The 274540-nt window shown below is 36.1% G+C and overlaps 8 protein-coding genes across 17 annotated transcripts in view; 5 read left to right on the top strand and 3 right to left on the bottom strand.

Annotated features, from left to right (window-relative positions):
- The window catches only part of khdrbs2 (KH domain containing, RNA binding, signal transduction associated 2), a 73521-nt gene extending 52986 nt beyond the window's left edge, over positions 1–20535 (top strand). The window contains exons 7-14 of one of the 8 annotated variants that reach the window (XM_051915819.1): positions 6250–6332; positions 6444–6502; positions 8649–8735; positions 10626–10673; positions 15021–15142; positions 19728–19820; positions 20040–20178; positions 20367–20535. In XM_051915819.1, coding sequence (XP_051771779.1) covers positions 6250–6332; positions 6444–6502; positions 8649–8735; positions 10626–10648 — 252 coding nt within the window. In that variant the 3' untranslated portion in view covers positions 10649–10673; positions 15021–15142; positions 19728–19820; positions 20040–20178; positions 20367–20535. Of the gene's footprint in view, positions 1–6249; positions 6333–6443; positions 6503–8648; positions 10113–10625; positions 10674–15020; positions 15143–19727; positions 19821–20039 lie in introns of all 8 variants that reach the window. The other 7 variants (XM_051915823.1, XM_051915817.1, XM_051915820.1 and 4 more) reach the window with 7 other exon arrangements.
- A 38744-nt stretch (positions 20536–59279) lies between these two features.
- Positions 59280–125932, bottom strand: prim2 (DNA primase subunit 2). Its single transcript, XM_051915816.1, has 14 exons — positions 125781–125932; positions 125205–125356; positions 124999–125111; positions 124493–124587; positions 123743–123863; positions 122062–122157; positions 121592–121729; positions 93790–93857; positions 89977–90049; positions 89079–89264; positions 70877–71003; positions 69673–69755; positions 63392–63460; positions 59280–59690 (listed from the first exon to the last, which is right to left on the bottom strand). The coding sequence occupies exons 2-14, from the start codon at positions 125347–125349 to the stop codon at positions 59478–59480; spliced, it is 1527 nt and encodes a 508-aa protein (XP_051771776.1). The 5' UTR covers positions 125350–125356; positions 125781–125932; the 3' UTR covers positions 59280–59477.
- An 11259-nt stretch (positions 125933–137191) lies between these two features.
- On the top strand, positions 137192–143682 carry il22ra2 (interleukin 22 receptor, alpha 2). The gene is made up of 6 exons (XM_051915966.1): positions 137192–137306; positions 137510–137642; positions 137795–137973; positions 140167–140336; positions 141577–141746; positions 142127–143682. Exons 1-5 carry the CDS (start codon positions 137237–137239, stop codon positions 141724–141726), a joined length of 702 nt encoding a protein of 233 aa, XP_051771926.1. The 5' UTR covers positions 137192–137236; the 3' UTR covers positions 141727–141746; positions 142127–143682.
- Positions 143683–143690: 8 nt separating this feature from the next.
- On the bottom strand, positions 143691–164593 carry map3k21 (mitogen-activated protein kinase kinase kinase 21). Of its 2 annotated transcripts, XM_051915964.1 has the most exons (11): positions 164041–164593; positions 162880–163934; positions 156427–156607; positions 154676–154824; positions 153457–153632; positions 151991–152231; positions 151645–151767; positions 150358–150508; positions 150080–150174; positions 147938–148630; positions 143691–146383 (listed from the first exon to the last, which is right to left on the bottom strand). In XM_051915964.1, exons 2-11 carry the CDS (start codon positions 163640–163642, stop codon positions 146010–146012), a joined length of 2946 nt encoding a protein of 981 aa, XP_051771924.1. In that variant the 5' UTR covers positions 163643–163934; positions 164041–164593; the 3' UTR covers positions 143691–146009. The 2 variants fall into 2 exon arrangements, with proteins under 2 accessions (XP_051771924.1, XP_051771923.1); XM_051915963.1 differs by having other exon boundaries at positions 162880–164593.
- Positions 164594–166846: 2253 nt separating this feature from the next.
- pcnx2 (pecanex 2) lies at positions 166847–187200 on the top strand. Of its 2 annotated transcripts, none has more exons than XM_051915961.1 (34): positions 166847–167288; positions 167766–167965; positions 168158–168272; positions 168406–168442; positions 170072–171136; positions 171207–171351; positions 172124–172266; positions 172410–172488; positions 172582–172717; positions 172895–173037; positions 173125–173278; positions 173365–173397; positions 173483–173654; positions 173755–173865; positions 173971–174062; positions 174214–174323; positions 174426–174531; positions 175090–175182; positions 175320–175470; positions 175552–175693; positions 176215–176392; positions 176635–176743; positions 177117–177246; positions 177673–177731; positions 178686–178901; positions 178978–179231; positions 180242–180475; positions 180690–180793; positions 181288–181432; positions 181552–181782; positions 182134–182408; positions 182492–182652; positions 184315–184736; positions 186033–187200. In XM_051915961.1, the coding sequence occupies exons 1-34, from the start codon at positions 167136–167138 to the stop codon at positions 186168–186170; spliced, it is 6036 nt and encodes a 2011-aa protein (XP_051771921.1). In that variant the 5' UTR covers positions 166847–167135; the 3' UTR covers positions 186171–187200. The 2 variants fall into 2 exon arrangements, with proteins under 2 accessions (XP_051771921.1, XP_051771922.1); XM_051915962.1 differs by having other exon boundaries at positions 186036–187200.
- A 5365-nt stretch (positions 187201–192565) lies between these two features.
- On the bottom strand, positions 192566–212082 carry rgs17 (regulator of G protein signaling 17). Its single transcript, XM_051915967.1, has 6 exons — positions 211905–212082; positions 209504–209732; positions 203775–203905; positions 197904–197978; positions 197337–197568; positions 192566–194528 (listed from the first exon to the last, which is right to left on the bottom strand). Exons 2-6 carry the CDS (start codon positions 209504–209506, stop codon positions 194343–194345), a joined length of 627 nt encoding a protein of 208 aa, XP_051771927.1. The 5' UTR covers positions 209507–209732; positions 211905–212082; the 3' UTR covers positions 192566–194342.
- Positions 212083–248785: 36703 nt separating this feature from the next.
- On the top strand, positions 248786–266843 carry oprm1 (opioid receptor, mu 1). Its single transcript, XM_051915965.1, has 3 exons — positions 248786–249405; positions 263528–263889; positions 265322–266843. Exons 1-3 carry the CDS (start codon positions 249149–249151, stop codon positions 265852–265854), a joined length of 1152 nt encoding a protein of 383 aa, XP_051771925.1. The 5' UTR covers positions 248786–249148; the 3' UTR covers positions 265855–266843.
- A 5153-nt stretch (positions 266844–271996) lies between these two features.
- On the top strand, positions 271997–273316 carry sf3b5 (splicing factor 3b, subunit 5). Its single transcript, XM_051918023.1, has 2 exons — positions 271997–272191; positions 272758–273316. Exon 2 carries the CDS (start codon positions 272782–272784, stop codon positions 273040–273042), a length of 261 nt encoding a protein of 86 aa, XP_051773983.1. The 5' UTR covers positions 271997–272191; positions 272758–272781; the 3' UTR covers positions 273043–273316.
- Positions 273317–274540: the final 1224 nt, after the last annotated feature.

A 274540-nucleotide genomic window follows, 5' to 3' on the forward strand; every position in this document is an offset into this window, starting at 1 on the left:
CACAACCAGCTCAGTGTGGATAAATAAATGAAAAGGGTCAATGACTGTGAAAGAAGTCTTTGAGTGTCTCGGATATCACAGTAAACCTCTTAGACACGCAATCACACACCACTTCACATGGCAAGAGCCGATTCAACATGCAGAATAGAATGTTGTGAAAAGGCTTCACTCGCACGGTTCTCACAAGGTTCTCACCACGGCTGTAATTGTTTTTTAACAATGGGCTCGCTTACACCGCTGACTTGACATTTTTGAGGTGAACTAATTATTGAAATGGAATTCTTCATGCAGAACTCCCTCGTTTAATAAAACAGATGTACGACATACACCTCGAGAAGAAGTTTAATAATTTCCTGCTGAAGAGAAGCATTTGAAATGCCTAGAGGCTCTGCATATTATTTCAGGTCTGAGAGCTGCATAAAAAATAGGAAAATGTAGCACTTGTGCTTTTGCTGTGAAAATATCATGAGCTATATGGTTTGCAGTGGCGGTTAAATTGTTTTGTACAGTGCATGCAAATATCCTTATGCTTTCTATGAGCAACAGTATATTTACTGGTCAGTGATTACTGAATTGGAGCTCCTTGTCATGCATAAATAACTCCTATTAAAAATTATTGTAACATGATTCGCAAATGCACAGCAGATTACTCTGTTACACAAATTGCGGCTTCTGAAGGGTAGAAGTAATAGCCTACTTGTCTGTCATCAGCTCACTGAATTAGTTCTTTTATTTGGGTGATTGTAAAAATTTATATAACAAGTAATAAGTGCTCCTATATTTCTACTGTGAGATCTTTGGCAATAAACAGCCCTAGTTTATTACAGAGCTGCCTCCATACATTTCTGCTGCCACCTTCTTAGTACTGGCAAACGATTGTGCTTTCAGGCAAATCCTGTGCTTTCAGGATTCTCTAAATTGTTATTTTAGCACTATAAATATTCATGTAGTTGTTCTTGAGTTGGTGGAAAGTGTCTTAATTCAGTGAGCTGTTATCATAAAATGAATAGACATATCAATTATTTGCATTTCCAGGTGGTAAGTAGTAAGATATTTGAATTATTTTAAATAAATTACAACCTGACTCCTGGCCACAGACAATAATTTCATTATTTGGTATGTTGTTTGCCTAAAGCAAAGAAATCTGTTTCTGTGAAATCTGTTCTCTTGAAATCTTGTGCTCCTGAATATGTGATGATTTCTCCACATATGGAACGACACATGGTAATTGACATATTTGCATGGAAATGTATGGGAAAACTCAGAGAGCAGCTGTTTAAAAAAAAAAAAAACCTATATAATCAGATCGTCAGTCAGATCGTCTATTAAATTTAAAATTGCACATGTTAATATAGTTATTTTACAAAGAATTTACTTGTATTAAAGAATGATTAAATTCCAATGATACTCATGATCCAAATTTATTTAATACACTACCTAATTGTGGTTATTTATCTCCTAAAGGTTGGCCGAGCGGTTGACTAGTGAATGTTTACCTTAATGCTATGAATCCAAACACAAGCCACCCTAGGTGTATATGACTTTCTTCTTTCAGACGAATACAATCTGAGTTATATTAATACATTTTACTGCCTTCCGTATTCAACTTACGAAAAAGTGTAACTGACGTGTAGGCGTAGGACGTAGCATAGCATTTTGAACTGCGAGAGGCATTACAATTTCTTTGTAAGTTAAATACGGAAGGCGGTCTGGCGGAAGCTAGTTATTTTACTTTATAACGTGTTAAATATAAATATTTTTCTTACACAAATGCTTCGCCTGTATTAACCCCCCGGGGCTGTGTAGAGTACGTTTATGATTGATGGATGCACTTTTTTTGAGTTTCAAACAGGTGGTTTCTGTGCACTGCCATTATAAAGTTTAGGAGCATCAGGGTGATTATTAATATAACTCCGATTGTGTTCTTCTGAAAGAAGAAAGTAATATATACCTAGGATGGCTTGAGGGTGAATAAATCATGGGGTTTTCATGGAATTTTGTCTCTATCATGTTGTATGCAAGAGTTATTCAAATGCACCTGAAGGGAAGAATATTACTTTATGTAATTTCTGCCTACCCAAATCCAAAGTCTTTCCATACCCATATACAGTGGTATAAATACAATATCACAGTGTCATTTTACAGAAAACCCTTTGAAATTATTCATGACAATGATAAATATTATAGTATATATTGCTATTTGTAGCTGTTTGTGACTGGTTGAAGCAGTCATCGGAGTTGAAATGTGACGCTTGTCTTTTTGATCATATTTCACTGCGCGATTCTTTGGATGATCATTCGATCTATGATTGTTACACAATGAAACAAACTACATGAGCTTTCTTGTGATATGACTTGACTGTTTTGTGAAAAATATGAAAAAAAAAAATTCATAGAAAATTTTCTTGCAATCATCACACGAAAATTTGTGTCTGGGACCAATGTAACCTCAATTTTACTGCTTTATGTATCATAAAAACATTCTTAGTTATGGTATTCTCTGTAAAGTTTAGATACTAAGCTTTCAAATGATACCAAATATGGGGTGATACCATATAGGGAAGCCTTTAAAATATATGTGTAAACATTGTAATGTGAATTGACGTATTTTCGGACCCGTATAAGGGTCCGTGGAGTTTTAAATAGTAAAACATGCTGCTTAAGATATGCATAGCACTCTATCAAGAGGTAATGTTAACAAACTGGTCAATTAGTAGAAGAGGACAGAACCCTGAACCCAACTTGTCTTTCTGTTTTCATTCTCCTTATTCCTATAAACTGTAGTCAACTGAACATACCTAATTCATCGTTAAACCTATTAGTCACTAAACATCATGATATGAAACGCAGTTTCCCTTTTATATAAAATGGATGTGCAATGAAATCCCATTTTGATTAGGTTATGAAAGAATTATGTGTCCTTTCACCATTTGCAACAATCAGAACGGACCATTAAATAGATATATGGCCTGTTGGATGCCAGTATATTTCAGACTGCAGATTGGCCTAAAGCCCATGTTTGCTCATACTTCAAACTGAAAATATTAGGCCAGAAAAATTGGTTGAGAAATAAAGGGTAGACAAAGAGGCTTCATTCAATAAGCAGACGGAGCCACAGCCAAAAATCATTTTCAACCATTCATTTCCTTTTGCTGCTCTCCAGTGAGGAATCATATTCAGTTGCCGTCCCACACAGAGATCAGTCACTGTCAAGAGGTGTTGGTGGTTGTCAATTGATAATGAAGCTGAGTATTGAAGACCTTTGGCTGTCTGCTCTATTAATTACTCTTGCAGTGCTCTCTACCACTTGATTTATTTCCTGTTAGCTTGCTCAATAGGACCAGAGTTAATTGCTCTTTCAAATGAGTGTTGAAATGTAACGATCAAGCACCATTAACTAGAGCTTGCTCGGATTATGCGCAGTGGCTTGTAAGTGCGTGGTAAAGTTGGAAAGGTCAGGCACAAGGACCTTTTAAACAGCACTTTGTTATTATACTAAATAATATCCTGGTCACACAATGTTTGCATAGTGCATGGCCTCTGCATACTGTAAGATCCAGAATAGTTTTAATATCTGGCAGTCATGTAGAGGTGTTTTTTCATGTGTTCATATTGTAGTATGTCAACTTCTTTTTGGCGTATTATGTAGTTTTAAAGGAATAGTTCATTCACCCTCATATCTTTTTTTTCTGATTTTCTTTCTGGATCAAACTGTTCATTGAACAGATCATAACATGACATGAGGGTGAGTAAATTATGACAGAATTTTCATTTTTGGGTGAACTATTCTGTTCGTTCATTAAATGTCATAGCAGACAAAAAGGACACATCTTCATTTTCATGAGTGTTGAAATGAAAGCTACTCTTTCTGCTCTTGATGAAATGACCTTATTAAACGGGTAGGTCAGCCACTTCCTCTCACTGTACTACTAAAATGTATTTCCTTAGAGAGCTGTTGGTATTAGTGTGATTGACATGTTCTGAAATATGCCATTAAATAGTAAAACATGCTGCCTCTTCTATACTCTGCTGCTTAAGATATGCATAGCACTCTATCAAGAGGCAATGTTAACAAACCGGTCAATTAGTGGGAGAGGAGAGAACCCTGACCCTGTTAGCATGAGGAATAACTAATAGAAGGAAACTTGTGTGTTAGATCTCCTGAACAACATAATCCCTAGCATAGTCCATGACTTTAATTTAGTCTAATCCTTCTTCATACTCATAAAACCAGACTGTTGTGCTGAATTTTAATGTAAAGGGAATAGGCAGGGTCAAAATAGCTTGCCCAGGTTTTTCTGACAGATTAGGCCTAATAAAAAAGGATCTGAACAACAAAATGGTAACACTTATGAGTTTGCATTTATGAATTCTTTGGAGTTTACCTAATAGATAGTTACTTTAATCAATGCAATATAGTGTCATTGCTGTAATATTGTGTATTATTTAGAACGAATGAAACACTGTGTTAACAAATCAGAAACAAGGATCAGAATTATCAGTTGTATCATTTATATTACTAAACAACTCTCTGGAATACTTCATTCTGATGGCATTTTGCTGGTCAAATAGGGACCTCATTGTCCTTATGAAGGGATTTTGTTTGAGGAAAAATGAATTTTCATTTTATGATGCTGTATATCTACTACAGACCAAAAAGTCTTCAGATTTTTGAAGTGTTCAGGTGAATCACACACACACACTAGGGATGTGCGCAACGACTAATTTCATAACCGTTTAAACGAAAATTTTGCAACCGACTAGTCTAACCCCGCCCCCTAATAGCTTATTATAAACAGATTTCCTCAAATGAAAGGTTAAGGTATTGTTGTACGTTACCTCGGCAACCACTTGCGTGTCCGAGTTTGAACGCTCTTCTTGTGTATGAACATTATCTGTACATATGACAGGCGGCAAAAATCGCAAGAAAACCTCGATTTGTGCTGACAACTACATTATTTAACCGTATTTACTTCGTTAGGATGTTGAATAGCAACTGCTCAAATGTCAAGTAAGTTTCATTCATGTTTCTCCTTTAATCCAATAAAACCTTTCATATCGTATTGCCCCTCATAACCGGTAGTATAACAAGCCTAAGCAAGCTTAATTGTCATACTAGTTTGAAATGACATTGAAGAAGACGGAAAAGTTTTGTGTAGGCAAGGCTTTCAAAATAGCCTACTCCCTCACCTTGTTCATCTTCCGATCGGACATTTCTCTGAACCCGCCGCGAGCGCCACAGAGAAAACCAACGCATGCAAAATCTGAGGTAAAATTAAATGATTTTGTTTTCCGCTGCACATATACACTTTTCAAAATAATATATTAATATCAATATGTAACATTAACATGACGGTCATTTAAACGTAGCCTTTGTAAAAATATAAAACAAAACATTAAATGTGCAAAAAAAAAAAAAAAAAAAAAAAGTTAAGTAGTGTTTTCCAAGTCGACTAGCAGCAGCAGTATCGTTTAATGGACTAGTCGGCTAGTCTCGCATATCCCTAACACACACACACACACACACACGCGCGCACGCTTTTTAATGGTCATACAAATGGGCTTCCTTTTTTATGCAAAATATAATGTCTTATTCTTGAAGTATAGTTTCTCTTTGAGGTTCACCTTTGTGTCCTATATATATATATATATATATATATATATATATAGTGTGTCTGAAGCATCTGAAAGGACACAAAGGTTAATGCTAAAAAAAAAAAATTATATATGTATATATATATATATATATATATATATATATATATATAAATTTTTTTCATCAGACCAAAATATAAAGCCAGACATTACAGTCAGACCGTAAAATACGTGCACATTCAGTATGTGCATTGTAAAGATAATAATTCCTCTCAATATCAGTGTTAGCTCTAAAAGTAAGAATACGTGTATGGATGACACCAGTCATGTAGGATCTCTTGAACATCTCAGTATGAATTTTTAATCTGTTTATTGTTTCTTTTGTCTGTAATACTGAATCGACCTAGGCATTATCCACTTGTCTTCAGACATGGCAAATGAGACAATTGTCGCTTACTGATCAATATTTTCTGTTGGACATGATTCAACTGTGCCAGTCCACCACTCTGGGAGTATATTTATTAGAGAAATCCTATTGCAGTGTAATTAAACATTGATTTTTCAACCCTAAACAATTAGAGTACTGCTTTGAGACGGATTCAGTCCTCTTACGTCTCCGTCTGTGATTATTCTTTTGTGTTTCTGTGATTTCAGGGATATGATGATGGTTATGACGGGGAATATGATGACCAGAGTTATGAGGGCTATGATGACAACTACAGCAACCAGTCGAAAAGGTGCACATTTAATTTTGAAAGACATTTTGTCACAACATGAGCTAATTAATGTGTATTATCATTCTAAGAATCTGTCAAAATGTCTCATAACAAATATATTTCCTCTTACAGCGTCTCAGAATATTATGAATATGGACATGGCAATAATGATGAAACCTATAACAATTATGGTAAGGAATTTATCTGATCTACAGTTCTGCTAAAGCAACATGATTTTCATTTCAGACTTTTTTTTTTTTTTCTTTTAGCTCACTAGGAAACTATTAGGATTTTAGGTGAACCATTTTGAACAGTGCACCACAAAGAGAAACATCCTCTTTGCATAACAGTAGTTCGCGTAGCAGGCGGGCTGAAACTCAGTCATGGCACATTGCCCACACCAGTGAGAAACCTCTTTGCCTCATTCATTTTCCATATTGCTGTTAAATGTTTCAGAGCTAAAGGTAAGGAAAAACACCTAGCGGCATTCGCCAGTTGTTAAATCACAGAGGCCCAGGGCACAGCAGCTGCCATTTTACCTTACTAGTCTGCTTTAGGGCTGGGTTTTAAGATGCACTTGAAATCATGGACCAGAGCCAGTAGAGAGCTGGAGGCATTGCTGAGGCCCACCAAGAGAGACAGAATGGCCTTTTAGCCCATACTTTGCCTTTTGAATATGTGCCCTCTCTGGATTATATTTGATGCAGGATTCCCTCTGTTCTTGGCATGGACTGTTGTGCTCCACTGATGCCAGTTTCCCGTTGTATACGTGACTGCTCATCCATTTTGCATTGTGTCAATTTGTGCAGTGGAGTGTCTGTGTTAAAAGGAATGATTTGATATTTTGCCACCTTTTGACTTGAAACCAAGAATTTTTTGTGTCTTACAAAAGGTTTTGCTTGTTAGGCAGTTAGGATCATATGGATTTCCGCCTCAGAGTAAAAAAAAAAAGGTAACTTGTGACTTTATTTCACAATAGCGACTTTGTCTTGCATTTGTGACTTCATATTGCACAATGTGTGAAGTCTCACAGTTGCATCTTCATTTCTCCCAGTTGCGACTTTGTTTCTCAGTTGCAACCTTTCATTATATCTCACAGTATATTTTATAATTTGCAATATGATGTCTCATGATGTCTTTATCACAATTGTAAATATTTCTAGCAATGTGACATTAAAGTGCGATTTTGACTTTATATCTCAAAATGTGACTTTATTTGTCACATTGTGACTTTATATCTCAGAATGTGACTTCATTTAAGACTATTTCTTGCAATGTGATTTCATTTTCTCGCAATGTGACTATATCTCACAAGTTAACTGTGACTTTATATCTAAAAATGTGACTATATTTTGCAATGTGATTTTATGTATTGCAATTATGACTGTTTTTTACAATTTGACTTTCTTGTAATTGTGACTTTATATCTCACAATGTGATTTTATTTAAAAATTAACTTTATCTCACAATTACATGTTGTATTTATTTATTTATTTATTTATTTATTTTACTCAGAGGCAGAAACAGACTTCCATAGGATCATTGTAAGCTGCCAAGATCAGAGATAGTTTTTCACAGTGAGGAGGATGTAAGGGGAAAACATATTAAGTGTAATGTGAGTAAGGGAGGGCTGTTTGTGTGGTAGTGATCATTACACAGAATACTGGAATGTAAGGGCTTTTGTCATGATGTATAATGGTTTTTCCTCCTTTCTCGGTGAAATGGTAGTTAGCAACAATGAAGGTTAAGGTTCTTTGCCCTGAAGGCCTGCTGATTGTTTCCTCAATGGCTCAGCGATCACACTCAGAGAACCTAATGGAGCATCGGCTCCCAACACATACTGTATTTAAATGACAGCAGGGTCATACTGTGAGCTCAGCCAGGAGTTCATGCCTCATCTGCTCTGCCTTTGGTAACTGATAATTAGGGCAAAGTGACATTGTATATTTCTGAAATCTATGATAATGGACCGAGGCGAACATGCCTAAGATAAGATGTGGGAATGGAGCTCTAAACTAATTATTGAAATGTATGTGTAAGATGATCAGCTGGTGCTCAGTTTATCATTTTGTAATGCTTAGATAAAAAAAGCATTAAAAATTGCTAATGTCACATGGAATTACATGGCCTTGGGATATCCATCACTTGATGAATCGTCATAGCATTGCATTTCAGCCATTTACAGAGGTTTCTCTACTTTGTAACATCTACATATCACTTGTGTTAAATTCAGTTTTTCTGCCAGATACTTTAAATGAAGATTGTTTTACCTGATTATTTATTAGTTATACATTTTTTTTTTTTTTTTTTTTAACTTTTTAATCATCTTACTTTCAGCAGAAGAGGACTGGATATCATCCCGGCCCAACCTCAAAGCTCCAGCATCAAGACTTAATCGAGGGGGCTACAGAGATCACCCCTATGGTAGATATTAAAGGTGCTCCAGATCACGTGACCTCCATACAACGCAAACCGTATTTACTAAATAATCTAAAAAGGGATTTTTAAGTGATAGGTCAACCATGTTTTTAATCTCATCCTAACCTTAAAGGGAAAAAGCTACACAGTCCCTTCTTTTCCTATCTGAAACTGTTGACTTCTTTGTAAGATACCATATGAACATTAGTTCTAGCCAGAATTTGGCAGTGTACTTTTGTCATTGAATGCTCCTTCCTTTAGTTTTCCATTGTTTGTCCCCCAAATGTAAAGCATGGAATTAACTACACATTGTGCTTCCCTGGTTTTGGGAATCTTTGCGTTAAGGAAAAAAATGTATCGCCACAGTGAAAAGACTCATTTTGTACATAACATCTTTCTTAATACTTCTTGATTTGATGATGGTAAATACTGAGTTTGTATATTTAATTTTGATATCAGTATTGGGTTTGAAAGCAATTGGCTATGTACGTAGCCACATCCAAGTGCTTTGCTTTGTGTGTAGCTTGTATTTGTACATAAAAATGTAATAAAAAGGATGTAAAGCGCCTTGTGCAAGCTTCACTAAATAGGTGATTATAATTGTTAAACTTGTGTTGCTATAATTTGTTAATAAGGATGAGATCATTTTTGTAAAATTAGATTAGGTACGTACTTGTCTCTAGTACTAAATGCCTGTTTGACCTGAGGAAATGGCTAATATGTTTTTTTATATATATATTTAACAGAAAAGCCACAAAAAGGAACCGTAGAGACGTTGTCAAGTCATTTTGTGTAATAATAGATAAGCTACATTAATAGAATTAAACTTTGTTAAATAATTTTTAACTTTAGCTCTAAATTGTTCATTGACTCTTGATTAGTCATTTAAATGTTTAACATGTTAATGGAAATCAACTGTTTAGATCAATAAATTGAATCTTTTTTAACACACTCTTTAAGCTTCAGCTTATTAAACAATAAGTCGGACTGACTTGTCTGCACTAACGTGACTCTGAGAATGATATGGAGATTCAGGAGGTAAGAACGTCCCCATATTCCAATAAGATGTTCTAAGTGCCTTCAGCCTTTGGTGTTAACCACTGTAGCCAATGTGAATATGGCTGATATTCACACTCATATTTCATCACTCACAGGAGTGAATGGGATCCAGTTAAATTGCTTTATCTCTGCTACCTACAGTATATTTTCTTCTGCTATTTATGTTAATGAACATCAGAAGGCTGCATTTGTGTTGTAATACCAATGCTTTTAAATATCAGCACTATTGAAGGCCCCATAGAGACCTGAACTCTTTTTTGTGACTATTAGAACTGAATGCTGACGCGTATTAAGACTTCGAAAGGATGACTAAACGTTAAGCAGGTAACCCTAATAATAACTCTAATGTTGCGAATGCCAGTCATAAATTAAGTTATTTATACTTCAAAAAGTAAACCTGCCCTCACTAACCCCAAATAAATGCTTCGGCCCTCTAAATCCGCTAATAAAGTTAACTAGTGACATCAAAAATGACTTCCTAACACATAAGAAAGAAAGAAAAACAATTAACAATCCATCTTTTAAAACAAGCTAAAACTGATCTTTAATACCTGACCAGCTAAACTAAGCTTTTTAACCAGAAACGCTGAAAAAGATGGTTGCTCTCAAATCATATTCTGCTCTGACAGCTTTTGTCCAGCCCCACAAATTGGTTTACTTTTTTGATAGTAACATATGTTTTGTCAAACTGTTTTCAATCCATCTGTTAATCGTGCATGCGAGTGTACATTTGTTTTGACTTGTAGTCTCACTCATTGTCTCTTCTTCATTTTGTGTATTGTACTAATATCGCCTCAAAATCTGTATCTTAAATATGTATGTATATCCTTCTAACAGGTACCAGTCTATCTGTGAGCTGAGATGCAGTGGATTGAATCAGACTGGGTAAGCTGCAAAATTGTCTCTTCATGACAACAAGTGCATTCAAATATAGTTTAGTTGTATATATTGCTTTTTCCTGCACTTGTTAAATCAAGTCAACTCAGATTACATATGGTCCCTCTCTATATAGTGTTAATGTAACACTGAAGCAGAGTTAAAGTTAATTAGATAATTAAGTGATTGATTGATTAATTGATGATTGAGCATTAGTGATGAACACCTGCTGTTAACAAGCAGAATCACTGAAGAGAAACACAAGAACTACAACTGACTTCCAGCCACAGACTTAGATGAAATCAACTGAAGATAAAAGACATTAAATCTCTCAAGATCTGATTACACAACTCCACAAACAACATATTATCTCATTAACTTTAACTCTGCTTCAGTGTTATTTTAACTCTATGTAGAGAGGGACCATATGTTCTCTGAACAGAGTTGATTTAACTCTGGGGACTTTTCTGTGTGGGGTTTATTACAGATTCTTACCTGCTTTGATACATAGTTTTATTATTGTGGAAGTCCATCCATTTTCCCAACTTCCCAGGCCGTATAGGCAGGGAAACACCCTGGGCAGATGGATTATGGAAGTCATTTGTCATAAATCTGTCATAATTTAACGGAAACACCAAGTACCTATATGTACCACAGAACGTTCTTTTAGCAAGAGAAAACAATAAAGCAAACAATTTTATTTCAGAGTGAGGAGCATGTATTAATGTTTTGTTGTGACAGTACAATTAATAAGCCATTTAGCAATTAACACAAACATCCCTTTAGGTTCGCTTGAAGACAGAATCCCTCTCAGTATGAAATAGACTTGTGAAACTATGCACAGATTAATTGCACACACCATTAAAATATTAAGTAGCGACAGTATGACCTCAAGTGAAATGTGGCCTTCAGGAACAATGCTTTGAACATTTGGGTAATTAACCATTTTTGTATTAATTATGATGCAGGCGATCCCCACATGTGGAGCATAACAGCAACAAGAGACTAAAACAGTGTTCATTTGGTGTTTTTTCTGCTAGAGCAATTATGTGCAAATAAAAAAAAATCAATTAATGCAACCTTTTCGTTATCAATTTAAGCTTTTTCAAAGATTCAAAGCTTGTAACTTCATATATTAGTTCGTCTATTAATTTTGACCATCGTCACATTATTTTGGTTCTCTTGATGGATGGAAGTCTTTTGTAGAGGTCAGCCATGTTTTATAGTCTAATTAAGGACAAGACAGGGACATGCTCAAACAGATGCGTTTTTCACACCGAGAACCATTTGTAAGGCAACAAAGGATGATTAAATCACATCGCCTATCAGATGGCTTATTTTACAATGGAAAGGTAATAGGAATGGAAACAATGGTGAAGATGTTTTAGTTGCATTAACGCTGCTGTGGTTTTTGATCGTTAATGGTCTGCTTGAAATAAAATCTTCAGCTGCTATATTTAATTTATTGTGTAAAATAGCATGTAATTAAATAGAATGAAAAATAGATCATTCATTATTTAAATAATATTTATGGTATTATTGTGATTTGTGGACAGATATGACTGAATGGCTTTAGGCTTGCTAATTAAAATGGGCAGTGTCTTCTAATCAGTGGCACACAGGTGGCGATTTTGCAGTAGTACCTGCGGCATGAACATGTCAGCAGTGGATTTTGAAGCTTGGATATATAGCTCATTTGTCCTGAAACACTGTTTCACAGTGAAAGAGAGTGCAGGAGGTCTGATATTTCAACAGCAAACATGAAGGTGCTTAATATGAAAAAAAAAGGGTTTATGTCTAATATGTGCTGTGAATTAATGAGACTGAGGGCCCTATCATACACCCAGCGCAATGCGGCGCCAGGCGCGACACAAGTGTTTTTTGCTAGTTTCAGAGCGACGCAGTTATCATTTTCACGTCCTGCGCCATGTTGTTTAAATATCAAATGCATTTGCACCCATCTGTTTGCCCATGGGCATGCTGGTCTGAAAACGAGGTGTGTTCAGGTGCATTGTTGGCGCATTACTATTTTGAGGCAACTGAAATAGACTGCGCCATTGATCAACTGAAACCTGGTCTAAAGTCCAATATTCGCAATATTTGTTTTGTTATTTAAAGAGCGTGTTAGTAATAAGCCCCTATGCACGTACACCCTGCTTATTGCACACACAGGGACGCGCAGCAGGACACAAACATGCCAAATATTAAAAATAAAAGGATTACAATGTAAAAGATTATTATTGTGCGCATAAAGATAAAAATGCTTTGGTGGAATCCGGCTTTTCCTGTAGATAGTCTGCTCGCAGATCCGTTTCCTCGCTAGAGAAGCGTTCAGTTTTTCCACTTGCAAATTCCTCCATGGCGCGAGCGCAACTGGCTTTTAAAGGGAATAGGAGATGAGACTCTGATTGGTTTATTGCACATTATGCCCAAAACACACCCATTACTCATTAAGAGAATAGAGACAACCCTTTTAGACCATGCGCCGGGCACGCCAACCATTTTTCCAATCCTTAAACTAGCAAAAGTGGATTCGGACACGCCCTAAGTGCACTTGCGCCGTGCGCTTTAGACCATGCACTTAGATCATTAAAATAGGGCCCTTAGTTATGCTGCCTTCACGGGATATTGGAAATTTGATAATTCCCACCTCTGAAGTCATGATTACGAGCTCATCGCATTCAATTTGAAATGGGAGGGCGTTCATATGCAATTTTTACCTAGGAAACTCGTATTTACAATAATTCCGAGAACACGTGAAGGCAGCATTATTATCAACCAACAGGACTTTTTAAGTTTTCTGTTAATCTTTTTGCATTTTTTCTGTGGTGAGGAAGAATGCATTTATGATGACAGTAACAGATTAATGCATGATGCTTTCTTCTGGGAGACTGTATTCACACACAAGACATTCAATTTGCTGTCATCCTAGTGGAATTTCCATCTCTGTTGAAAATCACTGTCATTTTTTGTGACAGTTGGTCATCATGTAGGGAGACTGAGATGGAGAGTCATTTGAACAAAAGGGCTTTAGACTTGTCATCACATTTATTTTCGCATTGTGGGAATTACATGTTTGTGTAAAGTCGTGGCCCAAACAGCAACTTTTAATATAGCCATGATATTAAAAACTAAGGGCACTTGCACAACAATACAATAACAAAAATTTTAATTGCTATATAAACACCTACCTTAGCTATTGGCAATTTTTTTAAATATTAACTACAGTACATTCCATTAAGCTTTATAACTTGTCTGTTGGCCTTTAACGTTTTACATAACCATCAGTAGCAAGGGTAAAAATAAAAAAAATATCAACATTAACTACCTAAATATTAAATCAAACATATAAATATGCAGATTTAACCATCTTAAACAATGATTAGTTAAAAAGATTTTGTCAGGCAGCATGATGCTTGAAGATGTTATGTGCTGGTCTTGTAATTCAATTCCTATGGGGTTTTAACACAGCAGGAGAGCAGACAAACAAATGTTAAGGACACAAAGCTCTTAACTGTACAAAATGAGAAATCGACAAGCTCTGATTTCTTAGCAGTGTTCAGTCCTTTGAAATGTTAGATGAGGGGTCTGTTGGGCCTTTCATCTTTTCAAATGTAGTCTTATTTTATTTTATACCCTTGTGATGTTGATATCCCACAATGTCAATGAAAGCCATTGTACAAGAATTAAAAAGACTTGTACAACTCGGGCATGAAAGTGTGTTAGAGCCTCAAGGCCTAAGCCTCTTCAGAGGATCCTTTTGGAATGAACGTGGATAATGGAAAGAGACCAGTTAATCCAGCCTCCATTACTTTTCCATAATCAATGATCAGCGCAGACGATGTAGAGATTTGAAAATAAATCCACTAAATTCTTTTAAATGAAGCTTGTAGCTTTTATTTAAGCCTGGGAATGTTATGTGAGATGTAATCATTACCTACTTTAAACCATCGGACAGTCAGTGTGGAGGAGAGTGAAAGAAGATACAGCTTTTCCACATGAATCATAAGCAGGGTATAAACATCTTTAACAAACAGCCGAAACAACCTCATGATGTAGTTGGAGGCTAGGAAACCTCTGAGGCATTTTAGGCTATTCATTTTTTGACAACTACCACTACTGTCAGACAAAATACACTAGTCATATTCATGTTATCTTCAGGCAAGATTTTAGACACAAATATTATCGCTGAGGAGGGTATGACTATCATCAGCTGCTTCCCCAACCCAAGTCCTCCCACATATCCAGCTCTAGTCTCTGCCTTTTATGCTGCCAAGAGTAGGATATCCCTTCTCAGCCTCCCCTTAAACGTTGTGTCTGTTTAACCCGAGTAACATCTCTTCCCTGTCGTTGCAGGCGCTTTGCAGTTGATATGTGGAGCATATTGATAAAACCAATCAGTGAGAAGTGAGGGGGCTCCGTCTCATTTGGCTGAGGAAGTGCTTATACACAGTCTTTGTGCAGATGCTGTATGCCAGGTAAGTTGTGTTACTTATACTGTAGATTATACTTGCCTCTTACAAGTGTACAGAAAGCTTAGTGAAGAAATAAGTAGATTGCCTTTACTTGTGTAGATAATAGCAGTATTAATAGCCTACTGTATATCAGATTATACAACAGTTATATATATAAATATTTATAACTATAAATGTAAAGTTTTAATTAGGTATAACAATAACAGATCATTGGAATCATTTTCAGAACTTTTTTTCAGCTGATGAAGGATAAAAACATTGATAGCCAATCAGAATTCACCGAACTTTAAGTTGATCAAGCATTTAAAGTGACAAATGGCATGACTGCAGTGCATGCTTACAATAAACATAACATTATCATGCGTTTATTGTGGATTCTAATATAATTATTGTTATAGTTATCTTTATAGTTATCATTTTTTATTGTTCATCCAGTGCAACCAATGCACAATAACGTTCTGTCAAAGGATTAGTTCACTTTCAAATAAAAATTACCTCAAGCTTTATTTACCCTCAAGCCATCCTATATGACTTTCTTCTTTCTGATGAACACAATCGGAGAAATATTAATAAATATATCCTGACGCATCCGAGCTTTATAATGGCAGTATGCGGGATCAATGAGTATGAGATGAAGAAAGTGCTTCCATCCATCATAAACATACTCCACACGGCTCCAGGGGGTTAATAAAGGCCTTCTGAAGCGAAGCGATGCGTTTGTGTAAAAAAAATATCTGTATTTAACAAGTTATGAAGTAAAATATCTAGCTTCCGCCAGAAAGTATAAAACTCTCACAGTTCAAAACGCTTAAGCTACGTCCTACACCTTCCCTATTCAACTTACGGAAAAAGTTAACTGACGTGACACCAGTTCCGTTTTTTTCATAATTTGAATACGGAAGGCGGTCTGGCGGAAGCTAGATATTTTACTTCATAACTTGTTAAATATGGATATTTTTTTTTTACACAAATGCATCGCTTTGCTTCAGAAGGTCTTTATTAACCCTTGGAGCCGTGTGGAGTATGTTTATGATGGATGGATGTGGATGGAGACACTTTCTTCAGCTCATACTTGTTGATCTCACTGCCATTATAAAGCTCGGACGCGTCAGGATATTTATTAATATTTCAACGATTGTGTTCATTAGAAAGAAGAAAGTCATATACACCTAGGATGGCTTGAGGGTGAGTAAAGCTTGGGCTAATTTTCATTTAAAAGTGAACTAATCCTTTAAATTCTCAAACTCAGTCAGGTAGATTCCGATTTGTTGTCAATGTTTTTATCTTTCATCAGCTAGAAAAATCGCTCTGAAAGTGATTCCAATGATATTGTTCATCGGTGTCATTATCATTATAGAGTCTCAAAGAATTAGAACGATTATTAAAACTTTATAGTTATAGTACTTGGTTCCTCGAATTTGATTTACTGAGCGGCATTCCAAGAGGGCTAATAAACATCCCAACAGCCCTGGGACTTTGAAGCACTCCACTTGTCCATGTTTGTATGTTCCAGGTAGACAGACTGTCATTTAAGTGCTTCATTGAATCAGTCACTCAAATGATTAGTTCAAGCACTGCTTTGACTTCATGTGTAACTATTTTAGTTGTCGCAGCAAGAATAGACAAAGTAACTGGCAATATTGTGTGTAAAATGTGAGTTACTCAATATTATCATCAACAATATTGAATTGTTGTTAAAATATTACACTCACAATCATTCTGTCGGTCTGAATCACCGCGACCCACGGCCGAATCACAGCTGTGCTTCGAAACCACAGCACTCTTGATCGTGTGATAATGAAATATTCAATTCAGCATGCTAGACACAATGTAATTATCCTTTAGTTTTTAATGAATCTCAATTAGCTGTAGTCCCACTCTTCTCATTATAGAGAACTTTCCTCTTCATTTAATAAACACTCCATATGCTTTAGGAAGACATGCATTTGTGGCTTATCCTGTCTCCTCTAGTGAAAATCACACTCCGGTAGTCCCTCCTGAGCATAGCACCTGGAAAATGCAGCCATGTTTGCATAGCTTCTGTTTAGTTTTGGTGTTAGACTGATTAGTATTATAGGAATATAATGGATTCCAGCATTATTGGTGCTCTTTTGGCAGACGTATTGCACAGAGCCATTCTCATGCTGAGCTTATAACTGTGTGAGCCAGGGGCCACATTCCCAGAGTGCCTAGCGCCTGTTTGTGAATTCAGAGTGCAGTGAGCCTTGTTGTTTTCACCTGTTTTCTTGTAATCATTTTACCACTCACCCATCTCTTCAGCTGTTTAATTCTTCACAAATTACAGCTTTTTAGGAAGTTAATTGTACTGCAGTGATTCAAGGACATTTAAAAACAAGACAATGAGTGATTAATTAAAATTTTGAGTGAGATCTTTGTGGAAAATGATGGTTGTATCAAGGAGGTCAACAATAACTGTGCAAATCAATCTATTAGCATCTCAAAGGCAGTTGCATGTGCTGTGCTGTAATGGAGTATAAATGATATACTGATTTTGTATATCATTGAAATGATATACTGATTTTGTCAGAAAATGCAAATAATTTGAAAGTTGGCATGAAACGGAAGTTGCGATAGTCTTTTTTTTCCTGTTGTGACGTATATCTGAGTGTAACGGCTTCTCTAACAAGGAAAAAATGCAGGGCGGGACTTGATTTTTGTCCATCAGGAATTGATTGGATCATTGGATCAATGTTGTTTGCTATTGCTGTGATCTCATGTGAGTAACAGGTTGCCCTCACTCCAGCAAACACGTCATTTTGATTAAAGATTATGAGGGCACATGACTTAAAAAAAATACACTCTCATTAGATTATTAGTTGAGTATTAGTAGACTGGTAGGGTTAGGGTTAGTAGAATAAATTGACGTACTTGCAAAGTTACTTAAAGCTGCAGTCCTTAAGTTCTGCCTCTTTGTCGCCATCTCTGTTTGAAACGTGGAATTGCAGTTATTTGCAGATTTATCATCTTTACGTGGGTTGTGCATCGGCACGATTCCTCAGCACGGATGAATCTAATGTTTGCTGTCAGTCCCCACAACGGTGTGGATACTGTACTTCAGAATCACAGATTGTAGTCTTGAAGTATGACCAAAGTAAGAATTTTCACCAGAAAATGTCATCTGAACAAGAAAGTAACATGTCTGCCACTTTTGTTCTGACCAACTGAAGGGAAAAAAAGCATTACAATAAATCGTGCTGCCAATGGTGATTAAATCTAACGATCGAATCTAACGAACCATGCAAATTATTATTATCGTTATACTTTGTTCTCAAATTGTTAATGTCAACAACATCAGCATTGCGTGACTATGTGTATTTAGTGTGTATTAGCGTTACCTGTAGATTTCAATTTCTGTACGGTCTAATCTCTAACGTTACATGCACATCCTCACATGCGATATAGCCTACTAGCTGGGACTTGTTCTTTATGTATACAGACGTGACGCAATGACGTAAAGACAAACAGCGACATGCTCGAATTTCCCACAAAAACCCACCAGTACCACCTGAATTATAAAACATTATTACAAGCTTACCATTGTGAATTGAGCTAAGGTAAGGAGATAGTTTTGAACACTGGCTGGTTATGTATTTGCTCAGTAATTGATTTTGGATCATTTTTAACCAAAAAAAGTTAAGGACAGCAGCTTTAAATCCAGTATAATGTCTGTTGGAGGACCATCACAATAAAGCTGTTAGCAGATATTAAGCAGACAGTCTACTAATACTCTTGCATAGTCAACAGAATGTCTAAGTAGGACCATCAAAATAAAGTGTTATAATGATCTACACAGATAAATCATTTATAATAAATACTGCAATATTCCATTAAAAAAAAACAACAAAAAAAAAAAAAACAAGAATTGTCTAATTTGATTTTATGGTGAAAAGAGAAAGATTCCGTGAAAAGAGAGAGATTCTTTTTTTAAGACTTTTTAGGTTCAAAAAGAACCAGGTATGGTAGTGACGGCATCCCAAACATGCTAACAAGTCAAACCTTGGCCCCTTGATTTGAATAAGGTGTTGTATTGCTCATAATGCATAATACTATTTGCATTCATTATTCACTTTAACCAAAGTCATTTAGTCTCATTTAGTGTTTTTTCTTTCTTTCTTTCTTTTTTCTTTTTTTTTTTTTTTTTGCTATGCACCAAAAGCAGTGAAGATTGAAGAGTCAATTAATGCAGTCGGACTGAAAATTCAGAGGTTTGACAGTGATACAATGACACCATCTGCTTGCAGGAGTGCACTTGCACTCTCTTATTCTCTGCCATTATGGTAACGCTACACACTTGGCAAGTCGACTGAGGGATTTGTTCTGGAAACCAAAGATAATTGCAGGGCTGTAGACAACAGCTTCCAACTGACAGACGCTTGTCAATGTAACTGTGCTTTCTCGAGGTCACTGCCAACATTGCTCGAGATGTGTTTCAGCCCACAGTGTTTGAGCTGTCTTACTTGTATGTGATAATGTTCTTCTGTTGGGAGATGTAAAAGTGTACCAGAATTATTGGTGTTTAGAATCCATGAAATATATTACTTTCCTCTCTCTTTTCTTTCCCCAACAGTGTTGAACTTCTATGGATCCCCAGCCCTTCAATAGAGCTGATCTCGACAGAACATCACTGCAGGGCACCATGACCACTGCGTATCCATCTTGTGTAAGTCACTGTACAGACACACTTGGTTTGTGACAGATGAGAAAGGATTACAATAAGTTAAAATAAAAAGCACAGGTACTGTCTGCTATTTATTGATGTAGAATACAGTGCTGATCTGTTTTTGTGCCTATTTTTCCCTGTTAAAAAAATATACATGTATGAGAATTTGTCTTTTGAGTGACACTAAGTTAAGACGCATGTTTTTATTGTCTTTTTCAGCAAAATGAAAGGTGAACAGTATCTTATGAGGCTGACCTCACTCCTGGATTGGCTCATTCAGACCGTAGAAGGTCCAAGAAGATACCTTTCTTAAGCTGTATCACATCTAAAAATCCAGTTTGAATTCTTCAGAGATGTGGTAATACAGTGTTAAAACTAACATAAGGCATGCCACATATTGTGGTGTAACATAAGGCTATGTTGATCCTAACATTGTTTTCAGGTTTAAATAACTGCTAAATCCTTTCTCATGCATAATGTTGCGCTGTAAAGTCTTGCATTTTTTGGTCATATATCCTCTTTTAGCTTAATCTTTTTATCCCACAGGACAAAAAAGGACATAATTGGATTAAATGGCTGTTGAAGATGGAGTATATTTTGTCTACGCTATGTCACCTCAACGACAGCTAAATGGGAGAGTTTAACATGGTGCATTAAATTTTGATAGATATACAGCTACTTGCAACTAAATACCTATAAATATCTTTATGCCACACGAACAGTTTTGCTTGTATTTTTTGGGGTTATAGAAGCAGCTTGTTTCTGTGCTTTCTGCCACTGTGACATCTGTGAGCAAATGACTCAGTTTGCTCTGCGTATGTCACTACTAGCAAAGTCGAAATACAGCACATATTACTCATCAGAACCTGTGCTTTCAAAGTCTGAGGCTTCAAAAATTCTTTAACAGTTAAACAAAACATACAGTAAAAGAATTTCACACAATATTCAGCCCAAAACTCTTTTATGACAAACACATATTCTCATTAATGCTTAGAGTTCCTCAGCTGAATGTGTTTGAGCTTTTTCTCCTCGCAATGAAAATTCAAAACATCCAATCATGTTTTTCTAAGTGGCATTTTAACACCGTCTTAAGTGCCCTTGAGGTTATCAGCACAGCTCAGACAGAATTTCAAAATTCAATTTTCTTATGACTACGAATGAAACAACATCTTTTTGAAGAATGTGGAAAGCCTGTAGGATTCAACGCATATCCCTGAAACCAATCAAAAGTTTGTAAAGAATCATCTATAGGCTTGTCAAAGATTTTGCATGCATTTCAACTGATACAATAAAACTATAATTGTTTTTATAGTCGTATATAAACAAATCTTTTTAATCCTTTTATTTCTGAAACCAATTTCAGAACCAGTTTATTGCCAATTTCACTCAGCTGTTGTCAGCAAATCTAGCAGTTCTGTCATCATCTCTCTGTTATGTGCTGATAGAGAGAATATAAAGTGATAAAAGTGATTTTATTTAAAGGGGTGGTTCATTGCAATTTCACTTTTTAAACTTTAGTTAGTGTGTAATGTTACTGTTAGAGCATAAACAACATCTGCAAAGCTACAATAATAAAAGTTCAAAGCAAAGCGAGATATTTTCTTTTAAAGAATTCTCTGTTTAAGGACTACAACAAATGGCTGGTAGGAACTACAACAAGCTTCTTCCTGGGTTGGTGACATCACTAACCCTAAAATTTACATAAACCCTTCCCCCGAGAACATGCGACAAAGGGGGTGAGGCCATGTTACTGCAATACAGCATGTAACACACATGCAATAGCATATCATAAAAGCAAGATAACAACATGACAAGTTATAACCGTAATTAAACTGAACTATACCTGTTCTATCTTCATGCAGCATATACAGTGCATAGCATAAATGAGTACACCCCCTCTGAAACTTCTGAAAGTCAGCAATTACTCAATTACTTAGAAGACATGTTCTTTAGAGATATAATGTTCCAGCAAGCCTGCTTAATCAATTACCAAAGAAGCATGTCAAAATTATTCAGGAAAATAAGATTTTCTTATCAAGGTGATAAAATGTTGTGTAGCAAAAATGAGTACACCCTCCTAAAAGTTACTAAATAAAACGAAAATTTTCTGGTGTAAGTTTAAGGCAATGTTTGATCAACAGGTAAGTATGTTGAACCAAAACATTTAAAGAGAAGTAATTTCTTGACAATTAAAAGTGTTATATAGCCCACTGAATCATTCTCAGACTTAATGCTGACAACAATGGAACCACTTGGGAAAGAACGGTCAGGAGACTTATTTCTTAGCACAAAAGAAGACAGTGGTACAAGAGGATTAGCAAATCATTGTTTTAAGTGTGAAAATATAGCAAAAGTAACACAGAAATTCAAAAACAATGGACTTGTGACAAGGTCCCTGAAATAATCAGGCCTTCATTTTAAGCTTTCATTTAGTGATGAGGGATTTTTTTGCTAGACAAAGAGCAGGAGAAATACAAAGCGAGTGTCTCAGAGCCAGCAAAAGCTATGAGTGACTGTTTATCTCACAGAGTAAGATGCAGCCTGCAGAAATTACATGCATGGTTGTTGTTCTCACTGGAACTACCTACTGTAGCCAAAGCACAATAAAGTCAGTTTTTCAAAGCCCATATTTACAACATATAGATTCTGGGAACCAATACTCTAGTCTCATGAGGCCAAATCAATCATTTTGGATCTAACAGCATCCAAAATGTTATGGTGTTGCTAGAGGAGTAGTACAGTGAGAAGTGCCTGGTTCCCACAGTAAAGTTCAGTGGTAGTAAAGCTCTTATATAAGGATGTATGAGTGCTGAAGGTGTGAGGGAGTTGTGCTTTATCAATGCTGTCATGAATTCCCACACCACTGTGTAATTTAATACACAAACTTGAAACAGAAGATGTTACCCTTTCCTCATTCCCTGCATTGTTGGGCATTTTTTCAACATGACAATGAGGATATGCATTCTCCCAAGCTGAAAAACCTTCTGAGGACATGTATTGCACTCAATCTTAACACTCTTGAGCACCTGTGGGGGATTCTGTAGAGACGAGTTGAGCAACACTCCCCATTAAAGATGAGGGATTTTTATTAGCTTATCATCCAGGAGTTAAACAGGACAGATGTGACAATTTGTCATGAACAATTTGTCCATGCCAAAAAGGGTCAGAGCAGTATATTCAAAATTATGGAGGTCATACTAAGTGCTAGAATATTATACATTTGTTGAATTAAATCTAAGGTGTACTCATTTCTGCAATCCTTAATTTAAACAAAATTGGCTAATTTATGTCATTATAGCTATTAATGACATATATTTCTCAGTTTTTATTATGTATAAGTTTAATACATTTTAGTTTTGCCATCTTTCCATGAATTGTATTAGTGATCATAAAGAAAATACATCTTTAGTATTTGTTCAGAGGGGGTGTACTCATTTATGCTGTGCACTGTATTCTCTGGCTCTGTAGGCATCTTACAACAGTTCCCACACGATCGAATTATAGATTATCGTGACAGAATATGCTAATCAATGACTTTAAGATAGTTAACTCCACATCAGCTACATAAATTCATCAACTAACCATTCAGAAACATGTTGTCACTTCTTCTTGAGTCTCTCCCTCATTGTCCGACTCCGGTTTGAACATAAAAGGCTGAACAGTTTCTGACATTTTCAGTGAGTCTGCGTGAGGTAATCGGAGCTGCTAACACTATGTGCTAACACAAGTTCTTGAAACTCCGCCCTCTTCGTAGTAGCAGCAGCTCATTTGCATTTAAAGGGACACACACAAAAACGGAGAGTTTTTGCTCACCCTCAAAAAGTGACAAATTTAACATGCTATAAAAAATGATCTGTGGGGTATTTTAAGCTAAAACTTCACATACACACTCTGGAGACATCAGAGACTTATTTTACATCTTGTAAAAGTGGCATTATATGACCGCTTTAATTCATTTTGATCACTTATCAGACCAGGTAATGAGACTTGTACCAATAGAGGGACATTCTGTATGAACTCATATGAACCACAATAAAAATTTGAATTCTCTCATGTAATGTAATGCTCTCATGTAAAGTAACACTGATAAAATCCTGACTAGCAACAGTTTTATACTTCACAGAACATAATAAAACTTTACAGCACACCAATGCATGATGTCTTATAAAGTCTTTACTTCAGTTCTAGGGTACGCTTACACGACAACGATGTACTAAAAATGGAAAAGTTTTCCTTTGCATTTTTCGCGTACAGGCGACAATGTTGTGAAAATGATCCCCGTTCACACGGATCTGCAAATCGATTAAAAATGCTGTATTCATGCCAGGCCAGTAGTTGGCGATGTCACTTTGTAAAGAAACACTACGTGCCTAAACATGTAATAAGCATGCACATGACGTCACCGTTTTCACAAATTCATGTTTTTGTAGTTTACACGGAGACGATAATGCTATCGGTTTAAAAAATATGCACTTTTGAAACCCATTTTCAAAAGTTTGCATTTTCAGGCCCCCAAAACACTGTTATCAAGTAAATGAATGGCCAAAATGCATAAAAAGTTTTCCCTTCTTTAGCTGAAAATGGTGTTGTGTTAACAGCCCCCTAGACGTGGGCTTTGGGCTGGGTTCCCATCATGCATTGTTCTGCTTCAGTACTAATCAAATACACCTGAATCAGGCTTTACAGTTTCACATGGAAATCACTGGCAGGTGTGCTGGAGCAAGATGTAAACTGCATGAAAGCAGCCTTATTTAATATTAGCAAATGCCTGTTTTCAGTAGCCTACTTTCAATTTTGGTTCAGAATTGTATCAAAAGGTGTAGACAATCGACAGTTGTTTAAAATATACCCCTCAAAGTTAATAGTTTGGAAAATGTATGCTGCATGGGTTTTGTGTGCCAATTTGTATGAAACCGTTACGTTCACTTTCCAAATAATTAAAAGTGGAGTGAACATCAGAATATTAGTCACATTAACATGCAAAAATATGGAAGAATACTGTAATAGACAATAATTGTTTACTTACCTATAGGAATACAGAGAAAGAGGCAAAGAACTGCTGGACTAAAAAAAAAAAAAAAAAAAATGGTTCATTCAGTGAAAATTAATATTAAAATTAGAAATCTGATGTTGGATCTATATTTTGAACTTTGCATCATTTCATATTGAATGTATCTTCTAGTTAGGAACACATTTTACAAGCACTCAAAGACAGGGGAGCATGTATGAAGTGTAAGCCTGTCTGAGAGGACTAGCTTTCTCACACAAATGCTTGCAAACACTGTGAGCTTGAGTGTGCCATCATTAAAGTGTGCAGCAGACCCTGGTGTGACTTTCTCTGACGTTAATAAATGGTGTGCAGTGCAGTGCCAAGCACAAGCATGTCCCTTCATTAGGCAGCTAGGCCCACCGCCGACATAAGGGCCAGATGTCACAGGGGTTCTTTCCTGCACAAATCTGTCCCCAGCAGCAGAGATGCCGACAAAACGCAAAGCCCTTGTCTTACGCCGCATCTGAGGGCCGTCGCTGTGACAGTGAATAAGCGTGTCTGATGTCTGGCATCTGGCAAGTTGGAGCTAACACATGGAAAAGGCTGCAGTGGAGCTTTGAGAGGCGCTCTGTCAACTGCAATGTTCAGGGATTTTCATCATGTCTGTATTATTACTGCAAGGGGGAAATTTGTGTGTGAATGTCTAGTTATATTGCATTGCATATTCATTGTTTAAATGGCTCATCTGTATATTCACTGCGGTCACCATTCATACGTTTTCCAGTGTATAATATCAGCCCCTATCACTATGTAGAAACATTTCACTTTTCATTTAAGTCTCATTCAATAAAAAAAAAAAAATATATATATATATATATATATTTAAAAGGGAACATCACAGCCCAAAGCTCTTTAATCTACCTACTGATTATGAAATACAAAAAAAGGGAGTTTTAAGAAATCATTATGCCAGTGACACCACAACCATCAGGACATTATCATACAAATAAAGGTAAAAATAAAGGTTCCAAAAGAGGGTTTTCACATTAAAGCCATGAAGAACCATTTTTGGTTCCCCAAAGAACCATTGTTTTTCTTAGCGTGAAGAACATTTTAATCTACATAACCTTTTTTCACTATAAAGAATCTTTTGTGCAATGAAAATGTCCTATGTATGGTAAAGGTTCTTTGTGGAACTATTGATGCCAATAAAGATCGTTTGGTTTTTAAGAGTGTATGACTGCCCTTACCAACCAATCTTAACAAATGTAATTTAAATGTGGTCTTAAAGATATAGGCTTCTTTAACTCAGCAAAAAACTGCCTGTTTGAATCTAAGAAGGATCAAAGAAAGCAAATTTAAAGAGAAAGAAAAGCAGACGGAAATGTTGGAATTTAATTACCACTGTTTTGTGTAGCAAGGAACATTTAACATTATCAATGGGCTGAAAAACAATAAAACGTAGTGAGGAATCTGATCCCTTTAAATGCCCAAACATTCATGGACAACAGCGCCCAACAGATATGTTTCTGGACGTCTCTATTTTTTGCTGTCATTGTGCTCTTGAGCAAACTGCTTCAGTGATAATGTTACGGTACCACATGACGGGACACCCTGAACCCAATATAACTGCCTTGCAAAATACACTGAGTATATACATTTTTGTTTTGCCATTCAGTTTTTTTTTCATGATTAAAGTGAGAAAAGAAGCAATGAGAAAAAATTAATCAGCTCTCAAAATATTGATCTAAAAATTAAACTTTTAGAGTGGAAGCTTTCCCTGAGATAAAACAACAGTGCACTAGATCAAACAGTGCACTTCCTCCTGGATGGAGACAGGTAGCTTAAACAATGTCATTTGATGAGCTGTAGTCTTATCTCGAAACAGTCTAAAATTAGAATTTCAATGATGAAACAGTTCATCAGAATTCATCTTTTTTTCTTTTTTTTTTTTCTTCTTTTTTTGGTCTGGCAGGGAGCCAGGCTGGATGTGAGGATGTAAGGATGAGCTGACAGCTCAAACAGGTTCTTTCCTGCACACATTCTGACAGTATCAAATTCAAATCTGTCTTTCCAGGATTTGTACTATTTGCTACCAGCACAAATGTCAGCGATTTATAACTGTTGAGCCCAGAGTAAATTGTAATGTTCCAGACTGCAGCATCCTATAAGCATGTTTCACATTCCATCACACTGCAGGACTATTTAAAATGAACAAGTAAAGGCAAAAGAAAAAAAAAAAAAAAAAGTGATTAAGATTAAAACCTTTAAATGGTGACCAGTTACAGGACCTAGCGGGTCAGTCAAGACATTTTTAAAGGGTTAGTTCACCCAAAAATGAAAATAATGTCATTAATTACTCACCCTCATGTCGTTCTACACCCGTAAGGCCTTCATTCATCTTCGGAACACAAATTAAGATATTTTTGATTAAATCCGATGGCTCGGTGAGGCCTGCATTCAAAGCAATGACATTTCCTCTCTCAAGATCCATAAAGGTACTAAAAACATATTTAAAACAGCTTATAAAGCGACAAGAATACTTTTTGTGCGCCAAAAAAACAAAATAACGACTTTTCAACAATATAGTGATGGACCGATTTCAAAACACTGCTTCGGAGCTTTACGAATCAAGTCAGTGACTCTGAGCGCCAAAGTCACGTGATTTCAGCAGTTTAGCCATTTGATAGGAAATCGGCCCATCACTATATTGTTGAAAAGTCGTTATTTTGTTTTTTTGGCACACAAAAAGTATTCTCGTCGCTTTATAATATTAAGGTAGAACTACTGAACTCACATGAACTGTTTTAAATATGTTTTTAGTACCTTTATGGATCTCGAGAGAGAAAATGTCATTGCTGTGAATGCAGGCCTCACCGAGCCATCGGATTTAATCAAAAATATCTTAATTTGTGTTCTGAAGATGAATGAAGGTCTTACGGGTGTGGAACGACATGAGGGTGAGTAATAAATGACATTATTTTCATTTTTGGGTGAACTAACCCTTTAAGTCTTAATATATTGGATGATATATTAAACTCCTTAAACATGTAAATCACATTAGTGAGTTTTATTTCATTACAGTTCACAATATAAATGAAAGAAAATGAAATAGCAATTTATTAAGAAATATTTTGTGTTTCCCCATTAAATGTTTCAGGATGGGGGTGGGGGGGGCGTGGTATTGTTTTAATTGATAATCAATTACACTTTCCATCTTGTTAGTCTTGTGTACTATTAGGCTTGTTCAAGAGCGGCAAACAACCGTTGTTTCACCGATCAGTCTGCGCAGCGCCGATGCATTTCGAACAAGTTCCTTTAACTAACAAAAGCCACTCTCTTAATGCCATCATCCCTCAGGAAGTGACATCACTTTGGTGGAAAAACAGCACAAGCATCAGTAAGTATTAGCAGTGGATTTTACAAATTCTCTGATGTTTTGTAGTGATAGTTTATTTCTCTTACTTTAAAACTTTCCATCCCATTTGATAAAAATACTGAAATGGTTGTAATATCAAAACGATTTAAACAACAAAAAATCTAAATCTTCAAGTAGACTAATTCTCAGTGTGTAACTTTATTTCTCACTGAGCAACTTTGGAACTTTGTCAATCACCTTAGGCATCCTGTTAATTTTTTTGTCAGTGTAAATAACCACTTTATAATTAAAAAGTTTGAAGTGCCTGAGCTTGAGCAGAGCATATTTCTGAAGGTCTACCATTTCATAGAAATACTTTTTTTTTTTTACTATACAGAGATCAAAATGTGCTACAAAACCTAAGTAGAATGAACCTAAGATACACTTTCACTTATACGTCTACATAAATTGTAACCTTTAAAATTATAAATTGTAACCTGTAATCTTGGCTCAACAAGTCTAATACCAGCTACCCATTTCAGTCATCGTACAGTAAATCCTTGACAAATGCTTACTTCAAAATATGTAGTGTATAATAATTTGTGACATGAATGCTTAGTTATATTGCCACAAGCCTATATGTGTCTAATTATCAAATACAGACATCAGAGCTTTAGCATTTCCTCCTCAAAATCTCATAAAGCTCTTTCACACTCTCATGAATTTATCTTCTCTAATAATGATCTACTCAGCCTTTTTCCTTTTGAGTTAATCAAATAAATGAATTATTTAGTAGGTTTCAAACCCAAGACAGAGATTTGTTTTAAAAATGCATACATAGCACTTTATTATCAGATTTGTATTAAATCGCCTTTGAACATGCAGGGGTTTAATACAACAACACTTCCCTCTTCCTTTAAAAATCCCACAGCATATAAATCACATCATCCATTATTAATATATTAGTTTTGCCATTTTTTTTCCACATGATAATACATCCCACAAATGGCTAGCATGATTTGTTTTTAGAGCCACCGCAATATGGCTTTCCAGCACCACGTTGCTTGCAAATTGTTCATATGGAGAGCACTTCTGAGCAGTTAGCACATGAAGGCAAACCTTCCCTGGTTTGTGGTGACAGCTGCTAAAAATAGGCTGTTAAAATCTCACTGTAGTCAAGGACACTCTGGTGATTTAAAAGCAAAACTTCAAACATGTCACTGACAGGGGTAATTTTATAAATTTCCAAGAATTTTTGGCTCACACCTTCTTACCAGCGATGCACTTTTCTGTGAGAAGAAGATAAAATTTTAAAACGAGCACGGTGTGTGTTCCAACACACGTTATCTTCTAAACCCATAGTAAAGTTTCCTGAATGGAATATTTTATAACACATTTAGAAAAGCTGCATGTGAAAATCTTCCCTTTTTCCTGAGGTATATTGCTCTGCTGCACCTCTGAAGTGAGAAGAACCTTGTAATGAGATTCAGTGAGATTTTCACCAGCTGTTCATCATTAAGGATTCTTTCTCATAATATGCAGCAACACCACATGAACCGACACTCACACACGTAAGCATCACGCATTAACATGCCTTCATCCATCGCTAATTAAAAGCCTATACTGACAGTAGTTTACTTGTCCGCCGTCTGAATTGTTTTCTGATATTTCGGTGTATTTTAATGAACCATTAAAGGGATAGTTCACCCAAAAATGAAAATTCTGTCATCATTTCCTCACCCTGAAGTAGTTCCAAACTTGTATGAATTACTATCTTCTGCTGAACACAAAAGAAGATATTTTGAAGAATGCCAGTAACCAAACAGTTGATGGGCCCCAATGACTTTTTCCATACTTATCCTGGTGAGTTTGTGTGTTCACCCATTCAGTTGTGCAGTTATGTGTTAGAAAATCAGCCTTATGGCCATGAGAGAACCCCTCCGTCAGCTCTTTTCAAGAATAGGCATCTCCAATTCATTCTATAGTCTCAAGACCGGCCAGTCCAGCTCAAGAGCAGGTGAGCCATTTTATTATGCCACCTGTTGCACATCTACAAAAGAGGCCATGCATAGTTTTTCTTTCTTGTGATCTCGACATAAACACCCAACCCATTATCTGACAGCAGCAGTAAATAAATTCTGATCCATGCCTATAGTGTGCTGCAGTGTTGATGTATTTTTGGGGAAGACAAAAACCCAATCGAATTTTTCCATTGGCTTTTGGATTATTTGAAGCATAAATACAATCGCCAGAAGTAAAAAGCTAAATGTAGACTTTATGCTATTAAAGACTTAAATTATAATGACTTTAAGCAGTGATTAATTACTTAAAAGACCCCCTGAAATCAAAATGTAAGTTTTGTAGCTTTTGGTATGAATATGTTAGCCTTAAGATTATGAATAAGCTGGTGTGTTCCAAAACAATGACAAAATTCGCATTTAGGAGATAAAAGCATTCAAAACTTACAGTCTCTCATTTCCACTAAAATAAATCACGGATTTTCATGACATCACCGCGGACTTCAGCTTCTCATCAAATTTTCTGTCCAATCAAATGAAGGATTCATTTGCAAAAACCGATAAACGCCCTGTTTAAAAAAAAAAAAAAAATGAACTAACTGCTGTGCGTTATTCTCCACATATAGCATGTTCTGAACCCTAAATACCTTTAGTCAAAAAAGCCGGTATTGTCCACTGTCGAGGCATCGCAAGTTCACGTTTTATTACAGCAAAAACCGACAAGCGCCCTTGTTGTTTGCGTACAGAAACTGGTAAGTCCGTTTTAGCGAATCAGTGCGGAGTATTCAGGTCAGGTGACAAGGCTGCTATTCACTTCAAAAAGACGCGCTAGCTAAGGACAGTTTCGTCAAAGCTGACTAAAAGTGATCGAGGATTTGTAATTTCGACTCCTGCAAGTAGTTGAACACCATACACGTCTTACATGCTGAACCCTTGCTTGTCCTTTTGGGTTTGTGAGTGTCTGTGTGCGCGCGCGCGCGTGCGTGTGTATGTGTGCGCTGATCTGTTTGTGTGTGTGTAAATGCAATTACAAAGAAATTACTTGGTTTGGTTTAACATTAAATGTGAAGTTATCTGCTTTCACTAAAAAACAAACTTAATATATATAAAAACATACTTTCAATGAACTTTAATTTTGTGAGTTACCTGTATTTTTTTGGAGTTATTATTACTTAATCAAAACAACCCAACTGCAGTTTGATTGATATTACTTGGAAAGCACAATAAAAAAACCGCAGCAGCGCGCACACAGTCTGGTCCAGAGACATCAGAGCACAGAGCCGATCATAATCACGCATCGGCGCACCAGAAAACTTATCGGACACATTTGAATTCTGCACAGAATGCTATCATTTTATAGGGAGGAGATTAGAAGGAGAAATGGTTAGAGATTCCATAGGAAACTGAGGCTTTACTGAGCTTAGTGGCTCTGGCTGAGTTGTGATATAAACAAAACGCTATTGGCTATTTTAAAAAGGGTGAGGGGCTGTTCGATATGTCCCGCCCCGTCTTCCTGTTTCAGATGAAATTATGTCAACACATTGAATAATTCTGCATGTTCCAAGACACTTCAGTGGGCCTTTAAATCTCTGTAATACATCACAGTTTTTGTATGACTTTTAATTTAAAGCACGAGACCAATTTTATGGCGCCTAATAGACATGGTCACTATGAACGATCATACAATATATTAAAGCTACATGAAGATTGTTCATAAAACCTTTTGTATTCAACGGATAATATAAAAGGAAAAGGATTTGGAACATCTTCTCTAAGTAAATAACGACGGATATTATTCCTTTAATGTGAAGAGTCAATAGGCTTAAAGTGTAGAGGCACATTTCAGATTAAGATATTTGACAGAAGAATCAAAAAACTATGTGATTTGGGTGCATGCACCCTTCAACGAGCCATGCCTTCACCAAAACTACTGTTTCAGTAACAGCCACTGTGGAGCTGCTCTCAACATTTCAGCATTGTCACAGCTAAAAGTGTGTTGCACCATAACTGGGTTTGATCCTAATGCCTACGGACTGCTGTGTCAAAACATAGAGGGCAAATTAATTCATGAGATATGTAGAAGGGTAAAAATAATGATTTTATGGGGTCTTTATAATGAAGGTTGTGTGCTTTTTCCCTCTGCAGCATAGCGTCACACACTTGAGTTCTGGCTGGAGGGATCAAAACACATGACAGCATGATGTATACTCCCCATGTCACACCGCAGAGAGTTCATGATCCATCACAGTGATGTGTCCTCTGATACACCAGCCTTTGCTTACAGTTTGGCAGGTGGGATTGTTGGATTCCTGCACTGAATCAGCTTCGGAGGCAACATATTTCACTGAACAATCAATGATCAACCAAAAAATAAGAGAAAAGTTTGAACGATTCCTGCACATTCATTATGATTTAGTTACAATTACACCTTGAGGCAGTTGTGGCCTAATGGTTAGAGAGTCGGACTTACCGACAGGAAATGTAGGTGGGGGAGTGAATGAACAGCGCTCTCTTCCACTCTCATTACCCACAGCTGAGGTGCCCTTGAGCAAGGCACCTAACCCCCAATCACTCCCCAGGCGCCGCAGCAAAAATGGCTGCCCACTGCTCCGGATGTGTGTTCAATACTCCCTGCTGTGTGTGTGTGTGTATTTTAATATAATCCTTTTAAATGACACCAACACTGCTGAATAGAAGCAAGTAAATGGGTCATGAACAACAAAGCTGATTTGACACACGTCAGTAGTCATTACAAATGTTGACATGTCACTTAGGTTCACTTTGAGTTATTTGTGTACACACATTCATTTAATTTGCTTAGAGACCACAGCACTTTGAATATGACATGAAGCAATATAGAAACTGAGAAAAGGATAGAATAGAATACTGAAAAGAAACACATAGAAACTGAAAAGAGCACCCATGCCAGTCAGAACCGCAAACTACAGGCATTTCAACTGCAACTAACGTGTTGCTGTAGTTAAGCAGAAATGCATTTTCAGAGAGTTTCAAAAAGATGAAGACAAAGGCCTCATGGAGTATTGATAAATTACTTAAAGCACTCTTCTCTTTTTTAGAAGGGATTTGTTTGGAAACCATTTCAGAAAGCCGCTGGCGATGGTAGTCCCATGCCACAGTCCAGATATCAGCAGATTATTACTTGCTCCGCCGAGCTGCTTTTGTTGATATGTGGAAATTCCCAGAGGGCAAGCGCCATAAGCTGTTGAAGTCGATTATGAGCTTGCATTGACCTCACCTTATCAATGTGGCAAGCCCTGCAGCCGTGTTTGCTTGGCTTTTGTCTCTTGTGAAAACACTGCACCTCAATTTCTGCAAGGAACAGAAGTGAAATCTCAGGGACTTCCAAACAGAGACACTTTGACATTTTCTAACATCTCTCCTTTCCATTTGCTCATGGACTTCAGATCTCAAAAACCCATTTACTCTGATATTTTTAGCATTATATAAATGAGCAAGAGGTCAGGGAGTTTTCTTTGAGTGATGAAACTATGTGGTTGTCCATTTGGTGAAGTGGTTGTCCTTCATGAATCACTCAAATTTTAAATAAAAAATCTAATCTGAAGAGTCAATGTCAAATATTTGTCACAAAACTGATGTTATGATGGCTGAATTCACCTTAAAATTAAGTGGAATTCCAGTGAACGCACTGGAAATAACTTTATTGAAACCATGTCCTTGATTTTATAAGTAGCTGTTTAGGCAAGTTAGACTTAGACAGATTTGTCTGTCTAAAAACTGGCCTGAAACAGTCCTTACAAAAAAAAACAAACAGCTATTTTAGTAGTTATTTGTGCTCCTAGAGTGAGAGGTTGCACTCTTATTCTGTGGCATATATATTATTAAATTTATTTTAAACTTGAAATAAATGACATAGAGAAATTTCTCCTTAAAAGCTAAAAGAACACCTGCGAGGATGAACAATTAGCTCCTTTGGGGGGCTCGTTTTGTGACAGAACTTGAGAGTTGTGCGCGATCCGGCCATGGGAATAATTGACTCATTTTGAACAGAGCGAATGGAACTCAATTGACCGGTAATCTTTTCTGCTTGAACTATCTTCTTGACATTACCAATATTATTCATCTAGCAATGTCAAGAGGACAATTACCGGCATGAGTGAAACTGGGCTCTGTTATCCAAACCGCCGAGGAGGACTTTTCAAAAAAAAAAAAAAAGTGAGCAAAAATTGAACATATGCTATATGCAAATTGCAAAATCACAATCAGAGATTCTAACAGAAAGAGGGATGTGGATAAGTGCAGAAAAATATACAGATGTCAGGCTATTGTCTGTCCAAAAAGATAATAATATAAAGGTTTTTCTTAGCTGTTATACATTTTCATCTGCTCAATATAAAGTGTTACCCAGGAGGATGAGCTTTTCTTTAGCTAGCCAAGTTCCTCATTATAATTCTCCATACCAGCGCCGCTTGTGTCCTTGTGTCGACACAGAACACATGTCAGGAGAGGAGTGATAAAGGCCACCTCCCAGAGAACGTGAGCATGAGATCCAGGGAGAGAAAATTTTCATTTCCGCATACACACCACAGATGGTGCACAGGAACATTTTTGCTGTTTAACAAAACATATGAATGACTCGCTGATATTTGATACGCTAGACTCAATTCTTCAAGTGTGACTCCTGTGCTTTATTCAGAGCATATTTAAGGACATCCATGAGATCTCTCAACAAGATTTAATGCGAAAAAGATTTATTTACTATGTCTTCATATTTCAAACTATACACAAGACTGTCTGCACAAGTTCCCATGGTAACGAGAAAGGGATAATGAAGGAAAACAATTCAGATACAGCTACTGATATTTTAAATTATAGGCAAGAATAAAGAAATTTATTCGACAATTATCATTCCCACATGGCAGTTATAAAGATGAGCTCATTTCAATCAACAGACAGTTCAGTTACATAAAGCAGTGAGGTTATATAGGAACAGCGTTCGTAGGTGTATTAGCACTAGTTTGCAGACTGAGGTGCATTAATACAGTTCACAATTTAATTAGTGAGTCTGTCAATCAACCTAAAAAAAATATCGAATCCGTCAATCTACTTTCTAGTGCTATTTCATGATGCTAGTTGCTGTTTTTTACATAGATAAAATTTGTCATGTGTGATTGATACTAATTGTTCAGATTCTTTTTTTTATTTTGTAGTGTTTTCTGTTTGCTTTTTTATTTTGTTATTTACTTTGGAGTCTAGATGGGGCACATTTCTCCGAGACGAGGAGACAAAATCCAAATGTCGTTATTTATCTTGTTAATTGGAGCACTGGCACTCTTGTGCAGTGTCTGTAATGCTGCTTTAATTGGTTGTTGTAAAGGTCATGAAGGTGATGTTCTCCATCTGTAATGTTAGCAATGCAGCTTTCAAATCACCAGCAGTTAGTGAAGATTTGGCGTATATTACAATATGCTTTCTGAAGTATTCCTCACCCTCACAATGTCTGTTTCCAAAACTTTTCTCAAAATTTCTTGTACTTATTTGTTTGAATCTGTAGAATTAAAGAGCAAACTTAAAGAAACAGTCTGGTTTGATACAACATCTTAATTTGTGGCAACATTTGTGGGATAATGTTGATTACCTTATAAAAATAAACTGGACTCGCCCCTCATTTTCTTTAAATAAAAAAGCAAAAATTAAGGTTGTTGTGAGGCACTTACAATGGAACAAAATGGAGGCTTTAAAGGGGTGGTATAATGCCATTTTTACAAGATGTAAAATAAGTCTCTGATGTCCCCAGAGTGTGTATAAAATACCCTACAGATAATTTTTTATAGCATGTTAAATTTGTCACTTTTTGAGGGCGAGCAAAAACGTGTGTCCCTTTAAATGCAAATGAGCTGCTGTTCCTAAGCTGAGGGCGGGGTTTAGCACATAGTGTTAGCAGTGCCAATTACCTCATGAAGACTCACTGGAAATGTCAGAAACTGTTCAGCCTTTTATGTTCAAACCGGAGTCAGACAATGATGGAGAGACTCAAGAAGTGACAGGGTTAGAGTTAGTGATGTCACCAACCTGGGAAGAAGCTCGTTGTAGTCCCTACCAGCAGTTTGTTGTAGTCCTTAAGCGGAGAATTCTTTAAGAGAAAATTTCTCTCTTTGCATTGAACTTTGAGCGTCGTAACTTTGCAGATGTTGGTTATGCTCTAACAGCAACATTACACACTAACTAAAGTTAAAAAAAAAAAGTGAAATTGCAATGAACCACCCCTTTAAAAGTTTGTGGTTTTATGGAAAAAAAAAAAAACAATTATTTCTCACTTTATTTACGGTGCTTATTCGCCTGTTAAAACTTTGCAAAGTCATAAAGTTCTTTTTACTGTAGTTTTGGGGTTTTAGGCATTATGTTATCACGTCAACAAAATTATAAGTCTGGATAAAACTAAAATCATGTTATTATGCATATTGTTTACATTTGGTGGCTATACTGTTGAAACAGTATTTTAACGTTTACCAATTACCCACATTCACTTCTGTAAAGCACTGGGTATACTTCGTTTTTGTACACGTGCGCCAGTGTACGCGCACAGTCGAGCCTTGGAAAGTAAACTTCATTTGACTCGTTGGCATACACAGGTGTTTGACACATGCGCAGTTTTGAACAATCTCTAGCCACGAGTTACAACCCATGTAAACATCTTTGTATTATTTCATGATAGAGTTGTACAAATGAGGGTACTTTCTAACCTCTTTGCACAATCTCTATGTAGGCCTCTATTGTTGCATGCGTTCCTGTCTGTTCTGTTTATGCAGTTTTCTTTGACTACCTTGTGAATCGATTCCCCAAGATCACGGTTGCCACCTTGTGGGTAAACGAATTACTGCAAAAAAACAATTAAATGCGCATGTGCGACCTGCGCGTATAAGCGCGTGCGGTTACAAAAATCCGGCGGTGCGCAACTCTTCTGATGACAAAATTCGCGTCACGCGCACTGTACGCTGACCCTCGCGTACACGTAAACAATTAACTATACTTTGGGCTTTAGGGTCCTCACTTTAACCCAGACTTGTTTTTTTGTTGTTGTTGTTGTTGTTTTAAGAAAAGGAAGAACACATCAATCAAATTAATTTTATAGTAATCAACATTGTTATATTATCCACAAGTGCTGTGGATTGATCTTAACTTGTATTGAACTCTGAATATTTGGCTTTGTATTTTGTATTTTGTATATATATATATATATATATATAATGTATTTTGGTTATAAAAGAGTTATTGAGGGGAAGGTAGAATTAGGTTGATATAGTAGCAGAAATCATTTTAGTATCTATACCTGTTGGTTTTTACATGGGCAAATTACAGTTTTATTTAAATATAAAAACATCAAGAGGAACATACCATACCTGTGATATATCACAACAGATGCCCTCAGATGACACCTCCGTTAAAGCTGTTGGTTTCAACATTTTCAACAAGTAAATAAACATTACATATATCTACATATTTGCAGTATTGTATCCTGTGATTATAATATCAAAGCTGACAGTAGGATGTCTGGTAACCTTCATTTAACTGGGGATTTGGACATGTTTATGAGCGTTCCATCATGTTTTACATGTCATAACAAAATTAGCTGGAGATGTTCATTTTCTTTTTTAATGAGGCATCTATTCAGATATGCATTGGCTGTGACGTCTATTGAAAAAGCTGAATGTTTGCAATGTGCACTGCAATCAGATTCCTTCACAGAGATAAACAAGTACCCAGAAAGGAAAAGCGATTTTAAATCCGTTGTTTACTTTGTTAAAGGTGCAAGGTCTGAGAGGAAGAAAAAAGCAATCACACCTCCATCAGACAGAGCTGTGACAGTTGCTATCTTGCCATGGAACTGTTTTTTTTTTTTTTTTTTTTTAAGACTTATATTGTGATGTATTAATTCGCGGCCACAACAAGCTCAACACTGAGCTCTGAACATATGAGCACTGATTTCCTTTTTTTTTCTTTTAATCTATCAATGTCACAGGGCGGTCTGTGGGATTATGGGTAACTGGGTCTCCACACGGCCTCCTGGTGCTTATCTCTGCTCCACTTAAGTCGAGCTGACTCCCCGGCTCTGTGTCGGGTTCAAACAGACGCCGACACAGGCATCCCCCAAATCCCAGCCGATGAAAAGAGAACGAGGAAGGCACTCAGCCAGTTGATTGTCAGTGCCATTATGTCTTCCCAGCATCCTCTGAGGACTTCACTCTTGAAATTCACTCTATTAAAAAGAGCCTTTCCGCCCTCCATTTTCTTCCTTTTGATATGTCACACTCTGATGTAGACCTGTTTTAATACATGTGACGGTATTCAAAAAGGGAAAGCAAATTTTCTATACTGGTGTTTTGGATGGCAACATTATGTGGAGAGAAAGCATCTACTCTGTGTACAGTTGTTTGAACTGGGCTAAATGGTTTTAAAAGCAGATCATCATCAGGGTGGGAATAATTCAAATGAACATGCATCACACACGGCTAAGAAAAGGGGACAGACAGGCCGTCGCTAGATCGCCCGCTCTTCCACTGCTATTTCTGTGTGCATCACATCACATTCCAATTAAAATTAATTACATGCCCAAAAGTGAATCTTTAGGGAAAGGAGCCACTAACGGGAAAATGGAATCAATTTCACATGTCCTTTCTTGAGCTGTGGAAATCCAGTGGTTACAAAGTGAAAGGAACTTCCCTTTGTGTGGATTTGTATTGCTGACAGACTGTAACAAATTAGCGCAGTTTCATTCGGTTTCATGATGTCAAAATATGGCAAAGGCAAAAGAAGAAAAAAGCAGTTCATTTGAATCTAATGTCTGCAAACACTGGAGAGCAATATGGCACAGGGGAGCAAAAATAGAAAGGATTTAATGGAAAAAAAACTATTCTGAGGTAGAAAATTCATTTCACTTGTGGGTTATAATTTGATTTGTGATCAGATTAATGGATGCTAAAGGACCGATCTGGTATCACCTGAATCACCGGATTCTCTTGTTTAATTTGATATATAGCCTAACATTTACTTACTACTTTGGAGGCCCATTTGCTTCCAGTTTACTGTGCCCACAAAGACTAAATAAAAAAGGAACAGTGTGTAAGCCAACATTTGGCTTACATTTGTGACAACACACACACACACACACACATTCTCAGCCCAAGATTTATGTTTTAGAGTAATATATATATATATATATATATAAATTCAATATTTTTGCCTTTTTGAATTAAAATTCCTAGGGTTGAAGATGGGTTTGACAGGGGTTGGTATAAAAATAATGTTGAATAAGTACATTTGATTAAGAAAATTTAAACTGGTATCCATGTTTTCTATCGTGTTACGATTGACGTTGATAGGTTGCAACAATAGTACTCTTTGCACCTGGCATTGTAGATTTCAAAACAACTGACACCGGAAGCAAGATACAATTGGCTGTGTCCACTCTTACATTAAAAATAAGGCGGATATAAACGGTTGTGCTTTCCCCAATAATGAAAACAAATTAAACCTTTCCTTTAAGTTTGATTCCTCTCAAATCTCTATTCCAGATGTCGTCTCCTTCTGCAAGGTTTAATGGGTTCTGACAGCAGCGCTGCAGGTGAGGCTTACTGAAATGAGAGAGTTAGGGAGTGAAGTTAATCAAATGTGCTGTGGAGGTCATATGGTTGAGAGGTTAATGAAGTGAACCCCAGCGGAATAATGAACAGTTTACATACAGCCTCAAGAAGTCCACTCCCACTTTTACTACCAGCAGGTTTTTTTTTTTTTGTCTCTAATTTTGTCAAGACGACTTCAGTGCTAAGAGCGTTTCATGCAATTTGATAGTGACAATGACATTTTTGGTCCTTGGACTGTTATCAATCAATTAGCACTTAGCTCAATTTAGCAGACAGAAGAGGAAGACAGTGGTAATGCACTGTGGGCAGTCCTGAGCTACATGAAGATGCTCCTGCAGTCCTGTTTATGAAACAGAGTAGGTAGGTAGGTAGGTAGAGGTGGGTAGGCTTGTTGGTGGGTAGGTAGGGTTAGGCAGGTGGATAGGTGGGTGGGTAGGTAGGTTGGGTAGGTAGGTAGGTAGGTAGGTGGGTGGGTGGTTAGGCGGGGGGGTGGATAGGTATATTGGGTAAGTGGGTGGGTAGGTAGGTTGGGTAGGTTGGGCAGGTAGGAGGGTAGGTAGGTAGGTTGGTGAGTGGGTAGGCGGGTGGGTGGATAGGTAGATTGGGTAGGTGGGCGGCTGCTCAGTTCTTGCTTGGGAGCAGTTCGCCAGGACCACATTCTAATGTTGTGTTATTTTGTGTTTTGTTTTACATCCATTCATGTGCACTGACAACATTTCATTTGATGCATCCATTCACACACAATTCATACTGATTGACTCTACTGATACTGACATTTTGATTATGTTATTTTGGTTAATAAATATTATGTTTGAATTTATTCCATCATGTCGTCTCCCTTAATGTTACATCTTTGAGCCAGGTGTAACAGTGGGTAGGTAGGTAGGTTGGGTAAGTGGGTGAAGGAAGGAAGGAAGGAAGGAAAATCACAGCTGATCACACGTCACTTAATGTATGATTATGAGTACATCAGAGGACCACTTCTCCCCCTCTTAGTTTGGGGCACCAGTCAATGATTTTTAACCTGGCAGTATGAGAACACTCCCAACAGGGGGCTGTTCAATCATTTAGAATGAATGTAAACTGGATGGAGTTTGTCAGCTGAATTATCTGAAAGATTGGTGAGATATTGTTACTTGTGGAGCCTCTTCTGTATTATCAGCACAAGGAAGACACAGGTGTAATAAGATATATTTTATTAACAAAAAGATAAAAAAGACTAACTAACACAACTACTAATGAATACCATGAATGATAAAGGAATAAAGTGCATAAGAAGCATAAAATACAAGTGATTAAGTTGGGTGTGGATATGATATAGTTACATTATCTTATGGAAAGATAAACTGTTGTTTCTTTGAAACTAATAAGGTGAAGAACCTTATTATGCATCAAACAAACAAACAAATTGATTTGTTATAATAATTCGTTATATTGTTATATCAGCTTTATTATCTCTAATGTATCTCAATGCCAAGGTCTCTGGAAAAAGGTTTGGTTAGTGAAATTTACGTTCCACGTGGGCAAGTGAGCAGTCCGATGGCAGTGACTTCTTCCACTGGTTGTGCTGCTGTGTGGAAAGGAGCCCAATCCATTTCAACAACCTTGAATGTGAAGCTCTGTAGGATGCTGATCTCCTAAAGCACCAAAGGGTCCTAAAATCTGGAACATGCAGATGAGGCCCTGAAGTAGGTGCAGAAGGACCTTAACAATCTGGAACATGCAGACGAAGGAATCTTGAAATGAATGTCTGCTCTCCTGAGCTTAACCTTGCTGCAAATGTATGTTTGTCTTCTGCCTTTCTGGGCCAGACACTCAGCACTTGGTCAATCCGCTTTTGTCTCTCAGAGACTCGGGATGTGCTGTAGTCGTTACTGTCTCGCTGGACGAAAACTCTGAACGTAGTGTTTGCTAATGTCTCTTTCCTCAGGACAGGAGGCTCAGCACGTGGTCGTATCTGTTGCTGCCTCACAAGCTGTAGACAGAACGGTGTGATGTATCTGTTACAGTCTCACCCTTTCCCCTGTGGAACTCATTTGCATAAAGCACACAGTTAGAAGTTTTAAGTGTCTAAATTTTTACCAGTGCGTTTCTCACTTTCCAAACCACCACCAGAATACTTTTGGCAATATTCTAAACAAATAGAGTCCAAAGAAAATGCAAAAAAAAAAATGTAACTGTCATGCATTCAGAAAGAAAGAGTCATTTTAGAAAGTGTAAAATGATTGAAAGAAAGACACTTATAGAAAACAGAAAGAATCTATAGAACAAAATAAAAGAAATGATAGAATTAAAGTATGAATAAATGAATAAAAGAGACATTTTAGAAAAACATTCATAGAAAAAAAGAAAGTATTTATAGAACAAAAGGAAAGAAATTATAGAATTAATTTAGGTATGGAATGAATGAATAAATAAATGAAGATTAAAAGAAAGAAAGAAAGAAAGAAAGAAAGAGACATTTTAGAAAGACAATTATAGAAAACAGAAAGAATTTATAGAACAAAATAAATTATAGAATTAATTTAAGTATGGAATAAAAAAATCAAAAGAATGAATGATTGAATGAAGATTTAAAAGAAGGAAGCAAGAAATACATTTTAGAAAGACAATTATAGAAAACAGAAATAATCTATAGAACAAAATAAATAATAGAATTAAAGTATGAATGAATGAATGAGACATTTTAGAAAGACAATTATAGAAAAAAGAAAGTATTTATAGAACAAAAGGAAAGAAATTATAGAATTAATTTAAGTATAGAATGAATTATAATAATGAAGATTGAAAGAAAGAAAGAAAGAAAGAAAGAAAGAAACATTTTAGAAAGACAATTAGAAAACAAAATTATAGAATTAATTTAAATATGGAATAAACAAATCAAAAGAATGAATGAATGAATGGAGATTTAAAAGAAGGAAGAAAGAAATACATTTTAGAAAGACAATTACAGAAAACAGAAAGAATTTATAGAACAAAAGAAATTATAGAATTAATTTAAGTATGGAATAAAGAAATCAAAAGAATGAATGAATGAATGGAGATTTAAAAGAAGGAAGAAAGAAATACATTTTAGAAAGACAATTATAGAAAACAGAAATAATTTATAGAACAAAAGAAAAGAAATGATAGAATTAATTTAAGTATGGAATGAATGAAAGAAAGAAAGAAAAAGGTAGATTTCTCAGGTGAACTGTGCTGCTCTTATTGAGGTAGCAGCAGATGATCTTGCAGTAGGACATACAGTAACGGTCATTAATCTGAATGCAGCACAAACATCTGTTTTGCTAGTGAGGATTATGGCTGTGCTCTTTGGCTGGAGCAGTTATTCATTTCTTTATCCTTTGTGTTAAATCACAGCAGTCTGTCTCTACAGCCCAGAGCAGTGTCTAAAGGTGAGCAGAATGTATGAGAAATGTTATTGGTCCATTGGGCTTGAAGAGATCATCTTCAGAGCGGCTCACAGGCACTGTTTACTCAGGGTCACTGAAGGGTTTCACTGCCTTAGTTATACGCATGCACAAATGCTGATGCTAGTAAAACACTTTATTTTAGTAAAACACTATATTGCTGTGTGTTTATTACTTGTGATTTAAAAGTCTCTGCTAGTCGCTTTTTAGTATTAGCAAAAAAAATTGCTTTAAAATGTATTATCAAAAGTTCTTCAAATGCTTTTCTATCTCCCTCCATGACCTCCTCTTACTTTGCTTCACAACTACTGACATGTAGTATATTCTTTGCAGTATACTGACAGACTGGCTCGATCTATTTTTGCAGCATGCCTGAAATTTTGTTAAATACACCACAGATACTGGAAATTGTGCTGTCAAATGAGAGCTTTTTAAAACAACACCACCAGTTCCTATAATGAACGATACAGAGATGTCGATTAGCAGATCACAAATCAGCACAAGCAAGCATACTTTAGCACATCAAATCAAGGGCAGAGATAATTAACCTTTAAAATAAAGTAAAGCTCAGCTGTTTTTAGGTGGATTAGATTTGTATCAGACCTCTGTTCCTATCTGGTACTGAAATAACCATTCAGTGCTATTCTTCATAATACAAGAGGAACAGCCTCAAAGTTCCTCAAACATTTCCTCAAAGTCCCTTTAAGACAAGTCACTTCACTCGGCGGCCATCTTTGAAACGCCTGTTGGGCATGCAAGTGCAGCTCCTATCTCTTTGAATAGGGAAACATCAAATTCTCCAATTAAATCACCAATTAAATCTGACCCCATCTGTCATCATGACCCTTTAATGCAAGCAAAACCAAAATTTGGATGAAAATATAAAGTGCCCCTAAAAGGCTTTTTCGAATATTACCTTTCATGCAGTGTGTAATATAGCTGTTTGTGAATGTTAAAGGTTGTCAAAATTTTAAAAATAAACGTGCACAACAAATAAAGTTATTGTCTTCTAATAGAAAGAATAAATTCTGAACGTCGTCAGTAATGCAGTCTCACTTCCTGTTACAAACTTACAACATGTAACACATTTTGACCTGCCTTCAAACACTGTAGTTGTCGCTGAGGCATGGAGGAGTGGAATTGATACAGTAAAACTGACACCATTGTTACTGTTTGTATCACTGTGTATAGTGGAGAGGAAGCCTCTGGAGCTGAAATTTAGATATGGTAAAGGGCGTTTTGTTTCTGAGATGCGCTGTAAGCGGTAGACCAATCACAACAAACTGAGCCATCTGACCAATCAGAATAGAGTATGCTTTTGGAAAGGAGGGGTTTAGAGAGACTGAATCCTTTATCAAGCCATTTCAAACACTGTGAGAAGAGGTGATGCCACAATGTATATGATAAAATTAAAATGGATTCATGTAAACCTAGGAGACCTCCAAAACAAAATTAGGAGCCAATAAAATAGCATAATTGGGGCAACTTTAAAGCATATAGGTTGTGTGATTGTAATTTCAGTTTAAAGCAAGCTAATGTTTGTTTGGTTTATTGGACCTGAGCCGCAGGAAACAAAAACCTGTTTGTTTGTGCCACTGAATAAAAGATAGTTTTAATTATCCCATGGGAGAAGTATGTCTGTGCAGGGCTGGTTTTGAGATGATGTGTAAACCAAACCCCATGAGAAAGAAAGATGAGGGAAAGAAAGACAAACACAGAGAAGGGAAAGGAAATGCACATGTTCGTGATGAATGGGGAAGCACCGAGTAGCTCATTTGTTTTCTTGTTCCTGCAGCCACAGCAGGACATCTTTGGGGATTTAGGCCTATCGCAGACATACTCTCAACGTAACGTCACAGTGATACTGGCACACAACTTATTAAGAGGTATTTGAGGCATGTACAACTAGCATAATGATGCTAGTCTGCAATGAATTGCCAGTGTCTATCTCTGAGCCTGCAAGACAAATTTAGAAAGAAACGTGTAGGAGGATAGGGAGAGGAGGCCACTGCCAGCCTGATGCATTGTGGGTGCCGGTGGGTTATGGTGGATGCGTGGCTGTTTGTTTTCTTTCCTAAGAATACACTCTCTGCCCTATTGACCTCTGCTCATGCCACTCTGCACAAAATATGCCACATTTTCTGCACAAAATGTGCAGAACCTAAATGCTTATGGATGAGGAAATCTAATTACATCCCTTGATTATTTTATTGCAGGAGTAATTTCAGACATAAATCTCACTGGAAAACTTTGAAATGTACCTCTGAGGATGAAATGAGAGTCTTTTATGTTTCTGAAATCTGCAGTATCATTAAGAAACAAACTACCGTCAGAATCCGAATCGTTCCGTTCATCTTGTCCTGTGAATTTACGACTTCCTCCCTGTCATTTTGAAACTAATTATTTCATCATTAGCATATCTGAGCCTATAATTGAGCGTTAGCTGCCTATTAAATGTTGCACATGAACATTATCTGTGATGAAAAATAACTGCTAAATATCTTTTCATCACTCATTGCGCAAAATAATATCAAATTTTTATGCTGCTCATTGTCAGGAATGCCTGTTATGTCTGGAATGCAATGCTAATTAAAGCAATTAAGAATTCTAAACACAAGCTTATAGAAAGTAAATGTGACACTGTACATCATAACACTGCAGAAATGTTCAGACCTAAATGCCGCATTATATAAAATTACATTTTACATACATTTTTTGAAATTATCTTGTTTTTCTTTGAACTAGCCTATCAGATAACCTATTGCATTTCTAATTAATCTTATATTCTGACCAAAATTAAAGCAATAAGATATAGTAACAAGACATTCTGTTTAGTATGCAAGCTAATATAGTGTATGCATGTAATGACACACTCAATGAGTTTATTCAGATAAATACATTTTCATATTTGACAGCAGAAGCTGCATGCAATAAAGGTAATTGCAAAGGTCTCAATAGTTAAAAATAATTTGAAGTAGGAATAATGATATAAACATATAGAAAGAACACTGGGAACCCAGACATCAAACTAGTCTAAAAAAAGATCACACTAGCCCAGAAGCCTATGACCCCTGCTGAACAGGACATTCACTTCCTGTCCACTGGCACTATTTCTTAAAGGTCTGAACAGTACAGGTAAGAGATTGCCTTCTTAAATTGGTATTTTCTTATTTGGAAATTGTTAGGCAGTGGTTCTTATTTCTGAAACAGTGAATCTTAGCATTTTTAGCACAAGTTATTATAACAATGAATATTCATTGATGGCCAAAAAATGTGGAATTTTTTTCTTCTTCAAACATTCTCTTCACAAAAGGCAAGAGTGCCAAAAACAGCCTAGTTAAAAGAGGTAATATTGAGGAAATGTCCCATTTAAAACTGATGAACTCATCGTCCCAGATGTCATGAAAAATTGAGTGTGTTACTCGGAGGTGCCGGGAGGGAGTTGGAAGGAACGAGGCAGTAGCTCAGAGCTCTCCCATTAGACGTATAAGTGACTCATTTACAGCAGTACAGGTTACTGACACTCTCCTCTTCTGTCCGAACCACTCATTTGTATCCTCTGAGACATAAAAGGGGGGAAAAAAATCCAGGGCGTTAATAAGTTCCCGATGCCCCTGTCTCCTAAGTTCATTTGCATTTTTGGAACGAAAAAAAAAAGAGAGAGAGAAAAAAAAAAAACTGATACACAAAGAGGACTGTAGTATTACCAAGGCTTCAAACTCCCACTGACTTTTCTTTGTCAGGGAAAAAAGCTAGCCACCATAATGGCCTACTTCCTACTTGAGTGCATGCTGTTCATTCACTTCAAGTAGAAGTGCAGCTGGGAGTCAAAAAATGCTCAGGTTGACCACAGTTTGGATGACCATAATGTACTCTACCTGCGATTGTAATTTTTTTTGTGAAGTCCTCCTGTAGTCAATAATTTTATTTCTTAAAACTCATCTTTGATCACCAAAATGACATAAAAATTAAAAAAAAAAAATTCTTCATGCCTTAAAAAGCTTGAATGTAACACTACACCCTTGCCTCATTTAATATATAAGGACCAATGAATATGCAAATTAGCCCCACCTCCACTCATTCAGGCCAGCTCAGAGATCCGCTCAGTCAACTTACTGAGGCGCTGCACAATGGTATCGCTCTTTACAACATCAGACATATAACGGTAATTAAAGGATTAGTTCACTTTCAAATAAAAATTAGCCCATGATTTACTCACCCTCAAGCCATCCTAGGTGTATATGACTCTCTTCTTTCTGATGAACACAATCGGAGAAATATTAATAAATATCCTGACGCATCCGAGCTTTATAATGGCAGTGAATGGGGGTCACTAGTATGAGTTTTTGGATGGAAGCACTTTCTTCAGCTCATAGTGACCCCCATTCACTGCCATTATAAAGCTCGGATGCGTCAGGATATTTATTAATATTTCTCCCATTGTTTTCATCGGAAAGAAGAGAGTCATATACACCTAGGATGGCTTGAGGGTGAGTAAAGCTTGGGCTAATTTTCATTTGAAAGTGAACTAATCCTTTAATATGATTAGCCTTTTGCTTGATTATGTTATCAAACAGCTAATAATGTGTTGCTAATGTTACACAAACCATGTTCCCATTTGCCATGTCAGAGTCAGACAGCTGCCTTCTAAACAATCAGTACCCTTACAAATGCTTTAACAACTCAGAACATTAGTGGAGAAAGGCATATAGTTCATCATCATAACATAGTAATATACATCATACACCCACCATATTGCTAAATCTACATGATTTTTTTTCTCATCAACAGACAAATATATACCAGGATAACCTGGCTTCTCTCGAGACTCCCCTGCTAGTTCACTGTTAATGGTATGCTAAAGCCCGCCGGCAAGTTGACGTGATTGGTTACAAGGTAGTTTGTGACGTCACAGACACCAGTGATTTCAAACCGCAGGATGGAGACTGTCTTTATTTCACTGCAGTTTTAAGGAGAAAATACTCAGCAATGGTGTTGACACGAATTTGCCCATGGCTTGTCTTAAAGCATATTAAAAACACCACATATAAACAACATTAAAAACTTGATTTTCACCACAGGGGGTCTTTAAGTTTAAGATTAAAATTCTGGGTATAGCTTTCTAGGGTAAAACAAAATCTATACATAAAAGGCATTTGAAAGGTGGCAGATTTATTGAAATCTTTTAGCTTTAATAAAAATCAACTCCTGATATATAAAAGTGCACAAAGTTAAATAAACGCCCAAATATTCTTTTACAGTATATGTAAACAACAAACTTCAAATCACAAGAGGAAAAAGAGATCTAAGGATGGTTGGTTTTGTATGAAACCTTCAGTTGCGCTTCATTTGATGGAGGTCACATATCTTGAAGTCTGGCCTTGTGAAATCTACTCCTCCTTTATTCCATAATTCATTATAATTTCAGCAATATTTTTCAAAGACAAGGAGTGCCATGGGAGATGGTGAACTTTGCTATTGGCACGCATCTCCGCCCTTCTAAACAAACACACTACCCCCTTTCTTGGCAAGCAGTGCAATAATCTATCAGTCCAGGCCTAGATTAAAAAAGAAACACATGACAAGGTCAAAAACTAATTTTCAGACACAGTTGGGCTCCAAATAGAGACGCATAATCTGTCCGTGCCGCGCTAAAGTTTTGGCTGCCATTTGTCCGTTGAGCTGAAGTGCGCTTTAAAGGGAAAAGGTCATGACATTGTACAATTAATAAATTGGGGCGACTGTAAATTTGCACTTTTCTCCCTCATGAGAGTTTGAACTACCCATCCGGTGGGATGGCGCCACATTAGCACGAGCTAGCATGATTAATGAGTATGAATGGCTACGGCACTGTGGTTTTGAGAGACATTGGTTTTGAAAAAACAGACTACCTCTCACCAACATCTTGGCACTCATTTTAAATGGAATGTTTAAATACGGGTGAACGCAATCACGAATTTGTTGACATACTTGGACAGGGACTTGGACTTAATTGCAAAGCATGTTTGAGAGCTAGTTGGCATGCAAGAGAATCAAGTCCCAAAGCTCTAGTCTGACAAATTCAATTCATGAAGAGCATCTCAATGCACTATATTTAGCAGACCATCTCCCATGCGTTATGGGGGTCTAATAAACGTCTTTGGGTCAGAGGCGTCAAGCAAACTTTAGGGACCGTTCAATTTGTGTAAGACTTGTCAGTCAGACAATGCAATTTTAAAACAACGCACATCAAAATTAAACCAATACCTACGGTCGAAAGTAGAAATTTTCAGAAGCCGCAGTAAAGCCTTGTCCATACTATAGACTTGATGAAAAATGACCCCCTCTGGGCTGCTATTCAGCATAAGAAATCCAAAGGAAATCACTACAATAGCTTGTCTTCATGGAAGACTGAGACTTTGAAATGAATAAATGGGTTTTGATTCACCTTCTGTTTGGATTTTGTTTAGCAGGACAATACCTTCTGAAATCTACATGCTTGTAAATAGAATGTTATCACTTCCCAGTTTACTAATGGAAAGATCATACATTTTGTGCTTGAAGGAACCCATTAATCTCCTTGCATGGATTTTGCAATCTTACTTTCTTTAAGACCTCAGATGGAATAAGCTGATATGGTAAGTAGAAAAAACAATTGCTCCTCTTTGACATTAATTTAAAATGTTTTCACACTATCTTAACATTAAATGTATAATCAGTTTTATATATAATAGGACAGAACTCAGGAATCACAGATGAATGAGTAATGATGGAAAAGATCCTAAAATGATCGTTTCTATGCTTGCATTTCATTCAGTTCTATTCAGTCTCTCAATGTGTGTTCTTATTTAAGTACACATTGAGGAAGTTTCTGTTTTTCAGCTACTGTACACAGCTGCTTATTACAATACCTGCATCTCTTCCCAATAACTATGGTAATGGAAATGCGTGTGCATCCATGGATAATGACATCAAACAACACTGCATTAAAATTCATTATGCGCTTCATACAGTAAATCAAAGTAAATGGGATATTCTTTGGGCATGTATTTGTTTTGAGGCAGTGAAATGCTGCTGCTACTATTGAAAGAAAGAGGAGGCCATGGACTGATCTCTCTTCAGGAGGAAACAGATTAGAGAGAAGCGTGTAATATGCAGCTTAGTAAGAGCATGTAATTTAAACTCCTCCATTGTAGACACGTAACTGGAAAGTTTGGATTCAGACTTTGAATGGATTCCTCTATTGCTGGACTTTGATATCTGTTGTTTATTCCACAGCTCTCTGGAATACTGATTGACCAAGTGTGGAATTCGTGGTCAGATGCTCACACTCATGGCAGTTCATAACTATTTGACATTTTGGAAAATTTGTACAATCTCATTCGTACGTTTTCAAAATACCTGCTTATATCCCACTAAGGGTTAGGTTTAGGGGTGTACCTTCATGTACCTTTTTTCTTCTTTCTTTCTTAAAACCATATGTCTTAATACAAAATTGGCAACATTTAAAATCTGAGTTGGTCAGATATTAATATAAATACCTAATATTCGCTGTTATCTATGGTAATGCTGTATAACACTCTCCTCATGTGGGCAAAAAAAAAAAAAAAAACCTGACTACTTTCATGTCTCTTCTATCACATCACTGCCTCGCTCTGTCTTGTTGCATAGAAACAAAGCTGGCACCATCTTGCATCTCAGTTATCGATTGTAGTGAAAATAACTTCAGTTAATATTACTGTAATATTGTTGCAAAGCCGATTTTGTACATGATGGATTATATTTTTTTGGAGATTATCAAACAGGTAAAATTATAAAATAATTTAAACTCAAATTAATATTTCATGTCTATGAATTTATTTCTTTGATAAGTAGACACATATTAAGTGTGATTCGCTTCAGGGTCTGTATTTATTTCGCATTATAAAACGGATAGTTCCGGCCCTTGATTCTGATTGGTCGAGCCGCGTTCGAAGCCGTTGTAAAATTCCCGAAAACATACAGCTGACTGCTGACCGCATTACATAAGTATCGCTGCGTCAGTCTTAGCAACCACTCTTAGCAACGTAAACATATGTTTGTTCTCTATTGATTTTGTTCATTGAAGCTGCATTATGTAGAAGAGTATTGTGAGAGAGATATAGTGTAGCTATTACCTGCATTCAAATTTAGCATTTTCCTTCAGGTCAGTCCTATGTTCATAATAAAAATCCGTTTGAATGTCCGCTGCAATCTTGTACTGGTTTCCCCGTGCCCTGCTGACACTGACAGCGCTAGTCAAAGCATTTGTCATTTATGTCTTGTTCCGTGTTCACAACAAATTTCAATATAAAAGTCTTTGTGACTGAGTGACTCGCTCATAAAGACAATCTTTGCCGCCATCTAATGGCGTAATAATTGTAACTTCTGTTGCTGTTCACGGTCAGGGACTATTATTTCCAGCGGAAGGAAGCCTTTTAATGATTTTACTTCATGAAAGTTGCATTGATACATATTTTTTGGCGTTAATATTTGTATTGTGTGGTAATCGTTTTATAAAAGCAATAAGCCCAGTGAAGCCGTGGTTTACAGTGAATTTATAACAGCTAAGGGGCGATGTTAAGCACGACGCGGAGCGGAGTTCACTGTAAACCACGGCTTCTTGGGGTTAATTGCTTTAATAATGACCGACTTGCATTTCATTGCTATTTAGTGTGGAAAAATATGAAATTTGGTCATACTCTAGTGGTGGTGCTGTAAATAAGATAGCCTACTCTAAAAGTAGAAAAGATGAACAACTGGACTGCAGTACAATAATTTCTTGTACATATTGTATTACTTCCAGCAGCTATAACTTGCTCAAGGCCATCTACAGTGGTTCAGATGTAACCTTCAGCTCTTTAATGCCTACTCAATGGCTGGTTAAGTCTTCAGTGTGGCTGAGGAAATGGGCTACAGTACATTTAAGCTCGTTCCAAAGATTTAGACTCATCATCCATGTGCTGTGGAGATCAGAGCATCACGCCTAACCCACCACCCCCACCGCCAGCAACGAGAACTGCTGGCAGAGGCTCTAGTCAGAGTGGCTTTTCCACCAGCAGTGCAGGCTGTCACTGTCACAGGCATTGTCAAAGACATGATCAAATACTCTTCCACTCTGCTGCCTGAAACACACACACATACGCACGAGCGCACACACACTTCTCTTCCTAGCTCCCACATACATTGAGACAAACTGTCAAAGAACCAAAGATTAGTAGATGCAACTCACAGCACACTTATTGTTATGCATGGATTCTGAGCAGAGAAAAGGTGAATAAATTTATGGGGAACCACAGGAAGAGAAAGAACATCAGTGGGATGCGTACAATTCATTCATGACCGAAAAAATGCACCGGAGGCCCGTGCTAATTAGTCAATGTCCAGACAGATTAGGTACAAGGTGGAGTGTAGAAGTGGCTGCAGGATATTTCACATCAGTGTAATAGATTTTTTTCCCTTCCAAAATGTAACACTATATACAGCATATATGGATATATTTGGCCTCAGATCCGACAAGGCAGGATTCGTCTATAAATTTCATGCACCAGTAAAAGCAATTTAGCTGTGAAAATACACCAATGTAATGAGGGGAAAAAAATGGGCCTGAATCTGTCATCTGAAAATTTCTTTGTTTGTTCGTTGTTTTTTTTCTTCTTCCATACCCTGAAACTGTAGATAAGGAAAACAGGGGCAAATATCTCCCAACCCATTCCAATTCGAAAATGTTTACACACCCATATTTATTATTCATAGATCTAGGACGGTTTCTTTCGAAAGACAAAAACACAAAAACCTACATGATAAACTGCTGTACCCTTTTCCGTATATCCTATACTTGAGCACGGCTAAAGAACAGTGAATCAAAACATTTCTGTACAAATGCCGGTGTCTATACTTCATCTCTAACACCAAGGTGGAATGCCTGAGAATACCAAATTATTCCCTCTAGGCCACAAACAACTTCCAAAAAGTGCTTATCTATGACATTCAAGCTTACTTTCGGCAAGATTAGAGGTGGAGAAATTACACTTCGAGTCGATAAAAGCTACCACAAAGAGTCCTACACATCAAGATAAGGGAGGTTGCTGCTAGCAGAGCTCAGGAAACCATAGAGGGCTTTGTCCATGAATACAACAGAATGCAAAATAATATTTTAAATAATGGAGCCACAGTTAGAGGCTCATGAGGTCAAAGTAAACAACTGCACAGACAGGTTTAATCATTGCAGTTTTACACTCCATCTTGAGCTGGAGAAAAGAAAAACAAAAACCTTTTCAAATGATATAAAACAACATGAGGTTCTACTAAATCTAAATTAATATTTAAACATTTCCAAACTTGACAAAACCCCCGAGGCTTGAGCAGAGATGTGTTTTCCGACCTTTTTGTAACACCACAGTCCTGTCAGTATAGCTCAAGTACCCCATCATCAACAGAAATGTCTCTTAACTGATCTCATGCTATTAATTTTATTCATTTTGATTGTTTTGAACAAAACAAGCACAACTGTGACTCACCAAGTACATTCCTTTCCTTTTGATAAGACAACTGAACTAGTTTGTCTAATCACAAGTTGTGACAGTTTTGGATGGAACGGAGATAAACTTTTTCAGGAAAGAATTTATTCAAAGTAATTTGTGTTCAAAATGTTCAAAAAAGCAAAACTAAATTCTTGGGAAGTACGGCCACATACTTTTGGATATTAAAGTGCACAGTGCACCCAAAAATCTGTCATCATTTACATAATTTAATTTCCTATTTCTACTGGAGAAAGAAAGTCATACAGGTAAGGAATGACATAAGGGTGAGTAAATGATGACAGAATTTTCATTTTGGGGTAAATTATCCTTTTAAAGCTATTTAGATAAAGGTTAAAGAAACGTGTCAAAGATTCAGATTTGGTAACTTGTGTTCCAAATGTTTAAGGCTAGGGTAAGTACTTCTGTTACCCCATGCAGCCAACTGCATCTGTCCCTGTCTCAGGCTGGCCATTCTCAGATATTAACCTCATGAAAGACTGACAAATGGAACTAATTACCATCCTGTGGCATGAGACCTCTTGGTGTCCACAGAGGAGGACCGCACGCTCTGCACCCTTCAACTCATCAAGGTCGTGTTTTATATAAACCACTGGGCAGGGTTCATTACAGAAAGTTCCCTATCAAATACAGCACTTCCGTTGCTAATGCACCGATGCATTCAAATGAGTGAAAACTGACTTAAATACCTATACCTAAAAAAATGTGAAAGCATAGGAGAAAGACTGTGCTTCTAAAAAAAATTAGCATAAAAATTACATTTCATTCTATACAGTACATAGTAAACACATGTAAACCAACGAAACCCATTTATCTCACTTACCCAAGATAAATGGACAGAAATTATCCTTACACGCAGGAAGGTAAAAAGCATCATCGCTTCTAAGCACAGACAGGCACGTCATTGAATACATTAGGTTTTCTCTTCCTCCACCAAATGCACTATCCTTAACTGGCCTCGCTTCTACAAAGCAACTGAAACATATTATGTGCAGAATTTATGCTTGATAATACAGGGTTCAGGGTACATTCACCATTCAGAAATAAAACTAAGAATGCCTTTTAAATTTGAATCAAGTTGAGGTTGGAAACAGGATGTAAACATGAATTCATATACACTGCTGTAACTATTTTCTTTTTCTATAAACATGTTAAAAAATTAGTTCACTTTCAAATGAAAATGACCCCAAGCTTTACTCACTCTCAAGCCATCCTAGGTGTACTGTATATGACTTTCTTCTTTCTGATCAACACAATCGGAGATATATTAAAGGGATAGTTCACCCAAAAATGAAAATTTGATGTTTATCTGCTTACCCTCAGGGCATCCAAGATGTAGGTGACTTTGTTTCTTACACAAATTATGATTTTTAACTCCAACCGTTGCGGTCTGTCAGTCGTATAATGCATGGCAATGGGAACTCCATCTATAAGTAAAAAAAAACATGCACAGACAAATCCAAATTAAACCCTGTGGCTCGTGACTATGTCCAACTGCCTTGAGCATCCAGTGTGTGAGGTCTGAAAATGCGCTCTGATGCCGGAAGTGATCTCTCGCGCGTATACTTCAATGAGTGCGTCCGCCGTCAGAGTGCATTCAGACCTCACACCCCGGATGCTCAAGGCAGTTGGACATAGTGGTGTATAAAAGGTAAAAAATGATATAAATACTGTTCAGTTTCTCGCACAAACCGATCGTTTCATGTCTTAGGACATCAATGTGTCGTCACAAGCCGCAGGGTTTCATTTGGATTTGTCTGTGCATGTTTTTTTGACTCTTATAGATGGAGTTACCATTGACATGCATTATAAGACTGACAGACCGCAACGGTTGGAGTTAAAAATCATCATTTGTGTTCTACTGAAGAAACAAAGTCACCTACATCTTGGATGCCCTGGGGGTAAGCAGATAAACATCAAATTTTTATTTTTGGGTGAGCTATCCCTTTAATAATATCCTGACGCATCCGAGCTTTATAACGGCAGTGAGCGGGATCAACGAGTATGAGTAGAATATGGAAGGTAGTAGAATATGGAAGGTGGTCTGGCGGAAGCTAGATATTTTACTTAACTTGTTAAATATGGATTTTTTTTTTTTTTTTACACAAACGCATTGCTTTGCTTCAGAAGGACTTTATTAACCCCCCTGAGCCGTGTGGAGTATGTTTATGATGGATGGATGTACTTTCTTCAGCTCATACTCGTTGATCCCGCTCACTGCAATTATAAAGCTCAGATGCGTCAGGATATTTATTAATATATCTCCGATTGTGTTCATCAGAAAGAAGAAAGTCATATACACCTATGGCTTGAGGGCGAGCAAAGCTTGGGGTAATTTTGATTTGATAGTGAACTAATCCTTTAACTACCATGTACAAACATGTTATATACTATTCAAAAGTTTGGGGTCAGTAAGATTTATTTATTTTTAATCAGCAAGGATGCATTAAAGGGATATTTCACCAAAAAAATGAAAATTCTGTCATCATTTACTCGCCCTCAAGTTGCTCCAAACCTGTATGAATTTCTTTCTTATGCTGAACACCAAAGATGATATTTTGAAGAATGCCGGTAACCAAACAGTTGATGGACCTATTTGGACATTCTTCAAAATATCTTACAGTATTTTGTGTTCATGAGAAGAAAGAAATTTGTACAGGTTTGGAACAACTTATGGGTGAGTAAATGGTGATAGAATTTTCAGTTTTGGGTGAACTATCCCTTTAAATTGACCAAAAGTGAAAGTAAAGAAATTTATATGGTTACATCATCTTTCAAATAAATGCTGTTCGTCTTTTGAACTTTCTATTTAATGAATCCTGAAAAAAAGATGTATCATGGTTTCAAAAAAACATTAAGCAGCTTTCAAAAAATAAATAAATAAATAAATAAAATCCTATCGACGTTGTGAAGGTATAGAAATACAATACAATCAAATTTCGATGTCAATATTTATCTAAATGCAATATGGTGGACAGTTTTGTAGCAAAATGAAAATATTTTTGTTTTAAATAATAGTTTTGACAGTATTAATGCATCTAAGAAGTAGAGAAAAAATGTATTTTACATATTAGAAAATAAATAGGCATAATTAGTCAGAATTAATATTATTTTTTACAAAACTTATGTTGAACTAATTAGACTCTTCTGTTTTGTGACTGTTGAATCCTGTGGCAAATTCCAGGAAATACATGTTTAAATTTTGAATTTAGGTCAAACTTGCTGTAATACGGCTAATGACAGTAACCTCATCGGCTGAAGCTAAAGCAGCACCAGTACGCTGGTGTAAGGAGGGTATAGCTTTGTCAAACGCAGTCGAGCTCTACCAAATATAAAACATAAAGGTCTCTTGCTGTCAATACCCCAGCTGTGCACTGTTTATATCCAGATGCATATTATTTTGCACTAATCCCTTGTCTGCCAAGCTCCATTTTTAAACTCCAAAGCTAATTTAATTCCGCTAGTGTGACGTGGTGAAGGATTGAAGCAAAGCCGGCAGTGCAGTTCCACTGTCACAACATGCTTCATAGCCCAACACTATGGCCTGAGGTCAAAGAAAATGAACCTCATATCCAGTCAGTCTGTCATCAAGCATGGAAATGAAATTTCTTTTGCTTCCTCCATTCAACATCATTAATGTTGTTTAAGACTGAACGCAGCAATACAAAGTTTTCAATGCTTGAGCTTTTGTATTGCCTGCAATTCAAAATGAAAGGGGTAAAAATGTTACACCATTAATCATTATGCTTCGAGATGCATTGAACTGGAGGGGGGTTATTCTTTTGAAAGCAGATTGTTAGTCTCACCTAAGAGACCATTACTTCAGAATGGAGAAACTACGGGACGTTTTAGTGATTCATATATATATTAACAACCCAGAATAACAAAGAAGTGCGCACACATTTGGAGAATAACAATTGGGCTGAAACCATATGCACACTCAAAGGTGAGAGTATTCATTAAATTTGTCCCTTAATGGTACTATTACTTGTCTTTGCCCTACCAAGGGGACGTATTTGCATTCACAATGCAGGTCTAACTCCACGGTGCCTCTAATTGCCTCTAAATTTAGCATGTTGGCTTGTCCAGGGTACACGGTAAGAAAGAGAAGGCAAGAACTAAACCATTACGGAGGGAGCGAGAAGTAAGGCAACACGAGGAGGAGGGTTTTGATCATGCGAAGGGCATATTTCAATGTTCAAGGACGTTTTTAGAAAAAAAACAACGTGACACTGCATAGCAACGGCACTACCACAACAGACGTTTAGAAACATAGTTTGTGGCATACAAAGAACAAATGCTGCTCCACTTAATGATGCTTGACATTCAAAATAAATGTTCATTTCAAGCGCAATTATGTTTAAGAGTCAGAAGTGAGGATGAAGGGTTTACAGATAGCTTTAATGTGAGCGCTGAATGGAAAGCACCTCCTGTGAGGCCAAAATCAACATCCTTCATGTCCTTGAGGATTTTGCTGTAATAGAATATAACTCTGCTTTACTTCTTCCTCTGGCATGATTAGCAATAAAGAGGATTTCAAGGTTTTTCATTCCCAAAATAATCTATTTTACATTCAAATTTGTCATTTAAAGTGCAGCTGGTTCCCAAAGTATTGGCACCTAAATTTTCGACCGCCTACTGTATTGTTTTTATTTTCTACATGGACAATCAAATGTAGCAGTACCTTGTGGCCAAATGAGCGGCTGCATACTTTTGACACTCTAGATCAATTTCTGTCGCTGTAGCTTAACTGGTACAGTAGCGCTTACAACACCAAGGTCATAGGTTTTATTCTCAGGGAATGCATCCTGATAAAATGTACAGCTTGGATACACAAAGTAACATCTGATTAAAGCATCTGCAAAATAAATGGAAGGTAAATGTAAATTCTGAGATTCCCTTTTGGAGAAATACACTACCATTCAAAAGTTTGGGATCTGTATAATTCTGTATAGTTTTAGAGAGAAGTCTATTGTGCTCACCAAGGCTGCATTTATTGATTAAACATAAGATAGAACAGCAATATTGTCAAATATTACAATTTAAAATAACTATTTTCTATTTAAATATATATTTTAAAATGTAATTTATTCCTGTGATGGCAAAACAGAATTTTCAGCAGACATTACTCCAGTCTTCAGTCACATGATCCTTCAGAAATCTTTTATATATGGTGATTTGCTGCTCAAGAAACATTTATTATTATGAATGTTGAAAACGGTTGTTCAGGATTTTTTTTTTATTAATTGAGGGTTAAAAAGAACAGCATTTATTTATTATAAATGTCTTTACTACCACTTTTAATTAATATAAAGGTCCTGGTTAAATAAAAGTATTAATTTATTAAAAACAAAAAACTTCTTACTAACTCCCAAACTTTTGAGCGATAATGTATGTCAAGACAAAACTGTACCAGCAGGAAGAAAGAGACTGAGCAGATGATCATTACACTGATTACTAAATACATTGAGGTGAGTTATCAGTTCTGGTTAAAACTAAAGTAAAAAGTAAAAACAGAAAATGCCTTTATGAAAAATGAAAATTTATTTTATTTGTTTTTATAAAAACACAATTTGAAAAAGATCTTATAGCCGAAAAGATAATGGAAAAAACAACCAGATCAGAAGTTTTTGAATATTAAAAACACAATTTGTATCAAATACACTGAATGCAAGTAATGGCTCTATATGGTCTATTAATCCCAGATTTGAAGTTCTACAAAATCATTCATCCTGGAAGAAGGAGTCTAAATCCCCCATCTCCTCATGGGCCTGTTTAGTGTTTGCCTGAGATGGACGGGACGTATTTGTCGGATTTTCTTGGCTTCTTTGTGACATCTCGACTTCTTTCTTGATGTCCCGGCCTCCACCCAGAAGCTTCTGACTCTCAGTGAAGTACTGGTTAGGGTGATTAAGAGAAAACCCAGCATCCTCAACCTGTAACAAGCAACAGAGTTTAGTAATGTGCATTTGTTTTTAAGCCAAGTTTAAATAACCACATTGAACCTGGAACATTTAAAAGGGTACACAGGGAAATTTAGGCTATTTAATCTCTCCTTTCTTTCAGCCTTGTTTATGGCAAAGCCTCACACTGATGGATCCCTGAAAGCTGCATTGCATTCAGAACGCTACACAATCCATTTGTTTCTAAGTGCAAAGGATATGGCTGTTTAATTATGCTTCAATCACAGCACGCCCCTGATACTCCTCATGAATCAAAGTTTCAAACCCATCTCTCTGAATCGAGTGCACAGGGGTCCCTGCGGTAGTTAAGCTGTGGACAGAAAGATCCATTACACGGATCCATCTCAGAGTTAACACATTACAGTGGACTACTCTCGCCCAGCGACTCTGTGCCAAATGAAATATGCATAAACATGAAACAATCCCAGCCGAGGCCTAGAGACGGATCAATCCGGCGGATGCGCAACAAGCTCTCCTTCCAAAGTCCGCCTCTCTCAGCTCCCCTCCTCCTTTTCATTATTCTCTCTATTGTTTGATTTATTGCGGTTGTGTAAATATTTCATCAGAGAAGTATTACATTTTGACCTTTAAATAAATGCTGCCAGGGAGGGAGGAATGCAAGCGTCTATTTGTTATGTGTCGCGGATGTGAAAGCGGAGGGCACATATGGCAGTGATTAAAGTCTCCTACGCTTGAGTACAACAAGCGTGTTTTTGCGGCTAAGAAGGTTGCGGCGTCGCGTATCAGATGTAGGGAAGGTGAGGTGGTGCGGACCCACTGATGCCCCAACAAGAATGTTTTATTGTGCCTGTTAACGTCAGAGGTTTCTTCATTCACCTACTCTAAAATATGAGTCATGAATTTCAGAGATGTGATTTTCATTGGGGTTGGTGGGGGGGAGGGGGCAGTTTATCTTTCAGATCCTGTTATTGCAGGCTGTTCATCAGGGAAGCCATCTTATTCATTTTCCCGCATCATAAGCCGTTCGCACTGTTTGGCTCGGGGCTATTAGTCATCAGCAATGACCCCAGTCCCAAGCGCCCCGGGGCCACGAGCTAAATGATGCCCTTGGACTGCAAAGGCGCTGCCGTTTCACCGGGAGCCATTAAAAGCCATTATATCCTATCAATGACACTTTGAGTGCATTACGGCATTAAAAGAGGGGTGGCGCAGACACAAACACTGTTATAAAGCTTTCTTATTGAGGGAATAAATCTAGACGTGCAAGAGATTAGAAATTTATACACGCGCTCTTTGATTTACTCATCTCGACATTGAGCTAAAGCATCAACAACAAGCATGAACATCAGCAGATTTGAAGTGCTTACCGTGATCTGTATGACACTTTTACTACACAGTGTTATTAATGAAAACTAAAATAAAAACTAAAATTTAGCTCTGCCATCACAGGAATAAATTAAAATGTTAAAATATATTAAAATAGAAAACAGTTAAACTTTAAATCATAATAGACCATTTGGGTGTTTGCAAACAGCGATGGCGTTTTGCAGTAGCAGTCTATGAAAGCCACAGAATAAAAGAATAAATGGTAATTTTGAGTTTATATCTTACAATTCTGAGAGGAAAAGTCAGAATTGCGATATATAAGCTCGCAACGACTTTTTTCCCCATCAGAATTGTGATATAAATTCGCAATTGCGAGTTACAAAGTCTTAATTGGGAGGTATAAACTTGTAATTGTGAGAAAACAGAATTAGGAGTTAAATTTGTTATATGTTTAAATGTTATCTATGTAAATTGCTACAGGTTTAAATATTATTTCATGCTTTAACTGTAGGGCTAATACATTATGCCACCAATGAACTGCATATATGAATATTATCTAGATCTATTATTTACATCAAATTCACGCTTTAATAGTAGTCTAATCATTGTAATTTCCATCAGTCCATTCTGTTGCTTTCAACCATAAATTTCTGAGTTTAGCTTCAATGGGTGTCTTTGATGACGGTATTCTATAAAAATGAAGATTATCTTTTTCGCATTCCAATTCTGATATTCAAAGACATTTTTCTCTTATTCCGTGGATTTTGCCTGTTTTCCCGCACTTGTTACCACCTTTTTTTTCTGCCACCACAATGCACAGGTGCAAGAGACGTGACGTCAACTGTGACGTCAGCTCCCAAATAACCTATAATATTCTAAATTCTATCTATAATATCTAGAGTTAGAAGATTAAAAAGAATAAACAATAATCATTTAAAAACTATTGAAAATTAAACTAAAGTTAACAAATTAAACAATAAATTAAACTATAAACTAAATTAGTGAAAAGTACAAATTAGTATAAAAACCTATAAAATTGCTTTTGCTAGAAAGTGAGAAATGGCTTCATCATGAGTTTACTTGTTACTAAAGCTTCCCTGTTTAAAATCCATCTAGTGACACACTGCTGACAAACATCTGAAAGGTTTACCAATCTCTCTCATATCCAAGACTGTCTCCTCCCCCTCTTCATATTAACCTGTCACCTAGCAGATACCGTCTGTTTGCGTGGCGTTGGTGTGTGCACATTTTCATTCTCAGCCTGACAGCTGGGCTGCTTTTTTAGCAGAGGGACAGGGCACAAGTGTCACACAGGTAATCTTGACTGACATAGCTCTGAAATATTTCTCTCTGCTCGGCAAAAAAAATAAATAAAAATACAGAAAGGCTGCCGCCAGAGTCATATCCACCCCCTCCAATTTAAAAATAGGAAGAAGAAATAAGAAGAAATCCATTAGATAACCATTTAAATGGAGCTGTAATCATTTGCTTTCTCAACCAGCTCTGACACACAAATCCAATGCTATTATGCCCTTGTCAAAAGAAAGCATATTGGAACTGCAAAGTCCAAAGTCCTATCTGAAATGGCAATCCAAATAGAAAAAGCAAAGATTCAGCACATTTATCACTTAAATTTTCCATTACCTTGAAAATATGACTATAATATTAGCCTTAAACATGCAGGGAAAATATTAATGACCTTGAATAGACAATGTTGATCTAGTCCTTACCAAAATGCTTTAGATGATAAAATGTGTACATGTATTGAAGTCATAACTCTTTGATGCATGATTTATTAAATCAGAAAATATAAATAAATAAATAAAAGAGAGAATTACACATCTGTCTATTGCAATAAAATACAACTGTAGATATTCCAGAGATACTTGGTGCATCACCACTTCCACCAGCCATGCTGAATTGATGTTATAAATAAAGGAACACTGTGACATAAAGGTCCCAAATGCCACCCTAAGCCCTCAAATGTCAAATGGGACACCCTACGGGATTGTGGACTTCACTGACACAAGCAGTGGTCATCGCAAGTCTGCAAATTCACATCAAGCGCACCATTTGGGACAGAGCAAAAAAAGGACAGTCATACAAAATAATGGCTAAGGATCAAATGTAATCACCCATGTGGCTCATAAATAGTTGCTCATAAATAAATAAAAAAAGGTCTGTCTATTGTAGTGGACACCATGTATTAGAGGGATAATGAATCTTAAAATCACTTTGCAAAACATTACAAATTAAGATTCTATTGGAGGTCAGATAATGGCAGATATGACTACAATGGTCGGGTTCTGTATAGACTTTTCAGGGCTGTCCCTGAGCTGACAAAAGCAGGCCCAATTACAGCAGGCCAAAATGAAAAGCATCCTTACACTGTGTGTCAGCTCAAAGTACTTCTGGCAGGCCAGCTGATAGTGCATTCCCTTGACCAGCTCCAGAACCTGTGGGAAAAAAAAAAAAACAGAGAGAAAGAGAGAGGAAAGTGGTGAGCGGTTGGGAGACCGTGAGTAATAGGAAGACAAATACAGAAAAAAGTGGGCAAAGGCCAGAGTGATAATGGGAAGAGAAAAAAAGAAAAGAAAAAAGTCTTAATTATTTATAATAATATTAATTTACATGTATGCTCCAAAAAGGTATCTGCTTACATTATTAAAGACAAAATATTAAGAAGAGGAAAAAAACATTTCTTGGCTACACAAAACAGTGAAAAGCATCAGATGTCAAAAGCACCTTAAATTTGCCATTAACATGCGTTTCATATCCAGAGAGTATCTGGATGTTTTTTTTAGCTAAGATTTTTTATTTACACCTTCATTCTAATGTGTCTCTAGCATGATTAGATAGAGGTCAGCACAAAATGGAAAACGCCACTTACATATTGCACCGCAGATGTTATGTAAACCAAATCATTGATGGAGAACTCGAAATGCATTTCGCCATTCTGACAGATAAAAAAATATATCTGGTCTAATGTGCTTCCATACTTTAGAAACATCCAAAAAGGGGGAAAAAAAAAAAAAAAAGGTTCCACATTTCTTTTTGAAATCAATGGTATATTAATACAAATTACAATAAGACAAACATTCAGCCTATCAGGAAATTTATAACCAAGTGACAGATAATGATTATTTGTAGCATAGTGTCTGTGTTACATATTACATGTGTAGTTAGTAGGGCTTTCCCCTATTATTTGACTAGAAGAGGCTTAGTCGACCAAAAATTTTATTAGTTGGTTAGTCGCAAAAAAAAATAAAATAAAAAAAAAATGTTGTGGCGAAATCTCGCAGTCCGTGAGGGACGGATCGTTAACGGTGGGTCCTTGTGGTAATTACAGTATGTCAGACAGGAAATCCAAATGTTTGCCTATCATCCATCGACCTCAAATATGGCTTATCATTTAAGACATGCAAGTAGTAGCAACTTTACATGGCTGCTCGCTCTAACATTAAGCTAGATAAGTGTATGCTATTATTAGAGGCATATCCAAGTGTTTGTGCAGAGTGTGGAAGCTAAAGTATAGCACGCTTACTGGAAGACATGGAGGCGCCGGAGCGATCACTTGCATTTTTTCGGAAACAACTTAAACTCAAATCATTTTTGGTCATACAGATAAGAGTAATACATCATTCAAAATGGTCTACTTGTATATGTGTAAAGTCACAATAACAAGAAAATGTTAAATACCTGCCTTTGTAAAATAAAGAAAACAAACAGGATGCACTTTCTGCTGTCTCGGTTGCCCTGAACTGCAGCATGCCACAAAAATTAACCAAAACTCAGCGTATAGGCGTATGTCACACGACATGAGAAATATATTTATAGAAAGCTTGAAATGTCTACTTTTAAACAAACCAATTCAAATCGAAAAGAAAATACTTTGATTATGTAATCCATTTAAAAGTTGCATTTCTCTCTATAGGCACTTTCGGCAGCATCGTCAACTTCATCTTTGCAGCTGACACTGACTCAAAAAACACTAGTTTATTAATAAATAATTAAAATGGCTCCTTGCTATTTTTTTCCCGACACATTCATAATCATTACTTTTGCCGGTGCTTTGCGGCAAGCTTTATGCGTGCGCAGAATAGGCTACATCACGCCTATATACGTATATATTTAACGCTCATTATGGTTTAGTATTCTCCCCAGTATATATTTAAGTAATTAAATTAATATAAACGTGCGATTAGTCGACTAATGGCTTAAATGAACAACTAATAGTCAACTAGAAAAATCTTTAGTCGGCGACTAATTAGATTAAGTTTTATGTTAGATAACACAAATACATTAGTGTTTATGTTTTGCTGAATGTGTTCAGAAACTGTGCCTTAACCACTTCTGAATCCAATCACGAGTCTGGAGGTGCATTCACATCAAGCTTTTAATGTGGCCATGTGTCATCCAACTGTGCGACAAAGGGGGCCAAAATGTCAAATCAATATCTAAGCCGTCTTTGATGAGCAATAAAGATGAATAACACTGTTAACAATGTATTGTGCTATTTTTGCTGAGACAGCACACGTTTATGAGGTTTCAGGTGAGAGACAGAGGCAAAATGCCATCAAAGAGAGATGGAGAAGTGGTTACAATCTGCTTCTCTTTCCTTTTCTTTTTTGCTCAGACCTCCCCCTCGGGCGATGCTTTTAACACCATGTATTCCCTATAGAAAAATATGGCATTTCACCTTAGCTAACATCGGCAAGAGCAGAAATGCATAATACATGGATTTAAAGGTGAGAGATAACACCATCCAACACCTAACTCGAAGCACCAGAGACAAACGCTACTGGGAAGCAATGGTAAAATATACAGCAAGACACCAACAAGGGGTCCAACGTATGCTGTGAAAAACAAGATAAAATCACTGGTTTACATATTGCCTGGGGATAACATAGCCAAGAACAGCTAATAACATGCATTACACATTTACAACTGCACACTTTTACACTTGTAGCAATTTGTAAGTGTCTTAAAATATTTTTTTTTTGGTAGCTAAACATATTCTTTGCATATTTAGCTACCTGTTATGATATGATGATAGGCTGATTTTGGCAACATTTTCAGACTTTTACCTCTAATTTAAAATATCAGAATAAACATCATTTAAAAAACAGAGCTTGTTACTAATTAGATTTAAAATGATTAATCAAAAGAATTAAAACTGTAAAACTCTGGAGAAATTTTTTTTTTTTCCACATGGTTTTCCACTAAAATTGGCATCAATTTAATTCAATTCAATACATAGTAATTAACAGCAACATTTACATTTTAAACATTATAATATAAATGGCACATGGAGAATTTCTAGAACATTTCTTAGTGATGATGCAAATGAGTTGCTGAATAAGAGTTTTGAACCGTTCATTGAACTGATTCACATAAATGACTCAAACTTATAGCACCCTCTTCAAGTTTAAATCAGAAACAATATGTGACCCTGGAACACAAAACCAGTCATAAGGGTCAAAAATTTTGAAATCTGAAGGCTAAATCAGCTTTCCATTGATGTATGGTTTGATAGGACAATATTTGTCCGAGACACAACTATTTGAAAATCTGGAATCTGAGGGTGCAAAAAAGAATTTTGTCCAAATAAAGTCCTTAGCAAAGCATATCCACTCACAAAAATTATTTTTTGATATATTTACGGTAGGAAATGTACGAAATATCTTCATGGAACATGATCTTTACTTAATATCCTAATGATTTTTGGCATAAAAGAAAAAAACTATCATTTTGACCAATACAAATGTATTGTTGGCTATTGCCACAAATATACCCGTGTGACTTGTGACTGGTTTTGTGGTCCAGGGTCACATATGGTGACATTTTAACACTTTATATGTGTGGTGTCAAGGAAAGATCATGAAAGGATTTTCAATGGCCAAAAAAGCACATTAAAATTGCAAATATTCATGATGTTGCTTAATTTATTATTGGTAGTAAAATCATTGTTAATATAACGTAAATATTCAATACAATCGCCAATATACCGCCCTACTACCTAGTAATGATCACACTACAAATGCAATTCCTCCATGTAAACCTTGGAACTTGAAGCTGCATCGTACACACATTGACTTTGTTGTTCTGACTGCTTTATCATATCTGTCACTTAGTAACTTAATAGCAAACAATCAGACAGCCGCAACATAAGACTGTAATTTCAGAAGATTAAGTATTAGGAGGTGGCATGAAAAATGTTGGGATTAAATCCATAACATGCATGCTACGCATGAACTCTACATGTTCTCGCTGCTTCTTGCACTGTTTGAACTGTGAACCAAACATGCAATCCTTTAATCTGCACTTCCCGTGGTAGGAGCCGCGCTGTGAAGGGCTCTAACTGTGAGTGAGAGAGGTGAGCTGAGTTTTCTACAGTAGCTCTCCTCCAGACTGGAGTCTCGCCCTTTTGACTGTAATGTCACTTTGTCAATAGACAGGTTGACTGAGAAGGTTGACGTTCTGCATTTTAATCACCCTACTGCCCGGGCTTTTCACATTTTCTGAGGTTTTTAATTATCCAGCGCACTGGGCTGGCTCTGCAGCGAGAGCGCCACGTGCTGCGAGAGCTCCTGGGGTGAACATCAAGCTGTTGCTTCACACGCCCACAGGTCTAAGACTCTGAACACTGAGAGTGTATAAGGACACTGCTTGGGGTCTCCAATGAAATTATGAATTTAATTGGATTGGAAATGTGCTACCCTTGGGCTGGCATGTCGGACTGCATTAGGCAGCCATCAGCCATTTCCCTCAACCGCACGATGGGTGGTAGCGGATGAGCCATGTGAAACAAAAAACCTCAGCACACCTTACAGTGGGAACATGCTAACGATTCTCAAATAGCTAAGAATGATTTTCATGCACTAATGCACTTTATATAACTGAATTTCAAAAGAATAATTTTTAGAAGCACATCAACATTATGTTCAGTAACTATTAATATAATCATTTCAGTTCTTCAAATGGTGGGATTTTTTTCCTTTTGAAAGAGTGATTTGACATAACAGCTCACTTTCAGCAGTTATTTAATCTATGGTTCGTAACATTTCTTACAGATTTCTTGGTTCCTCTCTGTGCCTGCGATCTTCACGTTTTGTGCAGCTACTGTTTGTATCAGTGTTCATGCCACAATGCAGCTGCGCGAGCACGGTAGCTCGATATAATAATACACATCCTATCGTCTAATCGCTTGAATGTCTAAATTGGCAAACCGTAATACACATACAACTGACAAAGTTTAGTGAAGACGCAAGGCTCACCGCTCGCATGCCGTCTCTGTGTTGACTCTGCGTTCACCTGCGTGTTGACTGGACTGGGAAGAGTCACGTGGCAACACGCGCGCTAGTATGTTTTAAAGTGGGAAGTATTAACAGGATTAAAAAAGCAAAATAACCGACATGGGAAAATTATGTCGGTTAGAGGTTCTGAATTTCAGTTTCGATTAATCGTCCAGCCCTATGATATATTAAAGGTAGGGTAGGCAATTTATTTTAAAAACACTTTTTGTTATACTGTTTGAAACTCTCTTCATATCCTGACAGCATTCAATTATAGAAGGTCTTAGAACCAGAAAAATGTTTGTCCAATCATTGCATTCGGTCCAAATGCAATGATAGATGTCCTACCTGCCTGTCAACATATGTATTTCCATACCTCAGACTCGGATTTGTGTGTTGCCCTGGCAACTCTATCAACTCCAAAATGAATCTGCAGCAGTCACGTGGTACAAGTAAGAGCTCTGTCAGTTGTTTACATTCATTATTATTGTAATGTTTTGTGCTTTGAGACATGAGGTAATTTAACTCGTCTCGTGATGCTTTGCAGACTCTTCTGTGCGCATTCATGTGTTTTGAAGGAGGCGTGGGTTTGAATTGCCTACCCAGCCTTTAATTTCATAGCTACCTTCAGTCATGTACGCTATAAATCTTAATACAACAACCAGAGACAGTACACAAAATTTGACTTCATGTATATATTCTTTTTAAGAGCCTTTTAACATGGAACTTAATGGCCTTATTAAAACCAGTGCGTTAATTACATTAGCGTCAAAGGATTATAACTCCATGAGAACATTACGGCAAGGCTGGTCCATCTCATTTCACTGCCTGGCCCGTTGCAGCTGCTTTAATGTGAGAAAAAAAAAAAAAGTCAGCTGAAATTACTTTTAAGAGTACTTTAAAGAACGCATCAAATCACTGGATACAGCAAAGGTCAAAGTAATCAACACAGAGAGCTGAAGCTGTCATTACACTAGAGAATCCAGAGCGTTATTTCTTTTTGTCATTAATATTCCAGAAGTACAGCAGATTCATTAATATTCCAAAAGTACCGCAGGATGGGGCTTTCAGGGATGCCTTGTTAAAAATGAATTGCACCATTTTTCTATGATTATTATACAATCGTATCATTTTAATTGTCAAGCTAATGTCCTTTCTACTCAATATATGGTAGATTTTGTTTGGTCTGTGGTTATGTAGAGGTGAATATATGCAAATCATTTTAATGGATGCCAAATTATGTTTTAAAAAGCCCTTTACACTTTCAATGACACCTCGCTTAGAACAGACCGCCCTTAACCAAGTGGACACCTCTCTGTCTTCGCATATTGTGCTGAGCCTGCTCAAGTGTGTGTTTTAGTCGTCGGACAAACCTGATTGATCCCACTAGGGGAGATTTTATAGGACTGCAACTTCTGTTTCAGTAGCTCAGGGTCGCTGTGGCGGAATGGACACCCTGTGAGGAAGAAGGCGAAGAAAAGGAGAACATGAGTTTACAAGCATCACAAAAAGTCCAAACCAAAATGTTCTACCGGACAGTAGAAACACGATCCATGTTTTTTGTGCCCTTGAAGGCCACTGCAGGATGGGGGTACTACTTGTGGGGTTGTTTCCAAAAAAAGGGACCTAAATCTAACTAAGTGCCCTTTTACAAAGACATAAGTGAAGGGTCCATCCTGTATGATGGTTCAAATAAGTATTTTTGCAGTTATGATCATGTGATCCTGGGTGGAGAGTCCTAACGACTGATTTTGAAAATTTAGGAAATTGAAGATCTTTCCAGGGATGTATAACCCTCAGTTGAATTCATGCACCCAAAGTCTACAAGCAGGAAATATTTGCATAATTATATATAGGAATACACACAGGAATAGAAAGTTAGAAATGTATTTGAAATAGAAATCTTTTGTAAAATGACAAATGTTTAATGTCTTCATGGTCACGTTTGATCAATTTAATGCATCCTTGCTGAATAAAAGTATTAACATCTTTCTGTATATACACATATATACATACACAAATATATACACAGAAGGAACATTTGAGTTTTATTTAAATAATTAAACATTTGTCATGTTTTTGTCATTTTTAAACATGACATGGAAGTATAAAAGTTGAAATAAGACAATATTTTACGTTAAAGGACAAAATTCAAGCAGTCTTAACAGCTATAAAGATTTTTTTTTTTTGGTTATAAACAAAAATTTGATGCTACGTTATCAATGGAACATTTCACTTTTAAACAGTGCCAGTGACATAGCTTTGTGACGTGTACTGACCCCGCACATATTAGACGGTAATGCCCTCCACCATTTGGCGTACTCAACTTTAAGCTCTCTGGCCTTCATAGTGAGCAGAACAGTGATGCTCAATTTCGAATGGATTTCATCTATTATGTGCATTGCGAAAAGCAGGTGTTATCAGTTAGGCAGCGTGGACTTGGGTACATTTTTTATAACTAATTCAAGACCACCTGCGTACTAAACAGTCTTTTAATTCTCTTCGCTACAGAACTAAACCCGGGCCTCGGGGGGCCGATCACATATAAAACCAACAGTCTGGCTCAGTATGACTCACCATGGTAGTCGCCTTGGCTGGGTGGGTTTGACAAAATCACCTTCATGCAACTGTAGGGGGTGTAGTCAGTGCGCTTGCCTTCCTTCCCAAACATGTGGCGGACGCTGTAGGCATATGCTTTATCAAACTGCAGAGCAACACAAAGACGAGAAAGAAAGAGAGAGAGACTGTGAGTTTGAGGGAGAGGACAGTAAAGCGTGCGAGAAGAGGGGTAGGAATGGTGGGGAGGTTGTGGGTGAAACTAAGACATTGTCGTACATCAAGTGGGTTGTGGCAGGGCGTTTTCCGCTATGAAATATAGAGCTATTAGCAGGGACCTGCTGTAGCAGTGTCGCCAAACCGCAGACAGCTGTGACTGGATTATGGATAATGTGGCTGCTCTCTCTCTCTCCCCTCCCCCGTCTCTATTTCACTCTCTACACACAAATCTCATGTCTCTGAGGCATCGCCATCAAACCAAATTAAAAAATTAACACATGCAAAGAAAAGCCATTCTGTTGAATAGCTTCTACCTCAAGCACAAATAAAAATAACAGTGTAAAATGTTTACAGAGCAATGGAATGATAACATTTATAACATTCTAATGTGCAATTTTCAATATATATAACTTTTATTACAAATACACTACCGTTCAAATGTTTGGGGTCAGGAAGCTTTTTTATTTTGATTTTGGCAGAATTTATTTAATACAGTTAAAACAGTAGTCTATATATATATATATATATATATATATATATATATATATGATACTACTGTTTTTACTGCATAAAATATATATATATGTATGTGTGTATATATATATATATATATATATATATATATATATATATATATATATATATATATATATATATATACACACACACATATATACACACACACACACACACACATTACATATTTTACACACATACATATACATATATATATATATATATATATATATATATATATATATATATATATATATATATATATATATATATATATATATATATATATGTATACACACACACACACTATATTGCCAAAAGTTTTGGGACACCTGCCTTTACGTGCACATGAACTTTAATGACATCCCATTCTTAATCGTAGTGTTTAATATGGAGTTGGCCCACCCTTTGTAGCTATTACAGCTTCAACTCTTCTGGGAAGACTTTCCACAAGGTTTAGGAGTGTGTTTATGGGAATTTTTGACCATTCTTCTAGAAGCGCATTTGTGAGGTCAGGCAATGATGTTGGCGAGAAGGCCTGGCTCAGTGTCTCCGCTCTAATTCATCCCAAAGGTGTTCTATCGGGTTGAGGTCAGGACTCTGTGCAGGCCAGTCAAGTTACTCCACACCAAACTCACTCATCCATGTCTTTATGGACCTTGCTTTGTGCACTGGTGCGCAGTCATGTTGGGACAGGAAGGGGCCATCCCCAAACTGTTCCCACAAAGTTGGGAGCATGAAATTGTCCAAAATGTCTTGGTATGCTGAAGCATTAAGAGTTCCTTTCACTGGAACTAAGGGGCCAAGCCCAACCCCTGAAAACAACCCCACACCATAATCCCCCCTCCACCAAATTTTACACTTGGTACAATGCAATCAAGCAAGTACCGTTCTCCTGGCAACCGCCAAACCCAGACTCGTCCATCGGATTGCCAGACAGAGAAGCGTCACTCCAGAGAACACGTCTCCACTGCTCTAGAGCAATCCAAAAAAGGACACCAAATAACCAAATGATATTTTTTCATACAATTCATACATTTATGTACACCAAAGCACCCATAAAAAAAATTACAGCAAAAAATGTTTCAGAATTCGCAGCGTATAGTATGTGCAACAGGAAAGAGCTTGTTTACATTTTAGACAAGTCAAGTTGCGATACTGAACAGGACCACATGGAGTTTAAAAAAAAACAAAAAACTAAACCAACCGCCTTGAACTGCATATATACGAAGTACACAGCAACATACACAGGACAAATCCAAACATTATCCTGAATGTGTGTGAAAACAACATGAATGTACTGAAATGTATCTGTGCATAAAGACAATGTACGACTCCTGTATGTCACCGCAATCGTCTTTACTTTGATTGCAATCCTCATCCATCAAAACTTTCATAGCAAGAAGCTGGTTTGCTTTATCCAGCCGAGAAACAGTTTGCATATCATCTGGCCATACAGCGGTGGTATGTTTTGACGTTCCGTTCAGATACAATGACAGAATATGACAGAGTTCGTGTTTTAAAGAGAAACGGACACTGGAATGAATAATTCTCTCTGCCATCTCTGATATAATCAGTATGGATTTTAAGATCATCTAACTGCGTGACGTAAATTACGTTATGACGCATTTTCACATGCTTCCGTAATTTTTTTTGCGTTATATATGCGTTAAATTATTTTAACGCGTTAAGGATTTTGAATTAATCGCATGCATTAACGTGTTAACATTGACAGTCCTAATAATTATATATATATATATATTTTACACACACACATATATACATATATACACATACATGTTTTGTTCCTCTTTTGACAGCAGCACTCAAGGTGCATCTCCACAAGTGTCAAACCTGATGAAAATGTTCTCCATGATCTAAAGAGCATCTCGAATGTCAATGGAAGAAAATCAAGCATGATCATCACATGATCAATGTCACAAATTTGCTTATTTGATTAGTGACCTAATAATAGTGCATAACCCTTAAACTTTATTTCCAGGTTTAAATCAGATTTTGAACCACAGATTTTCAATGTGGAAATATTTTTGTTTGCACAGAGCATGGGTAGGACAAGGAAGTGTGGCTATTATCATACAAATTAAAAGTGACATGAAATCTCCTTTGAGCATTACCGGGTCTTATTTGTGCTTTGCACAGCGCTTTCTGTGCGAAAGCTGCTGTGTACATCACTGTCCACCTTGAGAAATATGGCGTATGCTTAGGAAACCATTACACTGTTTGCATTTGATGAGGGTCAGTGCATTCAATCTCAGGGAATCTGAACTCAATACACCAATCATGTACACTCTGGTAACTATCCAAAAGGGTAAACTAGACTCCCGAGCTGGTTATGTCTCAGCTTAGAGAGAGAGAGAGAGAGAGAGAGAGAGAGAGAGAGAGAGAGAGAGAGAGAGAGAGAGAGAGAGAGAGAGAGAGAGAGAGAGAGAGAGAGAGAGAGAGAGAGAGAGAGAGAGAGCAAAGGGGGAGACAAAGAGAGAGAATAAGTAATAATTATCCACAGCACTCAGATGCCATTACCATGGTAATAAAACCTGTGAACTTGACAAGGTGACTATCTACAAGGCTGCAATTAAACAGGCCATAAAATCAACTTACCCTATCACAAATTAATGACATGATGGGTCTTTAGACTGAGGCAGCCCCTCCAGTTTTGATATCATATCCGTATCCCACAAATCTTCTTGTGATCTATTTTGTCCAAATGAAATTTGTTTTTAACCTGTGAATTTTGTCTTGGTTGACTGAGATCCCATCCAGGTTTACCTTTCAATCTCACTACAGTTTGAGCCATGCTTGATCTGCTCTGAATGTGAGCTCTAAATCTAATCTGCCTTTACAGAACAAAAATACTCACCACACTTAAAGTCTAATAGTAAATTACCTATTCATATCTTTTTTTATTTAAAAACAAAAAAACAAACCTGTTTTACTTATATAATGTGACGTATTTTTGAGTGAAACTTTTATCTGTTGGAATGGATTTAGATGGTGAAAAGTGGCTGTTACACTGTCAGAATTTATTTATTTATTTATTTATTTATTTTTTAAAATTGTACCTAAATTGTACCGTAAAACAGCTTGTCACTGGGGCAGTACCCTTAAAGAGAAAACTTTGCACCTTATCTACCATTAAATTGTGCGTATTAGTACCCCTAAAGGTATATTTTTGCCAGTTTCTTTTTGTCTAAGAGTGCACATACAGCAATCCTGTTCTCATGCCTGGTTCTCAAACTGAGGGCAATAAATACACAGAATTAATGAACAAAACAAGGAGCAGTTGCGCGATAATCAATAAAACAATGTACCCATGACAACCAATGAAAAAATACTTGGTAACTAAAGGTGTGAATCTTCATTCACTTCACAATCTGATTACGATCACAATTCAGAGGGCAACGATTAGATTATAAAGCGATTCTCAATGCCTCACGATGCATCTTTTCCTCCAACTCTTTTATTAATAATTATTATATTAATAATCAATATAGATCTTTTTGTTACTTTATCTTTGTTGTTCCATAAGAACAAAGATGCAAATATCAAACAGTAGAACAAATACAATATAAGAAACTAATTAAATTAAGTGCTTTTCATTTTACATCTATTTAACTGAAGTTTCAAGTAAGAAATCATACAGAAATTGAATAATCAAATGTAAAAATAGTCACTGCATAGTCTTTGGTGTATTAATTATAAAAAAAAAATTGATTATTAGAAAAGATAAAGTTATTAAGTCAAGACCAGTGAGTGATTCCCTCTTTTCTTTTGTTGTTTGATTAACATTAATAACACAGACAGCAGCAGTTATTATATTAAGACCTAATGCACGGGTCTAATATAATGTTACACATCATTAACATTATATTAGATCCCCACCCCCATCTGTTTACATTTAAGACATGACCGACTATGTTTACATGAATACTTGTCAAAGACAGATATTTTGAAATAATTCTGTGTGTATCTGACCATTCAAGTGCAATACGGTGCTAAAGAGAACTGAATTCGGGATCGCATGTTGTTTGAGAGATGCGTGTGCTTCGGGTGTGTTGCAGTCAGCTCGGGTAAAGCATTGAGATCTTTTCCATGGCTTATTGCGCTTAACTCTGTTTAACATCAAGCACGTCCCGCACTTTATTTTTTCAATGATGCATGTCCAAATCCGAAACATCAGAACCAAGTGCTCTGCTTATGAAAGACATACGTAAATCGTGATCAGGTGTGTTAATAATAATAGAGACATACAAAATATGCAGAGTGTGGGGACCAGGATTGAGAACCACTGTCCTAAGTGATGTTAGCGGAAAAGTTGTAATGAACTATGCATTAAGAAAGTAAATGGGGTTAGTTTTGATTTCACGCTGACTTTAAATGTTCACACACCGGAACACAAAACAATCATCATATAGGTTTCCCCGCCTCACAGAACTCTGGTGATGACTCCTACTTAGAGTCACTGCTGTCGGCTGCACCATCAGCTCATTAGAATGCAACTAATTACTGTATTTATGTCAACCGCCTCTCTTTTAATGTATGCAAATGCACATCTGAGCCATTTCATATCCGTTCCAAAGTAAACCTGGAGACAAATCTGTACCAAAATAAACAAGGAGTTAATCAGTCATCATTTGCTGCAGATTATAAAACAGGCTCCTGCAGTGACCTGTTCCTCAATGGTTTCAGCCTCGTCTCATTCCAGATGTTTTCTGGAAATTGACTGCTACATTTTTATACTTGAAAGCTCCAGTGCTTCATAATGCTGCTCCCTGAATGCAACAGGAAAAGGAATTTGAAATGCTTCTGTCCTGCATTTTCTTGCTAATTATTATTTGATTCCTCTGTGAAAACAAGAAAATATTAATTAAATATACTATAAATACAAAAGGTTCAGGTAAATATTTAATTGTACCTCTCACATTGAAAGTCAAGTAAAAACAAACAAACAAACAAACAAACAAAAAACATAGAAGTATGTTTGCGGTCTAACACTATTTTTCAGTTTTCCCACACCTCTACACAATCCTGGATATGGTCATAAAGGCACTGAGTTATTGCTGCTATTTTTCTACAGTCGATCAGCACCTAAAAAATGAACTGGCCAAACAAAAGGAGTTTAAGCACTTTGCGACAAAAGGCTAGTAAAACTCAATTTAAGCTGCGACAGTCCACTCACACTGTATTGAAGAGCCCAGAAGAGTGTCGAGTAGGTGATTATATATATATTAAAAAAAAAAGACAGTCTGGCAAAGCTGCTAAAACACAGCTCACTGAATTCATATTGTGTCCTGTGGGACTACAGATAACATCACAGGAAATCTCTTTCTTTTTGTCACAAGCACACAGATGTATGTGCCCCAGACAGACGCAGGATTTTAGTATGACCAAAGGCAAGGTGGTTCTTTGTGACTGTAGAAAAAGTCCATGTTAAATTGATGCCATTGATGCCAAAGTGTGGCAAGAATGATAAAAGATACTGACTTGCTAATATGAGATAATCTGTGAAAATGTAAAATGTATCACATTGATGACAACAGTGAAAAATGTACATAAACCTATTGAAGTCCAAAATAACTGCTCAGGGTGATACAATCAGAATTTCATATCTCTGACAAAAGGCAATGCTTTATATTCTTAAGGAATGGAGTGTGGAAAAGAGTGAAAACCACTACAATTTCTTAAGATTGCTCTGTAAAAGGAACAGGAAGACAAAATGTGAGTTCAAAAGATGGATGTCTCGGCAGAGGCATTAGGCACAAACCCAGATGAAAAGAGAGGTTGGGACTAGCTCTGAATCTCAATGACAACCATAGCTAAAGTGCCATAGATATACTATTGCTGTACTTAACATACACTTCACAATTAAAGTGCACAACTGCAAATTTTTTGCTGTCCCATACAATTGTTGTTTGTCTTTTTTAAATCTATTACGGCTGTCATGATTAAAGTGAATGTGAAAATGAATGATTGGCTAGATTGATAGATTGGCTCATGTTGCAGATTAGTTAGATTGCAGATAGATTTCTTTTAAAAAAATTTTTTGCAGCACTGAGCATTATAACCAATCAGAGGCGTTTAGATTGCTGAAAAAGCCAGGGTTTTGTTCAGTGCATGCACTGACTGAATTCTGCACTGTTACGAATTTTCTCATTATAAACAACAAAGCCCAGATCCAATTCAAGCAAGAGATTCATTCTGCAGGGTGGACAGCTTCAATGATTATAATGGTAGTTTTTGCAAGAGTGCATAATTAGCGCTAGACTAAAGTTATAAATGCTTCAGTGACGGGAACTGTTCTTTGCTCACTTTCTGTATATAATTTATTTCCATTTTGAACAACCATTTTGTTTTTAATGCAACTAAAATGGGTGTCCAATCGTGCTCCAGGAGGGCCACATGGTTCTTGGCTTTATCAAATATCAGCTTATTTAAAAAAAACTGTTTTCCCCGTTTACATACAAACCAGTAAACTGACAATGCAAGTAAACCGCGTTTACATGACTTTATTAATAAATCGGGTTATTTCCCTGTAGTGACATCAAAAAAATAATAATTTGCGTATCTGACTCCAAGTATTCCATATGTTATGTCAGTTGTGATGTTAAATAAAGCTTGCAACATGTCAGCGAGAAACTTGCAGCTCATATTATTCTCTCATGCAGTTACAGATGCAGCGAACCACTTCTACTTCTGCTGCACGAGAGATGAGAATTGAGAACACATTTTTACAATTTTTGGGGTCTTTAAAAAGTCTGTATTTGTGATATTTCCTTCTTCCTTTCCTGCAAAACGCTCGCTCTGTCTGGATGCATTTAAATCTGCACTAAGGATGCGTTTCTGTCACATTTCACACATGCGCACTTCAATAAGCCGACAGAAAGCAGGTTAATGCGTTTACATGCCATGCGAAATTAGGGTAAGAGGCAAAAAACTACCTGTTCTGACCGGTTTATGCTTAAACCATTTATGACCTTACTCCAATAAAAGAAAACGGGTTACCGCCTTTACATGACCACGTTCGTTGTCAGCTTATTAAGCATAATCGGCTTAAGAACGTGCATGTAAACGCACTCAGTGTCAAGGCCTGCGATCTCTTGCACGGAGTAACATCCTAACCAATAACTGTCCTTTACTCTTTGAATGCATGCATAGTGATGTCTCTTCACAGTTCCTGTCCTGCATGTTCCTCTGTTACTGGCTTTTTCTGTGTCAATTAGCGCTGTTAAGTTATTGTTGCATGTGCAGAGTTGGCTGAGTAAACAGCGTGAACAGTTAGGGGCCTGAGTGATTGAGGGGGTCTGGTTTTCTCCATACAGTGTGCAGGAGGAGTTGCGGGTCCCTTGGGGGCCCAGCACTCTAATTAAACAGGCAGCTGCTGGGGGGTGGGGGGGTTCAGACAGCCAGACCGGTAAACAACACAGCCACTTTTGTCACCATCACAGTTCCTTGTAGAGCGGTTGCCTTTTTGACACTAGGAAGGGGAATCAAATTTTTTCCATAAATTACGCTCCTCAGTCTCCCTGAGGGAAACATTAAGAGACGGAGGTGAGGAAAAGAATGTGAGAACATAAAGAGGCACAGAGACAGGTTTGAGAAAGATTCTCATTATTCCTTAACAGAACACCTCGATGCAAACCACAGTCTGAGAGTACGTGATACTTCTGGCCACAGGATTTCTTGTGTTTTCTCATTACAATAAACAGGTTGAACTCGAAAAGGATATGATCAAATTTTTGCAGGATAGAAATTACCCACAAGTGTCAAAGCCAATCTGCGGCTTTGATATTGTTTCCATGTGTAACAAAACTACAAGCTGGACTTTCTGGTACTGAGGCCACTGGTGGAGAATAATAATAAAAAAAAAAAAAAAGGCATCATGGTTTAATTAAAGAGAAATAGGGAGGTGCGAGATGCCTCACTCCCAGCATCCATCCTTCAAGCGCCCCTCAGCATGGGTGAATAAGCCAAAAGTGATTCATGTGCATTAAAAGGTTACTGGCAAAATGCTCAAACGTATTGTAATTACCTTTGTCTTTTCGTGGAATATTTTGAATGCTAATGTTCTTTTAAAGAAGATTATTCACCCCATGTGAATGTTAAATGATTCAGCGCTGTGTAAAGACTAAAAATTACTACGACGTACTTCAGAGAGAATCGAGATGACCTGCTATGTAATTATTTTAAATGTTACGCATCCTTTAAGCAACTCATGGCTGGATTATTCACAGCAAAAGCTTTTTGTTATTGATTAAAGTCTATAATCAGAAGACAGAAGATCTCCGGAAAAAAACAAAAGCTTGTTTTAAATCTTAGGAAGTTCCTCACTTTTGTCCTTCCTTTTTGAAGTTTGTTGAATAAAATACAAACCTACTTGAAACTTGCTAATTAGTGAGGGAATAAATATTTCAATTAGGTTACTTAAAAATTAAATAAATAAATCCATATAATGAGGGACAGTTCTTTAATCATACTTAACAGGGGATCATTAAAACAAAAACAACATCCTTATAATAATCACAGTGTATCCTAACCAAGTTCAATGCAGTAAAGGTATGGAGATTTCTGCATGTAAATCTAAGTTTCTGTCCTAACCAGCCACGCAGGACATTTTGTCAAGTTTAGACTATTTCTGTGGCATCACACGGGATAGCCCCACCCAATATGAAATCACATTAAAAACTGGACCCAAACATATATCTAGAGACCGGAATAATCACAGGAACTTGGGCTACTGAGCAACCACCAAGAATACATTAGAAACCACATAGAAACACACCAAAAACACCAATACCACCCCAAAAACTGCATAGCAACACCCTGATAACCATTCACAACAATTTTAGCATCAGAGAGACGTTTTGCAAAGGCAAACAAATGTAAAGGCCTGTTCACACCAAGAAAAATGTTTATTGGGAAAACATTTTAATTCGAATGAACAGCTGTTAATAGGTTAGTTCACCCAAAAATGAAAATTCTGTCATTAATTACTCACCCTCATGTCGTTCCACAACCATAAGACCTTCATCTTCAGAACACAAATTAAGATATTTTTGATAAAATCAGATGGCTCAGAGAGGCCTGCATTGACAGCAAGTTAATTTACACTTTCAAACGCCCAGAAAGGTACTAAAAACTTTTAAAACAGTTCATGTGACTACAATGGTTCAACCTTAATGTTATGAAGTGACGAGAATACTTTGTGCGCCAAAAAAAACAAAACGACTTTATTCAACAATATCTAGTGAAGGGCGATTTCAAAACACCGTTTCATGAAGCTTTGAAGCTTTACAAACCTTTTGTTTCGAATCAGTGGTTCGAGCGTGTATCAAATGATCTCAAACTGCCAAAGTCATGTGACTTCAAGATAAAGTCATTTTGTTGTTTTTTTTGGCGCACAAAAACTATTCTCGTCACTTCATAACATTAAGGTTGAACCACTGTAGTCACATGAACTGTTTTAAATATGTCTTTAGTAGCTTTCTGGACGTTTGAAAGTGTAAATTAACTTCCTGTCAATGAAGGCCTCACTGAGCCATCGGATTTCATCAAAAATATCTTAATTTGTGTTCTGAAGATGAACGAAGGTCTTACAGGCATGGAACGACATGAGGGTGAGTAATTAATGTCAATTTTTTTTTTTGGGTGAACTAACCCTTTAATGCAACGATTCTGACCGACAATCAATGAGAGGGAGGGGTTTTAATCTATTTTACAATCGCATTGTGAAGAAAACTGGCCAACCAATAAGGTTCACAATAAAACTATGAGTATTTTTCAAAGTGACAGTGAATAACAGAAAAAAAATCCAGAATCCGGCTCTCTATTCTCTGTACTCTTGTATTTTGTGTTGATTGATAAACGACAGCAAATACAAAAATCTGCAGAGCTGTGTTGATTTCCCTTCTCCGTGACAAGCAGGTGAAACAAAGTTGTGCAGCGCTTTGTGTATCAGGATATTTCTGCTCTTCTATAAGCAACGCATGCCATTAGACTGAACTGCATTCAGGTCATTTGTTGTTTTATGCATTGATAGGAAATTTTCATGCTGAACATCTGTGTTGGCATGAAGAGACCTTAAATATGACAAATAGTTTATATACACACACATTGTAAGCCAGTAAAGCCACATAAATATGTCCAGACTCTTCCAAATGGCTGAACAGTAGAATATCTTGTGTTCAAGAAATGTCCCTTGGCAGTGGAGAGTGGATATGTGTGAGCAAGTCTAATGAGCGTCACCCTGGTGCACCTCACATTGTGCTCACTCAATCAAAATGAGTGTTAACAGCAACCATTTAGCCAGAGAGGAGCATGGAAGGCCATAGCTGCCTGCCCTCAGCCAGCCCTGGCCCTCTGCATGAATGAGACACCAAACAAAGTCCATGCCACAGATATGCAGCAGGTGCCATCAGGGTTCCATGCAGCAATCAGACGGATCAGCCACGGGGTAAACAGTAATTTATTCATCCAAAAATCAATGACTCGTGACAATATTTTGCATGTAAACCATTTGGTGCTGCATTCAGAATGCTGTCAGGTGAATACGCAGTTGCTTGTACTATAATAAATTATCCTCATCTTTATTTATTATGATTACTACTGCTTTACTGTCAACTGAAGAGCAAAGCAACATACTGCATATTATTAACCCTGGACCAAAAGGGCAAAAAAAAAAAGGGCTTTTTTTAACTCATCAGGGTACATAAACTGGATATACAGTGCCCAGCAACCGTTAACAAAAAGCATATCTAAACATTAGGTGCTAAATGGCAGCATCCCTTCACGCATGCCAAAGCTGTGAAGGGCAAAACAACATTGAACAACTCCTTCATAAAGAAACGCATAGATAAGTCTTCAGGATGTTATCTGCGACCACCCACACCCACTACCAAATCAAAACAAGTAGTCCAGACTGAGATGTTGCCACATTTGTTTATTTGCTAGTGAAAGTGGAATGCTAATGGGGGCTTTGTGCCGTCTGATATCCTTGACACCTCGAATACATCACTCACAGAGCTGCGACCTGCATCCCACCGACTCCACCATCCGCTGGTTCGTAAGGAAGGCTGTGTTTGTTGTGAGTGGGTGGACTGAGTTCCACCTGAGAGGGCAGACTGAGGGGGACGCAGCCACCCTGGAAATGGGGCACTTTTGCGAGTGGCGGTGCGTGACCACCAGAGAATGTGTTTGTCTGGATGTGTTCTTTTATTTATTTATTTTTTCACCTCCTGACTTCTTCCAGAGGAATGGTTGGCGGCTAAGAGAAGGAATATTTGTAAATGGACACCCTCTGACTGCTTTTGAGTCTGTGAAAGTGGCTTAGCAGTTGTAAAAGTAAAAGCACCTCTTTGAACTCAAGCATGTTTGGTGCTGGCAGTGCAGCATGGCAAATGCTTAAGAGAGCTGCTTCAACTTTGAGCAAAGGCAGCACACTGTGAGGGGTTCTTTCTTACACAAAGACTGTTTCCAAAAAGATTTTTAACAATTTGCACCATTACAGTAATAATAATAAAAAAAAAAATCGACACCAATTTGTCTAAATAGATAAAAAAAAAAAAATAAAGCACTAAAAACATTTAAAATGCTATGAGTGAATTTAGGCATCACAAAATAATGAATAGTACAAAAATTGATATTTTGGAATTTGCTAAAGATTACATTTAACAGTGTTATTATACACTTAAGTGAGCATTAAATGACAGCAAAAGTCATTTAAATGTAGAAATAAAAGAAACGAGCTAGCACAATATCCAATATTAACAAAAAATGAAAAAAAAAAAAAAATTAATTAAACTAATAACCAGTATGGTATCAATATAGTGTATTCCATTTTAAAACAAATTATAATTTTATTTGATCAAAAACAGTATTTATGTGAAAAATTATCATGAAAAAAATATATATATTATAAAATATATTAAAATAAAAACTATTTATTCCTGTGATGGCAAAGCTTTACATCATTACTCCAATCTTCAGTGTCACACTTCAGAAATCATTCTAATATGCTGATTTGATGCTCAAGACACATTTTTATTAATATCAATGTCAAAAACGGTTGTGCATAGGGCTGGATTTATGCCAACGGGGGCCCAGTTACAATGAGGGGAAATATTTTATGATTATTATTATTTCATTCTAATGCTAAAACTCTGTAAGACAATTATTTTATGAATTAATAACATCTAAAATATCATCACTGTTGGGCAGAAACCTCATATCTCCATATTTCATCTTTTTTTTTTTTTTTTTTTTTTTTTTTGTAAATCATTACTATTGGTCACCCTTTACGCCTGTCTGTGGATTTTGCAAATATTTAACCAATTAAAAGTATTAAAACGGCTTATGACTAAACCTTGTAACTTGACTGGATCCTCAAACTGTTGGTAAAAAAAAAAATCTCATAACTCCACCTGCTTCTTGATTCGCATATGAAGTGCCTCATGCTGTAAATAAAGGCTAATCTTTTATGTATTTGAGGAGCAGAAAAGAGTGTCTTAGTCTTGCCGTTGAATCATCATAGCTAATACTGTCCCAAAATTGCCTACGTGTAGCACTTCATCTTTTTATAACATGACATTTTGGCCAAATGACAGAAAATGACGGAGCACCCACATGCTACATGTGGGCGACCCAGCTACATTTTGACGATGTCTTTACTACTTTTCTGGACCTTGCAATTATGTTGCTTTCTATGGGGGATAGAAAAAACCTCTCGGATTTCATCAAAATTATCTTAATTTGTGTTCCAAAGATGAACGAAGGTCTTAAGGTGATGATACACGTGGCAACTTTTTGAGAAATACTGGGCACTTTCCCACTGAGAATGAGCAACAAATTTATATCTGGATACGTTAGATTGGTCGTGGGCAATTTTTTGAGATCCTCCAATCAGAATGTTAGCAGCCGATCACGTGACCGGTTCGGAGATTTCAGAAAAAATTCAAACAAAGTGGCGGCCTCTCAGCAGCAGTGAAGCGGAGAAAAGGAGTGTGAACTTATCTTTTTACGCTAGTAAGTTGTCATGCGTCAACCAAAAACAGGGAATTTACCTCATATATTGCTTAAAATACCAACAACTGTCCAATGTAATGTGTGTAAGCTGTAATTAAGCCATTGAATGTTTTCAGTTAAATACTAAAAAGACGGGGTCTGTTTATCGTCTGTAGTAGCGTATGGCACATGAATGTAGCTTTTGATGCGATCGACGCGGGTTCGAATTCGCCTTTTGCTGAACTCGCTCTTCTCCCTTTTCCTATCACAAATCAGATCGGAAAGGCATTTATTTTTAATAAAAATGAAGAAAATATTTGAAAAGTTGAAATAAAGTGCCTAACAAGTGTTTATAATAAAGTATTTATTGGGTTGGCAATAGATTTTCTTCGCTCTGATTAGTTGCTGCCAACTGTCCGTTGCCCTGATTAGTTGCCCTGTGTCTCATCAGGTTGCCCGTTGACAGCAACACTGCCCAGCAACATTGCTCAAAAAGTTGCCACGTGTATCATCACCTTTATGGGTTTGGAACGACATGAGGGTGAGTAATTCATGACAGAAATTTCATTTTGGGGTGAACTAATCTTTTAATATTTTTTTGTGGAAACAGTGCTTTCTCATGATTCTTGGAAAGTTCAAAATAACATTTGTAACATTTATTTAATTTATTTTAAAAGAAAAAATGAAAGAAATGCAAATGTCTTTTTAATGCATCCTTGCTGAATAGAAGTTCTTTTTCTATGTAGGGACACAGGGATGCTGGATCCTATCACAGCAACTCAGGCTGCAGGCAGGGAAACATCCTAAATGGATGGACAGTCCATCGCAGGGTTAAACTACTTTGGCATGCCCATCCAAATTTACTCATTCATTTCTATGCTCACTATATCTGTACTTGAATTTTGCTTCAGGGAACATGTTAAGAGCAAGGACAAAAACAAAGAACAAGGCACACAGGATATGAATATTAGATTTTCCCGCTTGACTGAGCACAGACATTTCAGATGGTCTTGTGCCACAGCACTTCTAATATAACAAAATTGGCCTGGATTTTGATTTCTGAAGGCCGACGACTGCTAACCATTCTTGTCCTGCGAGTCCTATTTTAAGCTACTGCTGTGGAGGCAAGTGTGGAAGCGAAGCAGCAAGAACTGGGATAGCGCTTGAATACACAGCTCCAGGGCATTATATCAGAAGAAAATGTAATTGCTTTGCATGGGGGCACTGGTCTTTACATGTAGGGTGGCATGTGTCCACTGACTTCATCTACATACTGAAATGGGACCCAAAAAGGGTGTGTAGAGGTCAGTAAAAATGAATTTAAAAAATCTAATGAATTTAGACAGTATGTATGCAATACAGTGGGTATGTGCAGCAGTCAGGTTCTGGAAGTAAAAATCCCATTCATATTCTCCATAGGGGAATTGATTTTTAACAATACCAAAGATAAACCTACTGTGAGCCCTGAGGTTGTTAATCAATGTCATATTCTTTTGTTGAAGCCATCAGTCTACATTATTTCTACTTTTTATTAAAAAAAAAAATAATTGTTTAACAGCGGAATTCCTTGTGTATGTAAAATATCTAGTTTCTAAATCTAAAAATCAACATCTTAAATTAATAGTTTCATATTTCTCCAACGTTTTTAATTTGATCAAGTCATTTGCATGTCATTTTGCTGCTTGGGATTGTAGTTTTCTTTTATTAAAACTGTTAAGTACACAGTCTTGTACTTTTCTTTTGTGTTTTATTTTCAAATATTCTTTGTTTCAAATCAAAGTTTGTAATGTTGTGATTCACCTTGTAGTTGGCTGGTTTGGTTCATGGCTTATAAAGTTTTAACCAGTGATGTTTCTTCCAAGGAGGCAAGGGAGGCAGTGCCTCCTCAAAAAAAAAAATTGTATGAGAATATAATCCACAGTACAAAAATATAACAAATATTGTGAAATATGACATTGAAAATGGTATAAATCCTTTGTTTTTCTAAAGTGAAACTGTCCAACAGTGACACAAAGTGGTTAAAGTTACAGCGGGAGGCAGCATCTCTCTTGCCTTTCCTGAGTTTTAACAGACCCCATGCGTGGGTTTGGTGGGGGTAACTGAGAATGAATGGGGAAAAGTCAATGCCTCCATTGGACTCGGATTGGGCTCTTGTGTTCCACATCCACAAATGAGTCTAATTGAACAAATAATGGTGTTAATGGGAAGGCTAATTAAAAAGTAATTAACCCACTTAGATATCACCGCTTTTTGTCACTTCACTTTGAACAACACACATCACAACTTGAAATAACTTGAAAATATGATCTGTGAACCAGTATGGACTTTGCCTCCTCATTTCATAACATGAATAGGAAAATATTTCCAGAACCAAGTCTGCTGAAAAAGTGGGAAAGATGGAAACTGTTGCACTCAATTACATCTTGCCAATAGAGTTAACATTTGAAGAAACTTAGTTATTTTCTAAAGCTTTCCTTTGACAGTGGTATGAACACTTGAAAAAAGATTCACAATTTTCAATAAATGTCAAAAGTCAACATGACTTGTTGACCAAATATTACCATTTAACAATTTCACTCTAAATTCCGAAAGGTCCAGCTATATGTGGTTATATTCTTTGCGGTTATTTGTGGTCTTTGCTTGGCAGAGGTTCTTGGTAATACATTTCCCATCTTGTCTGTTCCTCTTGATCTTCTTTCATTGCTTTTTCGAAGTAAACTGACATCTTATTTCCTCCAAAATGCAAAAAGCACCATTCTGTTGAAAATTACCCAATTTATTCTCTCGTTTTGCTGTACAATTATGTCACAGAATATTGACCACCATTCATCTGTGACCAAATGAATGCAGAAATGGACAGATCCATTGTGCGGCTTAATAGTTTTAGATTCCTTCAGAAGCTGATATTCACCTAAATTGCAGACGAATCAAAAACTATCAGGTTGTCGCAAGCACTGTATTGTTCAACACACAGGCTGGGCTGTATTTCACCCACTGTGTATCTACCCATGAATAATGCATTCATCAGAACATGGCAAAAACCATTTCAGGGTATTTGTTTGCACTCATTGTGGTGGTACAATTGGATCATCTTGCCAAAAATGTACTGAATATTAACTGCTAATATTGAAGTATAGATGATGTATAGTATAATCTGCATAACTGAACTACATTCATAACAAAATGCTGCCTTGTAACAGTCATAAATACTTTACATTTTTCCAAAGCATCCAAACAGGCAGAGATTCAGGGAGTGCTTAGCAACGCTCCGTCATTTTAAATTTCTTGGACAGTCATACATGTGCACAAAAGTAGATCAATTGCGTACGCTATATCTGAGCTGCTGACACGAATACTGTCTAATAAATCCTGTTACGCTTTTGGGGGGGGGGGAATAAAAATAACCCTTAAGAGTTTCTTTAGGTGAAACATCATAAACCCTTAGAATTTCTATTGTTTATTCCCCTTAGAATGTCTATTTTTGACTTAAGTAATCTCTTAAAATATAAGTGTTGCATAAAGCCCCTTGACTGTCTACCATAAGGCTTGAAAAACTTCACCTTAAGTGTTATGCGGAATGAGCAAGTTTAATCCAATGTTCTAATGAGACGCGATCGGCTGCTTTATATGACAGAATTAAATTTAGACGTTCATTCACATATAAACATTGATCAAATTACAAATATAGCACATACTAAATACGGTCAACAGAAGCTCAAATGCGCGTGCATCACGCAAGAACAAACCCCACTTTTTTTCTTGCATATCAAACACGCATGATTGAGCTTCTGAAGCAGCCTAAATCATATGGATTACTTTTATGTCTGATTATTGGTTATCAGCCCAAAAATGTCATATTGGTGCATTCCTGAAAAAAAAAAAACCACAATAACTAAGTGACTATGATCCCAATAGAAATAAGAAAACTGGAAGTTCTAGAACAGCAGGAGAAGCCAGAGAGAAATTCAGTGTGTAATAAGTGATTCTGAGCTAGTATTGAGCTCTCGTGAGACTGATGATTGCATCAAAAGCTTGCCCAACAGGGCAGCCATTCTCAGGTAAGGACGTGAAATTCATTTGTTTCTCCTTGAATGAGCATCAGTTGGGAATAAACATTCATTTGCAGAGCACAGGGAGGAGGGAAACATCGGTTTAAGATTGGGAGTGTAATTTTCTTGTTTAATGTACCATGCGCAAAAAAATAAGATCTTGCGTGTTCCTCTAGAATTGTAATTAAAGACATGATGGAAGGGTGGCAAATTATCTCCAGCATCAGAAAGAGAGCTGAATAACTTGGCCTTCTAATATCTTCTCTCGTTCATTTGGGTGACCCTCTCAAGAGTTATTGAAGGATGAAGAAGAGAATGACATCAGCAGAATCAAAACTGCTACAAACACAAAAATACTGAACTAAAGTAAGCCTGTGGAAAACCAGGACAATGTGAAGAAGTATGAGCTCAAGTTGAAGAGTTACCTTGTCTGCATCGACTTTCCCTTTGACAAACTCTGACCTCCAGAACTGCAGGGCCTGTTCCAGAGTAAGACCAATGCCCTTGAGGAAAAGGCCGTACTGCATGCGGCCACCGTGCCGCAGGTGGTGGTTCTCTCTCAGTGCCTTGTGGAGATGCCTCATACACAGAGGAAAGGACTTGCCCGAGAGCTGGTGGAAGCGAAGAAAAGAAAAATGGTTCATTTTATAAATTAATCAATTTTGATGTGCAGCTATCAATCACCTAATAGACAACAAAAACAGAGATCACAGGTCCACTGTGAACACGAAACAACTGTGACACAATCGCAGTCAATCAAGAAAAATTGTCAATGTACAATTATGTGTCACAAATGATTAGGACAAAAACTCACATTTAAATGGAATGGCTTTATCACACCTGGTTAGGATGTGGTAAAATACTGATATGAGGATTCAAAACAGAGGCATAGATTAAAAAAGCCTCTGTTTTAACGCAAAGGCTTTAATTACAAGAGATTTCAATGCATCCGATAATGTTAAAATAAAAGCAAAAAATGAAGGACAAAATTTGCATGTGCTGATGAGCCACTTAATTGGAACGGCAACTGGCCCTGAGATGACATACACAATACAGAAACACACACAGAGCAGATCGTTCCACAGACAGCTCTCTTCCCTAGAAACATCTGTGCACATGCACTCCAACCACCAAAGTAGGACATGCTCAATGTCCTAGAAACTTGAGAATTCAGGAAAAGGAAAACTTCAACATGATCACAAGTCTCAAATATAAAGCAAGCAGTGGTACAGGCTACTGAGACTCAATAAATCTTATGTAGCGCGCATATATATATATATATATATAAGTAAATACAACTCTATCAGTAACTTAGGTACTTACTGCATCAATCTGCTCCAGAGAAATTTTCCCGATGTTCTTCTGAATGCTATAGTCCTGACCCACATAGGCATGGCTACAACAAAGAATAAGGGAACAAATGATGAGAGCCAATCACAGTAGGTCAAGGTCAGAGTAGAAAACTGACTAACAAACATATTCAAATGGATTCCTGTTTTGGTGAAGGAACATAAAACACTGCAAAGCGAAAGGCGTACCTTGAAACAATACAGATTCTGCAAGACACAGACCTGGCGCTTGCTTAACAATGCTAGAAAATCTATGAATCTAAGTTGGAGGCAACTTTGTTGAAGGAACACATATATAATTTTTATACACAAAACAATGTGAACACACTGTAGTAGATTTTGGTAAGTCAAAATTTTGGACCACTGAAGCAAATTTTATATAATTTGATGCAAGTTTCCCTCAAAGATGATTGTGTCCTCATCTCACTTTCATTATACAGAAGAAAAAGTACTAGACTTTTGCATTCCCAACACATTTAAGATCCTCTATTTAGGACCAAATGTAGTATTAACGAAATACAAATATTTATTTCGAATACTGTTGGCTAAGAGAGAGAGAGAAAAAAAAAAAAAAAAAAAAAAATTTTCAATACTGTAATTTCTGTAATTTCACTCCATCCTTGCATACAAAAAAAACACTTCTACATAAATAAATAAGAGTCTGAAAGAGTGCAAAAAATAAAAAGTGCACGGTCACTAAAGTGACTTCTTTAAATAAAAGCTTTGATCAGGTAAACAAACAGGTAAAAAATAAAGCATGTAAAAATAATTCTCACAATTTTGAAAACAAAAAAACAAATAAAATATTCTAAACCCCGATTAAAAAAAAAACACAAGCGTACATGGTTTGTGTGTTTACTAGGCTAAAGAGTGAAGAGACTTCATTTATTAATTATTAATAATGGTTTTTTCAGTCTATATTACGAAATACCTGCTGACAGAGTGCTGTTTTTATCTAAGCATTAACACAGAACTTCTCTAGCGGAGATAATTGATTTCCACATAGCTGTAATTATTTAGATGTTTATTATAGTGCTGTCAATGTCGATTAAACAAATAACTAATTTATCACACATTTATCTGTAATTAATTGTGATTATTCACAAATAACATTAAAGTTTAATATTTTTATTTTGTAACACTTTCAAATTGAACCTCCAAAATAATGTAGAAACAACAGACTGTATATTTCAAATACTTGTTTAATGGCATCTTTTCACTAAGCACTATGAATGAAGGCCACTATCACTCATATCAGTACTGATACAGATTGTCTCTATTAAATGGATTTTAGCCATTAATTAGAGCCATTCAAAATTACAGTATAATTGAAAGCTATCAATTTTAACATTTAATAGGATTTAAAAAAATAAAAATCTTTTAATTTAAGAGAACTTAAAACAATCTTCACATAAACCCATTGTAATAAATGTCACTAAGGTTTTTTTTCTACTGGCCCAGTCGGGTAGATTCAGAGCTTTACCTGCCCTGCTAAAATGCACCAAAAAAATATTGTTTTCGTTGTTTTTGACCCATGTAAACAGTGCTTTAAGATTTTCAGGTAGGTCTGACAGGTAAACAGAAACTGAATAATCAAACACTGCACAGTCTTCACTGCATAAATTATAAATTGAATATAGATTAATCCTTAATAAAGCCACAAAAGTTATTCAGTCAAGAGCAGAAAGTGATCTTCGCTTGTCTTTTATTCTTAGATTAACATTGACACAGATAGCAGCAGGTTTAATAGGCTGCTGTCACTTTAAGACCTGACACACATGACTTGGATCTGACACATCCTATTTTCTCACAATTCTTTATGTTCATTTAACACTTTTTAACTCATTTAAGACTGTGCTTACAAGGATATTCAGCAAAAAGGGAATTTTTAAATAATTATATATTTGTTTTTGTCCGCTCAAGTGCAAAAGAGAACTCAATGCGGCACTGGCAGGCTGTCTAAAGCGGCATTCTGAGCGCGCATTTATCCGCTTCACAGACCACGCACCACCAGTAGATTTGAGTTCTTTATTTTTAGTCTTAGCATAGACAACAGAGAGAGAATTCAATTCAAAGTTTTTATTTCCTATATGCACTCATTCATGACTGTTTTATTTAATTTGTGTAAAGTAACATCTTTTTTGGGACATGACAAGGATTACGTGACTCAGTTCATCTCTATTTTTAAGTGCCAAGTTTAAACAACATTTCAAGCATTGATGTAACATTATGTGTGCAATAATGGCTGTTATGATAAAAAAAAGTTTATTAGTTTTGGGAGGCAAATTATTTTACCTTTGAACACTGTTGTTGACCCATCTTCCCTCAGAGATGGCAGTCGTCCACGCAATTCTCAATTTATCATTGAATCCAATATTTCAAAGCCGATAGTCGATTACGGAAAACATGCTTAAATATCGTGGGGAAATATCAGTAAAACCGATTTTTGGTCAATCACTTTTTAAAATATATGCCTTCATTAAAAACAACAACAACAAAAAAAAAAAACATAGGGCCCTAAAAAAATATATATAATTTTTGTTAAACTTTGTTGTTAAATTGTATAAGTTTCATGATTTCAATTAATTAGACATGCTTTTTGATGACTAAAATTTAATCTAACCATTAAAATGGAGTCCAAAAAAATTTAAACAGAAAAAAATGGAATCCAGATAAATCAAAACAGAAAAAACTAATTTGGAAAAAAATAAAATGGATTTTATAGGGCCCTAAACCTTTGAACAGTAGTATTTATCTTAATACTGGGGACAAAAATAGTAATTAAATTACTCTCATTAATTCTCACAGTGATGCTCTTTTTAAATGTAAACTGAAAAAAGTAAATAACAATTATGCCACCCTGTCATTTCACAGACTGTTCTGCTGGATCCACTGAAATCCAGTAACAGATATGGTGAAATTATGATGGCAAATACTACACAACATTTGAAATTTATATGAGAAGCTCATACAAAAAAGGGACTGATACAAAGAAATGGATTCCTTTAGGTCTGGTCCTACTAAACAGTGCCACATCCACTGAGGCTGTGTCTGATGGTATGAATAATTAAGCATTTCCAGGCCCTGCTCTCCCATTCCTCTACATTCCCTCACTGTTCAGCTCTTCACACCCTCTTATCTAGCCTGCCCAGTGCTGACAAAAAGTAAAAGAGTCCACTAGCCAATCCTCCGCAGCACAACTGTCGCCTCTAAAGACACATCCAATTAAATGCTCTCATTCAGAGTCCATCAAAAAGCAAATGAATTGACTGCTGGGAATGCTGCCATTGTTTCCCTTCACTGCGAGCAAGTGGAGGGACACGGTCATCTATGCAGGCGATGTGTCCAGTGACTGAGAGGCCCAGCTTTTATCTACAATGGTATCCCCGCTAGGCTGCAGCCAAAATGCAAGCCCAGGTTCAACCGTGGAAAACACTTGGTGCATCATAATGGGACTGTGCCCAGACCATTAATGAAATGGAGTGAATGGAAGCGAGCGAGAGATAAAGGAAAGCAGTCGGAGTCACTTTGGGTGCCGGATGGCCTTGAGAGAACCGTTTGATTTGTCCTCAGTAGGCCAAGGAAATTGCAAAGCAACAAATAAGGATTACTGTGTGAATGTTTTCTATGAAATTATTTTTAAACGATAAACAAAAAAGAAAAGCTCCATGTGGATATGTTTGAATAAAGTTACTGCCCTTTATGTAGCAGCTGTAATAATCACAATGCCATAAAGTATATAGTTTTATGCCAGAAGAGATGAACATTTTCTTATGATGTCAATTACCTGAGGTGGCTCAAAAGAGGCTGGAGTCGTTCATCAGACTGTATCGCAGGCAAGGATCGGGCAGTCATCTACAAGAAAAAAAAAAAAAAAAAAATTAAATTAAAAATAAATTAAGGGTCAGAGGTTAAAGTAATTTTTACAGTGGTGCAGTAAAGATAAATTCAAAAAGGTCAATAACTGGTGCATGAACTAGGAAATGATCCAATCATCATAATAAATAATATTCCTAGGGTAATAAAAGGTACCCAGTGACCCAAAAGTCTTTTAGATTACCAAAAGATACATAAAAATATTACTTAAACTGAATGAACACAAAAGGAAAAAAGAGAAAAAAGGTCTTCTTTAGTAGTTGAAATTGTGTCAAAACAAATCTGGTTTTTTTTTTTCAGTAAATTATGTTTTTAAACATGTTTACCACAAGATCATAAATCAACTTTGCAGCTAAAGTGGCAGGATATCTGTTAACTGAAGCAAAACGGAGACAATGATGAAGAGAGGTGGAGGTCTGAGGATGATCAAGCTATCGAGACTGCAGCGAAACTGCTGCGTAGGCAGCAAACTTTCCAGTCCAATGACCACTGACACACAACCTTTAAAACTAGATCGTCCACCATTCAACTCCACAACACGGTTTCATTAAAACAAATGTATCAAATATCAAATGACAACATTCATGGATTTAGAATAATAAAAAAAAAAAAAAAAAAAGATAAAAGCTCAGCAGTGCAGAAAAATAAGTAAGAAACAAACCTCAAATATAAAGAGCGCCAAGACTGTCAAGAAGGAGGTGGCTTGACAATTTTTTATTTTTCTTTCTTTTCTTTTTTTGAGTGTGATTACCTATATGTATTGGTAATTCAAAACCACCCATTTTTATGTCATGGTCCACAACAAATTTTGGCTATATGGATGCTTACGTAAACCTCAATATCTCAGCTCAGGATGGTCCCAGCTCCTTGGAGGAAAAAAAAACTTCTCTATAGCACATTAAGGAATATCTACATGGATAATATACATGCTATATATATTTTGCACGTTCCTGTTCCTTATGTCCAAATGTAATGATCAAGATTCTACTTATAGGGTTAATTTATAGTGGGAAGCTTTTGAGTCTCAGTCCTAGGGGTACCTAGGTAGGTACGGTGAAGAACATTTCAGGTTTTAAATTCCTCTCTTTTTTTATGGTAAAGGTAAAGTTATTGCAAAAATAACTTGCGGTGACTATCAGCTTGTCTGTCATTTTTGTTCAGACCAATGCCAAAATCGGACCAACTTTTTGTTGTAAATTTTAACCTATAGATGGAAAATAAGCTAATGTGCTAAAATCTCAACAATTCAGATAATATGCTAGCCTATGTAGAATTGTTTATGGAGCAGATAAAATTCCTATAATTTATCATTTTGACTGGCTTAAATATTAAAAATATTTAAAGGCTGAAATGTGAGATTTATCATTTTATAGAACTTTTTTTGTCAAAACATAATATCAACATGTAGTTGGCTAAATGTTAAAAGATAACATGTTATGTTGTAAGTCACCCAACCAATAACTTTTGTTCGTTTAAAATCCAGCCATCACTGTTAAATGTTATTATTTCAATGTTTATGCAAACAAAAAGTGCATAGTGCTGAGGGCTGTTTCATAAAAGACACTAAGAAAAGCAAGGATTAAACTCCAACACCTGAATTGAACCTAATAAATAAGTTGGGGCTAAAGCAGTTTCATAAAAGGTAATTGAAGTTCACGCAGTCCCACTAATTTGATCCAGGTTTGCCTAGTCAAGATAATTGCGTGTGCACGCTTTTCTTAAGCAGCCCTAGAAGTCGATCATGGATCAAATCGATCCACCATAGGAAACAGCATACATTTTGTGCTATTTTATGCGTTTGAGACATGGTGTTTTCCTCAGTGCATAACTTGCATTTCACAAGTTTATTCTCCATCTGTAAATGTTAGAAAGTCATGGAAATATTTCCATTTTGCTGCTAAACTTCACAGTGAACGCCCAAACAGACGGAACGCAATAGGAGCGCAATAATTCTGACAAAAATCTACATTTTGCTAAAATTTGATGTTGGACATTAAATGTGCCATATGTACAATTTTAAACCTACAAGTAAGTGTATTTTTATGATGGCAGCAACTGTAAATGGACTATTGTAATGGGGTAAATCAAGGCTAATATACTGTAGGCCAATTACTAAGTTTAGATTCATCTTACCAATTAAAATTTAGTCTGTGCATATTTATTTTAATTTTTAATTTTGTGATTTTAACTTCTGCTCTTCTAATAACCATAAAATGTACTACAGCTGCCAAACAAAACCAGAGAAAAATGTATTCATATATTTTAAAACAATCTAATTAAATCTTGGGCACAAAACATTTAGCCAGTAAGAAAAGAAAACCTGTAGGTTACAGATATATAGATTCCCAGAATCTATATTTTAGTAAATATGGGTCTTGGAAAAGGCTAGCTGACTTTATTGTGCTTTGACTACAGTAGGTAGGCCTATTTCTAGTGTGAACAACCACCATGCATGTCACTTCTGCAGGCTGCATCTTACTCTGTCACTCTTTTCATAGCTTCTGCTGGCGCTGAGGCACTTGCTTCGTATTTCTCCTGCTCTTTGTTGAGAAACAAAAAAAAAAAAAAAAAAAAAATCACTCATCACTAAATAAAAGCTTATAAATGAAGGCCTGATTGTTTTAGGGGCCTTGTCACAGGTCCATTGATCTTGAATTTCTGTTTACTTTTTTTTTTCTTCTGTTACTTTTGCTATATTTTCACACTTAAAACAATGATTTGGTAATCCTCTTTTACCACTGTCCTCTTTTGTCCTAAGAAATAAGTTTTCCTGACAGTTCTCTCCCAAGTGGTTCCATTTTTGTCAGTCTGAGAATGATTCAGTAGGCTATATAACACTTCATTTTTAAGAAATTACTTCTCTTTAAATGTTTTGGTTCATCATACTTACATTTGCCTTAAACTTACACCAATTTTTTTTTTTTATTTAGCTCTATTTAGTAAATGGGTGCTCAATTTTGCTACACAACATTTTATCACTTATTTTCCTGAATAAGTTTGACATGCTTCTTTGGTAATTGATCAAGCAGACTTGTTGAAACATTATATCTCTATAGAACCCTAACATTCCTTCTATAAGAGTAATTGCTGAATTTAAGTTTCAGAGAGGGTATATATAATATATAAAATTATTTATTTATTTTATTTTATTTTATTTTATTTTTGGACTGACTAGTGGTTAATAAAGTCAAATAGTTGCATGTGAGAGAGTCAGTGGTAGTATCATTGCATTCCTATTGGTCAGTGTTAGGCTAACTGTCAGGCTAAGCTGAGCTCCTCTGATAGTTAGCCTGCCCCGGACCAGGTTAGTTTCTCAGCATAAGTTGCCAGAGTAACTGAGTTTGAACTAATTTAAGTTTGCTTTATGAAACAGAATTCACTGAAAATAAGTCTGACTAAAATAAGCCTGGCTTGTATTCGTATCTTGTTTTATGAAACAGCCCTCAGCTAACTGTATTCAGTGAGTATATCAGTACTTTTTGAACATTTTCAGCACAATTTAACAATACCGTGATATTGACAACAGTGATCATTTGGGTCACTATAATAGTCATATGAAATTTTCATACCATTTCATTTCTGAAACACTGAAAATGCTGGCAGGGCCAGAAAAAAAAAAATCCCTATCAGTAATGGGTGACTTGATATTTTTGTCAAATTCTATTCTGGCTTTTGGAATAATATTATTAAAACACCCAGGAAAGTACTCGAAGTACTTGTTTTTTTTTTTTTTTTTTTTGCCTTTTCTGTGCAATTCTGACACTCCTGAAAATCAAATCAATTGAACATACAAACTCCATAAAAGAGACCGAGGAATCATTTTATCCTTTTGTATTATCAAGTGAAATCCAAACCACATGTCATTGGAGATAAAAGCTCAGTGCAAACTCTTTGTCAGATGGGAAGCAGCTTTCAATTTCATGCTCATTTAATGAGACACTCCTAGTAATGTCTCCTATCTGTCCTCCATGGCCATGAGAAGCCATTACAGCAACACACATCGGCCACGACAGCTCACTAACGGCAGAGAGAACGAGGCACAGTCATTACTCCACTACAGCCATGTTGGTGATCCAGATAATTGGCAGGAAATAGAAGTCAGAAGCAGGAAAGTGGCGTAGAGGGCCGTCGTGCTGAGGGTCAGTGTGCAGCGCTGTAGAGAGCCAACAGAGAGATGAGAAACATGGTGGCGGTGGCCCTGAGCCAGATCCCTTCTGTCCATTCCTGAGCATGACAATCACTTTTAGTTGAGCCTGTCAGGTATATAAGACCCTGAAAGAACACTAGATTGGAGCCTGATGTGATTTTCACAAGGTCGTACCCATCACTTCACTACTGCAATGCAAAGCAATGCCATGTGCAAAGAAAGGAAAGTATATTAAAACTTTTACTTACTGCTAAAATACATGCAGTGCAACCAATACTGTATGCTAAAGTTCATATAAACTACATATCTTCTCTTCAAATCGTGTTTGTAACTTATGGCATTGTGGAATACACCACCACATGGTCACTAACATAAAGAGTTTTCTCTATAGCAACTAAATTAAACTCAAAGGGATTATTCATTGAATTCATGTTGTATATCCCATAAAATAATCTGCATCAGCAATTATAATGCAAACAAATACCTACTGTTTCGGCAGTCACAAATTCAGTAGTTTATAGTAATTACTTTAAAGATCATGGAACTGAAATTGTAACACCACAGCAAAAACAAATATGGTACTGAACTCATTCCTGTATATAAAGTGAAATATTTACATAAATATTAACAAATTAAAGTAACACAGGCATGTAGCTTTTAAGCAGTTCCCAATTAAATGCTATTGCATTCATTTGTTACAGTAATTATTCAAGTAAACAGCCAGTAATAAAGAACAAAAACAAATGAAAAGAAAATAATTAACAGGTCTGTTAGCAAGTCTTAATATCAGGCTGTTAGGTTGTATTCACAATGTAAGGTTTGAACAGATATGATATTTTGACACAAATGTTTTTGTCCTGCCAGTTTACATTCACTGTTTACATTAATAGTTTACCATAGGCACCTTTGACTATTCACACATGCAGCTGCATTAGAGAAAGACCACATAAGCAAAAAGTGTTTGAAAGCCGCATTTCAGTCAGTAATATGTATGACCAATACAGGGCTGCTTGATTATGGCATGATTACTTTGATTAATACTGAGATCATGATTATTTAACACAATTATTCATCCACTTTAAGTGTAAATTATTAAACATGAAATTTAGCTTTATTTTATAATGAAAAAAAACAATAATAGATATGCAAAACAATTACATATACAAAATAACATGTATGGCGTTGCCATAATGAATGGAGATGACTAACATGTGGTTTATGAATATTCTTGGTACTAAATGGAAACCATCTAAACATATGCTTACCATCTTTCTGTCTGGATTAAACACGTCATTTGTTGCTATGCTGGATAAAGATATTATTCTATGACAAACGGAAAAAAATGCGCAGACATTCCTCCACAGAGAGATAATTGCAGCATCTCCATCTTCTTTGAAAGAAATTCTTAATAACCGTTACAAGGAAATCAGGACATCATCTCAAAGAATAAAATTTATGTGAGACCCCTTAAAACGAGAACCTAATTTGTTCATTTTCTGTTACTTGACTCTAGCATATCAGAAACACAATGTGTACAAATTAAACACTTTGTGGAGAGTATGGCGAGACTTCCTTTTTAACTGATTATCATGTTGGTTGCTTAAGACACATTACTAGGGAACAGATGTCGCAATAAAATATGCTTGCTGAAACAAATAAGGGACAACTGGAAAGACAACTCCCCCATCAGGTCAAAGCAAGTAATGCAAGGACATCCTTACAACAAACTCCAGCTGAGCAAATCCAGTACAGTGTGTCCTTTCATACAGAAACAGAGCATATCTGTTTACTTTCCATTTATGTTTGGATACAACACTTAATTTTCAACAGTCATTATTATTGACTGCATTGACACCACTGTTCTCAGAGCTGCTGTATAGGTAAATGAACTAAATTTATAACTAAATTTTACAACAGAAATGAATCAACACTGAACTTACTTAAGCTGGACAATGCCACTATTTTCTTCTATAGCTGCTGTACAGCCAAAACAAACTTTGTTGCATTATTTTCCTGTCATCACTGTAAAAACTGCTTTTAAACAATCTGTAAAAAGCATTATAAATAAATGTGACTTGACTTGATCTGACAGGCTGCTGAGATCAAAAAACACAAAACAAAAAAACAAAAAACTTATCAAACATGCCAACTTGACGCATTAAACTTGATATGCAAAATGAATTTACTTGAGCTGGTGTCACCTTAGTATGGAAGCTTGTTTCTGCCAAGGAATAAAAAAAATAAAACTTCTCGCAATTGTTTTCAATATTGATAATAAGAAACGTTTGAGCATAAAATCAGCATATTAAAATGATTTCTGAAGGATCATGTGACACTGAAGACTGGAATAACGATGCTGAATATTCAGCTTTGCCATCACAGGAGTAAATTTCATTTTAAAATATATTCAAATAGAACAGTAATTTAAAAAGTAATTTCACAATTTTCACAATTGTACAGTTTTTATTTTGATCAAATAAACGTAATCTTATTGAACATAGCAGACTTCTTTCAAAAACGTTAAAAATAAAACCTAACTAACCCCAAACTTTTGAACAGCAGTGTATAACCTTATTTAATAAACATCAATTTTAGTTTAATGAACTAATATCAGCGTTAGCTGATATGATGAAATATCAGCAAAAACTAATTATATCAAAATCGGTAGCTCAAATTGCATTAAGCACCTCGATTTGAATCTCAAAAAAGTATTATGTTAAATCAAAATTGGTATCACAACCACAAAATCAATTGATGTTCAACAATAAAAATAAAAACAAGTCTTCTCTCTGAACATGTTATACTGACACAAGAGCTGGCAAAGAAAAACGTGAAATTGTCCAGACAGGAAAAGCTAATGAGCGGACTGGTCCAGATGGTGATTCAACTGTGATGAAACATACAAGACATAATTGAGAGGCATGCTTTTCAGGGACTTTAACTCCTGGATAGCCCTTGTGCACACTGCTAGAGGCTACGCAAAATGGCAAGAAGACGATGCGGCTAATTGGCATCATTGAGGTCCTACGGAGGCTTGTTAGACTCTCTGAGGAGTGGCTAGGCACTGGATTTTGCTTGTTAGCAAAAGCGCCAACAGCTTAGTCTATCTCTATGCAGAAGGAGTATGGTACTCTTTAGTGGAGAGAAGGTACAGTCACCGCACTGCATTATTAGCGCAAGAGGCCAGTTTAATAAGATTAACAGCGTGCACAGAACATGCTGATATTTTGAGTAGGTTTTGTTGAGGTAAAGATCACTGATGAGATTGTCACAGGCTTAAACATACTGAATAATTGTACAATTGAAAGAGGGGAGAGATTTGTGTATTGCATATATGAAATTGTCATCCCAAATGGCCCCCTCTAAACCAAAGGACAGTTTAGTATGACTACAAACTCAAACTCTAAAAATATATTATATATATTTAAAATGTAAATAAAGTGATGGGGATGTTTGAGAGGATGTTTGTTTTTAATGACCCTACAAGTTTGATTAAACCATTAAAATATGAGGAAATTATTTTCTTTTTTTAAATATGAGGGAAGAACAAAATACTGAACCTGGTTAGGGTTTTTATTTGATAAAATTATTTGGCAAAAGAAAAACACACATAGAAGCTTCAGGTTTTATTTTACTATGCAAAAAATAAAACAAAAAATCTCTTGTTAATTTCTTTCTGTGACAGCCTGGCCAAACAGGCTTTGGCGTGTTTCATTGCATTATCAAAAATAAATATTTTGACCATTACTGTTATGATGTATTGTGGTTTAGTATGGTGGTTCATTGTGGTTTAGTATTCTCCTCAGTATATATTTAAGTAATTAAATTAATATAAATGTGCGATTAGTTCACTAACGGCTTAAATGTACGACTAATAGTCGACTAGAAAAATCTTTAGTCAGGGGCAGCCCGACAAATATACACACCCAACTTACATTAGATTTTGTACTCATATTAAACTCTGCTTTGGGTTTCAAGGGGAGAATTTGACTGCCATTTCATACAATTTTATAAGCAGCTTACAAAAATACATTACTGAGAGTAGAAACTCAGAGCAAACCTTATGAAATAATCACATGGTTCAGCACATGAGAGAATGGCTTAATTTTCGAGTCCTAAACATCTTTATGTGGCACAGCTGAAAGAGTCAAAGACCTTGGAGAAGACAAACCTCTCAAAACCCATAAACCCGCAACAACAACATTTATGTGAACGGGCAGGCTACTCTGTGCAACCTGCAACCTGCTTAAATCCTGAACAACCACGCTACAAGCTTTAAATGTTTGGATTCGATGATAACATATTGAGCAGACCTTTCCGCATGTTCCTGAAGATGGATCCATGTAAAGCCGTAAATCAGAAAGCACACTGTTGCTTTCATAATCCCCAGATAGGCCATATTGAGTGTTGGATTAGCATAGGCTGGAACGAGGCTGCAAAAGTTCTCTCCCCTTTGTTGGTGGAGACATCAGCATCTTGATAAGCAATCAGCAATACCAAAACTGACAAGATTAACTGGAACCACTGAGGGGAATCTGCCCAACATAGATACAGAGGCGCAGGATGCATGTCTAACACGAGGCAGATAGTGTGCAGCTTATAAGATTAAAAAAAAAAAAAAAAAAATCAAAAATAAAATAAATTAAGCATTGTTACACTAAAAAAAATAAAAGCATTCCCACAATTTAAATTTTTATTTGCCTAAAAATCTTTGCTAAATAATTAATTAAAAACTTAAATGTCTGTTTTTCCCCATAAGAATATCAGATTCAACATTACATTTTAATAGGTCATATACACAATATATCTACATACATTTAACTTATATTGAAATATAAGGTTGTAACTGTCTAGTACTTTAAAATACACTTCAGAAAATGCAGAATTTGTTTGTCACTGCACTCTTAAGGTAATTTTTATGGGTGAATTCCAGTAATTTCAATAGGAATCTACCACAATCAGGAATTTTCACGTGAAGCTGAAAAATTTCCCAACGCAGATCACGCAATGGGTTCAATTTCTTATTTAACTGTCGCGTGGTTTGAAAGCAACTTCTGTGTGAGCTGTGTTTCATATATCACTACATATTGACAACAGACAATGGACCATTTTTGCCCAAGTAATTTTGCTAGTGTGATCGCACCTTTATGCTGTGACTTTTCCTGCTTTAATAAATTGCAATAATGATAAATAATGGTTGGATCTTTTTGTTAAGTCTACTGTTCTCAAACAGTGATCAATATAATTAATTTTTTAAAACAAAATATAATGCAATCGGTATATAATACTAAATATAATATGATTTGTTTAGCTAAGAATGTTATTAGACATTTTTGCTGTCTAACATTCAATCCCAAAACATTTTAAATGTAACAGAATATGGCACAAAACATGTTTTAAAAGTGTATGTCAGCAGTAGTTTCTTTCAAGACTAGTATAAGGGCAATTTATTTCCCAAATGGGGGAACAAATTAACATTGCATTTGCATAGATGGTAGAGCTTCTGAAAATGGTCTAAAAAAAAAAAAAAAAAAAAAAATCAACATGATCATGAGAGATTTTTTTAGCAAATATATATTACAAATTTCTAAAAGGGTTGCTGCAAATTTAAACATTTTAAGACATTTTTAAAGGGGTCATGTGCTGCCTTTAAAAAAAAAAATAAAAATAATAATGTTCTGAGGTCAACTTATAATGTTATCAAGATTTTCACATCAACAAACATCCTAATTTAAAAGTAATAAGTTATTTTCTACCCTGTTTTTGACACTCTTTTTCAAACACTCCATTTTGATGGATGTGCCACATGAAAGTCTTGAAAATAAAAACCCACTAATGTATTCTAACAATCTAAACAGTTCGTAATTCACCATTATTCCCATAGTACCTAATTTGTACGTCTTGCAGCACAAATTGCTGGGCTTCATTGCTGTCATTAGTTGTTGCCAACCACCTCCGAAACTGGTCATCTTCGAGCTATTGAGAGTTAAATTTGCACTCTCTCCTTTTGCTCAAATTTGCCTGCTCTCTTCTCCCAAGCGACTCACCATCCTTGACTCATCTCTGGTGAAGCGCGCACTGTGATGTTCAACATAAAAAAAAGACGTACGTAACAGTCAAGTTGCGAACTGGGTAGGCTACCAAAGACTTGGTGCTACACAGCCTAAAAGCATATATTTTTCAATCAAATGTAACACCTCATCTTAAAATTGAATGCCTAGCATAAAAAAATAGCAATATTGAAGACTTTTTAAAGTCCTGCGGGAACACTGTAACCAAGTCAAAAGTTTTTCCAGCATTACATTAGATGCACCAAAGTTGCAACAGCAAGCCAAAAGATTGCTACTGTGTGCTTGCTTCAGCTCTCAAAATATTAATACTTGAAATACAGCTTAATATGTGGTCTGGAGAGCTCGCTCATACCTGTCAAGCTCTAACAGCATTTGGATGGGAATAATTTTGCTTTAAGGTCTGACAGGTGAGCTGAGAATTTTGCCCTCTGCTTCCCCATCCTGTTAAAAACAAGGAAATAAAACTACAAGAACACTGGAAATCCACAATGCCTGCACAGATGAACCATTCAAGGCTATTTTTTAAGCATTACTTTACAATGAGTTCATTAAGTGAGTTGGCTTAAATGAGCTAGGAAACTTTTAACCCAAAAGGCAAGCTCCAAAATTACAAGTTGTATATCTTAAGCTTTGCAGGGTCCTTGAGACAGACTCCGATATAATTCTGCGGTAACCTTGGTGACCAGCATCACACTTGCTGTGTAAGCACAATAATCTCAGGCACTTTCCACAGAATACCTGTGCTGACTTCAAGAGCCTTTCACAAGCTGATTGATTGAAAACACCGGCTTCTCTTGTTAGCGTTACAGCAAAATGTCATTCGATGCAAATTCACCGGAGCTCAGGGACAGTGGCAGAGTTGCAGAGTTGGCGTTAAAACTTGGCAGACCACACAGCCGGCTGCCTGCTGTGAATTGATGCATGGTGCAGGATCATTTACTTTCCTTTGGTCCGCATAGATCACTGACTGACTTTCCAAAAAGGATCCGGGAGTATTTCAACACAAAAGATACTTTGTCGACACTTCAAGGTTTTCAGAACTTTCACATTTTGTGAGGAGACCAGCACTGCCATCTGAACACTCAGATCAGAGGTAATTTCTCTTATATGGAGGCATGATGAAACCTATGAAATTGTGTATGACTGCTGACACAATGCACAGTTGCCACTATTTTAAAGGCAAGATCTCCAGTATACCATGATTGCTTTGCAGGAGACTTGCTTTCGAAAATATAAAGGCAGCTACAGTACATTCATGTTGTACCCTAGATGGTCTCAGTTCACTCACTCTACTCGATCTGTCCCAGGAAAGAGATGGGCTGGGTCTGTATTTTGTACACACTGGCATGTATAGTACTCTAGAGTTTGTACTGAGGCGAGTTAGTGCGTTTATCTAACATCATCATCTTCAGTCCTTAAACATATTCAGTGTGATATGAAAAGCAAACAGTGATCCAATTCCAGCCTCCTTACACTGCAGTTCAGTGGCCTTGACTCATTGTGCGACCAGAGCCATGAGGTACTTAGGGGGATGAACAGACTGAGAGCAAACTCAAAGGTTCTGTCTCACTGGAGGTCAATTTTACATTTCCCATGATGCCATGATCTGACATGTTCACTTATAGAAAAACAGACAGGATGAAGTCTAGGAAGTCTAGATTCTAATAACATTCCCTTTTTGACTCCAACAATACAAAACTAAATAAAAATAACCACACTAAATACAGATATACAGTATATTAATATTGAATTATTGTCCAGCTCTACACACTACATAATAATAATAGTAGGGCTGTGTATTGCCAAGAATCTGGCGATACGATACATATCACGATACAGGGGTTACGATACGATATATTGTGATATATCGCGATACTGTAAGAAAAGCAATATATTGCGATATTCCTTGTTTTTTTTTTGTTTTTTTTTTAGAAAAAAGGATGTAATTTTAGAAAAAATGTTTATAAAGAACACACCACCATATGCATAAAACCTTACAAACAACTTTATTTTATTTAATCAATGCAGTATCATTTGCATTTATATCACTAATCACTATTTTATGCAATCTAAGGGAAAATAGTAAAGTGACTGCAGGATTCTTTAGGTGTATATGTTTCAAAAGTTCACGGTATAGCAGTTTTTAATTTCTAAACTATTTAACAACTAGTGCATAGTCCATTTCATGACTGAATATCTGTTTGTTTTATATTTAATACTGTAAAGCTGCTTGCTTTAAAGCAGTCTATTGTATAAAGTGTTATTTAAATAAACGTGACTTCACTGAAGTGCTGAACAGAGCTGGTGTAAACATATTCACATCGCTATGATCAGATGCTTTCTTAATTCTGTCACCGCTGTCATTTTTGTTGTGTGTTTATTTTGTTACCAAGAGGAAAGCGTGCAGTAGGCTACATACTACATATTCTATCGAACGCCTCTCTCAGCAGCGCGGATGGCATCGGGATATTAAGTGAGCTCTCAGATTCAATGCGTTTCCCGAATTTTGGATTTTAACATGGCCTATTTTGCAAACAACTGACTCTTGTCGATCTCCTTAGTGGGTTCTTTATAGTTGAAGCCAAATTGAGCACACACACTTCAGCTCTGTATGCCGTGGGAGCGGAATAATTCTATCGTCTTGTGAGCTGGGTTTGCTAATGCTAGCGTTAGCGATGCACCTTGCGCTTCTCCGGCTACGTGTCACTTTACGTCCTGAGATAACACTGACACTGCTTTGTGTTCGGTTTAAACCACAGATTGTGGTTTAAACCGAACACAAAGCCACAAATCTTGGATCTAAATAAATAAATAAATAAATAAATAAATAAAATAAAATAAATAAATATCGATACAGTGTTTTTGAGAATCGATACAGTAATCGCCAAACATAATATCGCGATATTCATGTGTATCAATATTTTCTTACACTCCTAAATAATAGTATACAATTATTCAGACAGTAATAGCCATATATTGTAAAACAAATGCACTGAAAAATAAATAAAACTTTCATAATTAGTTTTGTCCTAATTTCTATAATTGAAAAAGATGAACACTCGCTTTTATTTTGACGGAAATTGCAGTCGAGCATTTATTTTACGTCACGTGATTTCAGCAGTTTGGCGGTTTGACACGCGATCCGAATCATGATTCGACACGCTGATTCATAACGCTCCGAATCTTCCTGAAGCAGTGTTTTGAAATCGGCCATCACTATATAAGTCGTTATTTTGTTTTTTTTGGCACACCAAAAATATTCTCGTAGCTTTATAATATTAATATTGAATCACTGTACTCACATGAACTGATTTAAATATGTTTTTAGTACCTTTATGGATCTTGAGAGAGGAAATGTCATTGCTCCCTATGTAGGCCTCACGGAGCCATTGGATTTCAACAAAAATATCTCAATTTGCATTCGGGCTTACGGGTCTTACGGGTGTGGAACAGCATGAGGGTGAGTAATAAAATGACAGAATTTTCATTTTTGGGGGAACTAACCCTTTAAGCGGCTGTTCATTCAGAAATGCGTTATTGCGTTATAAAAATGAGATGCAGGCAGTGGAATGAGAAAAAAAATGCAAAGATATCAAATGCGAGTTTTTTTTTGTTTTGTTTTTTTTAACTTGACCGCAGTGTTTTTAGAATGCCGTTTCATGGGTGAGACTCTGCAGAAGACGGGAGACACAAGTGCAACACCTAAACATGTCCGCCAAACATAAAAACAATAGGACAAGTAGCTCAACGGAATGCAAAAACCTGTAAACCTGTTTGATATTTCATGTTTGCATGATGGTGACAGGCTGAAAGCTGCTGTTTTCTGTTTTTACAAAGCATTTGCTGTTAATAATAGCCTATTACTGGTGTTATTTATTGCTATTACTTTTTAGCTATGAAATATTTAGCATTTTCTTATTTTATATTATTTCTGAGTATATAGGATGTGTTTAAGGTAAGTTTGTACAACATTTGCCTTCATATTTCAGGCACATTTCTACAAAGATATTTAACAAATTGTTTTACATTTACACCATGTTGATCAATGTGTGGTGCACTTGGAATGGAACTTTTTTTTTAATCAGATTGTTAATAAAGAGACTGTTACTTAAATCATATTGTAATTAAGTTAAGTTGACTAGTTAAACAAAAAAAAAAAATCAAGAATTAATTTTTTTGCCATATCGTCCAGCCCTAGCGCACTTGGCACTTCTCATTGCGCAGCGCAGACTCTTTTGCGATTTGATTGAGAGCAATGGTTCAAAACACGACATTAAAGACCTTTTATGTTATTATGAGAAGTATATTTTTGGGCCACCAAAGTCTAGTTAATGAACGGAAAGCAGTGAAATCTATTTGTGGTGGTCAATGTTGATATTGTGGCGGGCCACCAAAAGTTGACCAATGTATGGGAAACACTGCCATTTCCCCAAAAAAAGGTTAAGCAGTACAAATAAGTAAAAACCAGCACACTTATGCCTTTTACTACTGAAATACACTCTTCACCACTCAAGTAAGAATTTGAAAATTTGTACATACTACACAATACATTCAAAATAAATGCTATATAAATAAATATATATATTATATATTATATATTATATATAATAATAAATATATATATTATGGAAATTAAAACCAGTTATTTGAAAATTCAGAGTCCGTGCAATGGTGTTGCAAGATCACACAAGCAGCACTTTTTGGTAAACAATTTCATCTTTCATCATTATAATAAAATTCCTATATGACTTATTCTGAAATAGCAGAAAGATAATACAAAAGATATATACAATTCTTAAAGCAATCTTCTTGGCTGAATCCATCACTATGAGAGAAAAATAAACTAAATTACATAACTATCCTATCATCAACAAACTGAAAAGTCCTTCCACTGAAGGGTAAATAATGTCAAGCATGTAGATCCAGCATTGAATCAGAAATAAAGATGCTAATAAAACAGCCGAAAATACAATCACCCATCCATACGTGAGCTATAATATGGTGCTGTAACAGACGTCTGAGACTTTGTGCAATAAGATAGTTTGAGAGCCCATCTAAATACTGTCACAGCATACTGAGAGACGAAGCCTTTAATATTTAAATATCAATGCTTCCCCCTCAAATAATTACAACCCTAAAATATTTATATTCAAGTGCCTTTCAGAAGCCCTGGCTTTTTGTGAGAGGAAAATTGGAAAATTGAAGCGACAACCGCATTTCACAAGTGGGTGGTGTTGAGAGGCGCACAGAGTGTGTGAAGCGTTCTTCTTGGAAACATTTCACTTCCACAAAAAGAGAAAGACCTAACTCTGTACTTTTGCTGCCACTTCATCATTCTTCAACCGTCCATCATGTGTTACATTAACATCAAGGCTTAAATAGAGAAATTATCTGTTTAAAATGTATGCAATAAACTTAAATGTTAGCCCAGTCCAGTCTATAATAAAATGAATAATTCACACATGACCATTATCATCTAATGATGAGCCCCTTTCATGATTCAATGCGCATTATACGGTATATTGGCACAAACATAAAATAGGCGGATAATTTTAAAATCTTCCCAAGCATTCACTCATTTGATATTGGAACATTATGAATATTTAACTTAATTACTAAACTCTTTTGCAAGTTTCAATGCGTCGTTCTTTCTCAATAACTCAGTTTCACAATTAAATTGCAGCTACCGTACAGGCAAAACAATTAATAAAATACATCACAAATAAATCCTGTTAATTGTCAATGTCTGCTTCTCATAACATCTGTGATATGAGACTGATGCCTGTGCTCCAGAGATATTTATAAAATAATTATTTCTTTTGTACTGTGGACCTGTTTGTACAAAACATGCCTGAAAGCTCCATTCTTCCCTAAAAATGGGAAACTACTTAAAACGCTCCCTGTTCTGCATTTAAGTGAGAGGGGAGACACTGAAGACAAGACTACAAGTGGAGCTTTGATAAATGCAAGGAGCGCTCGCATCATTACATCCAAGACAAGACTTGCCGACAAGAAACCCAAATCAATCTTGTTATCTGGATCCCACGAGGAGGTCATCTCTCTCCTCCAGCATTCATCAGGACATTTGGCACAGCACAGAGTGGGAGAGATCTCCAGCCTGGCATTACACAACCATAAATCAACAGCAGAGCACCACTGGACTCCGAACTTGTGGGTAGAGCGTGAAAGAATTAAAAATATAGAACTGGATGCGTTTTCAATTACACATTTCCTCCACAATGCCTCATGATGTTTGGTGGATGAAGCCTGAGTCTAAATTTATGCAAGTGCTGCCTTTCTAGTTTGATATACATCGCAAGACCTTCTTCCGAGTTTCCCATTAAAGTCCATGTAAAGGCAATTCAGATGTTTCTAAACACATTATAAATGTTAGAAATGTATTGCTGAAAACAGGTTAAAGTTTTTGAACTATACTGTAGTACTGAATTGTGAAGTTAGACCGTCACCATTTTTGTGTTCAGGATTTTTTAGACGGGGCTGAAATCATGGCTCGACACACTGGAGCCACTAAGCATGGCCCCTCCGCTAACACTATAATAACTAGAGCGCATCAGTGGTTCACCCGCACAATCACGAGTTACTATCATTACCGTTAGTTACAACGGCCCACAGTTTGCTAGCTAGCTAGCTATGCCTTTGACATGTAAATGCATATTACCTGGTTGTGATAATTTACAAAACAGCTCGGTCTCCTTATTTAAATTTACTAAAAATGATATCAAGAAGAGGTGGATTCATTTTGTGAAGAGCCACTTTGATGGAGAGCTGAGGATCACCACCAACACCCTCCTCTGCAGTGAACATTTTACACCGGATAGTTTTACAAACTTTCATCGGAGACAACTGGGATTCACTGATAATCCGCTGTTACTGGTGAATAGGGACAAACTGACAATCTCCCGCCCTGCGTTTCATCCTCCCGTCCCACAGAGCGCCAACAACTGGTGCCGTCGTCGGCAGTGCCTGCCCACCAATGAGTGCAAGTTCCCACGAGTGGGTGTGGTTTCAGAGCCAAAGGCAAACACACCCAGATTTTTGATCAAATTTTGATAACTTTTTTTATTTACTTGGCGGTGTTTTTTATCATTCAAATTTGGCTGGGTGGTTAACATTTTTCTGTGGTGTGACAAACTCAGAACACATATTTAATATTGCTTTACACTGACTTTAATGATATTTGCTCCAGATAGGCAGCGCTAGGGCTGCACGATTTATCGCGATTAAACTGCACGCAATTTGGCAAAGGCTGCAATTATTTTATGCGCAGCTTGTCAGAGCTGTACGGCTCTGTGATCAGTAGTAAATGCTTCTCCATCTGAAAGCCAGAGGGCGCTCTTGCGCAGAAACTCCAATATGCCCTGAAGAAGAAGATAATACGTCATATCACGAGTATGAGGTCTCTGTGGAACAAAAGTGGGCGTTTCTGAATTTGTGGGTGTTTTCAAACTGGTGGGTGTTTATAAATCATGCAATGAAAATGATCCCCTTCACCCGACCCGACCCCACCCCTAAACCCTACCCACACTCTGACGTGGGCAAATCAGGTAACGCTCTCAAAAACGCCCCTCTGTTTATGGCCTCGCCCACTGATCTGGTAACTCCTATTAGTGTCCTGCAGAGACCTGTACTTGTATATCACTGTAGCTGAATAAACAGAAGATTAAACGCTTTGATTAAACATGACTAATAAACACACGACTACCTTATTCTGTGAAAGAATCTCACAGAAGGATGCTCAACTGTCGTTATGAAGTGAGTTGAGTAAAAACATGTTATTAAATGTTGTCTTTTGCTGGACAAGATGTTAAATGCTTCTCATGTCTGGAAAGATGTTTGACAAGTGTTGCTTTTTCAAATGTACATTATAAGCAACTCAAACTTGCAGTGCTTTCAGATGGATTAGCATTTGAAGCCATACTTCATTGACAAGCTGCGCATTAAAAAAAAAAAATTGCAGCCTTTGCGATTTCATATTCGCACTAAGAACTGCATTTAAGTTCAATGTTATTTTTCGTATCGTGCGATATATCGCAATTTGTACAATTTTTACCTGCAATATGAATAGATTGTCAACAACACAAAGCAAAACAGCGCTGCACAAACCAGCAGAAAACGTCACAAGATCAAGGTTTTTGAAAGATGTCTGTTGGCAAAACTGAATTTTCAGCACTCATTCCTCCAGTCTTCAGTGTCACATGATCCTTCAGAAATCATTCTAATATGCTAATGTGTTGCTCAAGAAACATTTCTTATTTCTATATTATAACATTTCTTATGGCAGTTCTAGTTATAGTTTCTACATGTGCATAGGATACTTTTCATAAAATACCACTGGTTTTTTTTAACCTGTGGTTACTAGGATTACTACAAAAGCATGGTCAATCAATGCATTTCTTTGGGACTACATTATGCAATATTACTGTTAAGTGAACTTACATTTAGAGCTGCACGATAATGGTTAAACTGATAATCACGATTATTTTGCTCAAAATTATAATCACGATTATTCTATCAAAAAGGGTAACGTAGATATGGCCATTTTGCACGTTCTTTACCAACCTACACTTCACCCAAAAAGCCTGTAGGTGGCACACCGACCAACTATGATAACTTTGTTAGATGGTAAATCAATACAAAACACATGGTTTTGGTGAACGCTTTGTAATCTGTATTCACATTAGATTTTTAAAGCAACACAATTCGTTTGCAAATGAGACAAGCCACAGATTCAGACTGCCCTGCAAATTCGTAAAGCAAAGAACGATGCTCTTTGATTAAAAAAAAAAAAATGTCCCAGTGGCGATATCATTTTCAACTGATTAACATTATGAAAATTGGTAAAACCTTAAGGAACTTCAAAAGATAAAACAGCGAAACTCCTAATATTATTTCCAATAATTCCAAACTATGTTCATTTTCCCGATTGAATAGTCACATAGGTTGCAAAAGTGCATTCTGCAAACAGTAAGGTGTTGTTCCATGTTGCATTTGCTGGAATTCATACTTTGACCACAGTACTCAAATGTTATTGGTAACATTCAAACAAAACACACACACACACACTTTAGATCTACACGCCATGTATAGTCCAGCAATGTCTTTTGTGTATGCATAGTTACATATTTGCGCAGTGTTACACAATTGATGCCAGTTTGCACTGAAGGTTCCGTTCAAAATGATTAAATTGCATTAATCCATCCAGTCCTGTTATAATTTACTGCTTAATGCACTAGCAGACAGCATTATCACATGGCTGCATATATAGTTCCTTTAAGTTCATTTACAAGCCAACTGATTAATTTCCATGAGGGAATTTTTATTTAAATACTTGACTTAATTAAGATACTGTTAAATATTGGTCTATTCAGAGTGAAACAGATACTCATGACTCACTGGTGCAAACCGCTTAAAAAAAGAAAACGAGTAAATCAGAGCCAATCCCAGAAGCTTTATTGACTCTAGTCGTTATCAGAGTCCCTTCCGCATTGATCAGATAATGAAGCGAGGAATGCATCAACCCTTCGTCTGGACACACAACAGCCATGCTTGCTCATTAATCACCCGAGAGGACAAGGGAAAAATAAACCTTCAACTGTTCAAGATGGCCTTTTAGTTACGGAAGGACCCAGCATGATTGAGAGTTCGACATTGCCATGTTCTTCAGCATGTGTCCATCCATCCATCGGCACCTCCACAGCCCTAGTCAGACACGCCAGCTACAGCCAAATGGCTAAAATTAGGCTCTGGATTGACAGCTTCAATTGAATTGTTGGTATAGGCAGAGTAGAAGTGCCGGTGTTTTTCTACTCTACCTTGGTGACACTCGGTTAGGTCAAGCTTTAGTTTCTGAAAGTGTGTGATGCCTAGCGACAAGGTAATATTTCACAATCTGGTGATAAAAAGAAACACTTCACAAAATTCAACAGAAGAACCTGGAGTCACTGGGTGTGGAAAAACTGCTAAAAACTGAGTATCTTTGGAGTATCACTTGTAAAGAGCAAAGTTATTGGAGGCATAACATTACTGTGTTACAGTAAATACAATTACTAGAGTTGCACTGCGATTTCAACCAACAGAAATGACAAGGACATTTTTGGATGATGGTCAAAAGAGAAAGCAGGCTGAAAAACCTGTCTGACAAACTGTATGTGAAATTATCCGTTTTAATTGGATCTAATGTAAATGCAAATCATGATGGGTGATATATTAACAGAAAAGTTTGTCATTTATGGCTGATATGGCAAACACACCTCTGTGTGTTGAGACTCTGAGAAAAGAAACACAACAAAGTTGAAGTCTATGGAAGCATATTGTGGTCACAATGCTTGAGTACTGAACTAAGTCAGGGTTTTTGCTGGGTCAAAAATAGTCTTTGGTGGTGGTGGACAAACACGATCATAATAAAATAAACAGTAGTTACACATTACACATAACGGATTCTTCTGTTAAATTGACCTACTGCAACTGAAAAAGTAGTTTAATTTAATTTGTACTTAATAAAAATAGTGAAAATGAAATAAGATGGGTAACGGGTAAAATTTTAAATTAACATTTTTAGTTTTGGGCAAGAATTTTTATTTTGGTATATCACTAACTATTATATTGTTATTTATTTCATTATACACAACCATTCAAAAGTTTGGGGTTGGTAAGACTTTTTTTTTTTTTTTTTTTTTATAAATGTTTTTGAAAGAAGTCTCTTATGCTCAAAGTCTAAAATTATTGGATCAAAAATAAATTTCTGTTGTGGCAAAACTGAAATTTCAGGATCCTTGATGTATAAAAAGTTCAAAAGAAGAGCCTTTATTTGAAATGGATTTTCTGTAAAAATGATTTTACAGTCAATTTCGATCAATTTAATGCATTCTTGATGAATAAATGCATTATAAAAAAAAAAAAAAAAAGAAATCTTACTGACCCCAAACTTTTGAAAGGTAGTTTATATACAGCAGACAGAGCAAAACGCCTGAATGAGGGGAAAAAAAAAAAAAAAGCTAATCCCATTCTGTCATCCCTAGATGACAGAACTGAATTCAACCAGCAGTCTTCAGTATGTGCATAGCTTCTCTTTGTTTTATAAAGACAAAAAAAATGAGATCTTAAGGGGAAAAGATGTTTTAGAACATATTTGATTCCTTTCCAAAGAATTTAAACAGAGTTAATTAAACATGCATTATTTTGTGCCAAATTAATTAAAGTAATAACTCTCAGATGAAGCCAAAATCTAACTTTCAAATATCTAAAACTGTTTCCCTCTCACAAACACTTCTAACAATGAAAAATTTATGCATGCCCCAAATTGCCAGTATCTATTTTTAAGATGTGAAACTTTCTACTGTTTTAGTGAAAGGCAGCCTGTTATTTCAGTCAAGTTTAGTTTTAGAAGTCAAAATCCTGTAAATCAAGGTAAACCCACAAGATCAGACACCAGAGAGGGCACTTATATTTTTAGATTCATAATTAGGGCTCGAGCACCAGTAGTGCGTAAATTTACGCCCGATATGGGTTTCTGAATTAGGTGTGGCAAAATGGCTCAATAGCGCCACCTACAAAATTTCAATTAAGCGCCATTCGCGCTACGTTTCACGTACAGGTATGAAATTCGGTAGACAGATGTAACAGCCCAATACCTACAAAAAAGTCCCTTGGTACAAAACTTGTAAACCCAACAGGAAGTGATATTTTGAATTTTCTCTTCCTAGAGCTGTAATCAGAAAAACGTCATATTTGGTCAGTCTAATCAAAAGGCCTCTGTGCTATTAAATTGCGAAGGTTTTCACTGAAGGGCGTGTCTGTGGCGGCCTGACAAAGTCTGATGTTTTGCCATGAAGGAGGAAGCTGTTGTAACTCAGGCATACAATGTCCGAACTGCCCCAAACTTCACATGTTTGATAAGAGTCCTGGCCTGAAGACATCTCTATGCCAATATTCAGTTAGTCATAGCGCCACCTGCTGACAACAGGAAATGGCATGCTTTGCACAATAATTCACTCCCAGAAACACATTTAAATATGCCATGAAGTACCAAACATTCCAGAAAAACGTTAAATCATGCAACACTTGGCTAAGTGCTAAAGTATGAAATTTATGCCACGAAACAGGAAGTTGTTGTAACTCAGGCAAACAATGTCCGATCTACTCCAAACTTCACATGATTGATAATAGTCTTAGCCTGAAGACATCGAAATGGTAATATTCAGTAATAGTCAAAGTGCCACCTGTTGGTAGCAGGAAGTGTGGCACGTCGAAATGACTTTGCCATATTTCAACTGTATTTACTCACTTACATGCATATCACCCACTATTCACTGTTTTCCTAAGGCCACCGGGTGGTGGTGGCCCCGGGTGCGAGGGCCCTTTCATCGCTGCTTGCAGCTTTAATTAGAACTAGCTCTGTTTAATTAGAAAAAGAACACTGACATGATCAAGTCAGCAAACTTGCTAGTAATTAAATCTAGAAAACATCCAGAGAACATAACTAATTACCAAATATTTCAACATTTTCTGGAGTAAAAGCACCAATTTTTAAACTTTTGAAGCAAAGCTCAACAATATGGACATTGAATGGTTAGTGTAAGAGATATTCAGGTACGTTGATGGAACCGTCACTTGCCCAGGCCAGTGCTGAAATGTGACTACCTCGTACGTTTGTTGAGCATGTAAGTGTGTTTGATGTCATACAAGCTTAAATATTTGATTTCCTGTGATAAAGTAAGCATTGCTGTTGAAAACAATGCTAATATAAATATCACCAAGATAATGTTAACTGGTTAACGGTGAAGTTTAGTTGAAAGAAGAAGAGGGTCAGCTAGACAGGTTAAAAGTTACAATCAAATCAGTAATGTGTCACACAGTATGACATCTGCCATTTGGCAGCAAAAGTATGGTTCATTACTTTCATTCATTAATTTACATATAGAGTTTCATTGTACCTTTCTGTAAAAATGAATAATTTTTAAATCCCTAATTGTTGGTAAAAATCTGAACTACTGGCCTGACCAGCAAAAAAACCACAAAAAAACCTAACTTTATTGAGCCCTGAAAAGCACACATAGAAACAGTGTGAAAGTCAAAAAGCTTTAAACCAAACCTCATTACCAATATGACAGAAAAAGAATTAGTGAGATGAGGAAGTCTTTAACATGCTTTATAAGGCTCAGGCTAATAATAATTTCCATCAATGGACAGTCTCATTATATTAGAGGTCTTATTTTCAAAAAGTGTTGAAAATATACCAAGCGAGCTGCTTCATCCATGATGACTTTTGAACAACGAGAGGGAATTACAGTGGCTTTGATGGAAATAGCGCTTTAAATGTCGGACCATAAGCCGCAGCTCAGCTTTGATTAAGAACGGATTCCCATGTCAGACGTTCTATTTGTTCGTCATGGACACAATTAACTCTACATGACTACCTTTGTATTTCACCACGTTTTGCTGGCTGGTGACCGCGCTTTTGAAAACCGAACACGACGCATGGCTTTTAAATTGTAATTGGCAAGTTGCAGCTTGCCTGCCAGGGGAACCTTTGAAACTTTCAGACGAAACTAAGTTTCAGCATTTGTCAGGAAGTCAATGAAACATGAGGAACAAAATTGCAATGTCTACCATCCAGACACAGACCTATTTATAGGCCTTTTAGATTTATTAGATACAGAATAGAGAGAGAGGATAATAATCAGGAGAAAAAGAAATGCAAAGCTCAACAATAATGGGTTTTTCCATCTTTTTCCTGAATTTTAGCTAAAGTTAGAACAACCTGATCAAATCCTGCCTTTTAGCTCACATAACAAAAAGTGGCTACTATTTAGAGAAAAAAAAAAAAAAAAAAAAGAGAAAACGAATGCATTTTCTCACTTTTGGAAATATTCACCTCTAACAATTGCTGGTCAATGGCAGCTCTACTAAAATGGTCCTTCAGAGCTACACTAGGTGATACCTGGTAAAGGATTTTCAACCAGGCAATTGATTTCAGACAGTCTCTCTAGAAATGATTCCGAGTATCATAAAAGACTCGTTCCAGGCCTGATTTATGGAGTCGGCGGGAATATGAAGATTGACACATTTCATTTTCTTTCAGCGTGGCCATCCCGAACGCCATCAAAAAGAAAATGTGCAGGCAGCATATGTTTTCATTAGCCAGGATGGATTAATGCGCAAGCTTATAGAGCTTCAATATACTGGCAGGAGGGAGATTGTTTACTAGCTGTGTCTGTTCGCCGTTTCGGTTGTACAAGAGCTTACCAAATAATAATTCAAATGACTTTTCTCAGAGAACGTTCTGCCGAAATAAAACCCATCCCACCAGCTGTCCAACTGCCTGGCAGACTCACTCTGATGGCCAGCCTTGACGAGACGGCATGTAGATGACAAAAAAAAAAAAAAAAAAATCTGCCAAGCTGAAAGATAATTTACCATGCTGAGAAGAGCCTTTCTTAATTTTGCATCATCCATCTATGACAATTACAATACCCAACATTGAGGTGTGACACAAAACTCAGAAACAGTATGGTACAGTTCCTATAAAACATTTCAAATAACACAAAGAGTGTTCAATCCCAGAAGTGCAATGAAAATTTATGCAAACTACATGCCAGCGCTAAATGCACAAAGCCTGTCTCTTCTCCACTTACCAGTGATCAACCGAACACAACCGCTCCCCGGTTTCAATTAAAATGCCCAATTAAACCCAAGCTGGGCAGACTAATGTTGTTAAGTAATCCAAGTTCACAAAGCTGCCCGATTTATTATTGTTCCCAATATCCTGTGCACATTTTAATTTCTCCAGTTATAGCAGCAATTAAACCTGCCACTGCATTGTTTACCATCACAGAAACTCTCATTTGAATCTCAGATATTAATGGACTGAAGATGACAAACAGGCAGCTATTACCTTAACAGCCACCACATCGTTCTGCACAACGGATGAAGTATTTAAAACAGCACTTCAAATTTAGAGTGTTATTTTATACATAACCTCAATGATATAATGGGTGAACTCATGCTTATCAAAACCTTGATGGAAAAACAGAGCACTGTAGATCTTTAAACTGCATTACCTCCACAAAGTAAACAAATAGAAATAGAAATATTTGGGCTAAGGGAGATTTTACTTCTCTTATGCTCAACAAGGCTACATTTATTCAATCAAAAATACAGTAAAATAGTAATATTGTGAAATATTGTTACAACTTAAAATGACTTGTCTATTTTAATATATTTTAGATGTAAGCACAGGTGAAATATAATTTATTCCTGTGATAGCAAAGTCTTAAAGGGTTAGTTCACCCAAAAATGAAAATTCTGTCATTAACTACTCACCCTCAAAACGTTCCAAACCTATAAGACCTTTGTTCATCTTCGGAACACAAATTAAGATATTTTTGATGAAATCCGTGAGCTTTCTGGCCTCCAAAAGACTGCAACGGTATTACCACTTTCAAGGCCCAGAAAGGTAATAAAGAAATCATTAAAATTGTCCATGTGACTACAGTGGTTCAAACTTAATGTTATGAAACGATGAGAATACTTTTTGTGCGCAAAAAAAAAAAAAAAAAAAACGACTTTATTCAACAATTTCTTCTCTTCCATGTCAGTGTCCTATGCTGTTAACATTGTACACACAGTTCAGAGCTTCCGGATTGTACGTCAGAACGGCAGCTCAGTATTGGCCGACACGGTTCACGTGAGCACCACGACACATGCATGTGCTGCTGACGCAGGATCTGGCAGAACATTTTTGGGTGAGCTAACCCTTTAATTAATCACATGTTCCTTCAGAAATCCTTCAAATTCATAGTTTTCAGTCATGTGACTGGCACAGAGACCTGGAGGGAAAAACATCCATAGAACTGCAGCACATCTCAAAAGAAGAGAAACAAACGTGTGAACGATATGCAAGTTTTTGGGCACTTGTGATCCATATACAGCATCTGCTGCAGTATTTTAAATCACTAAAAACGTGAAAAACACTTAAAGTGCCTTATACTGAATTTGGTCTTTTTTATATCACCATCTTACTACATTAGTAATTAGTACAAACCTGGTAAAAACGATTGGCGGGCAAAGGAGGAAAGCCTTGTTTTGCCCTCCAGGTGGGTGTTCCAATAAGGGTCTGACTCTGACGTTACATGAAAACTATGAATATGCTTATTTGGTGCTCAAGAATCTTTTCTTATTATCATCATAAATGCTGAAAACAGTAGTGCTGCTTAAGATTTTTTTGTGTAAACCAAGATACATTTGTTTCAGAAATTGAATAAACCAAGTTCACAAGAACAGCATTTATTTGAAGCAGAAATATTTTGTAATATTACAAATGCCTTCACTGCCACATTTGATTAATTTAATGCATCCTTGCTGAATACAATATCTTACTGACTCCATACATAAAATACATACAAATGTAGCATTTTCAGTACAGTGCAACTATTTTCCTATTCAAAAGATTAAGCCTGTATGATCCTGTATATTTTTTAATGTTTGTGCTTGTGCTGCTGAACAAAAGACAACAAGGAAGGAAGCAGCAAAGCTCACGCCCCACGTCAAGCATGAAAAGCCCTCAATGTGCCGTCTGCTGGGAATCTCCTGACACACATTACATTTACATGCGTTATAAATATGATGCAAGGGGAGAAACTCAATGGTAGGAATATAAACAAGCACTGTTTTTCAAAAGGATAATAGCATATCTCAGGGAAGCACATTTTGCTGCCATTTGGCAGGGTTGGGGAAAAAAAAATAATAAAATCGAGACGCCTCCACGGTGGGTACAGCAATCTTGGCAGGAGCTAACAGAAAAGCTGCTTTTGATTTCCTGACCAACAACCCTCCCCGTGACCTCCTCCATCTCCTAGCCGCCTTTTAATCTCCGTCTGAGGGTGGAAATGACCCATGACTTCTCAGTGTGTGCCATCAAGCACTTTACGCTAAGCCTCTCCAAACTATCATCTCTGACGCCCACTCTTCTACACCTTAAAAAAAAAGCAATCTCATGACTGCTATAACCTCTCCATAGCGTTACCTTTCTAGTCATCCAAGACCACCTTAACGCAGCTCCCCCATCAACTCTAACTGTGAGCTACAAGCTCTATTTCTGTAGATTACAATAACACCACATGAACCCTTCAAAAATAGAAAACCTTTGAATTTTAGTGAAGGAATACATGTTAAATGTGGGATTGTTCATATAATTGAATTCGAAGTGAATCTCAACCCATTCCCAATCTTGTATAAAGTAGAATCCCTCCCAATAATGCCTTCCTTTAAAGTAACATAGCATAGGCCCTGTTTACAACAAACATCTCGGTCAGCTTAGACGAACAGCCACATGCAAATGAATCTCTAGTGATCACTGATTGTTGTGGGAAAGGTCTAAATTTTGTGACTACATACATCACTTAATTCCTCAGTGTGCCATTGCACCTTTTAAGAAGCATCAATAACACTGAACTCAAAATAACCAAGTTACTTACTGCAAGTGCTTTGGACAGTCTTGTGCGGAAGTCATTCAGGACAATCGCGACAATTTCTTGGTGGGGGATGTAGGCATTGCCAGCAAGCAAGTAGACTTTTCTTGTGCGCACTAAATCCAGGGCATCCTGAAATGGGACCTTACACAAAAAAATAATTGAAATACTTTATTAATAACAGATATTTTAAATCTACTGCACATACATAATAATGAAGTGTTACAGCTTATGCTAACTTAAAAAGATTCACAGGCAAGTCAATGAATAATAAAATCTCATTTTAGTTGAGACAAACACTTAAAACCCATAGAACATGCATTATAGACTTTAACTAGGTGTATATGAATTTAATGATTTAAAGTGAATCTTTCAGCATGTCTTCTTTTACTTTTACAAAGTTTCAGAGACTCAGCATGAAACAGCTTTTCATAACTCGGTATCACTTTTAAATTAGAAAGTTATAATTATCTTACTTTGTAGAAATCATATTCTTCCACTGTGATTCCACTTAATCCATAACTGGAGTTGATGAGCTTGTCTTTTAAGCTTTTCTTTTCCTCTGCACTTACCTGTTAAGTTAAAGGGAAAAAAAAAATAGCACAGCTGACATTTAATTTCAAGTAACTAGAAGAGATAAAGCAAGGACAACATTCGGCAAAGAAAAAAGCATTTATCATCACGATTCAGAGAACAACTTTAAAGAAAAACAGCTAATAAAATTATGTAAAAAGGTTATGACAAAATATATCATTTAGCATTTATTCAGTGACATAATGACATTAGCATTTATTTATAGCTAAAAAAAACAAGCATTCAGGCACTGCTCTGAAAACATATTAGGATTGTTAAGAGTGGAACTGAAAGACATGAACTGAAAGATGAGCAATGTTTTAAGTGTAGAACAACTGCCCCCTAGAGGACTGAATGTGAAAACATTTAAATTCCACTGGGCCCTGTACAAGTCTAAAAGATGATCAGGATGGGATCTTTTAAATTAGAAATAAGTGAAATCAAGGTTTTAGCAGGGGCATATACTGAGAAATTCCCATGTTTCAGTTACAAGGCATTAGATGAAGTAATCTTTCAGCAATATGTTGGGAAGCTGGAGCATCACAAGAGTTCTGAATTTGATTAGGACAGAAAAAAAAAAAAAAAAAGAGAAATCATTATATTGTGTCTGTAAAAATACACACTTCCGACAACGGTAAGAAAAAAAACCTCTAAAATGTATCAACTCTGAAAATCGATAAAGTTAGTTATAGCAATTATTTTTCAGCTTTATCATTTTATAATCTAAATTAAAGGGTTAGTTCAGCCAAAAATGAACATTTTGTCATCATTTACTCACCCTCATGTTGTTCCAAACCCATAAGACTTTCATCTTTGAAACACAAATAAAGATATTTTTAATAAAATCTGAGAGATTTCTGTCCCTCCACTGACAGTCCACGCAACTACCACTTTGACGCTTCAAAAAGTTCATAAGGAGATCTTAAAACTAATCCATATGAATTGAGCAGTTTAGTCCAAATTGTCTTAAGAGACATGATCGCTTTATATGATGAACAGATTGAAGTTAGGCTTTTAATCGCATATAAACATTCATCAATGCACACATCAGATACAGTAAATGGAAGCTCAAACATGCTTGCTTGACGAGCAATAGCCAATGAGGTTCATTCTCGTGTGTTAAAGCAGCACGTTTGAGCTTCAGCAAGAACCAATGAAGTTTCTTGCGCGTAAAGCAAGTACGATTGAGCTTCTGTATGTTTTTGAATAAAAGCCTAAATTCAATCTGTTCATAATATATAGTGATCCAGTCTCTACAGAAAATTTGGACTAAACCATCGATTCACGATGGATTAGTTTTGTGATCTATTTAAGAACTTTTTGAAATGACAAAGTAGCTGCGTGGACTGTCAATGGAGGGACAGAAAGCTCTTAATTTCACTTTAAATATCTTAATTTGTGTTTCAAAGATGAACTAAAGTCTTACAGGTTTAGAACGACATGGTGATTGATGTAATTGATGACAATTTTTTTTATTTTTGGGTGAACTAACCCTTCAAATGAACAGATTTTTTTCTGATAACATCAAAGGCAAGGGAATTGGTGAGGTTTCAACAGTGAAATTACTATGTAAAATAGCCTCACCGTCTCATACTTCAAATTATTTTTATGCAAAAAGTCAGTCTTGTGCTTTGAAGGAAGGCAACTGAACCGGTAACGGAAAAGATCCATTTCCTGTTGGATGAACCATCGCCTGAGGTCCTCCCTAAAATGAAATAAAAGTCTATGGTTCAATTTATACCTCAGACCAACACAACACAAAATAAAAAATAAAAATCTGACAATGTTCATTTCAAAATTTGCCTATAAATGATCTTAAATATATATATTTAAAACGAATAGGGCTTGGGAGCAAAACCCAGCATTTGAGTGTTAATTATGTTTAGCTTCAACTAAAGGCAAGCTCACACTACACAACTTTTGGATGGATTTTGCTGTCGCAGACAGATTACCAAGGCCCGCAACAAAACCCCCGGATCGCGGCCATTTTGGCATGAGGTCTCTGCAGAACAAAAGTGGGCTTTTCTAAATTTGTCAGCATTTTGGTAGCTGTTTCTATATCATGCAATGAAAATGATGCTAGTCTGCTATGACAACAAGAAGACAGATGACAAGAAACCTTGTTGGGTAGTGTGAACACCACATCGTAATCTTACAGCCCTGTAGTGTGAGCTTGCCTTAAGATTATTAATGTTACATAAATGCATATTCATAGATTTAAATTACTTACAGCACACTAACAAAGACAGATTAGACACAAAAATAAGATAGCTGACCATTTTAATTTTTTTGTCTGTATGAGTACTTCCTAAATTGCACATTAAGAATACTTACGTCTGGCAATAAGCCAAGCGTAGAATGAAATGGGAGATATGGTCTTTTCTTCGTTTCTCATATTCAGATATTCCTGCCTGAACCTTTCGGTCATCCTGGGTTATTAGGACAGATTGTTGAGGAGAAAAGAAAGATATAAAATACATGGCGTGCACTCATTTAAAAAGAGTATGCAGAAAAAAAGAATTTCAAAAACAAGGCGATCATAAAATTAGTAATTTTTCTATGACTGATAACCAAAGCATCATAAAATTAAAATACATTTCCCTCTTTTCTTAAATTGTGTAGGTATAACATTGTATTGGGTATGAGATAGTTTCATTATAGACTCATTAAAAGCTAAGATCAAATGAGGTAATGTCTGTTGTGAGGAAAAAATATTTGTGTTGCAAAATCTATGCAATGAATGTTAGACATTTGCAGCACCACAAAATCTCAGCAGTAGTGTATCCCCTGTAGGTAAAGACATAAATAAATAAAAATGTATATGAAGAATGTTTCCTCACCAATTCTGTCCTAAATGGGAAGTTCAGACTTGAAAATTCAGCTTCTAGTTTCTTCGTGTATTGCTCTGAATTTTTCACATAGCTCACCCCAAGATTTTCCACAGTCTTGAGCACTTGGAAAATTAAATATACAAATATATTAGTCGAAGATTAAAATAATTCTCATTTAAAAACTCAAATACACCGGGTCCATACAGATGACTCACATTTCAACCTCTCCACTGCAAAGGTTTCAAACTCAGTGAGAGAGATGTTGTCCAGGGGAGGGTGTCCATAGAACTGAAGACAGTGATCATACAGATCATTCTGAGAGCTGCCAATCAGCTTCTTTCTTCTGCCTGAAAACTGCATTGCAATTCTAGACATAGAGTGTTATCAATAAGTTTACCAAAACTGGATAATGTGACATCTTTAAAAACATTATGAGCTGAACAATACACACACACACACACACACACACACACACACACACACACACACATATACATATATATATACATATATATATATATATATATATATACACATATACATACATTACAGTACAACTCGCATGACATAAACCGCTTATAAACTGCTACAATTTACTTAAATAATGAACTAGAATCGTGCTAGGTTAACCATCTAACACAGTTAAGTCTACAAGCAACGGTATTTATTTTCTTTCAGCAGTCAAAGTCCTCGTGCGTATTTAACGTTAAATACGTGTCTGCTAATAATATCGTGTGTCTTTACGAAAAACACATATTTACTACAAGTAATTGTCAACGAATAAAACTCACATCTCAAAACAATCGCTGCCTGTCTGCTCCCGTCGCCTGAATCCCGCCAACGAGCTGACGTTCCAAACAAAGCGCGGGTATATGACGTCACTCTCAAAATTCACCAATCACGTTCTGTGAACGACTGTTTCCAGGGGCTGTTTTGCCGTGTGATTTCTGTTGCTGAAAAAAAATCTGAATCATTTCCGCAAATCGGTTCTTTCGAACAGCTCGTTTCAAAGAACCGACTCGAACTATAAAAGAACGTTCCATAATTCTTTGACATCGTGAGGTATTACTTTTTCACGTAGTCACTGACGTTCCAATAAAGCCATACTTATGCACCTTTTACTGCGTTTTTCATTATACATTTAGAATATATATTATATTAGATTTATTATATTAAACAATAGTAAAATTAATTTATCTTGGCTGAAAACTTTTTTGTGTTGCTAAAACTGTCGTACAATAAAGTCATTAGGGACATTAGGGACGTTTTATTAGTAACATTCCTGTCAGTAACTTACTTTTCGCACCAACAGTCAAATGCTCGGTTCAACCCAAATGCCAATACTGATCACTCACTTTTAATACTCGTTTTTTGGTGATAAGTTCAAATGATTCACTGAAAAGATTCGACTTCAAAAGAACGCGTTTTTCTGAACAGGTTTAGTGAGACATGCATAACTGGGATTGAGATCTAGTCTAAATTCGTAATAGTTTGTATGTGACTGTAATTTAGCTGTTATCATCTTGTTGTGAGCAACAGGTTCACTTTGACCAACAATAAAGTGTTGTCTGTTTTTATGCACACACTTAGGCCTATTTATCCTTTACTTAAAATGGTAATATTTTAAAATACCTTTTTCATTTTCTTAGTTATGTTACTAAGAAATACCTTGCCACTAGATATAGAAATTCGTTTATCTGATTTTTTTTTTTTTCTGAATAGAAAACAACATGAACATGAGTAAAACTGCTTTCAAGAAAAATTGCCCCATATACTGTAATATGTGGCTCCATTTAATCCCACAATAATTTTCAATAACCCACAAAAAGTAATTTTTATAGCCTACAATTGTCATTTGCATTTGACATTTGTGTGTTTTTTTTTTTTCTCACACTTTTTTGTAGTCACAAAGCTCTTTCTAGCTCCCTTCATCTCCATGGCTCTCTAACATGGTTTTGCTCAACTTTTTATGATGCATAGTGTATATGCTATCATTGTATTGCACTGAAAATATGTGCCTACTGCTTGTTGCTTCAGCACGTAATTCTACACAAAAATACACTAGCAACAGATTGTTCATTCTAATCAAAAAGACTGTACTTCCTTATCCCACCCACACACACCATTCTGTAAACATGTGACTTAGCCAAACCAGCTGATTGTATTAATCTTCAATGGTTCTTTTGAGAGAGAACTCATTGTGCTTTGACCTCTCAGACAGAATGGTTCAATGCTTTCTTTCTGCAGGCCCTGCTCTAAACCACATTATTTGATCCCTCAGCAGTTTTATGTCCAGAAATTATTTGTTTAGATGTACTTTTAATGTTATTGAAGTATCAAAAACAAATGGATGTATGTTCATAAATGATAGCCTAAAATACCAGCATTTGCCCAAGTTGCTTGATAGCATGCAAAAACACTTGCTCAGTGGGATGTTTTGGCTTAGACTGCCCTCCATTGGCTACAGAGTAGTAGTGTTTATTTTTATGGTCTCCCATTGAAAAATATTATTACAAATGTAGCATTATGTTAATGCAGATAGGAACTAAAAGAGAATACTGGCATTGTTTGAATATGTTATTGGCAGCAGTGATTACATGGATATCCTGCAGGATGTTCAGAGGTTTCATGGACCTGGTGAGAAACTTGAGTATTTGACACAAATTTAAAAGTTGGAGTTTTTAAGATTTTTTTAATGTTTTTAAAAGTCTGCATTTATGTGATCAAAAATACAATAAAAAATAGAAATATTGTGAAATAGTATTACAATTTAATATAACTGTTTTCTATTTGAATATATTATGAAATGTAATTTATTTCTGTAATGCAAAGCTGAATTTTCAGCATCATTACTCCAGTCTTCAGAGTCACATGATCCTTCAGAAATCATTCTAATATGATGATTTTGTGTTCAAGAAACATTTATTATCATTATCAGTGTTGAAAGGATTGTTTTGGGTTTTTCTTTTTTTTTTTTTTTTTTCAGATTTACTTGATAGAGTTTAAAAGAACAGCATTTATTTGAAAGATAAATCTTTTGTAACCTTTTAAAATTTTTGATATTATGCACTCTTCCTGACTAAAAGTCTTAATTTCTTTTTTAAAAAAAAAAGGCAGTTTAAGTTTAATAAAATGAAGTATATGTTTCTCCAAATGAGACAAAACAGCAGGGATGTAAATATTTGAGTGATTGCACTTCAATATATTCGCTTAAGTATTATTTTAGAGAATTAAGTACTTTACTTAAGTTCTATTGAAACTGAATACAACACTCTTACTCAAATACATTTCCATTTCAGAATGATATTTGTAGGTCACTGTGACTAAAATCTTTTCTCTTTTATTAAGCTAACAAGCTGATCAAATTACAATGCGAGCTGAACTTCTACAGCCAGTGACATCAATTCAACTGGTCATTCATCATTCCTCCTTGTACAGAGAAATTTAATCAGTCATCACAACACAATCTGACCTAAATCTTTTTGTTTTTATTACAGACTTTGTTGAAGATGGACAAACTTGACTCAATGTGAACATGGTCGGCAATAAGTCTTTAACTACTCAAATCTTAACTAAAACCATCTGCTTCTGAAATTCAGATGTAATTTCTGGTAACAGGTTTCAGTTTATATCTGTCATCAAGCCCTGCATAGTAATAGTCAGGATTTTTGTTTGCTAGACACTTTTGATACTAAATATTCATTCTTTTACTTGAGCACAATTTGTCAGTATTTCTTTTTACACCTCTGTCTGTCAATCAGTGAGAAAGGGCAAAGAGGAAGTTCTCTAAATGTCAAGCACACCTAGCCTTTTAATTTTCTGCACATTCATTATTCATGGAAAAAACACACATGCCTTATAAAAAAGGGTGTGCAAAGATGCAAAGGATGTTTATGCACATATAGTACACAAACATGACATATAACTATTTTAAAATTGTTCCTACAAAAATTAGTCCTCACATGATGGTTGATAAATGCATGCAGATGAAGAGATGGGCTTATATGTTCACTATTTTCTTTTCTTTTGTTGGTTTATTTGCCCACATATGCATTCAAAAAATTAATTGTCGGATTTACTTAAAAAAGCAGTGTCAAGTGCTTCCACACAACTACAGTAGTCAACATTTGAAGTGGATCAAAACCTTCTTCTTATGACAACTTATTTCTTAGGACAACTTTGATTAACTTTTTTGATCCACTTAAAAAGTTGAATACTGTATATTGAGTAATTTGTATAAATAACAATTTAGTTGTATGAACAAAAGAAATTAAAGCTGAAAAAATTTATTTGAGTAAATACAAATCATTTGAATTTCTCAGTTACATATTTACATGTGCAGTTCAATAATGTTTATAAATTTATAAAAGTTTATTACATAGAGTGAACACATTTAATGACTTAATTTACCTTATTAAATTAACTATTTGCTCTACTAAATGCACTCAAAAAATAACTAATTGAACAAACTCAATTTAATTGAGAGGAGGAATTCCATCCCATATGCTTAAACACAGAATAAACAGCCTAAACACAGGTGCCACTCTTCTGCATAATGGTAACCACAAAATTCAAAAATACATAAACTCCTCTAAAATTTTACGTAAATTGTGGTTCTATCACACGTACATTTACTTTTCATACACACAAAAACGTACATTGACGTATTTATAGCACTAAAACGTAAAAATACTTACGTATTAACAGCAAAAAAACGTAAATCATGTAACGTAAAGTGTGAATGTATATGAATTCCCATGTATTAATATTAAAATCGTGGCTTTAATGATTTAACGATGTTTTTAGTCGAATTTATTGAAAGCAGTTTACTCACCTACATAATATGAAATAACATTTCTGTTCGTGACTTGTGCTGCACGTTTCGGAGGATTACATAATGTTAAACAAGACTACAATTTGAAACCTTATGAATAAAATTTCTGTAATTGTTTAACCATTTTGTAATATTTAGTTTGTTCGCTGTGCGACACAGAAGGCGTTTTCTCCTATGCAGCGACTGACAATACAACCATAAGATACACCAAACCACAACATAAATTCACAAGTCACATCCATTTTATTTGTTCACTGTACTCCAAATCTTTAGAATCCATATGTTTGTAAGGAACAGATCCAAATTCAGCCCTTTATCCATCAATCTTCATCTTCATTCTCAGCAAAACCGACCGTCACAGTCAAAGCTCGCGCTCGTTATGATTCAAATTTGAAAGTAGCGCCACCCTCGAGAAGCGTTACGACATGGTTTACGGCACTGATATCGAACGCTCATTGGTTCTCACCTGCTTCGTCACAGATTGCGACATGCCGTGTTTCAGTGGATTGACATTTGAAATGAGTGCGCGCCTTCACGGAGAGAAGCCGAATTTATCATATTTTCATGGATTAATAAGTTAAATTCTGCTCTGTACACTATAAAAAAAACTATTACCGCCAGAGAGGACTGTGACTGGAACTCATCATCATTTGAACTACTTTTCGTACCACTTTTGACATTTTCGCAAAAAATAAATTATTGTGATTACGCTTGTTTGTCTGTCATTCTTTTATTTATAACAGTAGGTAGTTTAAAGAAATGGGTAGGGGTAGGTGTAGGATTAGTGGCTCAAAATATCGTTTTAATGTTATATTTTTACTAAAATTGTCATTTTCCTACACATTTCTGTTCTTTATGTTTTATTCTTTTAACATTCTGTATAAAATGGGTAGGTTTAGGTTCGGGATGGGGTTTAGGGATCTTACATTTATCTACAAAACGATAAAATGGAAATTATACATATATATGACATGAAAGATACGTAAATATTTTACGTTTTTTCGCTGTAAAAACGTAAGTATTTTTACGTTTTAGTGCCATAATTACGTCAATATTGTACGTTTTAGCACCTTTCTAAACGTACAAAAATGTACGTTTTGTGTCTTTGAAAGTTACGTATTAATACCTACGTATTAACAATGAGACCAGGCTGACTAATAACATCTTTCTCTTCACTGAAAAACACATAAAATAACATTTTAATCCCTAAATTCATTCTCCTAATGCAGTCCCTTGCAAAGCATGCTGGGAACTCTGCCCAGTTAGTTATATCAACATTCATTTGTACGTTTCACTCAGCAATGTTAAGTTGATTGAACAAACACTTCAGTACAGCTGACAATACTCATTTTTAGTAGAAACAACTCAGTTAAATTAAGTTGATGTAGTTTCATGAGTTAAGTAATGTGAACAAGGATGGTTTGGGTGAAACTAACAACAGTGAAAGTTCATTTTTTTAATGTAACTCATAAAAGTGTGAATGAATAAAATGATAACCAATTTGCTTTAATTTGATTCATGCAATTGAGTCCTTTGCACTATGGTATTTCCCATGATCAGTCACATAGTAATCTGTTGTCTCACTGAACTTTGCTTTCTTTTGAGATTACTTTCACTAAAGGTGAGGGGACATAGCCTTTGTTCTTCCTGGGAAATTATGTAAAGTGAAGCATACTGCTCACCGTGAGTACACAGAGCTCACAAGAGAGGGGGGTAAATCAGATGGAGGAAAATGGGGAGAACAACAGCATGGGGCAGGGTTGTCTGAACAGCTGTAGGAATGATAATGAAACCATGGCAACTGGGTCAAAGGTAGTTTGATAGACCAACAAAAAGAGTCTTGACCCTTCCCATCTGGAAGCCTTTAGACTCCCAGTGAATGAGCACATGGTGGCCATACAGGAGCTGAAAGACACCTGAGATTTGAAGGTAAATGTTACGCCAGTCTCGGTTTAAGTATAGCATCACATAGCAAGGTTTATATTATTTGATCATATTTGTGTTCTGATGGTCAGTTACTGGCTTAATCTAAATTATATAAACTTTCAACATTTCTTCATCTTTGTAAAAAAGAAAAAAGAAAGAAATGTGTTTAATTGTATTGAATGTGCGCTTGTAGTGTCTTTCAAACTTTAAAAGTATATTTAAAAAAACTGCACTTGCAGATCATATATGTTTCCTAATACACTTCAATACATTTTTAAAAGGTGTTTTGTGATCATGTCAAATTAAAAGTTTTATTTTAAAGTACAGTAGCCTGTAGCAGGACACTTGGCATGCTTTTCTAGCAATTTTTTATGTTCCAAATTGTTTTGTAAAATATATATTTTCTATAAACTTTCTATAAACTACTAAACTTTTATACACTTTCATTTTCTGAAATTTTCTAAAATGAAAGTGTCTTCTTTAAAAAGAGACCAGAGGTCTGTATTTCATTAATTACAACCATTTAAGTTCAGATCTATGCTCAAAAAGGGTGGTGACAGGTAACAGGTTAAATCATTATGTTTTAAAGTGCCCCATTATGGCATTTGTGTTCCTATTTTTGTTTTGGGAGTCCCCAACAACAGGTTTACAAGCATGCAAGGTCAAAAAACACTTTCATTGTCTTATAATATGCATTTATTTTTAGCTTATTTGCTCATCAACTCCCAAACGATTCGCTCAACGATTAATTTTTCCAAACCCCTCCTTTGTGTGACGCTAATCTGCGGTGACTGGTCAGATGACTTCTGCTGGTTAACACGGAGTACAGTATACAATGCTTGCATCACTTATATTGTATTATAATAATGATGGTGCTCCGCTCTGTTCTAAAAATAAAGACTCAGAGAGGAAATAAGTTATTTTGTGTTTATGTTAGTGAACCTAGCCTACAGCTCGGTGGTAAACACCCAAACAGTCAAGGTATATGCGTTAGCACAACGCAGAAACGTACTGATAAAGCACTGCATTTTAGTTGTACACCAACATATTGCTCTATTCTTTGTCATAACTCCAAGTAATAACAACGAAAATCATTTGACACATTTCTAGACAATCGCGAGCGAACGCATATTGCTGTTAGCTGGTTAGCCGTAGTACGGTGTACATTTTAGGACATCCTCAGACCTCAGTCATACAATGAAAAGGCGTCATGCCTCAGACTAAAAGGATTCAGTCACTGGACAAAACGGAATTGCGCCTCAGACTGAAAGGCTGTCAGGTCTTGTACAATTAGGCATCGAACGAAACAGCCTCAGACCAAAAGGCATCAGACGAAACGGACTCGGATAAAAAGGCATCAGACAAAACGGCCTCAGACTAAAAGGCCTCAGACATAAAGGCATCAGACGAAATGGACTTAGAAAGAAGTGAATTGCCCCGCCTCAGTGTAACGTCACATGCACACAGTTACAACTTAGTGTAACATTTAACAGTTAGAAATGTTACACTAAGTTGTATAAAACATATCCCACTGAGATTATTTTGTAAATTTGTATTATTCGCTGGTTTTATTTGCATGTATAAAAAGTTAGCTAAATAACACATTGCAACTAGCTTGCATTGCAAACTATAGTGAACACTCACGAAAATTAATCATGGTTAAAAGTGTGTTAACTATGATTTTTTTGTCGGATTGATACTATTTGTATAACAATTTTACTATACAAAAAAAAAACTATGCCTTTTAGTCTGATGCCTTTTTGTCTGAGTCTGTTTCATCCGATGCTTTTTCGTCTGATGCATTTTATTCTGTGGCTGTTTCAATCGATGCCTAATTGTACGAGACCTGATGTCATTTTTCCTGAGACCCGAAGCCTTTCATTCTGAGGCACGATGCCATTTTGTACGGTGACTAAAGCCTTTTAGTCTGAGGTATGACGCCTTTTAGTTGTATGACTGAGGTCTGAGGATGTCCTAAAATGTACACCATACCGGAGAGACCTAACTTACAAGCTGCGCGGAGTGTACACAACATGCACAACTAAATACGTATTGTGCGTGCTACGGAGAACATAACAGCAACAATTATTAATCATACTTACAGGTTGTAATTCAGAGGAGGAAAGAGCTGGTACAAATAACTGGGTACTGACCCATTCTTCAATAACAACCGGCTTGCGAATCCCTCGTTGAACTCATTAATGTTGAAGAAGTAGTCTTACTGATGGGAACACAGCACAAGGTTTGGGCTATACTGCTGTGGTATCGTTGTAAAGATGAACTTTATAAACTGTTTCTTCACGTATTGGCAGTGTTTGAGGGGTTTCCTCAAAGTTTTTCCTGGTGTCTGCTAGCGCAATAAGTGGGTGGGCAATATGCTAATATTTTGTTTTGACGTCACAACGAATCGGCTTGGATTCATTTTACAAACAACTAGTTTAATTGACTCAGAGTCGACTTACTTTTGAGAGACAATGGCTGCGTCCGAAAACTGGAAAATGCTGCCTTCGGAGGACACATTCCAAGATAGGAAGGCATCAAGGCAGGTCCGAATCTAATGTTAGCTTCACTTCCTGTTTCCTGAGATACTGTCATCTGATCGATTTTTGAAGGCATCATTTGTGCGCCCATTCTGTGACTGTTGAGCTAGAAAAATAAGGATGACGTCCCAAAGTTGCTTTTGCTGGTCAGTTTGTGTTTAAATGTACGTTTTTGACCAACATTTTCCACTTTTGATGTGATTTCTAGTGAGAAATTACTATTGTAGTAATTAAATATTTGCTTAGTTATCAACAAAGCTTTCTCAGTTTTGTTGTAGATCATTAAACCATTACTCTGCCTCAGAAGTCTGTCCGAAATCAGTTTCGTGAGGTGCCTTAATGCACAAACGCTGCCTTACAAGTCATTGCCTGATAAGGCATCGAGGCAACAAGTCAGCTGCCTAGGTTTTCGGGTGCAGCCAATAACTATATGCGGTGCACTTTCAGATTTAAAACTTTGCAGTATGTTTTCATTCACTTAGAGCTACGTTACACACTACATGAAAGGTAGTTTTCAAAAATCCATAGTAGGGGCACTTTTATAATATTTTGGTGTGCTTTAAAGAAGTGCACTTGTTTTGATTTGTGACTAACATACTAAAGCCCATATAAGGCAAGGCAAGGGAAGACAAGGAAGTTTATTTTTAGCATATTTCATACACAATGGTAATTCAAAGTGATTTACATAGAAAGGCACAGTAAATTCAAATGATTTATGTTTATTTATTTATTTATGTTATTTGTTATGTGTATCAATATAGTTGCATGGAACCACTTGACATTGCTTTTTTAAGTAAATCCAACAATTTCTTTCTTTTTTTTTTTTTTTTTTTGAGTGAAGGGGTGGGAAAGACACTAGTAAGCCAGGTTGCTAATAGTGTCTGCTCTCTGACTCTTATTCAGACAGGGGTGCCCCGAACTTAGTGATTCAGGCAGCCTTTAGTTAAATATGATTTATGTCAGTTAGTTATGTCAATATTAATTTGTGCATTTCACTCCGCAATGTTAAGTTGACTGAACAAACACTTATTAAGTAAAGCTGACAATACTCATTTTTAGTAGAAACAACTCAGCCGTCTGCCTCTGATGGCTTTCAGTGCTACACCAGCCTGTGACCTGGTGTCTTACACTCACGTCTGACCATCTCACCATCTCACTTCCCAATTCTCTCAACTCTTCCAACCAGACAGCCCTAACAAAAAAATAAATAAATAAAAACAAGGATAATTAAAACAGTTTTAAAAAGAATTAAATGAGTAAAAATATGATACATTGATAAAATAAAGTGCACTCAGTCGGATGTAAATGCACAGATAAACAGATGTGTTTTGAGTCTGGATTTGAATGTGACTACTGTTGGAGCACATCTGATCTCTTCAAGAAGCTGCGAATGGCATAACAGCTAAAAGCAGACTCTCGTTGCTTTAAGTGAACCCTTGGTATTTCTAAGTGACTTAATCCTGATGATCTGAGTGATCCGTTTATATTCTATGAGCATATCTGCAATGTATTGTGGTCCTAGGCAATTGAGTGATTTATAAACAAGTAACAGTACTTTAAAATCAATTCAAAATGCAACTGGAAGGCAGTGCAAGGACCTGACTGATCTGACTGACCCCACACCAGAGTGGTGTGACATGTTCATATTTTCTGGTTCTGCTCAGAATCCTGACAGCAGTGTCCTGTATGAGCTGCAGCTGTCTTATGGTCCATTACAATAATCTACCCTGCTGGTGATGAAAGCATGAATAAGTTTCTCTAAGTCTTGACTCGAAACAAAGCATCTAATTCTTACAATATTTTTGAGATGATAGTATGCAGATTTTGTTATTGCTTTTACATGACTACTGAAATTAAGGTCTGACTCCAAAATCACACCAAGATTCCTGACTTGATTTATATATAAAATATTATATATAACGTGTTTAAAGGTAATATATTTTAAATGTACTAAATTGCAACTTTGTCATTACAAATTTGCATTTAATATAAATTTAAACTATAACAATTTTCATTTAATTGAAATTAACATACATGGAATTACATATTAATTTATATCATTTTCCACTGTCAAACTTCAGTGGAAATAAAAACTCTCCATTGCAAAATGGCAACAGGTGGTATTTAGCTGGTAATACGTGACTGTTCATCCTATCAGACATGTAAATGCCCTTTTAACAATAAAAGTGAAGTGAAAAGTAAAAAAAACAAAGACTATAGGGAACAACGCGAAAGGTCAGAGTCTTAGCTAGATCGTAAGCAGACAGATACATTTCAAACTATACATGAAAGAGGAAATGTGGTTACACCATTTCCAAAATTCATGTAGGTATCAACTGATCTTGCCTTGGTATCACAGCTAATTAAAATTTATAGTACATGTATTTCCCTTTCCTCTTAAGAGCCACAATACAAGCAGGTGTGAAAGCAGTAGTGCTCTGATGTATATTTTAAAGAGAAGACGTGCATCTCAAGCATAAGATAAAACCACTCTTTTTGTTTCCAGTCAATTCATGTTTTCTGTGGTTAGTGGTTAGGTGAGGTATTCCCTGAATTTGACTTCAGCGTGATGTCCACGTCCTTACAAAGGAACTATTTAAAATTAAAAGGAAAAAAGCATTTCTTCAAGGGTTTTATGAGTCTATTGTTGTGGTTTTGAATCATCATTAAACATATTTGATCACTGAACATCTCTCATAATGAGATATAACATCTAATATTGAATACAATTTACAAAAGATATTAATTTATTTTACATATTGAAGTATTTAATAGACATCATTAATTCAAGTAAAATAATACAACAATATACAGGTTACAGGATGACACTCATTATGACAAAACACTCATTGGTGCAAAAACGGAAATTCTGTGACGCACGTGCAAGAAAGAGGAAATCCATAAGGTTTAAAAGGTCTCAGAGTTGAACCACCAAAATGCCATCATCATGTTTGCCCTGACTGGACCTCAATGGCTGGACCTTGTTTTTGTGATGTGCCTTCTCTGTTGGGCAGACTGTAAGTTCAATAGCTTGTCTCTTGCACTGAAATTCGATGACGACACTGTTAACATTTTTAATATTATCTGCAAAGTTTTGATACAAACAAATGTTTAGCTTCAAATCTAGGTTTTTACTTTGGCTACATTGTTAGGAAGTCATTGGCAGCCTGCATGTAAACAATGAACCATCCATGTGAAGTTTCACTTGTACTGTCTCCAGGTAGCCCTTCTCAGCAGGATGATATGGCTCCCCTCGATGTACAATTCTATTCTTTGGACTTCAGAAATGTCTTACGCTGGAAACATCCACACAAAGCTGCCAAAAACTTGAAATATTTTGTTCAACATAAAATGTAAGCATGCACAACTTTCTTGTCAAAAATTGTAAATTCTATTTGTAACTTGGAAATATCAGCACCACCCAAATTAAGATAAATGGCATGATGAATCCTCACATTTTTGTAGTAATGAAACTTTTCATATTGGTGACCTCTCTTGATTTTAGATATGGAGACAAGGAGTGGATTAATTCTGAGCATTGTCAAGGCATCCACGAGCTCGAGTGTGACCTGAGTGAGGCGACATCAGATCCCAGAGAATGGTACTATGCCAGGGTCCGTTCCCTCTCCCCTGAGGGCTTTTCATCATGGGTCCTTAGCCACAGGTTTTATCCTCAGTGGGAAAGTGAGTATACTACATCGCTTTAATTCTAATTTTCCTTTAGAAAAGCTTACAATTAAACACACTGTCTACATCTGAAATTATCTTCTATATGGTTGATTTTGGTATAGGGTCATTCTGTCAATTCAACCAGAGGTCTCAAATTTTTGATTTTGTTAATATTTTTCTGTAGAAAGACAAACATAAATGGTGATAAGAGCCAAATATTAAATGTTACAGATGTATATTTACTGAGTAATCCACTATTTTGTGGAGGGGGGGTCAAAATGACCATTCACCTGAGATTTGGAGCCAAATTAGAGGGCTGTAAAAATGACTGATGGCAGCATCATTATTGTATTTTTACACAGAGAATGGAAGATCTATTAGTAAAATCTGTTGACTTTAGCAATCTTTGTTTCATCATATGCCAACGGTGACAGTTAAAAAAAAAAAAAAAAGACAAAAAGCACATTTTTTTTGTTTGTTTGTTTGTTTTTGCCTCAAGTTTACATGCCTGTAACTCAATAAGTATTAAAGATATCTTAATATCCTTTTAGATTATGGTTCTTACTAAACTTTCCTTTTGGTGTCTTCATTTTAAAGGCCCTCGATGGTTCAGTCCCAGAGATATGGAGATCTTAATGAGGCTCCATGAGTAAATTGGTAAATTGTACGCATTTTCAGTGGTCAAAAACCAAATGTGGGTCACTTTGCATACAGCTGATACTTTCTTCTTTTAAAGAGGAATATCTAAAGAACAAATAATATTAAAACTATAAATGCATCTCATTTTTGCAGCTCAATTGCATAGAACATACTCTCTAATGTGATTTTAGATTCTTGTTCTTATGAAACTTTTCTTTTGGAATCTTCATTTTTAAGGCCTTATATGGTTCAGTCTCATAGATATAGGGGTGTCAATGCGATAACGTGTAGTTTTGATACTGCGAATTTGAACTCTTGGTAGCTTCAGAAGCTGTTCTTATAAATACACTTTTGAGAGCAAGTTAATGTGCCTCAACTTAACCGTTTTCAGTGGATTTTTGGTACTCAGAGAGTTATGTTTCATGCAATTCTTTTGATTGAGGGAAACAAGATACATTTCTAGCTTAAACATTATTCTTCAGACTTTCCTCTTTAAATGCAATAAGCATCAGCTGTGTGCAAAGTGAACCAAATTTGGTTTTCGACCACTTAAAATGGGTAAAATTCAACATGGAGCTGCTTTGAGATCCCCATATCTATGGGACCAAACTATATAGGGCCTTAAAATAGATTTCAAAAGGAAAGTTTATTAAGAATGAGAATCGAGGGTGATATTAAGATATCTTGAATACTTTTAGAGTTACAGGCATGCAAACTTTGGAAAAAGAATATTTATGGCACTCAGACAGGTATGTGCTATGCAGCTGTGTTGATAGAAAAACATGAGATACATTTCTAGTTATTATTTGTTATTATACATTATTTGTTCTTCAGATATTCCTCTTTAAAAGAAAAAAAAGTATCAGTTGTATGCAAAGTGACCTACATTTGGTTTTTGACCACTGAAAATGTGTACAATTGACCAATTTACTCATGGAGCCTCATTAAGATCTCCATATCTCTGGGATTGAACCATCGAGGGCCTTTAAGATGAAGATACCAAAAGTAAAGCTTGTTAAAAACCAGAATATAAAAGGATATTAAGAGATATCCTTAATACTTCTTGCGTTACAGGCCTGCAGACTTGAGGAAAAAAAAAACACATGAAGTGCTTTTTGCCATTTTTGAACAATCACCGTTGGCATATGATGCAACAAAAATTGCTAAAGTCAACAGATTTTACTAATAGACTTACTAGTCTTTGTGTAAAAATAAAATAATGATGCTGCCATCTTTCTAAAGTCATTTTTGCACCCCTGTAAATTGGCCATAAAATGGTCATTTTGACCTCCTCTACAAAATAGTGGATTACTCAAATATATATCTGTGACATTTAATATTTTGGCTTTCATCACTGTTTATGTTTGTCTTTCTACAGAGAGAAAAAAAAAAAAACTGAGCCGAGAAAGTTTCCGAAATGTGGTTAATTTGACACGTAACGACCCTATAGAGGTGCCAATCAAAGAGGAAGAAAGATTACACAATGAACTTTGTGATGACAGTGGCATAACCTTTTTTTTTTTATTATTCTGTGGAAGTTCTCACCTAATAACTTCCTCTAAATTACAGCTAGTTTCAGCCCACCCCAGTTAAAGGTGACTGTGACTGGACAGACCATTACAGTTCAGATCAAACCCCCGAGGACACCACTGCGAGGACAGAAGGGCTCTAGAATACGAGTGACAAAACTACAGAAACTGACATTCAGAATATACTTAATGCACAATGGTGTAGAAGAGGTAAGAAATTATAGATTTAAACAACATAACACGGTCAAGAGTAGTGTTGTACAGATTATATACACAACTTCAGTTCAAATAACTTAACATTTTAAACACTCTTGTCAGTTATCTGTTTTGCTCCGCAAACGAAACGAAGAATTCAAACGAAGCAAAAGAATTAACCGTCCCGCGTCTCCGAGCAACACAGTAAATGAACGAATCGGTTATGTAAACGATTCAATAACTCACTCTTAAAGAAAATCACTTGTCGTCAACTTCTGGTGTAAAGATATAACCTGCAGAAATCCTTACCGCTAATGTACAAACTGACACTGCCTGGAACGCGTAAATACTGACAAGCGGAATGATACAACCAGTGAAAAGTCCAGCGCTGTTATATCAGTGCTCTTGGAACGCCTCTAGCCCAATCAGATTCAAGGACCGGAACTACTTGTTGAATATTAAAGGAATAGTTCACAGAAAATTGTCATCATTCTGTCAAAACTGTCATTACTTACTCACCCTTTTTTTCCAAAACTGTATGACTTTCTTTCTTCTCTGGAACATAAAAGATATTTTAAGAAATGTCTCATTGTAATATATATATATTTTTTTTTCACACAATGGAATTCAAACTCGAATGATCATCAAACTTTTTGGTTCTTCAAAATATCTTTTGTTCAACAAAAGAAACAACTATTTAGTATTCTGAGACAGCAAATTATAGATATAGTTAGCTACTATTTTATATATTTATTTGTTTATTTTTACAATTTGCTACATAGCAAAAGATCTGCATAGGAAGATTAACATGTGCAGAGCAAATTGCACTTTATTTAGCTTATGTTTTTTCCAAAATGTTCAACATTTTAGATAATAATAACTGGCTGACAGCCCAGTTATTATATTCAATTCAATTCACATTTATTTGTATAGCACTTTTCACAATACATATAGTTTCAAAGCAGCTTTACAGAAAATTCTTGTGTCTACATCTGTTATCAGAGGTGACTGTGTCCAAGTTATGTATTTCAGAATTGTACATATACAAATCATGCAGTTAGCTAACAATGTATTAGTTTAAACAATGTATTAATTTAAAGCAGAAACAATGAGCTCAATGAAGTAAAGAATGCATGTTGTTAACAAATGTTAAAAATGTTGTTAAAAATGATAATCCTTGTAATTATTATAAATTACTCTAAACTCCTCAAATTCAGTATGCTAAACCTTTACAAAAATCATCTTTTCCAAATAGGAAATTCATGAAACAGACAGTTGCTCCAAGGAGCTTGTGATTGAGAGGCTACGTCCGAAAACCACCTACTGCCTTCAGGCTCTGTCCGTTACTCCTCGCTCAGGCCGCAAAAGCTTACGGAGTCCCAGCACCTGCGTCAACACTCAGTGAGGGTTTAGTGTCTCCCACAGGTAAGCCTTACGTAACATGTGATATGGTTTCTTTAGTAAGGGGAACACCTGAGATAAATGATGGTGTCCATGACAAGTTTCCGCCTTTGTGCTTTCTCCAAGTTGCCTTCTGGGCATTGATGGTTGGTAGACAAAAAGACGACAAAGTGAGCACAGACACGCTATTTGTCATTCGAGACAGAGATTGCACCCTTGAGACACCCTCAGATCAAGTTACAACCACCTTAGGATAAATTAGAGTGATTGTCCAATTTCTTAGAGTTTCAATTCTGAGAAGTTTGAGGGTTCTCTTTTGCCACATACAAGATGCACTAGTATTTTTAGAGTATTTGTATTATTTCCAGTTTCGATTATAACATTTCTGTTTTATCTGCCTGCAGGGTGAGGCTGCTTCTGGACCTTTGTTCAACATGAAAATTACACACATGCACACTACATAGTGGAATGTCTGCAAATTTTCACCAAGACCACCTTTACTATAAGACAGACTATAAGCCTAGCCTGGCCTAGCCTTTTGGTTACATTAAAGCTGAAGTGTGTAATTTCTGTGCCACTGGTACAATCAAAGGGAACATCAAAAATAATGACTGTTTACATACGGGTTTCCTGAACACTCATCTTTTATTGGCCGGACAAACTGATAGTCCCGCACCCAACTCACACCCTGGTTTGAGCCAACAACAGAGTGGAAGGTGTTTTTTTTTTCTCTCAGGGAAATCAACAAATGGCTAACTTGAAGTTATTTATTATTAAGTTATGGTATTAACTAAAGGCGGGTGCACACTGTGTGATTTTGGGATCTGAGACAAATTTTGAGAATCCTAAAAGATTCCTATAATCCTAGGCTAAAATCTGTAGTCTTTGATCGCTAGTTTGACATGTTCACCTACAGCTGATTAATGACCGTTACGATCAAATTGTACCTTCGACGAAATTCTGGCAGTGTCAGAAGATTTGGCACACAGTCCTGCAGTGTGACTTCTCCTACGATGAATGTCAAATTGTCTTCGTTTTTCAAGACAAGCCGTGATCAAAATTAACGCTAGAGATGTCTTTGTTAGCCACCATTTCAGTCCTGTGTTTAATGCAGCTCAGTCACCGAACATGTATGGGTTGATGTAATTCTCTGGACAAGTTTCTTAACAAAGACATCTCTAGCATTAATTTTGATCACGAAGACAATTTGACATTCGTTGTAGAAGAAGTCACACTGCAGGACTGTATGCCAAATCTTCTGACACTGCCAGAATTTCATCCGAGGTAAAATTTTATCGCAACGGTCATTAATCGGCTGTCTGTGAACATGTCAAACTAGTGATCAAAGACTACAGACTTTAGCCTAGGATTACAGGAATCTTTTAGGATTTTCAAATTTGTCTCAGATGACCAAATCGTGGCCAAAATCGCAGTGTGCACCCGCCTTAAGATAGTATTTTAAAGGGTTAGTTTACCCAAAAATGAAAATTCTGTCATTAATTACTCACCCTCATGTCGTTCCAAACCCATAAGACCTTTGCTCATCTTAAGAACGCAAATTAAGATCTCTTAATAAAATCTGAGAGCTTTCTGTCCCTCCATTGGCAGCCTACACAACTACCACCAAGCCCCAGAAAGGCAACTAGTAAAGCTGCCTTTGTCTTATGGGTAGCAAATGTCTTATGGGTTTGGAGCGACATGAGGGTGAGTAATTAATGAGAGACTTTTCACTTTTGAGTGAACTATCCCTTTAACATAAAAAACATACACACTTCAGCTTTAAGGCTAATGACTGTTGAAAATAAATACATGAACTAGTAGTCATGTTTAGGGCTGAGAAAAAAACACCAGACAGAAGTAGTTGAACATTATGATACACAATGTTGGAACACAACAAATATACAACAACTAAATGTTCACAGCACATGACAGAAAATAAAAAATTCTGAAAGAAAAACAATGCCTAAATGTTGTATAAAGGTTTTATTGGTCACTTGTATACAGTAAAATAGTAGAATTTGATATAAATGAGATGATTCTGGGCTCAGCCCTTGTTTATTTGAGCCCTCCTGGAGCAAATAAGCAGTCCACATCTGAACTGAACAGCTTTTAACATTAAATTGGTCACATGGGTAAAACATTAGATAAAAACAGAGCTCAATACAACATATACTGTGCAGACACTAAAAAGCAAAACCAGTAAAACTATTTGCAGTGCATGTGAACCATGTAACAATCTTTCAAAACCATTTCACAATTCAAGACTTCAACTTTGGTGAAAACATGAATATTCTCCTGCTTCATTCCAAACTAAAGGTTTTCTGTCTTTTACACATCTGTGTCCTTCACATTTAGGAATCGGTCCAAATAAAACTCCTTTAAAGGTTTGATCTCTGCAATTCTCTGATAACAGGAGAAATGATTGTGCTTAGACAATAACACCAAATGAATTCCTCAAAAACAGGCATCATATTATTGTTACTTCATCTTAAAAGTAATGTTCATTGCAAGACATAAAAAAGAGGCACCACAATGTCTCTTGAGTCCTTTGTTCTTATGAATCCTAATGTGCAGTTGTATATCTAAACTAGTAGTAATCATTGCATCTAATATAATAACAGCATAAATGTAATGAACAATCATCATTACATGACTTGAAAATTCCAGTGCTACACAACATATTTTGTTCTTCCCTTAAAACATCTCCACATAATGGGTATTTTCAAACAGAAGTCATTGTGAAAACCTGTGATCATTTATGAGCAAACAGCACATTTACTCTGAATGATATAACCGTAAATACAGTAAATAATTCTAGTCCACACTACAAGCTTTTCAATACTGTATGCGAGTTGTTTCTCAAACACATCTTTTCCAACAAACTAAGAGTTATAGTACTCTTCCATGTGACAGGCTTTAACCACAAAATGTTTCAATTTGTTCAATAGTGCATGTTCCTAGTCACAGTCTCCACATCTTGAAGATACATAATGGTATTTTTAAATGTCACACAAAGAGAACTGAAAAGAAAGATACTGAACTACTGAAGTCCACAATAGACAATGAACAAGTTGATAATTCAGTCTCTACACAGGGTAATGATTCAGAAAACAGTTTGTTTATATATATATATATATAAGACTATCAGCTAGAAGATCATTTGGGTTTTGTGGCAGCAGTGTAAATCACTAAGATACAGTATAAAGCTGAAGTATATTTTAATTATAACTCTAAACATTCTGTGAACCTACTACAGCATAAACTGAAAATCAAGCTACTCAGATGGTAACAGTTTTAAGTAGCATCCTGGTGCTCCAATTAATTTATTAGTGAATTTATAGGATAATGTGATATTTAACAACAAACAACAACATTTTTAGGGTTTGTAGGGACAGAAATGATCTGTAAAATAGTAGCAATATTGATAGACACTATCAATATAGTTCATTCATCACCATTTGGCAGTATAACAATATATATATACTGTATATTATACTGTATATTTTTGTTTCCCATTTGGGTTGATCAAGAATACTGCCAAAATTAGTTATGCAACCTAAAAGCTATAGACATGTATAAAATACATAATTAGATAAAATGCCTTGGAATTAAAGCTAAAAAAGGTGAGGGTCCATGAGGTGGTATCCAATATAGCTTTAAGGGAAAAATGAATGTTGGAAAAAATGGTTCAGGAATCAATTTCAAAAGGTCATTAAAAACAAAACCTTCCAAATATGTATTAGTATAGGAAACATAATGAGCTAGGTAGGGAAATTCAAGTTGATCCATGAAAGCACTGTTTGAGCTAGCAACATAAGGTCTGTTAGTTTGGTCAATCACATCAGTGATGGAACTTCATCTGTACATCTATTAATAATTATACTATATAAACACTGTGGGCCCTGTTTATGCCTTTCACATGACATTACATGATACAGAATCATATGACAAAAACACCTGAACACTTTAAAAAAAATCAGTAGTTTCTAACAGAATCTGAGATTGTGTTTATGTGTACTGATCAAATCACTGCATAAAAACCAGCAATTCTACTGTAAATTCAGTGGAATGTTGATCATTCACTTCATATATGTCACTTCATATTAAATTACATATCAAAGTAAACAGCATATAAATAAATGTACCACAGAATATCTCCAGCAGCAATGGCTCAAATATTCATCAAAGGCCATGATGTTAATCTTGGAAAAACAAAACAACTAAATCGTCATGTGGAACAGAGAGATTTGAGACGAAAGTAAGATTGTGTTCCAGATGCAGCTTATTTCAGGATAAAAACTCTTTCTCCAGTTCAAAGACAGACGGTCGACTTGGTGTGCTCTGTATTCGACAGAGGGGAACCGTGCAGTCCCGTTTTTGACCCTCTGTGTCCATGTCCAGTAAAGAGCAGCCCATTTTGACCTCTGAGGGAAGCACCACGTCCAAGTTTTGGGCACTCTTCTCCCCAGAGTAGTGCCCGAGTGAATAGCTCTTATTGCGACTCTTCAGAAGACCCCAGGAGTGAGATTTGCTTCTTAGGGAAAGCGGTCTGGGTCTAGATACTGGTTCCTTCTCTTGAGCAGGCTCTCTGTCAGCCTTCTTTTTTGCAGTAGTGGTAGAGGAATCAGTTGGACTGGCCTGGCAGTTATTGCTGCCGTTAACTAAAGCAAAGAGAGTAACATCATTAATAAGCAATATTTAAAAAAACAAAATTTCACTGATATGGATTGATGCAGTAATGAACAAATGAGTTTGGGAAAAAAAAAAAAAAAAAAAAAAAATCAGTATCGGCCGGTATTCAGTTTAATTTTATACTCATTTCCACCTATTTTTAAATTTAGATAAAACACAATTGACATAACACCATTTTAAAGGGAACAAGTGAAATACCTCACAATATTATAATGTACAGCTGCAGCATGAAAAATCTATATTTTAGATAACATCGGCTGATATTAGATATTATAAAATATATTGGTATTGGTCGATATCCAGTGTTTAATTTTGCATACTTGTTTCCATCTATTTTTACATTTAGATGCAACACTTATAAAATATATAATCAATATAAAACATTTTAAAAGCTACAAGTGAATTTAGATCTCACAACATTATAATGTACAGCATGAAAAATAAATATTTCAGATAACATTTTAAAGGGGTTATTAAAAGGGACCTAACATGCTTTTTATATTTTCAGCTTTCTTTAGTGTGTAATGTTGCAGTTTGAGCATGAAAAAGTTCTGCAAAGTTAAAAAGCACAAAGTTCACTCCAAAGGGTGTTATTATTTATATCAGTAAGCACTGTTTCTGTACTCCCTGAAACACCTCGATTGTAGTCTTCAGTTTTCTTCTGATAACACATCACAATATTCCTAATTCAAATAATTGCCACCCAAAACTAAGCAAAAATCAGGGGGCGAGGCCTGATTAAGTTGTGTTAGTAGTGTGTTGAAACCTGCAGTTATGGTAAGGGATGTGACATTTCCAAAACACACTTATAGCAGATAACCAATCACAACACACTGGTCCGGTCGACCAATCAGAGCACATTGTGCTTTTCAAAAGGAGGGGCTTCTTAAAGGCAGGAACAAAACGGGTGCGTTTCCTAAAGCGAACTATGGTCATGAGTTCCGTCATTACCAATAGAGTTCAATGGTCCCATAGTTCCGACCATAGTTGGCTAATGCTGCTTTCAGGAAACGCACCCCAGAGCATTACTGACAGACTGGGAAGAGAGGTGCTGCAATAATGTTTAATATGTGAAAAATAATGTGTTTTGACCATTCAAGCATGAAAACCTATTCTAGTAGACCCCAAATACAAAAATCAAGATTGAAATTCTGAAATTATTAGTGTTTTTTTTAGATGACAAAATATATCTGTATAAGCCGATATTCAGTGTAATTATACATACTAATTTACATCTATTACTACATTTAGATTACTTTCGCTGTCATCTAATAAAACTCTAATAATTTAAGAACACTGTTATTAAAGTAAATTATCTAAAATATTCATTTTACATACTGTAAATAATGTTTTAAGGTCTAAATTCACTTGTAGCATTTAAAACAATCAATTTTATATCGATTATATATTTTATAAGTTTCATTTTTTATTATTTAGACAAAACAGTATAGATAAATCTGCCATTTATCAAAATAAATTCTAATATCGTGATCAACCCTTAAGAATATTAGCACATGACTCACTGGTTTGACACACAGCAGGACTAGACTTCTTTCTCCTAAGCCGAGAACTGGATCCAGAATTGAGATCTTGTACAGGGGTTGAGGGGAGAACATCACTAGTGCCTGTATTCTGAAGTGTCCGGGAATTGCTAGTTGGAGTCTCGTTCATCAGGTTAAACACAGACCCCTCAAAATCAGACTGCAGGAGGCACTTGGTGGAGTTGCACTCAGAAATCGATGACATGGCAAGCAGGTTTACGGGCCCTGCAGCAACCTCGTCCTTGCGTGATCGGCCACCAGGGGGGCTAGTGCTGCGGCGGAAGCGAGTAGCACGCTGAAAAAGGCCCTCTCGTTTTTTCTTCTCCTCACGTGGCTCCGGTTCCTCGTTGGTAGCACCCTTACAGACCTCTCGCAGGTCAAAGCCTAATGCGACAGATGCCAGGATGGAGGTACAGCCATAGAGAACAGAGTCTGTGCGCCGGCATGTAGTGCTGCGCTTCAGGCTGTTGGTGGGTGTGTGCTGAGGTGTGGTGCTAGTGGAACTTGTCGATGTTGTTGGGTCCTCCTGGCTCTCACCTCCACCAGCCGGCCCCTGGCTCTCCCCCTGTTCATCTTTCCACAGAGGTAGATCGATATACACCTGGTTGGGGAACTTGAGTTGCTTTGGTTTGTTGTCAGATCCATCAGCAGAGCATACTTCATCTTTACTGGTTCCTGGGAAAAAAAAAACATAAGACAGGTATAACTACAGATGTTAGGTTGGACACTTTGTGTCATTTCATGATCTGTTAAGTAGCTTCAATAGCTATTCCTAAATCCAGTCTATTCCATTATTTTCAATTACGTAACTATGCCAAAGCACACTTTGCTCCCTTTCCTCACCAGAAAACTTTGATTGAATATATAATGTCACTTCTGAAATCACAGTCATATAGCTTCACAATTTCCTCCTCTTTCTGGTCCCAAAGAAACTTGGGAGAAGCAGCTTGGTCTAAAACTTGACAGGGAGCTGGGAAATAATGCTCTAGCTAAAATAAATTCGATGTGTATTTGTGCTCCTTTAAATCTTGTCCAATTCAACATTGTTCTCAGAATTCATTACACCAAAGCAAAATTGAAGAAACTTTCTTTAAAAGAAGATGACAGTTGCAACAGATGCACACTATCCCCAGCAGATCATATTCATACATTTTACACGTCCTAAATTGTATTCATTTTGTACATTGTCAAAGGCCCTTAATATTTCTTTGAAAAATTGCTTTTGCTTCATTGGTAGCCAGAAGCCATATACTGCTACACTGGAAATTTTCATGCCCCTTTCTAATATTTCTTGGTTAAAGGTCCTAATGTCGTTTCTATATTTGGGAAAAATTACACACACAATTAGGGATTCTGTCAACTCATTTTATTATAATTATTTTTTTTATATTACTATATTAATCTAGTTTTTATTATTAATATTAATACCATCATTATGGATGTTAAAAATAAAAGAGCAGGTTGTGATGTTTGCCATGTATGCCATGCATATATTGTCAATAAAGAGTCTGCTTAAAAAAAAATTAAAAAAAAAAAAAAAAAAAAAAAAAAAAAATATATATATATATATATATATATATATCATGGTTTCTACAAAGTAGCACGACTGTTTTCAACATTGATAATTATAAGAAATGTTTCTTGAGCAGAAAATCAGCATATTAGAATTATTTCTGAAGGATAATGTGACACTGAGTAATGATGCTAAAAATTCATGTCATTTATTCACAGGAATAAATTACATTTCAAAATACATAATACATAATGTATTTTTGATTAAATAAATGGAGCCTTGGTGAGCATAAAAGACTTCTTTCAAACATATTAAAAATATCTTATTGACCCCAACCTTTTTACGCTTCAAATAAAGCAATAAATAAAAAAATAAAAAAATAAAAAACATCAATAAAAGAAGCTAAAAGAAGACTGCAGTGAACAAGAGATTGACAACAAAATAAAAGATAAAACTTTAGAATCTGAACTGTGCAGACAGTGATTAATGTCATGTCAAGAATGTGGTTTCAGGGAACTTGTTCTTTGTTACATTATTTAAAGATACAACAAAGAGAAATGAAAACTGAGTACATGGAAAGGGTAAAAGGAAGATGAGCCTTCTTTACATACCGTGCTCTGCAAATAATGCAGCCAATGGAACAGATTTCTGGGACTTCATAAGACTAGTGGACCAGGGACTGCTGCCATCTGAGAGAGGTCGAACTCTGAAGACAAAATGACAGTGGCACCCACAATTAATAACTCATGAGAACACACTAAAGCATGCATACTAAAACAACTACATGCATTTGTTGAATAATTAAAATGTAACATAAATGGTGTTTCAAGGTAATATTTTTGTTTTGGCTTTAAGAAAAGGAACACAAAAAAATAAACACTGTTCCAACCTTTCAGCACAATTTCCTCTTTCCTTCGTCTGCACAGAGCTCGGTCCCCATGTGCGGCCCTTCTTCTTGAAGCCTTTCTTAACATCTTCAAACTCCTCAGGTTTGTAATTGGTGCTTCGACCCCATGTCCTGTTGCTCTCGTCAAGGGTCACTAGAGATAAAGATACATAGAATTTGAAACAGAACTGCTAATACTATAAGAAACGTTCTTCAACTGACAGTCCCAATATGTGCCACACCACAGACTGAGATTCAATCTATTAGTCCTTCACAACAGAGCAGAAACTGTGTTTTTAGGCAATTAAGGCAACCTCCACCACCCAGCAACACAATTATCACTGGTGGACAAGTGTTAGATCATTACAATCATTCTCGAAAAAACTGTTAATGGAGCTTCAGGAAGAACATTGGGTTTAAATCTTTTTATATTTTATACATTGAAAAGTGTTACTATTAATGCAACCAATCAGATCGAGTTTGGCAGCACCAGCTCAAGGTCTACCAAAATGTCCTAGATCCCCAAAGGCAGTCAAAGCAAAATCATTACAAACAATTAATACTTCATAAGCATCAAGCAATGTGTTACGACAACCATATTTATCCTAAAGGCATCAAAAAAGAGATTTTGTAAAGTAAGAGCCACAGTGATCAGCAATCACACCAACACACAGTTAGTAGGACCACAGTGTCCTTGCCTTTCTTCCTAAACCCGCTAGGTGGTTTACACTCGCTTGTGATATCCACATCCTGGTGATACACAAACATACTGCCCCTTCGACTAGTCTCACCTGGGGGGCTCACTGATGGGAAAAAATAGGTTATAAATGTGTGACAGACACAGGATTCGGCAACCATTGGCAATGACCTGGACGCCACTTTTTTTGTCACACTGAGCAACTCACAAATGGATTGATTAGTGTGACTGGTTTGGTACATAATGTTTTTATTGTATTGAAACTAGCAAACATTTAAACAGAAATGATATGGGCCAGTCCTGAAATTATTAAATATTTTTAATTAATTTAATTATTAAATTATTACAATGGAAGTCTGTTTGAATTTCAGTTCATAGTTTAATTACTTTAAGATCATGTCTTGTAATTGGAAGATAAATGTTGGAACTTCCCTTTAAAATAAAGAATATAATATTTAAACTTCTAAACCTACTTGCAAAAACAAATATGTCTGATGGGTCTTTTTTTTTTACCCAAAATCTCAAAAATAGTGGAAAATTGTAAGATAAGAATGTGGCAGATGCTGTATGAATGTGTAAGAGCGGGCACTTACACTGAATGGCTCGGAGGCGAGGGATCAGTGTAGGGCTGCTGGGAGGGCTGGAGTTGGTGCTATTGAGGCTTCTTCTCTTGTCCATAGTTGGAGAGGCCTGAACTGTGATTTTATGCTGAAAATCTGTTGAACACAAATAAGGTTACCTACAAGTAATATTTACTAAAAACATTTCTACATTTTACAATAACATTTTTCACATCAACCTTCTTCACAACTCTAATACTACAAGAAAAATTAAAATCTGTCAACAGTCATGATAAACAATTTACTGAGATTAATGTGATATTCATGCTACGCTACAAATTCATAAGTAAACTAATAAGCTGACTAGTACAGCTCTAACCTGAGGGTAAGCTGATGCGGTTGCCATCTTTGAGCTTGAGGCGGCTGCGTTTGAACTTGCCCTTCCGTTTCTTAACATTGGGCTTGTCCTTGTTGAGTTGGAATATGAGGATGTTGAGCTCACGCTCAAGCACATTAATTTCCCGCTCGGCCAGCTGCTGTTCCCTCCTCTTCAACAGCTCTTCATGAGACTTCTGTTGAAGGGCTGCTCGCGTCAGCTCCTCCTCACGAGAACGGAGCTCCTGTTGGTGTCAAGAACATTCCTGATCAAGCACATTTTGCGAGGAGTCTATAATTGGAAGAGTTTATCTAAAACTATATGATGGTGAGTGAATGATGATAGAATTACATTTTTGGATGAACTATTCCTTCAAACTATGGCCAAACAATGACAAATAAATATAAATATTTTGATATAGTGAATCATTGCCTAAGGAAGCAAAATCGGATAGTTCTCATGCTTATGAAACAACTCTGTCTACGAGTAAAAAAAGACATCAATGGTATGAATGGCAGTTTCACTTCCTTTGGCCTTGGAGAACAGAGCTCAGATTCCTCTCTGCCTTGAACCGCTCATTTCTGTTCTTGGTTTTACCCTTGAGCACCACAAACACAACAATAATGCTAGACCTGTGAGTGAGTTATCTACAAAACAGCAGCGCCATTTATAAACTAGTAAAAAATAACTTATTTTCTTTCTCTACTTTTTACTTCTGCTCTGGCCTACACTTCAAAAGTCATACTGTGAATATAGTAATGGATATCCTGCCTTTTGCAGGATATCCAATCATCTTTGTGATAGAGTTAGTTTACTCATTCTCTATCTCTCTTGAACAGAATAATCCACATGTATAAAACTCACAGACAGAATTGTTAAGCATTAATCAAAACAGTTTTCCGCCCACATGGAGTAAAGCCGTTTGGCCTAATCTCTTATGAATAACTTCTGTAAGAAGCTTTGGGGCACTCTGCCAAGAAACACTTAGGCAAATGATTTAGACAATTAATTAATGAATTAAAAAATGTTATTTACAAGCAAGTAAAAGTTCACTTGGTGCATCACGTAACAAGGAAGGTATTTATGTGACAGGAATGTACCTAAAGGAGATGAAAAATTCACTGATCAAGAATGACTTGCATGTGAAACTCAATGTCAGGTTTTCTACAATAAGTATTAGCTGACTTGCAGGAAAAGGCATTCTTGATCAACCAATGGCAAACCCTTTTCAACATAACAAGCTGCTAAGATCGGAAGCAGCTTATCATATTAACTTCATTGAACACTTAAGGTCATTTCATTGCTAATAGCCTGCTTTGTTAAGAGGATCAGTTCAACCAAATACAGCTAACCTGATAAGAAAACAATATAGGCCCACTGTCTCATAACAAAACAAATCAAAACTCTAAATTGTATAAAACAGGATCAGAAATGAAACAGACAAGTCAATGAAATCTTTATCAACTGACCTTTTCTTTAGTGCGTAGCTCATCAAACATTTCCTGGATCTCCACTCTCCAGTCCTCCTGCATTGAATGGAAGGAGTCCTGCGGCATGGTGGCCATCACAGCCTCCTCTATGGCAGTCAGCTGCTCCAAAATGGAAGCAAAGGATGGACGGATATGGGGATCCTGCTCCCAGCATTCTATGAACAAAAAAATATGTTGGAACTCTTGTAGGTTATTACAATGACCATCCAGGGCCATTTTAATTCAATGCTGATTACATTTGGACTGGTTTACACCCAAACCCCATTCATATACCATTCATTTCAATGAGTTTGCAATTTCCAGTGACCATTGTGAGACAGGACGTAGACATGTTCAGCGATGCAACAAAGTTGAGAAATGTTTAACTTTATGTAAATGAAAAATGACTTTCGGAAGTGAGGTCTGTGTCAGTAGAGTGCACACGCCTCAAGTGCAGTAAAGACAGGACAGATAATTCACTGTTACTGCGTGGAAATTAATACACTGATAGTGTTTGTTGATTATCCACCTAATTTTAACAAAGCGGACATAGCCATTTGTAACTTCAATGCGCAAGGCTTCCATTGTCATTCGCTTCCAGTTATTTTACCTGTACAAAAACAGTCCATTATGCTGCTTTGCACTTCGTTATTCTTATACAGCAGCTAATGAATCAGAACTCTTGCACATTTTAAAAAAAATTGCTTACTTCCACATTGCAAAATAAGGTGGATATGATGTAATGATTAGTTTAGCAGAATTAGCACTAATGCAGTTCATTAAAAGTTCCACTGCATAATGTTCATTATTAGGGACAAGAAAACTGATTATTTGTTCAATTTGAATGACAGTTTGTTCATCTGGTTTAAGATTTAATGCACTAGCACTACTGTAGTCTATATAACAATTCAACAACAGAACATTACTTTACTAGTCAAATTGGAATGATATCTTAGTTTTACCATCAATACACAATCTGTGATTGCCTTTTTTAAAGATATGTTCAGATGTGCAGTCTACCAATAACATTATTGACAGCACTAGGAACATCCATGAGCAACTTGAAGTACAAAGACAAGCCACATGCAGTGACAAAGTCACTGGCGGTGTGAATGGGGCATCAGCGCCTAAATGTCAAACAATGTCATGGAGTGTTGATAACATAGTGGACCATGGGATAAACAACTGAGTAATATCAGCAAACCACTAGCAGACCTACCCTCCATGAGCTTGGCAAAAGGCTCGGGGCAGGTAGATGGAATGGGAAGGGTTAATTTGTTGACAGCAACTCCATAGGCAACTGCCAAACCGTCAATGCCACGGTAAGGAACCTCTCCAGTCAGTAATTCCCAAAGGAGGACTCCATAACTGAACAGAGAACAGAACACAGGGGAGTGTCAGTGTGGTATGGGTTGGTACTAATCACACCAATTGGCTGAAAGAATAGTGCTTAAGTACAATATTAATCAGGCAGGCAACTTTGGTGCACTCTGTACTTTTCCCTAATCAAAGGTTGTACACTGATTGCACTTTTAAATTATTAAAGTGTGTATACATAAAGCATCTCAGAGGCAAATTCTTAACTGATCCCAAAGCAAACATTTTATTATCGCTAAATAACATTACTTGAGTTAAGGAAGGAAGAGACAATGTTTTAGCAATCGTATGAAAAGAAAGAAGAAGGGAGAAGTGAAACCAATCATGTTTTAGCATGCAGGAAATAATGTCTGAGCAAAGTGGCATGAGACATTTTGAAAAAGGATGAGTCTTCACATTTAGCTTTCACAAACAAGGTAAAAGGGCAGTTGGAACACCACCAAATGCTGTACTGATTGAAACAGACCTAAAGTTTCTGTGAACATAAAAACAAAATCAAACACTAGACATTACATTCAAGTGCTGTTCTAAAACCTAGGCCCTGTTTACATCTGGTATTAAGATGCGTTTTGGTCGATCGGACCACAAGTGGACGATGCTAAATACAGGTGTAAAAGGGGTCTAAAACGCTTTGAGCTTGTCCACTTTCAACCACTTCCAGAGATAGCTAAAAAATGCATTCGACCAGATTGCTTTCGTAGTTTAAACGCTCATGTGGTCAAATGTGTTCGAACAGCCACAAAAGACCGCCTACTCTCGGTCTACTGACCTAATGTGTAAACATTATGGAAAGTGAGCTAGCCAGATGGGATTTAAACTTTGTCGGTTGAAGACCCAAGTTTGGTTTGAAGATGAAAAACGTACCAAGCACAATGTTCTCTCACCATTCTTGATTACTAACACACACTCACAGCATTCGGCAAGGTCTTGCGAGCAGAAACAAAAGCTGGTGCTCTCTGTGTTTTTCTGTCATCATCTCCATGCACGTTCATATGTAAACTGAGCAAGCTTATTTTGTCCATTAGATCAAAAGATCTGAAAAAACCCATACATGTACCCGCCCAGAGACCCTCCCCTCAAAGAAATCAGGACAGAAGCGGTTGAAAGTGGACAAAAGAGATGGATTAAAACACCTGGTGTAAACAGGAATGTGTCTCCCTCATCTACTTGTGATCCGATCGACCGAAACGGATCTTAATACCAGGTGTAAACTGTGCCCTGGTGAGCTGCCTTGCAGTCTATTGCCTACATATGGAGCAGCATCCAAACTGAAACAGATTCTCTTAAGTGACTGATTTGGAACACTTCCAAAACTTTAGAGTTAGCAAGCTACTGACACAATACTCTAATGTGTCTACATATTCATGGCATATATTCAGTCTGTAATTATGTTAAACTATGTTGTATCCATAAACAATACATGTTACACTGACTTAGAATTTGGCCAAAATGATGTGTCATAGAAGTGTAATTATGCTTTTTGGAAAAGATTAAAATGATGCCTAAGTGATCGTGTCTAACCTCAGGTAACCAATTCATTTTAATAACAGGCTTTGAGCCAAACATTGCAATTAACTTAAAATAACAGCTTACCTCCAGACATCACTCCCTTTGGAAAACAGAGAGGACTTGATGACCTCAGGAGCCATCCAGGAATAAGTGCCGGCAGCACTCATTTTTGTCGTTTTGTGCCACTCACGAGCAAGGCCAAAGTCAGTAATCTTCAGGGTTTTTCGACCAATGTCATCATTCTCAATTTTTTCAAGTAATAAAACTAAAAAAAAAAGAACAGAGAAAGGATAAAGGTTTTAATTATTTGTACTATACTACGTATGAAGTAATAGTAAAAAGTGCAGTGTTTAAGATAAATTAACAGACAAATTGAGAAACGACTGGGCCGTTTAGATCAGCTACTTTAAAGTATGATGGGAATGTTTTCAACGTGTGAGCCTTAGCCTTCGAGCATTTATGTCAATGAATAACAATACAGGAATGCAAAGAGGGTGATCATATTTCCATGCTTTTATCGTGAAGTGGGATCTTCAAGGACACAGGTCTACTTTAAGAACTCAGAGCGACATACAAGTCTCTCTAGTTTACAATACAGTCTCGTACCAAATGACAAATAACATGAGAATGTAGGCCAGCTGTCTTTGAAGTCAGGAACATCCTGAGGTCAGGAGTAGTATTATTTCTCACCGGTTATGTCCTTGACAATTATCCAGCTTGAGACCTTTATCAACATCAGTATGTAATAAATAGGGAGGCCCTCAGATGATAACTACATGTCTGATTAATCTGACCTTGACTCCCTTCCCTTCTCAGTATGATGACCTGAAGGGGTAACTAAGTAGTGTTATTTGTGGACACATTTCATTAAACACTTCTAACTTTCCCAGGCTTCATCCAGCATACATTGGAGAGTACTGGCCTTGACTACACTCCCAGTTTATGCAACTGTTACAATTTAAGACATTTAGTTTAACTGTAACATTTTCACTCGTTCAGTAAATGAATAGTGTACTCATTATTGAAAATTATAATTTTTATTTATTAAGGCAACAATCCAGAGAAAGGTGAAACTATCAGTTCCATAATGAGGATTTAGATCCTTTACAATTGTCTTAAATTTCTTTTAAACCCATAAATATGCTGGACATTTGGAAAAGAAACAGAACCAGAAGAAAAATAAAAAGAACCAGACTGTTTGTCTTTTGAAAAGTCCTTTTTTTTTTTTTTTTTTTTTTTTTAGATAAAAGACTTGCAAGTTCTCTGGTAAAATTGACAAAACTTTCATTTTGGGACAAAAATTAAAATTGGGATTCCATTTCGAACAGGTTGCTGCTTTTAGGTTAATCTCAGCTGTTGGTTTCTAGAGATTTAAGCTTTCCTTTCCACGAAGTAACAACACAACACCAAACAACAGTTTAAATGCAATGAAATAAGACAATTCCACATACCCACAACCTATTACACAATCAGTTAGTATTGGATACATTTTAGCAAACCAAAAAGCCAAGTTGGATATAAATGTGGTCATATTAATAAAGAAAAATCCACCTTTTCTGTCAAAGATTTTCTGGTCCGATGTGTTATATAAAATAATATAAATAACATAATATAAAATTAATTAATTTAAAAAATATATATATAAACTAATAGTACTTTGACAGACTTGCTCTCATTCATCCCCACTTTTGTAACATCTTTTCTTGTCTCAGATTTCTATGGTGTACATTTTATGGAGCAGAAAATCACCTTTAGATCATGAGACAATAACTGCTGCCTGTATTGTGTTTACCATGGTCCTCTGTCTCCAACAATGCCATTGGGTCTCATTCACTAAGCATGCGTACACACAGATTTGTGTGTGAAATCTGTGTACACACATTTTCATTTTGATTCACCAAAAACTTTCGTACTAAAATTTATACTACACTTATGAAAAAATACAGGAACTGAAACCACATGTAAAAGGCACTCTCTTTGCAGCCTTATAATCATGTTAACAACTTATATTTCATCTTAATATGACTATAATTATATAATTTTTATATAAAATTAATAAATACAATATAATTTAGTCTTTTTTTCTTCATATACAGTGAGAGAGTAAAAAAAAAAAAAAGCTGCATTATAGCTTCAGCTGCAAGGTTTCTCTGAATAACGCAGATATACACTTATGTACAGCTGGCTAGTGAGAGGTCTGCAATCTGGGTCTGTATAAAAGTTGTTTGAACTGGTTTTGAGAATAACACTTGGCATTGAGGATCTGGCGAGAGCGTCTCTGTTTGACGAAAGTGACGAAAGGCTGTAAAGGAAAGGTTGTGTGGAAAGCCCTTATATGGAGATGTTTAGGCATGTTTTATGCAAATGACTAACCTTGTGCACGCAGCCGCTCATTTAGAATACTCCAAATTCACTAACATTAGAACGAGATTAAGAACAAACTCATGCACGTGTTGTGAATTAGGTGATTTTTCAGGAGAAGTTCTCCTGTGCGTACAAATACAAAAATAATCCACGCAGTTATTAGGGAACGAGACCCATTGTTCTCTACACTGTTAGTCAGAGTGTGAGTGAGTGAGAGAGAGAAAATTTTGGAGAGCACACATGCTTGAGATTCCTTAACATTACACTTCATGTGCCTGAAATTGCAAAACTGAGTTTTGAAGTGTGGCACAGTGCCGAGTTTCACAGGAACGGCTGGCAACAGTTCTGCAATATTCTTTACCCCCAATCAGGGGAAGCTCCCCTTCTTGGAGAGAAAACAGCAGCCATTGAGGAGATTAAAAATAATGAAAATAAGCCTTTCAGGCCCAGGAGTCGGGGCATTCTCGGGTTGGCAGTCACCTAGCAACCAGTGCTTGACCATTCCATTGTGCAAACTTATGTTAAGCTTTTGCCCCCTCGTTAGCGACATTCCTTTGAGTGAGGTATTAAAAGATTAGGGCACAAAAACATCATTTCACTCACTATTTGCTATATCTTAAAGACAATCATTAATCAGATAAGTAAGACTGGGCACAAAGCAAATCTTATTTCATTTCTTATTTTTAAGAGACTAGTATTTGACTTTGCTGTTTGTGCCTCCCTAAAAATGTACCCTCCACCTTTAACCTGCTAAACAATGTACCGCTGCAACCTGAATGGGCAAAGAGTCCCCCTTAAAAACACAGCAGAAAGGGTCTGGCTCATGATGGGTGGGTGTTCTGAGTGCAGCACTGAGCAAACACACGTTATTTTTTTTCAATTAAGGTCAGCAAGCTTCCAATGTTGTTTGTCACAATCCTGTGGAGAGATGAACAAACTGAGTTGCGTTAACAGCAGCACTGCCATGCTGAACGGGGGCAGGGTGCCACATTGCGTCTATTGTTGATAGTGGAATGCCGTCTCTTTTATTGCTCTGGAAATACTCTGCTAATTTAACAAATGTAGGATGCTAGAGAGAATGACAGTAATAACAACAACATGCGACAATGCGTTTGCAGACAGAAATCATCTACACTACTGTTCAAATGTTTGGGGTTGGGTCAGTATGATTTTTTTTTTAAAGAAATACATTTATTCAGAAATTAATGAATTAAATTGATCAGTAAAGACGCTAACAATGTTACAAAAAGTTCTTTTAAACTTTCTATTCATCAAAAAATCCTTAAAAAAAAACACATCATGGCTTCCACAAAAATATTAAACGGCACAACTGTTTTATACATTGATTATAAGAAATGATTCTTGAGCAGCAAATCAGCATTATTTGAATGATTACTTAAGAATCATGTGACACTGAAGACTGGAGTAATGGCTGCTGAAAATTCAGCTCTGCCATCAAAGGAATAAATTTCATTTTAAAACATTAAATTAGCAAACAGTTATTTTATATAATAATATCTCACAATAATACTGTTTTACTGTACTTTTTATAAAATAAATGCAGCCTTAGGGAGCATAAGAGTTCATTTAAAAACATTAAAAACCCAAAACTTTTGAATGGTAGTGTATATTAGAAATAGCTTGTTTATAAATTCATTGAATTAAGCTGCTGAATAGATTTACATTATCATGTTACTGGCTTATCAAATCTCTGCAGCACTAAGACTGTATCTGAGTTACATATTTTTTTTGTGAGGATTAATCAGACAAGCTAAACTATTCTGTTAAAAAGTTACTTCTAAAAGCCATATCTGAAAAGCCTCTTTTAGGTATTAGTTACCCAATGTGTAGGATAAGTGTAAAAGGGTCTTTCCCAACTCCATCTATGACTGAGAAACATGATAGGACAATCTCAGTCACGCAGTGTCCCCTGCAGCTACAGTAATGTTTTAGAGAAACATCCCCATTTACATGAAAGAAACTCTTTACCTAAACTTCTGTAATACATGACAGCAAAAAACAAACAAAACAAAAAAAACACACACAAAAAAAAAACCCAGACAAACAAAAACACACACCACCATTTCAAATGGTCTAATAATTGTCCTAAATGTGTCTTTGCAGCACTAAAACAATACAACAAAATAATTCTCACCACTAGTGTATGTGAAATAGACTCTATAAGACCAATTATTTAATCATCAAAAACCATTTATGTACAGACTTAGTGCTTCTTTATGCAGAGCAGACATTTTCAGACCAGAGTTTTCTGAACCTTTTTAGCAGATAGCCAGTTTCTCAAGGAGGACACCAGCTGTTCAAACTCTAACCTCTTAACTTCACAACCTGCCTAAGGTCACACTCATTCAGAAGCCATCATTCCCACAGCTCTTTTGAAAGGCTTGAAGATAGCCAGTGTTTTTTTTTTTTTACTTGTTGGCTGTGCAACTCTAGATTCAAGACTCTGCTGAAGCACATGACTCAAGCCCACTGTTGAAACGCAGGTGGTTTTCAAATAGCCTGCTCTTTACTCCGGGACAATTGGGGTGTGGCTGTAGGGCCAACATTTACATGCAATTCCATCAAAGTTTAGCAGTTAAGCATTTTCGCCCAGATATGTATACAATGATTACATATTTTATACTCAATATGCATTTAAGGGAAAATTTACATTTAACATGTACATTTATTCATTTAGCAGATACTTTTATCCAGTGACTCACAAATGAGCAATATAAAAAGGATTCATCTTAAACCTATAAAGCCTACAGTATTATATTTGATACACAAAGGCTTATATTTTTAAATTATTAACATGATTAAAACTTTGCTGTTGTACATGGCTTCTGTGATCTGATTGATAGTTTATACTTTTTTAGCAAGTAAAAGGCCTTTTAGTATAATTGTAAAAAATGTCCACCTTCAGGTCCTGGTACACGTCTTTTTGCTGTAACCTCTTGATTTTTATAGTAAATATAAGAATAACTTTTATACTGTTAGCAATATGTCAAGATGAACACTTACTGGACTGAACCAGCTTAGGTTTACTTGATTATCCAGATTTTTATTTTTTTAATAATATAATATTATATTTAAATAAATAATATTATATTTTTATTTTTTTTTAAATAATATAATATTTAATTATATTAAAATGTAAGTTTCAAATATGATACATCAGGCTTTTAAGGAATGTTCATTTATACATCTCTCAGTCATCATTGTATTGCATTATAGTTTTTGCCCCCTGCAATAATAAATACTGAGCTTTGATCATAAAACTGAGCATTTAAATATCATCTTACTAAGACATTTTATTGGGAGATAAAGATTGACAACTATATGCATTTTAAATGGTCTGCTATACTGTTAAAATGATCACACTGATTTACATTACAAACCATCAGAAATCATCATCTTCCATCTTGTTAGACATATAAATAACCTTTAAAAAAAAAAAAAAAAAAAAAGGTTCAATAAACCGTTTCATTTAAAAAAATATATATATCATTTAAGCTTTACAGGATTAAGGATACGAAAAATGCTAGGAAAGGTTCAAACACTTTTTAGAACAGTACAAGCAAGAACAGGGAGAATTTTAATAAATATGGAAAGCATAAGCTTTTTTATAGTAAATTAAATATTTAAAGTTTTGCAGCCAATGTTGAACTCTGAGATAAGCAAACGCTGAAGTTGCCAGAAGGACTTGGAAGGATCCAGTGTCTTTAACATTAACTACAAAGGCTCTATTCAATCTTAGAGCATCCATCAATTTTATAGCTTTTCTTCTAGGGTTAGATTTCACTAGCTAGTGGCTTCCTTTGGGAATCATATTGCTTTTAGCTAGAAGATAGAGCTTATAGTTCCTTTGACTGCATACAGGCTACATTAAATACAGTTAGACTGGCAGGATATTCCTAGGTTATAAAGGTATTGTAAGAGCACGTGGTGTTCTGTACCCCTCCTTTCAGGTCCAAACATAGGCTTATATGGGAAAGGTTGATGTGCTAATGATAAAGCTTTGTAAATGAGGGTGGGGATTAATGATTAACGTGCTAATTGCGAAAGGAAATACCAATGTGACAGCCAAGCGTGTGTTTCTACAGTAGAGCAAATACCAGCAATTCTTGGTGAAGATAAGGAGGCATTATGAGTGTGTGCTAATTCTCTTACTGTTGCTGGACTTCAGGTCTCGATGAATAATGGGAACCACGGCCTCCTCGTGGAGATACTGCATTCCTCTGGCGATCTGGACTGCCCAGTTCACGAGGATATGAGGGGGGATCCTCCTGCCGGTCAAGGCGCGGTTCAGAGTCCCTCCTCGGGCATATTCCATGACAAGACACAGGTTGGGCTCCTCCAAACACACCCCCTCCAATTTGATAATGTTGGGATGTTGAAGCATCGAGAAAAGTTTGGCTTCTTGCTTAACACTGTCTGCAGTAGCTTTAATGTCCTCGTCAGGGTCCTGTCGAGCTGCCTTCACCGCGACCTCCTGGTCATTCCAGGTCCCCCGGTAGACTTTGCCAAACCCTCCGACGCCGATGATTTCTTGTAGAACGAGTTCAGAAAAAGGTATCCGAACAGGGTCGGGCGGGTCACTCTCGCGAGCCCCTACCGCTCTATAAATAGCTGGTTGGTAAGTAACATAATTAGATGGAAAGATGCCCACGCGATGGTTAATTTTACCAGTCCACCAGCCTTCGTCTCCCGAGATGGCAGCGTCCTTAGACAGGACCTCCACCACGTCTCCTCGCCGCAGGCTGAGCTCGTCCTCCCCGCTGGCCTCGTAGTCAAACACCGCCGTCCAGAGCGAGCGGGAACACACGGGGGCAGAGTGAGCCCAAGCCCTCGAGTTGGAGGACTCCGTCCAGACATGGTCTTGGAGGCTCAGGCGCCCCTCACCGTTTGGGAAAACGGCCTGGGGAACATCCATGTCTCGGTGCCTGCAGGAGCACCATAGGGTGCCGTGATGTCAAATCAAAGTAAACTAGTCCAGTAGTAGTATTCCCCAATGACACACACACGCACAAAATGTTCCTAACAACCCCAGTAAGGTCACTTTATATCATAAATGGAGAGTGGGTCAGGTCAAGTCCGGCTTAATAAAGGTTAAGAGACGCATTGCTTTGTTTCCATGTACGCCAGCTAACCAATCTGGGAGTGCGAAGTGTCTCTGAAGCTCGGACATCAGCTTTAGCCGGAATACTTGCTTCACGAACTTTTTACTTTAGAAAGTAAAAACTACATTATCAGGCTGATTCAGTCGATTCATGCGCCACCAAAAGCACACACTTATTTAATTTTTGTAAAAATACAAGTAAAACAACATACCTAACCAGGAAAGTCGAGAGAGTTTTCAAGCCGTGAGGCTACAGGTGCAAAGTACCTGCTCATCCCAAGCGAATGAATCAAGCTAAATATACACACTATTATTTCACTAGCCAAGATAAGTTACTTATTAACTTACGTGTCTACTAGTATAAAACCCCAATATAGCCATTCTCTAGCTGGTTAAAACACTTTACACGAGCAGGCTAAAGAGCTGTGCTAACGCGTTAGCTCTCTCTCCGAAGTTCACAAACTAGTAACCGCGGCTCCCAAAAATTCTGCCGTCGCCAAGTACAAGTCGTGCGCGAGCATAGCAGTAAACGTTTCCCGCAGTCAGGCACCCGAGCACTTCAGTCATCCGCCAGCTTTCCAAAAATTGACGGCTTTTTCCCTCTCGTGCGGATCTAAAGACTTTTTTTTAGAGCTACGAAAACTTTGCTCGGTCAGTTTATGTTTGCACCGCCATCACTTCTCCGCTCCTCCGACTCGACTGACCCTAGAGGAGAGAAGGAAAAGGTGGAAATGGATTGGTTACAGGAGTTCACGTGACACTAAGCGTGAGCGCAAAACAAGTGGGAGCTACGAACTTTCCTTTTTTTCAATCTTTGACGTTATGGTAGGCTACTTCTCAAGATTTATAATGTATATTTGGATAGATCAGTCTGCTTTACCCTACAGTGTATAACATGCAGTTTTTTAATACATTAAGAAATAAAACAATTCAGTATTGTTTATAGGCCTACACCTGTACACTTATAAGATGATTTCAGCTGAGGAAAATGAACAAACATACATAAAATTCCCATAGCTTAAAGCACATAGGAAGTCGTTATCATCATGAGATATAAAGAGTAGGCCTATCATTTTTATTATAGCCTAATAATTCAATGACTATGAAGAAAGGGAAAACATACAATTTCTATACAAGTTTTCCATTGCACAAAAGGTTCTTTATAGTAGAACACTAACAAATAGTTCTTCACACTAACAAAAAAGACAGTCATGGCCAAAATATTGTGGTGTATGTGTGTGTGTATATATACAGGTTCATCTAAATAAATTAGAATGTCATAGAAAAGTTCATTTATTTCAGTTATTCAACTCAAATTGTGGAACTTGTGTATTAAATAAATTCAATGCAGACAGACTGAAGTACTTCAAGTCTTTGGTTCTTTTAATTGTGATGATTTTGGCTCACATTTAACAAAACCCCACCAATTCACTATCTCAATAAATTAGAATACTTCATAAGATCAATAAAAAAAGGATATTTTAAACAGAAATGTCAGGCTTCTGAAAAGTATGTTCATTTCTATGCACTCAATACTTGGTTGGGCCTCCTTTTGCATGAATTACTGCATCAATGCGGCGTGGCATGGAGGCAATCAGCCTGTGGCACTGCTCAGGTGTAATGGAAGCCCAGGTTGCTTTGATAGCGGCCTTCAGGTCATCTGCATTGTTGGGTCTGGTGTCTCTCATCTTCCTCTTGACAATACCCCATAGATTCTCTATGGGGTTCAGGTCAGGCGAGTTTGCTGGCCAGTCAAGCACAGTAACACCATGGTCATTGAACCAGCTTTTGGAACTTTTGGCAGTGTGGGCAGGTGCCAAATCCTGCTGGAAAATGAAACTAACATCTCCATAAAGCTTGTCAGCAGAAGGAAGCATGAAATGAAATGACATGGCAGCCCAAATCATCACTGACTGTGGAAACTTCACACTGGACTTCAAGCAACATGGTTTCTGTGCCTCTCCACTCTTCCTCCAGACTCTGGGACCTTGATTTCCAAATGAAATGCAAAATTTACTTTCATCTGAAAAGAGGACTTTGGACCACTGAGCCACAGTCCAGTTCTTTTTCTCCTTAGCCCAGGTAAGACGCTTCTGACGTCTTTGGTTCAGAAGTGTCATGGTATGAGGAATATGACAGTTGTAGTCCATTTCCTGAAGACGTCTGTGTGTGGTGGCTCTTGATGCACTGACTCCAGCTTCAGTCCACTCCTTTTGAAGCTCTCCTAAGTTCTTAAATCGGCTTCGCCTGACAATCTTTTCAAGCCTGCGGTCATTCCTTTCACTTGTACACCTTTTCCTTCCACAGTTTTTCCTTCCAGTCAACTTTCCATGAATATGCTTTGGCACAGCACTCTGCGAACAGCCAGCTCTTTCAGCAATGACCCTCTGTGGCTTACCCTCATTGTAGAGGTTCTTGATGATCGTCTTCTGGACTGAACTGTCAAGTCAGCAGACTTCCCCATGACTGCTGTTGGGATTACTGACCTAAACCCAGTATTTATACCTTGAGAATGGTTATTTAATAGAACTTGAAATTAAATATTCTAATAATTTGAGATTATGATTTTTTGATTTTGATGAGCAGCAAACTGTAATAATCAAAATGAAAACAAAAAAGTCTGGAAACATTTTACTTTATGTCTAATAAATCTAGAATATATTTAAGTTTTCCGTTTTGAATTAAATTACAGAAAGAAAAAAAAACTTTTTCATGATGTTCTAATTTATTGAGATGCACCTGTATACACACACACACACACAAACACACACACACATATATCATATATGTCATGGCCTATCATGGCCTGTATATTTAAGTCTTGTACTGTACATAATCATTATGTTAAACTGAGCTAGGCCTACTTACAATTTTGTAGTGCGAGTCAAATGAAATGCTATTTAAGTAAAGTTTAAGATGCTGTCCCGCTTCTCTGGCTCTCACTACAGTTGATTTTCCATGGCTCTTGTCTTTTGACTATAGCCTCACAGGGTGGGGGCGCATGACTCAGTGAGCAGCAGAGCATCACTATGAATCAGTCCATTCCTCCCTCCTCTCCGCTCATGTGAAGCAGGCGCAGGAGGATGCTGCTGGGAGCCTTTCACCGCACAAAACCAATGCTTTTATGTTGGGAAATAGGGAGTCAAGGCGTGGACGATGAAAAAGAAAAGTAAACGGCTTCTAGGAAGGATGTAGAGGCAGCTTCCGTAAATATGTAATCGCGCGTTGGGGCAGCGAGTCGAGGACGGCAGTGGTGTGAATTCGCAGCTTGCAGCATGATATATTTGTAGCGACCATTATTGCAAATATGGGCTCTCAAGTTGTGCAAACGCTACGCCAAGGAGTCTGGGCTTCACTGACCGGTGGATGGTATCATGATCCAGACCAGAATAAATTCAACAATTCATGTCACCTGTATTTATGGATGTTTTTGCTTATGCTTCCATTATCTCTTCATTTGGTGAGTGATTCAATGTCGCAGGCCGTCGATAATATTGTGCTCTACTGGTATGAAGGATTGAATGCGTTATAGCTGCAGAAACATTACACGAAATAGTTCTCTAAAAATGAATGAAATCGTTTTACGCGTAAAATGTATTGAATATTATATGAATTTGGGTGTTTATGCTTCTCGTAGCTGCTGGCACTGTCGCATTTTTCTTCTGCATAGCTTCCTGTACAGGTGATTAACGCGTGGCAGCCTGTGTCAAAGCATTGTTCAGCATTTACAGTACACAAACATATCGATAGGCCTATATATTAAGTGTTTTTGGTCAGGAAATTACAACAATAAAATATGATTATTGTTATTAATATTTAGAAAATACATAATAATAATAATACAAATCTAAAAATCTAAAATGGTATTTTACAGTGATCTATCTGTCAGTCATAAATGGCTCCAGAGATGTCATAGCTCTGATGTATTTTCCCTCAGGCTCTTCCACCCACCACTACTACCCTCAGTATCTACTGCACCTCAGTGACAGTTTTCTTCATTGTCATTAAGATGGTAAATTACCGCCTCCATCTGATGTTCGATCAGGGCGACATTGTAGCCCAGAATAGTGTGCCTGACATCAGCAAAGGTGTAGACAAGAAAAGCAACGCATCTGATTCCTGTCTTCCATCTCTGAGGTAATATCCGAAATCATTTGTGCCATTTATTGATTTCAATATCGTTTTGCAATATTATTTTCCCAAATTATGTGAAAGGCTATATTTTGCCCACTAAAACAAAACGTATGTTTCCTGTCCTCAAAGCTCACAAACTCTACTGCCAAAAGTGTTTTGTAACCAGGCTAAAGTCTGAATTGTTTTAATCCACAGGAAGAGCAGCACAGTTCCTGACAGTGTTGCCACATCAGTACTGACCAAAAACAGACCAAGTCCAGTGATACAGGTCACAGTGAAACAGACTGAAACAGACCCTGGACTGATTGGAGTGAGTAATACTTTCAAGATTCATGCACTATAATTATTTACTTTTTTAACACAAATCTTGCAGTGATAATGTTTTTGTGTGTTTTAAATAATAATTTCATTTTTTGTTAACCTGCTTTCAAAAAACTGTGAAGGAGTGCCCAAAATCTGAGGAGCTGAAAAACATAGAGGGTATGTACCAGCTTTAATTATAGCATTGGCCTGGTTTCACTGCAGTGGAAGAGATCCTCACAATTCTGGGAACATGCTGTGCAGATACATCACTGTAAGTTTCAGTCACAGAGCCTAGCATATGAACTGAGGAATAACTTGACTACTCTCTATCTTGCCTCAGTTACATGTCACACTGAGTGTGACATCCTGCCAGGACCTCTCAAAAAGAGCTGTCAGACAACTTTGCTTAAACACAGCTTAACACTTACATTGTGAGGGTCTCTGACTGCATCTAAAAAACAGACATTTCAGAATATTTTATTGAATTTAATGAAAAATAATACATTTTTGTAATGTTTTATTTAATATAATTTTATAAAATACATAAAAAAAATACATACATAAAAAAATTGTTATAAATAATGTTGGTTAGCACTGTGGTTAAAGGGTTAGTTCACCCAAAAATGAAAATTCTGTCATTAAATACTCACCTCATGTCGTTCCACACCCGTAAGACCTTTGTTCATCTTCGGAACACAAATTAAGATATTTTTGATGAAATCCGAGAGGTATATGACTCGTCCATAGACAGCAATATAGTCAACACTTTCAAGGTCCAGAAAGTTACTAGAGACATCGTTAAAACAGTCGACGTGACTGCAGTGGTTCAACCTTAATTTTATGAAGCGAGAATACATTTTGTGCGCAAAAACAAAACAAAAATAACGACTTTATTCAACAGTATCTTCTCTTCTGTGTCATTCTCATACGTTGTTTACGTCCAGCGCTTCCAGGTTCTACGTCAGAGCGCCGACTTATTATTGGCCGGCTCCTGCGTCGGCATCACACGCATGCGTCGTGCTGCTCACATGTGCAGCTTTGGCCAATACTGAGCCGGCATTCAGACGTAAACACGGAAGCCTTCATTGTGCTTACTGTGGAAACTGTGTATGGATAATGACAGGGAAGATAAGAGATTGTTGAATAAAGTTTTTTATTTTTGTTTTTTTTTTGTGCACAAAAAGTATTCTTGTCGCTTCATAAAATTAAGGTTGAACCACTGCAGTCATGTCGACTGTTTTAACGATGTCTTTAGTACCTTTCTGGACCTAGAAAGTGTTGATTATATTACTGTCTATGGACGAGTCATATACCTCTCGAATTTCATTCAAAATATCTTAATTTGTGTTCTGAAGATGAACGAAGATCTTATGGGTGTGGAATGACACGAGGGTGAGTAATTAAAGACAGAAATTTCATTTTGGGGTGCACTAACCCTTTAAAGCATTTTTTGACATCAACCAACAGGGTTCAGCATCTGGTAGCTAGATATAGACATTTCAGAATATTGTATTGAATTTAATAAAAAATAATCAGTTTTTCATGTAATATATTATAAAAAAAAAAAAGCAATATAATTTTATAAAATACATAAAAATTATACAGTAGTAAGTACTACTTTTTTGTTGTTGTTATACAGTATGTAATGTTGGTTTGCATTGATTAGATTAACTTCCTGTGCTTAAAGCAGTTTCTGACATCAACAGGGTTCAGCATCTAGTAGCTAATTCATTTCAAATCTATCATAAACCATATGTCCATCTGACATTTTAAACATGCTGTTTGTACACTGACTGGCATTTACAGGTCAGAGTGATGCTGTCTGTAATGAACCATCTAGGCCAGACGCGGAGGAGAGACTCACCCCTGAGGATGTGTTCAGTCCCAACACTGACCAGTCTGCCCCACTCCTGCAGGGAGAGCAGATTCCTTCAGCCCACAGAGACAAAGCTGACGATGATCTACCGCCTTCCCCTGTGAATGAAGAAGACACTTTAGAGGAGAAAGACAAACCCCCCACCGACCCCAACAACAATAATACCTCTTTAGAAATCACACGAGATGCAGACGATGGAGAAAGACCTGAGGAGAATTATTGCTCGGATGAAATTGCTGTGGTGCTGGTTGACAACTCGAGTCCCTCGACCCACCTGGACGAGAGCGATACGGTGAAGATCATTATCACAATGAGCTGTGACCCACAGACAGCAGCAGAGCTGGAGGAGTCCGTCAAACTGAGCATCTTAGAGTCAGCTCAGTCCCACCAGGGAGAATCCGACTGTCCTGTCAAAATTCCTGTCATCACCTTTGATTCACCTCACGAACTGGAGGAACCCTCTGGCGATGACGAGAAAGAAGATACGCCGGTTCCAGGAGACAACTCGGTTCAGGAGAAGTCCGAGCATCAAGACAGTCTTCTTGCCAAAGAGCCGATCAGTTCTGACTCTGCTCAAGAATGCAAAGAAATAGAGAGCAATGAGCATGAGATACTGAACCTGAGCCCCCAGCTGACCAATAACAGCTCTTCAGGCATTGATGTGAACTCCCATCCTGATGAAAATGACCCTCCTGAGCTTAAACTGGATGCTGATGGATTCTTGCAAATTCCATCAGCATATATGAGATGTACTCAGAGTGGAAGAACACATGCTAGGGGACTCAGTATCGACAGTGGACGAGATGCTGTCCTCATTAGCCATAGAGCTAAAGATAAGCTCAGTACAATGACCTCCTCTAAATCTGACCTAGAAGCCAAGGAGGGACAGATACCCAATGAGTCCAACTTTGTTGAGTTTGTGTCTTTGCTGGAGTCTATCAACAACACGAGATTTGGGGGAGGAAATGAGGATGAGGAGAAGGAAGAGAGAAATGGTGAGTGTTGATTAATGCACGAGACTGGATTTAAAATCTTTACTCAAATTAATAGTCTAAATCCTTTCAGAGCAAAGCATGGTGATGGAGAAGAACTCTGATGTGTCAGAATCCACAGGACAACAACAGGAGCGTCCAAATCCCCCAAACAGTCTGGCTACAGATACAATGAAAACTATTCCAGGGACTCTCATTCCTATTGTCTCTCCAGAAAGGTGGGTATTATGAAAATCACTTTGGATAAAATCATCTGCTAAATGACTACTGATATTTACTTAATTTTTAAATATAATTCTGAACAGAAGCATGATATTTGCATATATAGACAACAGATTACACTCACACACAATACTGTTCAAAATTTTTGGTCATTATGATTTTTTTTAAATGAAATTTATATTTTTATTCAGCAAGGGTGCATAAAACTGTGGAGACCCGGCCTAAAGGGACATGTTGATGAGAAAAAAATTGAGATGGGAGGAGAAATTATATTTCAATGCTTTTGTGTTCTCTCGCAAAACTTTTGTGAGAAACTATGGAGAGAATGCAAAAGCTTTGTGAGTGAATGCAAAAGCATTTAAATATAATAAGCATAAAATATAAAAAGCAATAAAATATTTTAGCATTGATAATAATAAGAAATGTTTAATCAGATCAGTATATTAGAAGGATCCTGTGACAATGAAGAATAGGAGTAATGCTGATGAAAATTCAGCTTTGCCATCACAGGAATAAATTACATTTGAAAATATATTAAATTCAATGATCAAATAAATGCAGCCTTGAAGAGCTTAAGATACTTCTTTCAAAAACATAAAATCTTACAGACACCAAACTTTTGAATGGTAGTGTGTGTGTAGCCTGAAGTCTCATGAAGTTATTAATACAAACTCACTATAAAAATACCAAACTGAATTCCAGGGATGTCAGATGCAAACACCACTCCATGTGGAAAAAGTAGGGTACATTTTCTCTGTGTCTTCACAGTCCGCAGACAGATAAGGAGAGGGACCCTGATTATGATTCTCTGCCCTCACAAACGTCCCAGTCAGAGAGCTCTATGCTTCAGGTCATCTGCAGACCAGAGGCTACATCCAAAGAGGAGGTTTACACTTTTCACACTGTTCACAGTGAGTACAGCGGACAGAATGCAATGACAGAAAAAAACTGTAGTGCATTATGTGCAATGTCTTATATATCTGGTGTTTGTGCATGTATAGCTGGACTAGTAGAGGAGCATTTGTGATGCTTTTAACATGTACAATATATACAGGAGAGAGACCTCGGAAACTGTACAATGAAAGAGCTCTAAACTTGCCCCTTGGTGCCGAGCTCATCACCGGCAACATATGGTACTGTATCCTATTTCTCTTTTAAAATCACAAAATTAAGTTAAAAATAAAAACAGCTATTACAGCATTATAATGTTACCATCTCTTCATTAGTGATCTACTCTCCACGTCCTCTAACTCTGAGTGCCAGGACGGGTTGATGGGAGGACCCTCTGAATGCCCATTCCAGCGACGCATCCTTCCAACTCGTCGACTCCGACCCAGGAGAACCCATCCGGAAATATTCCAGGTGTAGAATCCCTCTTTTCACATATTAAGCTGGCTCTCACACAACACAATAAACAAAACACATAGAAAATATGGTTGGTTTGTTGATTGTTTTGGTTAAAATACTGTATCTTAAAGGATAGTTCACCCAAAAATGAAAATTCAGTCATCATTTACTCATCATATTTCTCATGCACAGGAGGAGGACTCTTTAGACGAATCATCTGAGACATCAACCCAAGAGAAACCATCAAGAAAGCTGTACTACAAACTAAAGGTTTTTCCTGGGAAATGGGTGAACATATTGTATGATCGGCTAACCTTGTTGGCATTATTAGACAGGTGAGTGTGACAATGAAAGTGTGTTTTTAGACATCACGATGCTATTCAAATACCATAAGCACAAAAAGATTCTAACTGTTTTTGTAGGAACAAGGATATGACCGAGAACATGGTGGCTGTATTCTTAGCTTTCTTGGTGGCTTTTCTGGGGTTTGTGCTTCTGAATGAGGGCTGCTTCAAAGACATCTGGGTCTTCCAGTTCTGCCTGGTCATTGCTAGCTGTCAGTATTCTTTATTGAAGGTACTGCATTCCTCATTTTATAGCCTGTCTTTGCTGAAAATGAATCTACTGCTAGGCTGCCTGCTAAAGCCTCTTATGTTTTATAGAGTGTTCAGCCAGATGCAGCTTCACCTACTCATGTGAGTTTACTAGGGAAGCATTCAAGAAAATGTCATGTGATTATTGTGATTAACAGGATGAAAAAAGCTCTCTTTCTTTTTACAGGGCCATAATCAAATTGTCATCTACAGTCGTGCTGCATATTTCTGTATGTTCTGTAGCCTTATTTGGATTTTGGAGATAGTGTTGAGAACACCAGACCTCCCTGTGTCCACCCTCTATGGCATCACAATAGTAACGTCAGACACCCTTCAGTATGTGCAAGACATTTTAGTCGGTAAGTGTGTTGTGAGTTGAAACATGTTTAAAACATTACAGATGGTAATTGTTGCACAGTAATTTTAAATTTGATGGACATGTCGATCTGATCTTTTCAGGGTTTACATACTGCTTTCCGGTAATGTTTCTTCTGGGCCTCTTTCCGCAAATCAACACCTTTGTTATATACTTTTTAGAACAAATCGACATGCACTTTTTTGGAGGTACAGGTCCGTATCCATGATAAATAAATTTTTTAACTGTTTTTTCCCCTCTCAAAGTGTAGACGATTAGAAGCTAATTGGAGGAAACTATTGTTTCTCTTTTCTGCTTAGCTGCAACTGGACTCCCATCTGCAGTGTACTGCATAGTACGGAGTCTTATAGCGCTATCTTTACTCTACGGATTCTGTCTTGGAGCTTTGAAGGTACAATCTGCGCCTTCAAACATGCATTTAACCTACTGTAATTAAATGGTGCAGTACACTCCAAAAATTAGTAGATCAATATATACTTTATTTCTTAATGCAATACAAGATAGATTATACGTTTGTGATGGCAATGGCATCTTCTGTGTAGGAGCCTTGGGATGAACAGCATATTCCAGCACTTTTCTCTGGTTTCTGTGCCCTGCTAGTGGTCCTGTCCTATCATCTTAGCCGACAAAGCAGTGATCCATCTGTGTTATTGTAAGAACATTGCGCACTTTCCACGGATCATTTGGTTAAGAACATTTTGAACTTCTGCCATAGTTTGGGCTAAAAAACATATTTATTTGTCTTTGATTTTAGCTCATTGATAAAGTCCAAGCTGATGCCATCACTTGGACATGGTGAAGAAGAGGAGGAGGAGGAGGAGAGCATAGACCCTCTTCCTGAGAAACTCAAAGGCTCAGTGGTGGGTACCTTTGATTTATTTAGTGAATTTTCAAAAAGTCTTTCATTTCACTCGGGCATCGACAAGAATAACCTGATGTACCTATTTAATTAAAAATACATTTACAATACTTTTTTCTACTTTAATATATTTTAAAATGTAATTTATTCCTGTGATGGCAAAGTCATTACTCCAGTCTTCAGTGCCACATGATCCTTCAGAAATCATTCTAAAATGCTGATTTGCTGCTCAAGAAACATTTTTTAACATCATCAATGTTGAAAACAGTTGTTCTGCTTAATATTTTTGCAGAAACCATGATACGTTTTTTTGTTCAGGATTTTTTGATGAATAAAAAGTTCAAAAGAACAGCATTTATTTGAATATAAATGACATTATAAATGTCTTTACTGTCATTTTTGATCAATTTAATGCATCCTTGCTAAAAAGTATTAATTTCCTTAAAAAAAAGAATAAAATCTTACTGACTCTCACAAACTTTTCAGTGGTAGTGTAATATTTGCATCTAAGGATCCATGTATTAATCTTAATTTATACATATATAATTTTATGTTGCAGAAAGAGATTTTACTGTCAGATCTGGTTATGTGTATTCTCGCCTCAGTTTTGACCTTTGCAATTACTGCCAGCACGGTTTTCCTGTCTCTAAGGGTGAGTTTCTCCTACTTTTAAACTTCTTATACACGTCATCTTAAAAATCATAACCAAATCTAAAGAGTCAATGATTACATGTTCAATTCAGTTTGCAGCCTACATGTCAGTTAACACTTTGTTTTTGTCACATACAGCCATTTGTGTCCATAGTGCTGTATGCATTAGCAGCCACTGTGGGCTTTGTCACCCACTATATCATCCCTCAGTTACGGAAACACCATCCCTGGCTGTGGATCTCTCATCCTGTGCTGAAGAGTAAGGAATACTCACAGTTTGAACCCCGAGGTCAGTTAACTGCACATCTGGGATATGTCTACTGTCATTGACATTCATATGAATATTAATGTTAGTATACTATCTTTTCAGAGGATGCTCACTTGATGTGGTTCGAGCGACTCTATGTGGGGCTGTTGAGTTTTGAGAAGTATATCGTCTACCCAGCCATTGTCCTGAGTGCACTTACCAATGATGGCTTCACCCTCAGCCATCGTAAGAAACTAGGAATACAGTAAGTATCGTTCCCCTAATTATTATTGACAATTTAATTCAGATATTGAAAAAACGCTGTTAATTTTTTACTCTTCAGACAATCCCATAATTTATATTTTGAACAAATTGTTTTGCTTTTATATTTAAGTCTCTTCTGCTCACCAAGTCTATATTTGATCAAAAAATACAGTAAAAACAGTAAAAGTGTCAAGTATTATTACAATTTAAACAAAATTTCTGTGATGGCAAAGCTGAATTTTCAGCAGCCATTACTCCAGTTTTCAGTGTCACATGATCCTTCAGAAAACACAGATTTAAAAAAATCTACAATATAAAATATAGTATATAGAATATAATATATAATATAGAAGCAGTATTGGTAGAGTACCTTCCTACAACACATTTTTCTGATCATTGTGGTGGTGTTAGCAGAAGTTAGCATCAACCTGCTGTGTCAGAGCCACCTGATTAGTGTTTGCTGTGCTTGGCTGTGTGCTGCCTCTGCACCTGAGTGGCTCAGGTGTCTGTGTCTCGCTCCAGCTGTGATGTCTTGTTGATGACAGTTGCTGGGATGAAGCTTCTTCGTGCCTCCTTCTGCAATCCCAGCTACCAGTTCCTCACGCTCATCTTCACCATCATCTTCTTTGAGTTTGACTGCAGCAGTGCCTCTGAAACATTCCTGCTCAACTTCTTCCTCATGTCCATCATCTTCAACAAGGTCAGTGCTATGGGATGGATGGACATTAGTGCACTGAAACGCTCATTTACAAAGTCCTAAATATTCCCTGCCTTTTGTGTAAATTTAGTATTAATTTTCCAACTTAGATAAAAATGACATGTCAATTGTGCCAGACTATCGTCTGAAATAGCTCTCAGCAGACAGTACATTTAGTAACTAGTCCCAAAATAACTGCCTTTGTTGTCTTGCTGTCTTACAACAGCTCTTTGTTTTGTCTACAGCTTTGGGATCTTCTCCACAAGCTGCACTTCATTCTGGTGTATATCGCCCCCTGGCAGATAGCATGGGGTAGTGCATTTCATGCATTTGCACAACCCTTTGCTGTACCTCATATCCTTACAATCTGTCCAGCTTGAGTGTGTATATTGGTAGTACAGACCTAGTACTATGCCGCGGTTAATTTATGCAATAAAAAATGTTGAAAATATTATTATTTCTGTTATGTTGACACTGTATCTTTTTTGTCAACAGAATTAAATAATTTGTTATTAATATCAGGATTTCCGGGCAGTGCTTAGAAAGAATGAAATGATAATAATGTAAAATTCGGTTAAATGTAATTTCTCAGGACACTTATTAGTGTCAGGTTGTATGAAAAGAAATTGCTTATAGCCCCTTTTAAGGACTATTGTAATATGGTTAAAGCATCATACCTCCAAATGCAGCTCAAATATTTAGTTTTTTCCTTGACGGAGCAGCTCAGATTCTGCCATGCTGCTGCTGCAGACGTTAATCACAACGCTCTTCTACACGCCACTCAGCCCCTTCCTCGGGAGCGCTATTTTTATCACCTCTTATCCACGGCCTGTAAAGTTCTGGGAGAGGAACTACAAGTAAGTTGCCTGTTATTTCCACATGTACATGAAATATGCATGTAGCTTCAAAGTGACGTAATGCAGACAGCTGCATTCTTGTGTGCATCTTCAAGGGCACTTGAAAGAACAAGTGCATATATCATTGATTTGAAAACAGCTGTTGATGCAAGACGTGTTTGACATGTACTTGTCTTGTTTCCACTGGGACAAAGTTCCTTCATGGTTGATGGGCTTTATCTGAAGTCCAACAGCCTGTAGTAGCAGAGAGAAAGCCACACAATGTTGAATTATTGATGTAGTTTCCAACCACAAATGTGATGACAGAGAATGTTCTGTTGTTGATATTAAACTTGAATGGTGGCACAGGCATCAGATAAATGGGGTGTTTGGCGTGACTGTGAATATTTCACTTCATGAACATTTCATTTGATTTGACATTTTCAGCACCAAACGAATTGACAATTCCAACAGCCGACTGGTTTCTCAGGTTGACAAAGAGACTGGTAAATATCGTCTTTATCTATTCATGTCTTACCACACGCTTAATAAACAGTCGATTGCTGTCATTTTCTCACCATCATGTTGTTCCAAACTTGAATGACTTTATTTTAAGCAAATGAGAACTGGTGTTGTCAAGCTCCAAAAGAACACAAAAAGCACTGTAAAAGTGGTCTACAAGACGTGTGCACTATATTCCAAGTCCTCTAAACAATTTATTGCAGTGGTTCTCAACCTTTTTGACTCCAAGACCCCCCTTTGTCCAAGACATCATTTGAAGGTCCTCCTGTTAAAAATATGATGTAAGTTTAATGTTGTACATTTTTTAGTTTTTTTTAGGATGTTAATTTAGATTAAGACAAATGGCCCTTTGGTTGAGAAACACTGATTTATTATATTTTGTTTATTTTTTTATATGCAGAATTTTCCAGAATTTTAACCTGCATATTAATATTGTATCATTAATTTGAATTTAAATGCTTGTATGCAGTTATGCTGAGCAATTCTTAAAGTGGTTCTCGCACTTAAAAGACACTTTAATTTACCCACTTTGGATTTTAATACAATATTTAATATTTATATTTAATGCTATTTATATATCACTTTCAGATTTCAAATTTCATATTACTTTTATTTATTTTTTAATTTTATGATTTATTTTTTTGTTATGTTTTTATTTACATTTTTTACCAGCATATTCTTCAAAAATGTTACCATCAAAGACAAAGTCATACAGAGCAATAGATTTCCACATTTTCATTTTTGGGTGAACTATCCCTTTAAGATTTGATTTCATAATACATGAAGGTTCAGTTTCACTGTCTTAAACACAGTTTGAGCTTTTTCAGTATGTCAGACATTGTTTTAGGATGTAATGTCTCTATTGTTGCTAAAGACTCAATGGTGTCCTCTTACATTTTTAAATAAAAATGTTGAGAGATTATATGCTCACCATGTAGGCTGTGATGACAACAACCTCAACTCAATTTTCTATGAGTACCTGACGCGCTCCTTGCAGCATTCTTTATGTGGGGACCTGATGTTGGGCCGCTGGGGGAATTACTGCGCTGGAGATTGCTTCATCCTGGCTTCTGACTACCTTAACGCACTTGTTCACCTCATTGAGGTCGGCAACGGTCTGGTCACCTTCCAGCTACGAGGCCTGGAGTTCAGGGGTAAATGGTTTTAATATTGTATTGTCACATTGTTGTCAATGTTCCTTCTCCTCACTCTGGTTTCTCATTCCCTCAGGTACTTACTGTCAGCAGCGGGAGGTGGAGGCCATCACTGAAGGTGTAGAGGAGGATGATTCTTGCTGCTGCTGTGAGCCGGGTCATTTGCCCCATGTGCTGTCCTGCAATGCTGCTTTCAATCTACGATGGCTGGCTTGGGAGGTGACCACTACTAAGTATCTGCTGGAGGGCTACAGCATCAGCGAAAACAACGCTGCCACCATGCTGCAAGTTTATGACTTGCGCAAGCTGCTCATCACTTACTACCTTAAGGTACTAGCAACACTATTGTATGACTTTTATATTTTAGAAGAGAGAAAAAGTTGTATAGTTTTATACAGTTCACATTCTTCTTAACATGTCTGCTTCCTTAATGGTTTAATTAACTGTTCTTTTAGTACTATTAGTAAAGGATAGATATGTGAGATTTTATAGTATTTCTTGCAAAAGGTGTGTTAAAGGGTTAGTTCACCCAAAAATGAAAATAATGTCATTTATTACTCACCCTCATGTCGTTCCACACCTGTAAGACCTTCGTTAATCTTTGGAACACAAATTAAGATATTTTTGTTTAAATCCGATGGCGCAGTGAGGCCTGCATAGCCAGCAATGACATTTCCCTTTCTCAAGATCCATTAATGTACTAAAAACATATTTAAAACAGCTCATGTGAGTATAGTGGCTCAATATTAATATTATAAAGTGACAAGAATATTTTTGGTGCGCCAAAAAGCAAAATAACGACTTGTATATTGATGGCCGATTTCAAAATACTGCTTCATGAAGCTTCGGCGCGTTATGAATCAGCGGTTCGGAGCGTCAAAGTCACGTGATTTCAGCAGTTTGGACACGCGATCCGAATCATGATTCGACACGCTGATTCATGGTTCATTGGTTCACTAAAAAGAACCGACTCAGAGGCATTTGTTCAGGAGTCACACTACACTAGTTGCACTGCATGTTTTTGATTTGGTAAAAAGAACTGATTCATAAGAGTCATTCATTTACGGATTGGTCTGTTTTGCACTGTAGATTCAGCAGTGCCACTATTGAATAAGTAGTATGGGAACACTGTCAGTGGTAGAATGAACGTTTGAGAATCATTAACAATGTTATTACAATGTAATAACACTCTATTGTTTCCACTTATCACATAAGTTGTCTACATAATGTACATATGAAGTAGCTACAATGTTCTTGATTTACTGTGGCAGATTTATTTTTTGATAAAGTGACATCAACCTCACTCACATCTCTGTATTTTCAATGATTTCTATCTTTAGAGTATCATCTACTACCTGGTGATCAACCCCAAGCTGCAGATATGGATTAAAGACCAGTCCATGCAGGAAGCCCTGCAGTCTTACACTAAATGGCATCACATTGAGAAGGATCCGGCTGTGTTCAGCATGAAGATTGATGAAGACTATGTCCACTGTCTGCAGGGGGTCACCAGAGCCAGCTACTGTAACGTCTACCTGGAGTGGATTCAATACTGTGCCAACAAACTGGAGGAGGTGAGAAGACACAAATGGCATTTATTAGAGTGAGCAAAAGCTGATACACTAAAGGACGTCTTTGAGAATGCAATAAAAAACAGTGTCTGGCTGATTTTAAAATGGTGCATAAACGTAGGACGCACCTTTGGTAGGACAGTTGAACTCTTCTTTGCATTTCCACAATGTTAAGGTGATCTAAACTTGAATCTTAAGCCTAAAGTTTTGTCCTCAGACAGTGGACAGCGATGAAGATTCTCCCTTGGTTACTCTGAGTTTCGCTCTATCTGTGCTTGGACGGAGATCCCTCAGCACAGCAGCACATAACAGATCCAACAGGTACACTTCCAACATTAGCGATGTGTACTTGAATACTCGACAGATAAAATACTTGATAAAAGATAATGGTTACTTTAATGGATCAGAATCAAGAATACCAAATAAAATGTGTACTGCCATAATAAGGGCTGGTTCACACAGAATGTTGTTTTGCTTTGAAAAATGCAAGATGCGGGCAGTGGAATGGGGAAAACGCAAGGTCTTGAGGCATGTTTTTTAAAAGTCGAACTTATTTTAACTTGAGCATCACGTTTTTAGAACGGCGCGTCATTCGCAAGACGCTGCACAAGACGCGAGCACAATGGTCAAAGGCATCCGTCTAGCACGTTTACATAGAAAAACAACGGAAAAGTAGCACAGTGGTATGGAAAAATGTGTTCTGTGTGAACAGCCCCTAAGAGATTTTACGTTTTAAAGTCGGCATGAAACGGAAGTTGCAATAGCAAAATTTGTCAATTTTGATTTCACGGTGACTTAAATGGTTTCCTCTACAGTCTGGAATCATTTCTCTATGGCTTCAACACGCTGTTCAAAGGTGACTTCCGCATTGCCGCTAAGGATGAATGGGTCTTTGCTGACATGGACCTGCTGCAGACGGTTGTGGCCCCAGCCGTGAGAATGAGTCTGAAACTCCACCAGGTGAAATGATTGGACAGTGTTTTGGATATTACCCAACATGACTATTAACATAACTATAACATAACTATACACAGCCTATTTGCGTTTTGGTATAATCTCAATAATTTCATGTTATACAGGACCACTTCACGAGCCTGGAGGAGACTGAGGAGCCTGCCGTGCTTTACGAGGCCATAACCAACTACAGAACCAGTCTCGTGATATGTCATGAGAGCGACCCCGCCTGGCGAAAAGCAGTACTGTCCAGCCGAGACACACTTCTCACGCTTCGTCACATGGTGGATGAAGGGGCTGATGAGTACAAGATCATCATGCTCTACAAACGACATCTCAGCTTCAAAGTTATAAAGGCAAGAGAGCAAAAATTATATATATATATATATATATATATATATATATAATATGCTCATTTATAGATTCAGTTTAGTATTTATAGCATAAAATAATTTTAAGATATAATAGATTTACAATTAAATCAATTATTGGCCTGTATATATAAAATAAAAATAAAATATGAAATAGAATATGCGCTATATTCCAACTCTTTTAAAGCCTAACAATAGCTTTTGTGAGGAACAGAATGAAATGATTTGAGGTCACTATTCATTATTTGCTCTTCAGATAATAAAGCTAAATAGATTTGTAAGTTTATTATGTTCTAAGACTGATAGTTATTAATTTATCTCTATCTTTCCATTCAGATGAATAAAGAGTGTGTGCGAGGGCTGTGGGCAGGTCAGCAGCAAGAGCTCGTCTTCCTCCGTAACCGCAATCCTGAACGTGGAAGCATCCAGAACTCAAAGCAGGCGCTGCGAAACATGGTCAACTCCTCCTGTGACCAGCCCCTGGGTTACCCCATGTTTGTGTCCCCGCTCACCACCTCCTATATGGGAACTCACAAGCAGATCGGGAACATATGGGGCGGTCCTCTCAGTTTGGACAGCATTCGCATTTGGCTGCTCTCCAGGTGGTTTCGGTATGTATAAGGCATTAATGGGCTCTTTTTCTGTTTCTATATTCTGAAAATGTTTTTTTAAACCTTCCTTGCCTTTTTTTTAGGGTGAGGAAAGATAACCTTACCAGCTGTAACAGTGGCATGAACATGGAGGATGTGGATTGTGCTGGTTCATCCTTAAGTCAAAATCATAACTCAGCCACATCCCAGAGCCTAAGCTTGTATCACGGCCGTCCTCGCAGCTCCCAGTCGAGACACCACGGAGGTCAGAACAAACCATGGACACTATAAATGTGTAGTTTGTTGTTCTAAAGAATCCGTGTATCATTTGTTCATTTATTTTTTGAAATAATATTAAAAGTAGAAAACTGAGAAAACAGCGTTTTTTTTCTTTTCTTCATTTTTTCCAAAAGAAAAAAAGAATTTGGCTTGATTTTTTGTTTTTACCTTCAGGGGTAGAAAATTAATAAACAGCTAGAATATTCGATCTTTACATGAGCGGAAATGAAACGCCCCTTTCCACTGATTGGTCAAGCAAAGATCAAACTGTGCCATCATCAGTTGCTCCTGCCCAACAGAATAATAGTCCTCCACTACTGTTGTATGGATTCAAACTAAATTGAAAAACATGAAAAAGGTGCCGTTTTCTCATTTTTCTACTTTCAATATTAAATAAAAAAACCAATGAACGAATGATACATGGACTTTAAAGCCTGGAAATTTTAAAATCACTTGAAATGATCAAAAATTAAATTAAAAATTATGATATAAAATATTATATAAATATGGTTTAGTTTTACCTGAATTAAAAACCATACAAAATGCAAAATGGGAAAAATTAAACAGTGACAATTAAAACTGTTTATATGCAATCATTTACCTTAAAGGGTTAGTTCACCCAAAAATGAAAATTCTGTCATTTATTACTCACCCTCGTGCCGTTTTACACCCGTAACACCTTCGTTGATCTTCTGAACACAAATTAAGATATTTTTGTTTAAATCCGATGGCTCCGTGAGGCCTACATAGGGAGCAATGACATTTCCTCTCTCAAGATCCATAAAGGTACTAAAAACATATTTAAATCAGTTTATGTGAGTACAGTGGCTCAATATTAATATTATAAAGCGACGAGAATATTTTTGGTGCGCCAAAAAAAAAAAAAAAAAAAAAACGACTCAAAACACTGCTTCAGGAAGATTCGGAGCGTAATGAATCAGCGTGTCAAATCCGCAGTTCAGCGCCAAAGTCACGTGATTTCAGCAGTTTGGCGGTTTGACACGCGATCCGAATCATGATTTGACACGCTAATTCATAACACTCCGAATCTTCCTGAAGCAGTGTTTTGAAATCGGCCATCACTAAATAATTCTTTATTTCGTTTCACCAAAAATATTCTCGTCGCTTTATAATATTAATATTGAACCACTGTACTCACATGAACTGATTTAAATATGTTTTTAGTACATTAATGGATCTTGAGAGAGGAAATGTCATTGCTCCCTATGTAGGCCTCACGGAGCCATCGGATTTAAACAAAAATATCTCAATTTGTGTTTCGAAGATTAATGAAGGTCTTACGGGTGTGGAACGGCATGAGGGTGAGTAATTAATGACAGAATTTTCATTTTTGGGTGAACTAACCCTTTAACCATTTAAACAACAATTCTAAACAAACAAAATGTGATATTTTATCCTTTTTTTTCCTCAGTAAAGTAATACTGAAATAGATTCATATGTTTCATATATTATAGCATTTAAAATTCCCAAAGGAAAATGTGGTAAATTACTTTCCAGTTTGGCCTACAAATGGATGCCATGACCTCGGCAAAAAATGAATGTTGTCATCTTGAAATGAATGTTTCCCATGAAAGAATAATGAGAGAAAAGAGAAAAATGCAATGCTGACAATCTCTTTTCCCTGCAGCTCACAGGGAGTATCGCAGTCGCTCAGTGCAACCTCAGGGCCAGCGGCCCCCCGTCACCAGCCGATCGGGCCCCATCCTGGACAGCCAGCATGGCTCGGCCTCTGGAGGTCCCGGGCTGGTGCAGCGCCTGTCCAACAGCCAGCTGTCCTTCAACACTTCCTCCATTGCCTCCGTCTTTTCCCAGGTGCCTCGTTTATCCACAACAGGGCCTCTGGCTTCAGCCGCAGGTCACCATCGCTCCAGCCAGGTGTCTTCCTCCAGCTCCACACTGAGCCTGCTCTTTGGCAAACGCAGCTTCTCCAGCGGCTTGGTCATCTCAGGCCTCTCTGCAGCTGAGGGGGGAAACACCAGCGATACGCAGTCCTCAAGCTCTGTCAACATCGCCCTGGGCCCATCCTGTCGCTTCAGTCGCGCAACACAGGTCAGATGATGTCTTTTGAGGTGTTTTTACAATGATATATGAAACATTTTGTTAAAGCGTTTTCAAGAAACAAAAGCTTGCCAGAATAGACCACTATTAGCCTTCAGATGATATAAAGCAGATTTTGTCCATTTTCACCACATGCTAATTCCCCATTTTTATCATCAATCTACACTTACAAAGCAGAGGCTCATCATAACCTTTAAACATTTTGAATTTATTTATAACTTAGAATAAAGAATATTTATATAATGCTTCACACTATTATATTTTAGCTTCAGCAAAAATATATACATTCTATTATGTTCTGATCATTTTAATTTAGTGTTGTTTAATTTATTTGCCTTATTTAACTAAAAAATGCCATATACCCATGTACCAAAATGAACTTTTTGGACACTGGTGCCAGTAGTCGGTGATTTCAGAAAATGTACTGAACCTTAAATATTTCATATGCATTTATATATCCAATCATGTCCACTAATTTATTTTGGTGGCTTAATTTATTATAATACACTACCGTTCAAAAGTTTGGGGTCAGTAAGATTTTTTTTAAAAAATAATTTATTACCTTTATTCAGCAAGAATGCATTAAATTGATCAAAAGTGACAGTAAAGACATTTATGTTACAAAAGATTTACATTTAAAATAAATGCTGCTCTTTTGAACCTTCTGTTCATCAAAGAATCCTAAAAAAAAATCAGTTTCGACAAAAATATTGTTTTCAACTTGATAATAAGAATCAGCAAATTACCATATTAGAATGATTTCTGAAGGATCGTGTGACACTGAAGACCGGAGTAATGGCTACTGAAAATGCCATCACAGGAATAAATTACATTTTAATTTTTTTTTTTTTTTTTACATCTTAAAAACAGCTTTAAAAATCTTACCAACCCCAAACCTTCAAATAGTAGTGTGTAATTACACAAGTTCTGGAGAAAAAAGGGATTTTTAGGGATTCTAGATACACCTTTCATGGTAAAGTTTCCACATGGTGAAGGTTATAAGACGTGTTGTTGAGAAGTGTTTTCTTTAGTAGGTTTTCACATATTCACATAAGGTATTTTATACTATTATGAGTTCATTTTGGATCCAGAATGCACCTAATCATCCTAAAAATGTTTTCCTCACTCTTCTTCCTCCTGTTTTTCCTTTTATCTTTATTCTGTATTATAAATAAGCTGCCCAATGATTGAGTTTAACAGATTTGGAATCTAGAGGAAAAAAGCATCAAGTTATTGCTGAACTTGTTACAAATCCAACTGCATTTTTAGCTTGTCCTTTCTTTTCAGCAGTGGACATCAGAGGCGTACGAGAGCATAGATGCCACCTCCACCATTGCCACAGGACCCAAAGTCCAGAGCACAGACAAGAGCCAAGACGACTCGACTTCAGCCTTCCACGAGGCTCCGGAGCAGATGACCATATGAGACCACAACACCAAATGCCTCAGCCCAGCATGATCAAACTCCTGAGCTCAAGTAATGTACATTACAGACGTCTTTTTGTAAAACAAAACATCTGCCATGTGTAGAACTGTAAGTATCCTATTTAAGGGAAAAGAACCGCTCTTCCAAAAAAAAAAAAAAAATTAAATACTAATAACAAAGATCAGGCAAAAAATGTGTTTATGAGAGTGGTCAGAAGCTTGTTAGTCTCCATCTGAGATTAAACAATGGAATTGTGATGACTACAAGAATTTATGTTTGCACCTTGAGTGCATGCACCTCATGAACACCATCACTCACAGCGGTGATTATTTTTATAGACTGGCAAAATAAGAACTGTTGTTAAAGTATAAGTAATGTAAGATCACATGACTAAAGAAAGTGTCTGGTATGGTTGCATAGTAGTTTTCTTGCACACTGCTGTTTTGAAATGTGTTGTGATCCAGATGTGTCATTGTTATATATTAACATACAAGCACTACGAGGATTCTGAACTGGTTACTGATGCATTAAAAGCAGTGACAAGAAAATGTAATTTCTGTAAATCGCCTAACTAAAAGTAGCCATATTCACTCTTTGGCACATAGTGTATATGCACCTTTTCCTCTAATATTTTACCATTAGTACGATGATTAATTTGGCCCATGGAAAATTGATGTAAATTGATCTTTACATTCCTGAGTATGGCAAGCACAATCTAAGAGATGAAGGCTGTGTACTTTATAAATAAATTCCTCCAAGAACTAAAATGAGTTTCATGGATCTGGAACTGTACAGTAGTTGCCAAAAGCAAAATGTTGTGTGTTTTTTACTATGGGAAATGTGGGGCTTCCAGTTTATTTATTATGTGACACGGGGGTCTGTATGATGTGTTGTAATATCAAATATTTCATGGTGAGTCTAGCCCTTTAATAATATTTGCATATTATAATGCTCCCATAAATAGGGAGACATCAAAAACCTAAAAATCCACTCCATAACACAACTTGAATAAAAAAAAGTTTAAAAAGAATCTGAATTTTGTCCTTATTCATTTTATTTTTATATCTGTGTACAGTACCAGTCAAAAGTTGCACCATTACATCTTCTTTTAGACAAACACAATCTGAGATATATTTTAAAATATCCTTAGTCCTCCAAGGTTTATAATGGCAGTGAATGGGGGCCGTGTTTTGAAGCCAAAAATAATGCATCCATCCATAAAAAAATGTAATCCATATGGCTCCAGGGGGGTTAATAAAGGCTTTCTGAAGCGAAGCGAAGCTTTTTGGGTGAACCCTTAAAATATTTGAAAATGATTTTGTAAAAAAATATAAATTGTGCCTGTGTGTGAATTTCACAAATACGTTTCTAATAATCCTTTCCGATCTAAAATCTTAAATGATTGAAAATACAATTTTATTTTAATTGATGAGGATTAATTATCAATCTTCCATTTGATATTTCATAGTTTTGATGACTTTACAATTATTCAGAATGTAGAAAATATTAATAATAAATGAGTAGGCATCTCTAAGCTTTTGATTGGCACTGTATATCTATTTTTATCACTACTTTACAAAAGATTGTACTGTTGTCCAGACTGATTCGTCTAGCAACATTACAGGAAACTGACATGCTGAAGTGCAATTAGTGTCAGTGTCATTTTATGTTCAAAATGCTAGCTATAAGAATCAATATATTTTGAGCAACTATTTAAAACACCAAACAAAACAATGAGGAGCTGAGTAAGGTATGAAAATGTGTCAATCATGTCTTCATTGAAAGTCATTGAATATCTTTTTACAGAAACATGTTACAACAGTTTTCGAAAACCACCTAATGTGTGTCAGGCTGCTGTTACCGTACTTTATGTAACATGCTATTATAATGCGGAGTTCACAGAAAAAGATATGATACCCATGACTTTTTGAGGAATTTGTATCTGGACAGTTTGTATTCATAAATCTAAGTATTTTAATAATTTTGGCACAATCGTTACAGAAAATATGAGAATGCCAGTATTTTCAATGCACTCCAGAGCTTATGATATTGTTGCCTGGGGAATAAAGACAAAAATAGTTAAACACATTGCAACCAGAAAAAAAATGAATTTAAGCGAAGAGCCTGATGTGGAGATCTTCCAAAAGAAACCATCAGAGCTCATGTGAATCCTCTGAGGAGAATGTGATAAGACTTTAGTACAGTTCTCATGCGTGTGGGGCTGAAAAAGTCAATTACTTGATGTGTCATTACTGTGATCTACGAGTTAAACTGCAAAACCACTATTGCAACAATATGCTACAATGTCAGGAGATATTTTTCTTTTAAACTTTGCACAAGCCATTAACAGAAAAACTGCTAAGAGATAATCACATTTCATGTCATACATTTTTTCACAAATTACACTGAAATTTTGCTCTTCAGCTATTTAGCACAGTATGTTATTATGTGTTAGACAGACAGAAGCAGCACCATATTGTAAGTCACTTTATTTGATGTCTACAAATACATTTGTTCTCTCTTTTAATAGTGTTCATGCAGGAGTACATGTGATCTGAAAGACGCCCATCCGCTTGGGCTCAATTCTTAATAAACAAGTACTGCCGTTCTTGAACTGAACTGCATCACTTTACAATAAACTAATTTCATTACTATAAGTCAAATTTCATTCATTCCACCAAGTTTTGAGAGTTCAGCACAGAATACTGTATTTAAATACGATCAATTATAAAGAAACTGCTAATATTTCCAATATATGTCCATTTCTAAAATTCTTCCAGGAGATTCAGTGTTACTGTCTGCAGATTGCAGTACTTCTATATATACTTGTACAGTATTGTGTTAACTAAACTATTTTGAATAGCAAAAGCATGCCAAATATAAAATATTCTCTTTTTTTTTTTTCTTCTATCAGTTATAATTTACAAAGGCATTATAGTTTGTCCTCTGGTATTAAAAACAACAGAATTATGATTAAATATTAGATCATTTTAAAACACTTTATATTAAATGGGTGACAGTATTTATGAGGTCTCATTTCAGGGCACAGCTCTAAAGAAAGCCTTCAGTGAAGGTCTGATCTGTGTCTGATCTGAGAAGAAGAAAAAAACAGGGCAAGTCTGTATTCTGGAAGAAAAAAATATTGTGACAATGAGTCGAGAGGTTTGAGATTTCATCATGTGATGTATAATAAGCACCAAACACTTGATGATGATGACGATGATGATGATGGAGGTTAAATAAAAAATTATTGTTTTTTTGTTTGTTTGTTTGTTTTGTGCAGAGGACAATGACAGAAGCTGAAAGGCTAAAAATTATCAAATACTCAGTTCACACTTATTTCCAAATCTTGGCTTTAATAGTTTTCTGCATGTGCAAATGTCTTTTGCTTACAGCGTGCATCATGCATTCGATCCAAGAGAAGAGAACAGGCTTTAAAAGACAAACATCTTCCCTTGGGATATTAACTAAATCATAGATCATGGCCTAAACATTCAAGGCACTTCAGGGTGACTGTGATAAACTGTGATACGGGAGTCAGTTTCCCTCCAAAGCCTGTCAAAAATCAGTGAATAATTCTTAATTTTCTTCATAGCATAAACGCACACAGGGCTTCTCTATCCCTTCTAACGATTTTGAAAATGTTTGGTATCTTTATATTTAAATATCTGACAACTGTAACTGGCAGGTTGTTTGTGATATTGAAGCAATAACCAAAAATACCAAGTTTTGTTAAAATATGTAAAGTGACGAAATTCGCAACAATCCTATAGCAATGCGAAGTCAATCGTAGTCAGGCTGTTTTATCAGGAAAACAATTGGAATGTAATTGTGAACTAGTATAATGACACAACAACTGTCTAGAAAAAAGAGCATGATGATGAGGCTATAGAAACACAATAATAAATGAATTATGATTTTAAAGTCAGGCATCAAAAGTTTAATAAAAATGTTACCTGACCTCTTTCCAATTCCATGTGATGTCAAAAAATGATTAATGAAAGAAAAAAGCTGATATACATGAAGCCTTCCTCCTTGTTGCAATATTCATACAATATATTGAGGGTCACTGCAAGGTCATTTAAATTCACATTACCCTGCATGACCCTTCAAATCAATGGCATTAATCTCTTATGAATGTAAAAAGCATATTTCATGTGCTTACAATGAAGAATTGTGACGGGTGCGCAGCGCAGCACACTGGTAATGCTGTTATGCTACCGATCAAGTATTAATAAGTGCTGTTAACACTTTTTTTTCTATAATTACAGCAATCTGTTTATCACATAATGCAAGCACATGCAGGTAACAGGAATAAATGAGTTTTTTTAAAACAGAAAATATATCTTTGCTTGGGCACAAAGTGTCAATATTTTGTTTAAACAGAAAGAAAAGCAACAGAACTAAAGGATGAGAAGTTCAATCGATGGGTTTGAGCTAAAATTCAGCGCCTGCCAGTTCAACGGTGGCTCAAAACAATCAAAATGTGTGCAAGCTACGTTGTTTTTCAAGGCTCGGTCTTCTATATTAAGCATATGGAGAGAACAGAACCAAGAGGTAGATATTCTTGTTCTTGAAAAGCTTGTTTAAAGTGCCCAAAGTAGCCCTTCAACCTTTGCAAAAAAGACTGAAGCACCCTTAAAAACAAGAATAGACACTTGCTTCATCTACAAATAATTCAATTACTTCCCTCCTGCACTGTGTGGCTCCAGAGGCCAGAGTTTTCCATCACTTGAACAAATAAACCTTAGCATGCACAGTACCTTACATTCAGTGTGCAGTTTACATCAATAGTGAACTGTCAACCCACAGTAGACACAACACAGATTTATTTCAGTCTTAAATGAGTAGCTTTTTCATCAAGAAGGATTTTATATATTTATATATTAAGTGACCGAAGAGACTAAGGAATATCAGAAAAGGGCAAATGTAAACCAGTGTTCCACCCAATTTCAGGAAAACATTCCTTAGTCACTAATTATTCCAATATGACAATTAAGATATTTGCATAGGCAATATGGGGTTAGCCCTTAAATAGTATGTTTCCTGAATTCTTTGTGAGTGTAATCATAATTATGTTGAAAAGAATTCAACAAGCAAACAAACAAAAAAATGCTACTCTTCTTCGTAAACCCTCGGTATACCAGCATACATCTCAGTTACAGTATTAGGCTTCAAGTAGATCAAAATAAACATTTAACATTAACAAATAGATGAGGAAAAACTAAGTATAACGAGAGGTAGTGGAAAACCAATGAAAACGAGAGACGGTCCATGCGGACGGCGTTCCTATAATAACATAGCACAGGCTCCACTTCATTTGCTTAGAAAAGGAGCCTTTTGGCAAGAAAGATTATTTTTCCAAGTCATACCATGCTGATAAAATCATTATCAACAGCTGTTAGCCATCACTGTGACAGCCGTCAAGTGAAAAACATCTAAACTCTCTAAATCTGATAAAACATTAGCAGCAAAAATGAAGTTGAGGCATTGAAATGAAACAGGTAACTACTCTCAAAATTACGGTTCATTCTAAATGGGACCAAATGTCATGTTCTTGTAATGAGTGAAAATGTCAAATTTATTCTAATTTACAGGATGATTGCTTTGAATAATATCTTTGTCTGGGAAACTTTCTGTTGATTAATAGATGTTGAAGCATTTAAAAAAAATATTTTATTTAATGATTCTGCCTGTAGCAAAATATAGTACACAATACTAATTTCCTTGCGTTATTTGCTTCCATTTTTTTGTCAATATTGAGAAAGAACATATACTGTAGGTTACCTTTGAGTGATACACTTCAGAGGTATGATTAAAATTTCTCATTTAAATCATCTATTTTGAAAACATTTTTTTTTTTTTAAATTAGCTTTAAAGTGACCCATAAAAATCCTAAATAATCATATATTCACTCTGTTCCCTGTTCAGTAGTTTCAGTGACCTCTATGATGTTGGACTTCCCAGATTACTGACATGTACGGATTGAAATAGTCATACAGATGCATTACTTTTTATTGACACCTATCGTGACACTTTAGTGTGACTCAATATGTCAACCTCTGATTTCTCCCCCCTCAAAAATAGTTCAGTAAATGTCCATGTGTCGTGCAGGGTCTTTCTTTCTTTTTTTTTTTAGAGCAAGACAATTTTGATTTATTGCTCATTTCTTTAATGACATGATTTTTTTTCCTTTTAAAACAAACAAGAAAATTCAATAATTTTGTTTTAGAAATGTGGGAAAGCCAAGCTTCCCATGATGGTTCGCTGCTTCAGTAAGTAAACTATTAGGTAACACCTATTTGGTTCGTAAAACAACATAAATGAAGGACCTACTCACATTGGCTGATGCTCAAACACACGAATACTTCAAAGAAGGATATCTATGCACTCGGTAAAGTGACAAAGGTCTTCATTTTAATGTGGTAAACCTGCAGAGTGAATGGCACTTAACTCTCAGAGCACCAATAAGAAAACCCAACAACAACACACTTGATCATGATTTACTTAACAAACGTTCGTTCATTCATTGGCACAAGAGTTCAGGGAAAGTGACACTTTGAGGTTGGGTATGGTGACCAAAAAAATGTCGGTTTAAATGCAATTCACTCTTGAATTACTCCGCTAAAAGGTGAGAGAGTGGTTTAACACACCAGTATTTTAAATATCGTGTTCTCATGCACTGGCTGCTGCGATTGCAATAGCACACAAATGTCTAGAAAATTGAACAGCAACATTCAAGTTTGAATCCAACAACACAGAGCTGAAAAGCTGTCATTCTTGAGGGACACACGTCTAAACCTCTAAAAAAAAGTCATCTTTATAGTATCATCTTCAACATGATGCTTCCCACAGAGGTTCACATCATATCTGGGTTGAGTATTGCAATGTGTACATGACACAACAGAAGAAACGCATGCTGGAAAAAAGTATTACAAAAGGACTGACTTGTTTTCGCTTTTCGATAACCTGCAGTTTTCCGAGCTGTGAAAATGGCCGAGACTGCTCCACGTTTCAATTAGCAAAAACGAACATTTGGACTCGGAGGCAGAGAACAATTTCCCTGATGGATCCGACTCCGTCGCACCACCTCATCGAGCGGGTCTCGGCGAGCACAGTTATTTTAAATAGACCTAGTGTAACTCTCAAAAACAAGGCATAGTGTTCACTATACTTTTGTTTAATAAAATACATTTCTTTAATGTGTAAGACAATTCGAAGCTCTTTTAAGAACCTCCAGAACGTTGGTGAGTGATTTTCAAGCAATTCTCAGTCAATCCAGCGAAGCTTACAGCCCATGACATACAGTACCTGTGCTTCTCTCTGTAAGTAACGGACTGGGAGGGGCTAGGAGGACTCACACAAAAAAACGGTGTCGTCACCAGCATCAGCAGCTTTTTTGTGCCCTTACTCAGTGTCGAGGCATTGTGATTTTTGCAGAGAGAAAGAAATCTTCATGATTCATTTAGCTGCCCAATCACAACACTAGCTAGCCCTTATGTTTCCCAGTTAAAGAACTGTCGACTCGCAAAGAAAAAGTTTGGACGGCAAGACGGCGATTACGCTTCCCAGCTTCTCATTTACAAAACAATTGGCACAGCTAATTTTCCCTTCGCTTACGAGAGCTTTACAATGTTCTCTCCCCATGACAGCATAAAAAACTTTTTTTTTAATTCAAAAAACATTGTAGTCCGGGGCTTAAATGTCAAACTGGAGTAAATTCCATAACCTTGTATCATGCAAAGGTTTTCTAGCTTAACATCTACCGCTTATCCGTTTGTTTTTTGATTTTCTTAAAAAAAAATAATAACATTATTCAGCTGTCCTCAGACATGTGAGGCATAAAAGATGAAAAGGATCAGGTAGAAAGAACATGAGAGAAAGAGAGAGAGAGTAAACAGGAAGAGAGAAAAGATTTAAAAGAGACAAAACAGGTGAATGAAAAAGACAAGTAAGTTGAGAGTAGGAAGTATGGATCTGTCGGTTTTCCTACATGTTTTTCTGTGTCACAGTTGCCTGAGCAGCTCGTATTGGCACTTAAACAGAACTCAACTTCAGGGTCACTAGTGGATGCTCAGAATTGCTTAACTACTCACTCTTGAAATAAGAAACATCACACCTTTTGAAAGTGGCACCTTGGGGCTTTTTTGTCTCAAATGTTCTTTCTGAAACCTAGGTGTCTAAGCAGGCCCTCTTGCTGTTAAGGAGATCCCTGTAAACAGATGAGTTGAGAAATCGGGGGAAGGAGTCTCTGTGCATGAGGGTGTAGATCTGTAGCTGGGCCTCCTCATACATCGTACTGCTGGGTTCTGCCAGGCTTTGGTTGATGCCTTCCCTCACCCGTGAATCCAAGCTGACCTGCCGTCCGACAACAAAAATACGACAGATCAACAACTTAAAACAAAACTTTACAACAGTTTTTATCTTTGAACTTTACTTTATATTTTACTATACTCTATATGTATTGCATATTGTGATTCATAATATTCTTAAAGGGTTAGTTCACCCATTTCTGTCATTAATTACTCACCCTCATGTTGTTCTACACCCGTAAGACCTTTGTTCATTTTCGGAACACAAATTAAGATATTTTGGTGTTATCCGAGAGTTTTTTTATCCTCCATTGAAAGCAATGAAAATACTACATTCAATGTCCAGAAAAGTAATAAAAACATCAGTGAAATAGTCAACGTGACTACAGTGGTTCAACCTTAATGTTATGAATCGACAAGAATACTTTTTGTGCACAAAAACAAAACAAAAATAATGACTTTATTCAACAAATTTGTCTCTCCCCTGTCAATCTGCTACGCTATTTTCGTTGCAGCGCTTCCAGGTTCTATGTCCGAATGACAGCTCAATATTGGCCGACACCTGTTCACGTGAGCAGCACAAGGCACACATGTGATGCTGACGCAAGAGCCGGCCAATAATGAGCCGGCGTTCCAATGTAAACACGGAAACACAGCACTGCGCCAACTGCATAACAGACTGACAGAGAAGAGGAAAAATTGTTGAATACAGTCGTTATTTTTGTTTTGTTTTTGCAGACAAAAAGTATTCTCGTCGCTTCATAACATTCAGGTTGAACCACTGTAGTCACGTTGACTATTTTAACAATGTTTTTACTACTTTTCTGGACATTGAATGTGGTAATTTCGTTGCTTTCAATGAAGGATAAAAAAAAACCTCTCGGATTTCATCAAAAAATTAATTTGTGTTCTGAAGATGAATGAAGGTCTTACGGGTGTGGTACGATATGAGGGTGAGTAATTAATGACAGAAATTTCATTTTTGGGTGAACTAACCCTTTAATTCAGAGACTAGGTCAGTTTAATTTAAATATGGCAAAAAAATAAATAAATAAAAACCTTTTTTATAAGAACAATCATTATCTTCAAGCTTTATGTAAAATATTATACTGAAAAAAAAATCAGATAAAGGTAAACTTGGGTCGGTAGGTATTTATGTGAACGGATATGATGTTTCAAGCTACATGCTCTTCATCAGACTCAAGTTGTACATAGAAAAAAAAAAAATAGACCCTTAATGTATATACTCATGAATACAATTTAATTTAAATGACAGATGGCAAAGAAAAAAAAAACTATTCAGACCTCACCACCTATTCAGAGAATTTTCGTACACAAAAAATGCTTGCAAGTATCTTAAATTACTTTTATGTGTTTTGGCTATTTTTATATCATTGAACAATCATTATCAGCAAGCTTTGTGTGAAATATTGTACTGCAAGAATTATATATATTTTTATTCAGATTCTAGATTTTTTTTTTAAATGTAGAAAAAAATGCACAAAAAGACTGCTAAAAAACACATTTAATAAGCTCAACAAAACAGATGTAATGTTTCGAGCTACATGCTTTTCATCAGACTCAAATTGTACAAAAAAAAACATACCCATATATAACCTTTAAATACCAATAAACAAAAATTGCACAAAAAATGCTTGAGAATATCCTTTGTTTTGGACATTTTTAGATGATTTATGAATTTAATATGAATATCTTATATTTTATGTCACCATATTTTTTGAGATGCACTGATTGCAATTTTCTTGGCCGATTCCGATTTTTTTGTTAGTGTGATCTGCTGATACTGATTTTTGCCGATTCCGATTTTCTTTCTAAGAACTATAATACAAAATTCTACTTTTCTTCAACACAGTTTTATTTTCATAAAAAAAAAAAAAAAACAAGTACAAAGTCAGTAATAAAATAAGAACAAATAAAAAAATTGCAAACAACAGCACAAATAAATGCTATAGAATAGAGAGCTATGAAACTAAGTTTTTCAGGTTAAGTAGGTTTTTATTCAGGTAAGAAATACTACAGAAATTAAAGTAATCAAAATGTAAAATAACACATCCAGTGTTATTTTACATTGGTTACCTTAATTTCTGTAGTCTTTATGTAAATATTAAAAACAGATTCATTCTTGCCATTAAAGTTATAAAATGTATTCAGTCAAGAGCAGAAAGTGATTTTCTTTGTTCTTTAAATAACATGACAGACAGCAGCAGGAATATTGGACTGCTGTTCCTTTAAGAGTTTATGAACGGACCCAATGCTGTTGCACAACATGCGTTCTCTTTCTCAACTATAACGATCCAAAACTGACTGTGTTTATCTGAATAATCGGCAAGATGGGCATTTTGACATAATTTTGTATGTATTTGACCTTTTAAGCGCAGTAAGTCACTCATTTTGGTACTTGTGACTCTGTTTGACTTCTGTCTCTGTTTGAGACTGAGGGTGGCTTGTTCGCTCCACTTATATAGATCAGTGGTGCTTTTGGTGTGTGCGCAAAACCTGCGGAAATTACTAAAATACAAGCGCTATTTAACCGGAGCGAATGAGACGAGTGTTAAGGCGCCCGCGCGGGTGTGTGTCACTTCACCGGCGGAGAGAAGAGAGCGAGAACGCGCAGCTGACCTTATTGCCTGTGCCGCTGGTAACAAAACGGATCGGCTCGGAATCGGTAAGAAGGGAGACTGATCGGCCGATCACCGATCCGGGCCAATCATGAGGAAAATCGTCCGATTCCGATATCTGGCCGATCGATCGGTGCATCTCTACATATTTTATTTATGAATGTATTGCAGCCACAGACAGCACTGTTTATTTTTTATGCACCCCATAATCTAACCTCTTTTGGCGAAAGAATGGAGACGTAGTCTTCATAAATGATCCTGGCTTTTTCTTCGATAGCTGATGGGTTAGTTTCTTTCTTCAGTTCCTCACAGGAGATCCAGAACATCAGGTTTTCTTCACTGTACTCAGACCGCAAGAACTCCCGGAAAACATCCCTTCCCTCTGGAGAGCGCATCATCATCTCAAAGCTCCGTGACCAGGCAATCACCTCATCCAGTGTGGGACGCCTTCAAATTTGAGACAATGAAAAAAAAAGCAGGAACTACCCATATAAAATAACTTTATTTCAGGTGTCAGTAAATAAAGTGCATGTAAATGGTATTAAAGGATTGATTAGAAATTAAATTGCCCCAAAAAGTACTTGGACACAAACTATAAAGAAACTGTGAGATTTTTAGATGATTTTCCTTATTTTAATTCAGTTAACAAGATTGCAGTTCCATTTTAAGGGAATGTTACTCATTTTAACAGGACATTGGAGGTATGAACAGACGCAAGCACTATATAAAAAAGCAGCAAACATCTTGTCCCTATACAATAATAGATGTTTCTAACAACTCACTGTTCCTCTGTTGCTTCTATGCTATCCATCTTTGTACATGTTTGCCTCTCTGAACGTTCCCTTCTGTCTTCATTCCTAGGGTGAGGAGAGAAGTGTTAGACACAGCAAAGTCTCTGTGGCATTTGAAACATGTTGTGTTGATCATCATGCAAGGTTATACAGTTATGGTACAACTAGATTTTGGAGCCTACCAGCTGCTATTACACTACATAGCCATTCAAGCTTTTAAAGGGTCATATCATACACATATCATACCAAAAAAAAAACAACTGTCATTTTTAACAGAAAAAAAAAAACTGGCAGCTGTAGTTGCCTGAATAATTCTGTAAAAATATGTTACAAATGTAAACATATTTTTGAACAACCTGTACATTTTACAATTTAAAACTGGAATTTACAAAAAGAAAAAAAAGAGTAAACTCTTTTCTGCTGATTTAGCAAGGCCATGCTGCTACTAAAGTCTGTTTTGTACATTTAACATACACTGACATCCAGCATAATAATAAGGGTGGTAAAGAGAAAATCACGCAATGAATCAAATTTTATATAAAATATTAATATATAGAAGGTGCACTTAGCTGTCATGCACACAAATACAAAACACCATCATGACACTAAAATAATGCAATATTAATTTAACAACATAAGATAGCACAAAATCCTAACTGATATCAAAAAATTCTGGGAATGTCAGTTTACGTCTTTTCACTGTAAATTATAATATTGCAATTATTATGATTGCAAAATATGCATAATATATACTCAAATATTAAAGTATTTTGAGAGCGTAGGTAGGGACACTGACTTGATTATTATATCATTTGCTGTGCTTCATAGGAGTGGGCAGAGCTAACAAGATCTTTTGGCACATTTTGGCCCTGTCCCAAATGGCACCCTAAACACTCATGGCCTTCCTACGAGTCCGCACTTTCGTGACGTAACGTCGCTTTGACTGTTGGGAAGAAGTCTGCCGCGGAGCTCGCACCAGTGCATAGAAGTGTGCCATTTGGGACAGGGCCTTTGCTTGTTTTGACTCTCTGATTGGTGTAATTTTCTGTACAGCATCATGGGTAATGTAGTTTTTCACCACGAATTCTGCTGTTAGACACCATTATTTTGAAATAATGCGGGCTAACAGCTTCAACAGAAGCAAACAGTATTGATTGACAACCTCGTAGCTCACAGTAAGGCTGTCTTTAAAGGTTCATAAGTTATCGTTAAAAATCAATTTCCCTATGGAGAAACTGAATGGAGTTTTTGCCTCCGGAACCCGACTGTTGCACTCTGTCATAACAGAACTTATTGCTAACCAATTAACAGTTAACGGCTTTTTTACAGTCTTTTACTGTTAAAATTACAATAAATTTTTACAGTGTAAACGGTTTAAAACTGAATTTTCCTTTTGAAATAAAAGTTTGATGTACAAATGTAAACATATTATAACTTATACCAGGGGATTTTAAACTTTTAATGGCCCAAATATGATGAAATATAAAGTCTCTGGGCCTTTTATTTGTTAAACAGTAAGCATGATATTATAAAGACAACATACTTTTTAAATTATTCATTTTAAGTTAAATTATAATGGAATGAACAATAATAGTGGAAGTTAAATTAAATTATAAATTTAAGTTAAATTATAATGAAATAATAATAGTCATATAACATTATAACTGTATACTGTTAAAATATTTTTTTTTTTTCAGAGAGGACACTCAAGCACCCCCTTCTGACCCCCAATTTGAGAAAAAACAGACTAACACTAAAAAGTCTAACCATATTCTAAAGTAATAAAATTTCTCCTCTAGTCCACCAACAGCATTTACTGAAACTAAGCTACAAATTACAGGTGAACATCCACTGCGTTTCTCAATCCAAGTCTCTGTAGAGCAAGTATAATTGGGATTGTTAGCCATGGGGTTCGACAAGCTGACAAGACTCTAAATATATAACATGTACTACACAGCTGTTTTGCATGTGATGTGGGACAGAAATAGCCGTTTACTGAGCAGATAATGGCAGCGTGTGTGGGGGGATGGCTGTGGAAACCCGAGGTTACAGAGTAGGGTGCCTCTTCAATGTTTGCTTTATTTCATGCAATATTTGTATTCATTTGTGTTATTTTTAGTCTCCTGCAAGCTGTGCTATGGCCTTTCCAATCTTTCTTTGTTTTTTTACAAGCTAATGTTGCTTATGTTGCTAAATGTATGAGCATGCTTAAAAGTGCACTCATTAATAATCAAATAAATGCGCCATGTTAGCTTACACACTGAGACAAAGCCTCTTCCACAAAAAGGCTATGCTAACCTACAACAATGCCTATACACAAAACAAATAAATAAATGTCACTGGATCATTCCTGTTACACAGTACTTCTTGAAATCTGTAATGTTAGAAAATAAAAAGATAAGTTATAATTTAAGGAAGCAATTAAATAAAAGGGTATACCAGACAAAAATATGCTTTTCTTAAAATCTAAAAATGTTATAAATTATAGCTTGATTATTTCACAATAGCAAGGCATGTTAAAAATTAACAGGCTGCCTAACAGGATGGAAATAAAGAGCTAAATTCCTATTGCTCAGTCGAGGATTGAGAGATAACTTACACAATGGCATCAACCTGAGGATATATTTAAGTAGGGAAAGTAGTGAAAGAAATAGTGTTCACTTAATCATGATGATTAAAAAGATAATTAATGTGAATTCTATCTTTAAAAATTGTGAGTTTAATATTTTATCCAATAAATTAAGACTTAAATGATGGGGACATAAAATATACTGCATTCTAGGAATGAGCCCACTAACATTTAGCAAATACACTACTGTTTAAAAGTCTGGGTCAGCAAGATTTTTTGGCGTCTTCAGTGTTCATCACTGTCACTTTTTACCCAGCCGTCCAATCACAGTGAATGGGGGCAGTACAAATACCCAACCGACCAACCGTCACACCTGCTTGTACAGCGGCAACAGACGACGGAACAAAATCATTTAAAACAAGAGCCAGAGCAAATATTTAACATTTTATCAACATTTTTATATTCAGAATCAAACTATCTGCAAAATCATATACTAGTAACACTTCCGCGGATGTTCCATATCATAGCAACCAAAGCGTCTCAGCTGCAAAAAAATGCTGCAGCGCCCTCAAGTGCTCGCAGCTGTGTTTTCAGAAAGCGCTGACGTTTTTAGCTGGCTAAAAAGGCTTTGGTGGACACACGGCCTAAGGATGCATCAAGTGACAGTAAAGACATTATAATGTTCCAAAAGATTTCTATTTCAAATAAAAGCTGTTCTTTTGAACTTTCCATTCATCGATGAATCCTGAAAAATCAAGGTTTCTGCAAAAAATATTAAACAGCACAACTTTTTTCAACATTGATAATAATAAGAAATGTTTCTTGAGCATTAAATCAGCATATTAGAATGATTTCTGAAAGATCATGTGACACTGAAGACTGAAGTAATGATGCTGAAAATTCAGCTCTGCTATCACAGGAATAAACTGAATTTTAAAATATATTAAAATAGACTGTGATTATATATTACAATATTACTGTTTTTACTGTATTTTTGATCAAATAAATGCAGACTTGATGATGAGCATGCAAGACTTTTCAAAAACCTTACTGACCCCAAACTTTTGAACGATGTGTACCCGAGGCAGGTGATGGTGATGAAATACTCTCAAACTAAAGCTTCACGATTCTGGATAAACTGAGAATCACAATTATTTTGTTTAAAATAGATATCATGATTCTCCCACGGTTCTGTACAGACAACTAAACAAAATAACATGACAAAATATTAATTGCTGCAGTCTATTTAAAAATATTTCATTAAAAAAAAAATAGGTGAATGAATGATTTAATGACTCACTCATAAAGGCTTCACTTGTTTCATTACTGATTGAATCAGCATTTTTGAACAAATCTCTTGAATGAATGATTCAACGACAAATACATTTTTTTAACAGTCACTTGTCGCCATCTATTGGTGCAACAATGTAATTGATACAATTTTTATTTGAAGCATCAAAACCGGGTGTGACTCATACATCCTGAAAAGTGAAGCTGCGGGCTCTTTGATCGCCCCCTGGTGGCTGGATGCAGTACAGGTCATAAACCCCGCACTCTACATGTAAAGGAAAGGCACTGGAGTCAAAATAAAAAAAATAAACTACACTTCCAATAACATTTTCCAAAAGATGGTTTTGGTCATTTAAGGTAGTTGTTATCACACTGATATATGTTCAAATGTTTGATTTTAGCTAGCAATTTGATGCTATAGAAACGGGGTGTGTTGTTATGATTGACAGTTGTGATCGACAGCTTCTCTGAGGACTGTCGGAGCTTTGAGGGGAGATCGAAGATATATAACTAACTATTAATTTTCTGATTTCTGTGTTATTTCACACCGACAAAATGAGTAGTTCAGCAGTAAACTGTACTAACCGACCTACAGGATCTGACGGATCACTGAGCTTTTTTCGGTAATGTTAAATGTGGGCTTTGTAAGCCAATTAATAAATGTTATTAGCTAAGATAACACGCCTAACTTTGCCATGTCGGGAAAAAGCAGGTGATCGTTATCTGGCAGTTACAAATTATTTTTATGGGTATAAAATAATAATTAGCAGGACAAAACTAATGATAGCCTACTCTAAATAATTATAGAGCACTGTCTACAGCAGTTGATCTCCTGTAACATTAGTTCAACTTTATTTAAAATGGCAGGACCGTTTCTGACATTTTAGAGTTGTTTCTAATGGCATATTATATTGAGTTTATCTACTGAATTTGCTGTTTCAAAAATATTATTGCTCTAGAAACAGAATAGCCTATTATTTTATAGGTAGAATTTTAAATTGTGTATAATTTATATAGCCTATTTAAAATACATCAATGACGCAGACGTCTGGGCGGAAGTTTGATACCGCGACTCCGCCTCCCGGCTCAACTGACGATTCCTTCTGCGCATGCCCAGGCTCCAAACTGACGTTTTTGCGTAACATGTCAACGCCCATCATCGTACGTTTTACATTCAGTCCATTACAATGGAAGGAAGCAGCGTTGCGTCGTCCATCTTTTTTTTAGTCTATGGTCAAAACTCAAAGTACTTTCAAAAGGTGATTTACTCTATTTTGATTGCTACTGTAGACATCAGTGTTTATATCCAAACTATAAACATTTATCCAAGTACTTCTGTTATTGTAACAGTGATATATTGATACTGTGTGGTTGAAAAGACTGTTTGTGAAGCTGTTTTATACCTATAGACCTTATGTAGCCCCTTTTCAGAGCTGCGCTCATTGTGTTCTGTCTTCCGGTTTGTATTTCCACAGCATGAAGGTAAGATCTTACGGATTTATGAATGAACCTCTCAGTTTAAACCCTTCCTGGTCTACTGATGTGTTACGACATCCGCTTCAAACAATACAATGCTCATGATAACTTTCGTTAACTCTACAATAAGTAAATCCACTTCACCAGCTATTTACTCTTCAACAGCGATGCCATACAAATATACAGAGCTACCGGAAAAAATGAAAGTTCAAACACAAAATTCTAAAGATGGCTGTGCGCTTGTTTCTCTGGCGCATAAGGTCTATACATGACAACTGCTCTCTCTGGCTCAGCAGCAGCGCCAACACAGATTTGAATGTTCCGCTGTGATTGTACTTGTCAAAGGTTTAATAGACATAGCCGAATCGTTGTCATTTAGGAATAAGAAAGCATGGGTGTCTGAATCAAGATCACAATCTTTTAGCGATTAATTGTGCAGCTCTATGTAAAACTCATTTCTAAGCAAATAGCTTCATGCAATTACATAATTTCACTGACAGAAAAACATAATGAAAGATGTGATGTACCAGAGGCATTTGCAGCATCCACACCAACACAGACAGCAGGTGTTGGGCCTCGGGTGACCAGGCGCCTGTGGGGGTCCTTCAATACGTCCCTGCTGCCTTTTCCTCATTTCAACTCCACTCACACTCTGAGGCTGTGGACAGACACATCTGATTAGAAACAAAGCAGTGGGGGCTTGGGAACTGTGTTAGCTGAAGTATCTTGTTAACTACAGATGCTTCTAAATCTAAAGTAAGCTTGAAAGGCATGATTAATTATTTGGAGTTTCTAGGAGAGAGATTAATGGTAGGGTTATGGTAGCTTTTCCAATGGAAGCAATCATAAGGATGCTCAGAATCTGGGCATGTTGGACTCTGTCCTACTCTACTGTTGGATGCTTATTCAGCTCAAATCCATGTGAGAGTGTGTCTGTAGAGATTGAACAAAAGAGAGGCAGACAGATAGACAGAAAGTAAAGAAATCCCCTCTTCAGACTACACATTCATTCCTCTGGCAAGACGCTAAATTAGTTTGAGCTGTAGGAGGGTGAGAGAGAGAGAGAGAGAGAGAGAGATGCGCTAACTCCCCCACCGCTGAACACAAACAGGCAGTAGTAGTGTGGGGATCTCACATGTTCTAACACAAGTGCAAATGCAACAGTTTTCTTTTTAGGAAGTAAACAGTTTATAAAAACGCAATGACTGTCACTTCCTGTTTCTTAAAATACACGAAATATAAACATATGAATCCTCTCTAAAAGATGTATTCTACAAGGGAAAACTAATTAGGTAAATAGGTAAGATACATTGTTAAGGAAAAAAGTCTTTGAAAATTAGTCTTAATGAGTCATCAATATTTTTGGTCCATTTTCCTGGAAAAAGAAAAAAATGTACAGTTTAAATGTGTTTTTTTCAACAGTTAGGAGCTCACTATTACTTGTACACTGGCTAAAAGCCACAAAATTTCATAATGTCTTTACATTGGAAGCTCGGCTCCATATAAGAATAAATATATGCAATCTGCACAAATCAACATTTTTACTAGTACATAGGCAACTAGAGAGCAGACGTGAAATAAAATGGTTTTCAATAAATTCTTCCATGTTGGGTTCCCAATATCACTGGCTTGTAAAAAACAACATCAGAGCACAGATTGTAACCACAAACATTTTAACTGCATGCGTTTCCAAGAAGCCCTCTATCGGGAGAGAAAATAAGCAAGTGTTTTTCTGTGAGCTCTGCTCTACTCTAACCGTGATCCATCAACATACCATTAACATGTCATTGAAACACATGGCTGATTATTCTGTTTGACAGTTTTATTAATAGTGACCATATGGTCTTGGTACTATAGAAGCACCTTGCCTGCATACACATGAACATTGTGATTCAAAAGATATATTTTGTCATATGTGATTCTGATCACTGATAAATGAACTAAAAAAAATAATAAAAAATGTGTAACTTACTATCATTAATTAAAACTATTAAAAATTACTTTTGTTAATTGAAATGAAGCTAAAATATAAATAAAACTAACAAAATGAAAGATGTTGCCTTGGCAAAAAACTAAAGCTAAATAGAAGTATATATAAAAAAACTAATAAAAATGACAAAAGCACATAATAAAATTACTAAAACTTAAACTAAAATTAAACTAAATAAAAAAGCTAATTCAAAATATTAATAAACAATATAATAGTATATAAATAATACAAAAACACTACTTGCTCACTATATAACAGGTCTTCAGAAGCCTTAAGCTCAGTAAATTAATGATCTAACAATGAACAATACTTCTACAGCATTATTAACCTTAGTTAATGTTACAGATGGACTCTTATTGTAAAGTGTTACCATTTCATACAAATCCAAAGTCATGCTTAAAAAGACAGCCATCTTTAAACATCTACACATACATATGTATATTGTATGAATACTCTCACACATTATTTGCTTCTATTTTGGAACACTTGATGATTATCTAATCAAAATAGCAAAATATGTGTTACAGTGACGATAAAAAAGAGAACTGAAATCGGATGCATTTCTGATTTGTTTCTGTTGGCTGCATGAACATCAATTTGCTTTCTCATGTCACTAGCTTTAAATATGCAACTTTGCTTGCAAACGAATACATAAAAATGACCAGCTGGATATAAACTAATGCAAACAGATGGTAACAATCGTAACATTCAACATTTGGGTCAGACTTGCGTGTATTTTTGTCACACTGTTTTGACCATTTGAGGTATTACTAATGTTTGCGTCCTCTCAGCCTTGATGGCAAACCTGCTGCTGTTTCTCCACTAATGCAGCATCTAGTCAACAAATTAATTACCTTATAATGATATGACAACGTAGTGTAGTGTACTGTATACATACCGATACCGTTTCATTGTCAATGTTTTAAATCTGCATCTGAATTGTCCCGCTCTGTGCATCGCGCAACCTCACGTCAAAACAAACTCCATGAGGTGTCAGTGATAGTTTTTATTTCTCCTCTTGAGGCCGCTCTTGTACTGTAAAATGACAGCGGACCCTACTCAGCCAATCTAGCAACGGAACCAATACGAAAAAACTATCGGTATGGATTTTTGCTGATAACCAATTGTTCCAGCAATTGGTTATTAGTGCAATTAACCTCTAGTCTTAATTACCATTTTAACAGGTCCTTAATTTGGGGATGGAAAAACAGCGATAGAGCCTAATGTGACTATTAATCTTCAAACGGCGTTGATTTAATTAAATAACATGGACGAGAAGCATGGCGGAACGAATGAAGGAGACGCACTGAATGAAACTGCACATTCATTCCCTGACAGTAGATGGTGCTTATATTGTGCACAAAAAGTATTCTAAAATTGAGGTGGAACCACTGCAGTCACGTCGACTGTTTTAATAATGTCTTTAGTACCTTTCTGGAACTTTAAAGTGCTGTCTATGGACAAGTCATATACCTCTTGAATTTTATCAAAAATAACTTAATTTGTGTTTTGAAGATGAACGAAAGTCTTACGGGTGTGGAACGACATGAGGTGAGTAATTAATGACAGAATTTTCATTTTTGAGTAAACTAACCCTTTAAGTTTAAAGTAGACCTATAAATACATAATTAAATACAGTTTGAAGAAGAAATATTTAAAAACCTTGTGTACTTTTTGTATTCTAATAAATGAAAAAAAAATTGCTTGTAAATGTCTTTTTGTATCCTTTTCTTAAGACAAAACACATTATTTGATAAATATTGCACCTGAGAGCACCTCTAAAGTTTTTTAATGCGCTCCTAAATTTTTCAACTTAAGAGCACATGGGCTCTTTGGGAAAAAAAGTAATCGTCTATACTCCTTGGCCGTAGAAAGATGTGTTCAGTGTGTGCGCACTATCTAGTGGACTTTTGTTTTCAAGCGCTCTAATCACTCGCACATACACCATTCTGCACGCACCATCCACGCGGACACAAAAATTGGGCTGCATGTCACAGGTACCATCGCGGAACACAGACAGCCAAAGTATACTTTGGGCTTTATTATAGGTTTGTCTGAAGAATAGACAGAGTTAAAGTCAAAATGGTTTCAACAGACATAAGGCTGAATAAATGATGGCAGACATTTCATTTTAGGGTAAACTATCCCTTTAACCCTGTCCCTTTGGCCTTCATCACAAATAAATGGGACTTGCCTCATCTCTACAAGTTGTTTGCATGAATCACAAAATAAAAAATGTGACAATACACTGGAAACAATGTTAAACATGATGCCCCACACTATGACCTCATCAGATTTGTTCATTTTAGCACAAAGCTTATTGAAAAGGGATCTTTTGCCAGCACAAACACCATATCACATCACCTAGATATCTGATCCAAATATTTAGGGACAAACAGTCTGGCCACTAAACAGACAAGCTGGAGGTCTGGGATGGTATCAAATTATTATTTCCCAGTATGGTATTGGTAAATATCCCATAACCACTTAACCACAGGGCATTTGGTTGGCTGACTTTTTGTCGCAATGTGTGGTGCATAATTTAAAGATTACTGCCGATTGAAATGCATTGCTGTGATAAAGGACAAAAACCAAAGAACAGACTGTTTTGATGTAAGAAAACAGCTTTAAATATATTACACTCTCTCAAACAAATATATAAAGCACACTGCATATGAAAGTAAACATTGTTTACAATCTGTTATTAGTAGTATTTGTACTAGAGTAATAGCAGTGTGCTGTCTCATTACATAGCATCAAAATTAACTCAACATTATTGATATTACATATGTTATACGTTTTTTGTCTGAATCTCTGAATCCTCTCCTATAACAATACCTATTATAATAATATTATAGGTTAATATTATAGCATTTTAGAATTGTTGTAGATAAATTATAGTTAAACAAAGACCTTCAAACAGAAACCTTACCTCTAAATTCATTCTTTCACTTAAAAATGTGTTGCGATAAACAGCCCTTCTACCTGGCGATGAAAGCTCAGTGTGTCTGGGATGTAATGTGAACACGAGAGTTTACCATAATGGAGCCATATAAACAAGATATGCAAAACATAACTACTATCAGTTATTCAGTGCCAGGCAATGGAAAAAATGCATCCTGATGCAAAACACACTGAGGAGTCCCTTTGTTCACATCTAGAGCACTCACCAACAACTCTGCACAATATGTAAAACAGGAAGTTGTATATTGAGGAAAAAGCAATTATATACAGACTCGAGTCTGATTTCATAGGTAATCATGTATAGGATATAATTTTAATACGTGATAAGCTCACTCATTCTGTTTTCAGATATTTTTGGTAAATTTCAAGTAAATATTCTGTCAAAACTCATTTAATGTAAGTTTATATGTGTGTATCTCCATGGCTTTAAAGGGATAGTTCACCCCAAAAAAACGAAAATTCTGTCATAATTTACTCACCCTCACGTCGTTCAAACATTTATCACTTTATTTCTTCTGTGGAACACAAAAGAAGATAAAAGGTAACAGCATTGCCCTGAACAACAGCCACTATTGACCAGTCAGTATTCCAGAAAGCCATGTAATAATTTACATATTTAAAAAAAAAAAAAAAACTTTACACTTTACACATGACATGGCTACAACTGAAACAAAACAACAACACTAATCTGAATGAGACAATTATTCTTCAGATATATAACTAAAAGTTCAATTTTAGACTGCATATCTTCAAAGAAATATTTTTCTTTTCAAGTAATGACTACTGAATGGATTACAAATGCTTTTTATAATCTGAACGTATTTTTAACGTTTAAAATAATGAAAGATGTTTCATTAATTGTGCATATTTCTAACAACAAGCATTTGAGTGCTCACTTCCTCGCTTAAAATACATCACAGTCTGCACTCGGGAATTACATTACAATGTGTGCATATGACTCTGCATGTGAGCATGCTCAGATGCTGCAGTTGTCCCGCCTCTAACCCCGTTCACCCACTGGAAGTCTCGTGCGCCCTTGTGCACTTCCCCATACACATTCCAGGGCAGCAAGTGATGCATAGCACAGGCCATGGCTGGCTGCACAACAGAAGCCTCCTAGAGCTGTTACCCACAAAGCCTAGCTCGAGAAACATCACACCACACTTCCGATACATGTGATAATCACACCGGGGCCAATTTCGCCCACATTTCTCACCTTGCGCTGCATCACACCTCTGCTCGGCAAACACGTTTTGTGATTTTCCAGATCATCAATGCTGGAGAGAACCACCCCTAACTTACCATGCAAATTAGCAGCGATCCATCCGAAGATCAGGTAAGAAAATCATGACGGTAATGTCAAACGTTGAGACGGGCAGAGTGCTGGAAAACAAATTGTGGCCTCTTGTGTCTTCTCTTATCATGCCTGATGGAGAACGCAGGAGGTGGGTGGAGGTAGGTTTCAAACACCTGGTATTTGCAGGCACACCCTTTCCTTGAGTCAAGGGCTAAATGATCCAGGATAAGACATCTGAGAAATAGATCAAACCAAAAAGAAAGCATCAGAACTGCTTTAATCTTGGGCTATAAGTTTACTCCAGAGTCCAAACCAAAAGATTAATGGTAATAACTCACATTCTCACAAACTGATTACAAATTATAACCTATTATTCAAATTTGTAAATCTTTTAGATTACACTAAGAGTCTAATCTGATTACTTCTGGATTTTTCATCATCTAATTCTTATTTAATTAGTGTTTGATGTGAAAATAATACTATACTAATTGACAAAAGAAGCACTTAAATAACACAAAGAACCTTAAAGTCTACTTTCTAAATGCATGTTACAGATCTTATTGTAACGATTCATCCATCTGTTTCTTTTTTTTCTGTTTCTTTCTTTTCTCTACTTTTCTTTTTTTTTTTTTTTTTGAGTGAAAATAGTGAAAATGACAGATTTCTCTCTGGTTAGGAATGCAGGATTTCTCCAATCATTTAGTCCTCTTAAACGCCGCCCCTGCGAGCTTACGTTCATTAACCTCCACTTTTGAGTGCAACGCCCACATCTCAAAATCCAGTCAACAACCACATCCTGCGCTACATTTTTTTTTTTTTTTTTTGATGATGATGATGATAATTCATTTCACTCAGATGTATGTCACAATACGACAGACAAGATCTTTCGCTACTTTCATTTTATTGCAACTTTAAATGAATTATTGCATGTACTGATGAAAATCAAATCACTGGTTTAAATGTTTTAAAGTACTAATTAACCTTCCTTTCATTAAACGTTATTAAACTAGATAATTTGACTGGTTATTGAGTAAATTTGGGTCTTTAGTGGGGAATATAATATAAGACATTGCATTTGGAAAGCAAAGACTGCATTATTCAGGGATATTGTTCCCATAAAATCCATAAATTAACTATAATTTAATTATGTGCATTTTAAAATGTACTGTACATGTCCTCCATTAATATTTGACACAATAACCCTTAAACCTAAACTTTCAAACTATCTAGATAAAATGACCATTTTGGTTATGTTTTAACCCGACATTATGGAAAAATAAAAATAAGTAAACACTTATGCAATGCACTGCAGTACCAATTAATCTTAAATTATCGACCACAGCAAACTGCAATAAACCTGACTATATCAACAATAGAAGAAAGTAACCCCTATACTGAAGTATAAAGTATACATTTACTGACTCATTTTCTGTGCATTTTTAGTGTTTAAAAGAAAAACAACCTTGTACAAAAGTTACAATCTGTGCATTTCATTGCAGTTCATCTTTTTTGACACCCAAAATGTTCCCCATAGTAAACAGATTGTTTCACACAACCAGCTGCATTTTAAAACCAGAAGCACAAGTGAATGGGAGGAACTTCAGAACTTGTATGATGATGAATGGTCGAGCAATCAGCCCTCCTCCGGAAGGAAACTCTTTTAATATCACGTAGGCTTTCATCAATAACTGAATGCAAGCAAAATAACTACTGGCAAGTCCGAGAAATGGAAACAAACTCAGCCCTTCCGTATTGTTTTATTTAAAATCAGTCGTTAAAAAAATCGTCGGCTACCATAAACGTAAATGTAAAAGATACATTTGTACAAGGAGTCACAGTTTAACGTCTGATAACAAAATAATACAATGCTCCGTGATATATAAATATACACGGCTGTCATCCCGCTATTCGCCTTCATTCCCCGTTGCAGTGGCTGTCTGTGGAATCAAAGCGGCTGTGTGTCAAAACCTACAGAGGATCCTACCTAGACAGCATTTTTAGTTATCGTTGAAACACCAACGATCGTTTGAACGCCCATAAAAAAGCCCCCAAATACTGTAAAGCGTTACAAATGCTGTTGGAACGTTTCAACCGCTCGAATAATGTCCAAAAATGCTGTCTAGGTAGGCATCTCGCTAGGTTTTGCGACACAGCCAGCATCTTTACTAAAGTCATCGCAGGTAAAGCCCAAACCATATCTATCACAAAACCGCGCAGTGCAATTGAAAGTAATGTGCAAACTGTTTGCTAAAGCAGCGCTTTTTAAACAAATTAAGTGTAGCTGCCACTTTATTACATTTTCGCAGCGGCTCTTTGATTTTCTAAGCGCAAGGAGGCAACGGCTAGCGCGTTAGCTGGCGAGCTAGCGGTACCGCCGAGACCGTTAAAGAGCGTATGTCGCCTTACCCCTTTTGTTCTAGATGTCAGTCTTCTAAAGGGGTGTCGTTACACGTGTTTATGCGGATATCGGGGGTATCACGCGTTGAGATTGCATGCTGCCGTTTTATCTCCATCAGCGGTGTTTTCCGTCCATCCGCCCAACTTCAGCACCGAGCGAGCCAGTGGAGACGCCCTGCGCATGCGCGGCGGAGCTGTCAGCTCACGGAGCGCGAGCTGCGGACAGGGTGCAGAGGCAGAGGTGCAATGACAGGCTGAGATTCTGCTATCTCACAATAACTGCCTGCCTGCACTAATAAATATACATACACAACACATAGTCTACGTAAAAAGGCTATATTCTCACTATAAAACGCTGTCAAAAATGTCTCTTGTTGTGACTACTTTAAGCATTTGGTGTGTAGTCTAATAGTCACGCTTGAAAATCATATTAAATGAATTATGTGTTACAAATTAGCAAATAACCATGAATATAATGGTTTCATGATGGCTTCTCATGGTTTCAGAGGCCAAATATTCATTCATGGATTCATTCATTCATTCATATACAAATAAGCTGCTAGTAGTAGGGTATAAATAAAACTAAAATAAAAATATAGGCCTACAATATAGAAAATAACATGATACAATACAACTCGATCATTTTCAGTTAAACTGTCTCTTTTAGACAGTTTAAATGTTTACATTTTGATGTTTAAATTATTGTTATGTGTTCTATGACTGCCATTTTGATTTGAATAGGCCTGATTGTCATGCAAGGCTATTAATGAACAACAAAAATGTAAAGGAGGAAAATAACCACCTGAAATGAAAACAGATTACTTCTGCATAGTGAAATGTATTTTTAAATTCCACAAGGTTTAATAAAATAAAGTAAATAACAAATAAAAAGAAACAAATATGTTTATGCATTTGTATCATATTGTGTTTTTTTCCTGACTCTTGACAAATCTCTCAGCCTATTCAAATTCAGTTATAGAGATGAGTTGCCAAGATACATACAAATCAGAAAATTATAGAAGACTGTATAATTCTTCACTCTAAATTATGTCTGCACACACACACACACACATAAAAGCCAATGCCTTGAATTAATAGACATGAATATTTAAGATGACTGTTTTAATGCATTTCTCAAAGAACAGACAGAAAGAACAGACAAACCATCATTGCAACACTTTGATATCCACTAGGAGGCACTGAGACCACAGCACTCTGGTCATAGTAGGATAAGCCTTAAGTGACCACTTCTATCAAGCGGATGCTCCTCTTTATCATGCCTGTGAGGTGCAGATACTACAGCTCTTGATAGTGGTTATGTTAGACTACCTGCTGGGAATTGTTGTTAATGACAGATGATCCGTGGTGCTGTTTTCACAATATTATTTTTGTAATCTTATCAAAGCTGACATTTACTCCGCATCTTCCTTTTCATGCTTTATCTTATCTTGTAGTGCCTTGCGTGAGACTTTTAAACAGCATAATTTCAGATCTGGTTTTGTCATCAAAGTCATCGTTGATGTTTTCTATTGTTCAAATATTCTGTGTTTAACAACAACGTGAATGAAATTTATAATGGTACATCACATCTTATTCCACAGCATGTAAATAATAAGCTTGTGGCTATTATATCCACATTGTATAAACCTGTTACTGATTTTTTTTTTTTTTTTTTTTGATATTATTGAAGCACCCCTCTGCTGTATGATTAAAAAAATTGCAGGAAACCCACCTATGCCTTGGAGCTAGATCTGGTCCCCTAACTAATAAAACTCGCTTCTTGCACCTGTGAAAATATGCTGAAGTTAATTTCCAGTCCTAATAGCTGTTCTCTCTCTCTTTCTCTCTCTCTTCTTCTCTAACGTCCTTGCTTTCAGTAATTTTTATTGTAGAGCAAATAACTTTGTCATGTCAATAAATGACATCAGATAATAAAATGTACAATAAAATGTAAACAAAAGATAAAAGCAAGCAAGTTATGTTTCCATGTTGCTTGGTTCTGTGGTCAATCATGGAGTCATGTATCATCATGATCTTGTTTAAATAAAAGATTTGATCTACAGTATAACGTAATACTCCTGGATCATACCTCTTCTAAACATTAAAGCAAAACAGCTGCCTGGATACGTTGAGTCCTGGGATTTCTCCACGTCAGGTTATTTGGGATTCGCTTTTGTCTTGGTTTTGGTTTCTCATGTATACTTAATTATTTGCTGTCAGGGTTTTGTCCTTGAAACCTTCAGCAAAGTCTCTCATGTTCCCTCTAGTAATCTTAATACTTGAATTGAGTCATCTACTGTAAGTAGGTAGCAGTGCAAGTATATTGGGCCAATGTTTGCCATTAGCATTTTTATTAACACTTGAGGTTTAGTATTTGACTTACCACTTGACTTGTAACATATCCTTGGTTGTATAAATGGTGGGTACAATTACAAACACTCTCTTGGTGAGAACACAAATGTGACAAGAATACAAATGTGAATTGATGTAATGAGTTCTAGAAGTTTTTGTGATTCATCAGGGTTGCATGAGATTCGATTTGAGCTCCAAATTGACCCCCACACCTTACAATATTCACAGATACATCAGTTGTGGGTGATCATATTTATTATTAGGATAATGTCCTGGCAGAAAATTACCAGTATGTTTTATTTTTTTACAGTATATACTTTAAAAAATAAAAAGGAAAATGTACTGGTAATTTTCTGCCAGGATATTATCCAGTAATTTTACGGAAATTTCCTTTAACCCTAAAACACAACACAATGCAATGCATTGTTTTGAATTCAAAAGACAGGTAAAACACCTGTAAAAAACCAATAAGGAAAATTCCTTCATATTTATACAGTACATTGTGCCCTACTTTTACGGACTTACAGTATAACCAAAAAACAAACACATTTGACCTGTTCACATAGTAAATAAAAAGAAAATTGTCTGTGTTATTCACAAATTCTGTACAAACGATGACTATGATCTACAATCAAAAATACATTTAATGTCTTACATTACCTCATATAAATATCAATAAAATAAAAAAATTAAAAGCCGTAAATAAAAATAGAAAAGTGAATAAAATAGTTATTAAAATTATTTTAAGTTTATTTCATTTACTAGTTAAATCTGTCAGATACTTGTTTCCCACTGCTGTGCTGAAAGTCCCTCATCATGAATGCGTCTACATCTAACTGTTGTTAATATATTTCATTGATTTAAGAAAAGAGCTTTCAAAATGCAATAGATTTTATCTTGTAATATTGTGGAATTGTTACTAGTAGGGCCTTGAGGATGATCAGGCCTTTCGGCTTTATACCTCATTATCTCAACAGCTCTATTGACAATAAACCAGCAGGTGTATGATGATTAGAAAGGACCTATAGAGTCATATCCATATAAATACCTTGTGGACATATATGATGGTTCAAGCAGAAAGAATTCAGACAGTGTTGAAGAATGTTAAACATAAGGCTTGTTGAGAGATGGCATTTCAGTCCAATCAGTGAAAAACATTTTCGAGTTTTTCTCATACGTTTTGATGAAAAAAGGTCCCTGGATGCTAATTAAGTTCGAAGCATTTAAATTTTTAATTTTCTATGCTCATTATTTCATAGAATGCAGTGTCAAAATCCCATAACCTTTTTGATGAAATATCATTTTGACATTTATCACCTCTGTAAAGGCCTTGTTCAAACTGTTGTGGAGAACATTAATTACTGTTCTGGAAAGATTTTTCTAAGAGTGACTCATTACAAAAGGTTTAAGTTCAGTCCATAAAAGGACATAAAAATTCCTTTGTCCTTGGCACATGTTTTGTAGCTGAAACATCATATGTTATGGCAGAGTGCCTGTTTAATACATAATTATAATTTTAGTCTGCCCTTGAGTTGCCCCCCACCCCCCATAAGCAATAAGCAGTTGTGAACACTAGCACTGTCAGGGCACTGGAAAACCCCTTAACTGTTAAAAGGACAAGATATCGCAGCTGACATTCAAACAGATTTTATTCAGCTATACAGTATATTACACAAGCTTCAGTGAACAGTATCACTGAGAACAAACATGTTTATGTTGATAAGGATGTTGTGCAGTGATAGCCCATAAAACCGTTGGTCATAGCGGTGTTTTATCGTAAAAAAAAACACAGCTATTGACTAATCAGATTCAAGGACTTAGAATTAACCGTTTTGTAATCTGCAATCAAAAATAAGAGACTTCATTACAAACCCAAGCATTTTCAACAAATCATAAATTAAAAACAGCTTCTTATCTTCATCTTCATTAAGTCTCCAGAGCTATAAAATGATCCTCTGGGCATCACAACATAATAGAACTTTCTCAGTTTTTTCTTTTTCATTTCATGTTTGCCAGAAATATTAGCAATTAAAGACTTTACAGAGTAGTTTTAGAGAGAGAGAGAGTGAAACAGTAATGTGCATTCAGGAAAGAAGTTTGGGTAAATGATGAATAAAATGTTTTAGTGGAAGGTTTGTGGGTGCTAATTAGCATTGCTAATAATTATAACTATGATCATTTACCCACATACTATAGCAGACAGACTTAATGTGTCTGAATGTGGCCTCAAGCTTGCATGGTCTCCTGTTGGCAGCGGTATGTGTCCTCTCAGCCAAAGCTGGGCCAAGTGTGGCCCAAATCAGGGCCACATTTTAAATTAATTTTTTTTTTTAAAAGGATTCCAAGATTATTTCTTGTTAGAAAGAGACATTTTAGCAAACGCACTAAAAATTGATAAATAATATTGATTAAATGCATAATTCTGAGCATTATGAATCAGCGTGTCGAATCAGCGGTTAGGAGCGCCAACGTCACGTGATTTCAGCAGTTTGGCAGGTTTGACACGCGATCCGAATCATGATTCGATACACTGATTCATAACGCTCAGAAGCTTTCTGAAGCAGTATTTTGAAATTGGCCATCACTATATAAGTCGTTATTTTGGGGTTTTTTGGTGCACCAAAAATATTCTCGTTGCTTTATAATATTAATATTGAACTCACTGTACTCATATGAACTGATTTAAATATGTTTTTAGTACATTAATGGATCTTGAGAGAGGAAATGTCATTGCTGGCTATGGAGGCCTCACTGAGCCATCGGATTTCAACAAAAATATAAAGAATAAGAATAGAACAAAAACAGAAGAATAAGATCAACGATTGTGAAATGTGTGTCTTCACGGAGTGGATCAGGATACGATTTTCAGCGATTAACAAATTAAATTCTACTGTGTACCTCACACAGACCGTAGCTCGAAACGGATTTGTAAAAATCGCATTTCATGTGATTTTTGGCCATTCACACTAGCTAAATCTCAATCGAATATGCACAAAACTCGAATTTGGACAGACAGTCTGAATGTAGCCTTTGTGGTTTAAAATCCTATTCAAATTGCATTTCCGGAAATACATTTCAGTCTGACTGCTCTGATCGGATTTCAATTGGTTTACGTGACTTTCTCATGTCACGTAAAACGTAAACGTCAGACGTTGTTATAGAAAACATGCTGAAAGTCACTGCAGAAACAAGGTTGTGTTGTTGTAAAGTGCAGGACGAGCAGAAAATGACAATATAACAGAGACTTGTTTTGAAACCAGCGGAGACAACAGCACGGAATAAAGCTGAGCATACAAGCCTCCTACATTTCATGTTGTAAATAAGACAACATCTGTACTGCAAAACCCCTCCATGTTGCGCTTGTTTTTATTTTAATTTTAATTTTATTTTAATTTTATTTTTTTTATTTATTTTATTTGTCCAAGAAGCTGTTTCACACAGATAGGCCAATGTCACAATAGAGAAGAAAAGATCATCGCAAACAGAGTCACATTTGGTTTGGAGCAGCAGAATCTGTGATGATTATACTATTTTATTACATTTACAGTTTTACAACCCTGGTTTAAATGAAGCAACATTGAGACACTGAAATGCCAATAAAATGTTATCTAGAATATGAATTGATACCTTATTACCTTTCTGTCATAGAATCCTGGATACTTTGAAATTGCGGCATGTGTTAGTGACAGGATGCATACCCTTTCTCAAAGGCTACTTGTTGAGGTGTGAAGCATATCATGTTTTTGTTCATATAATAAAACTGTGGAGTCCAAAACAACATTTGATTTTGCCTTTGGAATGCCCCCACTTTCATTGTGTATACAAAATATTTATTTTTTTGTGTTCCACAGAAGAAAGTCAAATAGGTTTGGAACAAATTTAAAAAATTTTGTATATCGTTCGGCAGCATCTGTTGTCCCTTGATAAGAATATGTCTGTTTGGTAACAGGTTGCTGAGAAAAACAATGAATATATCTTTCTCGTCATATCTGCCAATAAAGTGCACAAAGACGTCTTTGTTCTTGATGATTTTGATTTAGTTACTTATAAATCAGCCATTGAAAAAAAAAAGGATATAAAAAAGCCTAAATATTATTTCCTCAAGTTACTTTAGACACCAAGAACTATTACTACTATTACCTATTAACTATTACCACTGACTCATGGAAATGGTAAGTTAATGTGCTGTCTTGTTCAGATAATTGGGGAAAAATGACAGTTTAGAGTAAAATATTTGATAATTTTTTTGAATGTAACGAATTGACTGAAGAAAAATGTGCTGAACGTGTGAAACAGATGTCAACATGAGGACTTTTGCTTTTAGTAAACATTCTTTACAAAAAAACACGAAACCAAACACATCACAGTTTCAGGTTTTGGGATGGCTATGGTACTAATAAAGGATGGAGTGCTTCCAGAGAGATAACCGAATCAGCCATACTTCTTTTTTATCACTGACACTCTGAAACTAAAATCACCTGCTTCTTTTCCTTATCTCTTGAGATAAATCACATTCATTAATATCTGATTGTTAAATGTGCAATTATGTATTTCTTTATAACATATATCTTTCATATTGGTCTGTAATCTAAGAACAAGTTACATTTGTTCAGTGGGAATTTTAGGTGAGCGAGTTTAGGTGTTTGTAACTGATGAAAAAAAATAATTTGTCATGTAATGAGCAGCTTCTGCTAGTTCTTAAAATCCATATATTGTAATCTCTCATGTGTTTCTTTTTGTAACTGTTCAGAAGAGGAATCAAATGTTTAAATAAATCTAGTTGATTTACACAAATTGAAGCATTCACAAAACAGTGCCCCCCTAATCGTATAGTCATTCAGCAAACTTCCGATTGAGAGCAAAAACCTTATTTCTGTGGATCTGGCCATTCACATATTCCATAACGAAATGTCTTCAGCAGCATTTAGCTCATAGGAACACTATCTCTACAACGGTAACTTTAAATAACACATTATCTTCAGAAATATGAAATAGAAATTAGGCGGAGTGTGTGTAAGGCCGGCTATGATCTTGAGACTATTTTCTCATTCAAACCACTGCCTACCTGCTGCTGCTTCTGAATGCTTTTAGAGAGAAAAACTGCACATAACTACTTGGTCTAGGATCAGTTAATGTTAGCATATTGGCGAAACATATTTGGCAAACAATCCAGTGCGTATCTGTGTTTGCGCTCTGAAGAACGACAAGGCTTTACAACGTGTTCTTGCAGCGTTGAGCAATGTAGCCAATAACGAACAAATCTGTTGATTTCTGGAACGCAATGACCAATCAGAGGTGTAACCTAGCACTGAACAAAAACTCGTTTGAGCGGTGAGTGGATTCTGAGTTGTGGATGGTGGCAAATGTTCCCTCATTATAACTAACAATTATGTAAATTGTTGTGTAATTATGCGGTCAGTTTAATTTATTGTTACAGAACGTCTTGAGATCGCAATGTCTGAACTAAGATGAGTGAGATTTTTAGTGATTATAAAGGGAGCGCCTTTTGCGCACTCTCTGCCAAATCCCGCGTGCGTAATCTGTTAAAATTAACAGTGGTTTGTGAACGTAAACACTTTATTAACAAATAATTAATCAGCAGTGTTTATGTTGGGATATGTAGGTTGTGCTGTGACAAGTAAGTTAAAACTATTTCAAGGAAATCTGTTTAAATGTGTTTTTAAATGGGAATCGCATCTCCTTACCCTGGAGTTGGTTCACCCTCCGCTTAAGATCAGAAAATTCATATTTAACGCATTAATACACAAAACTGAACTTCAAACATAATTAGGCCTTATTTATAAATGACTCGGAGACCTTCAACTATTTTAATGGTGAGTACATCTTAGTTACACATCAATATGCTACAGATGTAGGCTAGCCTACATATTTTTATTGTTATTTGGTATGTATCGTTTTTATTATTGTGTTGTTCGCGGAATTGAAAAGCTTTTGTGCCTCGTGTTTGCAAAGTATGTATTGCCATAATGCAAAGGGGTTTGGTTTTTGGTGTAGTTTGATCTAATTAGGATCAACTATCTTGTGTTTTTGTGGTAATATAGAACTTTATTTCATTATAGAAGTCTGTTTCATTAATAATAAATACGGGACGTTATTATTTTGGCGAACGTCTGTTTCTCAGATTATAAAAATGTGTGCCCCCCTATGAAAACCGAATGCCCCCCCCCATTCTATATATTCTGGCGTCGGATCTGGTTAAGGACGTTGTCTAGTGGAACGTCCCGAATGTTCTGTAAAGGTTCAGAATTTTCTTCACCTTTAGAGAACTTTTAGGGAACGTTGTGCAAGGACGCGAGAACGTCGCCTTCTACGTGGGTGTTTTATAGAAAATAATGAAGTTTGAAGTCACCGTTGTGGAGGTGAGCGTTTGCTTTAGATGGGCTCTTGATTGTTGATAGTTTAACGTTAGATATTTGCTGGCTACTTTAACTGTGTTTCTAAAACACGCTTGTTACAACAAAAATTGCAGGAAAGTTTCTGACCAGATGAATTTGGTTGTTTAATAATAGTGGTTCAATCTTCATGGAGTATACTGATTCTGTCCAGAGACTAAACTGAGTGTGTTAACTGTTAGTTTTGCATTAATTAAAGGTCAGATTTTTTTTTTATTTGTTTTATTTATTTTTTAAAAAATTATAGTACAGACAAGAGTTTTGAGCCATGTCTTTTAGACTCACACAGACATCATGAATCAGTGTATGAACCTCAGCGATGGTGACAATAAACAAAAATCTTTTTTTGTGATTTTAGTAGCTTGTTTTGTGATGCTCAGAACTGGTCTCTTTATCTGAAAATTTTGTCACCATTGTTGAGGTTCATATGCAGAATCTTGATCAGTGTGTGAGTCTACATGATCCTGTTTGAATAATTTCTGCACATTGATAAAAAATTTCAAAATATCAAAGCAGGATGGGATTTTATGCTTTATCATAGGACTGCAATGACATGAAAAGAATGCAATATTCAGAGATCAGTGAATAACCAAATCCATTTGATCAGATTTTTTTTACAACTTTTTTTTTGTAACAGACGTGCTTTAGAAACACACAGTTACAACAATTGGAGAAAAATTAAAGTTAAAATGTCAAGGGTCAGGAGCCCAACTAAAACAAGTGCTTACCTCCGTAATGGAGGTAAGCACTTGTTTAACATAACAAAAGTACATTTATAAATTTTAATAAAACATCAACACCTCATTAAGAAGTTTTGAATGAAATAAATAAAGTCAGAGTGGTTTGTAATAAGTGAAGATGCTGAGATCTAGAGAGATCTGTTAGTGTTTAATGTTCTGTTTCTGTTGTCTGAGTTTTGTGAGGTTACCATTGTGCTGAAGAGTAGAGCCTGTGCTTCAGTCAGTGAGAAACACTGATGTTCTGCTGTATGTTGCTTTATTTAGCTCTTTGACTGTCACGGTCCTGCTGGCGGGATGTCTCCCAGCCAGCACACCCATGTAGTCCCCACATGGTTTAGCCCAGATGAAATGAACACGTGTTAAGAAGTGCACACTACAGGCTGTTAAATGTAACACCGAATCAGTGTTGACGTGAGATAATTAAGTAATTAATTATGACTGAGCATTATTGACAATAGCTGCTGTTAACAAGCAGAATCAACGAAGGAAAGAGAAACAACAAGAACAGAAAAAATCAAAATACTAGAACTACAAGTGACTTCAGCCGCAGCCTTAGATAAAAGAAGACATTAAATCTCTCAAGATCTCAGCAGAGGAGGATTAAACAACTCCATATACAGAAGCTCTTATTGAGAATTAAGAAAGAGAGTTTTTTGTTGTTGATTTTTTTTTTTTATTGAAATTTGTTATTTTTTATGTCACCATCATTGTGATCAGTGTTTACTTTACTTGGGTAGTTTGACTTGTCTTTGTAATGTGGGAGTTTCTCTGGTTGTTGTAACTGAAATTGTTATAGCAACAAAAAATAAGAGAAAACCCAATCTGATGCTGTGGCTTTTTCATGATAAGAACATAATCATTGTGTAGTGGCTTAATTCACTGATCTTATGACTGAGTTTAATAGGAGCAATATCTTACTAACTTTTTATTGTGATTCTGATAAAGACCCAGCACAGTTTTAATCAGAAAATCTAAATGAGTTTTAAAAAAAGATTGTATACTAAGCATTTTAAACTACGGTGAGACTTACTCACAAACATACATCTAGAATCAGCATATGAATCTCAACAATGGTGACATGCTTAATGCCGCAATGCATTCTTTTTCTTGCATGATGCACCCAGAATGCATTGTGGCATGAAGCATGTTACCATTGCTGAGACTCATACACTGATTCTAGATGTCTGTGTGTGAGGAAGTGTTGTTGGAGTTTTAAAGTGTTTACTGTACAATGTGTTTTCAAACTTAATAACATTTTGTTCATATAAAGCTCATTCATTAAATCAATGAATTAAACCACTACATGATGATTATATTTTTATTATAAAGTAGCTGATCACATTTTCTCTTGTCTTTCTTGCCATAACAAACAGTTACAACAGCCAGAGAAAAACTAACACTAAAAAATTCAAGTAAAACTGTCTAACTAGAGCAAACACTGACTGATAATGGTGACATCAAACAAAACTTATTTTCAACAAATCATCAACATGTAAACCTCTCTTAATTCTCAATAACAACTTTTGTAGATGTATGTTAGAAATAAAGTCAGTCTGGTTGGTAATAAGTGAAGCTGGTAATGCTGTTTGTGGAGTTGTTTAATCAGATCTTGAGATATGTCTTTTATCTTCAGTTGATTTCATCTAAGGCTGTGGCTGAAGTCGTAGTTCTTGTTGTTCCTCTGTCCTTGATTCTGCTCGTTATCACCAAATTATCTCATTAACTCCAACACCGATTCAGTGTTACATTTAACAGCCTGTAGTGTTCACACTGAGTAGAGTTCATTTCATCTGGGCTAACCCATGTGGGGCCTACATGGGTGTGCTGGTTGGGAGGTATCCGGCCAGCGGGACCATGACAGTTAAGGGGTTAAAGGCTGCAGTAACTGTGTAGTTGATGATGCAGTGATACAGTAGTTACATTAGCTCATGCATGTGCTGTTGTCAGCTAATGACTTACTGCAAGAGATTTGCGTTTTAAAGAAAAGGTTTCATAATAATAATCCAGAAAATACCTGTAAAGAGCTTTTTTTTTTTTGTAAGACATTTAAGAAAAAATAGTTTTTGTTTGAACAGCCACTTTTGTTAGTCAATTTAACTCTAATTTTCAATTCAATTTTTTGGCAAGGGCAGCTGGGACGTTCTGAGAACATTTCCAAATAAAATATGGTTCCTTAAACATTCCCAGAACATCCTGAATGTTCTGTGAAGGTCAGCCAAATAACGCCCCCCAACCCTTAAAGGAACTCCACATCGTGACCGTCTCTGAACGTACTGGGAACGTTACTAGGCAACATCCTTAACACCAGTGGGGACGTCCTGAGAATGTTCTGGGAACGTAAAATTTCTAGTGGGGAAAACAGTGTCACACACTGGGCGCTCGCTGCTGCTTCAGCCATCATATACAGTAATAGAAATGTCCAAATAAAAATATGTGTTCAACAAGCTGACAGAAGTCGATCCATTTATTTGTTAGAAATGTTTAAATGTAACTGAAGTTTTATTGTTGTCATTCACTTTCCTATGGCCACAGAGGGGAATCAGAGATTGTGGCACACACATTCAGTGGACAGACACTGACACACTATATTTTTTTAAATATTTATTTCAAGAAATGACAACCAAAATCAAATCCCTAGAAGCTTGTGAATAGTTTTGCAGTAGCCGCATGCAAGTTATGCTAGTTCACAAGACGAGTGAGAGTCATACTCGCAAAGGTAATGTTATTAAACCAAACTAAATACAAATCTTTCGAAAACACTCAGTGTCACGAGAGGGAAAGACGACATTATTTAACAACAATGCGTTTAATGAACATACTGCATGAGCTGCACATTTTTTAGTGAACTGCCTAAATCCCCACTGCCCATTTTCCCGGGCTTCCTATATATATATATATATATATATATATATATATATATATATATGGGTGGAGTCCCTGCCAATACAGGTACAATTTGATTGGCCAACATAATAAGAATGGTCTCCCCAACTTTTGAAAAGAAAGAACATTCTATTTTTCTTTAACACAACAACAAATTAATGCAACGCAAGAAACTACATCACTGTGCTGTGGTTGTTTTTTTTTTCCTTTTACCAATTAACCCCCTGGGTTTGGCGGAGATTTCTTTAGATTGTATGTTTGAAATGGTACATAAAACATAACATGGATCTAAACATAACAAAAGTACATTTTTGTACCTGTAAATGTTATGTGAGACTAGGCTTGTTTTTGTATACATTTATTTAATTATTATTCTACAGGTACATGATTTTTGGATTTAATGGCTGAGCTTCAATTTTGTACTTTACTGGCATGATTATGTTTATATACAGTATTGCCAAAACATTATTATCCAAAACGAATAATGGCAAAAAAGAGAAATATACAAAATATTAAGATTCTGTGTTTGCAATTGCATATTGGGCTAGATAAGGCTCAGGTATGACTCAGTTTTGCAGTTTTTGGTTAAAGACTGGTGTTGATATGGTTTACGTAATGCTGTGAATTGGTGACAATATAAAAACCAGTTCAGGCCCAGTTAAGGGCCAGATATGAGTTATTAATTGGCTTAGACTTGGGCCAGTTATCAAGTCAAGTCACCTTTATTTTTTCACCTATATCTTTTTACAATGCAGATTGTGTCAAAGCAGCTTTACAGTGATAACTTGCAAATAATTTTGGCTGCACAGCAGCTCTAGAAGAAAATTGTGTCATTGTCCAGCTTAAGTAAATTCAGTATTGATTCATTCCTTTGTAAAAATCAATAGTTATTAATTTAGTTAATTTATCTATACATCAGCTCTGGAGAAAACAGTGATGTCATCGTCCAGCTCGGTTCAGTTCGCATACAATGGTGTGAATACAGGCAGATCAAAAACATTGTTGAATATCAAGTGTCCCCAACTAAGCAAGCCAAAGGTGACAGCGGCAAGGAACCCAAACTCCAACAGGTGACAAAAATGGAGAAAAAAACCTTGGGAGAAACCAGGCTCATAAAGCCATGGCCCATATGTGGCTCTTGTCTTTAATCCAGATCTGGGCCACCCGAGGACCGTAATTCATTGCTGTATGTGGGCCAAGCAAAAGCTGGTTGTGTGGACCGGAGTTGGGCCAGAGAAAAATTGCTATGTGGGTCTCCAGCCAAACTCAAAAGTGTTTGTGTCGTGATGGGGTAGAGATTGTACACCTGGTCTTCAATGAGATCAGCTGTTCAAAGCATAAATGTCACAATACAATGAACATCTGAAAGGTAATTCCAGGCAGGCAAGCTTGAGTGAACTTATTTGCCAGGTGCTGCTTAGTCACATCTGAATGAGATGCGTGAACCATACATCTTTTCACGCTGTCATGACATTATCACGGCCAACTCTTTTTCAGAATTTGGCAGATAACCTTTTCAGACGCCTTCCACACTTCACCCAAAATGTTTCATTCCATATGATTCAGTGGTCTGGTGGCCACACACCTCATGGCAGTGATGGCTTCATGAGCCTTTATTGAATCTTAACTATACAGATGTTTTTCAATCAATGTTGTTTGTTGACAACCAGCCTTGAGTGCGAGAGACTGATGGTCTCAATTCCCAGCTGAAGCATTTTGAGTCAAATACCAATTATGGATTGTGTGCCCCATGTCTCACTGTGTCTGAAGTATCATCAGCTGTGATTTATATGCCCCTGTGGGAGTATCATTCTCAATCACGGTGTCCACATCTCTTTATGATTGCTGGTGGCTCTACAGTCCATTCTGGCTATGTAATTTACAAGCTTCCCTTCTCACCCCATCAGCTGTTCGAGGACACATTTCCATCTGGACTGAGGTTCAATTAATACGATAAAATAATAATAATAATAATAATAATGTTTTGAAATAAGTATTTCATGCTCACCAAGGCTGCATTTATTTGACAGTTAAACAGTGATATTGTGATATATTATTACAATTTAAAATAGCCCAAATTTTTTTCTATTTTAATGTATTTTTTTACTTAGTAATTTATTATGATAAATAAATCATAATAAAACTGAGCTACATGTGCTAAAAATTAATTATTATGTTAAAGCTGAAGTCCGTAAGTGTTGCCTCTTTGTCGCCATCTCTGTTAGAAACCTGCAATTGCAGTTATTTTCAGAATTATCATCTTTACGTGGGTTGTGTATCGGCACAGCTCCTCAGCGCTGATCAATCTAATGTTTGTTTGCTGTCAGTCACCGCACCGTGTGGATACTGTACTTCAGAATCACAGATTCTACGTCTTGGAAGTATGACCAAAATAAGAATTTTCACCGGAAAATGTCATCTGAACAAGTAACATGTCTGCCACTTTTGTTCTGACCAACTGAGAAAAAAAGCAATAAATCGCGCTGCCAATGGTGATTAAATCTAACGATCGCTTAGCTCAGATCACGTCAAACCGTGCAAATGATTATTATTGTTATAATTTGTTCATCATTGCGTGACTGTGTATTTAGTGTGTATTAGCGTTACCTGTAGATTTCAATTTCTGTAGCCACTCCGCAGTCTGAAGTCTTTTGCTTTTGACTACGGGTGAATCTCCAGTTTTCACTGATGATTGTCATTTGGACCTTTCTGGATTACAATCCACCATAAAAATTAGAAGTTTAATTGTTGCAGCTACTGTGAGAAAAGGCTATAAATGATCCGCCGCCTGTAGCATCCTCCACATTCCTACTAGCTGGGACTCGTTCTCTATGTAAACAGACGTGAAACCCACCATTGTCCTGCGGAAACCCACCAGTACCATCAGGATTTGGAAACATTATTACAAGCTTACCGTTGTGAATCGGGCTAAGGTAAGGAGATAGTTTTGAACACTGGCTGGTTATGTACTTGCTCAAAAATTGATTCTGAATCATTTTTAACCAAAAAAATTTACAGACTGCAGCTTTAAGTGATGTTAACAGTCATTTATAAATAATGTAACAAATGTAGCGTTCATTTTAAACTAATTTTAATGCATTTAACCCTGGCACCTTATTGTAGTATACCTTTATTGATGGCAAAGCTGAATTTTCAGCATCATTACTCCAGTCTTTAGTGTCACATGATCCTTCATAAATCATTCAAATATGCTAATTTGGTGCTCAAGAAACTTATCTTCTTATCAATGATGAAAACAGTTTTTGAAACCGTGATACATTTTTTTAAAGAATTTGATGAAAAAGAACATTTATTTGAAATATAGTAGTCAACATTTGAAGTGGATCAAAACCTTTCATCAAAGTTGCTCTAAAACCTTCTTTTTAGGACAACTTAGTTCTTAGGACAACTTTGATTAACTTTTTTGATCCACTTCAAATGTTGACTACTGTAGAACTCTCTTATGGCCTTTACTCTGTTGATCAGTTTAATGTGTCTTTGCTGAATAAATAGATTAAAATACAAAATATATTACAAATTAAACAGTCCCCCTTTTGCATCTAAAACTTGTATGTAGACACTCTATCCACATGTAACAGATTACTTATGGGTTGTGGTTTTCCAGTTGTAATTGCAACAGCTTTGAATGACACAACCTTTTTTGCAAAACCTGCGTGACATTATGACAGGCTGACAAAACAATCCAGATTGAAATGTGTTGAACAAACTAATAAGGTCAGACTGTCAGTACAGAGTCAAAAAAAATTATTTTTTTGTTAGAACACTGTACAGTCAGAAGGTTATAAAGATTTGCAGATGCTATGTTTGACAAACTTCCCCATGTCTAACTCTTACCATTAACTTCTGCGATATCTGTATTACAGAAACTTCCTGTCTTAATTCTTAAGATTTGAAAATGTTCTATTTCCAAAGTGAAATTACAATTGTTAGAATAGAATAAGATTCTATGTTAGGATGTTTCTTCAATACAGGCCCTGCTTCTTAATAATACCAACTGTCCTTCCAGTTCTACTTTCAAATGTTTATTTGGCCTGAGGAGGGAGTTTTGAGTCCTGAAAATATGTTTACATATAGTACATCAAACTCTTATTTGAGAATTGTAATGAAATGAGATTTTTCATGATACCCTCCCTTCAATCATATTTTATGTGAACGTGCTCCGATAAAAAGTCCTTATGCTTGCTTGCTGCAAACAAATACACTTAGTCATATCCCACATGTACCTGAAATTAATGTGAAAATCACTGATGTACATCCATTTTAGTGGTCACAAAAACTCCCAAGTAGACACTCACGGGCAGACACACACCCACATGCACACACAAAAATCTCAGATGACTCATTTTTCCATCAGTTGCCATGGACACCCAGCTTTCCCCCAGCTTGAGAGCACAATACAATTACTAGGCTCTAATTATCCGCTATACAACCTTCCCCTCCCCACTAGAAAGAAAAAATGAATCTTAAATTCCCTCTCTTACTACAGTTCCACATATTATGTCTCTACTACATCTCATGTTTGAATTAAGAGATGGAGGAAGCTGAATGCATCAGCATGGGAGCTGGTGTGTGTCAGTGTTATTCCACAGTGTGACATTGCAGTATACACACACAAAATAATGATTGTATGGGCTGCCATATGGTGCAGGACAGAAGTGTTACTGTTACTGTTCATGAGTTTAGAAAGAGGTTAGATACAGCATTCAAAGCTGTTTGAAAAGCATAACAGCACATTTCAAAAGAATAAAGACTTGATAAGTTTATGTATAGTACTCTAAGAATTAGCCTTCTGATGCATTAATTATTTAATCACACAGGAAAGATTTTACATGAGATTTATTTTTTAATTGCGTCCACACAGTGCATTTCCATGCATTAAGAAGTTGTAATCTTCCAATGGCAATTATAGGAAAATAAAGAATAAGCATTTTTAAACCACCAACCTACAACAACGTAAAAATAAATCAAATCAAATAACATGCCATAATAAAATAAAGTGGACAGATGTATTTTTAACTATAAAGTAAACAACATTATATATAATTTATATATTTATATTTATATATATAAAGCTTTAAGACCTAAAGTTCAAGCTTTCCTTTAAATTTCTCTGCATTACCAAAAAATACTCATTCTATTACTTATGCCTCATAATCTCACAAATCTGTATTTGTATGTTGGTGGCAGAGTTGGGCGTTACTGTAATTAAATTACTTATCCACTGAAAAAGTAAAGTAAGGGATTACTGTTCATTTTTAGGTAATTTAATTACAGTTACTTATAATGTACTTACATTACATACTGTAAATTAGTTCAACAGTTCTGTTTAAATCAATATTGAATTTAAAATCTAAATTTGTCGTCTAAAGGTAAAAGTGAACGCTGCCTCTTTAAAATCGTTAGCTGTAGTGCAGTTGTTCGCAACTTCGAACCAGTTGGCTGTGTAGTCGCGGTCTGAAGATGTCGGCAGAAGCGAGTGGCTGTTTTGCAGAATGGAAATAATCCAATTACTTCACTTTTTTGACACAGGTAGGCAAGAACATTACGGTAAAATGTAAGCTATGTCCTAGGGAGAAAAAACTGCGCACGCTCTCTGAGAGACGGTCTTCAGTCAGTGCGCTCTCAATCAAAGCGCACACACATAGCCGCCTCTCTCGAGTGTCAAATTTTCGCGGTTTATTACACATAAACGTTCAAATAAACACACACAGTTTTGTCAAAATGCCCGTCTTGGCGTATATTCGAGTTGGTTATGTGAATGTGAACAGCATGTGTAACAGCATATTGTCTCCGTCCGTTAGGTCTTAGTGACAGCAGCCTTTAAAACACGCTACTTGGCTGTCTGTATTATAAATGATAATCAAACAACAACAACAAAAAAGCTTTAATAAGGATTAATCTATATTTCATTTATACAGTTATGACTATGCAGAGTTATTTTATATTTAATTATTCAATTTCTGTGGTATTTTTACTTACTACTATTAGACCTACCTGGAAAAAATATATAGCATTGTTTTATTTGTATTTTTATATATTTTTACCGTGGTATCGACTTTGGTATCGAGTATTGTGCACTTTTGGTGGTATCGGTACCGACTACTAGGTTTTTGGTATAGTGACATCCCTATTTGTTACTAAAAAAAAAAATTAAGTATTATAAAGTAAATAAAAGTATTATAGTATATGTTTTAATAAAGTTAAAATGTTTTAAAAAGCTATAAAAGGCTAAACTATTCCATGTTTGACTAAATTATTAAAAGAGTTTCCTTTCTATTGTCTATCTGGTCAAGGTTTATAGGGATTTTAAGAAGTAATTAGTAAGTTACTTATTGAGTAATTAAATTTCTTTTCAGACAGAGTAATTAGAAAAGTATTTTAAATACAACATTGATGATGTAATTAGTAATTAGTAATTAATCACTTTTTTGAAGTAACTTACCCAACACTGGTTAGTGGTTAGTCCAGATAAGGAGAAAAATATTGAAACTCTTTTTTATCCATTTGACATTTCTCAAATGCTGGATAAATAAAGAAAATGGGGGGCACTGTAAACATCTGCTTGCTGAAAATATTGAAAATGATTAAAGTCTGAATGAAGGTATTCCAAATGTTGTAGCTGACATTCAATGTCCCTGAAATATCCATAAATGTGGGTTATTGTAGACTGAACATTACAGTGCTCTGCCATGCAATTTATGTTTGAAAGGATGAATGCTTTTCCATTTACTTGATTTGATGAATTTTCTTTGTTATTGGTCATGGGGAGGCGTGGAGAGTTGGAGTTATATTAAGGGAAAATGAACAAAATGGCAAGATGTAATAATTAAGGAAATTCTTTTCCAAAGTTAAGAGGAATAATACTGCCACATATTGGTCTTCCCTCTAGTGTTCTTCTGTCATTTTTGACCAAAAAATTTTACTTTTTTTTTTTGTTTTTTTTTTTTTTTTAGAATTTTTTACTTCATCAGAATGGTACGAAACTTGGTAAAGAGTTTGGCACTTGCTATGTGAACACAAACACACACACACACACACACACACACACACAAATCACGGACATGAAAAAAGGTTAAATGGTCCTAAAAAAAATAGTCAAACATACTGCTCATGCTCAAAGATGACTGCATTGGAAATTAATGGGACTAACTTCATCTAGTGGATACGTTTGGTATTGCGCCCAAACAAAATCTTTCTGGAAGCTCATTTTTTGAGATATCAGCCTCAAATTTTAAATACAACTTTAAATTTATGGCTTTGATTTAGTTTAAGATTAAATTGAAAATAGTATTTTTGTGCTTTTTTCATAACAATAAATCTAAACTTCTACAACTTCTGAGTTTACTTTTTTTCACTTCAGCAATAGTCTGCCAAGTGTCTTCTTTAAAAAGAAACCAAACTTAAGTCTGTGCTCCAAAGCTTTCAAGATTTATAGTTTTAGTTGGAAATTTCATTTTCAGGTCTAAACTCAAAAAGTAAATAAATGGATTATAACTACTGCATAAATATAATTTAGTACCATAAAATTAAATAAAAAAAACATTATTGAACTAAAATATAGTACATTTATTTAATTAAATTAATAATAATAAAAAAAAACATAATTTTTGACCGTCATGCAAGGAACACCAATATCAGCAAAAAATCCAGTAACTTTATTTTTTTTTTCCTTTTTGACCTGATGCAAATTTTGAACAAAATACATGGAAATAAAAGCTAGCATTTTGTCTTTATTGTCTCTGTATATGTTTAGATTTAAGTTGACAATGTGTTATTAAAAAGACTTTTGTGTTGTGCCCCACTCCCAAGGTAATGTGTGAAACTTGTTATCATATTTTTCCATTTCCAAAACAATGAACTATTCCATAAATCATCATGGCAATGTTCTTCTGGGCAAGAGAAAGTGGCTTTGATTTGCCTGATTCTCCATTAACCTTTTCCCAGTGAGTGAAATTCCATGAAAAAACAAAAACAAAAAAAACAGCAATTAATTAGACAATATCTAATTAAAACACAAAAAACATGTCTGTCCACAGGGGTTATGTTAAATCTGTAGACAAAACACACAGATAGATGAGCAGTCAAGGAAAACCGGAGAATTGGGAATCATCAAAGAACTGACAGCAGACATTCACTAGAGAGCAGATATCTCTGCTGAACACACTAATTAGCTGATTCTAGTGCTAATTAGTTGATAAAATGGTGTTGAAGAGTTCTGTGAATTGTAAAGTTCTAACTGTTACACTGATGAAACCAAAATTACACAACTTATATTACAAAGTCAGTGTTTATCATGATGTATCACAGATGATACATAGATTCTTGGAGAGTTTATTAGACAAGTACAAAAGCAACGGGTCAATGTTAAGGTCAAAGTTTGGTTCTTGGAAGTCAGTTTTACTGGAAAGCAGCATTAGTCAATTGCTGCCTTGACTTCAATGAAATGATGTACCAGATTAATATAACAGGAAATTAATTCATTGATAATAAGCTAATGTATCAGAATGTAATTTGTTGTTTTTGTTTTTTTGTCATTACCTTCAACTCTTTGCTTTTAACGAAGACTTTTTTGTGTCATTCTCATATCTAAAACCATTAATAAAACAGATAAAACATAATCAGTCAAACCCGTCGTCCAGGAAAGACCTGCTCTGTGAAATATGATGCACTTTGTGCCTTATGAAGCATAAGCAGAATGAACTTCTGTGTAAAATAAATAACATTAATAAACGTAACTTTATTATGCACGTGTTTATGAATAGGACCTTTTAAAAAATGTATTTAAAAAAAAAACTAGCATACAAGCCATAACTTTTTATATGATAATAATTATAAAGATCTAGATTTTCAATCGCAAGCCATTTCTGTTTTTACATCATATAGTACTTCACAAAGTTCACAGTGTTTCTCTTTCCAGGAAATGACTTTCATCCCCTAGAAATTTAAACCAATTGGAGATCCTCCATCATCCAATAACATCAAAAAGTCTAATTTAAGATTAAATATTTCTGGAAATCTTTGAAAAGATTTCCCTTGGGCTAACATTCCTCAGAAAATGTCATTTGCCTCATCTTCCTCTGAAAATAAAAACAAGCCTGACTCTTATATGCATGAAGAAAAGACGCAATCTCAGTATTGCACATGGGTGAACTTGTAACAAATGCACTATATCCTTTCTAGGTGGTAAGATAAGCCTGAGCATTATCAGGGTTCCAGTGGTTGGACAGGAGACCCTGAGGGAGCTTCTATCTGTCTGCATGGAGCCGGCGACATGATTCATCTCACACCTCTGTGCTCCTGGGAGCCGACCCATTAATTAACCTGCAATCAAAGCCCTGGCAATCTTAAATAATTGAAGAGCTGAGAGAAGACTAATTAAACACATGGCTTACTATGTGTGCTGAAGCTAGGTCACACAAAGTGTTTGATATGAAACATTTTTTTTTTTATGGTTATTAATCATTAGGGTAGCCTGAATATTGAATGTTTTCAGCAAGACTTTTGCAAGACATGGTCCAAAAAACTTTAGCACTTAGAAAGTAAGAGACGTTAAGAGTAACTTATTTTCGGTGGAAACTAATTTTGCTCTTCTTACTGACACCCTGTAGCCTACTTACACAAACATGGTAGCTTATTGATTGAAAACATAATCAGATTCTGCAAGGGTCACTCTAGATGACTACAGGATCTCACGCTCATGGGATCTCACTTCCTGAAGAAAATGGAACATATAATTAATGTCCAATAAAAGCCATTTGTATTTCTAAGACATTATATTTGTACTGAACCTGTTTAATGTCCGTTGGAATGAATCTCCAACATAATAATTACAATATATCACCACATAGCAAATACTTTTCAAAATACCTCCAGTTGTTTGCATTCTTCAAGTGAATGGCACTTTACGGTGCCATTCCAAAAAGGCACAAAATCACTTTCATGGACTTTTACCCTGACTGTTCCCTGCTGGTGGAAAGACCTGTCTAACTCAACCCGGGCTGCTGAGTCTTTAACCATTTTCAATAAAACAGTTAAAGATGTATCTTTTTCATAAACACTTCACCCATTAATACTAACACTTACTATTCTATTCTATTTATTTATTAAAAAAAAAAAAACTTGCTGCATGTACTGGGACTTGTCACAGCACTTACTGTACATATCGTTGCCCTATTGGTGGTTTGATTGCTTCTATATTGTTCTCCTCATATGTAAGTCGCTTTGGATAAAAGCGTCTACTAAATCATTAAATGTAATTGTAATTGTTTCTGGGTCAAAATGATTTTCTCCCCCAGCATGCATTCTGCCGACTAGGGCCTGTTATGACAATTTAAACTGTCTCCCCCTTGTGGGAGAGTCAGAGTGCTGTCCACTGTATGATGCTGGAAACATTGAAAGAAGTTTACAATGCCTTTGGAGAAAAAAAACTTGATTTGTACAGCACTATGTACAAATTTCTGTTTCTCATGTGTGTTGGGGTAAATATAAGTGTTGTAGTAAGCAGACAGTAGAGTAATGCAGATGGTTGATATGCAGGTTATGCATCAGTGGCCATGCAGAAACATTATTTTCTAACAGTATAATCCCCTTTGTCTAAATTGGCTATGCTGCAAGCATTGGACTACAAGATCCTATTGCCAGCACATTCTGAAATTCAATTACGCTGGAAGTTGTTAGAATTAAGGAGACAAGCCTTTTAGTTTAATCTTTCCGCTTCTTTAAACCACTTGCTTTTCCAGTTAGTTTCAATCAACGCATCTAAATACTTTCAGTTAATTGAACTCAAGCCTATATATATATTGCTAAAAAAATTTAAGGAGAATAGCATCAAGTCAGTTAATCTCTTGATCAGCATTTGCCGTTGAACACCAGAATTGGCAGGTCAACCACTGGCGCCCTGTGCTTTTCACAGATGAAAGCAGGTTCACCCTGAGCACGTGACAGACATGACAGGGTCTGGAGAAGCCGTGGAGAACGTTATGCTGCCTGTAACATTGTTCAGCGTGACTGGTTTGGTGGTGGGTCAGTAATGTCTGGGGAGGCATATCCATGGAAGGACGCACAGACCTCTACAGGCTAGACAATGGCACCCTGACTGCCATTAGGTATCGGGATGAAATCCTTGGACCCATTGTCAGACCCTACGCTGGTGCAGTGGGTCCTGGGTTCCTCCTGGTGCACGACAATGCCCGGTGTGCCCTTTATCCAGTTCCTCTACCATCATCACTATTCACTACCTGCAATGAAAATGCAAGTTATCCACCAGCATTCAGTCAGTAACTGCTTATGTGCCATTTACTCACCTGAACTATGTCATTCATCCATCTGTTTAATAAACAACTGTTTGGGCTGTTTATATCTGTCTTTGAGTCTGGTTTATCCTGACAAGGGAATGCATGATGACTATAACACTACTAATTGCAATGTGAACCAAACAAATAATACAATGTAATTACTAATTAGCTTCTTTAGCTGTGTACATGACTTCTTGGCCGAGTGTTCAATATGCATGGCTGTTTCCTTTCTTTTTTAGAGCTTGGTCTGTTGAGCTCTAGCTTACATTTCCTGAGGTCAAATTAATAACAGTCTCTGCTGTGGGCGCTGCTGTTATTTTGGAAAGTGAATGGTTTGTTTGATAACCTATAATCTTGTTTTCTTTTAATTGAAGCCACTATAATTGATTTTCTCGCCAAATATGTTAACTGTGAAAGATACCTTCAGTGTTTGAAAAACCTTAGCAACTACTTCAACACTCAAGGATATCAGAAAACAAAATACTGTAAAAATGTACAAGGACTGTTTGATCTCTTTACAAAAAAAGTGCAACAAATGGAATAACTAAATTCTGATAATCAATGAGATTTTAGCATGTATAAGAAAGTTTTATACAAATTAAACTTTTAATGGCCTCATTTACAGATGCATCTTTTGTCTTCCATTTTGTACTTCACACATTATATATACAGGATGCCAGTCCAGGAAATATCACCAAACTGACAGTTCTATAGACTGCTAATGCCTGGATACTGTCAAAACTGAGATATTCACTTGGATACCTAAAAACCATTACCATGGTCTACCACGGTGATCAAACCTGCAGTAAGTGAGTCACTCTAACAGCATGATCAGAGCTGTAATTTGTTCACTTTTATGTATGCTGTCCTATATGGAAAGGCCAGAAACAGCCATTAGTAATGTCTAAATACATCTGAATATTATTATTACAGGAATGTACTTTGACAGCACTTTTAGGAAAATTTAAAAAAAAGACAGACATTTGAGGTGCTCACAACTTTATTTAGTGCAGCAATTGTCACGCTCAGGCTTGGACGCAATGACTAGAACTGAGGTAAAACTCAAACAGGTAGGCTTATTTGCAGATATGGCAGGAACACAATGCATAAAAAGTTAAGAGATGATACATGAGATGGTTTGCAGATTAGATAGACTTGTATTGTTAACTTGGAGTCTTTGTCTTACAGAATCGATGGAAAAGACACACAAGAGAACGACATTGAGACGAGGGATGACTTGAAGGATGTGATGACTGAAAGATGACTGGAGATTGACTTGGTTGAGGTAATAGCTAGAAAGGTACTCAGGAACAGGTAAGTCTGTAGCATCAAACAAGGTCAGATCATGATTCAGGGAGTGTGTGTGCTCTATATAGTGCTGGTGATAAAGGCTAGATGAGTTCCAGGTGTGCATAGTTATGTGCCAGGGAGGATGATGGGAAATTCAGTCCAATACCAAACTAATGTTACAGAAAATTACTTTATATACAGTAGATATGAAGTTTACATGCTTACATTTGCATATTAATCATGAAGTCAGCCTATTGATCATTTATATGATTGGTTACTTAGTCCAACTCTACTCTGGAGTTTAGCAGTCATCATTATACAAAAATATCTGACCACAGTATGTTGCAATTGACCAATCAGAATCAAATATTCCAGAGATTATAAACACAGATAGTATAGGGTCTAAAAGTCAAACCACATGTAAAATGTTTCTATTTTAAATTTTTCTAACTTCCTAAATTACCTTTTTTTTTTTTTTTTTTTAATGAATGTACATTATACTTTGTATTATATTGCCTTGGCATTCAATCACACACACAAAAAAATAGTTAAATGTACTGGTAATTTTCTGCCAGGACATTATCCACTAAATTTATGGGATTTTCCGTTAATCCTTAAAACACAACCTAATGCAAAGCGTAATTCAAAATACAGGTAAAACACCTGTAAAATACCAATATGGAAAATTTCTTCATATTTATACAGTACATTGCGCCCTATTTTTACAGACTTTTTTTACACTAAAAAAATCCGCAAAAATAAACTGTACAATGTACTGTATTAATTTGACGGAATTTTCCATATTTATTTTTTACAGGTGTTTTACCTGTAGTTTGAATTTTGAACTTCATTGTGTTGTGTTTTAGGGTTAATATAAATGCCCGTAAAATTACTGGATAATGTCCTGGTAATTTTCTGCCAGTACATTATATGTTTTTTTATAGAGATTTTTGTTTTTATAGTGTACTGGAGAAAATAGGAATGCAAAAGTCATATTTGCTGTAGTCTCCTGATCACTACTAGAAGTTTACCCAACTATGACAACTTTTACTTCTAAGAGTCTTGGAAATGGGTTATTCTAGGGTATATTTGAGTGAAAAGTTGAATAAACACGAATTTAATTAGTATGGCTCTCTTTTGCTTTACATCACAAAACATTCTAGGTTTATTTCTATTAGATTCTGAATCCTATATTTTGAATGTGGTCTCACACTTCTGAACTCACTGCTACAACAGAAGTTTCACCTTTAGAGCAAATAGACATGAACAGGTACTACTGTTCCTATATTTAGATTAAACTCAAAGACCGCATGAGACTGAACAGCCGCAGCTGGGAACGCAACAACCATAAACTGAATTCGTGCTTGACCACTGAACATAGTATATCATCCGATTCCTCTCAGCCAAGGCACTAACAAACGGAGCTGTCTGAGATGCGTGTGATTGGTGTACTGCAGAGCACAACCTTTGCTGCAACAAATCACTGGCTCTCCATTCTCCAACACAGCCGAACTCACTCACAACATTTGAAAGAAGAGTGAGGAAAGGCAGGGAAGTTTCAGTCCAGACAAATCCATCTGGGATAGAGCCAATGGAAAATGAAGAAACATTTATGCTGTAAGAAATCAGGAAGCCTGTACTCCACTCCAAACAGCTGTCATCACCACCCCTCCCAATCATCATCATCATCCTTTCCCTTTCCGGGCCTCTTGACATCTCCCTAAGAGCAACAATTTCAATAAAATTTGTGGTTGTACTAATGTGTCATGCGAGCAGCGCTGGATGCACTTTGCAGACTTACATAACAATAAACCCAAATGCCAGTAAATAAATTGTATAGCTTAATTGCAAGCTTGGAAAAAGAAAGAAGAAAAAAAAGAACTATGTTTGGTACTCGTCTGTATCCGAACTTGTTTGGTTTCGTTGTTTTGCATAATCTCTGGACAACAGAACTGTTTGATCAGCACACCCAACAAAATATGTTTTTTCAGGAGATAGATACTCTAATAATCACATTATCAATAAATCACTTTATATGCCATTATCATCCACAACACAGGCCTGCAATCACAGCTAAAGTATTTATCCAAACAGGATAAAGCTTTGGCACTGGCTTGAACAATACTATCCACAATATCATGATGACATGATGACTTCCAGAGCTCTGTGCTGTTGATAGATATTCGTGGTTTTATAAAGCAGATAGAACGTGAGGAGCACACTCATAAAATAATCAGCTACCAAGAATCCGTTCAAAAGAATAATACCAAGAATAGTCACTGAGGTTTTCTTATTCAATAAATGAAATGATTTTTGTCAAAGAGTATTAATTGAATGACTGAATGTAATACTGTTGAAAGGCACAGTTTACACTATTTCAGCAAGTCTATAATGTGCAGATAACATCTGCTTAGTTTGAATACTTAAAAACATATGTTGATTATTACATAGAGGAGGCAGGGTGTTGAAACCATTATCATTTATCGTACAGATTCAGAAACAATATTACACATTCAAGACTGCTATTGTTCCAAATATAGCAGTAATTCTGGTATCCAGACCAACAGCATGATTGAAATATACCATGGTTCAGTAAACAAGACATTGATATATAAAGTGACTTACATTTTAGAGACAACATTGCCAGTTACTTTATCTATTTTTGCTGCAACAACAAAAATATTCCCAAACAAACCAAAAGCAGAAGCAGACATTACGCATCTTCGTGCAACATAAAGATAGTGGTGGTGCTTTCTGGAATGAATCATTGTTTTGGACTGAATCATTTGAGTGAATAATTCAATTTCGTTCCTTAATGAATCTTTGGCTGTGTCCGAAATCGCATATTTCAATACTACATCGAAGGTGAAAAACAGTATGTGACAAAAGAAGTATGTCTGAAATGACAATAGGCAAAAAAGTACCTAAATGACCTACTACTTCCGGTGTCCATACAATGGACACTTTACTATTCCATGAGGCCACTGGAGAGGATTTGTGAATGGCAATGAAGTGACGCAACTGACGCTGGTAGGTCACGTGATAATAACATCATAGCGAATGTAGCACATCCGGATTACATTCATACTACACATATTCATACTATATAGAACATACTTTTTAGCACTTGCAAAGTAAGTACTTATTCAAAATCACATCTACTCAAGAGATTATGCAATTTCAGACGCAGCCAGTGTTTGAACGAAACGGTTGAGTAAATGATTCAATGACTTATTTGTTTTGTTCCTGAATTAATCTGTGTTTTGAACGAATCGGTTGGGTGAATGATTCAATGATTCATTCATTTTGTTCCTGAATGAATTAGTGTTTTTTTTAACAAATCGGTTGAGTGAATGATTCAATGACTCACTCGTAAAGATAGAACACTTGATTTGTTCCTGAATAGATCAATGTTACTGAGCAAATCGGTTTGAAATCGTAATGATGTTGTAACGTTCAGTAACAATGGAACCTACAGAAGGAGTCAAACCACCAATGTAAAGATTAAGAAACTTATATTCTTTCCTTTTCATATAAACATTTGAATCAAACCTATTTTTGCACAAAAAGAAATGGTCTCTTGTAATTAGTTGTCCTCAGGATGCTGAGCAGTACTGACAGCAATAGTAATCAATGTCTCTGGCAACAATTAAATCCTGACACGGACCAGCTTGTGACTATGAAGTCGAACCTTTTCACCTGATGGGTGCCATTTGATGGACATTTAAGAAGAAGATAAGAGCATGGCACGGAGGGCCTTTTACGGTCACATTTGCTAATTCAAACGTGTGCATAAAAGGTTTCACTGACATGTATAATCACAAGCACAAATACATTTGCTCACAATCTCCATAAAAGTCATTTATAAATGCAGCAGCAGACAGTATCCTGCAGTGTAAATAAAACATCAGACTTCCTACTTTTCCTTGACATTCTCTACTATAATGTCAGCCTATCTCAGGAGATCTGATATTGGCTGTGACGAAGTGGTGGCTCTGATAAATAACACTTACAGTGAAAGCCTGTTAGCCACTTGTTTATGTGAATCTTGAAGGAATTCAGATTGAGTCTCCACAGGGGTCTCAAATTTGTGATAGAAATGTCTAGATGATTGTTTTTACTATTCATTGACCTGCCTTTACAAGCCTGGTCACTGTTGCATATCCTCAAATCTTTCTCTGAGGATATATTCTCTGAGGGCACAATAGTGAAACAAGGTTTAGACACCACAGGCAGCCGAGTATGTGAAACTGATAAATTAACACTCTTCAAATATGAATACATTTAACTCCATGTGAAATTATCCAGTATTTTACAAATGAAAAAATAATAAGAAAGAACAAAAATGACATTTAGGTTTCCATCAGTATAAAACTGTGATAATTAGTCTACCTCTTGTTACAATTGTTGTATTTAGTGATTGTGTTGTTTGTGGATTTTTAAACTAAACTAAAGTATCACAATGCATATGCTGCATATCATTATTAATCCTAAATTTACACCGGCACTTTAGTTATAAAAAATATTCAAATTTCATGCTTGAGTGCTTTCATCACATATTTATTCTGGACAATTTTTTGTGTAGAAAAATGTCAAAAAGACGAGCATAAGCAGTGACTCACATGTAAACATACAGTCAATGCAACTCGGGCATGCAAGTCTGTCTTTTCTCAAACAGACTGAACTGAGAAGGTGAAAAAGTCAGATGGATGCATCCAAAATGAGTGTTTAGGGTCAGGGGAATAAAATCATGTTCTGTAAGCATGTGTTCAATTATTCAGGAGGTACAGACCTTCGAATGCAATACCCTTACCCTCTAATTTCCAAGGAACCATTGGAAGGTATTAAATCGCTAGAGAGGAGATGAGCATAAAAAATCTCTTCTATGGCACATCAAAATTGCAGGGGCTGATTATTAAGTTTTTCATCACAAGCTATTCACGCTATATGATCGTTGGGAGGCTTAAATTATATAGTAGTGTAAATGCTTCAAGGCTTATTCAAGGCTTATTTAAATTGGCCATGTTGAAAATTTTGTGGTCTATTTAACATGTCTGTTTGACAAGTTTTCTCTCTCATTTCACATATCACGAATCTGAAGATTGCAAAGTTGCTCAAGTGGGGAAGATGCCCCCCAATGTGCATTTACTTTAAAACATATTTAGATACAAGTTTTGCATGTACAGGATGATAATGCATCATGTGTTATTAAAAATAAATAGAAATGTTTGTTAATTTAGTTGTCCTAGCACAAAATGTAAAAATATTCTAAATGATTATTCAATCTGACACAAAAATCTTTGAAATTCAACCTAATATGTCACAATCAAAGATCATTATTTTCCATAGACACAAGTTATTTATCTTAGATTAATTAATTAAATTAGATTAAATTAGATTAATTAACATCAAAACTGTTTCAACTGACTAAATCTCACATGTATGTTGAGATTAGATTTTGTGCCATCTATGGTCTTGCCCCAGGGGGCATCTTTCCCCATCTTAATTGTTATAAAACCATATATCTGAAAGCCTGTATATTAACATTGGTGTTTTGATTTATTGTGGACAATTACAGTGTCTTCTTCAACAGTCCTCTTCCTGTTCAACAGCTTGTTTGCTGAAAGAGTTGATAAGACAGGCCTCCATGGAAACAACCCGTGGGATAATGACTAAAGCACATCAGTGCTGCTTTTAAGAGTCATTCAAGTTGTCTTACTGCTGAAATATGAGGTAAATAGTTTTTCTCTTCAAAAAAAAAAAAAAAAATCCATTCCATTAATATTTAATTTATTCCCAAATGTCTAATAACACAGAAGTCAAATAAGCTCCCGGCCAGTGTTATAAAGTTGTCCTCCAAGCCAAAGACAAATATGCTACAGGCGCAAAGGCATTTTTAAATAATAAATGCCTTTAATACAATGAGCATGACATTAATTTATGCAGGTAAAGTGTTATAGCCTACTTCATTTTAATCTACGCTGACTAACAGACTTAATTTACCTTATAATAGAGAAGGGACTAATTACAGTCCAGTTTTATGTCACACTAACTCTTTCCCTGCCGGTGTTTTTTAAAAATGTTGCCAGTCAGCGTCTGCATTTTTGATCATTCTCACAAAACTTTCATGGCCCCCAGGCTATTTTGTTGTATGAATATCTCAACATGCAACATATCAAAAGAAGGAACAGAGCCTCGAACTGTTTTAAGAAAAAAAAAAAACTTTCAACACTTTCAAAAAAACATTTTGAACAAAAATCTGACAAAATCTCAGACTGTTCGGATTGGATTTAGAATGATGATCAAAAAATATTGGCCGTTTACACCTGGTATTAAGATGCGTTTTGGTCCATCGGATCACTAGTAGATGAGGGAGACACATACCTGTTTACACCTGGTGTTTTAATCAGTGTCTTTTGTTCACCTTCAACCACTTCTGTCCTGATTTTTTGGAGGGAAGAGTCTATGGGCAGGTAAATGCATGGGTTTTTTCATATCTTTCGATCTAATGGACAAAACAAGCTTGCGCAATTTACATATGAATGCGCATGGAGATGACAGAAAAAACATACAGAAAACATCAGCTTTTCTGCTCTGACAGCCGCAAGACCATGCAGAACTCATCTTTCATCTTCAAACCAAACTTGTGTCTTCAGCCGACAAAGTTAAAATCCCATCCCATAATGTTTACACATTAAGTCTGGAGTTTACGGATATCTTTATCTATTATTGTTGTTCAAACACATTTGACCATATGAATGTCTACACTACAAAAGCAATCCGTTTTCGTTTTCGACTACCTCTGGAAGTGGTACAAAGTGGACAATCTCAAAATGTTTTAGACACTGTGTTTACACCTGTATTTAGTGTCATCCACTTGTGATCTGATCAACCAAAATGTATCTTAATACCAGATGTAAACACCTGGGTCGACATTTCATTCTGTAACTTTAGGAAGTTTTGATCCATATGCTGTTTAATGATTGATGACCACATTACAATGCTAATATCCCTTGTTTCTGCTTCCTCTTAGCCTGTGTTTTAACACGGAGATTCTGTACTTTCAGAAGATGTGTAATAGCGCCCCCTTCTGTATAACAGTGAAAACATGGATTGCCAGAAAATTTCGTCAATGGCAAGGAAGCTTTGTGTCAAATGACGGAAAATTACGTCAATGGTGGGGACGCATTTTGTCAAATGATGGAAAATTCCCTCAATTGCAGGAAAGAGTTATTGTAGGCATGTTCAGCATGTAGAATTAGTTTGGCTTATACCACCTATGTAGAATTAGTATGGCTTTGTTTGATCAGCAACTTTCTGCATGGTACACAAAAAATGCTGGGTTAAAAACAACCCAAGTTGGGTTGAAAATGGACAAACCCAGCGACTGGGTTGTTTTAACCCAGCAGTTGTGTTAAATGTTTGCCTAACGTGCTGGGCAGTTTTATTTAACTCAACTAATTGTTTAAAAATTACTGTATTGCTTGTTTAAAATGAGCCCAAAGTATGTTGGAAATTAACATTTATTAATATATTTAATAAATGAACATTTATTAATAGGTTTAATGAACAATAATGAAACAATAAACATTTATTAAATTGCTTATCAATAAATGTTCACCTTTTGATTATTATTTTTGCCTCTAGTAATTATGTGTCTGATTTTTAATCAACCTATTTTGGGTTCATTTTAAGCCAGCCAAATAGTAATTTTTAAACAATCGTTGGGTTAAATAAAACTGAAGAATAAACATTTAACCCAACCAATGGGTTAAAACAACCCAATCACTGCATTTCTTTGAATTCAGGAAGTGATAGGAGTCGTTTCTTTTACCCTACTCCTTCAGAGAGCTGAATGAATAAGATTATAGGATGGACATTATTTAGTTACTAATAAAGCTGATCACATTATGGTAAACATATAACAAGAAAACAACAGAATAATGAAACAAATAACCTGTAAATACTATTATTTGCTCTTTTTTCTTTTGAATGAGCTGTGCTAACATATTATTTATTTATAGAATGAGATTCGTGCCTTTTAAAAGAAAATGTGTGATTTGTTGTTTTTCTGGTATGTGGCTGAATTTAACAGAAGATTAATAAACAACACGTTTTGGGGGCCAATAAGGGCATTCCTCATGATGTTGTTCATAAGGTCTTTCATAATCAAAGTTAAAAAATCATTGCCAGAGAAATGGCTTTGAAAGCTTGCCTGGGCAATGTATTTTTCCTTGTTTTATGGACATTTTAACAAATTAACTCTAATTGACAGGATTTTAAGCTTTGCTTGGGTGCACCTTGGATGTTCTCATCTCCATGGCAACAGAGATACTCCTCTGCCACTCATGACAGCACAACATTTCTGCTCATGTTCAGAGCAACTCTTCATTGCACACCACATCTGCAAAATGGTGCGTTACATGTGATTTGTTAGATCTGATCTAGCATTTGTCTATTTTAATAGCAATAAAACAGAAATGTTTGAAAAAATGTATCAGTGGGAGCATATATATTCACACATTCATATATGTTTGTATTATAGTTATCACTCTTAGAAGGAAAGGTTCTGTATACAAGGGTTCTGTCAGATGCTTCATATATAGAACCTTTTAGGGGTTCCCATCATGAGATCATTTTATGGATTTAATTTTAATTAACTAATTAATTTTGTTTTCATTTATGTTATGAATTAAACAGCTCGTAAACGTACCATATCACTAGAAAAAACTGAAATAACTCTTTAAACATGAAAGTATGCAATAATTTAAGACATTTCTCCTTATATAGAACATTTTTGGCATGAAGTATTCTTTAAAATTGAGTCAAGACCCCTAGGGTTCTATATAGAACCCCATTGATCCTTTTCTTCTAATTTCAGATGACCCGACACCTGTGAAGAGATGAAGCCAACTCTGAATCAACATACACAACTGCCAGATATTCTATATATTGTAATCATTATGATCACAACTTGTAATAATTGCTTTAATGAGCTTATTGTTTCTGCCTAAAATGAATGCAAGCTAACTGCATGATTTGTATTATCTTAGAATTGTATACATTTCTGACATATGGACATTATTTTGACAGTCATCTCTGATAACAGATACTTTCGATTCTAAAGTAGAAACATGAATTTTCTGTAAATCTGATTTGAAATGATCTGTATTGCGGAAAGTGCTATTCAAATAAATGTGAACCGAATTGAAATGAATTTTAAGAGTGTATACAATATATATGGTTGCCAGGCAGGGGCCACTTGTGGTTTTAGGGGGCACACTTTAACATTTATTTACAATAAATTACTCTTTTCATCACAGAAAAAACTGCACACTGCACCCAATTTCAGAAAATTGTTTGGTGCGATACCCCCTCACCCCCAGAACCGCTATATATATGTAACTATCTATAACATCTGTAACAAGTCAGTTTTAAATAGGTTCAATAGGTTTAAATATTGCTCTAGCTGGAAGCAGGCCTGAAAGATCTCAAATGAGATGAGTTGAGCATATTTTATGTCTTAAGAGTTTAATGCACCACTTCTTGTGAATTATTGGCTAAAAGATCAGGAATCATTGAGTTCAATATATTATTTAAAAAGGCAATTTCTATTGAAGTAATAATAAACCTTCCCCAGTGCATCACCCTTGTAAATCATTGACAGCAAATTATTTGACTCATTAACATCATCATTTACAGAATAGTAATCTTTTATTTGTTAGGGCTTTCTTGCAGAGACAGATCAAGCCAACATCTTCATTTCTGAGAGTTTTTTTCATCCAAGAAAGAGAAGATAAAAAAAAAAAAAAAAAGCAACTGTCAGCTCCTATAAACTACAGTAGCTACTTTAAGGTGTTCAACTCTAATTACAGATATAGGACCAATCATTGTGGTCTTGGGTCAAGTGGGTCACAGACAATAGATCTACTGAAAGCTAAGTGTAATTTCTAAGAACATAGTGTCTTGTATAATCTCCTTAGTCTTAGCAATTTGCAAAATGCAATATGCAAAAGTCTGCTAAATCTTGTATCAGGTCAGCTGAAGTATATAGAGCTGTGCAAGGAAAAGTCTTTTTGAACTTTTAGGGACGAGATGATTCAAAAGGTCTGTTGGCAGTAAAACCAAATGCAGGCACACCTCAAAGGCATGCAAAAATGATTTGATGTGAACAGTGTGCACTTTTGTTAAACATTATTTGTGCAAATGCTGTTTCAGCAACCCGGGAGCCAGAAGATAATTGGATTCCTTTAAATTATGTCACATCTCTTTTGCACCTTTATGCACACTAGTTTCTGCATGATGGATCATACTTGAAATGGTGTTAAAGTAATGCTGGGTAATGTTCACCCAACATGTCCTCAGAATATAATTTCTTGCATTTAACATTTTCAAAGGAAAGTGATGTCACAGACATTTACATTAGCATAATTAAAATCAATTACTATTGGATTAGTTGTGACTTTGCAGCTAACACCTGACATCTGATACTAATAACAGAATTACATGATAACATAAAACATTCAAATGAAGGAGTACTCGAAGTCCTTCTTCTCTATGGATGGAAGGAAACTAATTTGTATTTGTCATTTGTACCTTTCACTGAATCAAAAGATTCAGTGGCCTGTGGCAAAACATTACAATCATTAGAGACCATCAGTAAGATTGGTATGTCTCTCAGCCCCAATACATCAATAGGCTATAATGTTAAGTTCAATGCAGAGTTAAGTGGCAGTTCTAAGCCATTTGAAGAGATGAGTTTTATATGCAAAATCCAAGGGCCCTGCATTATTAGATTTTGATAAGGACAGATGGGTGGATTGATCTCGATAATCTATTAATGTGTTTTTTGTCTTACTAAAATATTGTTCTTAAGTAGTTTTTTTACTATTGATTTTTACTATTGATTTTTATTAATTATTTAGCAGAACCCTTGACATGAAAAAATGAACTGTGTTAGATGTGTATAGGACAGGAACTGTTTCTCCTTCCGCTCATCTGAACATGAGAAGAAATGATGAAAGACACAAGCAATCACAGACAGAGCTTACTGACAGCACTCATTACACACAGACATACAGAGACAGAAACACATCAGTCAACTTATTTTACACCAAAAGAGGCACAGCTAAATGTGACATTACAATGTTTAAAATGTATCGGTTTCTGTTATTGTTAAGCAATGTAAATGATCAGAAAGCTGATTTACATGCTGAATCTCCATGAAATATTCAATTATGACTATATAATATATATGGCTTTAATTACTCATTTTATCCTTAACTAAAAAAAAGTCATTTAATACAAGTGTTGGTATTACAATCCATATTTGACTTACAGTCAATTAATATTTATCATGGTCAGTTTACTTGTGAAAGTAAATATGGCACATACCGTAAATCTTGGCATCAAAAAAGCTAATAAACATTTTCCTAATTTTTGCCCCCCAAAAACAACAAAAGCCAAATCAGTAGCTAATTCAGATTTATCTAGAGTAAAATGTGCTACACTGATGTGTGTTGTTATATATTAGTGATAAAGCTATAATGAAATTCTAAATAATGACAATACAGGTATATTTAAGTATTGTCAGTGTTCCATGCTGAAGATAACAAACAAACAAAAACTCTACTGTTGCCATGGCTACCTCAGATTTTTCTGTTTATCTCCTGGCGAAAATATGCGGTTTGATTAACTTTTATACTTTTGAGGTTACTCAAATGTTAAACCCCCGTTTAACATTTGAGTAACCCCCCCAAAAAAACAATATGTAGCCTACTTATAGGTTTTCACTTCCTTTTGTACAGTTAATTGTACATTATAATTCGCATCCTGTCAATATTGCATTATTACGTAAACTCAGCTAGAGATGCAGAAGAGTGATTGCAAATTCATACAGCTTCGCCGAGGAGAAAGAGAGGAGCTGGAATCATTGGAAAGCCGTCAGCGACTGCTGAAAAGCCTCTAGTCATGTGAATATATATGTGACGTCATTTTGTTGAATAAAATGCGAATACGCGGTATGAGCGACGCTCGATACAATTTCACGAGGGTAATGTAAGAACAGCGGGGATAGATTTATCACAGAGTCATAATTAAAAAGGACTTGTAGCCTAGGTATACTCGCAGCAGCAATCTCAGAAGAACGGTTGGGACTCCGAGCGTTTTGAAGTCGGACAGGTATCGATATCAAAGAACGTGACTGATAAACCGCACGCGCTTAAAGAACTTGGGCGAATCTCACCCGTACAGCATTTGCCATGGAAACCACTGGCAACATTTCGGACTTTCTCTATGCGCTTTCTAACCCAGTGATGTCGAACAGCAGCGTATTCTGCCGAAACTTCAGCAACAGCTCTAGTCTCGTGAACATGAACAGCTCCAGATGTGACAGGACGGCTGAGCTGGACAAAAGCTCAACTCCTGTGATAGTGGCGATCATCATCACTGCATTATATTCTATAGTGTGTGTGTTGGGACTAGTGGGCAACGTCCTCGTCATGTATGTTATTGTAAGGTAAGTTATGACATGTAGGTAAATTGCTTTACCTGTTGCCGATGCATAAAACATGTGGCTTCATCTGAATAGCACATTTAAGGGAAAAAAATTTTCTTTTAAAACTAGGCTACTTATTAGTTTCAAAAGGGGACCTGTTGAAAGAGATGCTGATAGTGTTTTCCGGCCATTGGAGTTGTAAACAGCACGTTCATTGCAGAAACTCCCTGTTATGTTGTATATCAGTCATTCGGTCACAAAACGGCCTTAATGTGATTAAAGAATCTCCTGCAGCCTAGTTCATAAGCCTATATGTTTTATATAAAATATGCGTGGTTCTCATTTGTAAAATATAAATGTTTCTCAGCTCAGCACTAGCCTATATATTTCATATCCACTGATGAAACAGATCATTGAGTACGTACGCGTTTCTATTACGTTCCTGTCAGCGTACTGGAGAACAACACATTACGTGTCATTCACATTGATTTGGCACTCAATATGGTGAAGTACTCATACTTTTCTATCACGTGTATTAAGTAACATATTGACGTTCGTTTTTTAATGTAGAAGAGCAAGCAAATGGAACAAAACTGGGCGGATGCTTCATGAATAATCCATAGTGAAATGCAGCAGAAAGTGAATGGCATTAGAGATGGATATAAGATAGATAGATAGACAGACAGACAGATAGATAGACAGACTTAGGCTTCACCAGTGGAGTGTTTGTACACATGCCCGTGCTGTTTCCTCTATATGCACCTACAATTCACAGCTGTCAACTGCTAAGATGATTCAGAACCAGTTTCTGTGACTTGGGAAGGATGCAATCAATACAGTAATTAAACAGATAGTGAATGAATTTCAATGATGGGGTGAGGGCTTGTTTGTCTCAGAGAATTGTGATTAAATAGGTGGCACTGTATTTCAGATCACGTACACATTAACCTCTTCAGAGATGCTGTGTTTAATACAGTGGATACAACTTTTATATCCTTCTTAAACAGCATAATATTTAGTCAACAGATATTAGCAGATATCGCTTATGGAGCGTAAAGACATACAGGAATTGATCAATTTGTTTTTAATTGCTAAAGTATTGACCCCTGTGTAAGGTCACCTGATTTTCTTTGCTTTGTAGAGCCTCAGTGCTTTCCGAGAGTTTATGAGCAACCAGTCAGAGTTTTAGAGGCAGCTTCCTACAGTGGGAAGTAAAAGAAAGCTATAGCCCAGTAGGTGCAATCTACTTCTGTGATTAATGAGCCGATTGCAGTCTGGGATTGGTTTATCGAGCCCCATCATGTGGTAATAAAATCAGCCTTGGGAGAAATAAAAAATATTGAATAATGACATAAGTCGATTTAAAGGTGCATAACTAGGTTTCCTCTCACGCAGTTATCTAAAAAGCTTTGGAACAGGTCTAGCTGGGAATTCACTTTGCTTTAATGGGATAGTTCACCAAAAATTAAGAAATATACTCATTTTCATGCTGTTCTAAACCTGTTTGACTTTTTTTCTTCTGTGGAACACAAAAGAAGATATTTTGAAGAAAGTTGAAACCGTCGAAACCACTGGATCCAACTAACTTTCATTGTATTGGAAAAAAGTAATATATAATTAATTAGAAAATATATATCTTTTGTGTTCCACAAAAAAAAAAAAAAGTCATACAGGTTTGGATGACAAAATTTTTTGTTTTGGGCTGAACTATCCCATTAAGTCGGCATGAAACAGAAGTCTTTCCAAACTCGTCATATATTGATGCTTGGTCAGGACCCCTTGGCATCAATTTTTAATGTACAGGGATCACCTTTAGCATCATTTTCAATGCAGGGTACTCTATTGCTTTCAGTTGTTTGCCTTATGCATCAGATCAAGACGCATTTAATTCTTTGCATTTGTAAAAGAGGAAATGATTTTATAAATATTTATATTTTCATAGATATTTTAGAGCACTTAACTCCACTCCTACCCTAAAACTACCCACTTCTCAACAATATAAAACATGTAACAGGCAAATACAAGTAATCACAGGTATTTATTGCAAAATCTGTCCAAAAAAAAAACAGTATAAAAGTATTACAAACAACCCATATTGCATTCCAAGTCTTCTGAAGCCATATGGTATCTTTCTATGAAGAACAGAGTAGAACTTATGCTGCCTTCACGTGGTATCGGATTTATCATATACGAGTTTCCTAGTTAAAAATTGGACATGAATGCCCTCTCACGTCATATTTACAACTGGTAAGCTCAGGGATAATTCTGATACCCAAGCTCCTGAGTTGGGCAGGCCATAAACTTTAAAAATCGAAGTCCTCCATTTTCGACAACAAAGCACTTGAAAGCTCAAAATGACAGCTTCAGAAGTGGGAAGTAGGAAATTTAAATTCAAACATTAGCATGACGCAATCGGTCACGAGACACATGAGATCCAATGGCATTTCACAATCAAAGCTGACGTAACGCTTCTTCTGACGGCAGTTTTTAAATGTGTGTGCATAGGATCTGAGCTTGAAGGCGGATGGAGACGGTGATCATTAGTCTGTTCCTCTCTCAAATCAGTCATTTGGCCTCAGAACACTTGGAATATTTGTACTTTTTGAATAAATTGTGACTGCAGTTGTATCTGCCTGTTATATCCTGTTTTATGTTATATAATACACAAATGGGTAGGTTTAGGGGTAGGTTTAGTTGGGTTACGTACTCAAACATGACTAAACAGTGTACATAAAAAGTAAAATAAATGTAAATAAAATTATGCTGACTGATTAAATTGAAAATCACACCCCAACATAAATGTTATAATGGCAAAATTATACCCCAATGTATAATTCCATCATAATGATAAAATTCCCATATCCATTGCATCTATGTACTCACTTAATAATGTTGGATTAAAAATAACCCAATGATGTTAAAAATGCCCCAACATTTTTTGGAAAATAACCCAACAGATAACCCACAGTTTTTTACTGTATATGATGGCAAAGGTTTCTTATTGAAAGCAATGGAGTACCGAAAAATTATGCTAAAGAGGTACCCTGTGAGTTAAAAAGTGATGCCAAGCATCAATATGTGATGTGTTGAAAGTAAGAATATGTTAATATCTTAGTGAAATCGCTTCTTGTACAAGAAAAAATGTAGGGCGGACTTGATTTTGTCCATTGAGAATTGATTGGATCGTTGGGTCATTGAGGTTTGCTCTTGCTGTGATCTCATGTGAGTGACAGGTTGTCCCGCCCTTGTCGCGCTTGTAAACATATCAGAGAAGAGAAGAGAAGAGAAGAGAAGAGAAGAGAAGAGAAGAGAAGAGAAGAGAAGAGAAGATTTTGTTGGAAGAGTGAGGGGACAATATTTAGATTATAGATTACAAGGGCATATGAATTTTGAAAAATACTGATGTGCACAGATAGGCCTAACTCATTTATAATAAATACTGCAATATTCCATAAAAGAACAAAAATTGTCATTTCACAAATTGTGATATCATGGGGACTTTAAAGTTGGCATGAAACCGAAGTTATAATAGTCTTTTCTTTCCTATGTCCGAGTGAAATGGCTTCTGGAACAAGAAATATTTGGAATGAAAAGTGGTGCTTCTAATCAAAATGAAATACAACAGATATGAGGCAGTATAAATATCCCACTCCGACCACCAGTGCTCAGATGTTTTACCTTTAGTAAAAAGTGCATGTTACTCCTATTTGCACTTAGTGTAAAGATGCTACTTCTTGAAATTTATACTTGGTGCAAATATCTACCGCTATCAATGTAAATAGAATCTAACTTTTTTATACTTAATGTACCTATTCACTATAAATAAATAGTGAATATGTACACTCTATTTTGTTTATAAGTATGTGGTTATTGCGGAATTCAAACATCTCTATTTCAGATCACTGTCTAAAACACACCAGAATGTACTACATACAAAAAGATCAAAAGTCAAGATCAAAGGCACTTCCTGCAAGTCCTGCCTCTGCAAATTTACTGTCACACTTGTACCAAACCAACCACCTTATACTACAGCACTCATTTAAGAAAAACTTTTTTTCTTATTTATAATTTATAGAGTTTCACACAGAATTGCCTTGACACAAAGCCATTGTTTGTTTTTCGTTTGGTGTCAAAATGATAACATTTTAACTCACATCTCCATTTCTTGACAGCGTGGAAATTGGACCGTAGAAGTAAATGGCCAGAATCCTTTTTAATGCATTGCATTTGGATTCCTGTTGTTTGAACCCGTTGAGCGTCTGTTGTTCAGGCATTCTTTCAAGTGAGAAACAGTCACAGCTGTGCAGAAAATTAGTTTTAAGTACTAAGAGAGGGTAAATGCTGTGAGTTCAAATAACATATGCTTCTTGTTGTGATGGAGAAGCTCCTGCGATTGTTTACAACATTTCAGCTCTGGCAACAACTGAATCCTTTACATGTATCCTGCAGCTAGAAGCAAATGAGAAATAAATGGAAAACATTCATCAATTATATTTCTGTAGGCAGAAGGATACTTGAATTAGAGTAAACATTTGTACATATCAGTTAATTTTGGATTAGTTTCTCATATACATCATGAGGAAAGGTTAAAAGCTGTTTTTACTACTGTTCCACAGAAAAGTACACAAGAGATGAGGCAAAAAAATCAATACTGCCCACAGTTTCTTTCATTTGTTTTATTTATCAAAAGCTTGCTGATATCCTTCCCTTATCTCTGCATATTTTCCCCTTGATTTGTGCCAAATGAACCTCAAACATTCAATTATTAAGATAAAAGTAAAAATCATATCACATTTGGCACTACAGAGACAACCAAAAGAGGGGCTGTTTAGTTATACTGAGCTCTAGATAACTGACTGATTAATGTCTTCAGGTTTCAGACAGCTATATTCAATCCAGCGCCGGCTTTTTGCACCCTTTTCACTTTATAGCATTTTGAACTCAGCTTCCAAATGTGCAAGTAGGCTAAATGATGTATACTGAGCTAACAAACGGTACGGTAGCCACAAATGTTTATTGATCCTTGTGCAAGCCTAATGGTTCTTATGATCCATTATAAAATATGTGTAAATAGGGCTCTTGTCCGGAAGGAAGTTGTTTGAGAGGTTGTATTCCCCCCTACATATAAAAAAAGAGAAAAACGATATAAAACAAAAAATATGTATGTGACCCTGGACCACAAAACCAGTCATAAGGGTCAATTTTTTAAAATTGAGATTTATACATCATCTGAAAGCTGAATAAATAAGCTTTCCATTGATGTATGGTTTGTTAGGATAGGCTGAGATACAGTACAACTACAGTAGTCAACATTTGAAGTGAATCAAAACCTTTCATCAAAGTTGTCCCAAAACCTTCTTCTTAGGACAGCTTAGTTCTTAGGACAACTTTGATGAACTTTTGTGATCCACTTCGAATGTTGACTACTATATTTGATAATCTGAAATCCGAGGGTGCAAAAAAGTCAAAATATTGAGAAAATCGCCTTTAAAGTTGTCCAAATGAAGTCCTTAGCAGCACTGTCAGAAAAAAAGGTACGGTGCTTGTCACTGGGGCAGTACCCTAAGGTACAAAGGATAAAAAGGTACTAATATGTACTTTTAAAGTACTAATATGTACCTTTAAGGTATAAATATGCACTTTTAAAGTACTAATATGTACCTTTAAGGTACTAATATGCACCATTTAGGGGTAAGTATGGTACAAAGATGTACCTTTTCACTTTTGAACCTTAGGGTACTGCCCCAGTGACAAGCATCATACCTTTTTTTCTGACAGTGAACGCATATATACTCACAAAAATAAATTTTTTATATATTTACAGTAAGAAAATTTACAAAATATCTTCATGGAACATGATCTTTACTTAATATCCTAATGATTTTTGGCATAAAACAAAAATCGATAATTTTGACCCATACAATGTATTGTGACTTAAGACTGGTTTTGTGGTCCAGGGTCACATATTAGTATTTTTCTTTTCTTTTTATCTCTCTGGGCTTGTCTGTATATGTGCCTCTAAAAGTGGCAGAAGATACTGAAAAGATGAATATATTTATGTGTTTACAGTTTGTAAGATAAAAAAATGAATCTGAGGAAAAACGGTATCTTTTATTGAACATTATGGGCCAGATATACTAAACAGAGCAAATTAATGTAAGACCCTAAAAATGGCTTAATTGGAATAGAAAGTTCACAAGAACACAGATGCAGCAGCTCATTTCCATAAAAACCAACGCAATCTACCAAGCGCAGCGGTCACAAAAAGCCATAACCACTGATAATCAGGTGTGTGTGTGTGTGTGTGTGTGTGTGTGTGTGTGTGATCTACTAACAAAAAAGGTTAAGAGATGCTTTTTTGAGTGTTAAATAATGGTGCAAATACCAGTAAATTGGCTACCGCAAACCTTAGTAAATCATGTTGTATGATTCTTTTTTTATGTATGAATCATGATTCTAGTAAATCACATTGTATGATACTCTCTTCCAATATATTGCGCCTTAAAGAGAAACTCCAAAAAAAAAAAAAAAAAAACTGTCTATGCCTTTTCATTGCTAATTTTTCTCTGCATGTCTTTAGTAAATCCTGACAGTAGTTTTGTAAGCCAAAAGAGGATTTGCACTGGCGCAAGCTGTTAGTGAAACTGGCCCTATGTTTTATGTTTGGCTATTAGTTGTTACTATTAGTGTCACTGTTGAATAATCTACAAAGTGCAGTGTGCGCAAAAGACAGAGACTTAGTGCTGTGGAACGGATGTTCACAGGAGGATATAGAGCTCTGTTGACCAGTCATGTGTGACGTTGGAATGAAACTGTTGTGCTGTGTGAATGAACTAAATGAGAATATTTGTAGGGATGCAAGAGATAGGCCAAGCTGTTCTGCAGAATTATTGAAAAAACATTATTCAGTGTCAGATAAAACCGCAGTGCTTGCTTTGGCTGATATGGTGAAATGAATAATAATGGTGTGGTTAGAGAAATAGTGTTTTATTATTTTGAATTCTAATTTGATGCCATTTTTGTCATGTTTTATCATGGTTTTTGTTTTGTCTTTTTAATACTCACATCACACAGCAAGTGCAGGTGGACCGTAGCAACAGAGAATATAGTAAATGAAAACAGATTCCTTGAGACACTTCAGCCTCTCAGAGACACAGACTGACTTGAAAAGTGCTATTTGTCAGCACAGACTTTCATGAATCTGACAGATAACAAGACTGCACTTGACATCAACCTGATTGGCAGGGAAACACGAGGACAGGTTGAATGGTTGTTGTTGGGACTCCAGCTGATAGGACTGGATGCCAGCCTTGCAACCGTGCCTTAGGTAGACTGTGTCTGACATTCTAAATGTAAACGTCACCTTTGATTAGTTTTGAATCAGCATAGGCAATTCATGCATGACTCACCCAGATTAGTTTGGTTACATTATCATATTTTCCTCTGCCATTCTGGAGGCTTTGAAATCAGAAGCACATAATGAAAAAAAGAGAAAAGAAGCTTTTGAGTTATTCATCTGTTTCTATCCCATTTTCTTCTTTTCTTGCTTTTATTAAAAATGAAAAAGTTTGCTGATGCTCTTTTTAAAAGCTTGTCAATTGGATTGACAGCTGTGTATAAAGCCTGATAATTGGGCATTTAAAAAATGTTTTTTTTATATATACATTCTATCATATCAAGTAACCAGTGATTTCAAAGCTTTGAATATTTTGAGTCATCATCCTTTTTTGTGATGCACATTGCCTAGTTATGGCAATTATGTTAATTCTTTAGTGCAGCATCTAATTGACAAACACCATAAAGTTCATTTGTTCCAAGTGTTTTCTCAATCTAATTTAACATAGCAATATATCCATATCTATGTGCAGTTTGCACATAGGTAGATGGTATAAGAAATCTGCACATGTTCTGGTGTTCCCTAGCAACAAGCAAGTCCTTGGTTTTTTTTTCACAACAAAATCTGATTTGCCTGGTTACTACACTCTTCCTTTATTTCACCAAAAGTCATTTACAAATGCATTGTCTATGAAATAGCGCTATGTTAATCTGTTATGGTTTGTCGTCATACAAATGTAACAGTAGGGGAGACCGGGGGGCAATTGTAACAGGGGGCAATTGTAACATCTCAAATTATACCAATCAGAAACGAGACAGAACCATGAAACTCATTTTGCATGTGCTCTGTGGATCTCCCTCTCTGCATGTCAAAGGACAAGCTTCTAAATAATACTTGGTAAGGTTTTTCTACAAAAACTCATTTTTGAGGAATAAAAGTAATTTTTTTCATCTACAGTATTTTCCTCATACTGTCTTAAATGGGGGTGCAATGCTATTTCATGCATTCTGACTTATTTACACTGTAGAAGAGTTGGATTCTCATGCTAAACATGGCCAAAGTTTCAAAACACGAGTTGGACGCATGACGGAGTATTTCTGTGCCAAATGACTACTTCCGGTTCTAGTACGGGATTCGGAGAATTTTTTTCTAGTATGGCCCTTTATCACGTAGATCAACCTTTATCAACCAGAACAAGAGCAAGAGCACGCCCATCAACGCGTTTTGTTCGGGATACGGAAGCCGAGAGATTTTTCAATAATGGCTGTGTCATTGTTGTATTTATAATGATGTCGCAGCTAGCAGACATCATGACTCTTTAGCTCTGCCCACGGCACTGACGGCAGACACGCCTCTAAGATCTCGGCTTTTTCCAGAAAGACTCGGTTTAGCGTATCTATCTTTTATAAATATGACAAAACTAAAGACTTTTCGGAGATATGAAGGATGCATTGTTACTCTATATGTACTCAAGATTAACTTGAGATTGGCAGAAACTGTGTGTGATACCCCCCCTTTAACCATTAATGTCTATGAAATTAAATCTGTCTTGTTTTGACGACCATTCTGTTGTCTAACATTTGATATCCTTGTCAAACATTAGCTTTGTTGTTTCTAGCTAGCAGGGTAGCTTGTCACAGGGTGGTACAGTCAGGGGCAATTGTAGCACTGCATTATAATTGCCCGAAAACAGCAAGGGGAGTTAATTAATTGTTCTGGATAATCTGGATGTAATGGATATTGAATAGTTTTAACTATATCTATATGCTCTGGAGTTTTTTGTGGTCATTGGTATTTACATGTGTTGTTACAATTGCCCCTATATGCTGTTACAGTCGCCCCCGCATGACCCTCAGAGTTTTAAACGATATCCTTTAAAAGTTAAGCTTTTCATTTGTAATTTATGGAAATAATAATGAGAATACTCCTATTTAACAATTAAAATAGGTAAGAGATGCAAAAAGATGCAAAAATTAATTTAAACATAAATATGTGAACATTAATTGAAATAAACTTCTGTTCGAAAGTTAGAGGTCAGTAAGATATAATGTTTTTAAAATAAGACTCTTATGCTTACCAAGGCTGCATTTATTTGACCAAAAATACAGTAAAAAACTGTAATATTGTAAAAAATATTTACAATTTAGATATTTCTAAATGTAATTTATTTATTCCTGTAATGGCCAAGCTGAATTTTCAGCATCATTACTCCAGTCTTCAGTGTCACATGATCCTTCAGAAATCATTCTGATATGCTGATCTGCTGCTCAAGAAACATTTTCTTGTTATTATCAGTGTTGAAAACAGTATATTGTAATATTGTAATAATATATGTTATTGGATTAATGTTATTGGAAACCATGATACATTTTTTTTCAGGATTCTTTGATGAATATAAAGTTCAAAAGAACATCCTAATATGAGTGAAATGGCGCTGTGTTTTTAGTTATGGTTTGTCTTTATACAGTTTTAACAGTTTCTTTATTTAACATAAAGACATGACCCTCAGAGTTTTAAAACGGTATTCTTTAAAAGTTAAGCATTTCATTTGTAATTTATGGAAATAATAATGAGAATACAGCACAGAAGAAAATGTATCATCTTGTCACAAATACTGCCTGAAGGTGCACAAGCAGCATATTTAAAAGCCCTATTTTCACAGGGTGTCACCTGTAATGTTTCATCATGAGCATTAGCTTTCTACATGCCACAGGCAGACGGCTAATAAATCAGTTCGACTTCACTCAAGCAAATTGGCATGAATAAAGACCACCTTCTAAATGACAGGCATTACATTACTGTGTTTTAACTTTTGAATAATTGTTACTTTTCAGCTCTCTGTAGAAAACATGTTAACAGTGAAGACATGTGTCTGTCTTCATCTCAGAGTTAGCAGGTTGATGTCCTTCCTGAACTTATGGACTCTCCTCTGAACTGTTGGATGACACTCCTAATTCTTTCCATAAGCAATACTGCACACCTTCCTCTAGGTTAATCAGAAGTCTTGGTTGCCAGGCATGTTGTCCGAAATGCATGTATTCTCTTGGTAAACTTTCCTTGGTTTCTTTACAAAGCTTCAGGGATAACATAGATACTGTAATCTTGCTGCAAAGAACTGCTCACCAGTATTCAAAACACAACCATCAGTTTTGCTGCTAACCATCAGTGTTGATTCAGCAAGGAAGATAAATACATTTTTAATGTGTTTCCAGTAAGTGATGTTCACAACACCAAAGAGCTCCTCCACTCAGTAAAAAGATTCAAAGGTCTGGCATTTCACCTCTGAAGTCTTTAATGTGGAGTACAGAGGAGCGGTGCATCCCTGAGACGCTCTCATAATTAGTCAGTGCCTTCTGGGAAAAATAAACGGTGTGACCATTTGTCTGGTGCAGAGAGCCCTTGGATGACAAGATAATCATTAATAATGGCTGCTAGCCTAAATCCTTGTATGAGACTTCCAGTTAGTGATGAATGAAGCCATCCACTTCACCATGGGGAAGATTGTTATATCTAGGCATTTTCAAAAATGCTTTACAGCTGTTGAAATATTTTGAAAATGTTTTCAATGCTTTTTAAAATTTCATTTTCATTTTATCTGTTACAGAGAACGCATTACTAAGTAATTCATTACTTTAATTTTTTTTTAAATTTTCCCTTGAAAAAGTAAAGTGAGGGATTACTCAATTTTTCTGTAATTTAATTACAGTTACATCTGATGTAAACTGCATTACTGTACACTAAAAATGCTGGGTTGAGTGTATGACTATATACTCTATATAAAATAGTGCTGTCAAATCGATTAATCCCGATTTATCGCATCTAACAAAAGTTATATATATAATGTGTATAATATATAATATATATAATATGTGTGTGTATTTATGTATGTATATATATATATATATATATATACACACACACATATACATACTGTACATACATACATATATATATATATATATATATATACACACACACACATATTTAGAATTATAGGTGCGATTAAATGCGATTATTCAGTTTGACACTAATATAAAACAATAGTGGATTTAACATCAAAATTTAACATCTAATGGTAAAATGTATGTTTTTTTAATGTAACCTTCTCCCTTTAAATACTTTAGTCAGTTCAAGAATAATTTATGCAATTTTATATTATTTATTTGAAAGAATTAAAAGAGCAGTTTCATGTCTATATTGTTCAACTGGTAGAGGTTGATATGGGATAAGTAATTAGTAAATAGTAATGCAATACTTTTTAGAGACATTAATTAGTACAGTAATCTAATTACACTGTTGAAGATGTAATTGGTAGCTAGTAATTAACTTTTTTAGAGTAACTTACCGAACACTGGTCATGATGGCCTTTTTACAATTTCATATCTCCATATTTATCAATTAAAATAAGTTAAAACATGCAAATTAATTTAGATAAATAAAAATGTGAACATTTTTTTAATAAATACACTTTCGTTCAAAATTTTGGGGTCTATAAGATAATTAATGTCTTTGAAAAAAGTCTGCATTTATTTGATACAAATATAGTTAAAACAGTAATGTTGTGAAATATTATTACAATTTAAAATAAATTACTTCTAATTTATAATATTTTATAATTTATTCTTGTGATAGCAAAGCTGTATTTTTTTTACTCATTACTCATTTGATCCTTCAGATCCTTCGGAAATCATTCTAATATGCAGATTTGTTGCTCAAGAAACATTTCTTATTATTATCAATGATGAAAACAGTTGTGCTGTTTTTTTGAACCATGATACACTTTTCATACACTTTTTTAATATTCTTTGATGAATAGAAATTTCAAAATTAAAGCTGCAAGCAGTGATGAAAGGGCCCTCACACCCATGTCATCGCCACCTGGTGGCTATAGGAAAACAGCACAGTGGGCAGTATGCATTTAAGTATATAAATATAGGAGGACTACGTCAGTCATTTGTTTTTGCCACACTTCCTGCTACTAGCTGGTGGTGCTATGACTATAACTACATTTTGGCATGTAGATGTCTTCAGGCCAAGGCACTTATCAAACATGTGAAGTTTGAGGCAGATTGGACATTGTATGCCCAAGATACAACAACTTCCTGTTTAATGGCAAAACATCGAATTTTGCCAGGCCGCCACAGACGTCACAGAAGGGCGTCTTCAGTGAAAACTCAAGATCTTTGCAATTTACCGTTGCAAAGGCCTTTAGATTACACTGACCAAATATGATTATCTGATAAAATCTCTGGGAGGAGTTTATTAAAGTACAATGTCTGGAAATGGCATAAACTGCAAAAATTTTGCAGAGAAAATTCAAAATATCCCACTTCCTGTTGGGTTTTCAGATTTTGCTCCCAGAGACTTTTTTGTAGGTATTGGGCTGTTACATGCGTGTACTGAATTTCATACCTGTACGTGAAATGTAGTGTGAAGGGCGCTTAATTGAAATTTTGTAGGTGGCGCTATGGAGCCATTTTGCCACACCTAATTCTGAAACCCATATCAGACGTCAATTTTCACCACTTCTGGCGTGTGTGCAAAGTTTCATGAGTTTTCCAGCATGTTTAGGCCCTCAAAAATGTGATTAATTTCAGAGAAAAATAATAATAGGCCCTAATAACAGCATTTATTTGAAATACGCTTAGCCTTTCCATATTCATGTTTCTGACCTTCAGTGTTTTCTTCAGTTTGGCCTGTGACAGTCAACTAAGCAGAACTGCAGTTACTGTGTTTTTGCAGATGTCGTTTTGTCTACACACTGGCTATATTTCTGTAGCTGACTGTATATATTTGGATGGACTAGACTGTGCCCTGACTTGTGTATATTTCTGTGAAAGTCAAACAGTGGAGCTCTGACAAACCATAATCGTTTTTACAGGGATGGTAGTTTACACAGTGTAAATGCTGTTAATTTATCATCTCCGCTGCTATTGCAATACATCAGAAATTGTGTATCTTCATAGTCCAGATTGGCGCATGACTCATCTTGTTTATTATCTTGCCTAAAAGAATGGCAACAAAAGTAGGCATTTCTTTCATCTGGATGTAGTGTTTACTACAAAAGAATACCAGCTCTATCTAGGCGTATCTAAATAAAAATCCCCAGCACTCCCAGGAAATTAGGCTCAAATGCAGTTTTCAGATTTTAAGGAATGAACCAGATAGATCTACAGTTTCTTGCTAAAGGAAGGATGTGATTTGATATACATTTTTAGAATGCTCCTTTAAGTAAGGGACTGATAAGAGGTGTTAAATATCAGTATATTTCATGGAAATGAGTCAAATCTCCATGAATTATGCATTATTTACATAAAGCTTTCATGAAAAGCTTATGTATTTAGATTGATGCAGGCAACTACTTTGCACTCAGTTATTATTATTCTAAACCACATTATTGTTTAAATCAATATCTCATTTTTTCAGCGATTGAAAGATCCCCCCGTTGCTCTATTATTCATGGGGCTCTCTATCAGACAATAGCAGGAAAAATTACCTTCCATTTTCCACACCAAAGATATCTTTCCAATTCATCACACCATGTGCCACTCAGTTAAGGCAAAATGCCTCGTGTAATTAGCTTGCTGTGCTAGTGAGGTGTGCAAACCATTCTTTCATGCTACTCCCAACAGTGGTATTATGAAAGTCAGGGTTGGTGTTACATCTATGAACAGTAGGGTTTAACATTTCTTTTTGAGATAAAATCTAAATCAGAGTTTGTCTTCCAGATGGAACAAAACATCCATCCATCCATCCCATTGATCTTACGTTATTTAATATTTTATGATTTATTTTTATCTATTGCAGATACACCAAAATGAAAACTGCGACCAACATCTACATCTTCAACCTTGCTTTAGCAGATGCCTTGGCAACAAGCACTCTTCCCTTCCAGAGTGTGAACTACCTGATGGGTACATGGCCTTTCGGAGACGTGCTGTGCAAGATCGTGATGTCCATTGATTACTACAACATGTTCACCAGTATCTTTACCCTCACCACTATGAGTGTCGACCGCTACATCGCTGTTTGCCACCCGGTTAAAGCCCTGGACTTCAGAACCCCCAGAAATGCCAAGATTGTCAACGTGTGTAACTGGATCCTTTCATCTGCCATCGGTCTCCCAGTCATGATCATGGCCTCCACCACTGTTGAGTACCACAGCGGCTGTACGTCTACATTCTCCAATGTAAAATTCAGATATTACTGCATGTAACGGGATAGTTCTCCTGAAAATGAAATGTGTGTCATCATTTACTCACTCTCATGTTGTTCCAAACCTGAATGACTTTCTTTCTGTGGAGCACAGAAGATATTTTAAAGATATGAACTATAAAAATGAACTATTGCCTTTTTGCCATAGTTCAGTTCAAGTAGCTTTTTGTAGCAAGCCTTAGAAAAAAAACATTACTTGTGTGCATCTTGAGACAAAACAATGGCGCTGACATATTTTAAAGTCCCCCTTGTGATGAAAATCAAGTTCATATGTCTATCTGGTGTTTTAATATGCTTTAAGACAAACCATGTGCAAAGTCAACACCATTGCTGAGTATTTTCTCTTTAAAACTGCAGTAAACCAAAGGCAGTCTCTGACGTCACAAACTACCTTGTAACCAATCACGTCAACGTGCCGGCGGGCTTTAGCATATCATTAAATAACCACGCAAGGGAGTCTCAAAAGAAGGTTATCCCAGTATATTTTTCTGTTGATATGAAAAATCGGGTAGATTTAGCAATATGGCGCCGGGTGTATAATGTGTATTATGATGTTATGATGAATTATATGCCTTTCTCCACTGACGCTCTGAGTTGTTCAAAGCATTTCTAAGGATACTGATTGTTAGAAGGCAGCTGTCTGACTCGTGAATGTGAAGATGGTTTGTGTAACATTAGCAACACATTATTAGCTGTTTGGTAACGTAGTCAAGCAAAATGCTAATCACATTAATTACCGTTATGTGTCCGACGTTGTAAAAAGCGATTTACCTCAGTAAGTTGACCGAGTGGATCTCGTCTGAGCTCGTGCGAGTGAGTGGAGGCGGGGCTAATTATCATATTCATTGAACCGTGTATATTAAATGAGGCAAGGGTGTAGAGTTACATTCAAGCTATTTTAAGGCATTAAGATTTTTTTTCACAGGAAAAATGTTTAAATATGTAATTTTGGTGATCAAAAATGAGTTTAAAGGGATAACATTTTTGACTACAGGAGGACTTTAAGATATGTCAGTGCAAGTTGCTTTTAGATAAATCAGCTCAAACATGCATTTTAGTCTGGGACTTGGCTTAAGCCTTGTCTGTGAAATTGGGGGTAAGACATTTTTCTCAATACTGGAAATTGTTACTGTGGTGACACAAATTTTGCAGACACAAGAGAAGTGTTGAGGCAGAACATTTTTACTGAGTGAATTTAGATTGATGTCACTTCTAATCATTTGGGAAGAAAATCAAAAGACGGTTTAATAGCCTGCGTCTCTGAGGCTCCCTAAACAATACCTTGATGAAATAATGACTGGTGGTTTAACTGTCATCTTTGCAAATTAATTGATTTTCAAATGTCTCACTATGTTATTGTACTGAGGTATATTCTTGTTTTCACAGCGTTTACAGTCATTGACTGCACTTTGCTCTTTCCTCACCCTCCCTGGTACTGGGAGAACCTCCTGAAGATCTGCGTCTTCATCTTTGCCTTCATCATGCCCGTCCTCATCATAACCGTCTGTTACGGCTTGATGATCCTCCGCCTGAAGAGCGTGCGCATGTTGTCTGGCTCTAAGGAGAAGGACCGCAACCTACGGCGCATCACCCGCATGGTCCTGGTGGTGGTGGCGGTTTTCATCATCTGCTGGACGCCGATCCACATCTTTGTGATCATCAAGGCTCTGGTGACCATTCCCAGCTCACTCCTGCAGACCGTCACCTGGCATTTCTGCATCGCCCTCGGCTACACCAACAGCTGCCTCAATCCGGTGCTCTACGCCTTCCTGGATGAGAACTTCAAGCGCTGTTTCCGGGAGTTCTGTGTTCCCAGTCCCTCCGTGCTGGACCTGCAGAACTCCACTCGCACCAGGAACCCCCAGCGTGAGGGCCAGTCCAGCGGCAACACGGTTGACAGGACAAATCAGCAGGTATGACTAGTCCTGGAGATGTCATCACTGGAGTCCCGCTGCCAACCCAGTGTTGACATGAGTTCGGAGGTCACGCAGGTCACCACAGGCGTCTAACACCTTCATCTATAGGAGTTGCGGTAGGTTGAACCTCTTCAAGCATCTTGTTAGGCCTCCCCTAAAGAGCCGTTTCAAAATTTTGGTACGGAGAAAGACTGTTAAAGTAGATTTCAGTGTGAAATATGATATATACTATTGACCCCAAATGATCCCAATAAGCTGAGCTTGTTTCACTATCTGTGATGTTCACAGTCATACATCTGGTGTATCTGTTAGGTTACAACATTCAAGAACTGTATATATATATATATATATATATATATTCTCTTATAGTTGCATCTTAAGTCCCCTTTAACATTTAAATGTTACTTAAAATTCTATAAGTATAATTATTTTATAAGTGATAACATTGCTTTATTTGTAGAAAGAAGTATGTATTCACTTATACTGACAGAAAATGTAAATTATGTAACATAAAATGATGTTTTTTTCAAAATGTTCAGCATTCAGTGTCTTTCCCTTAAATCATATTTCATTTTTAACCCACTTTCATGGACAACAAAGCAATTTGGTTAAGCTGTCTTATTCAATTATATTCCTTTGGAGTGATTGAAATTAATCATCAAATGACTGCTGGAAGTGACGTGCGCACTGTTTCTCTGATTTACTTCATATAAAAGCTGAAAACAATAAAAAAAATTAAAAAAAACGCCTCTTGCAACAATGGATAATTTTCATGCTTTGGTGGTGACAAATGTATTGTGCTTGTACTCTGATGCAAATCTCTTTTACTAATGTAAATGTCCAATGTAATTGTCTGATTGTCACTCACATTAAGACATTCTGTCTGAAAAAAGAAAATGTTTTATGCTCTAAAATACCTTGAAGATCTGTGTGCTGGTGTTTCTGTAAGTTTTTATATATGCAGCATTATAAATAAATCATTCACAACAGAATGCTTTTAGTTAGATGGTACTGAATAATTTGATTTCATTTGAAAGTTATGTGACTATTTTGTGATACTACATGTGTTTTGTGTCAGTCGCTATTTGCTGTGGCTCTGAAAAATGAATCAACATTAGATAATGGATGAGTTATATGCCTTAAGGTCCATTCAGAGCTTTTTAAATGTACTTAGATCTGGCATATAACAGTGAATGTGAACAACTCTTTATATTTCTAAAGGTACAGTCACGTTTACCATTGTTTGGTGAATTTTCGTGGGTGAAACCATTCATTTCAATAGGAATCCACACAATGTGGAATTTCATGCAAGGGCAAAAAAATGTATTCACTACACTGACCAACAGAAAGCTACATGGTTTGAAACTATTGACACTATTGAGAATGGACCTTTGTTGCACGCAAAATTTTGTCGAAATTTCTGCACCTTAATATACAATAACATCTCACATTTTTTAAGGTACTGAACTTTTCAATTACACTATTACTATAATTGTATTTTTTCAAATCAAAATCCCTTTGGATGAACATATTTCACTTAACAGAGCTTATTTTAGTACAAGAGAGACTCTCTGAAAACACAAAATATAAGACTACTGCAGCTGTTTTCAGTTATTACCAGAATCTCTTATCTAGTTTGAGACCCATGCCAGCTGTAAGGAGTCAATAATTTGGTTCTGTAATACTTTGAAATCAAATAATCATGGCCTTTGAGCTGCCATTTCAGTCATTTTGTAGCAGAGTTTCCCCCCACATGCAGTCTTGCTGCAACACCCCGGGGAAATTAAGGAACAGAGAGTTAGTATGTTCAGGACAGCTCAGCACATAACCTAAGGCAAGAGAAACAGCAGAGCGGCGTAGAGCATTCGAGAGGGGGGCGGCAGTCATTCGGGTCATCATTGTAGTTCGCATTTAACTGTGACCTTAGGGTGCAAGATTTTTTCAGCAATGCTGGATTGTTTCTTTTCCTTGCCAAATATGATAAAGCCTAATTAAAAAGATGAAGCCCATTATGTGAAACCAAGGATGAACATTTGGGTTGATTGCTCCATGTATAGTGTTTTAGTTTTTTACATCTGCCTCTTTTCATCCTTTCCGCTGGCTTTCATGAGTATAAAATAATTAACGTTTGACATGGATTCTGTAGACTGCAGAGGAAAACCTCTTAAATACTTCTACAAATTGCACTCAAGAGGTAATAAAGATTGTGGCTATAGTAATTGACTCCATTGAATCTGGTCTAATTAATTCTAAAATGGCTCATTGTGTGAAAGAGCTGTTGTCGTTTAATGACTCTATGTGAAGAACACCTCATTTGCCTTTTCAGAAACATTTGAAATGACTGACCATCCTATAAAAAAATAGAGTAATTATACAGTTAATCCTAATATGAAACAAAAGGATTTACTGCCTCCAAGTCAGGTTCCATCATAATTGAATTACTTGTTGCTAATTTAGAAAATAATTAAGTCATAGTATTACGCTTTCCCCTGCAAATTTAAAATTTAATCAATAGCAAAGTCATGGCAACAATTAGAGGGATAGCTTACCCAAAAATGAAAATTCTGTCATCACTGATCACCCTCATATTGTATTTTAGCTGTTTTGCCTATATACTAAAAGTCAATGGGGTCCAAAACAACATTGGACCCCAATGACTTTCATTGCATGGAGAAAAGAAAAAAAAAAACACATTTGAAACAACAGGATGAGTAAATAATGATGGAATTTTCATTTTTTGTGTGAACAGAAGGAACCATCTCATTGCAATTTGTAACTATTTGACGTTTTGGCAAATTAGTGGCAAATATACAGTTTTGTACATTTTGTTAATGCCCCACTGAGGTTAAGGTTTAGGGGGATGTATGAATTCATACAAATTCACCACCAGTTTGCCTAAATGTATGGGCAGTGGGTATTTGCACTAAGTGCAAATAGCAATATATTCTATTTACACCAAGTGAAAATAGCATTTTCTTAGCGATAAGCTATTTACACTAAGTGCAAATAGCTCTAGATGCTATTCACACTAAGTGAAAATAGCAATATATTCTATTTACACTAAGTAAAAATAGCATTTTCTTAGTGATATGCTACTTACATTAAGTGCAAATAGCTGTAGATGCTATTCACACTAAGTGAAAATAGCAATATATTCTATTTACACTAAGTGAAAATAGCAATATATTCTATTTACACTAAGTGAAAATAGTGATAGATTCTATTTACACCATGTAAAAGTATCAGTTCTTTGCAATAAGAGTAAATAGTAATTAGATGCTATCTATACTTTATATTGACATATACTATTTGCACCTCAGTATTTTTGTACATTAACAGGAGCCAATATTATCATAGAGTGTAAAAGATTATATTTATTAAAATTATTAAATGGATGCTGCCTTATTTGGAGAATAAAAACCCTCCCTACACCTTCCCCTAACCCTGCCTAATAAACACTTTTAATATTATTAAACACTCGTTCGCAGTTTATTTCCACTTTTAGAATATTATTTTTATTAAAAATAAATGCGAGCTCAGCAAAAGGTGGAATCGAATCTGCGTCGATCACGTTAAAAGCCAGATTTGGGAGGCTTACTCGCTACTGCTGCACCACTGAAGACGTTGAACATGCGTCTTTTTTAAAACTTGAGTGGCCGAACCAGATATTGGTGGGCGGAGCTAGTGTAAATAGCGTTTGCCAACAAGGGACGCTATTTGCACTTAGTGTAAATAGATACTCCGAAATGGGCAATTGTCACATTGTCAGAAGTCATTTGCAATGTACTGCAGTTGGAAAGCACAGATCAGTTCTATTTTTCTCAATTCAAGCCTTTTCCTCTCCAAACCTGTGGTGTACACTGTGCTGCTAAAATTAATGAGGCTGTCAGAAAGCTAAAGACTAGTGATTTTCACACCACCCAACCATATGTCATTATGAGGACAAAAGAAAAACAGTTGACTCTGTGCCATCAACTACTATTTTTATATGTGCAGTTCTCAGCTATCACATAACCACGGATGCACTGACACCTGGCACTATTAAAAGACAAGTGCTCTTATAAGCTTGCACTCCTATCTCTCCTTTCTAAAAAAAAATTCACACAATATTTTGGTGATTCATAGAGACACATCATATCAGAATCACTAAGTGTTTTTGCAGTATCGACACATTGTATATACAATAAGAGAGAACACAAATATCCCAGATAGCACACAGAGATGTCTAGTTAGTGTGCATGTTTTCATCTGATAGAAGTATTTTTAGACCATTTGCTGATCTGCAATATGTTTCCTGTCAGAGGTCAATAGAAACTTAAACTGCTTTTTAAAAGATGTTTATCAGATGTTTGCACACAACAAATGCTTTCCAGCTGAAGTGCTCTTTAACAGATATCTTTGTGATGTACATGTACTGTATGAACCCAGAAAACTGCACTAGACAAGTTCTATTTTGCAACTGCAGCATGCTGTCTTTCACTGCTGCTAGTAAGATAACGGTTTGACCACTGATATTGTAGAAGATGGCAAACTCCATTAGTGACAGATTGTTGATGTTAAGAAAAAAATTGGGTTGCAGAAGTAAGATCATTTATGTCATTTCCTCTAAATTACATTAATGAGACCAAACAGAACCCAATCAAGTGGATGATTCCATTTTTGATGACTCACACATACATTTTTTTTAACATTAAAATATGAAATGAGATCTGCTTTATGAAAAAATTTCCTTGCCAACAAACCATCTGTGTGATGTGACCATCACACCCTCACTGAACATAACAAAGTCTTTGTTTTTTAATGTAGTCAAAATCAGTGCAGTAAATCCGCAGTTTCTTTATCATCATTATACAAACAAAATCAGCATATTTCCTTCAAAAAACAATTATAACCATTTATTATGATTTGGAACATTTGATTCTGACTGGTCAGTCGCAGCATTGAGAAGTTCAAATGTTTTATAGTCTATAAAGCGCAACAGTTTGGTTAAATCCCATTCCTTTTCTCCAAGGTGAATCGATTTTTATAAACTCTAAAAACTCTAAAGCTTCAAGGTTGTTAATCAGCAGTATATGATTTTGTTGAAGCCATCATGTTTAACAGTGTGAAAAACATCATTACCCATAATTCTGAAAAAATCTCCCCATTAAAGAATCAAAACAAGCAATTGCAATAAGAACTATCTAGCACATGGCACTTTATTGCTTCAAATTAAAGTTTGTAATGTGATTTACCGTGTACATGGTTGGTTTGGTTCATGGATTAAAACTCTTTAAAAAAAAAAAAAATACCAGTGGGAAGAAATGAAAAAACTTTTTAATCAAGGCCTCTGAAAAACACTGTTGGACTCTAACCACCTTACTTTGCAACACGAAGTAGGCTATTTTCTGTGAATGTGACTTCCGAGACTCCCGATTCATTAGGTGCTACAGGTAAATAACTAGGCTAAAGAAATAACAACATGCAGTAAACGGTAAAACTATTTGCTCTACAAACCAGTGTGATTGTGATTATGGTAATAAATTGAAATAATATTATAACAAATACCAGTTTGCAATGTAAAGGGACATAATGGCTGTTTTTGTACGGGTAAAATAACTGGAAGCAAAATGACACTGGAAGCCTTGCACATTCAAGTTATATTAGGTGGATAATGAATCCTAAAATTGATATTTTACTGTTGTCCATGGCAACATACATGTGCTACTTCAATGTTTCTTGTATCACTCTGAGGTCTTTTCATATCAATCAAGGTAAGTTAAAATAGTTGACTTAAAATGGTTACTATAACCACTGATTGTAATAAAAATTGCCAGCAGGGCAGTGTTCATTTTAATGTAGGCTATTTGGTAAGCATGCAACCATTGTCAGATGGTTAGAAGCTCAGGAGTCCAGAGTTAAAGCAATAAAACATAAACTAGAAGGGAAAAATAGAAGATTTGTTACATCATAACCTAATTATGCTAGATAACTAATCTACAGGAAAAGTAATGAAAGATATTTTTTATTATTGTTGAAATGTTCACCCTGTCGCTAGGCTTTACAATAGTCAAGTAAGATAATGATATAATTTAAACTTAAATCAATAATCAGCCAGTCGTTATCACAATAATAAACCCCCTCAGAGTGATCAGGACCTACCACGCCTGTGGTTCATCAGAGCGGAACTCTTGTCTACGGCAGTATTTTCCACAGCGACAGATATCTGAGTAACTCCTTCCGCTCCTGTTACAGCCTGTTTCCTCGCACAGCAACTGAGCTAACAACTGAGCACTGTTAAAGCGTCCGTTTATTTACTTTTCTCACATCTTTCTCTGGTTTTTTTTTTTTTTAACCATAGGTAAGTACAATAATAGTATTTGTAAACAATAACCAACGACAGTATTGTGGTTTAAGGAGAAATTTGATTTGAAAGAATGCGACCATTTTAGCTAAATTAGCTTAACAGCAAATATACTAAATGTCCACAACGTAGTACAAGCTGATGGGTTTCATTTGTTTTTCTGTTTGGATTTACGGCAAGTCTGAATAACTTTTGCTTTTCGGCTGTCCGAGCAACTCTTCATAATGTAACGTTAAGCTATTTCGTACTGTACTTCAACTATCTCTCTTCCTCAAACACACAATCTGTAGTTGTTAGTAGTCCCAACCACACTTGTTTTTGTAAAACAGTGAATGAGAGAGCCTAATTTCTGAGGGAAAATATTACGAATATTTTTCGAAACTTGACGTAATATGAAAAATAAATCAATTCACATCTTTAGTAAATTGGCAGTGTGTTGAAAACAAACACGTATTTCTGAGAAAACCATGATATATATTATTTGAGTTCTGATATGTTGAAGAATACGTTTTAATACCTCAGAGGGGGTTTAAGTTAATATTAATTTTCTTTCTATGTGTCAGAAACACAGATTTTTCTAACTGAAGATGACAGACCGCTACAACATCCACAGTCAGCTGGAGCATCTGCAGTCGAAGTACATCGGCACGGGCCACGCAGACACTAGCAAATGGGAATGGCTAGTTAACCAGCACAGAGACTCATACTGCTCCTACATGGGCCATTTCGACCTTCTCAATTACTTTGCCATCGCTGAGAATGAGAGCAAGGCTCGTGTCCGCTTTAACCTGATGGAGAAGATGCTGCAACCATGTGGTCCACCAGCCGACAAACCTGAAGATGCTTAGGGCTTGCGACTGAATCCCTACTCGATGTTTTATAAGGCTCTGCTTTTGATGTGTTCATTGAGCGATGCGCTGAGAGATCAGAGAGAGAGAGAGAGACCCTGGACACATGGGGGTTGTGGGTGCTCTTTAAATCATCTTGTTTGAGAACCAGCAAATGTTTTTTTTTTTTTTTCTTTTTTTTTTTTAATGCTGATATTTTTTTTTTTTTGTGATATTTTGTATAGGTTGTTGAACTGAAAGTGTATTAAGAAAATAAAGTTGATACCCTAACACACATTCATTGATTGTAATATTTTAATATTATTAGTTTTTATTATAATCATTACAAAGGTTTAAGAAATCAATACTTTTATTTAGCAAGGATGCATAAAACTGATCAAAAGTGGCAGTAAACACAAATTAATGCCTTTTTTTTTTTTTTTTTTTTTTTTTAAACTTTCTCTTTCCTCAAAGAATCCAAAAAAAAAAGTATCATAATTTTCACAAAAATATTAACCAGCACAACTGTTTTTAACATTGCTAATAATAAGAAATGTTTCCTGAGCAGCAAATCGGCATATTAGAATGATTTCTGAAGGATCATGTGACACTGAAGACTGGAGTAATGATGCTGAAAATTCAGCTTTGCCATCACAGGAATAAATTATATTTTAAAATAGGAACATTATTTTAAATTGTAATAATATTTCACAATACTACTGTTTTTACTGTATTTTTAATTAAATAAGTGCAGCCTGGGTCAGCACAAGTTTTTTTTTAAATGTTTTTTTTTTTTTTTTTTTTTTGTGAATACTTAACCTGTATTATATAATATAGTAATGCTAATGAGTGGGTGAGTTTAAGTCTGTAAATGATGAAAGCCCCTACTATAGGTTGGTCTAAATTCACTCTCAATGTGAAATCAGATCCATTTACATATACACTGCAATTATGAGACTAAAACATATGGAAAGTTGCTTTGATTTGCTGGTATATTGCCCATTTACAAGTAAATCAATTGAATAAGGAGTGGATTTTTCCAATGTGTGTCCGATGAATCAGCGCAGAGGAAATTTGGCATCACCATGACTTCGCTGATAAGAGATTTGCAGTCTTCGAGCGTGACAGTCAGCGGTTGCCACCAGCATAGCAGGGCAAATCCTCGCCAGCTGGCCCCACAGTTTGAGTTATTCTTAAAACAGTCATTTCTGCAGTGTCAGGATCATGAATAACATACTGGCACAGCAGATCACCGGTTGTGCTCATGCTGAAGAAAAGACAGCTATTTTTATTTTAAAATGAGGAATAATGCTGAATTAAGCTGTTGAAGAGTCCAGAAAGTCCTAGAAAGATGCTACAGAAGGAATTTTGTATAAAAATGCTGCAGTTGAGCAGATGGTCAGTTTTTTTGGATTGAACAAACAACCCTTTCAGTCAGACATTGCCCTCCTACACTAACAACCTGAACTCTACTTTCAATCATTGCTCTGAGAAAATAGCACCTGGGCGGACCAGACAA

Source organism: Ctenopharyngodon idella, chromosome 13 (genome assembly GCF_019924925.1).
Source record: "Ctenopharyngodon idella isolate HZGC_01 chromosome 13, HZGC01, whole genome shotgun sequence".
In the NCBI taxonomy this organism is placed as follows: domain Eukaryota; kingdom Metazoa; phylum Chordata; class Actinopteri; order Cypriniformes; family Xenocyprididae; genus Ctenopharyngodon; species Ctenopharyngodon idella.

Coding starts and splice junctions, on each gene's coding strand:
- sf3b5 (XM_051918023.1), top strand. CDS start 272,782: ATGACAGACCGCTACAACATCCACAGTCAGCTGGAGCATCTGCAGTCG.
- rgs17 (XM_051915967.1), bottom strand. Junction 197,979..203,774: donor GGATGCTGCAAATGCCTCTG/GTACATCACATC, acceptor TCCTCACCCTAG/GAATGAAGACAGAAGGGAAC. Junction 197,569..197,903: donor ATAGAAGCAACAGAGGAACA/GTGAGTTGTTAG, acceptor TCAAATTTGAAG/GCGTCCCACACTGGATGAGG.
- pcnx2 (XM_051915961.1), top strand. CDS start 167,136: ATGGGCTCTCAAGTTGTGCAAACGCTACGCCAAGGAGTCTGGGCTTCA. Junction 168,443..170,071: donor GGAGCTGAAAAACATAGAGG/GTATGTACCAGC, acceptor TGGCATTTACAG/GTCAGAGTGATGCTGTCTGT. Junction 173,279..173,364: donor GTCAGTATTCTTTATTGAAG/GTACTGCATTCC, acceptor TATGTTTTATAG/AGTGTTCAGCCAGATGCAGC.
- map3k21 (XM_051915964.1), bottom strand. CDS start 163,642: ATGGATGTTCCCCAGGCCGTTTTCCCAAACGGTGAGGGGCGCCTGAGC. Junction 151,768..151,990: donor CCGCATCAGCTTACCCTCAG/GTTAGAGCTGTA, acceptor TGTGTTCAACAG/ATTTTCAGCATAAAATCACA. Junction 150,509..151,644: donor TCGCCTCCGAGCCATTCAGT/GTAAGTGCCCGC, acceptor CTTTATCTCTAG/TGACCCTTGACGAGAGCAAC.
- oprm1 (XM_051915965.1), top strand. CDS start 249,149: ATGGAAACCACTGGCAACATTTCGGACTTTCTCTATGCGCTTTCTAAC. Junction 249,406..263,527: donor GTCATGTATGTTATTGTAAG/GTAAGTTATGAC, acceptor TATCTATTGCAG/ATACACCAAAATGAAAACTG. Junction 263,890..265,321: donor TGTTGAGTACCACAGCGGCT/GTACGTCTACAT, acceptor TTGTTTTCACAG/CGTTTACAGTCATTGACTGC.
- prim2 (XM_051915816.1), bottom strand. CDS start 125,349: ATGCAGTTTTCAGGCAGAAGAAAGAAGCTGATTGGCAGCTCTCAGAAT. Junction 125,112..125,204: donor TGCAGTGGAGAGGTTGAAAT/GTGAGTCATCTG, acceptor TAATTTTCCAAG/TGCTCAAGACTGTGGAAAAT. Junction 59,691..63,391: donor ACTTTGAGCTGACACACAGT/GTAAGGATGCTT, acceptor TGCTTGTTACAG/GTTGAGGATGCTGGGTTTTC.
- il22ra2 (XM_051915966.1), top strand. CDS start 137,237: ATGTTTGCCCTGACTGGACCTCAATGGCTGGACCTTGTTTTTGTGATG. Junction 137,643..137,794: donor TATTTTGTTCAACATAAAAT/GTAAGCATGCAC, acceptor TCTTGATTTTAG/ATATGGAGACAAGGAGTGGA. Junction 137,974..140,166: donor GTTTTATCCTCAGTGGGAAA/GTGAGTATACTA, acceptor TCTAAATTACAG/CTAGTTTCAGCCCACCCCAG.